Here is a 215,917-nt window from a genome sequence, read left to right on the forward strand (position 1 = left end):
CCAGATAATAAGATAAAAATCCACTATCTACAGATTAAAAGAATTTTAAAATCAAGAATTTATTTATTCGAACAATCTAAAATATATAAAATACACGACGTTTCGATCTCACCCTAGAGATCATCGTCAGGTTAATTGTGTAATGCGGCGTTAAGTGAAATTATTTATACTTCCAGCAATTACACTAAACGCCACATAGTTGAGTCTGCCCTAAATACTCGTCACTCAGATATTAGTACTAATTTAAATAATGAATTTTCTCCGCACAATTCCCTTCTTTCTAATTATATTACTTCATGCCTTGCCAAACACTAATTACTTACTCACTCACCAATTTACTCAATTAACCTGTTCTCCTGTTTTTAGTCTATATCTCACACCTGACGATGATCTCTAGGGTGAGATCGAAACGTCGTGTATTTTATATATTTTAGATTGTTCGAATAATTAAATTCTTGATTTTAAAATTCTTTTAATCTGTAGATTAACGTTCCCCTGTTCCCCTGTATTAGTGTCTTTGGTGGTGGATTGATTACCCGTAGCCGCTATAAATTGATATGTAATCTCTCTGATTCGTCCGTTCGATAAACTCGATACAGGAACCGACTCTGGTTTTAAGTTGCTTCAGGGCTGAACGGATTTTCTGCTGCATGCGCGTACCTATACAATACATAATATGTACTCATTTTAGCAGCGGGAACAAAGTACGCCTAACGAACTACATTGGGAAAAAACGTGCAAACGTGTGAATAACATCTCAAAATCTGATAAGCACATTTGACCGATTGGTAGTCATAAGATAAATTACATGAATCGCAGATGCTTATTGCGTAAAAACTCGTACTTTAGGAGCTAGGGCCGAAAAACTGAATTTTGGAAATCAGGGCCCCATTTTCTGCACCTCAGGGCCAAAACGGTTGATCTTATGAAAAGGTGCCACTGCAAAAATTTACTTCAGGTTATGAGCTATAACTTTCCTGCTGACGTTACACTAAAATCTCAATCATACTAAACTATTCGACCTCTTAAATTTGAAAAAACATTATTATTTCATAGAGATCTGTTTAGAATTGACAGAAAAACCGAAGAAATAAATCATTTCGAAGTTTCCTGTGTGGAAGAAAAATTTGAACATGAATGATATGATAGAGTTTCTGCGGTTGTAAACAGCCGTTAAAATGACGTTTGGTGGGATTGTGGTGAATTTCTACTTACTCATTTCGCTCATGTCATATACAACCTTTCCCTGCGGCCATTTTCGAGCGTGTGCGTATGCATTCTTAACCTAGAGAGGTAATAGCAGAAATACGCTTTAAAACTCAATCAAATAAATAGAAGGGACTGTTCCCGATCACGAGCTAAAAATATGTTCTTCATAAAATAATCATGTAGTTATATGCCAAACATAGAGATTTTTAAAACCAGTCAGAAATTTTTGATACGGTTTTGAAAGAAAAATCGTATTGAAAGAAGTCGCAGGTTGCACACTATACACCGAAACCAACAAGTCGTCGAATCTTATCAAAATACAAGATGTAACATCAGGGAAAATCCATTGTGGCCACAAGTCGGCTTCTTTTTGTAACGTTATATTAAGTATTTTATACTAGAGGTAAATTGCTCCAATGAAAATAAATTTGAAAATTCATTCAAATTCATTCAAAAGTATAATGACAAGCCACTTACGGTTTTTCCCCTGATAATATCGCCTTCGAATGCTCCGGAAAACTCGTCAAAATGCGTTCCTGAAGATCAAAATATTTAGCATTGCATTCAATTTCGATTAGTCATGAAATCACCGTGTAAAGGTATCGAACTGGCAGCCTAGATAACCACCACCATATCAAACATTCGTCATATTTTGTCTTCTGCTGGTGGTTTATTTGTTGATTTAATTTCAATCAATTGAAGCCTGAAGTATGAAGCATAAAACCATGGGCGGATGGTGAAACGCTTTTTGTGTTAGTGCAGGCTTTGATTAATTGGGAGCAGATGAAGTGAGGGCAGTAGACATTTTTTAACATTTCAATTTTTAGAATTTATGAATTTCAAAAGATGCATAGCAAATTTTGATGATTAGAAACTGTTGCTTGTATTAAACTTACTCTTGTATTCCTCGAATTGGCGGTTAGTCTAAGAAAAAAAGGTAATTTGATGATTGTTCGCGAAAAGATATTACATAAGTCATATCAAAAGAAGTTACACCAAAAATGGGAATCACAGATTAGAAATCCTAACATTGAAAGAAAATGATCTAACTTTGTGTAATGATGTTAATTACAATTCAACCCTACCAGGCCGGCTCTGACGCCTGTCCATAGCACCACCACAGCAATGACCGTCCAAAGCATTTCCAAAAAAGTTTTGAAACATCTTAACGGACACGAACGCTTAAATATCAAAACTTTCGGTGACCTGATATCTCCCCGGTAGAACCCAAATCCGGTAGCATCGATAAAATTATTAAAGATTTGAGATTTTACCAGGTGGTACACTGTAGATAACTGCTGTTTTTCGTTTATCGCACGAATGCATGTTCCACAGCCATTGGGCAAGATAATATTTGAGGCTAAAAGGTGGCCAGTCATGCTCTTGACTTGTTGATTTCGAAAGTGACTGATTCATGTATTTTTTTCAGATGCCGATCATTCCTAAAGGTACCGAATGTATGGATAAAAGCTCATGATCTTGATTTCTCTTACGTCGTTTGGAAGTAAAACGATTATCTCATTTCTTAATGTGTTTAAATTAATGATATGAATATGATGTAATTGTGATTGATTCAATCTAGTGTAACAAATATCCTTGAATTATTTTAATTGTTTCTGTCATGTAACTTGTAATTGTCAATGTGTATGCATGTAAGTGTGTGGGCAACTGGGCTAGTTAATAATTCGAACTAGTTAATTTTTCGCTAATTCGCGTTTGTGAAACAAATTTAACCATCGAATTAACTTTAAACCCGAAGACGATCCGATCATACAAACACTGCCACTCCTTACCTCTCAATCAAATCAGATTTACGATTGGTTTCTCATCGCGCCCCTCTACTGCAACTCTACTTTTAGTTCCATTATTATTTGAACGCCACTGTTTCAAGTAATGAGTACCTCTCTACCGACTAGCGTGCCATCTATCCACGAGCTGCTGATTGCGAACCTTATTGATTTATCGCCGTCTGCTATGTGTATTCTATAGCGCGACTAGCCGTATATGTTGATAGATAATGAGAACGGTGAACCAACATGTGTCACGTCCGCCTCCACATGACACAACAATCTTCTGACAATCCCGAAAGTATTCGCTGTAACACTGGATCATAACATCAGTACTTGGTACTTGGCGTTTTCATGCCACAAATGTTACCGCCATACAGGCGTTGTAGCTCATTGTAAATGCCGTGGCATCGACATTTTACGTCGAGCGCAAAGATTTTGGCTTGTTGATTGTCAGCACCATCCGGAAATACGTCATCTGAAAAGTTAGCGCTTTCATTCCCGCACGAAGTTGACTTTGTTCCAAGTATCAGTCCGCCGTTCAACCGCATCACCAGTCCCTTAGCGCAGGTCTTCTAAATATTGGCTGTCACTATCAATAGATGCACACTTGAGATGCAGACCAGATTCCTCAATATCCTTGATTTTCCATCCAATAGCTCTCGCTGAGGGGTTCTTGGCGTGCCCGGTTACGTCAGGTGTCCTTCTTGACAAGTCACCACTACCATTAGTTGCGGAGCCACTGACTGGTTCCGATGATGTCGTGTTTGTCCGATTGGTCCTCACAGCCGATGTTAATTGCCTGGGATGCGTTTTCCCTTCTTCCGTCGTCCAGCGATCCGTATACTGTTGGTATCGACAATCGAGATGAACGTTGAGTGGCGCATCTGCTGCAAATCCCCTCAGTCCTGCGGCGCTGGGACCTGATTTGCCCGGTGTTCGGTCGACCTTGTCATATAACTTGTGCTGCGGATTCCACTTGTTGAACATGCGCGTCGCATTGATTTTAATGACATCATCCAGGACAGGCCCCATTTAACGATGAGATCCGATATAAACTTTGGCTGCCCATAGAGACTTGACACCGCATTTAGGTTCCAGAAAAGACTAACATTTCAAATGTCTTTCTCATTGACAGATTTCATACACGTTGACGCGAGCTTTGCGAGTACGTCACAATTTGGTTCACTATCCTGTGGTTTAGGACGCGTTAATTTCAATCCACTGTAGAGCTGTGCTGAACATCTCGAATATAGCACAGCTACTGCTACATCCCATAGGTAGGCATCGGTCGTAATAGTAGTCTCCATCCCAGGATATTCCCAAAAGGGGTATTGCGATTGGTAGAGAGGGATGATGCGGAAGGCCGACTTGATGTCCGTCTTAGCTAGGTAGCAGCCCCTACCTAGGCGTTTAATAATCGCGATTGCATCCGATACCCTAGTATATTGGACTGATGCAAATTCGTCAGGAACACCTTCATTCACTGATTCACCCTTTGGATAGCTAAGGTGGTGTATTAGGCGGAATTCCCCAGGAGAAATGGCGGATTTGCAAAAGGGCCCGCTATTCGGCCTGCCATAACCTCCTTTTGCAGCTTCTGCTGGGTTACGATGTTGTATTTCACCCCTGAATTGAATATGGAAGCCCTGCTGGAACCCTAAGATTAACACTTGCACAATATTTGGGTCATAACTGGATAAATAGTGGGGGAGTCTACTGACTCTTACTGAAGTTGGCAGCTTGACCTGTTTTAAACCCGGTCCCCTCTCTGGGGCAGGCCGACCTGACCCCTGCTGCACTGGAAAGATTGGTGAGCTTGTCCGCACCTATAACACGAGTGCTCGAATGTACAGTTAGGTTTGGTGCAGCGTGAAATGATTGAAATGAGTGAAATGCAAAGCAGTGGCCTGCTGGAGTCTGCTGGGATGGTGGCCGGTGAAAATACTGCTTTGGCCTATTAGATTGAACTGGATTGAAGGCTTGGTTATAAATTCGGGTATGTATCAGATCCCATTGCAGTTCAATCCTCGACTAATTTAACAGGCGAAATTCCGCATCATATGCCTTCCAGTCACCAGCGCGTGCTGCAATGTGATGGATGAGGGACGAATAGGCAATTAGTTACCGTGCCTGTGCAGGTTGTGCCTGTACATATACCGCCATAAAGACGTTGAATGCAGTCGTCCATTGCTCAATGGAGTTGATGTGGACAGATCGGGGTCCCTTTTTAACCTTCCAAACCGGGGTGCCTCTCACCCGATCGAGGCTGTATTCCACGGAGCCGTTTGAATACACAGAGGTGTGCAGCAAGACCCCCAGCTCTACGTATCTGTTGCCCTGAATCGCCTTCTTTATATCAGGACCGACTGAATCGGCCAGAGAATCGGGGATCTCATCTAGTTGACCCTGAACCAAGTTCCCCATCAATTCGTTACCTGCCTGGTCGCGATCCATCGTAATGTCACCGACCACTTGATCAGCAATGGAGTGCTGATTAGCCGCAGTTCCGGCTGACGCCTCCACTGATCGCCTGGCAGTCACTTGCCCCAGACTGGATGGAACTGTTGGTGGCACTGCACCAAGGGGCAGCGCCGGACAGAATGTACCCGTACACACAGTAAGCTGCGAACCAAAAATTGAAACTGTAATATTGGGCGGTGTGACGTGACGCGGCCGGGCAGAATGTACCTGTGCGACGAAAATTGAAACTGTAATTGAAATAATTGAAAAATTGATATAAGCCTACTGGATGGACAGTCCATAAGTTGTTACGAGCTCTGATCGTACCCTAATAAATGTATGTTAAAGTTTGCCATAATACGCCTATAGGTGTATGTGAATTTATAAGGTAGGCTAATTATCAATGCTATGCGTTGGGTCGCTCGACTAGGAGCCAGTCAGGACTTTCTGGCCATATATGATTGCCCCTCTGACTGCAGCACTTGGTACTTGGTGTTAGCCTGAGTGTTTAGATGGATTCCGTCCGTTAACTGATCCGTCCAGTTCCCTGCTGCCGGATCCTGGGCCAGACCCTTTGACTTCCAGAATGTGGTATTTGGCTCGGCGGATAGAACAACTTCCAAGTACTTATCCAAAACCATGACCGTGTTGTTGTAGTCTGGCACCGAATCGGGTACTTTGTACCTCTTCATCGCCCTCAATACTATAACATGGCCCACTCCCACCCCTAGGAAATGCTCCGCCAATTGGTAAATGTCGTAGCCCAATTTAGCGGGGTGACACCCTGGGATACATAAGTCATTCGATCCGATGTCCAGGATGAGGACCCTAGGGGTGAAACATATCATATGCGGCAGGAGGCCGTAAAGAGTATCGACTTTCGCGCCACCTAATCCGACCACAGAGGTCAAAGTTGTCTTAGGGTCTAAGTTGAAATTCCCACCAAAAACAGGGTACTCTGAGCTTTCAATATAATTATGCAGTCTCTTTACAAATGGATGGCCTACCACCATACACTTAAAAGGCACGAGATTCTGTGCCTGCCTAGAGCCGAAGCGAAAATAAGCCATTTGTAATTGATATCAAGATGCACAAAATTACGAATCTGTGCTACTGAGCAGAGTAGGCCTAGCCGTAAATAACTGGACTAGCGGGTTAAAGAGAAAATAGCCCGAAGAAAGCACTGACGCGGTGCCTGAGCGAAGAAAGGGTTATTGTGTTATCGACTAGTTGAGTGCCGAATGGCCTATTATTGTGCGTTCAATAGAACATGGCCCGTTACAAACAGAGTGAGGTAACGGAACAACTTGCAGTAGGGAAGATAAAAAGATACAGATAAACAGGTGGATACAGCGGAATTAACGAAATTAAATTTGTTATCGATTGCCCCGATAGTGTCTGTGGATCTACGGCGTGAAACCAATTATACTCCCCGATAGGTGCCGCCTGCAGACGGCCGGCACCTATAACCGGGTTCCCGGAATAACACGGCTGTTCGGTGCAGCATAAACATGTTAACAGGGGAGTAAACTTCCTTTTCGTAGCATGCCGTGGAAAACGACGTTCCGCGAACCACATCTTTTTCTTTGCTGTGCCTTTTATACCCCTTGGCCTTCGCTTCAAAGCCGCTTGCGCAAAAGCAACACAGTGTCGCCATCGTGGATCAACTGTGGCAAGTGTCGTCGTCTGACTTTGCCTCCACGCGAAACCGCGTGTGGAGGCAAAAATAGAATGCTCGCGTAACCTCATCGCTAAGCCGCGCCCCCTGTTATGACGTCAAAATGACGCTCTTATGACGCTGACACTGCGCAGCGCGAGGAATATTTGAATTCCGCACTTCTCGTCGTTATTCGATGATTTAACAAGTTTATTTATCCAATCGATCCTCCAAAGAGTAAACAATGAAAAGATATGACGTTCGAGCGGGGCCATGTTTTAGTGGCTATGATGCAGCCGTGTTTACGACGATACTCAATGTTTGTATAAATGAATTACTCAAACATTGAATACCGGTATTCAAATAAGGCGGACTCAGAGTTCAAGCGTGAAATGTTATTTTCACTTTATCCAATTGAACGGATTACCGAATAACACCGGTATCCGTTTAGGCATAGATGTAATGTAGTTAAGGTAGTCGAGTGATGGTCGAGTGTACCACAGCCATGAAAATAGTTAAATAGAGTGATGATCGAATGGATATCTCGGCATAGGTATATGGAAATAGAACCGCAGTCGAATGGACTACCAACCTAAATTGAAATGAAATCGAGTGGATGAGCTGGGGGAGGGGGTTGATCCAATTCATTGACGGCTGCATTAGTATACGCAGTATACGGAGCTCCGCGAACCGGCCATTCTCAGGACTGGGTGAATTATGAGTCACCGATTATGTAACTCGCTTGGTTTGGCGCCGGTTGTCGTACCCGTTGCCGGGCCGAGTGAAAAACGCCCGATATTGTTGTAGATGTGCTGATCTCAGGAATGCAGACCTTTCACCCAGTCCTGGCAGGTTGGCTTTGCAGGGGAGCGCCCCCCCCCTAAAATTTCAAGGTGCCCTAAAAAAGATGTGTTTAATTGGGTTTTTCAAAAATATATATAGTTTACTTTTCCCGTGACTTTCATGGGGGGCTAGACCACTCTTCCTTTTCGACTCTTATCTTTGGCTATCTAATACATGTCTAGGATATAGGATTCGCAAAGGCTCCCAGGTGCCACCAGAAAAGCCCAGATAGCTCTAAAATTACATCAAATTTAGGAAATACTTGAACTTACCAGAGCTTTAGGCTGCTGCTATATCAAGCTTCCCCACGTAGATACCTACGTCACTTTCTCCTATCTTCTAATGTCTTATGTTTGACGTAAGCACGTAGGTTGCTTGTTAACTGCAACCACTTCCTTGAACTCCAGCTTCCTTTCCCGTTATCTAAACAACTAATATATCACCGCAATATAACCACCAGGGGCCGGTTGCTCAAAAGTTGGTTAGAGTTAACCAGTGGATAGTTGATATGGTGACAATTGAAATTTCATTGTTACTATGGTATTTAACGGCCGGTTATCTTTAACCAACTTTTGAGCAACTGGCCCCAGATGTTTTTGTCGTTTACTTTTCTCCCTAAATCAGAAAGGCAGGAAACCATCTTTGGGCACAAACCATCTTCGTGGAAAGAATAGCGCCTACCAGCGCCGGATTTCTTGATCAATATATCGGAATACCAGCTTTCCCTAGAAGAAACCGAGGTACACTATGCTATGAAAACCATCAACGAACTCCACCGACGTATCGAAAATATTGTGTATAACAAAAATAGGACGATAACTTATGGTGAACCGAATGTCAATATAGCTCCTTCCTTGAAATTATCAGACATACAACCAGCGCTACCGGTCAGCGGCTCAACTTTGAATCAACGTTCATACGGTACTATTGAAAGACTTTGAAAAAAGGATACTCAGATCTGCTCGTTCGACAAAGACAACGAATTTGGGCGTTCATGGATATTTTGAAAAATTGGACAAAACTTTGTTTGACGAAAGTAACTTCACCGTTAGAAAAAATCGCCCGATCGGAAGCATCGAATGATAATGATAATATTCAAAAGAAAACAAGAGGGTTTTGTGCAAATTAGCAGGCTGAACCTTAGTTCCATTCGAATGGCAATGGGGTTCTCCGGCAAATATAAATATCCAAATAAATGGATATTTGTTGGTTCCGTGATTTTAGTAATTTATGTAGAAGCCTCGGTTTGAATACTGATTTCATAGATAATATGCAACGAGTTGACAGCCAGTGCAAACGTGTATTGATTTATCAATCATGAAATTCATGCCAGGAAAGAAAATTAGTTTATTAGCTTAGCTTAGGTGCGGGGTCCTGGGTTGGTAAATAGAATTGGGTTGTATATCACTTTATTAATGTTTTGTAGATATGTCACAGGATTTACATGACTTCCGAGATCTAACAAAACAATTACACTGTTAAAAACTATGGCTAACTATCAAATTACTCCCGGAACAATGTTGGAGTAAAAAAGCTCATGTATTTTCAGTGCTATTTGAATTATTAATTAATTATTAATAATTATTATTGAATCTAATTTATATAATGCATGGTGACTTAATCCCGTTTACTTAAAATATTGTTAGTCTATGATATTTGTTTGTAAGGCTTTTAATAACTTGGTTTACGGGTAGACCTATTCAAATATCATTTCACAGAAGAATAAAAACATTTAAAAAATTCCTTTGAGATAAAATCACTTTTTGAAGGAAGAGTGAACCGTCGATAGGGCAATGTACATATGCCAGAACAAAAGATTCTTGGAAAGTTCGAATTCTGCACACCGCAATCGATAAAGAACCTCGCGTTTTTCAACCTTTTTCATCATTCAAGACAGGATTCTCTTTCGGCGGAGGTGAAGGAAAATTTCTTTGGATCAACTTCGTTCCACGGACGGGAATAAAAATAAAAAGGAATTTATTTGTATTAGACTTTTCCTCAAATTTCGTAGGTACACCAAGCTATTAGAAATGCATAAAGAAGATGATTATAACTACATGTCACAATAATAAAATGAATACAGCTCAAATGGATATTTTGCAAAAGTTCCAAACGAAGAACTAGAATACGCAGAATCAGAGTTTTGAATCCGGTAGTCAAAGTAAAGCTTGAACCGCGTAACTAAAATTGGCAGTTGATGTTCCTTGCCGCTGATAAAACGGCGCATCCTATTGATCACTTTGAAGATCTTCACCAACAAAAACAATTGACAACCCAATCATTGATTCATTTACCCGCAGCTTTATTGAATCTAATCGTAACACGATATCTGATGACTGAGTTACAAAGATAAATTCTTTTCGAGCTTTTTCAGCTAACCGTTGTTCAATTTCGATGGGATATACCCCAAACCCCCATCAGTATATCCCATTTTGAACTTCTATCACCTACGATTAAGAACAAAATCCTTTACATTGGCCGCGGCAACACTTCGAAGCACTGCCGACACACACCATACCCTTTGTCAAGCAACCTATATTTAAAATAAACCATGAAATGTAAAATGGAATTTCGAGGTGGAGCACGATTTTACTTAAATTGAAGAAATAATTGAACCCCCAACCCCGGATGTAGGACCGGTGATAATCCTGACGACGAAGGTGGTAGATGCCCTCGTTCATGTCGACCATTCATACAAACAAATAAATACCGATGTTTAGGAAATATATGTATATAATAAGGAAAAATTAAATTGGATTTTTTTCAGAATATAAGTATGTTATATTATCCATGTAATGCAGTTTATCACATAGATTCGTTCGATCGATAAACAACTACGTACTAAATGTTTACTGATGATTGAGACTTGAACTCGACATATTATTCATGGAATCCTATGAAATTGTCTATTATTTTCCTAGTCATAACTCACCTTCTGCAAATGCCACGGTACTGACCACAATCACAACAATAGCGCATATGCGGGTCATTGAATAAGCAAACATTTTCAACACCTAGAATGTGAATTGAATGTATATACTAGCAATTTGCGGGGAATCCAAAATATTCTGATTTTTCAGCAATTGTTGATAGGCTTTCTGTGAATAAACCTTTTGTCAGATGATGGTACTCGTATGACGAACTAAAAGGAAACGCTAGCGCGGCAGGCGCAAAATGCAATACGAGCGCTGTAGGGGGTTTGTGGACCTCCCCAAGACTTTTGAAAATCAGATCCTCTCGAATGCATTTTCCTGGTTTTCAGGACTTAAATTGATCGGTCACATTTTAGTCACTCAAAATTTATCGATGAATACTTACGGTTACAGGTTGAGTTTTATCAACTGATATTTTGCAAACTGTAAAAGCTAGAATAAAAGTGAAGTCAGTTTTCAAAAGAGACAGACTTTCAGATGATATACGTTTGATGGCAGTACTCTAAATAACCAGGAGGGAATTTATCACTACTATATACTACACTACTGTTTCTGATGTGGTAAATGATGCTCACAGTCATTTCCGTAATTTCTTATATGCTTCCTTCATCCGAGAAAGACAGTAAGCGCGATCAAAAATAGGGAGGGGGGATTGAATCAGCGCCTTCTCAGCCCCGTTATCTAGTCGAGAATCATTTGATTGAAATTAGTTCCTCACCCCAGTTATGAGAAAAATTTGGTTATGAATTTTAGCTTATATTAGAATCTCCATCGGTTAAAATCTAAAAATGCTTTAAACTACTACTATATTTGACAGCATGATCAGTGACACGTCTTGAACAATCATTACACGCTTGCTATCACAATACGTTTGTCATGTACTTACGGTTTTGCCTTCGAGTTAAAGTGTAGTTGCTGCATTCAATATAGGAACCTATATGTAGAAAATTTGCTCATGAATTGACACTTTAGATATTTGATATACTATTTACTTTTCTATTCGTGTTTTTCAATTTGCCGGGTTTTAAATTCAGTAATTGAATCTAGAGTGAGAACGTGTGATACATGAAAAAATTTCATCTCAGTCAATTATTTACTAACCATTCAAGACCCGATATTATCTAGTAACTAATAAACGTATTCCACCGTGTCAAATTAAACCCATGTAAAACTGTGGAACTGGGTACATAGTTATTTAAACTCACACGTGGAACTGGATTCAGAGTCCAAATAACTCTTTACAATTGAGGATTTTGGTTCATAGCCCCGAATAGAGCGTTAAAATAAATGTTGGTACCAATCTTGGTAAACTCTAAATAGATAGAGCGAGCAGCTACAGATCAATTATTTAGTATATCACATCAGATTACATGAAAATACTTTTCTACTTGGATATTTTACGAACCAATCATGCAGTTCCTCAAGTAGTATCTTGGTTTAGGGGTGTTTTCAACTGTTAATTGTGTGGGTTAAAATGTGACTCGGAAACACTTTCACACGTGTTTCTTAATGCAAGTTGAATACGTTCATCAGTTAGCTACACTGAACTACAGATGCGGATAGTTAAAATCCCAAATAAATTGAAACAATAAATATCAACTCAAATCTAGCCGGACGAGTTTGGAATTTCTAGCGATAGCGCAACTGCTACGCTAGGTCACTCCTGGATACAGCGAAATATCTTTACGGAAATTTGGGAGGCCGGGATTCAGAAGAAAAGAAAGCAGCGATGTCATGTACAACTTGGGGGGACCCATTTTCGGTATCGGATGATTTCTAAAAGAATGATTTCCGAGATGATGAGTTTCAAATTCGCAGGTTTTAATTGACAATCTTTTTCTTGAAGAAAAGGACAACTTCAATGGGAAGGCAGGGTCTGGACTGCCAAAACCACCCACTAAATCTAACCCTGCATTAGTGAATAAGAAGTTTGAGATCGATGGAAACCAAACAGTATAGATCTGAATGAACGGATTAGAGATGTCCAACCTGATATGCATCTAAACCAAATTGTGCCAGTCGGGTCAATCAAGGCGACTGTTACAAACGACAATAGACTTCTGCTGAATTTCCTTAATAGATCGACCATTTTAGTGAAAAAGGAAGTATTTTCGCAAGTTTGACAAATCATTTTGCATGTTTGTATTATAGCTGATATATATATATATATATATATATTTACATCCGATCATTATCTATCTATTCCGAAAGTTATATATATATATTATATATACATACATACATCAGCTGTGACTGATGCCCCATCGGCTTTGTTCACAACGATATATGATATATAATGTTGTAAGTTTTCAATTCATTCAGTCACGTCGAGTGAAGGAAATTTAAATCCAATTTCACACTTCACGGTAAATATCGATATATGAAATTTCAATAATGCTACGCGGCTGGGAATCAATATTAAACATTTAGCTGAGAACAATTATTCATCGCGAACTGAAATAATTGGCTCTTAATAGTTTGATAGTTAACACTTCAATATCATACGAAATACTTCTAAGAGCAAAACCGACTACACTATTAATAGCCTTTATCTGGGAACACGAAGGTATAACAAATGTGGTGGGTCAATATCCGCCGGTAACCGGTAATTTTTACCGGCCTGCCGATGTCTAGTTACCGCCTGAAAAAAATCCCGCTTGAAATTTTTCGGGAGCTACCTTCCCGGGACTCGAACTCACACGAGTTGTGATACGCGCACGTCTTAGAACTAACGACAATTATTAGATATGGCGGCACCCCCTAAAGAAGCGATGCCAGTTTTCGTTACTGACATTTTAAGCAAGGTTCGTTGAGTTATTGTGTCGATAAAACAACGATAATATACTTGGTTTCGAGGCTTCAATAACAAGAAAGAGTGAACGGCTTTCATACACAAAAATTTAAGCAGTTAGCAGCGCGACGCTGTTCCGTCATACGTTACTCCACACCACGTGTATACTACTGCCACTGCTGTAACTACATGTATTAACTATTGCACGCGCTCTCCGTAGTTTCGTTAATAATCAGTTGATTTACCTTTATTTTGCATCAATATGTTTAGTACGGATTTTGCATTACGAAATAAACGATGATTTTGGCTTAAGATGCTACATTTCATTATGATCAAATTCGAATGCTGCAATGCAAGCGGGCCACTGACGACTGTGGTGTATAAAGCCTGCTGCTGCTGCTGGATGTCATTGTTATTAAATAGCTAAAATATGGAATGGATGCTCAGTAAAGACATGGATTTCAAAATACGGTTGTGAATATGGTTATGAACTTACAAAATCAGGAGTACGGGTTGGTTATTCACTTCCACTGCTGGTAAATCGGGGCGGCATCACGTGCGCTTAAACATTCACTGCGGGCGTGTTGCATAGCAATGAATTAGCAATGAATTAGATATATGTAAAATGTCGTCACTTGCATCAGAGTTGCGTCAACTTTTACTGGGAAACATCGGGGTGTAGGCGCTAGATTAAAGAGAGAACAAGATATTAAGTTAGGCCAAGAAAAAGATGCGTTTATGTTGCTTTTATGGTGCTTGGCCCACACATTTGCGTTGGCTACTAACGATAGCAACGAATATGTCCGCTATATCGTTCATTGAGGAGGACCTCAGGACCCTCTGGAAATTCTTTGAGAAAGGCCCAAAACGAGTAGCAATCTATTCTAAAATCAATTTAGGATACAGGCAGAGAAATTCAGAACCAAATGAGGTGAGACGAAAATCTAAACGAGTTGTTAAAAGCTGCAGGACTAGATGGTTGAGTTTGGGAAAACGCATCACGGCTGTAAAAAAAATTCATTCCACTTGACTGTCACTACACTTCTACAATTAAAGGATTCAGATCCACCTAGTGCTGTCAGTTTATTCAAAAAGCTCAACTGCATTAAATTCATTGGTGCAGTATACATTTTTGAGGCAGTATTGCCTCGTTTGAATGCACTCAGCAGATGTTTTCAGGCGTTTGTCTTGAATTTTCGCACATAAAGCCATGTATCGAACACTGCAAACCGGAGTTAAATGAGTTAATCGTTGACAAAAAACCAATTGTTACCTTAGAAAAAGATGTAGGTGAAGGTAGACAATTGACACGGAACGGTCTTGAATTGGATTTAACAGCAGGATCGAAAGTTGTTCTGGAAAGCATGTTAGAAAAGTAGTAAAAATTTCAGCTCTAAAAACATATCGATGAAAGGTTCGAATCAAGTGCCCCTATACCGAAAACATTCACAATATTTGATCCTACACTTCTGCCAAAGAAAGATGATGTTGCTGTATTCAGGACTCATGGCAAAGAAGAAATGAGAAAGGCAATTCCTAGCTTTACTGTACTTCAATTTTAATGAAAGCATGTATCTAAATAATCACCGGAATGCTAATGAATTATTTTTTAGATAACTAACATGTACTCTTTTGACAGACTGGTAAAAGTTGAACTGTTAGCAGAGTGGAAGCTTTTTAAATTTCATATGGCTGAATTTACTTAACCAAGACAGACAGGCAAACTGCTTGAACGTACGTTCGCCTACCACCTACGTGTTGAACAAGTTGTTAGGTATGAAGGAAACCTTTCCAAATCTGTCCATCTGTCCACTGTGGCCGAGGCAATACTTTCATTGGCATTCAATGCCTGGTCTAACCGTGGAGCAAGCACGTTAAAACGCATAAAGACTAGACTTAGAAACTCGTAAGTGCCATGAATTCTTTTTCACATTTGCCTAAAATTCATTTGAATTTTGTTTTCAGTTGCATTCAACATTACTACTTACTTGTCGTTTTTTTCCGAGATTGTCAGACGATATGAGTAATTGGAAGATGTGGGTTTCAGATCAGAGTACTAGAGTACTAGACACCACTCATCACCACAAGTAATTTTTTTTCCTAATAAATGGGGGAGAATGAACACCAGACAGAAAACAATAATGTTAATAAAAATCAATATTATTGCCCGTATTGTAAAAAATACATCGATAAATCTAATAAATCTAAACATGAAAAATCTTCAAATCATATAAAAAATGTTATAGATTTTGAAACTTCAGAAAATTCCAATGAAAGAAAAGAACGATTAGAAAATATGAATGTGGATGAAATAAAATGTGAAGTTTGTAATGAATTTATAGTAAAAAGGAATTATAATAGACATCTCGAATCACAAAAACACCATCAAAATTTGAGTAATAATGTTTTAGGAAAAGATTATTTTGACGATAAACCTCAAAAAGTAAAAAAACCAACTTCAAAAACTAAATCCATTTCAAATAAACCTTACATGGAAAATGTTAGAAATTATATTGATTCACTAGAAATAAAAGATACAATTGAAATTTTAGAAACATTACATAGTTAAATTGGCCCTGCAGCTATTATATTTAGATTTTTTAAAGGTACAACAATAGAATATTACAGTACATTTAATGAAATAATAGAAAAAATACTAGATTTGATAACAGATGTTGAATATCCGAAAATTAGTATCTCAGGGAAAGTAAGTTTTATAAAGTCAGAAGAAAAAATGAATTATAATATTCAAACACACTCTGAAGAAATAATTTCAAAAACACAAATAAAAGAGAAGTTAGAAAAAATATTTAATGAACTTAAACGTCATATTGAAGAAAGATATTTTGAGGGTTCTGGCTTAACATTGAACGAAATTATATATTTAGATTTAAATGTTTATAATACAAAAAGGAATAAAACATCAAAAAGTAATAAAATGTTTAAAAATGATTCAAACTTTACAACAGAAAAGGATATTAAAGCATCATCTTATATTAAATTACCATTTACAACAAAAGCAGTAATAAATGTTCAAAATGAAGATAATAAATGTTTACTATGGTCAATTATTAGTTGCTTACATCCAACACAGGGAAATGTTTGTAGAATAACAGATTATCGGAAATATGAAACATTATATAGAATTGATCAATATCCAGTAACTATAAAAATGATTCCTAAAATAGAAAAAGTTAATAATTTAAAAATAAATGTATTCGAATTAATGCAATTACCAAAGACAAAAGGTGAAAATATTAAAGATTATACATTGGAAGCTTTATATTTAACAGAATATTATGATGATGAAAATGCTATAGATTTGTTATATTATAAAAAAGATGAAAATGAACATTATATATGGTTAAAACAAATTGATTTATTCTTTAGAACAGAAAGTGATCATCATCATCGTAAAATTCATCTATGTAGAAATCGACTTATTATGTCGAAATTCGACTTAATAAGTCGAAATTGTGAAAAAACTTTCTCGTATGTCACCTAGGGGCTTCCGTAGGTTGCATTAGATTTTTAGATTCTTATAGATTTCTAGCAAGTTCATTAGATAATTTATCAAAAAGTTTAGTTGATAATGATTTTATAATAACTCGATATTATTATTCAAATGAACAAGATTTTAAATTATTGAGATATAAAGGTGCAATTCCTTATTCATTTTATAAAACACACAATGATTTTAATGTAACAGAATTATTAAAAGATCAATTTTATGATCAATTAAAAGAGGAGTACGTGAAAGACGAAGTGTTTAATAGAACATTAAATATTTGGAATCATTTTAAGATGAAAAATCATGGTGAATTAGTTGATTTATATTTAAAATCAGATGTTATGATATTGGCTGACATATTTGAAAAATTTAGAGAAGTTAATTTGAATCATTTTAATGTTGATCCTTGTTATTGCTACTCTAGTCCTGGTTTAACCTGGCAATGTGGTTTAAAATATACAAATGTAGAATTAGATTTATTAAAAGAACCAGATATGGTTTTATTATTTGAAAAATCAATTAGAGGTGGAATTAGTGGTGTTATGGGAGATAGATATTTTAAAGCAAATGGTGAATATAAATTATTATATATTGACGCCAATAATTTATATGGTTGGGCAATGATGCAACCTCAACCATATAAAAATTTTATATTAACAGAAGTTGAAAATTATGACAAAACTAGTTGGGAAAGCGCAATTATGAGTTTAGAAGATGAAGCACCAATTGGTTATTTCTTTGTAGTTGATTTAGAATATCCTGAAAATATAAAGTTTAAAACAAGAAACTTACCTTATTGCCCAGAACATTTAACTGTAGATGATAGTTATTTAAGTGAATACCAGAAGAAAATAAAACCGAAAGATCATGTTTTTACAGAAAAATTAATACTTACTCAAAATAATAAATACAATTATATTGTTCATTATAGAATGTTAAAATTTTATCTAAAACAAGGAATGAAATTAAAGAAAGTACATAGATATATTGAATTTAATCAATCGAAGTGGTTAGAAAAATATATAGATTTCAATACTCAACAGAGAACCATATCAAAAACAGATTTTGAAAAAGATTTCTTCAAATTAATGAATAATAGTTTTTATGGTAAAACATGTGAAAATATTAGAAATAGAAATGATATTGAATTAGTAAATAATTCTGAACGATTAAGACATTTACAATCGAGTCCTAGACATTTAGGAAATAAAAGATTTGAAGATTATTTAACAGCAGTTAAATTAAAAAGAACGTCAATGAAATTTAATAAACCTATATTCATTGGTTCAACTGTTTTAGGAGTATCAAAATTATTAATGTATGATTTTTATTATAATGTTTTACAACCACTTTTTGGGGAAAAGCATATTGAAATATTATATTTTGATTCTGTAACAGCTGACACCCCAATATTATTAAAATGTAATGATAAAATATTAATAAGAAGAATTTCAGAAATAATTCCAAAACAAAATGAATGTTATATTTCATATGGTGAAAAAGAATTAATACAAATAAATGGTTTAATGGATGTTTGGACAAGAAATGGATGGAAAAAATTAAAGAATATTATTAGGCATAAAACAAATAAGAAAATCTATAGAGTTAGAACTAAATTAGGATTTGTAGATGTTACAGAAGATCATAGTTTAATTAAACGAAATGGCGATGAAATAAAACCAACTGATATAAAAATTGGAGATGAATTATTACATAAAAGATTTTTCCAAAGAATGAATCATATGTCATTTGATGAAATAATTGATAATATTTATAATATAGAACCCGAAACATTAGAAGAAAATGAATATTTTATCAAAGGATTTTTCATGGGTGATGGTTCAGCAGGTGTGTATAATTATGTTAATCGCACTCAATATTGCTGGTATTTATGCAATCAAGACTTAAAATTATTAGAAAGAATAAAGAAATTCTGTGAAGAAGTTTATCCAAATAAAACATTTAAAATCATGGATGTTATGAAATCAACAGCAGTTTATAGAATACTTGTAAATAATCCTAAAGATTTTGCTATAAAATATAATGATGAATTCTATATTCATGCAATAGTTAAAAGTAATACTTCAACAAAAGAAAAGATAGTTCCAGATTATGTATTAAATGCAAAAAATAATTTAAGAAAATGGTTCTTCATTGGATTCAATGCTGCAGATGGTTCAAAAAGTTTCAAAAACCGCAAAACAATATCTTTAGCTCAAAAAGGAAAAGTTGCTATATCAGGATTGAATATATTATGCAGTTCATTAGGATTTAATATGAATATTGGATTGATTAAATCTAAACCAAATTGCTTTAATTTAAGACATGTAGAAAATGAGTTAACAGAAGAAGTTGAAGATTTATTTGAAATATATAACCCAACTGACTATGTTTATGATTTATCAACAGATGATGGAACATTCAATTCTGGGTTCCCATTAATCCAAAAAATACCGACGCCTACATACTAAAAATCAAGACAAATGACATAACAAAAGACTTAAAAACATTAAATCATCATTTTGATTTTAGCAATTATCCCAAAGATCATGAACTATTTAGCAATGATAATAAAAAGATTCCTGGTAAGTTTAAAGATGAATTAGGGGGTGATGAAATGATTGAATTTGTTGGGATAAGAAGTAAAATGTATAGTTATAGAACAAAAGATCATGAAGCTAAAAAGTTAAAAGGAATAACAAAACATGTGGTTGATAAACATATAGAATTTCAAGATTATATAAAGTGTTTATATAACTCAATTGTAATGAAACATAAAATGAATTGTTTAAGATCAGAAGATCACGAGATGTACAATCATGAAGTTGAAGAAACTAGTTTGAATCCATTTTTTTATATTTTCCATATCTTCTTCTGTTAATTAAGGTTTTTCATAATAATCGTTAAATAATAAATATAAATACATTTTCTTTTGTTTTGTGTTAAATGTTGACGGAATAATTGTTTTTATAATATCTTTTTTAGTTATTTCACCATTTTTATTTTCTATTATTTTCATTTTTTCAAGCCATTGCATATATTCTGGTGTATGATCTTCTATAGAAAATATTTTAAAAATTTCATCTAGATAATTTAATTTTGGATCTATGAGAAAATTTCTAGTTTTTTCTTCACCCCATAAATTCTTTTGCCATCCACATTCATTACAAAATAACACAGTACCTTCTTGTCTTAAGGTCGCATAACTACATTGTGGACATTTTCGTTTATAATTTATTGGTAATAGATCTTCATTAAGCTCTTGGTATTTTCTTACGTTTTCTTTATGTTTTATTGTTCTATTATGTAGATTTGAATTACTTGTTGTAATAATCAATTTACAATATTTACAATAATATGTTTTTCTTGTTAATTCATTATATTGTTTTTCTAACTTTTCAACTGTTTCTTTATTATCTGGTAACGTTTTCTCATATTTTATTTTTTCTAATAAATTATTTTTTCTTTCGTTGAATTCAGTTTCAAATTTATTAGAAATTTTATCTATATGTGCTTTACGAAATTGATGATTCTCCCTATCTTCTATATTTTCAGGTCTATATTTTATTCGACAAGGCTCACAGAAATGATCTTTTATATTATCCTTATCATAGAATAAGAAAGGTCTTTTCCAAATACCTTCAGGTTCAACTTCAACAGAATTACTTTCATTACTATCAACATTAGCCGTTGCGCCATTAATTCTACACTTCTCTGAATGTTTTTTAACATAATTTCTTGAGAATAATTTATTACATTTTGGACAGTTTAGTTTAGGGGGTTTATAATTTTCATCATGTTTTTTCATATGTCGAGCCATATTACTTTTTCTTAGAAATTCACCACAAATTTCGCATGCTATCTTCTCATCCATTTATTTAGGAACAATTTTATTAAAATTAATTTTTAGTGATGAGCGGTAATTTTTTTATGTTATAAATAATGGTAGAATTAAAAGAATACAGAATATTTGTTGATTCTAGAAAACTTACAAATTATAAATCACATAATTTACTAGTTCAATTAGATAGAGAATTTAAGAATTGTGTTGATTTAAAACTAGTAAATATAAGTTTATGTAACTCATTTTACAATATATCGGATAAAACTGATGAACATAGAATCCTTTTTATTTTTGATAAAATTAGAAATAAACGGTTTCAACTTTATCTAACACCAGGATTATATAATTTAGAAACATTAGCGCAAGAAATTAATCGGAAAGCTCGGATTGTGTTAGGTAGTGATTCTAAATTTTCAATTAGATTTATAAAAAGTGATAGTTCTGATAAAATTAAAGTAAAGTTTGATGATGAAAATATTAGTCCTGATTCATTGATGTTAAGAAGACATGCTTACGCGGTAAAAAAACCTTTTGCTAAACTGTTAGGAATTCCTCCAGATAAACTTATTGTTGGAAACATATACGGTATATCAAATTTAATACCTTTTACACATTTTTATATTTATTGTAATTTAATTGATCCTACAAAAACATTCGAAGCAACTAAAGATATAACTTGTAATTCTAGTATACTAAATATTTTACCATTGAAGAATGTTAAACAATTTGGAACGCAAATAAATTATAATTTAGCTGAATGTGATTTTAAACCTTGTATTCCTCAATTTAACAATTTTAAATTAGAAATAAGAAATCATAATGGTTATTTAATTGATTTGAATAATTTTCCTGTGATATATGAATTAGTTTTAAGATGTAGAGAGTAATTTTTTCATTATATAAATGAATATAACTGTTGGACCGAGTATATGTTTTGGGTTTGATTTTAAACGTGTGAAAGAAATGAAATTTCACATTAATGATGTAATTACACAAATCAAAAATATTGCATTTTCTAATGAAACAACATTTAAGTATGAAAAAACAATAGATAAAGAAACTTTAAATGTAGAAAAGATTACTAATTTAATTAGAGAATCTTTAAGATTTTATGAATTAGATGAAGATTTTATCATCGATGATATTAAAAAAATAATAATTGAAATATATACAAATGAAACTAGTAATGAAATAAATGTTGAATTAATCATAAATAAGTTAACTAAATATTTTGAAGATAGTAATTTTTTTTGATTAATAAATGAGTGATAATAAGTGGATAATAACTGGATTATATAATGGCGCCTTACTATCAGTTGGAACTGTTGGTTATTCAATGGTATTAAAAAAAGTATTTAAAATAGGAAGTGTTAATGTTGATAGATTTGATATAAATGATATCTTAAAATTAACATTAGCAGTTACTTTATCCAATTTAACTATTGATTATTTGGAAAAACAAAAATATATTCCTCCCATATAAATGCATAATTTTTTTGTTAAATAAATGGCTTCTGCAATTATAACTATTATAGGATCAGCAATTGTTAACGCTTTAGCATTTACTGGTGGTGGATATTTATTTAAACATATTGATAAAAATAGTTCATCAGGAGAACAAAGAAGACATAACTTAGCATTAGAGAAATACAATAAAGCAGCAGAAGAATATAGAGAAAAGAGGCAAAACTATATGGATTATATTAACAAAGAATTATATGATCAGAAGATTTCACATAGAGATTTTCAATCAGTCGATGATGCAATGAGTTTATATAACGCGGTAACCAATAAAGAAAAATTACATCTATACAAACCTAAATTATCAGATTATTATACCCCAAGTAAAGAACAACAGAAATATGAAATAATTTGGATTTTAGGTGGAACAGTTATTGTTATATTTGTGGCGTATAAGTTTACTAATTAGTATTTTTTTTTGCTAAATAAATGGAAGATAAACTTGATAGTATTGATATTATTCCTCATGATATAAATAAAACTAAATTAAAAATATATTTAGAAAAACAAATATTAGAATTTGAAAGTGACTTAAAGATAAAAAAGAAAAAATATTTAAAAAGTAAAATTATATATTATTTGATTATAAGTGGTTCGGTTACAATTAGTTCTGTAATAACATTTCTAGCAATATTCAGTCCATTAACACCTTTAGCTATATCAATTGGTGTGTTAGGATTAAGTTCAAGTGTTTTAACCGGTATAAGTAAATTAAATATAAAAAGTAATAAAGAAAAAATAAAACTAATATAAAAGAAATTAATAAATTATAGAATACACTAGATTATATAATAAGTTTAAATGGCCATATAAAAGTTGAAGAACAAGATACATTATTAAAAGAATTAATAAATTATTAATTTTTTAATTAAATAAATGGTAGATAGTTTTCCAAAAGCTTTCCAATATAATAAATCAATTAAATATAATATTCCAGCAATAGATTTTAATAAAGATATTACATATAGAAATGAAGTTTTAGATTCATTAACTAATTTAGAAATTTATGTTACTGAAACTAATAATTTTAATGCAAAGATGGAAAATATATTCCATGTATATTTAATTAATTTTAAAAAATTGAAAGATGAAAAACAATGGTTATTAAAATCTAATATGAAGTATTGGCAGAACCAATTAAATTTTGCTGTTTATTGTGCAACAACAGGATGTGGAATGATCGTTTGAATAATTCTAGATATAAATTAATTCAAAGTTTATTTAGATTTCATACATACTTTCAAATCAGAATAATATTAAATGAATTAGAGTGCGCTTTACCAGGATCTAGATATTTTAAGGAATTAGATAATAATATTAATTTATCAAAGTTTTATAAAATTTGCAATGAATTTAATATAGATATAAATAATTCTGATTTTAGAACAAAAATTGGAACAATAAGATCACTTCCTTGCCCTAAAAAGATTGCAGAATATTGTGCACTTCCCATACCATCTAATAGTTTTTATAATATCTATAGTAATAAATTAGGTTATGGTAAAATAGAAACTAAGGATTTAGAAACATTAAATTTCAATAAATTACCGACATTTTATGATAATTTAAAACAAGAAAACAATAATGGTTGGGTTTATTTCATTTTAGAAAATAATGAAGGTTTTACAAAATCAGGTATACAAAGAATAAATCAATCTATTAGAACTTATTTGATATGTATTTTAGGTGCGCAAGTTGAAACCAGATCCCCGATAATTGGAAATTTGAATACATCATTCGATACACAAAAACAATTTAAAGTTTTATTTGAAGATTCCATACATAATGATAAAAATAGATCGATTCCAGAAAACATTGTAAGATATCAAAATTATCTAGATAAATCACATATTAGATTAAATTATTGTATAGGTCCTAATCTATTAATTATTTCTAATGATTTAGTATTAAAGATGGGAAATATAATTGGTTATAATAATCTAATTAAAACTGCAACAATAAATAATTCATTTGGATTGAATGATATAAATAAAAAGATAATTACTGCTCCAAAATTAATGGAAGGTGAAAAAAATAAAAAACATATTCAATCAACAGAAACTAAAACTAAGAACATTAAATTGGATAATGACTCCAAAATAAAAGAATACAATACATCAGAAGATATAAAAACTGGTAAGATTCAACATGAAATAATTAAACTAAATGATGATAATAAATCCCATGAAAATACTAAATTAGCTTTAACTTGTATAGGAATTGTAATCGGAGGAATATTATATTTTAAATTTTAATTTTTTTATTATATAAATGGATGTAGAAGGTGGAGAAGATATTGGAATGGATCCTTTTGATGAACCTGGTATAAGTGATGAACAACCACCTGATTTTGATGAAACAAGTTTTAATGACGGTAATGAGCCAGAATATAATAATAATTTAAATATGCCTGATTATATTAAAAATGCAAAATCACAATTAAATCCTGAAAATTTAGACCCAGATTTAGTAAAACAAGATTTAGATAATTTAAACAAAATACCTAAATTAGAAGATTTAATTGAAAAATCTAAACTTAACATAAATGATGAAGACGTTGGACTTTTAGCAGATCAATTAAAATTTTTAGATAATGGTAAATGTTATTATCGTTTGAAAGGTGATTATTATATTGATATCACTTCTAAAAATAATAAAAAGAATATTAGCGGAATCAACTTTGAAAAGTTTAAAACCAGATAAAATTAAAATAATAAGTAATAGTAATGAAATAACTGATGTTACACAAAAAGAAATAGATGATAATATAGACGTATTTAAACAAAGAATTAATGAATTATTTGAAATAATCAAAAAGAAATCAGAAACAGAAACAACTTCTAAACAGAATATAACTTCCAAAAATAGTAAACTTAAATCAAATAAAGTTCCAATTGAAAAACTTTTACCGAATGGATTACTTGATGCAACAGATCAAGAATTAGAAGATTTAGATATATTTTCTGATAAATCAATTAGAGAAATTATTAGTATAAGACTTGCATCTGATAAAATTGCGCATGATAAAAGTATAAGAGATTTTAAAATTAGAACTTTAGAAAAAGAATTAACTGATAAAAATAAAGAAATAGAACAATTAAAGTCTGATTTAGATCATCAAGTAATTGATGAAATGGAATATAGGCAAAAAGAATTACGTTTAGAAAAAGAAAAAGATGATTTAGAATATAACATAGAATTACAAAAAGAAGAAATTAAATTATTGTTAAAATCATATGATTATAATATTAATAGATTAAAAGTTATTTTTAAAGATTTATTGATAAAACCAAATTCTGAAATATCATTGAAAGATAGAATAAAATTATTATTTAAGTTTGAAGGAATAACAATTCTTTCAATTCTAACAGCTGTAACTATGTTATTTACAACAATTGGTTTAGCAATATCAAATGCTTTAAAATCTACTCCTACTCCCAATAAACCAGATAAACCCCCAGATAATAATTCTATACAAGATAAAGTTAAAGATGGTATAAAGAAATTAGCAAAATATTTATGGGAACTATCTAAAAAATCTGCTGCATCTTTACTATTTTTTTGGGCTAGTGAATATGATTAAAAATAAATGATTAATTTTTCTGTTAAATAAATGAGTGGGAGTTATATAAGTCCTTCTAAGATTTCTAGAATATCTAATGCTATTAAAGCAGAAAGATCACATCATATAATTACTCATAATCCTTCTAATATTAATCCTGATGAAACTTTATATGTTAGAATTCCGAGATTAACACAAAATACTTTTTATGTTCCAAATAGTATTTATTTATCAGCTGATTTAAAAGTAACTGGTCATGATAATAATTATGTTGTCGATAATGTTGGAAGATATTTGATTAAAAAATTAACTATAAAGATTGGTCCAGAAACAGTTTTCTCATTAGATGATTATAATCTATTTATGCATTATAAAGATTTATGGTTAACTAAAGAAAATAGAAATAATATGATATTTCAGGGTATTCAATCGGAAAACCATAATAAATTAAGATCAGGAGCTAATGACGCAATAGTAACTCGTGCCACAGATAATTTGATTAAAAAGATTTATGGAAGCAATATAAAATTCCATTAGACTTTGAATTGATAAATAATAATGCACCTTTATATAAATATGCAATTCAAGAAGATATTATATTTGAGATAACATTTGCTCCTGTAAATGAAATTGTATTATCTAGCGTTGTTAAAGATATGGGTTATAAATTATCGAATATATGTTTAGAATATAACACAGTAACTAATGAAAATATTGTTAGCACAATTCAAACTCAATACAATCAAGGATTTTCATTATTATATGATTATATTGATAAATTTAAAACTGTAACTATTAATGCAAATGATGAAATAATTAATGAGAATATTAACTTCCCAAGAAGATCTATTAAAGGTATATTAATATTTTTTACCATTGCAACATATTCTAATGGCGCAATAAAGGTTGATAATTATTATAATCCTGAAATAACAAAAGTAGAAATAACTATTGAAGGAATAGCAAATAAAATATTTTGTCAAGGAATGAGAATGATAGATCAGTGGCCAGAAATTAGAAAACATTTTATGAATGAAAAAGTAAAATCATTTGAAAATTGTAATATTAATCAAATTGATTATTATACCGGCAATAAATACGCATTATGGTTAGATTTTAGAACAACAGAGGATAATTCATTACATGGTTCTGGAAAAAAACTACAGAACACTAAAGATGGAATACAATTATTCATGAAAAAGAAAAGAGGAGACATTAAAATGCACATTTATATTATATCTGATGCACAATTAAATATTGTAAATTCACAATTAGATAGTATTCAATATTAGAAATATAAAGTTAAAATTAACGATATATAAATGGGAGGTAAAAAAAACTCCTAATACTAAAGAACAATATTTAAGAAATTTATATTACAACCCTGAGAGTTCGGTTGCTTATTCTTCTACCAAAAATATATGGCGTCAAGTAAAACAAGATAAATTAGATAAGATAATCCCACAAAATTTAGTTAAATATAAAGATATAAATGAATTTATGTTAGAACAACCAACATACACAACACATAAAAAAATTGTTAAAAAATATAAAACTCGTAAAACTATGGTAAGTTATGTAGATCAACAGTGGCAAGGAGATTTAGTTGATATAAAAAATGTTAAGAAAGATAATGATGATTATTGGTGGTTATTGAATATAATTGATATTTTTAGTCGTTATGTATGGAGTTTCCCACTTTATAGAAAAGATGCTGTACAAACATCAAATGTTTTAAGAAAATTTCTTTCGGATGATAAACTAAAACCAGAAAAATTACAATTTGATGATGGAAAAGAGTTTGATAATTCACTTGTTCATGAACTCTTAGATAATCATAATATTAATTATTTTTCAACAAAATCGGATAAAAAAGCAGCAGTTGTTGAACGATTTAATAGAACATTGAGAACAAGAATGTGGAAATATTTTACAGCAAATAATACTTTTAAATGGATTGATGTTTTACCAAAATTGATAGAAGGATATAATAATTCTTATCATTCTTCTATTGGAATGAAACCTATTGATGCTAGAAAACCTGAAAATGCTGAAATTGTTTGGAATAATTTATATGGAGCATTTCTTGTAGATGATTTTGGTGAACCTAAATTTAAAGTTGGTCAAAATGTTAGAATTTCTAAGTATAAAAAGATATTTGATAAAGGATACGATCGAAATTTTACTAGAGAAATATATAAAATAAAAAAGGTAATAACAACAAAACCATATGTCTATAAAATAGAAGATTTAGATAGTGAAGAAGTTGATGGCTACTTTTACGAAGAAGAATTAAGTTAAACTCCTGAAAATCTAGAACAAGAATATAAAATTGAAAAAGTATTAAAAACAAAAACTATTAAAAGAAAAAATATTCTTTAGTAAAATGGGTTGGATGGCCAGATAAATTCAATGAATGGATATTATCAAGTAAAATTAAAAATATATAAATGAATAAAGAATTATTTATATTTGAGCCTCATAATATGTTAATATCTGGCGTAACAAATTGTGGAAAAACTTATTTTATATTAAATTTATTAGAAACTGTTTATGAAAACTATTTTGATAATATAGTATTATTTTGCCCAACATATGAATTTAATCAAACTTATGATAGAAATATTACTAGAAATAATAAATTTATTATATTAGATCCTAAAACAGTAAAAGAAAATTTAGATAATTGTATTAAAATAGCAATTGATATTTATAAAGGATCAAATACATTATTCATTATAGATGATTGTGCTAATCTACATGATTCAAAAGTTAGAGAAAGTGAGTTATGTTATTTAGCTTTCTCTGGGAGACATTTCGGGATAACAACATGGGTTTTAAATCAAAAATATAATTCAATTGTTAAAGACTTTAGGGAGAATATAAGATTTCTAGTTTTATTCTACAATAAAGATAGAAAATCAATGAAAAATGCACTTGAGGAAAATGATATTATTCCACATGATTTACATAATGAATATATGGATAAGTTGAAAAATATTAAAAGATCAAAATTACTATTTAGATTACAACACCCATTTAAATATGAATTTATTTAAATTCAACTAGCTTGTTAATCTAGTTGAATTCTAGTTACATTCTAGTTGAATTCTAGTTATTGGTAGTTGTAACAAAAATCAACTAGATTTAACAATATTTTAACTAGCTTGTTAATCTAGTCTAATTCTAGTTACATTCTAGTTGAATTTTAGTTGTTAGTAGTTGAAACAAAAATCAACTAGATTTAACTAGAAATAAACAGAAACAACAATATTTCAACTAGCTTGTTAATCTAGTTGAATTCTAGTTGAATTCTAGTTGCAACATCACAACTAATTTTTTTGTTATATAAATGGTAGGTGAAAAGAAAAGAAAATCTGAAAATGGTGATGTTCCAATTGAAAAAACTTTAGATGATTTAGGAATAACAGAAACAAAATTAACTCCAGATGATGGTGCTTTAAATAATGTTACAACAAATAATAATCATGAATATTATCTTTATTGTAAACATCAATTAGAAATATTAATAGCATCTGGAAAATGTAAAAATTTTGTCGGTAAAAATTTAACTTATAATGAATTAGATACAATGAAATCAGATGAAATTATTAGATTATTTAAGATTTATGAAGCCGCGAGAACAGCTAGAATTAATGACGCGATATCAGAAAATGTAGTAAAAGGTTATAGTAAATTATGTAATTATATACTACCAATTGAAGATGAAAATAGATTATATTCCGATTTAAAAAATGATTATTTAGTTATGACTGAATTAAATAAATGGATTGGATATTTATCATTTCAATTAGGTGGATTTATGACATTATTATCAACTGGGGTTATAACATTTTCAAATATTGAAAGTAAAAATATTTCTATAATAAATGAGCGAGGTGGAAGAAGTGAAGGAATTAACTGTGAAGAAAAAACCGAGATCACAGAAACAAATTGAATGGTCTCGGCAATTAGGAATTAAATCACAAGAATATAAAAAAAGCTGTGAAAGAAAACATAAGTAATAAAAATGGTGAAAATATTGTTATTTCTACTCCTTCTGATAATAGAATATTTGATAAATATCTATATTTTACGGTTGGATTTGTAATTGTATTCATTTTGATTGGGCGTAATTGGTATAAGAAATCAAATAAAATTCATGATATTAATAATTCTGAAACAACTGCTATCAAAAATGAAAATACTTCTGAAATTCCAAAATTGATAATTAAAAAAATGGATTAATATTTTAGAAAAAAAGCAAAAAAATAATTTTTTTTAATCAATTGAATATTAATTGAATATCTCACTACTTTTGTCTATCTATGAGGAGCAATTAAATTGTCCAGATAAGTCATTTCGGATTCTAGATATTCATTATTTTTATTAATTTATTTTTTTAAATTTAATCAACAATTTCTAAATCATGATGGCCATCTTCATTTTTCCCATGATAGATTATTTTAAATCCTTCTAAATCTTTTAATTCCTCTGTACTCAATGAAACCCATTTATCAGGTAAAAACACTTTAAATTCTCGCGATGTGCTAACATTACAGTAGCTTAAATTCGCTGATACTTTTCTCCATATTTAGTTTTTATCTTTTCTAATTTCAATATTTTATGTTCAATTTCTTTTGTAACATCAACTAACTTTTTTATTTCAAATTGTTTTTTTGCTGGTTTTATTCTGTTATTTATTGTTGCTAAGAATGCTTTTCTATCTCCCATTTATAAGGAAAACAAATTACTTGTGGTGATGAGTGGTGTCTAGTACTCTAGTACTCTGATCTGAAACCCACATCTTCCAATTACTGATATGCTGGAGTCACTATTGCAAAGTTCAATCAATGGTCCTGATACTGCTAATGGTAATGAGGTGGATGAATTGATTCAGGAAGTATTGAGAATCTGGCATGAAAAGAAACACCGCAAAAAAATGAAGTCGAATTCGGTTGGTGTAGACCAACACAAGAACTTTTCTGATGATGATGAACTCTCAAATACTTCTTCAGATACTTCCATGGATTCTTGTTTGTCCGATTTTGATAAATAAACTTTGTAGAATTCCAGTTAAAAATCTGTGTTTTATTCATTAAACAAGTGTTTAATAATATTTCTTGTGTTTGTAATTTTGTCGTCAAATATTTCAGCATGAACTTCTGAAAAAGAATTAATGAAAACTTAATATTTATTAGGTACATGCTTAATTTCTTCGATTAATTTCTATCAATCTATCATATGTACATACGTAATCCACCATCATGTTCCTGTTTGGGGCTTTATGTTCAGCTAGATTTAAAAAAGAAATATTCTATGGAACTATGCAAAACCAAATGCATCTGAGATGGCTCCAGAATGCAGGAAAATCCGTCAAAATTGAAAATTTCCTCGGGGGGTGGACCCCCAAACTCCCCTTGCTCTCTGGACGCCTTGGGTGCCTCGGGTGTTGCTGCTGTTACCCGCCCAACATTTACTGTTACCGGATACAGATTTTCATTTTGACAGCACTTTTGGCCCACGAGCATTTTTGGTTCGTTCTAAATTTAGCCCGGAACATTTAGTATTCACATGGGTGCCAAATGGGCCCGAGCCTGTTTGGCCCGACCAAAAACGTCGGACCAGGCCCGAGCCAAATTTTAGCACCAGACAAATGATTGCGTTTGAATTGCAACTGGCACCGGAAAGAGATCCACTTCGCTTTGTTTGAGCATTGTTTGGTATCGAGTGAATCGTTTGCGTGTAAACGCGCTCTCTGTTTAGGCACGGGCCAAATCGTATCCGTGTGATCGCGGCTGTTTACATGCATATAAATACAGAATGAACTGTGCACAAGATTACATCCTCGCTTGCCAGGGATCCGGTATCGTTCCCCGAACTCGCTTCCGCCAACGGGGAACATGCCATATACTTAGATCGATTCAAAATTATCATTGATTAAATTGAACGAACCGAAATTACATGCGCCGTTCGTACGGCAAATTGAAGAACTGAGTTATATTCACCTGTTCGTTGAAAATGAACTAATTTTCACTGCGTATATATGAGTGTATTGTAGCGACATCTGGTTGGTGCCGATATATAGTTGGCCTAAACACTATGAGGCACCAGTACCAACGGATGACCCAAAAGAAGGTTCAAAGCTCATAACCAGTAATAACGCGTTCTCAAATGTTTTGATACTTTCTCAGTTTGTATCAAAAATATTGCCGATTTTTGGTCCTTAAGTCCTGAAAAATGATAAATTTACAGTGTAAAATCGTACAAACGTGTCATCTATACCTCAAAACACTTTATTTCCTGACCAATTTATGATGTTATGTGTGGGCCATAGACCTCAATATCTGCCTGTGATCTCAACTTTCAATTAAGATTACGTAAGCTACTCGTGCCCAAAACGCGGCAGGCGCACAATAGAAAGTTACGCGCAGGGTACTTTTATTGTCGCCGACAAAGAGGACCGATATTTTGCTAATTGGATTCGGGAGGTTTAAACCTCCCAAGGTCAATTTACTAAAATTGTGACCTTCAGGGAGATTCTACGAAAGGCCGATCGTTATCAATTTTGGTTGAACTTGATACCATAATGCTCGCTGGTTTTAATGTCAAACCATGTAGTCCATATTTGGTAAGTTGTAAATTACGTAAAACCGAAAGAAAAACCAATTATTGGATCGAGTTTTTCCTAATTACACGAATTACGTGAAATATCTAATAAATGAAATGTATACACAATACCAATAAGAACAACCTGATTTGATTCTGTTCAGAATTCATTCCTATATTTTCGTCATAAAAATCGGAGGCAGTATTTCTCATTGATTTTTTCAATAGCGTCATTTCAGCCATGGACTGTAAAAATACGTTACTGATTCCATGGTTAAGCTCGTTTTCGAGTAAAATATTGCATTTGATTCATTTCTCGTTGTGGTTTTGTCAAAGCTATATTTTCACAGTCCGATCAGTGATACAAATAGCTAGTCAGTTACCAACGGTATAGCCAATAATCTACAGAACCACCCGAACAGCGAAAATTAGCAAATTGTACCAGTGATACCAGTTTTTGTCATGATTTTATCGAACATGTCATTCAATAATCGATGTGATCGGGTAAAAACTCGCCCCGTAAAGGTCCCTTTCAGTAAAAATCCCCTTGTTAAATATACCCCAAGGTAAAGGCCCCAGGTAAAAAACCCGAATAAAGATTTTTCAGTGTCTAGTTGGATGTTCTTTTCTTGTTCCTCTGTATACCTGTATACCTTCTCTATCAGATAGAAATGTTGTTAACTGCAACTATCCGTTAATCAAACTGTTGAATTATTTTTGATAATCGGGAGTGATGAAAAGTTAGGAATGAAAATTAACGGTTTAGCTACTTATATATAGTTTAAAATCATGTATTCTGCTTTAATAAATGCACTGTTTTATCTAAAAATATTATCTGACCCGAGTGCCTCAATCACAGTCCATCTCACTGATTACTTCATCACAAATAATCACCAGCCATTGAAATGTTTAATCCTCATACAATACAATACAATTATCTCAAATCTAAATTTCATGAGATAAATGCCCCTAGATTTCATAGGTTTTATTCCAACTGTTGCGACAGTCATATCAAAACTGGACCATTCATATCAATAGACGTTAAACTGGACTGTTAATATATGAAAAGTCTTTAAGGCCATATCATATATCTGAAGTGCGCTATGTTTTGCCTTGCAGTAACAATTTGATTTGTCACATGATTACTCAATATCTTCATATAATTTCCAAATAAACGAATACATTTCCATTGTTATGTTAAATGACATCAGCAAAAGCAAATAGACACAAACTACTAAACTACTGTGTTTAGGATGGTTTAAGAGATTGGACGCCGATTGATACGAAAAGTAGATTTCATGCAATCATTTTCTTTCTTTAAAATCGTTGCGAATTAACGCGCGAGTGTTCGACTCTGGACGAACGGTTAATAGAATTTTATCGGGTTAGTCTTTCTATAGCCGACTAGCTATTTAATACCAGTGATTAAGCCATAAGTAAATAAAGAAGTTACTTGGGATGTTTAATCAATTGATGACAATGTACAAGTAAAACCAGGCCTATGAGACACCCGTAATGTAAAATGATATCATGCAAGATATTCATATAAGCGTATTTTAGTCCTGATTTGAATGAATGTACCCACATTTTAGGCAATGAATCGAGACTTGGTTTTATCCCATAGCGTCAGCGCTAGTACATGCTTGAGATGAGATTGTTGGTTTATATTTTGAACTCTGTTAAGAAGTTTTGTACATTTAAGCGTGAATGACGCACTGTGATGAACTATGTACGAAATAACATATTAAATTCAATGAAAGAATCTTAATGTTCCAAAAGGAATATAAGTGTAGTTAAGATTAATAGTTCTTTTTTTTTCTTAATGAAAACCGATGATATAAAATAATTTAGCTTATTATCCCCAAAGTAAAAATCCCCCGGTAAAATATTCCCAATATTTGATTTAACTAACATAAAATCAACACAATTTATTATGTTCAAAAAAACTCAACTCATAGATTCAAGATTTCATTGCACTTCTATTAACTGAAGATGATAGTAATGATGTATAGATGTATAATATGATGAACGAACGTTTGATGAGGAATAACTACTGTGGTTAGATACAATTCTCATTCTTAGGATACGAATCGGTTGATTGAATTCGGTCGTTGAAACTACTGGCTAATTTACAGTGGTCACTATTGAAACGATTAATTGAAGTGCCCTTGAAATCAAGATAGATTCCTGTTGCGTAAATTAACTAATTTTTAAGCGACCACCTTCTATTGTCGGTATTCGGTTAGCTCTTGGTTAGCCAGAGGTTTTACCATACAGACTCGGACTAGATGATTAAATTAAATCTTTGAATCAAAATATTGTCACTGGAGTAAATATATATTCCTTATTACACTTTCAGCAGTGATCATATTTTACATGTAAATTGAAGGTATTACTGTCATCTAAAGTTAATAAGGGATTAGAATCGCAAAATTTAAGTTGTTCAAAACCAACATGAAAATGAGAAGAAAATACACAATATCCGTGTATGGTGAATAACGAGACAAATCCCACAATGAATTCAGCTAAAAATCAAATGTTCTACGAGCAATGTTTCGGCTAATGCTATTAGCCATCATCAGACCCCCGTCAACATGAAAATATTGATAAGTAAATCGAATCCATATCATAAGCATACTATACCACAAGTTAAAAAGAGTTATTTAGTTCGAATTAAAATATAGTATGAATAAGAATATGAAAAGATAGTATGAATAAAAAGTTCATTAATTTCATTTATTCTATGAATTTATTTAAAGATTTATTTCATCAAAAGAGATCAATGCACAGTTAAATATATTGCAGTTGTATTGTGAATGAATATGTTTGAATAAATATCGTGCTTTCAAATGTTCTTGAAAAATCGCCAAGTGAGGATTTTACCTAGATTTTACCCCAGGCCCTAAATCCAGTAGGTTTATGGCGAAAGGTTAAGATTAGGAATGTATTAGCAATATGATTTTTTGAAACAGTATTTTGTCTCCCGATGATTTGATTTGCAGGTCAGACTTATTGTTGACCAAAGTTCTTAAAGTGAATTGCTTTAAAGTAATAAATATCAATGAAACAATATCATAAATTTTGAAGTGAGTTATTTTGTAATAATCCAATTTAAGTGCACTCCGATGCATGCTAAATTCTTATAAATTCATTTATAAATTCAATTTATACATTTTCCCTCCTCACTTGTAATTTTATATTAGTTTTACTAATGAACATAACAGTGACTTGTGCCTAATGTCAATAAGCAGCGATTGGGTGCCGCCTTTCTGTGTTAATCTATCACGAAAGATTTAACTCGATTAGAGCCGCTGAATACGTATTTCTTTGCAGCCTAGAGTTTATGCATACATGTTCTAAATCAAGACAATATGCTCTATATCAGAGCCTATACTAAAGCATGCACTCATAATTCGTTGAAGAGTCCGAGGCTTAATTGTGAGAGTTGTTATACAATGAGTAATTAAATGGTGGGATTACAATGGGAGAGATCATTTCATCAGCCACATCGTTGCCCCAGGGAGTTAGTTATATTCGTTATAGCCAAAATACCTTGACCATGGACTCTAAAACGTCCATGACTTGACAGAATATAGAAATTTGCCCAGAAAAAGTTATGCATATTCCAACAAAAAAAGAATCAATAAAGACTTATATTATTTGAATTTAAATGAAGAGACGAGTAGTACTTTAAAGGTTAACTATTTATTTCGACGCACGAGCTTTCGCTTCTGATGTATAGAAGCTTCAATGAGTGAATTATTAGAATTGGTGCATTTAGTAAATTCCGGAAACAAAACCTAGTCTTAAGAACTACCATTAACCAAGTTTCAAAGAATTTTGTTCCCTTATGATATTGAATGGTGTGAAATTGAAGTGTCCCTAATGATATATCTTTATTTAAGTTCAACTAACTTACCCAGTTAGTGATGATAGTTGAATAATTAACAAAATAATAGTTGGAATATCGTTTAGGACAAATTAGGATTTTACCGGATAAGTTTTTTCCTAATAGGCTACCTTTTTGAAGAGCATGCATCCTGAGATACGTATACAAAAATTCGTTTGACGCTAAATGCAGAGTTTTCACGGTAGAACATATTTGGACATCAATTAATCACGTGAAGGAGATGAAATGACAATTTGTCACTGCTGAGCTTATTTTCCTTCACTGAACTTTTTCTAAGTTTTTTCAATATTCTCTAATCCGACATTATATACGCTGCGAACTAACTGTACACAATTTCGGGTTTGGGTTGTTTTTGGAAAAAACAGATTCCCAGAAAATTGTAATTTTTGGGTTCTTGAAAACGGTCAATATGTTATAGCAGGTTAATGTATAAACCGCATAGAATAGCTACAATAAACAAAATGTATCCAGGAAAATATATATTTCAGAACACGATCGATTTCACTGAATTTAGCCTCATCATGTAGGATAAAATGAACTTCTGTTGATATTGCGATTGTGCTGTCGTTAGCTGTCGCATAGCTTATTCGAATCGCTATCGAAAGTAACAAAACAATGGTCACATGTGTCAATGAACTTATCGCTATTCGAAGTAATGGGCGTATTGAAAAATTTCTCAAGCACTTCGAATTTCCGATTGCTTAATCGCCAAATTTGCATTCGAAATATTAAGCCAATCTATTCTAATTCATACCTGGTCGTGTTATAAGCAATTCAAGCGTTTAGTTTGTACTTTAAAATAGAATGAAATAGATTTATTGATGAAATACAAAACAAGTCAAACAAACTCAACTAACTGACTACTGCTGAGTTATTTATATTTGATGAAAGAACATATTCTAGTTACTGACATTGGCTCGCACCTTGATTATTGTCTAAGTTGTACTATAACTTACATGCCAATGGATGTTTGTATGCGCCTCTCTGATTGGCTAGAATCCTTGCATTCGATAGAAACTGACGGCATCAGTGAACTAACGGGGAAATTAGAATTGTATGTTTGACCACGGATTCTTCGTTTTTGAGTCCATGGTTTTGGCTCTGGTTTTATCGTGAGTTTGATTAACGTACATTGTAGAGAACAATGGTGGGGATTCGAATAACGTGCATTCTTTATTCAGAAAGAGTATCATTACGTATATACATATAGAAATTAATACAATAACTTTAATCAGAATTATCTCATCACGCAGAACCAGTGAAATAGCCGTTGTAAAGCCGCAAAGTAAATTGAATCAATGAGTAGTGCTCACGCATTTGTTTCCATTTCATAAGAATCAATTCCAAACAGATGAATCAGATTCGAATTTTTGCTTCTTCGTTATGCAAAGTTTTTTTTTATACCAGGGACTCTTAAACGATTTAGGTTTTAGAGTCCATGGTTATATGAATATCTTATGATTTCTCAACTTTCATCAAATACTTAGGAATGCCATTGAAAGATTTTCAAACCATTAAACGTTTGGGTAAAAAGTTCTGCTAAATTTGATTACCATCGGCTTTTTAGATAATCTCCACGAAGGTCACAATTTTAGTGATTTGACCTTGGGAGGTTTAAACCTCCCGAATCCAATTTGCGAAATATCGGTCCTCTTTGTCGGCGGTAATGAAAGAATACATAGAGCGAAGTTTCTATTGTGCGCCGGCCGCATTTTGTTCACGAATAGCTTACGTAATAAATTGAAAGTCGAGATCACAGGCGGATATAGCGCTCTATGGCCCACACTCAATTCATAAACTGGTCCGCAAATAAAGTGTTTAGAAGTATATTTGACACGTTTGTACGATTTTGCGCTGTAAATTTATCATTTTTCAGGACTCAAGGACCAGAAATTGGCAATATTTTTGATACAAACTGAGAAAGTATCAAAACATTTGGGAACGTGTTTAATACCTATCAATTAACTTTGTTTTTGCGTGAGTTTTGAGTTTTGCGGTTATGGATTTACCGCTATCGATCAGCCTTCCCCCTACTTAAATGCATATCATGAATTTGGGTAGGTTTTATGAGTATAATATAATGAATAACGCATTCAAGCTCATTCAAGCTCGTGCCGAGTGAGGGTTCGGGGGCAACGAATAAATCCCCTAAATTGTTGTCATTTTTGGTTCAAGACGTTTTGAAATGTGGATACAATTTTCACATTTTTTTGGAAAATTAAAAGTAATCCATTCTAAAATTGTTTATTCAGGTATCGGTACCCGAGCACGTCATATTTTTTATCTGTCCTTTGTCCATAGGAAACTGCCTCTTTTCGCGTTGAAAAAGTACCTTTTTCTTGAAATAGAAACTGCCCCTCAAAAAGCACGGTACGGGCCTGATAAAAACGATGGTTGACCAAGGGATTATCAAACTGAGTACAAAATGCGATCAATTATATAGCAAAACAGTTAACTATAACGAGATGATGAAAAAATATGTAAATTACACAAATCATAGGAATTGATTTGGTTAAATAAAAAGGAGAGCAAAACGTGATTGCAAAATGTTAAGCTTTAAACATAATACTAAGAAGCTGTTGGACTTGCTTAAAACAACAATGAATAAATTAGATGATAAATTGGGGATTATTGATAACTTTACTTTGAACTGAAGTAGCTAATTCAGTATGAATAGGCCACGCAAAAATTGCTTCTCATCAGTTTCATTTTCCACGCGCGTCACAAAAAAAATTCGTCGGTAAGAAATAAAATAATGAGGCGCATCAAGCATGCAGCATCTGTTTTAAATTGAAGACTCCCGAACGCATCTCGATAAACAACCAAATCGCTCGTTTTACTTCACTGTCGATTCCGTTAACGCAGTGCTTCCATCCTGATTCAAGGTAGTTAACGCCTAAATTTACCCATTAAAAAAAGATCAAAAGCTAGTTACCCTCGTCACTTTGTGAATTTTGAATAACAAGGCTTTTCATTTCATCTTTTAAAAGGAAACCTGCAGCCCTCGTCCCTTTTCCAAAAAGGGCTGATGAGATACAGGGGCATCTCTTTGCGTGGCCATAGGTTGATAAAGCCTTTTGTTGCTATTTCAGTGCAGTTGGGGCGGAATTTGCTATTAACATATCAAAATCAAACAGAAATTTTGATCAGTATTTAGAAAAAGTGAACCATGATTCTTTTTTAATGCACCTGACTAATGAAAACGAAATGTCAACTTCATGAATAATGATAATACCAAAGTTGATAATACCAAATAAGATTCTAGAACATATCAAGGAAGAAACTTAATACTGTTAGTATTCTATTCCACAAATAGAAGGTGCATGCCCCTCTATTCAAAATAAGCTGAGGTTATACCAGTAAACAATCATAATGTGAATTATTACAATTGCGAATCAAGGTTATTTAATATTCAAAAAATATTAATTGAAAATATGAATGATATATACAGAGTGATTTGAACGGATTTGGGCGCTAGTCCAGTATACGACATTATAGTGCGTGTGTAGAGTTATACCGCGTTATTCGGTCAGTGTTCACCGCAGTTGACCGTTGACAGTCGACACCTACAGTAAACTATGAGAACAGATGGCAACCTGTCAACCCGTCAACCAGAACTGAAGAACGACAGTTATTCCACCCCTTCAACAGCCATTTGTGTTCATAATTTTCAATTTTTTTTTTCTGATAAATCCATTGCGTATTATGAAGTTGCGGATGATTTGGATGATAATTATTGGCATTTCGAAACACAAAAAGGCACTCATGTATATATAAAGTTCAAATATAATATATCTAGATAGCTATTAAAATTGGTTGAAGTTTTTTCGAGGACACATCATGGTTATTGGCTGGATTTTTTTTATGTTAATGTGACAAATCTTTGGTCCAAAATAAGTTTTTAGCATCGTTTAAAATGTGAATGATTAGGGTTAGGATCACAGATAGAGGTTTGGGGGCTCATCAATTCAGGAATTAGTTAACTATACCATTGGCAGTTGGCAGTTGTTCCTCTGTTAAGGAACATGAATACATCATTTAATATTATAGACATGTGACGCTGCTGCATATATCTCCACTGATGTGTATGTCTGCACATCAACCAACCTGTCGAAGACGAGTTTCCTGTTAGTATATAATACTATGTGTCCAGGGACACCATGTCCACTTGGGAAATGGTTTCAAATGCTCAACAATCTAACAATTTCAATATTCAATGCCTCCTGGTAACCATATACTAAAATAAATGACCTTGAAACTCACCACAATCATAGAATATGTCAGCAGCTATGATTTTGAAATTGATCGTGATAACAAATGCTTTGTTACCAATTTGATAAGGAAATACTAAGTTGTTCTACTATTCAACGCCCCCTGGTGACCATATGCAAAACCCAATGACCTTGAAACTCTCCACGATCATAGAACATGTCATGAACTAATACTTTGCAATTGATCATGGTAACCAAATATCCCTAGGTACCAATATAATAAGGAAATACTAAGTTCCTCTCCTACTCAACGCCCCCTGGTGACCATATAGAATAACATATGTCCTTGAAACTCACCACAATCATAGACGATGTCATGAGCTACAACTTTGCAATTGATTGTGGTAACAAAATATGCGTAGGTACAAATTTAATATAGAAATACTAAGTTATTGTATTATTCAACGCCCCTGGTGACCATATTGAAAACCCAATGACCTTGAAACTCACCACAATCATGAAACATGTCATGAACTACAACTTTGCAATGGATCTTGGTAACAAAATAGCCCTACGTACCAATCTAATAAGGAAATACTAAGTTATTCTACTATTCAACGCCCCCTGGTGACCATATGCAAAACCCAATGACCTTGAAACTCACCACAATCATAGAACATGTCATGATCTACAACTTTGCAATTGATCATGGTAATAAAATATCGGTTGAGTTGCGCCTTAACAGAGATATAATATCAATATGATATTGGAAACTTAAGTGCAGATAATTTTTAATACTTCGTTGAGCAAAGCTTTGAATTATTTATGATAATAATGACATATAAACCTGGAGGATTTGGTCTTTTAGTCTTCTATCAACCAATCTTAGAAATAGTGGCTCGTTATATATTTCCTTAGTGTGAAATAATGTGCTTAGCCTGAACCTTAAGTAGTCAGGATTTTAAATAGCTGTATGTGCGAAAATATATCGACATAAAATTTAGACTTAGAGATGCAATAAAAAAGTTAATATGCGTAATATTCTCGTTTTTGGATTTTAATGTTTTAAAAATCAACTTAAACTTAGCCAAAAAGTGTGGGGCCCCGCCTACAGTTCTGTACATTTGTTTGAAAACCAATTTCTTCGATTGGAAATCATTTAAATGTATCTTGGACGACCAACCAATCCGGTGCACCTTAAACGTTGTACCAAAAACTTTAGAGCAGATGTATAACGTTAACCGCTTTGAGTTCATAACGTTAAGCGGTGTTCTGCGTACAAATGAGCACAGAACTGTAAAATGTACTATCCACATTGATTTTTCAAAGGCCCATATTAGGGAAGTTGTATAACATGACTTTTTTAACCAATGAGTTGACTATTTTGATTTTTTATTGATAGTATAATTATTTTGATGTTTTTCAAAGCTGGAAGAAAAAACGTCAGAATACTTATTTCAAGCGAATTTATCATGTTTGAAAATCTTTAGGTTAAAGACGAGGGAAAGTTCGCATATTAATATTTTTCTAATAAAAATAATGTCAATTAAAATGAAATTAAAGATGGATTTGTTAATCTTAAGCTTTTTAGAGTGAATTCGCAGTTTTATCTCTAAGATTAATGCTTTTATGTTAAACTGTTTTCGCTATACAATTCACGTGTTTGTTCATGAGGAACTTATGATAAATTCTTTGAGTATAATATCTGTCATTTAGCAGCGTATAATAGTTGTCATAAGAATTAAACGACATACATGTTCATCATCATGTTATTACTCTTCAATTGTTAATAGTTTAGTTTATAGCAACTTTTTCACCGTTGTATAGAATTCAGTGGTTCATGTGATAGCGATTTAATTAAGGTCCTATCGTTAAATAGAGTAGAGTTTCTTGATAAATGAGGATATATGAACATTAGTAAATTGTCCTAGTTTATAGTTTATACGTCCATTATGGTTGGTCTTTTTTGAAATACAGTCATCGTGGTTGAGGAACTTATATTATAATTCCTTTAGCACGTAATCTGGCATTTTCTATAATTGTTGAATGAAAATAAATATGATTCACGTTAAAACCTTTCAATCGTTTCATGAAGCTTTTAATAGCAACAATCAAATGTTGATTCAAATGAAGCCCTTTGGGCTTGGCCCTGCTTTGTTTATTTCATCGTTGTTTCTACCATGAGTTTTCTTGTCTGACACTAAACGCGGTATATCGTTCTCATATTCGAGAAGTTTGAATTGGTCAGTGATGGTCAATTTATGAACTTATCAAAGAATTGTTTGGTTTGAATAGAACAACGATTAGTGATTGGCTGACTTGGCCAACTTGTCACACCCCGCTGAATCCAAAATGACTTATCATCATTTACCATCAAAGAAGGCCAAAGGCCTATGTACAGACTTGATATATTATGGCTGCTGACTAGCTTTATCTCCCGATAGCTGTCATCATAAAGCAATTCTATTGTTTAAGTAGCAATAAAAAGCGATAAAGATCTTAATCCCCCGAAAAGTGAATGTATTAGGATCGCAGCTAGAACGTCATGCAGAGAACGTGTCTGGGTGGGTGGGTACAGGATCGTAGAGCTAGATCACTGTGGAGACAACCACTGCCAGGACTGGGTGAAGATCACGGACGACCTTCACTCACCTCGATATTCCTGTTGATTTTCTTTGGCCACGCCGAACAAAAGTGCCTTCTTTGGCAAAACCTACGTTTTTTCTACAATGTAGAATTCTATATCATGGAGTTGAAAGAGAGCCTCCCGCCACTATTTATTCATTGAAAATTAAATCTGGCCAGATTCAAATTCAGCAATGGGCTAATAGTGTGGCAGTGCGCTTCACCAAGTTTTGACTATGACATTTAATATGAGTACATATGGTAGCAAATGAGTATTCGGTGAAGCAATGATAATTGTTGATGGTTACCGGTGTTGTCATTTCGCGGAATGACGGAATCGCAGAATTAAAAAACACGGAATTTCTTCACTTTCACTATAGATAGTAACCGGGTTTTCCCGCGGAGATATCCGGTGTCGGACAAGGTACCGGACCAATCAATGCACTGAGTTAGCTTCGAATCACACTATTAGCATGTAATTTCATCTGACATTGTTCTATGATACCGTTCAGTTACCAGCTGCAGCAACAGTCAGAATGTAGTCGGAAAAAGAGATTGGCACTAGTGCTAAACATCAGTTATCGAAGTTAATCGACTTTTTGCGAACTTCTTAGTAGATTAGAGCACGGTCGCTCTAGGTTGGGCCGTAGTTTCAGATGGCCGCAAACGTGAAATATGCCACTACCAATCATGAAACGCGGTTCCTTAAAAATCATTTTGATAGAAACCGCCGTCTAGTACCGATTACGTTTTTCAGACCCAAGGAATCAACGCGGAGAAGCAACTAAGTAACAGCTTTCTCTTCACAAATAATGGAGTTTAAAAAATACCATTTTATATGTAATCTTTAATATCATTTAACAACTCTTCTAGATACACCACACTCGCATTTATCACAATTTGGATGCACGAGACGCATTTAAAGTCCAAAGCCAGAATATGCATAATGTGTATCAGTTTTCGTCTGACATCGTTCATTTTGAGATATTTCTCTTGACCGTATAAAAACATACCTCAGTTTAGTCTTAATACGACCAGTGAAAGAGTGCAGTCTGGATAAATCGTCGTTTTTATATCCATTTTACAATGCAGCATTAATGAGTTAAAGGTTTATTAATGGTAACATACACAGAACTCGTAGATGCTGTCTCAATGTTGATAGATTAATTGCCTACGTAGGTTCTCCAATTTCTGGGAGTATCGTTAATTAGTTGAGTGACGATAGTAATAGATAATCCCATAGACCTACCAGGTACCGGCAATGAAAACATGCGTCCGGTGCCTTGTCCAACAAGGGGTATCCCTGGAAAAACTCGGTTACTATGTATAGTGAAAATGAAGAAATTCCGTGTTTTTTTGAAAATTCAGCGATTCCATGATTCCGCGATATGACAACACCGGTTGGCTACCCGGTATCTACTTAATGCCTAAATCTAGCGTTTTAGGGGATACACCTAGAATAGATTAAGGCCCTTAATGCAGTGTGCAGAGGCAGTGGAAAGCGTAAGTAGTTAGTAAGGGGCTGGTTTACACTCTCTACGACTATTTATTTCGATTACTTTCTTTCCAGCTATTATTCATGGAATGAACTGGCCACTACGGTCTTCAATTCTTTTGCGGCTTCTTGCAGCTGGTAACAATATATCTAAACCACAGCGTGCAAGTGTACGTTTCAAATCAAGCTTTTTGTCATTGGGAGTCAAAGTCGTAACTTAAGCGTAACTGTCTCAGATGCTGTAAGTAACTGACGTTTTGTGTAATTGTTTTATTTCTTATGCCATGTTTACAATATTTGGATTAGTAATCAGTCGTGTCAATAAGGTACATGCAGAATTGGATTCATTGTTATTGGTATGATAATTCATGGGCGTCAAGAGTCCTGTGATATACCTTTGATATGAAGCTCTTAAAGTTTTATCAGAGACTTGTTTTGGAATAAACTGAATATTCATAAAATACCAATGCCACATGGCTTAAAGGTGTCTATGCTCTGCGAGACAGTAGTAATAGACTTTTTCACGACAAACGCACGATTCAAATTGGACTCCTAAGATATCTATCATTAATTAAGTAAATAATTCTATGTAATCGTTTAAATACAGGTGGAAAGAGGTCAGATGGCATGAAAATTGACTGTGGGTGACTAATTGGTGCGAGTAGACCAGGCGTTGATGTTTCAAAAGGTGTAGCCAAAATGGTTGTATCATCAGGGGTAGACAAATTATCCGAAGATAAATGAAAACTTCACCTCGTCGATCGTCAGTTAATTTTGCTGAAATTGTTTCGCCTGGATAAATCAACACATCATTCAGTTCAAAATCTGTGTTCAAGAGAATTTCTTTCAATAAAATGAAAATTTATTTGACCAGTTTTTATGTATTCAAGATTGAATTTAAATTGATCTTAAAACCAGAGACAGCATTCTTCAGAAATTTAGATAATCCTAGACTCATAATCAAATTCTATGAAATCAGTTAAGGTCTTTTGCTCGAATCAAGCCGAGGGCTCAGGTGGCTAAAATTCAATTCCTCAATGTCCAATAATGCAGAGTACGATGGAGTTCACACACTGAAAAACGTTGGCCTGTGTAAGTTTAATTTGGATAAAACAGCGATATAGTGACCGCCCTGCTCCGCTGCATCAGGGCCGACGGAAGGAGAAACACATTGGTCCGGCTACTTCTTCCAGGGAGGAGGTATTTGCGAGCGCCCAAGGCGCGAAACACTTGTGGGGGATCTGGGGTCCCCTTTTTGAAAAAGCTTTTGAAATGTTTCAAACCAGGAGATGCGTCTAACTACATCCTGGCATGAAATACATCGGGACAAAATTTACGGCACGATGATACTAGTTCTTATGCAAAATTAAGCACGATTATCGGCATCAATATATACATGTATTACGTCAAAAAATGAATGATCGGCTAAGTTTTGGTCCGGTCAAGGCCGTCCCGTTTCCGCCGGCCATGTGCATCTGAGACATAAACAAGTTTGACTGTATTGATTCGACGCTTTGACAAACGGATTCCTAAGCAAGATGACCTGACAAATCAAATGAAAATTACGAAACATAACAACAAAATTGATTGATCAATCAATGCCTTACGTCTTCAAAAAATTTTCCCGGAAATATTTCTTTTTCTGGCCACCACCTGCCTCGACACGAGACTTTCAACATGATGCAACTGCCACGAGGGGACCATATGTTCGGTATTCTCAAAGCCATTTTGACTAGACTTGGTACATTAGTTCTTTTTACATGGTAGCTCTTATGGATCCACATATCCAGCATATTGTTGACCCAGGTTACGCTTCTAGGAAATAGTCCTACGTTATGGACGGATTAGAATCATTTCGAAGAAATCTTTTTTGCGTTTCCCATTGCGACATATGAACCAGTTAGGCAGAAACCCGTTCTCGCTGCTATGCAGCTATATTTGAAACACTGGATACACGAATGAAAAATGCGACCACGGTGTCAGAAATTGATTAATCATGTAGACGTAAAATCGTAAAAAAGGTGCCCAGGTTGGCGGGTTCCGGGGGGCTATCTGACCTTGTTTAGTTTGTAGACTGAGAGCCGCGAACGCTGATACAGCGAGTGTGCTGCACACGTGTAGATTGTGTTTACAAACAGAATGGGGAGCATGTGCACTTAAAAGCGGATAGATTATGACTATGTACAAAAAAATGTGTGTGATTTTTGAAATTTATTGCCAGTTTCAATGTTGCGCCATTCTCGCGAGATTTTCAACAACACGGAAGTAACGTGTGGTAAATCATGACTACCCACCCACCCTCTCATTGTTGTCCCAGAACTGAACGTTCCGCACTGAATACAAATTAGTAATACATCTATAATTTTATAAATGGCCATACTTTTAACTTGTAATTGAAATTCATGTACAATTTCTAACATTGAAACAACATCGCGATGTGGGGCCAATACGTCAAGCGATACAAAACAATCTAAAAAATGGGTTAAAATTCGTCGTCTATAACCGAAATGAAATAACGCATTCGGACTTATCCGGAACTGCATTCAACACATCATTGAAAGTCAACCGTGAAACATGAAATAATGTATATGGACTGAAATACGTAATTTTAACTCATGTAACAGGGTAATTTATTGATCACGTCAAGAATCACCATCTAAAATTACAGATTAATTCATACATCTGCTGGTCATCAAGCACGCCGCAGAGCAATTTGTATATTTTCCAAACCTGGCTAGTTAATTGCAAAACAAAATACCGCATTTTTAATCTAAGCTCGCATGCAGATTCCTTTATTTACATGTATTTACTGTGCATTTATTTACTGTGCCTCAATATGACATCTTAATTAAATTGTTAAAGCCGCTCGGATTCGAACCTAAAACATATTACGTACGGCATCATCAGGATACCATCTCTGGGATTCTCTCAGCGCGAGGCAGTGCGCGGTTGAATTTTGAAAGTGTAGTCAGTTTTTAAATTGGCATTCGTTGGATAACTAATTACGAGTGAAGGTTAAGCACTAATTATCTATAGATAATATTATAACCAATGGTTGTTTTGCAGATCAGTATGGTTGCAAAACCTGTATAAACCGTTTAATCTCAATCCATTTTCAATCGGCGGTCACATCGATTAACGACATACACCGATCACCAAGCAAGGAAGGATTTCTCGTTTCTTTGTCCAGGGTACCCCGGTATTATTGTTACTTATGAAAACTAGTTGGGGTGGCTTATTATCATCATTGGCTATTTTGGTTTTTTTGGCTACATCTCACGCCAAACAAGAGGTCCACGGGTCTATTACTTCATGACGCAGTAGAAGAAAAATGATCCAGTATTCAAAGTTTTACTTAAAAGAAAGATACACATTGTAACGATGTAACAAGCTTTAAAATCATAATTTCATAGTAAAATCTGTATTTCTGAGGGATACCTACGTTGGCACATACGTGGGGAAGTTACCTTAAGCCGGGCGTAGGTTGACCTTGCGACGCGACGCGATCATTGCGTTGCGTCACAAGTGGGAGCGTAAGTCGGTTGCGATGCGATTGTCAGCAACTGTGTGCAACTAGTTGCTCCCAGTCGCAAGAGCGCGTGATCGGTTGCGACGGTCGCGTCGCGTCGCAGAAAGTAGAACATGTGCGACTCATTGCGACTGGCGTCGCTGGCAGTCGCAACCCGTCGCTGGCAGTCGCAAGGTAGCGTAGGTCGGTTGGTCGTTGCGGTCGCAGTGAGTCGCGTCGCAGTGAGTCGCAAGCCGTCGCAAGGCCGACCTACGCCCGCCTTTAGTTTGGGAACTATAACACTAAACATTCTTTGGAGTACCCCGTACCGTACGGTGGCGCCGCCACGAGCCTCAATTTTTTTCCGAAACTCGGCGTAAAAAGCCGAGCGGGAAAGGCGGGCGGGAATATCCTCTGCCCCACGTAAGTATCCTCAGAAATACAAAGTTTACTATGAAAAATTATATAGGGCCCTGACGACAAGGAAAATTATCTAGATCTTGGAGTCATGAACCGTGACGGCTGGTCCGGCAGAGCAACTCGAAACGACCGCACCGAAACCCTGAGGCCCAATTAGTAGTGGCTGACTACTGACTTGCTTTGAAAAAATTGACTGGCCAGTCATCATCTGCCTGGACCTGTGCTGGTCGGACCGAGACCTTGGAGTCAGTGATGCGCTACGCTCTTCGTGACGGCTGATTCCGGCCGCTGAACTTTCCCAGCCTAGGTCACGCCGCTCTGTGTGCCGAGCGGCTGCCGACTTGAAAGGCCTCCGGGGCCGATGTTCCACCAGCTTAATTTTCAATAAGCGGTAAACATTTTACCTACCAAAGTTCTCATACCTAGTATCATGAAAATGCATCAAGAATTGCAGGCCGTTTCGTGCTAGAAATGCAAAAGGGCAACCCGGCGGCTATATTTGAAAGCCGATGACCTCCATATACAATAGGCATGGACTTACCTACCCTGATCCTCACACCAAATTTAGCGGAAATACATCAAGAATTTCGGGCTGCATCGTGCAAACACGAAATTCAAGATGGCCACCCCAATGGCAGCCATATTTGATCACCAATCACTATCTTACAATAGGGATTTCCTGATTTCTGCAGGAATATAGATACGAAAGAAATAACCCATATGGTTCATGTACAACACTGAACTCAACTTTATTATACGACTCAACATACACAATATAATGCCAGGTGAGGAATGAAGGAGGCTTACAGAAATAAAGGCCAAATCCCGAGTTAATACCACAAACACATAAGCCAAACCAATTCAGGACACTACCGGGTCCCAAAGGTCAACATATCATAACCGACGATAAATAACACTGCAGCTCGAGTGCGGGTCGAGATAGAATCTCCAAAGAAGACGCTATTAGGCAGCATTCAAGCAAATTCAAAAGTACCGAAAAAGTTGCATGCCGTCCAGAAGCTATCCCTTCAACTTCAAACAAAACTCGTCGAAATAAGCGAAAGAAGATATACTAATTGATGTACATGCCCACTTGACGTATCGGCCCCACTCCGCACGGTGGCGCCACCCCGCGGGATTTACGCGAAGCAGCAGAACACAAACACGACCACTCTCTCAATTTTCAATGATAGAAATCGTGTGTGCATTTCAATTATTTCGGCTGTTAGGGTTTTAAGGCACAATATAAGTTGATGATGTGATATGGCGATGTTAATTAATGATAATTCCGCAGTGAAGCTAGTCACGAACGGTGCCGATTGAGTGTACAGCTGCCAAAAACACTGAAATGTGCGTAGTTGCGTAACTATTTGCAGTGAATTGCAGACGAAACATGAAGCCTTAACGGCCGTTTAAAAAAAATTATACCAATCGCAATTGTAAAATAAAAATGAGATAGAACCTAAGTTAAAATTCTGGCCATTTCTAAAATGTTATTAATTATTATTACTAATTTTTAGTCAGTGCGGAACGTTTAGTTTTCCAACAATAATGAGGGGTGGTAGGTAGTCATGCAATTCAAGTCATCATTTATTACACGTTACTTCCGTGTTATTGAAAATCTCGCGAGTCCTGGACTAAACCCCAATGAACAATGTGATCTTTGTGCTGGCCACAAATGCACAGAGATCACACTACACTACCCATTACACACTCCAGTACCCACAGCTTTCATATATCCATCCAAATATTTAGTGGCTTTCTTCCTGGATATATTTTGTATCTGTGCTTTATTACCATTACCAGAGTGCAAGAGTGTATACATTTAGTGTGATTGACCGCATGAGTGTGTGTGAGTATGTTTAATAAAGGCGTATGACTGTATTTGTATATGAGATGTGTTTGTGTGAATCAGTGTGTGCTGGGGGATTAGAAACCTTTATAAGTCTTTGTTGGCTTCATCTAATCTTCATTTTAATGAATATCTCATATTTTGTATATCTCTTTGTGACGTTGTAATTTATTGTTGAAATTAGATTATATATATAGCTGCAAAGCAGCGATAACGGGTTTTCTGCACAGTCTTAGAATCCTGTTCAACGGTGGATTTCGACGAAGCATTTGATAAGGCACAACATCAGCCATTACTAAACAGGCTATTAGGAAACAGTATCAATGATAGGTTGCCCAAATGGCTCAGCAGTTATTTCTGAACGAAAACTTGTAGCCGAAATCAACGGAACGCCTCATCTTGGAATAAGTCGGTCAAACTAGTGGAGTCACGCAAGGTAGTATCCTAAGTTGTCTTCTGTTTAATGTCCTGACAAATGACATACACAGTAATCCAACATATATCAGACCGAGTAAATTTTCAAATCGACCTTAACACGCTGTTCGACCAAAAAACTTAATGTTCCAACAAGAAAATCTTGTTCGAATGAAAATAATTCTGTTTGATCGAACAATACGCTTTTTGCTTGAACCAAAAATTTTCTTCATTCTGACAAAAAATGTGTTCGAATAAAAAGCTATGTTATTGTTGAAATGAAAAATTTTTAGTGCCGGCAAAAAAATTTGGTCGAGCGAAAACAATTTTTTCGAACGAATGTTTGAATAAAAACAATTCTGTTCGATTGAACGGAATACTTCATACTTTCGGTTCGGGGAAAAAACTTTTTTCAATATACTTGTTCGAGTATATTTTATATTTTAATTGTCTTCTGTTTCTTATTATTATCTTTATCAAAATAATCTTCACCTAAAATATCATTATTCTTATTTCAAATATGACTTATAGATTTTAAATGTTCTTTATAATATCTTTTATCACTAAATGATTGATTACATGTATCACATTTGTATGTTTCTTTTTCATTCTTTAATTCTTCTAATTTAGTTTCTAATATATCATCTTCATATTCTAGTTTCAATTTATTCTCTAAATGTGTTTTAGTTTTATTGTGCCTTGCTTTTTGGGATTTATCTATATTGATATTACATGTTGGGCAGTAGTACTTATTTGCTTCCATTTTAATACTAAAATTTTTATTAAAATTGATTTTAGAAGTTCAATCACATTTTACTAACACTTTTAATGTTTAAAAATCTAACTCACACAAATATGAATATTGAAATAATGTTGTAAATATATCTATATATCTATTCTATAAGAGCTTACACTTTTAAATGTTATTCATTTTAAGAGTAATAGGGATAATAGGCTTTCAGGTTAAAGGTTGAACGGGCGGGTGAGTAAAAAATGAAAAACATGAAAATAATAACAATTTCTACTTGAATTAGGAGTGAAACTCATAAAAATAAAAAATAAATTCGAGCGTGTGAGAATTTATTTTTTATTTCTATGAGTTTGAGAAAATGCGTAAAATTCCTATCTGCTTCTGGCAATAAGATGTGTAAGAACGCTTTCTCAATGTCTGAAGTTATAGCTATCTGTGTAGACGAAAACGCATCGATATCGCTGTGATGTCGTACGAGGACCCTGGTCCAGACAACCGTTTAAACTAACAAAATTATACGGCGACTTATAGCTACAATCATAGACGATTCGTAAAGGTGTTGTCTTCGATGGACGATAGACGGGGTGGTGTGGTAAATAGTGTGAATTAATGTCCGACACTTTTGCATCTGGAATTCGTTCGATGAAGCCCCGATTTTCTTGTTCGGCAATAATTCGATTGTAATTCAACAAAGTATCACCATCTTACCCTACCATCTTATAACCTTCATAAACACGCCATGAAGGTAAAAACCATTACTTGTTTCTGCATAGTCTACTACTTGGTTTTAAACATAATTCATTCTTATAGAGCATTATTGGAAACATAAAAATGCCACGGTAATGGAAGCAAAGGACTGGACTGCTTGCCATGGCATCGGTGTCGAATTATGCGCCCGACAGTAAAGGTCAAAGGAATCGTACTTAAAGTGGGAACTTCAAGAAATAGAGGCACGCGTGACAAAATGAGATGTGGGACCATAGGCATTATACAATAAATGTAGCATATTTAATCTAGCATATCGGCATATCTAACATATGAGCCTGCTGTCCTCAGATAACAATCCATTAGATTTAAAGACAATAAGTTTCGTAGAAGTGTATTAAGTTTTCATGTTTGTAATACATCTTCATTCACATATAAGGAATATATATAAAAGCAGCATGAAGCAAAATTTATCGCGGTTAAGGCTGTAAAGGCTCAAGACGATACAATATTGCTAAATTATTTTGATTTCTTTAAAGCAAATGTCAATTATTAAACAATCGTATAATGGAAGAGTCATATTACATGCACGTCCTCCAGGATTTTCTTCTTCGTTTATAGAAAATCTTAAGTAGAGGTCCTGAGGCTCGAAATATACGTGCTCGATCAAATATTAGACACGGTATGGACTGAGATTGGATACGATTGGAGGGGATGAAAATTACAGAGAATCAAAGAAGTTTCATCGAATCCAACACATTTTCAGGATATCATACTAAAAGGATTACGCGTGATGATGTATAGTAAGTAAAATAACGCTCACTAAAAGCTTGAAGCGCGAGGTTTTATTGGAAATGAACTAGAACACGCTCGATTTAGTAATTAATTTCCGGTTCTGACGAGCGCCAATCAACGAGAAATTCCATAAATTTTCCAATAGTGCAAAAAGAAATTCATCCCCAAAAATCATATCAACTGAATATTTCGCCGAAATCGATCTTGAAATTAAATTTTTCATTCTTGAAATATAATCCCGAAGTCAAACAACTGCAAGTTCACATGCACACGTGTTGATTTCTGCAGCTACTCCTTTCAAAGAGAAGACTTTGCTCTGATTGGTCGTTTGTGGTCGGTTCACGAAAACTAGCGAACGGCCGCTATGCTATCCAGGTCAAATGACGTCAGCAATATATAGCATTAACAGTTCATTCTAGGGCTTTAGCTTTTGCAGAGCATCATGTTGTTTAGAACAGGACAGTATGGTACATGTATTCTTTAACATAGAATTATCATATATACGTCTTTAATCATGGAATAGCAATTATACGACTGTTTTCGACCAGTCAAACGTTGTCCACCACTTTCAATTGAGGGGAGCATCTGAAAGGAATAGTTCTTGTTAATGAGGTAAAAAATCAAACATCAGAAACGTGATTTTATATGAAAAATTGATAACGTCACTTACAGCGAATAATTTCGAAAGCTTCGAAAGTAGCTGCAATGTAAAATAATTTGTGATATTGAAATGATGTGTTTGGTAAACATACATAAACTCCACTTTTCATAAATTGAGGTCTATGATTGCAGTATACACCATAAACATGTAGATTAGGGATTTCTGGGTAGAGAAAAGATGGCAATGCGTACGTACGTACTACTCCCATCGATCAGAGAGCATTCATGGTCCTCAGAACTTATCGGAGAACCTGCATCGACACTGTTCAGGTACAAAGACAAAGGGAAATGGATTTGTCCTGTTAAGTTTTAATCAAGTTTAGTTGGGAGACTGCTGATGAACGGATGAACAACTGAATAGCTAAATTTTGCCATAATAACACGATGATTAGCTTGAAAATAAAGTGCAATATCAAGACTGAAGTGGGTCTACTGAGTGGTACATGTAACCTATGATAAGTATGACAAAAAAATTCAAGGGCTGGCGAAAAAGGTTTTCAATTTCACCAATTTCACAAACAACTTCCCGAGTCAAAGGATAAATAATGGAGACAAGAAACAATTATGAAATTAGATTTTGGCTTTTACCTTCATTCTTTTGAAAAATCTAACTTAATTTAATAAAAAACCTACAAACTTTTCCTGAAATAAAACAACAGCCCCAAGCCGGTCAGCTTTTCATAAAATGGTAAATGATACATTCTGTGAGTATATACATTCTGTTATATTTGTCAAAATACACTTCTAGCTTGGGGATACCTATAATTTACACATTCGGTCGAGTTTTCACGGACAGGGAGCTGGCAGGAACAAATCCCTTTTCCCATGGTTTTATTGATTTGAATGTGGAATAGAATTGAATTGGATTTTCTGAAAATTGCTCAATAAAACAAAATTGAATTGGAGTTTTATTTGTTCAATAAAGTTAAATTGAATTGCATATGAGAGTTTTTCAGAATAAAATTTGATTGAATTTGCAGTTTGAGCACATGGCTAATTAGCATATCAAGGTCTTCCATGCGATTTGAGAAAAAGCTATTTTCCCGGACTATGCATAATTGCCAATGATATTTTCTATAGTGCAAATAAAACTATTCCTCCTAAAACCATAATCAACTAAAAGTTTTACAGAAATCGATCTTGAAATACAATTTTAGATCTTGAAATAAAACGCGGAAGTAAAACAGTAGACGATACTGCAGGTTCACGTGAACACCTGCAGATTTTTGCGGCTAAGCTAATCATAGAGGAGTCTTTGCTATCTGAATGGCTTTTCAAAATCGATATTTTTTCGTTCAGATTTTCACGGAAAAGCTCATATAAATTTTAATGAGGTCCTTTTTCAAAATTCCACTCGTTAGGATTCGGAGAATGGATAATGCTTTAATTAACAATTTGTACGAAATGCCCAGTTGCACAGTCAAAGGACCTTAGGTCCAGAAACCATGTAATTTAAATTCGCTCCATTTGTATAGTAAAAGGCAACAAGAAAATTAATTTTAATAAATTATTTGACGCCTGCGAAAAAAATGTAAAATTTCTTGGATAATCTTATGTGGAATTGCAAATTTGAAATCGAATTTTTATGAAATTTGGGCTATTATGAGATTTGGCGATTGGGTAGACGATACAGGTCTTCGACTGTACTGATTATTGGTTCAATTTTTTTATTGAAAGTTGGCAATGCATGTCTGCTTCATCATGAATTCGAGCATATCGTTTCAGGCCTAGCCAGCCGGCCCGGTCCCGGTTTGGCTGTCACTCGATTTCCTATCTTGAGTCTGGGTTGAGTTAGACATTGTCATGTAAAACACCTTGTTTATGATACTCTGTATGAATAACTCGTGTGTCTTGTATGTTGTATTTTCTTATTTTAAAATTTGTAACTTTATTGAATCTGGAAATTTAATCCCGGAATTTCAATGTAATAGGGATCGATAAATAATTGAAATCAATTGAAATCATATATTTACACATTTTTATATGGACCGCTTATAGCCGCTTATGAAATTCACGCCGGCCCGACACAGATTGTAGATAGCTTTGTCATTCCACCAGTACCCCCATGTCATCATGGTCTTACTTTTATATCGGACTTCCGTATCGTGTATACATCCGCCATTTAACCAAATCCGATTTACTTATCATTTCTATTTATGCCTGCCGCTTCTGATACAATCATACATCTTTTACTATTAAAATACGTTTTCTATTGATATTCAATGCAATATAACATTTCGACGTTCAAACAGAGGTCATTATATAATCACAGGAAGACATTCTACATCTTAGTCAATAATATTTTGCCAAATAGCTTGTATGTGTACACATACCCTGTGACGTTTTGCACATCGATTTACGGTTTGTCGTTTGTAAAATGACGCTGAATGGTTAACATTGTTTAGTTTTCATAATGGTAACGTTTTAAAAGGCATCAAAAAATTACTAGGAAAATTCATTTTCAAATTAGGAGGCTTACTATTTCATAGTCTTAGGAATAAATACTCTCAATAATGCTTTGTTCTTCAGATGCACAATGAGATCTGAAGGCACTCTTTGTTAACCAAGTAATATTCTGACATCCGAGTCGATTATTTGATAATGTTGTTCGGGCTATAATATGTCACTGGGGTATAAAACATCTACAGATCTACTTAATAAGTGACCTTTACGGTGAAATCTATTTCTGCTTGATTACCTATAAAATCCTATATAGGTGGGAATATAATCCAGTACTATCGTGTCAAATGTGCCCACCGATAAATCAGGATAGGGAACTTATGCACATTTTGCCAATCACTGATAAGTCAGTTTACAAGAGTCACCGACAGCCTTTTTTAAGAACAAAATTCGTCCATTATGACGTAGGCCTACATCAATTTCTTCCAATCTCAACCATATTAGGTGTACTTACATAGTGGGTTTCTATTGATATGTTCCACGGCAGTTGAGAAACATTTAACCATCCTCTGAAACAGTTCATCTGAAATAGGATAATAATTATGAGTAGAGCTGCAAAGCAACGACACAGAGAAAATTATCTTATGCTTGAATGTTCTCTGGAAATTATAGGCTACTTATCATTTCACCTCTCTATTTGATCTAACATGATCTAGTAAATCATTGATAGCTATTCTACATAAACTTGGAATAATCATTTGACAAATGATTACTCCAAGATATGAGGTACCGAGTCTTATGGAATCGATTGCATCCCATCCGTATAGCAAATGCTAATACGTAAATGTACATTTATCTAAGGTGGAGTTGAGGTAGCACTATCAACAAATTGAAGAAAAGGCTAACGAATGGCCAGACGGACCAAAGGCAAGACTTGCTTTTTCATGAATTCTAAATATATCAAAAATATTCACGTTACATAGTTATCCTCAACAGCACCAGGTACTGTAGAATCCAGAACCGATTTGAATGTGGAAATTTGAGATAATCATATCAAAAAAAAAATCTTTTAAATGCGATACCATATTATGCCAACTCTCAACACAGTAACACATAAGAACATACGAAACGTGGCCCACAAGTTGTTTGTCCTTTCGGTGTGGTATGTGGATCGCTTCTAATAAGCCAACAGAATAGGAAGTTATTTGTATACATGTACTTCTCAATTCTGGTTACCAGTTCACTGTTTTCATACCGTATTTTCTGGCCAATTTGACTTTCTAACCTCAGATTGTTAACCAAAATTATCACAATGGGCTAAACGGATACGATCTGACCTAAAAATCACTAGCTGACAGTGTCACTCTTATGCTCCCATATAATCAAGATGAGCAGTCCATCAATTAATTTGAGGTCATAATTTACTACCAATTATCTATTTTCAACAATTTTTTACTTCGTTTATTTCATCAGCTCACAGCAGCACATTTGTATATACGCGTGTATTACTGGTTGCTGCATACAACACTCTCACCACATCGTTGCAAACAGCAACCAGTAATTTTTGCAGTATGCCTAGTGCTAATATCCAGGCCTACAGCAAAAAGGCCTATGAAAAATATCTGAATTTAACCCTGTCTTCAGCCCAATCACTTCTGCATCACCGAATATCCCAAACTTGTTAAGTTAAATTTGTTAAGTACAACAAATTAGTGACTCCCGTATTTCATCGATGACAAAAGACGTACAAAAATGTCTGATCAACTCGTCCGTGAGCAACGTAGTAACTATATAAGGAACAGCAATAATCGAGTGGATTGAACATATTTTTGCGAAAAAAAATACCAAACTTTGAATGCTGAATAAATGGAACTGATCCTGCTACTTCAACCACGTGCGATACTGAACGCGAAAAGGCAACAGTGTTTCTCCGAATCATATCTGATAAATATCACTCAAACTCTAAAATTGATGCCTTGCCCCTCTTTGCAAATAGAAGCCCGCACGACATATTCATGCCACATATAGCCACAAACTTAAACTAGAACTTGATGTCAACAAATCGCCCGGTCATGACAGAATAACTTATAGTATGTTGAAATTGTCTGCTAACGCCATTTCACCAGTGCTAGCACGTCTCTTTAATACTTAAGCCGATCGCAGTAATTTTCCCGATATATGGAAAATCGCTCAAGTTTCAGTAAATTATAAAAAGGACGCTCGTCATGACCCTAACAATTATCGACCAATTTCTCTTCTCTGCACTATTTCAAAACTGTTTGAAGGATTGATTTATCAAAATATATACAATCAGTCAGGTTTTTTTCCTGGTCATAGTACTACTGCCTACTATCTATTTCGGCCTTTATTAATGCAAAATTAGAAATTGATGTCCGGGCGGCTTTTCTTGGCATATCAGCTGCCTTTGATACACTACCTCATAAAATTATTACCTCACAAGCTAAAAGCATATGAAATTAACGGCAAAATACATGATCTTATCTCATCCTTCCTATCTAATCGCCGAATCCAAGTGAAAGTGAATGGAATCTTCTCTGAACTTACCCCCATCGGATACGTTAATACCTCTGTTCCCCAGGGATCTATTTAAGGGCCCCTGTTATTCCTTTTATATATAAATGACTTACCAGACAGTTTAAACAGTGATACCTTTATTTATGCCGACGATACGTCTATCTATATGCCTGTCAATCCTCAAAACCCAAATTTGAATAGTTTAATCCTACAAACTGACCTTAATGAGATTGAATCTTGGGCCAAAATCTGGCGGCTCCAATTCAAACCTTCCAAATGTTGCAATATCAACTTTACGAAACGTGGTACTGCAAACTACAGTAATCTCACCTTCGACGGGGAAATAATCCCTACAAAACAATCCCACAAACAGCTAGGCCTTATTCTTGATCAAAACCTTAATTTTCATGAACACATCGTACAGCTGGTTAAAACCCAAAATCTCCTAAATCCACTGAAATTGCTAAGCCGAAAACTTAGATCTTGTCATCTAGAATTAATCTTCTCACATTGAATACTGCGATATCATCTACCAGGGAGCTTCTACTTCTAATCTAAACAAACTGGAGAGGATTCACTACAGAGCTGCGATCCTTGTCTCCGGTTGTATCCACGGGTCAAACACTAATAAGATCCTGCAAATTTTGAACTGGCAAACTTCAGTCGCCAGGCGTAAAGAGCGTCAATTGCTGTATATGTTTAAAGTAAAAACCGGTTTGTCCCACCATATGTAAATTCAATTTTCAAAAATTTCCATAACGCGGCCAGCAACCAACCTCGTGCCCTTAGAACGCAGCGACCTTTTAGAATCCCAGCATCTCATTCTTCATTTATGAGGCGATCACCCATTGTTCAACTTATGGAACAATGGAATAATGTAACACCTGAGCTGCAAAACTACGATTCATTTTCCCTTTTCAAATCTAAAACCAGCTTTAATAAATACCACTCCAATGTTCTTAGTTCAACCATAGTAAAAAACCTCAATCGAAATGAAGAAATCTGCCTAAATCGTCTGCGTGTAGACCTCTTCCTGAGATCTCATTTCTATTCACATAATTTCGTTGATGTAAGTGATCCTGACTGCCCCTACTGCAACCAAATCCAATGGACAACACGTTTCCTTCTTCAGTGTCGAGAACCTTCCCTCCAACATGACTTTTCTAACCTCCTCACTTCGCTTGATTCCCTACAACTAATTTCCGTATTCCAATAGATTAAATATGTTGAATAAATATGAATTCCTACTTTTTGGAAATTCGATTTATAACTATGATTTAAACTCGACAGAAATCTGTCTCATCGCTAAATTCATTTCTAGAAACCAAAGAATCTCTAACTGATGATGATAATCATCATTATCATTATCATTACTATTATTATCATTAATATTATGATTTACTATTATTTACTATCATTTCACTTTATTATTTATCATTATTATCACTTTTATTGTTACAACTCATTGATACTATCATTATTATTATTATTATCATCCTTTAGAGTAATTATCAGTTTACGTGCATTTATTAATTTTTGATGACTGTCAAATGTCACTGTCATTTCATTTATAATTGTAATTGCTTGTAATGTCCTCTGGACCTTAGCATGTATTTATTTTGTATACCATTGAATTGTTTAATAAAATTAATTTGTACTTAATAAAAATAAATAAATGGAACATTTCACGGTATTATATTCTCACTGTTTTTTTTTTTGATTGGTTATGTTTTAGACGGCACTAATTGCACAACCAAAGTGTACGATACAAAAGACGAGTTTCGTTGGACAACATTTCGTGAACATGTTATTTCTGGTCTCCAGAGGGATTATGAAGACTTCGCTGACATACGACACAGTAAAAAGAAAATATTACTGCAAGCAGCGGCAACGGGTTACTGCCATTCTGGATAGAATGTCGTACAAAGATTTCATCCGAAATCAGTTCGTAACATTCCGCTTTTTTGAAGGAGCGCCACCTAGGGGTCAGCTCATAACATGGATATGTTGACCCACATGTGCTACTACGCGCAAAGTAGTAATGTGCAAAGTTTAGGGGAAATAAAACCGAGAATAACGAAGATACGGTGTTTTAACCATTCCCTAGTGGTAGTTTAAGCGCATTCGGTTATTATTATAGTTCCGACAAATAGTCGACTTATTACGATAACCGAATTTGGCCCAAGGCGCTCGACAGATTCAAGATGGCATCTCCGTGAAATAACCAATACACAAGTTAGGGTTAACTGTGTGGAAGGGAAGGTCTAAGTAGAGGAGTAACAAGTCGGTCCGGCGAGTCACGAGATCAGATGGAGACCACGACTCACATATGAAATCGACGTCCAATAACCATTATAAAAACATAATCACGAACGGTACCATCACTCCCCCTTACTCACTGCTGCTGGCCTGCAATCATTATTAATCAGTGCAGTGGGTAGGTATTTTAAACTGACTTTCTTCTTCTATGACAGCGCCATCGCCGCTGCGTCACGATGTGATTGATGGATCTCACAAGGGACCTCCAATTTGTATTGTATGTGATGTACAAACTGACTTTAGACCGTTTTATATCGGCGACAACAAGATAACGCCGACGCTGACATTTTATGACTATAATCAGTATGACCGGGGATGTGGAACGGCCTAATCGACCGGACCAATACAATACAATATAAAACAAGAGCCCCAAGGGGCACTATGGCCAGCCTGTCGGCCTTTCATAAAATGGCAATTGATGATGCATTTTGTGGGTTAAATTTGTCAAAAAACACTCCCAGCTCAGGGTCAATACCTAATAATTTACACAATACAATCGTAGAATACGAAAGTAGCACAGACAGCGACTGGATCTGGCAGGAACAAATACCACAGATAAATCTTTTCCCTTGGTCTTATTGATTTTAATGCGGAATAGAATTGAATTTTCTGAAATTTGCTAAATGAAACAAAATTGAATTGGATTTGATTTTTTTTATAAGTTCAATAAAGTAAAATTGAATTGGATTTGATATTTTTGCGGAATAAAATCTGATTGAATTTGTAGTTTGAGTATATGGCTAATTAGCATAGCATGGTCATCAATCCGATTTAAGAAAAATCTATTTTTCCTGGACTTTGCACAATGGTCAATGATAATTTCTGTAGTGCTTATAAAAATATTCCTCCCAAAACCAAATCAACTAAAGATTTCACAGAAATCGATATTGAAATACAATTTTAGATCTTAAAACTCGGAAACTCGGAAAGTTAAACGGTAGACGATACTGTGGGTTCACGTGAACACCTGCTGATTTCTGCGGCTAAGTCAATCATAGAGCAGTCTTTGCTTTCTGATTGGCTTTTCAAAACAAATATGTTTGCGATCAGATATTCGCGCAAAAGCTCTTATCTTAACGAGGCCCTCTTTCAAAAAAATTCAGCTACGTAGAGTTTGGAGAATGGATAATGTTTTAATGAATGATTTGTATGAATATATGCTCAGTTGCACAGTAAAAGAGCCTTTGCTCTGGAAACCATGTCATTTAAATTCGCTCCATTTGTATAGAAATAGGCTCAGCCTAAGGCTGGCCTAAAAACCGCGTACCGGTACAATAAATAAATAAACCCTGTAGAATATTCGTTGTATTGATATCCGCGAACAAAACAAATATCAGTATTGAATATTTAAAAGGAACTAATTTTTATAACAGTATTAATAAACTTAATTTCACAAACAAGGGAGTACATTTTGAACTTGTGAATGGTCGAACCCCATAATTCACATCGTTAACCTGTGATTTGGAGATTCTCGGGGCCTTCCTTCTTTATTTATTTATGAAATGGCGTCACGAACTTTCAGATTCGCGCCAGTACGCACCATGATTGACGATTGCTATTTCCACCGGTGCTATCTTTAAGTAATTTTAAGTTTAAAATGGGATGCACAGTACATCCATAGAATTTACGCGGAGATAAGGACTATAATTATATTACTATCAGAGTTTAACATTTCGCTTAAAAGCCGTTAGTAGTCGAATCTGATAAAAAATGATTTTTATGTGACGAAGTTTAGTGGAAAATATGTTAAAAATAATCAGCAGGAATACAATAGGGTTTCTACCAAGGCAGCAGAAACCTTAATGAAAACAGATTTATGCATGCAGAATACGGATTTTTATACTTATATTTGATTAGGGTTTTCTGACTTTCGTCGAAAACCCTCTTGAAATTCTGTTGATTATTATTAGGGTTTTCTGACTTTCGTCGAAAACCCTCTTGAAATTCTGTTGATTATTATTATTTTATATTTTCCACCGATTTCGTCAAATAAAATTCATCTTCATTCAGATTCGGCAACTGACAGCTTCGAAACGAAATGTATAAATTGATACTGTAATAACAGTCTCTCTGAACCAACAGATTGTCTGAATGTACTTTCCATCCTATTTGAAACTTAAAATTACTTATTAGGTTACTGTAAATAAAGAATTGAATTGAATTGAATTGTTAGACAACAAGCACCGGCGAAATAACAGTTTGTGACGTCATTTAGTAAGTAAATAAAGGAGGGCTCCGATAATTTCCAAATCACGGGGACTATACTGGGGTTAGACCATTCAACCAAAAGAGGATTGCTCCGATAATATCCAAATCATCTCATTTTATTTTTTCCATCGAATACCCGGTAATTAATTTTTCCTTTCGATCACATGCATCCAGAAAAACCCGTTATCGCTGCTTTGCAGCTATATTTACTTTTTTTGATGCACGTGGAAAATGAAACTGACGAAAAACATGCATTTTTGCGTGGCCGATTTCACGATATGAAGGATCAACTCATGTCATCGGATGGTGCTGGTCCGAAATGATTTACTGAAATTATTGCTGACTGACTGGTGACATAATAAGTTACTTCTTGATGACGTGAGTTGATCCTTCACATCAAGAATATATCCTTTATATATCCTATATCAACCCACTATTCCAAAATCTTGTACATGTATATCCGGCAATAGTAACTAGGGGTCCACAGGGACACCATGCCCACTTGGAAAACTGTTTCCAATTCTCAACGATGTAACAATTTCAATATTCAATGCCCCATACTGATCACCACGTGTCATGAGCTACAACTTTGCAATTGATTGCGGTAACAAAATTGCATAGGTTCGATACTTAGTTATTGTATCATTCAACGCCCCCTGGTGGCCATATACAAACACCAATGAACTTAAAACTCACCACAATCATAGAACATGTTATGAGCTACAACTTTCCAATTGATTGTGAGTAATTGGAAAAGTAGGCTTTCAAATCAGAGGGCGAGAGGTATCAGATCACTCATCACCACTGGTAATTTTTTCCTAATAAATGGGAGAGAGAAAAGCATTCTTAGAAACAATAAATAACAGAATAAAACCAGGAAAAACAATTTGAAATAAAAAAGTTCGTCGATGTGAAAAAAGAAATTGAACAAAAATTTTACAATTAGAAAAGATAAAGACTAAATATGGAGAAACAGTATCAGCAATTTCAAGTTACTGTAATGTCAGTACAACGCGAGAAAAAGTACTTTTACCTGATAAATGAATTTCATTAAGTAAAGAGGAATTAAAAGATTTAGAAGGATTTAAAATGTTTTTTCATGGAAAAAATGAAGACGGTCTTCATGGTTTAGAAATTTTTGAATAAATAAAAACAATAAAAATAAAATAATTAAAAAAAATAATAAAGAATAAAATAAAAAGAAAATAAAATAATTAAAAAAAGAAATATTGTTCGATAAACAAAAATATTTTTTTTCCTTTTTTTCCTAAAATATAATTCAATTTTTTGGCTTTTTTGGCTTTTTTCTAAAATATTAATCCATTTTTTTTTATAGTGAACTTTGGAATTTCAAAAGTTTTTTTCATTTTCAACAGTAGTAGTTTTAGAATTATCAATATCATAAATTTTATTAAATTCTATATTCCAACTACATCCAATCAAAATTAATTCAATTACAAGACTTGTTGAATAATAAAAATATTTATTAAATGCATTAGAAGTGGTAGAAATAACATAACCTATCTTTATTAACATTTTCACTATTCATTTTTTTTTAGCTTTTTTAAATTCTTTTGATTTAATTCCTACTGCCGAGACCGTTCAATTTGTCTTTGTGTTCTCGATTTTTTTAATCCCACACTTCGAATTTAAAATTATACGATCAAATTTATTATTACGAAACCACAACGTTTCGGCTGTTGACAAACAGCCTTCATCAGGTGGAATGACCAGAAAAACAAGTAACGAAGCATATAAACTCACAGGATCTAAAATAGAAGCAGTGTGGCAAAACTAAAGATAAACAGACCAAGCAATAAAACATCAAGGGGTACCGTAGAAACCACAGCAATTCTAAACAGTTCAGAATAAAAACAAATTATGTAACTAAGTGAAGTGGACATGCCCTCAGTCCACTACATGTCATTAGCTACAACTTTCTAATTCACTGTGGTAACAAAATATGCTTAGGTATCAAAATAATGTCGAAAAACTTTTTCCCACCTACGAATGTGTACTGATGACACCAAGATGGCCACCAATTGCGTCATAATTGGCTGATCAAAAATACCTATCCCAGGTATAAAACATCCCTTTCCAAAGAATACCCTTCAGCAATTGCAATGAGAAATGGCAAACCAGTAGGAAGCTACAGGACTCAGAATTCGGGCCAAAATTGTCATTTTTGGGCACTTAAAATGTCATAGGACGGCCATCTTGAGTTCGATCGACCAAATTTTTCTAATGCTGATGGGCCCTGGGGGGATTCAAGTATATACGAAAGACAAGGTAATTGATCAAAGCGTCTTTAAAATTTGCCTCAATAAGTTCAAAAACGTGTAAAAGTGCTGATTTTGGCGATCAACAATGGCTGCCAGTCGGCCATCTTGATTCTAACAGGGCCAGTTTTTAGGCTGAAGATGTGTCAAGGGTAGATACATGTGTAACCAAAATATCAAGACATTACATTGAAGCGTCTACAAAACTTCCCAAAATAACTGGATTCCGTCTACAGACGAACGCCCGGACGGACAGACGGACGACGGACGAAAAGTGAACGCAATAGCCCGCTGGGACTAAAGTCCCAAGTGGGCTAAAAATTACGAGGTTCAAATATAAATAATTCTTTATTCATTCATATATTTTTAATTTTTCTTGATAATATCCATTCATTAAATTTTATCCGGCAATCCAAGCCATTTTACTAAAGAAAATATTTTTTTTGTTTTTAGTACTTTTTCAATTTTATTTCTTGTTCTAAATTTTCCTTATTGAAACTTAATTCTTCATCATTAAAATACCCATCAACTTCTTCACCATCTAAATCTTCTAATTTATAGACATATGGTTTTGTTGTTATTACTTTTTTTATTTCATTTATTTCTCTAGTAAAATTACGATCGTATCCTTTGTCAAATATCTTTTTATACTTAGGAATTTTAACATTTTGACCAACTTTAAATTTAGGTTCACCAAAATCATCTATAAGAAATGCCCCGTATAAATTATCCCAAACAATTTCAGCATTCTAGCATCAATAGGTTTCATTCCAATAGAAGAATGATGAGAATTATTACAACCTTCTATCAATTTTGGTAAAATATCAATCCATTTATAAGTATTATTTGCTGTGAAATATTTTGACATTCTTGTTCTTAATGTTCTTTTAAATCGTTCAACAACTGCTGCTTTCTTTTCTGATTTTGTTAAAAAATATTCAATATCATGATAATCTATCTAAGAGTCCATGAACAAATGAATTATCAAATTCTTTTCCATCATCAAATTGTATTTTTCTGGCTTTAGTTTACCACCTGAAAGAAATTTTCTTAAAACTAGTGATGTTTGTGCAGCGTCTTTTCTATAAAGTGGGAAGCTCCACACATAACGACTAAAAATATCAATTATATCTAATATCCACCAATAATCATTATTGTCTTTTTTAAGATTTCTCATATCAATTTAATCTCCCTGCCACTGTTGATCTGCATAACTTACCATAGTTTTACGAGTTTTATATTTTCTAACAATTTTTTATATGTGTTGTATATGTTGGTTGTTCTAACATTAATTCATTTATATCTTTATATTCAACGTAATTTTGTGGGATTATCTTATCTATTTTATCTTGTTTTACTTGGAGCCATTAATTTTTTTGCAGAGGAAAAGCAACCGAACTCTCAGGGTTATAATATAAATTTCTTAAATATTGTTCTTTAGTATTAGCAGTTTTTTATCCCCCATTTATATATCGTTAATTTTAGCTTAATATTCTTAATATTGAATACTATGTAATTGTGAATTTGAAATATTTAATTGCGCATCAGATATAATATAAATATGCATTTTGCAATTGATTGTGGTAACAAAATATGTATTGGTACAAATATAATATAGAATTACTAAGATATTGTATTATTCAACACCCCCTGGTGGCCATATACAAAAACCAATGAACTTGAAACTCACCACAAACATAGAACACTTTTTAAGCTACAACCTTCCAATTCATTGTTGTAACAAAATATGCCTAGGTATCAATAAAATGTGGAAAAACTTTTTTTCCACCTACAGAGGAGTACTAATAACAGATGGCCGCCAATTGCGTCATAATTGGCTGATCAAAAATACCTGTCTCAGGTATAAAACATCCCTTTCCAAAGAATACCCATATGCAATTGCAATGAGAAGTGGCAAACCAGTAGGAAGCTACAGGACTCAGATTTCGGGGCAAAATTAACGTTTTGAGGCACTTAAAAGGTCCTAGGACGACCATCTTGAGTCCGATCGACCCAATTGTATACGAAAGATCAAGGTAATTGATCAAGGCGTCTTCAAAATTTCCCTCAAAAAGTTCAAAAACGTGTAAAAAGTGCTGATTTTGGCGAACAACAATGGCTGCCAGTCAGCCGTCTTGATTCTGACAGGGCCAGTTTTTGGGCTGAAGATGTGTCTAGGGTAGATACATGTATCAACCAAATATCAAGACATTACCTTGAAGCGTCTTCAAAACTTCCCAAAACAACTGGATTCCATCTACGGACGGAAGAAAAGTGAACGCAATAGCCCCGCTGGGACTTAAGTCCCAAGTGGGCTAAGAATATTCAAATAAAATTCATATGATATCACATATCAGAGGGTGGCTGGATATTGAGTCTTGGAAACGAAACCCCTTCCAATGTATGGCCGCGGAAACTAAAACACCGGGGTGTTATTAGATCGTTTTAAATCCTGGAATTTACCACTACAATATTCAAAACTTGACCTATACTTGCTGCTTAGTATTTTCAGGTGACAAGAAATAACAATTTACTACAAATTCTATCAAACAGAAAACACAGCGCTCATCTTCTGCTACGACGATTATTCAGCCTGTTATCATTATTACCAAACGTGCACGCGCAAAGCAGCGTTACCGCATCACCATGTAGTAGTCTGTATGAGCGTGTGTTTGGGTGTGGCAGGGAAGTTTCCCTGGTGTGTGTTAAAGTCTAGTATTAAGCACTCCCGCGCACGTGGAGCCTTGCGTAGTGAACGTCCGCTTCATCATAATCGTGCGGGATCTTATAATAGTTGTATAGTTAACTATTCTACTATTGTACTCCCCTATTCTACTATCCTTTCATTTCTTTTAGAATAGTTAAATATTCTACTATTCTACTATTCTACTTCCCTATTCTACTATCCTTTCATTTATTTTAGAAGAGTTAACTATTCTACTATTCTATCATTCTACTCCCCTTTAGAATAGTTAACTATTAAATAAACTAGAATAGTATTTAGAAGGTTAGGGTTAAAAGGGTTAGGGTTTAGAGGGTTAGGATTTAGGGGGTAGAGTTTTTTTTTTTATCTTAAAAATAGGGATTGTCCCTTTTGTTTATTTGGTTTGTAAATTTCGTTAGATTTTTTGATTGAGTGTCCCTTACAGACCCACCACACCTGACGGGAGCGAAACCGGGGGTTTGATTTTGAAATCGGAAACCGAAGTACAGATATAGTTGTGTGATCGGCGGTCTAATTTACAGAAGAATTTACAAATTTTTTAATCGAAGTACATAATTGGAAATTCGGTTCCGGTTCATTCAAACAATCTTCCAACCAGTCTGAACCGGCAAGCGACTGATTGGGGTGAATTTTTCTGGCTGCCTAATTTATTACATAAAAATTTTGGGAATAGCTAATTACAAGGTTGAAGATCATCGTCATGTCTTCAATGGCGTCGATTTAAGTCGTTTAACCCGAGAACCAATGAAAAACATGCTCACATTAAAAAAAACGTACCGAGATTTTACATGAATTGGCTCAATGCCAACCTCATACCGCTGAAAAAGGTAAACCAAAAACTACAGTAGCGGCAAATAACCATCGCGATATTGCAATTTACGACAAACAACGTGCAAATTTCACTGTTGTGGTGTTCAACGCATGGAAAAGATAAAATTTACTATTCCCGGCGCGCATTGCAAAGCGAATCTATCTGCCGACTGCGTAAGGGGCTACCGCCTCGTGAGGGGACGATAGAAAATGCACGACATGAAAATGACTGTAACGGAATATTCCTACAATGAAAACATGGGAATAATCCACTATTAGAAAATACTAGAAATGGCACAACCTGATAAAACAAGAATTGGAGAATGTAGGAACGTACACACTGGATTATGAAATAATAATCCAATAGTGGAATATACAAGAAATACCCCTTACTGGAAAATACAGGAAATTGAAAATGTATCAATTTCCTGAATATTCCAGTTCCTGCAAAGTGTGATGCATGTTTTTCCGGCATTTTCCAGTTCTTGTACTTTCCAGTTCTTGTTCATTATTGATGTGCACATTCTTGTATTTTCGTGTCATGCTTTTTCTAGTTCTTGTATTTTCATGTTGTTCATTTTCAGCATCCTACTGTCTATCGCTGAATGTGCACAACATGAAAATACAAGAATCCATTAATGATCTTTATATAGAATCTGTTTATTACTCCATGTGTAATTGTGTTATTTTATGATGCTGTGGGAAAAATTTTTCTGTTGTCTTGCGGCGTAAACATGATGAGTAAAATGAACGACAGATTCACGATGCAATTTTACTTCTATCCATTTTATTATTTACAAATGATAATTTGATATCTGATTATTATACACAAAGCATGTTTCTGTTTTTCTGTTTTTTCTATCTTTCGATTCTTAATTTGGAACTATTCATATGAAATTTCTATTGGTATAAATTTATCTTCATCATAATTTCTGAACGACAGACAGGGCAGATAGCACCTCTTATCTCGATCAACCTGTCTACGCATACTGAACAGAACAGCATATGTCCACAGGGCACCAATGCAACGCGTTCCCGTGGTTCGGTCAAACAAATAACGCACATTAGTTCTTCATTTATGACGGGTTCTGCTGGCTCATTCGCACGAGGAGGATCTTCCGCAATTGGTTCCTCAGCCAACTCGGGCAAATCTTCATCATCGAGATCATCATCGCCACTGTCATCATGAACACTTTCATTAAATTCGTTGTCCCCATCATCATTCTCATTGTCGGAATTGATGTCTTGTAGCCAGTTATCGGGGTTAGCATATCCTCCGAACGCATGTCGTGTGGCATTCAAAAATTCGACAATAGTATAATGTCCACTTGAAAGTCTTTGGGCGCACAATTTTATAACGTTATCCGTTAACACTACTTTACGTTTACGCCGTCGTCTTATTTCTAATCCACGCTGAAGACGGGAAGTTTCATTTTCCGAATCTAACGCAATTTTCTTTAGATTGTCCAAGTGAACAAATAAATTGGGATGAATACCCAACTTTTTTCTAAGGGTAGCGTGAAAACTTTCCACACCGTTGTTGGTTCTTTCGGTACAACCGTTGACTGATAAACGATTCACACCAATCCGGTTAATCCAATACCGCTCTAAATATGTGAAGAACTGGTTGAGCTGCCTACGTACAACTTCGGGGGTATCCCGTTTTATCGACTGGAGTCCCTCTGCAATCGATTCTGCAGGCAGAAGTGGCAAGCACATCGTTTTCTGTACCGTCTCGCGCAAGATTTGATCTGTACGATAAAAAACGATCAATCAAGATTTTGAAGTCGGCGTAGAACTGCTTGTGCATAGTGGAACCATCAACCAGAAACTGAGATGTTCGGATGAACGGTTCTAATTGCGAGGACGAGGACTCTGGTATATATGCGGAGAGTTTTTGTATAAAAAAACGAGAACCCATCACGACACAACATACCTTTCCTGCGTTGGAGAGTTTTGTCCAGGGACAGCAAAGATTTCCGAAAATAGACTCCGAATCATTGTAAGTATGAAAACTTGTTTCTGCTACATGGATAGAATTTTGTTCTAGAAAAGTTATTAGATATGATAACATGCACTTGTGGTTATATTATATATTTATTTTAACCAGAGGTATTGTTAGCATGGTTAGCAATATGAACATCTTATTTCGTAAGTTGTAGTCTTATTTCCTTAATACAACAATACAAATGTTACTGCGCAGTAGGGGGGCAGGGCATCTAAAGTGAACACTTATCGTAGAATATAGCCGAACCGATGGAATTTTAAAATAAACTATCAGTCAACCGACTGATGATACAACATGGTTGTTCTCGGCGTACTTAACAATGATATTTTCCTCCAATAAACAACTCTGGTAAAATTGAATAAAATGAGCTATCTTTATTGGTGATATCGTATCATGGTGGTAGCCTACCGTTTATCGTTTGATGTTTCGTGTCATCAAGAAATGGTTTTAACTTGAGTAAAGGCGTTCCCGCACGATCACATAACTTACCTACACGGGTTTCAGTCAGGAGTAGGCCTGCCGTTCCACTGCTCTATCATTTATAAATCGGAGGTACATAATTTCATGTTTTTCTATTCAGAAGAGGCCGTTCCCCATTCTTTACTGCCAATGTCAATGCGGACATACCACTACGCGATTGCTTAACCCCCTCTCATCAACCGGATAAATAATGAGAAAAATGCGATAGAATAATCTTTTGGCCATTAAATCAGAAATGTGGCGACGCTATCTTGTTGGGAATAATTGAAACAATATTTTGAGTCAATTTCAGCCGTGTCTAATATTTTACGAGAACGGAGTTACAATTTGAAGCTACTATGAAAATGAGAAGAGTCGGCGCTTTTTTTACTACGACTTCTGATCCATTTTTACTAGCATTGGATTACGTCTATGACGTCATGCAATTGTGGCTCATGTAATTATGCATCACAACTTTTAAGTTTGATTAAAGTTAAAATGGAACAATATGGAACAATAGTTTTAATACGAAATTCAAACTCATACAGTTGACACAGGCATTGTACTTTGCTGCAGAAATTTTGGTCTTAAATTACATTTCTACGTTCAGTTCATATATATTCTAAATACAAACTTTGGGCTCAAATGGTTGCTAAAAACACTCTTCCCCGGACTCGCAATATGGCAATATGGCCATCTTTAAATTGTTCTGAAATTGATTTTGCTGCAGAAATGTTCATCTTAAATAGGTGATTCTTTAATAATTGACCAATTGTCAAGATCTGGTCTAGATCTGGTCCAAAGCAACTGGATGGGCCACGGTATATCCAACCATGCACATATATACTAGAGTTTATGCGTCCATGGTCCGATACGGCTTGCATCGTATTGCCGACTCAGGTTGGGTGGATATGAAGGCAACTTGCTGCGTATGGTATGCCACTAGTTCTTTCCAGTTGATGATATCACAGTCGTGTCTGTATAGCCATAGCGCTGCAGCCAAATACACATGTTTAAGCTAGGCCTTTTTCGTTTGGCTATCTGCCACCTTTCAATTTTAGTTTGGACCTGAATGGTTGAATCGTAGCAGTATTTACGAGCTGGTTGGCGTTTTACGAGGTAGGCCATTAGAATATGATGACATTGGAAGGCAAATGAGCAAAAAAAGTTTTAATGAGCAGACTGAATCCGAATGAAGATGGATACATCATGGTGAACATGAACAGTGAATATGAACAGTGAACATCCTTTCGGAATTTTCGTTATTATTGTGAGATTCTCTCTACATTCAGTTCTTACGAAGTTCGTACGAACAGTTATTATACCATTCAAATGGATCATACAGTTTACAATGGGTGACTAAGGAAAAGAAATTGCTGATAGTGTATCTCGGTGAATGAATACAACAGAATATTGATAACTTATGCTGAAAAATACAAGTATAGTTACCTGGTTGGACAAAATCTGGATTTCCACAACTGGCCGCTTCACCATCTAAAGTAAACAAAACACTCGTGCAGTAGGACACCATAGATGGTCAGAAAATGCAATAACCAGATGATGCAATAACGACGAATATATGCTGGACTGGGATGAAAACGAAACCACTAGGTGCTTAACTCAGTAACGGTTGCATGTGAAATTCCATTGAAATTTCCTGATCCTTATGCATTCCTGTACTAAATCAAATCCCCTACTCGGTGTTGCTCTACTCAGAAAACAACCTTTCTCGGTGGATTTTATGCTCAAGTCTGCCCTCTGCTCTGGCCAACTTAGTAAATTTGAAGCCGACCTTAAAGTGTCAATAGAAATTGAGCAGTTCATTCCTGTTGCTACTGTGAGTATATACAAGGGAAAATCTCTACCTTCCCTCTGACCCAATGTAATGAGATGATCAATCCAGTACAAAGTAACAGAAAACAAGAGGCCATGGGCCTTGAGCATTGGTAGATTATACTGTCGTTGGTATTGAATGATTAATGCTTTACATCTACCAACATGTGTACACAAACAGTGAGGGGTAGTACCACAGACTTCGCATGATTTACATTCCTGCTGAAAATGAATTTGCACACCATTCGCTTCAGGATTAAACCCTATGAACCCGGAGCAAACAGTAAAAGGTGTATGGCAACTAGCATTAGCAAAGTTCTAACTCGAAACATGTTTTCTTTATGTATTCATCAGAATTGTGATCCCGATTGAACATTTAAGTTCCAAAGATGTTATTTAATTGTGATCAACCCAATTTCAAAAAAGCTTCTGGCCCAAGTGATGTCCTACTTGTGTACCAAATTTGAAAGGAATCGGTCAACAATTGCGGCTGCTAGGCTGTTAACATCACTTGCGGAGGAAACGGCGGCGCATTCAGTCGCAGGTAAATCTATATGCCCCCTCTCATCTAATGTTGAGATGGGGGGCATAAAAATCCGGCGACGCTTTGTTTCAGGGAATAATCGGAACATTATATTTGAGTCATTTTGGCTGTGTCTAATGTGTTACATGAATGCAGTTACAATTTGAATTTAATATACAAATGAGAAGGAAGCGTCACCCGTTTTATACTATGGACCTAAGATCCATTTTACTAGCATTGGCATGATATCAAAGGATGCTCAAACCTTTATTGATGACGTAAAAAATCCTAAAAATTCCCTGATTTCTTGTGTATTAAGTGTATTATAATTCAGTGAACGAGGTAAAATAAATTGCCAATGGGCAAAGCGTGGTTTTCCTTGAAAGCTAGAAGTTGTTTGGAGTAAGGGCATTGCTTGAAAAATCTTTTTTTAATTCGTGACTTCAAAGTTCTACAAGTTTAAATAATGTATTATATCTTTCTTAAAGAATTATTTTGTAGTCAAATAAGACCAAAGATATACAGTTGTTTACGGTCCACATCCAAAATTTCGTAGGATACAGGTAGGCGCGGCAGGGAAACTACTTAATATTTTCAAAAAAACATTTTCACAATATGAAAAAATATTCAAATAAAATTCATATGATGTCACAGGGTCAGAGGGTGGCTAAATATTTAGTCATGGAAACCTCTTCCAATGCATGGCCGTGGAAGCTGAAATACCAGTGCAGTTAGAAATCGGCGTATTAAATCCTGGAATTACCACTAATATTAAGACCTCGAGCTATACCTATTGTAGCTGCTTAGTATTTTTAAGTCACAAGAAATTACGATTTTTTTACAAATTCTATCAAATAGAAAACACAGCGCTCATCTTCTGCTGATGAAATGTCAAAAGTTTGTTTTTCTCGCGCTAGAATTCAAAACATTTTGGTTTTCTCGCGCGAGAAAACTAAACATTTTGGTTTGAAAAATTTTTCTGACTGGCTAGAAGATAGATAAAAATTGTTTACAATGGCCCATTTTTTGTTTTCCTGCGCAAGAAAACCAAAATGTATTGAATTCTCGCGCGAGAAAACTATAAAAAAGGGCCACTGTGAAATTTTTTATCGTTGCTCTAGCCGTACAGAAATTTTTTTTAGTATGGCCCGAATCAGCCACCATACCATATGGTCTTGATCTTAAAAACGTACCGCGATTTTACATAAATTGGCTCAATGCCCACTTCATATCGCTGACAAAGGATAACCAAAAATTACGGTCCAAACTGAATCAGGCAAAGTCTACTGTACTACTTTTGTAATACATACCCAGCTCTTTCTTTGCCATAGCCATAAGTTCTGAAACAGGAAATCAATTAGAGTATGAATGCGCAGGCAATCCAAAATACAAATAGGAGTAATCTATGATTCGGTATTGTTTGACAAAATGAATCATGATGTAAACACAGGTTCGATTGATAAGTAACCTTCATTGATCCTCTTTATATCATTGCGAAAACATGTTTTCAAAAGTTCCCCTGCAAAGATAAATAAGCTATAATGGCATATAAAATAATATATTAATGATAATAGGCGCCATTGTGTGGTAATATTTTGATAGTATACAATTTTTCTTTAAATTTCAGTAAACCATCTTCATTGTCTTAAATATACGTTGGTCTAAGAAATCCAGAATTGTTGTCAGTCGTCACACACTGCATGAAGGCATTTCTAACTGCGACGAACTTATACCCAAGCTATAAATAGTTTTTTTAAGTATATATATATATATATATATATATATATATATATATATATATATATATATATATATATATATATATATATATATATATATATATATATATATATATATATATATATATATATATATATATATATATATATGATTTAATTTACCAAAAAATTATAATGTTAAGGGTTTGCTCAGGTACAAAGTACATTAATAGAAACACCATAATAATAATTGTTAACAAGAAAAGGGCTGTCATGTACGTTATTAACATATAGATGCAAAAGATTGAGAGAAAAGATTGAGAGAACATAAGATAGAAAAAGAAAAAATAACAATAATAACAGTGGTTATAATTGAATGGGAGATGAAAAAAAACAATTTGACAAAAAACTAGAATGAGGCAAAGCCTCGAATGCCCCAGGCCTGAAATTTACAGGCATATGTGAATTAACAGGGTTTGTCCCTGGAATTATTTTATAACGGGCTTCCTAGCCCCTATTGTCAACTGTAGCCTATAGAGGACAGATACCCAGATAGAGAGGACAAATTGGTTCCATTGCAGCATATACAAATGTATTATACAAAAGCATATGTGTCAATAAGAAAAGAATGTTAACGTGGTTTTTCATGTAATTTAAATCGAATCGACCCAATTCTAAATAGGGTTCTACCCAAAGTGAAACCCTAGTCGTGTACCAAGTTTTAAAACAATCGGTCAACAATTACGGCCTCAAGACTGTTAACGTCGTTTTTCATGTCGGCCACCTGGTGACCATAATTTAAATCGAATTGACCCAATTTTAAATAGGGTTCTGGCTTAAGTGATATCCTACTTGTGTACCAAGTTTTAAAACAATCGGTCAACAATTGCGGCCTCTAGGCTGTTAACGTCGTTTTTCATGTCGGCCCCCCTGGTGGCCATAATTTAAATCGAATCGACCCAATTTTGAATAAGGTTCTGGCCCAAGTGATATCCTACTTGTGTACCAAGTTTTAAAACAATCGGTCAACAATTGCGGCCTCTAGGCTGTTAACGTCGTTTTTCATGTCGGCCCCCTGGTGGCCATAATTTAAATCGAATCGACCCAATTTTAAATAGGGTTCTGGCCCAAGCGATATCCTACTTGTGTACCAAGTTTTAAAACAATCGGTCAACAATTGTGGCCTCTAGGCTGTTAACGTCACTTGTGGCGGCGGCGGCGTATACAGACAGGGGTAAATCTATATGCCCCCTTTCAACTTAAGTTGAGCCGGGGGCATAAAAAAATAATAAAGGAAAGAAAACAATTGTCGGCTACTAAACAGTGTACTGGTAGTCATGTATAAATTTTGCAGAATTCCGATTTACTAGAGTTAATGTTGAATTAAAAGTTAGAGTCGCCAAAATATGACATTTTTCAGATAACGATTTTGAAAAGAAAAAGCTAGGTAAAACAGGGGATATCTCATCAAGGTTTGTAAGTAGTGACTGGATGTGACATCAATGAGGGATATGCCGGCACTGAATTAAGAAATGCTGCAGACTAAGCCTAACACTACAAAAATTAGTGGATTTGTATTGACAAAATTGTGGTCATAAAGTTGGGAGCGAAGAAAAAGGTCAACCCTTAATCTATTCAGACATATCTCCTCCTCGCGATAAAGGTTCGGAAGCATGGACGTAGATAAAATTTGTTTATTCTTCTTATAACAGATTTTGCTCTTGAACTGAGAACAGGTAGGAATTTAACGGGGAATTGCATCTGTGTTATTCCAGGCTGTTATTAAATTCAGCAGTGGAGAAGTTATAAATTTCTCACTTTAATTTGGTGGGATATGAACAGGGAAATGAACAGGTAAATGAACAGGCAATTTCACAAGTCTCTAGCTGGATGCAGGCGGTAGCATTGAAAGAGAGAAGATACGTAGGGAGGAGACCTTTCTCTAGGGGTCCAGGGACAACATGCCCACTTGGGAAGTGGTTTCCAATGCTCAACAATCTAACAATTTTAATATTCAACGCCCCCTGGTGACCAGATACAAAAACCAATGACCTTGAAACTCACTTCAATCATAGAACATGTCAGCAGCTACGATTTTGTAATTGATTGTGATAACCAATTTGATATGGAAATATTAAGTAATTCTACTATTCAATGCCCCCAGGTGACCATATGCAAAACCCAATGACCTTGAAACTCACCACAATCATAGAACATGTCATAAGCCGCGTTCACACGACAACTAGTTAGACCAGTCTAAATTGGTCCGTACCTGGTCCGGTCCAAATTTAGACCGGACCAAATTCTGGTGAGCGTTCACACGGCGTTTTGACACACAATGATAAAATCGCTTGTCACCGGGCCCGAAAGATGTCGCCATCTGCTAAATAATTAATTGCGCCTGGATGAAGTCTAGCTTCCATATTCCAAGTAGAGCAAGACATTCTTCATTTGACCAATTCGATCCTCTGTCAGGTTTATACATTTTTGCGAATTCGATTTTATTCTATCATGCTGAAACTCTAAGTGTCGTGTTTAAACACGGTTTAAAGCACGACAGTAAAACGGATGATGATCGCAATATACGAATATGAATTACGCTCCAAACATTTCCATTGAATAGGGAGGAAAAAGAGTACTTAAAAATAATTACATACGCGCTAATAAAAGCATTTAAAACTTAATAAACTGGACTCACACTCTACCGCAGAAGTTGCGACATCTACGGCAGAGATTTAGAATTACGATTTAGACCGGACCTGGTACCAGTTTCTATCCACACACGCATATTTAGACCGGTCCAAAATTTGGTCCGGACCTGGTTCACTCTTTAAGACCGTGCCAAATTAGACCGGTCTAATTTGGAACAGTATTTTTGCCCGTTTGAACACTTGGTCTAAATTGGACCGGACCAAATTTAGACCCGTCTAAATTTCGTCGTGTGAACGCGCCTATAAACTACAACTTTGCAATTGATCATGGTGATAAAATATGCCTTGGTATCAATCAATCTAATAAGGAAATACTAGGTAATTCTACTATTCACCGCCCACTGGTGACCATATAGAATAACTAATGTCCTTAAAACCACCACAATCATAGACAATGTCATGAGCTACAACTTTGCAATTGATTGTGGTAACAGAATATGCTTAGGTATCAATATAATGTGGAAAAACTTTTTCCCACCTACGAATGAGTACTGACGAAACCAAGATGGCCGCCAATTGCGTCATAATTGGCAGAACAAAAATACCTGGCTCAGGTATAAAACATCCTTTTCCAAAGAACACCCTTCACAAATTGCAATGAGAAATGGCAAACCAGTAGGAAGCTACAGGACTCAGAATTCGGGCCAAAATTGACATTTTTGGGCACTAAAAAGGTCATAGGACGGCCATCTTCAGTCCGATCGACCCAATTTTTCTTACAGTGATGGGCCCTAGGGGGATCCAAATATGAACGAAAGATCAAGGTAATTGATTTAAGTGTTTCCAAAATTTCCCTCAAAAAGTTCAAAAAGTGTAAAAATTGCTGATTTTGACGAACAACAATGGCAGCCAGTCGGCCATCTTGATTCTGACAGGGCCAGTTTTTGGGCTGAAGATGTGTAAACCAAATATCAAGACATTACCTCAAAGCGTCTTCAAAACTTCCCAAAATAACTGGATTCTGTCTACGGACGGACAGATGGACGGACGACGGACGAAAAGTGAACGCAATAGCCCGCTGGGACTTAAGTCCCAAGTGGGCTAAAAATAAAAAGTTGTTGACGTTCAAAACGTCTGGATGAAAGAGTCTGCCAAGCTAAAACATTATTAAGTACTTTGGCAGTGTTGGAGCCTTGAGTACACCCCGATACATATATAGCTGCTCTAAAATGCAGTCATTCCCAACTATCAAAATTAACCTTATTTGCGCTATAAGATTATTTTTCTTTAACTAATGTTTTTACATGGAGTGATTTCAGTACATATCAAAGAAATGGGGTCGATTGTGTTTTTTTTAAATAAACAGTGATAACGGTTTCTTTTATTTTAATATCGTTGTGAAACCATGGTTTTGACATATTCGAGATAGTGACCAGTAGACTAGGTACGGATTGTTGGCATAGGTTAAGTAAACTCTCGGAGAATTGTTCACCGTGATCTCTGTTATCTAAAATACCCCGCCAGTCAGCATGGCAGAAATTATGTTCTAATAGTTCCATATCAATTCATTCAAATTGCCAGATACGTTTTTTATATGAAAATCGTTTGTTATGTTCGAATGGTTTAGTAATACACAGCAGGTTAAGGTTAAGAAGGTTAAGGTCATCAGAAACATATTTTAATAAAAAACCAGTAGTATCTGTTGTGTGTCGGATGGACACCACGAAAAAATGCTTAGCGTTGAAATCACCAATAAGTATGACTGCATTCCTAGTGGGGTCATTGCACATTTGAGCACTTCTCACAAAGCATGAAATATGATCAAGAAAAAGAGTCTTTGATCAGGTAATTGCGAGGGCGATCTATAGTAAAACCCGAAATTTATAGTTTTGCGATTCAATGTGAATGAGATCCACGATCCATATCTAATATCCAAATGCGTAGGTTTTATAGTACAACTTATAGATGAATGACAGTAAATGATCATGCCTCGGTTCTCATATTTAAGGAGCTCATTTTCAATATTACTGCTTTCGCTCATCGCTGCAATAGATACAGTGGTCGGTCAGTACAGCCTTTAATTCATCAAATCTTGAAAAATCATGAGCAGATATCTTTGGGCTACACTACATGATGACGATAGATTCTGAATCAAATTTAAACAGAAAAAGAAAAAAAACTGAACAAAACTGAAATGGGAAGGAAAAACGGATATCAGAAAGTACAGGCAAGATTATCAGCAGACAAGGAAAAAAAGAACATGTGTTTTGCCATTCTATAAATAACAGTTTATTAGAATGGACTATATGCGGCAGCCAGTTCACTACTGATTTGACGAGAGCACAAAACGCTTCACCAGATTCATGAGTTAATGCTATACTTAGATAGATCCTCAGATCGGAGTAGACACATCCTTTTGTCATTTTGAATTCTAAAAATTTTCCCATGACTGGCAAATACTGATGAAAAGAAGCCCGATTTGTTTGTAGAGAAGTTCAGGGGCAAGGTCTTCCTGGATGACATACCCCATGCCCTTGAGTTCTTTGCGATGTTTGAGAACAAGATCTCGCTTATCACGGCATTGAAATTGGATGATGATGCCGACAGGTTTTTCATTTCTAGTTTTGCGGCGCAAACGGTGAGCAACTACTATGTCTTGCGTATTAATGGAATTAGGCGGTAGATTTTACTTAGCGATCCCATCAACTGCAATCTCCTTGCAGTTTACGTCCTTGTTTGTCTGGGGCAGTGATTTACCGTAAATCCATAAAGGGAACCGTAAATCCGTAATCCATGGGAATAGAAAGAACATTACAAAGATACCTGGCAGTACTTAATCAGTGGTAACGATTCAATTTTTTTCAAAATATAGACAAGAGGACAAGAGGCCCTAGACAAGAGGATTAATTAAATATTGCAAAGAAAAGCCAAAGATTAAAACTACTTACATGCCTTATCCCAATCGATCGGACAAAACGCTTTCCCACTTTTTTTCAGTTCTAAAAGATAATCGCTAACAGCAATATATCCTGGATAGGCTATTCAAAAGGAGAACCATTCGACCAGATTGAGTGTATTTGTACCTTTAATTCTCTTTTTATCATTTGTGATTCTCATTAGAGTACACAGCAAATTTTCTTGTTTCTTCTCTGGGAGAAAACAAAAATTACTTCGGAGTAACCTACTTTTGAATGCAACTCTAGATCAGTTATGAAAAAAAGTTACATACTTTTAAGGTACACCTTAAAAGTATCTCTTTCAATTCAAAAATAGGCGGTCACCTTTGTCCTTGATTTGCTCAGTCCAAATAGAGTCCACCATCATCACAATACGGTCAACTTAAACAAAAAACAAACTTTAATGGTTTATAGACACATTGAGAATAACAAATGTACATTGCCTAATATTTTCAACCATGACGATCAAAGTTACTTTGAATTTGGATAAATCGACAATTAGTTGGGGTTGACTGGCAACTATTCACTCTTCTAAAATTCATTATTCTAAACAGAATTCATTAAATAGAAAATAACAGTTAACAAAATTTATCATAATACAAAATAAAGTCAATATAAGCAATTGTAGTTGTTCCGAAACACTAACATTGATGACGAAGTGCACAATGACTCACACATTACCCATTAAATAGGTATAGTGCATAGTCTTTATTGATTCATAAGACTTCATTGTAACAATTTTGATAATATGGTAAAGATCGTTCACGGTCTACTTTGGATTTGCAAATTTAATACTGCAAATGCGCCTTTGATAAATATTATTATGTCATTTTATTACGGCTTTCTTCTTTCCAATTCAAGATCTTATGAATTATTGGGTTAGAAGATATATCAAAGAAATTTCATTACAACGTACTAGCTACAATGTACATCTATAGCTCAAATAATGAAACCAATCATCTGAATTTGTTCCTATCACTAGGTTTGATCATTCACTTTCACAACTTTTAGATTCAAAGACATATCAACATAATATCAGGTGGAAATATTTAAGGAAATTGTTTTATTTTCAATTATTATCATCCAAGTTACATCCCAATACCAATTAGCCTAAAACTTCAACCACAAAGCATATTTTTTCATTGCTGAATGTCTAATATGTAAAATCAAGACACTTCGTTTTGTTTAAATCCACACAATGGGTCAAATTAGTTATGATCAGGGCCAACAGTCGGAGATAACCCCTTAGGCAACCAAAATGAGCCCAACATCGCTTATGTTAGTCTAGTGTTGAGATATCATGCAAGACTCACAGGCTACTTTGTCAGTTGCTGAAAATGAAAATGTAATATTCTTTGAGAATACATGAATATAATAAATATGCCGAATATTGCACAGCAATATATATTTACCTGTGTAAACCACGACACCGATTTTCTGCAACTCAACTGAAAGAGATGATTTAAAAAGAATGTATGGTCGTGTTTATAGTTCAGGTTGTGAATCATCAGAATCTATAAATTATAATAATAATAATAATAATAATAACTGTCATTTATATAGCGCAGGTATCCAAACCAAGAGTCTGTTCAAATGCGCTCCAAATTTGGTATCATTACCCCAGCCTTTAACTCTATTCATGTATCAGTCATCTCTCCTTAGGGAGAAGTAACATCCGGGCAGCTACTAGGCGCTCAGGAGTCATCTATCAGACCAGGTACCCATTTTACCCCTGGGTGGAGAGAGGCAATGAGGATAAGTGTCTTGCCCGAGGACACTACAGTAATGTACAGGGTTTCGAATCCCACGACCTGGCTTCCCAGAGTCGAACGCTGTCACCACTCCCCCACGACGCTCGCTCAATTATAGGCTTAAACAAACGCTAAAACATCAAGGGATAGCAATTAGATTTAAATTGTTAGACGATAATGATAACAAGAACCCCAAGGGGCACTATGGCCCTGTCAGCTTTTCATAAAATGGCAAATGATGCATTCTGTGGGTTTAATATGTCAAAATACACTCCCAGCTCAGCAGATTTCACAGAAATATCAATCTTGAAATACAATTTTAGATCTTAGAATAAAACCCGGATGTAAAACGGTAGACGATAACGCGGGTTCACGTGAACACCTGCTGATCTCTGCAGCTAAGCCAATGATAGAGGAGTCTTTGCTTTATGATTGGCTTTTTAAAACAGTTAATTTTGCGATCAGATTTTCACAAAAATGCTCGTATGAACGAAGCCCTCTTTCAAAATTCAGCTTCATAGAGTTTCGAGAATAGATAATGCTTTAATGAATGATTTGTATGAATATATGCTCAGTTGCACAGTCAAAGAGCTTTTGCTCTGGAAACCATATCATTAAAACTCGCTCCATTTGTATAGTAATAGGCTCAGCCTACGGCTGGCCTAATAATAGTTATAATAATGATTGTCATTTATCAAGCGCAAGTATCCTTTAAACAGTTCAAATGCACTTTCCGAAAGTATAATGAAAAAGATAAAGGTCTAAGATATAGTGCACAATCTAAGCACTGTATTAAAACCAATCTCTCGTGCCCAGTTGAAGCAGTAGCACACCTGTAATGAGAGCCAAGTCTTCAAAAGAAATTCATATCTTTTACGATTTTTTGGCACACGGCATTAAAATTACCTTCCTTCATTGACCCGAGCTCTTTCTCTAATCCATTGAGAATATCATCAACTAAAATGAAAGTGAATTTGTTACTCTACCAACAATAGATACCGTATTTTCCAACCAATGAGCCAATGTTCCGGCCTCAGAATTTTACCCAGAAATATCATTTAGGGATATGATCTGATCAAAAAATCACTGCCTGTAATGTATTTCATTCTAGGAAAAGTTTGCTTAACTGTTTTGGTGACCAGGTTTAGTTGTTCTTTTGACCAAAGGTGGAACGATTTAACACAGTATTTGCATAGAACTACAGTTCCGGGTGTAAACATAACGTATTTGATTTTCAGTTTTAAAATAACATACTACAAACTGATTTGTAAGAACATTTCATGATTCAATTTGGGTGGTCATTCCTTCAAATTATCTTGAGGGAATAATCAGATCAGACGATTGTGTAACACTCCATTAGGGTCGCCAATCAAGGTGTCAAACCTCCAGTCTTCACAGGAAAAATTGGATCATTCAGACAGATATCTCCCAGATGGAAGAATCTTTGAGTCTTCACTTAAAATCACAGTTTTCACTGCCCACTTTTTTTTAGCATATTCAACGATTAAAATGATAGTTTGCTAATCAGAGATTAACGTGTCCAGATATATGATAAACTGCTATCTTTAAAATTGTTCACATAAAAACCTGCCAGGGACTCATATATCTATCATTCAGATATAGATTTTGTGGTAAAATGCTTATGGTGACATCTCGCTGAGCCAGTCATATCGAGTTGAAGCCAATTTACCATAAGTGAGCATCCGGTCCAAGGTACAGACACATTTAGACTGGTCTAACCAGCAGTAGTGCGAACGTGGCTTTACCGCCCTCCAAAAGGATCACATTGAAATGCCAATAATTTCTGCTGTACACTATCACAGGCCTTGATAAGCCTCCATAGCTTACCTGATTTGTTCAAGGGTTTACTTTTTCCTAAATTGTACTCTGAAATAAGCCATTATACATTCGAATTAGAAATTTGTATCTGAAATTATACGTTATATAAGTACACATCATTACGTTATATCGGGAGCTGTTTAATCTTAATTTTCTATAACAGCTGTTGCAAAATAGGTATTAATTGAATCACTCACTGCTGTCAGTTTTGCAGTTGATTTTCAGACCCTCTGAGATAGAAACAAAAATGTGAATTCAAGATTATTTACCTTTCTGAAATATTTCCAGCATATTTTTCGAACCATCACCTTAAACAAAGATTATTCTAAATGTAAAGCTTGATTTCAAGATATGATTGATTTTCATATTTCGGTGTACATGCATAAACAGGCAATTGCAATTCAACCAGTATCCCTTGGCATGATATCGAAACCCTAAGACGGTACAAACCCCTGCCAGACTAGATCCACCATACATTTAGTAGTTGCATAGCATTGTTGTGATGTTGTCATCAGCCGGTCACGTTTCATTTCAAGTCCGGGTCATTAGGGTTCGTAAAATGTATACCCTATCAGATTCCACAAATGATATTATGTTGAATTCGGACAGAAATATAAGTTTATTTGCACTAGTTGATTTAATGTAGAAATGTCCTGTTTAAGAACTGATGAAGCAAATCGACCGCAACGCAAATCATCAAAAATCTTTTTGTCACTAGAAATGACTGTGCTGATGGCCTAGTGGTTCAATAGCGCATTAGAAACTGGAAATTTCTTTTTTCCATCGCGCAAGCATGTAAGTACGGTGTAATTATGAGTCAATGAAAATCGGATTGCGCCAAGACAAAGTCATTGAAATGAGATGTCATTTGATACCAAAAAAAACAATTTCATTCCAGATTCAAATACAACCTAAGCGTTTAATTTGGTCACTGAATCAGAATCAACTAGTCACTTAACAAGTTTCTTTATGTCATTTAATAATAATGAGTTTAAGTCAGTACAAGAGCTCTAAGGGGCACAATAGCCAGCCTGTCAGCTTTTTATAAAATGGTAAATGATGCTTTCTGTGGGTTGAATTGGTCAAAATAGACTCCCAGCTCGAAGTCAATCCCTCATAATTTACACAATACAATCGTGTTTTCATATGTAGCACAGGCAGTGACTGGAGCTGGCAGGAACAAATACCTCAGATAAATTCCCTTGGTCTTAATGATTTGAATGCGGAATAGAATTTAATTTTCTAAAATTTGCCCAATACAACCAAATTAAATTGGATTTGATGTTTTTATTTGTTCAATAAAGTTAAATTGAATTGGATTTGACATTCTTTGGCAGAATAAGATTTGATAGAATTTGCAGTTTGAGCACATGGCTAATTAGCATATCAAGGTCACCAATACGATCCGAGAAAAAGCTATTTTCCCAGACATTGCACAATTGTCAATGATATTTTCTGTAGTGCAAATAAAAATATTCCTCCCAAAAACCAAATCAACTAAAGATTTCACAGAAATCGATCTTGAAATACAATTTTAGATCTTTAAATAAAACCCGGAAGTAAAGCAGTAGACGATACCGTGGGTTCAAGTGAGCACCTGCTGATCTCTGCGGCTAAGCCAATCATAGAGGAGTCTTTGCTTTAGTGATTGGCTTTTTTAAAACAGATATTTTTGCGATCAGATTTTCACTAAAAATCTAATATAAATCTTAATGAGGTTCTCATTCAAAATTCAACTAGATTTTTGAGAATGGATAGTGCTTTCATTAATGATTTGTATGAATATATGCTCAGTTGCACAGTCACAGAGCTTTTGCTCTGGAAACCATGTTATTTAAATTCACTCCATTTGTATAGTAATAAGGCGCGTTCACACGACGAAATTTAGACCAGTCTAAATTTGGTCCAATTTAGACCGGACCAAGCGTTCACACCGGCAAAAATACCGTTCCAAATTAGACCGGTCTAGTTTAGACCGGTCTAATTTGGCACGGTCGAAAAGAGCGAACCAGGTCCAGCCCAAATTTTGGACCGGTCTAAATATGTGTGTGTGGACAGAAACTGGTACCAGGTCCGGTCTAAATCGTAATTCTGAATCTGTGCAGTAGATGTCGCAACCTCTGCGGTAGCGTGTAAGTCCAGTTTATTAAGTTTTAAATGCTTTTATTACCGTTTATATAATGGGAATGTTTGGAGCGTAATTCGTATTTGTATATCGTGATCATCATTCGTTTTACTGCCGTGCTTTGAACCGTGTTTAAACGACATAGAGTTTCAGCGTGATAGAATAAAATCGAATTCGCGAAAATGTCTAAATCTGACAAGAGGATTGAATTGGTCAAATGAAGAATGTCTTGCTATACTTCGAATCTGAAAGCAAGACTTCATCCAGGCGCAATTGATTATTTAGCAGATGGCAACATCTTGTGGGCCCGGTGACAAGCGATTTTATCACCGCGTTTCAAAACGCCGTGTGAACGCTCACCAAAATTTGGTCCGGTCTAAATTTGGACCGGACCAGGTACGGACCCATTTAGACCGGTCTAACTAGTTGTCATGTGAACGCGGCTATAGGCTAAGCCGACGGCTGGCCTAAAAATCAAAAAACATCTTTTGATAAAAATATCTCCGATCAACACACCTCAATGACGATTGAGAAATGAAATAATATACAATGGAGATGAAATTAGTCATTAAAGTCGGAACTCATTTGACTCGTATGATAACCAAGCTATTCATTTCTACATATATACATTTATAATATCAAATTAATTTTTTTGAATGCACTGAAGCGGGAATCTCATCCAGTTTATGTGGATCACTTAATATGTGTCGCCATATTAGAATCTAAACAATGTGATATTTGAATTTTCTCAAAACTTCTTTCATTTCGCATGTTGACACAGTTGCAGATGAAATCCTGTATCAGTGCTTTGAGCTATATTTCCATCTATTTTCATGAATTGGCTGATTTCCAATTATACAAAGGACAATCCGAATAGGGCTATTGATTTTCCTGCGTACTTGGTTAATTCGGGTAGGGATTTGTACTGTGGCAGAGGCTCGATGCCATCTAGTATGAATTTCTACTGAGGGAGGATGCGGTTTAACTAGCCTACACCTATGTATATAATTTGACAGAAGCGCACTTACCACCAACTAAATGAAGACGTAACTGGTTATTCAGATAAGATCCTGATGAAATATAATAAGAAATATACTCAATAGTCGTCCCATGTAAGAAACTAATTACAACTTTTTTAAACTGGAGGCTGTAGCAGAACAAACAGAGGATGACACATGACAGACACACTAGGAATATCGTCCACCGATACGGGTATACATAGGGATTGTTAATTATCAACAATTTTGAAGGCTGTGGTTAAGAAACTGAAGAACTGGAAAAAGGTTTTATTTAATCCAAAATTAATTAATAGTCACCCATTTTGTAACTATGGCCACCATCAAGAAGCCTTGTTTTCTTTACTTTATATATGTTCCATTGCATGAAAATATGAAAGTTGTATAGAAGAGGAATGATGTATTTCTAGTCAGTGTTGTCATATCGCGGAATCACAGAATCGCGGAATTTTCCAAAAACACGGAATTTCTTCATTTTCATTATGAATAGTAACTGGGGTTTTCCGCGGTGATACCCCTCGTCGGACAAGGCACCGCACGTGTTTCAATTACCGGTAACCGCTGGGCCTAGATGTGATAATTTATTACAATCGTCATTCAACAAATAAACGATACTTCCCAACGAGAAAATGGAAACCTACGTCGGCAATTAATCTTTCAACATTGACTGCTAACCCCACAGCGACTTGTGTATCTGCTTATGATACCACTAATAAGCCTTTAATCAATTCAATTAATGCAGCATTGTAAGATCGATATAATAAAAATGGTTGATTTAGATCACCGTATTTCATCTGGTCATATTAAGACCAAACTGAGGTATGTGTTCAAATGATCAAGAGAAATATCCCAAATGATCGGACGAAGATAAATAGACATTATGCGTACTGGCGTACTGCATTTTTCATGCGTGTCGTGCATCTTAATTGTGATTTATGCGTGCGTGGTGTATCAAGAAAAGGTTGAATGATAGAAAAATTATTAAATGGTTTCCTTTTTTAACTCCGTTATTTGTGAGGTGAAAAAACCTGGTTACTATTTATAGTGAAAGTGAAGACATCCTAAGTTTTTTAGGGCAAAAATTTTGTCAGATTTAAAGGAACACTAGTTGAAAATAATAACGCCTGTTTGAAATCTAATTTCTTTCAGCCGCCTTATGAGCAGCTCTGCAAAATTTCGTCGATGGCATTCTATTTTGGTGCAAAGCTATTGCAAAAAATAAAATATTTCATTTTCTTGATTGCGGAAAAATGGAAAGTTTTCAGAGATGCTTCCTCCTCAGTGACCTATATATATATATACTTGTTCTACTTAGACTAAATTATATAAACATGCTCATATTGATTGGTTTCCATGAATTGATGATGTAGGGGAAATAGATGTGACACACTCGATTAAAGAAGATTCAATTTGTCGAATAACTGTTTTGCTTTCCATGTGAGGGGCCAGATGCTGAAAATTTCGTTAAGAGTTAACCAGTGTATAGTTGACACAGTGACAATTAAAAGTTCATTGTTACTATGGTATCTACCTGTCGTTTATCTTTAATCAACCTTTTAGCAACTGGCCTAAGAATATTATCTATAAGAGAGTATCCTGTTATAATTGGGTAGGCAAATAAATATATAATACGAGTTAAATAGATGCACATGGATATTCAGGAACTTTTGCCTGAAGGTATGAAAATATGTTTCACCAGTATTACCAGCCATAAAGTCTGGTTAAATGTGTCAATTGTGCACAAAATGCATAGAAACAGACATTCGACATAACGTACCACGGCACGAAACCCTGCCTAGCAATCTCAAGCGCACAGGTACATGCACATCACATTGTCTGTGATATAATTTCTGATAGCCAGAATAATGACATCATCTAAGATGCGTGTGTATCTGCGCATCCGGGATAATCAGGCAGGTTTTTGTGAAGTGACAATGTCTCGCCTTGCCATCAGGTTCAAGGCAGAGGAAGAATGGTCACACTGTATTTACAGTCATATTTGGACTACGGAAAAAGGCCGCTTCACTTACTGATTGGACCACTTTCAATTCTTCGTTCATAATCAGGATAATCTGAAATATTTCAAAAGAAAAATGTCAGTTCCACCCATCTGTCAACCACCTGACCAAACGAACCACACTTTTATCTTGTAATATAATTATCGGTCAATTCAGGGGCAGATCCAGGTTTAGACACTGGGATTCTTAAGTTGTAATTAATCAGCTGTGTAGAAAAGGCAGAAGACTCGAGGCAAATTTTTTCGGGGGGGGGGCAGGGGGGAGATGTCTACAATTTAACCAGTTAAATCTAACATTTAAAGACATAGAAATTACTACTGATTTTTTTTTCAGAATCATTTGGCCTAACGGTGTTAAAAAATTATATCTGAGGGGAATCTCCCCTGGATCTGAAGGTTAAATGTACGTACGTACCATTTTGCTTGGGAGTTGACAGTGATTTTTCACAGGCTCTCACTGAAAAATTGTTGATCATTATTATCTGTGGCGGCAGAATGGGATATGATGCATGTACCATATGCAATTATACTACAACACAAGAGATCCAAGGACACCATACCTACTTGTTGAAATACTGACAATCTGACAAGTTTTATATAAAACACCATAAAAAAACTAGTTATAAAAAGAGGCCCTTGAAGCTCCATGGCCCATGAAGCTGGGCCTTGAAGCTTCAGTTATGATTTATGTATAACCAGGTGTTTTAGCATTGTTGAAGAATAGTAACCAAGATTTCAAACCAGTATCTTTTATCTGTATAGGACCAGAGTAACTTAAACGTGGCGTCACCGAATTTCAAGCATGTGTTTGTCTTTCCTTGTAGAAGGGCACACAGTATGACTCTATAATTTCAATTTAGTCAGCAAACAAAACAAGTCCAAAATTTAATTAAAGGATCATGGGTCCAGTAGGATCAAGATTTCACATCTAGATGGTTTGGTTTCGCATGCTTAATTCCGTCAACACATGAATAAATTGAAAAGAGGATGCAATAGCTCAAGTTTGCTGGACGTGCAAATTCTATGTGAGAACAATTCCCCTCCCTAGGCTTACTAAAAAGTTATTCAACTTTCAATTAAATGTATAATATCATTTGCCAGTGACGAATCGAATAAAGATTACCCTAACCATAATATGAAACCGACAGAAAGAAACCTTCAGTGGAATCTGTACCACTATGCAAGTGTCGCACGGCGCACATGTTAGTTTTTATGATGAATTGACAACCGACCTTCGGGATCACGAAACATAATCGATGAAATGAACCAAAACTGAATAATAAAACTTATAATATAAGTTATTATTCAGTCTTTCTTCATTGTATCACTAAATGAATGATAGGCTGAGGTGATATTATAATACCTCAACCTATCATTCGTTAAGCCTTTAGTTTGGGTAAGATCAGCAATTGTCCACTTCGCAAGGCAGCGATAAAACCCCAGCGGTTTATTTTACTTACAAGATTTCTTTATCATGGGATCGACGTTTATAAGATTATCAACATAATATTCTGAAACAAGAAACGAAATTCTTAATACGGACTTTCCTAAATTTACATGAGTATGTTTAATCAGAATCAAAATTATACATTGGTAGACGTCTAGATTAGAGATTATAAGCAGAACAAATGAAAAATAGTGAAAACTATTGGATCGAATTCAAATGATGGGAGAAGGCTGAATTTTGACAGACAATTAGATCGAAAATAAGGACAGAAAATATCAAGAAAAAAATGTCTTTTTTTCGAATTATGAATGGAAACGCATACCTATCTTTGGCATGAAGTTTTTGGCAGAAGTTGAGAGAAGCGGTGCTCCAAGTAATCAAAAAAGCCTAAGTTGTCCCCTGTGATTGAATCCAGAAGTTTTCATGAAAATTAGTCTATTCATTGATACGATCACACACAACTGCATGTTGATTCATCATGAATATACATGGAAGTGGGTTTCCCCACGGACTCAAATAGACACTCCACGTTCATGGTGTGATGATTTCTATACATGTACACTGTGTACGAAGTTTGTTAGACAATTTTTCGTAAATTGAACAATATCCAAGATTCACTCCCCTCTTTCCGAATTTTTCTCCCTTCTATGAAATTCACTGCTTTTCACGGCCGTTGAATCATTAACAGTTTCAAAAAAACCTTTAACTAGGCCACACGAGGTTGGTTTTTCATATACATGCACAGATCGATACACCACATAGTAGCGAGTATATGTGTCAGGCACGTGTGTGAAGCATGAATATACGTATAAGGGCATGTGTTCTTCCGAAACGAAATGGAGTTCCAACAACAAATAAATAACTAAATTGAAAGTAAGCAACGGATTCCAATGAAATTCAATAGGGTTAGAGCATTGAATGTTTTAAAAGTTCTGAAGAGAAACTAAGTCTTGTTTGGAAGTTATTTTGTACCCAAGGAAGAAAGTTTCATATGTGATAACAAAATGGACTTCGCTAAAGCGTAAGTCCGTAAGCGTAACTCCATAAAAAGAATGCAATGAGTGACATGGATCAGTTTTCTGCGGCCCATTTAAATAGGCCAATAGGGACTGCATACCTACGGTCACGGTTACAGTAAGCTCATTGTAACCGTAACCCTCTATAGATTTCCGAGTTTGAGCAATGTTCGCCAAATGGATAATTGTAGTGGAATCTCAGATGGAATATTTTCCTTCTCAAAAACAATGTTGCTATTAATCCTATTGTGACCGGATTAATTTTCAAGAATGTAGCACTCGGACTCCGAATCAGCATTGGCAATATAATGACTTTCATAGGAAAAAGAATATGCCAAGACTAGGAATGGGGACTACACGACTGATGGCCACTGGTTGTGTCACAACTGACTGAGGTGATATCATTAACCAGTTTGATTGCATAATTGGCTTACAGAGTTATTGATAAAGATAACTTCCTTTCTACCGATTTGATCTTATGTCATCCATTGAAGAATTTCAACTTCATTAACCGAGAAATGTTTACATACCTAACGTCTTTTTATTCGCTAAAAAGTAATCAATAATCTTTCGTAATGGCATTATCATCACGGAATGCTCAAACTTAATTTTATAAATTTGCGTGGTTACGATATATCTTACCTTTTAAACCCAAGAGCTTATGATTCATCAGTTCAACTGAAAATTGAAAGCATACATATTGTATCCTATCTAAATGAAGCTTTCAGAGGCATGATGAGTATGATTTCTACATAGATGAGGACAACTAATGAAGTGTTATGACGCGACAAACTATCATTGCCTCTAAATATCTGCATGCTTAGTAATACCTGGTACATCCACTAAGGTAGTAAATCAATTTCTAGAAAATGATTGCTTCTTTGGAGATACCAGTTTATTGAGTAACTTAATTTTGTAAATTTTCATCACATGAACTTACGATCACTGAATGCATACAAATTCTCTTTGGATTGTCTCAGCAAGTTACCAACTGAAAAAAAAATTATCCAGCCAAATGCAATTGACGTATAAGGCATCAAACTTCATAAATGTAACAGAACTCACAAATTTCCTTCTTGTGGGTTGATGTGTGCTCTTCATTATCTTAAAGATAAATTTTGTTTTTGAAATGCATTAGTTATTGTTCTATTTTTAGTTAATCTATTAGGGGTTGGCCTATCTAGTCATTTATTCAGCGAGTCTTGAGGAAATAACTCTGCTGAAAGTGGCATTTTCAAACTGTCTGAGCAGATGATAAATGACATGAATTTTCAAAATATCCGTAAATGTACGTTCAATCGAAATCTAGAACATCCTATATTGTCACCTGGCATACTAAAAGATCAACTTTTTGAATGCAGTCAATTATTTGTAAGCAAAAAAAAATCAATATCATTAACGAGGAGTCCAGGGACACCATGCTCAATTTGAATGCAGTCAATTATTTGTAAGCAAAAAAAAATCAATATCATTAACGAGGAGTCCAGGGACACCATGCTCAATTGGGGAGTGGTTTCAAATGCTCAACAATCTAACAATTTCAAAGTTCAACGCCCCCTGGTGACCATATTCAGAAACCTTGAAATTCACCACAATCATAGAAAATATCAGCAGCTACAATTTTGTAATTGATTGTGATATCAAAATATGCCTCATTACCAATTCAATATGGAAACTAGAGTAATACCCGTGGGAAACCACGGGTGATTTCCTTTGGCCCAGAACTGTTCAATTCATTCGCAATGGAATTAAGTCACGCCATTTAGAATCTATGTGTCCATGCCCATGGAGACCCCATGAGCTTTGATGACCTGTACCCGTAAAGACTGGGAACTATCGGAGGTAAACAAAATATGTACGGAGCTACACGGGACTCAAACTCCTGACCCATCAGAGGTAAACAAAAAATATGTACAGAGCTATGCTGGACTCGAACTCTTGACGCATTGGAGGTAAACAAAATATGTACAGAACTGCGCGGGACCCATCAGGTGCAAGTCTTGTGCTCTACTAACTGGGCCATAGTGACTGCATAATGATACTGTACTGAAGAATTGTTTTGATGCAGTAAGAGTCAATAATTAGAATTCCTGCTTACTGATTGGCTGAAATTTTGTCTACCTCCGTTTGGCCCCCCTATAAATACTTTTATACCCGTTGCATTAGTTAATACAATGATTGACTACCACACAAAATTTCGAGGCCCAATTCTTCCCCATGGCGACACAATTTGATACATAGTTTCGTATTAATATATAGACTAGTGGAAAGCCCATGGAAACCACGGGTGATTTTTTTTAAATGTGGTACTTCCAACTTATTAGTTCATTGTACGCAAACTGAGTAGGAGCATTTTGTGGCCTATTATGTGGTGTGATCACCTGTGCCCATAGAGACCATATGGGATCTCGCGACCGACTTGACCTGTGCCTGAGGATACTGGGGCCCTTAATCACATACTGAAAATTTCTTCTTCCCATGGAGGCCCAAGGTAATAGAACTATAGATAGAAACAAATATGTTAAGTACCAATATGATCATCTCATAATGTATATGTATGAATTCTACGCAGTACTGAAGATTTGAACACGCCTGAAACAGCACTATTGATAGCAAACAAATATGTTAAGGTCCGGCATGATCATTTCATAATGTATGAGAATTCTACGCAGCACTGCAGGTGCAGCAGGTGCAGCAGGTAACAGGTAAAAAAAAACAAAATTTTCAGTCACACACGCTAACGCCTCAGCCCAATACAATGCTGATTAGAGTTGTGAGTTTGTTGCTTTGAACCCGCAGCAGTGCCTCGTAGGTTACACTAAGTGGGTCAATTGCTTTTTTATTTACTATCATCTGTAACATTTGAAAAACCGTATCGTGACGCGGCAGCTGGGTCATAAAGGCAGCAGTAACTCGTACTGTATCAACTGACAACTCAAGTCAGTAGCCGCTATGCCAGCAGACCCATACGCCCTCTGTGAACAGTAGGAGATTACGAAAAATTTGGTAAATGGCCCACCACATAAATTCCAGAATACATTTCCATCGGAAACCACGCCCAAGCGATAAAACACGTCGAGATAATGCATAAAAATATGCATTGGAACAAATACGATAAAGAATTACTACGATATTGTATTATTCAACGCCCCCTGGTGGCCATATACAAAAACCAATGACCTAGAAACTCACCACAATCAAAGAATACATTATAAGCTCCAACTTTCTACTTCATTGTGGTAACAAAATATGCTTAGGTATCAATAAAATGTCGAATAACTTTTTCCCACCTACGAAGTAGAACTGATAACACCAATTGCGTCATAATTGGCTGATCAAAAATACCTGTCTCAGATATAAAACATCCCTTTCCAAAGTATACCCATCAGCAATTGCGATTAGAAATGGCAAACGAGTAGGAAGTTACAGGATTCAGAATTCAGGCCAAAATTGACACTTTTGGGCACTTAAAAGGACAGACATCTTGAGTCCAATTGACCAAATTTTTGTTACGCTGATGGAAATTCAAATACATACGAAAGATCAATGTAATTGACCAAAGCACCTTCAAAATGTCCCTCAAAAAGTTCAAAAACGTGTAAAAATTGCTAGCTGATTTTGGCGAACAACAATGGCTGCCAGTAGGCCATCTTGATTCTGAAAGGGCCAGTTTTTGGGCTAAAGATGTGCCTAGGGTAGATACATGAGTAACCGAAATATCAAGACATTACATTGAAGCATCTTCAAAACTTCCCAAAATAACTGGATTCCATCTACGGACGGACGGACGAAAAGTGAACGCAATAGCCCGCTGGGACTAAAGTCCCAAGTGGGCTAAAAAGTATTTAATGGTATAGATTCAAAGATAACCACTGTAAAGTAATCAACCACCTCTGGAAATCCAAAATTGTTGATGTCAACGATGTTTTGGATATTCATTGATAGCAAGAAAATTGGATGCTTGATTAGTAAAACATGACTTCCGGTGTTATTGGAAACTAGAATGTAGCAAACGACATGTAAGGATGATAGCACCAGTTTGAAATCATCATCCCAAACTCAGACATTATGTTTCTTGAGAAATTCAATTAAGGTTTGAAGACTGTTTACGAGAAATGAAAGATGCATATCAATCACCTCTTTCAAAAGCCAAAGAATTCTCTCTCTGCCAATTTCATATTACATCAATTACGGAAAATCGATAGAACTTTGCAAGCCGTACAGCAATAACGGAAAATTCGAGATGAGCAGCCATTCAACATAGCAGCCATTTTGTACAATGGGTTTATAGCACTTTCATTTCTCTGTCATATCCAAGTATCATTCACTTCTGTTTTTTGACGTTTCACACTTGTGACTGCACTGCACCAACAATTAAAAGTAAAACCATACCGTTGCTCGTTTCCATGGTAAGATCATTTGATTTCTTGAAATGTTTTTTTGCATCCGTCATAAGCAGTTTTTTCACTATAGAAAGGAAACAGATAAATAACTGTAGCAAATTTCCTACGATAAATGATGTGGTTTGGCCTTCAATGCATACATACATAAATATTTTAGATGTAATCTGTATTGAAAGCAAAGGCAAAACCAACTGTGAGGTCACATGTAGGTACGCAGTAAAAATGCCTGAGGAAAAATTTCATTGGTTAAAATGTCCCAAGAATGGGACCCCTTCATTCATACGGGCCAGGGAGTAAATTGAGAAGCTTTTTTGCGCAAACTGTGCGAAAATATATGAAAAACACCCAAAATAACAGAGTTCTCCGGGTCCATTATGATTTTTGCAAAAACAGTTACATACTAACAGAACAGCAATTTGCTTCCATTTTGGCACATTTTTTATTATTTCACAAAAAGATGAGATTGGATTTATTACTAATTATCATTATTTATTACCTATATTCACTTTTTTGTACTACAAAATTCATGACTTGGTTTCTCATTTAGCGACTCCCTTTATCCTCTACAGAATGACTCCACTTCGCCGAACACATCAGTGGTGGATCCAGGAAGACACTCTAAATATTTGGATGGATATATGAAAGCTGTGGGTACTGGAGTTTGTAATGGGTAGTGTAGTGTGATCTGTGTGCATTTGTGGCCAGTACACAGATCACATTGTTCAATGGGGTTTGGTCCAGGACTCGCGAGATTTTCAACAACACGGAAGTAACGTGTAATAAATGATGACTTGAATTGCATGACTACCTACCACCTCTCATTATTGTTGGAAAACTAAACGTTCGGCACAGACTAAAAATTAGTCACAACATTTTAGAAATGGCCAGAATTTTAACTTAGGTTCTATCTCATTTTTATTTTACAATTGCGATTGGTATAATTCTTTTTTAAACGGCCGTTAAGGCTTCATGTTTTGTCTGCAATTCACTGCAAATAGTTACAACACTTGTCGTACATGTGGTACGTAACTGGTAGTGAATCGGTGCACCACAAGCACTCTAGACATACTGCTTGCCGGTGGTGTTTTTATGTAATTTGATGTTTCAAAATTGCTGACAATAGCATCTGAGAGCACCTAAAATTTCAAATTTCTTTAGGGAGGACCCCTGAATCCCAGCATCGGGCTGTTGGCCATCAGTAGACACAAAATTACTTTGAGTGAGCAGTACTCAGATTTGACTCCTAGATCTACCACTGCACACAGCTGGGTGATATATTCTATTCTATTCGAGAGCAAGATGAGACTACCCTTCGCATTAAATATGCCTACTATTCACATCATACAATTCATGACCTCTCACTGATCGACTAAGAATCTCGCAAAGATAAGTATCATGCAGTACATTTCCTTGTTTTAATTTGGATTTTTATCGGAGTGTATATTAACGTTTCTTGTGGATGTAATATTGTTTAATAATGCTAAATATAATTCTCTTGTAAATAAATCAGCCTGATATTGATATGTGAAATGGGGCATCAACATCGATGAGTTGTTTGTATTAATTGGATTAGGTAATTAGTTGTGCTCAAAAGTAATATCAGTGTCACAAACATGTCAGTGTCAAAACATGTCAGCAGTACTCATACAGTAGTACTCTCTCCATTACATATAAACAAAAATAATGTTAAGCACACAGTTTTCTAGTTGGAGTTGTAAAATAGAAGTTGAAAATAAATCATCTAAATTCAAGATCATGACGTTATTTCAATGATGAGAAAAGGACAAGATATTCACGTCATGACACTGGTGGAGAACCCGTGGGCAGTTGTAAAACTGTAACTGCCCGATCCATACCTCTCGAAGCTAGAAGTTGCCCAAGTCAGGAAAATGTACCAATCACGTCGGAATAGCAGTTTCAACAGTGTATATAACAATGGTAGAAGAACTTTCAGGAAAAAGAAGTGCTTCTCGTGTGGATTTTGAGTCTGGGATATATGGTATCACAAGGAACATCAGTGCTCAGCAAATTCCAAGAGATGTTACAATTGCAGCAAAATAGGACACTATGCCAGGGTATGTTACTCATATTGGTTTTCTCAAGGCGTGGACTGTACGAGGAAGTCAAAATTTCCGTTACAAAATTGTGTTGTTAATTGCGAACAAAATCAGACTATTGTTTCTGTTTCGAAATGTGATGCGGCAAACCAGACAAGTGAAGTTATAAAATTTGAAAAAGAAATAATGTGCCAGTCAGAGGTTTCAAATATTAGTGTTCAGACATTGCCGGTTAAACACTTCCAAAAGATTAAACATAAAGCGGTTATGTGTGACATTGAATGCGATTGTAAATTAGTGAATCGGGAACTACAGGAACTTAAAGAAAATCAGTCGGTTTTGGAAAATAAGTTACTCGAATAACAAAATCAGTTAAAATTTGTGGAGCAACAATTGGATTAAGCGGAAGCTGAGTTGAATTGTTATAAATCTAAGGAAGTTCAATGTGCACAACCATGTAAAACAACCTCTGAATCAGACTCAGACTCCGTCCTAGAGGGATTCCCGCGTTTTGAACTTATGAATGAGTGTAATACGTTTCCAGTGTTCAAACCAAAAACTTACAAAAATATTCGAGATATTTATGTTGAGGTGAATTTGAAGCCATTTTCAGAAGACACTGTCTCTGATCTTAGAAATGAGTATGAAATCAATTTTCCAGAATCTGAATTTGAGTTCCTGAGAGAAATGCTAACATCTCTGTCGATTTCTGATGTGCTTACTGAGTTATCAGTGCAATTCGAAATTCATTCCTCTGTATTCATTGTAACGATGCCAACCAAAAAAAGTTCATATCTATTACCGGAGGAACTCGCAATTCGTTATTTACCGAAAAATCAAAACCGTAAAATTTTCTTGGAGTACGACGTGAAACGCTACAGAAAAATAATTCAATAATATTCGTTTTAATGATTCAAGACTAAAATATTAAACTCTTAGTGAGAAGTTCTGCCGCAACTTTTGGGGCAAAAGTTTTCGAAGAAGGGAGGTGTATCATGCAGTACATTTCCTTGTTTTAATTTGGATTTTTATCGGAGTGTATATTAACGTTTCTTGTGGATGTAATATTGTTTAATAATGCTAAATATAATTCTCTTGTAAATAAATCAGCCTGATATTGATATGTGAAATGGGGCATCAACATCGATGAGTTGTTTGTATTAATTGGATTAGGTAATTAGTTGTGCTCAAAAGTAATATCAGTGTCACAAACATGTCAGTGTCAAAACATGTCAGCAGTACTCATACAGTAGTACTCTCTCAATTATATATAAACAAAAATAATGTTAAGCACACAGTTTTCTAGTTGGAGTTGTAAAATAGAAGTTGAAAATAAATCATCTAAATTCAAGATCATGACGTTATTTCAATGATGAGAAAAGGACAAGATATTCACGTCATGAAATAAGGTTGAGCACATTTGCTTGATGATATTTTAAACAAATTTAATCTGCTAAATCACTTATATTTAAAAAAGTAAAGAAAATTTGATTACACCCCTTTGGAGGCTACAGTGCTTTTCAGAGTGACTATCAGTGGACCTGTTCCTGCAGCCCCTTGACGGAGAAGATTGAAAGGTGCATAACTCTCGTTACGCTCGAGTGAAAAGAGTTTTCAGTTCTAGCATGTGAAAACCAATTTTGAATTCCCACCAAGAGGTTTATTGTATAACCTACCATCAAATCTTATCAAGTGGTTGCAACTTCTACAAAACTATGCCGCACGACTAGTAAGCAATTCAAAGAAACATGCTCATGCTACTCAAAAACATGTAGAGTACAGTTACCATTGGCTGCGTGAACACAAAAGAATTAAGTGTAAAATCATTGATTTTTACTAATGAAATTTTTCGTAACCTGTCACCAACCCAACTAAATGAGCTGTTATATTTTCTCCATGACATAAGCACACTGCCATAATTTTCTTAAAGTTCAAGTCACCTCTAAATAGAATATTGTGTAAAACCTATTTTCTAAAAGTGGTATGTGTATAAATGATAAGTGTGTTACTAATTTTGATTTTAGCCATCACTGAGAAATAAGAGTTTAAAGCTCGATATTTTCACGAGTTTGCCATATACAGCAGGTGCGCTTTTGCTGTAAAAAACCCACGCTTGCTGATGTCATTGTAGTCAAACACACATTTCCACGCGCGTTGTACCACTGGAGAATAAAAAACTTTTGATGCCCTTTATGAATCTTTATTAGATAGATTTTAAAGCAATCCTAGTGAAATAAGCACTGTAAATTTGAAATAATCCAACAGTTTCAGTCTCTAATCCCGCACCACATGATCACCATTCCTAGCGTATTTAATCCTTTTAGAAGTTGTTTAAAGGCTGGCTTATGTTGACAAGCAACGCGACGCTTATCGATGCAACTGGGTTTAGCGCCGATTAGCAGCAACTAGTGTCCTACGAGAGGCAGCCAGTTGCAGCTCTATCGGTTTAACATAAGCCGGCTTGCGACGGCAACCCGACGCCTACCGACTCGTCGCAAGCAGCATCTGGCTAGTTGCCCATGTTCTACTCCGGCCTACAGTAGGCAGACAGTTGCTTTCGATCGCAACCGACATAAGCTCATCTGCGACGTGACGGAACTCAGCGCAGGGGTTCCAGCCAATAAGAGACTGCATATACATAATACAAATTATGACCGCTAGTTAGCGTCATTCGTAATTAGCCATAAACGCAAACCAAACCTTCAGCACGGCAGATGACTGGACCAAAGATCTAGAAACGAAATTGGTAGAATTAAGGTGTGAGCGGTCATCTTTATATGATGTTGCTAGCACAATGTATTCAGAATCAGAAAGATAAAGATCTTAAAGATATAGCTTTTCTAATAGAAATATATTTCCCAATAATTCAAAATAATTTAAATTCATTCTCAAAATGCTTATCACATGACCATCTGAGCCATTGCAGTTGCTAGTAATCATAACCTACATAAGCAGGATAGCAACTGGCAGGATCTCGTATCCCGCTAGTCGGCCTCAGTTACTGGGAATCAGAGCGCAGTCAACATAAGCTGAGCTGCGGTCGCGGTTGCTCTCAGTTGCATCGGTAGGAGTTGGTAGGCGTCGCGTTGCTTGTCAACATAAGCCAGCCTTAAGATTCCTAAATTCCTTCTGATGATACTGTTGATACTGTTATACATAATACAACAAACATACAATGGATAGCCAGCAGAAGAGCTGTGAATAAAGCAAACAATGTTGTTTTATAGATTTCATATATAGGCTATGAGTTTACACACGTGTGTGTTGGTTTGGCACAGATGACGCATGATTGTGGCGCTAACACTCAGCTGCATTCGAGATGCATACGCTATATAGGTCAATGATCCAGTTTTTTAATTTTACTGATTTAAGACAAATAAGTGATTTTTTTTCTATAAGGCTGTTCCCAGGTTGTCATTTATGTACTTAACCATCATTTGGAAAGTAAATCTCAAAAAGTAGGAATTAGAGGGCACTTGACCTTTAACATACGCATTTTGCCTGAAGACTTGCTTGATCGGTCGATTTCTCCCTGGTGAGTTTTCTTCTATTTGACACTTCAATTACAGAAGTCAACCAACATACAAAGTTGATCTAGGCCCGCAGTAAAAATGTGAAACGTGCTACAATCCTAAATCATACACTCTCACTTGCTATCACTAATTAGAATAAGTAGAGCCAATTATGTTTAGTTTTTTTGTCATGTATTGCATTAACAATCAACACTCGCATAGGCTATAGACAAACTTCAAAATATAGACTCATATTCAATAGAAACTCAGCAACCATCCTTCTAGCATAGGACACAAGATTTCCCCCTGTAAAATTTTTTCTGTTCTTTTTACCTCAAGCATTTCTACCTGCATTCATAATGACATTGGTACAGAACATGAGTACAGGAATAAATCAAACATATTTACACTTTGGCCCATCACTGTCTTTCCTAATGTATCTATCCCAATGTCGTAACGGGATTTCTAACTGAGGATCTGAAATGAAAGAGATATACGAAAATCTGTTGAATCTTTAAATCATGAATTAAGAAGGAAATTTCTCATTAGGACTGTCTTATTAAAGTTGGTTCAGCCTGATATCATAAGAGCGGCATGAACGATATTAACAAATTCCATCTTGTCATACTATTTACAGATTAGAAAGGGCTAATACTTTTTCGCGATAAATCCTTAAGTGAAGAAGACTTGATATGAATCCGCAGATTCATTTCACAAAAAAATTGTTTCCTTTTAATACTTGATCAAAATCAACCGGATTTGTATCAAATATTTACTTTAGTTTTAAATGATCATTATACAACTCCTTCAAGTTCAGGACCAAATGAAATAATCATGCTGTATGAAAAAACTATGCAATCATGAATGCGGTGGTGTATTTCTATCGTGATTAGGTTCCAGGTGAGGGGCCATTTGAAAATCTGTGAAACTAGATAAAACCTTCAATTTTGGAATTCAGCCAACCAGTAATGCCATACCAGGTTTCATAGCCTCAAGACCAACCAAAATTTAAGGCCATTCAAGCCCATTTGAGTAGCACTTTCAAGGCTTTTTGCCCTCAAGAAAAACCTTTCGACGATAATTTGTCCTTACTTCATCCATTCAATAACAATCAAAACAGCTTTTTCATTGAACCACTGCTTACCCAAGTTCACTAACATTCACTGACCATGATATGCCCAATTCACAGCCAACTACAGCAACTTAAAGAAATTTGGTAATTTTTGAGCCAGAGACCAAATGCCCATACTAATGCCTTTTTAATTAGCTGGAGTACAGATTTTCCAGCAAAATATGAATGGACAAAAGGGAAAAAATAAAATATAATTTCTTACGATCACAGATCTACTAAAGTGGAAGGCATTACAGCTTCCTTTTACTTCGGTTGTTATCTACACAAGATCTTGGAGCGGAAAAGAATTTCTTAAAAGTGAAAACGGTTTCGGTTGAATTCATATGATGACATCTTTTGCAAATAGGCCTAAATAAATCGAAAATTGAGCTAGAAATATCATGAAAAAAATAGGTTTTTTTCTGAATTAAATCTAATTGAAACACAACTTTTTTCTTGATGTTCTTGGCGGAATTTCAATATTCAATGCCCCCTGATGACCATATACAAAAACCAATGACCTTGAAACTCACCACAATCATAGAACATGTCATGAACTACAACTTTGCAATTGATCATAGTATCAAAATATGCCAGCTACCAATATAATAAGGAAATACTATGTTATTCTATTCAACGCCGCCTGGTGACCAAATTGAATAACTAATGTCCTTAAAACTCACCACAATCATAGACGATGCCATGAGCTACAACTTTGCAATGGATTGTGGTAACAAAATATGCATTGGTACAAATATAATATAAAAATACTTAAGATATTGTATTATTCAACGCCACCTGGTGACCATATACAAAAACCAATGACCTAGAAACTCACCACAATCATAGAACACGTTACAAGCTACAGTTTTCTAATTCATTGCGGTAACAAAATAGGTATCAATATAATGTCGAAAAACTTTTTCCCACCAGGAATGAGTACTGATGACACCAAGATGGCTGCCAATTGCGTCATAATTGGCTGCTCAAAAATACCTGTCTCAGGTATAAAACATCCCTTTCCAAAGAATACCCATCAGCAATTGCAGTGAGAAATGGCAAACCAGGACTCAGAATTCGGGCCAAAATTGACATTTTTGGCACAAAAAAGGTCATAGGACGGCCATCTTGAGTCCGATCGACCCAATTCTAGTTATGCTGATGGACACTGGGGGATCCAAATTTATACGAAAGATCAAGGTAATTGATCGAAGCATCTTCAAAATTTCCCTCAAAAAGTTCAAAAACGTGTAAAAAGTGCTGATTTTGGGGAATAACAATGGCTGCCAGTCGGCCATCTTGATTCTGACAGAGCCAGGTTTTGGGCTGAAGATGTGTCAAGGGTAGATACATGTTTAACCCAAATATCAAGACATTACATTAAAGCGTCTTCAAAACTTCTTAAAATAACTGGCAACATTTTTAAAATTCAAGGCCCAATTCAATTTCTAAGATGAAGTGCTGAATCAAAGGCTTTTCAAGGCCTTGAATTTCAAATTGACAATTGTTGATTAATCACTTTTGTTTTAAATTTGTAAATATTGGGTTTCAAACTTGTATAACCTATGGGCTCATAGCATTAATCGTAGATTCATAAAGTGCTTCATGGTGAGATTTTGCATGGATTCACTGATTAGGACGGTTAGAAACTCTAACTATTCTTGAACACTTGAAAAGTCGTCCCCCAGATTTGTATATTCTCTCTTGATTTACCTTTATCATCCAATTCCGATGAATTCCTGTTTTTGATTGTTCTCACCAAGCGGTTTATTATCAAAACTTCATCTGAAGGGGAAATCCATACAAGTACCAACGATAATTAATCATACATAATTCAAATGAAATTTATTGCAAAATCGAACACTCACGTTGATCTTTACTGAATTCATTCCAGCACTCCTCGAAAAATTGCTGATCATCATTTTTAATTTTAGACACAACTGCGGAATAAATAAGATGAAATATAAACACTTAGAAAGATATGTCTGATATGTTAAAGAGTCCTTCCCAAAATATACCCATCAGATTTTTACAGAAAATGGCAAAGCATCAACCGTGATCACATGGAGATGATTCGGTCGGATTCACTGTAACCTTCTTAATCTGAGGCACCATGGGGAGATGCAAATATACATGAAAGACAAGGATAATAATTGATTCATGCTTCTTTACAATATCCTTTTGAAAACTTCCAAATGTGTTACTAGGGGTCCAGGAAGACCATGTCCACTTGGTGAAATGATATACGATCTGACAACTCAACAGTCCTCAGGTGAAGATATATGAAAACCAATGATCTTGTAACCCTGCACAACAATGTCATATGAACTACAAATTTCCAATTGATTATGGTTACAAAATATGCAGAAGTAGCAATATAATATGGGAAATTGTATTTACATGTCATTCAATATTCAACAACTCCCCTGGTGGGGAGAACAAAAGACTCCAAAAAACTCTAGTACGTCCTAGGAGAGTGCTAACAATGATCAAGTTAAAATCATTTTCCTCAAAAACCTTTCTACACAATCTATGTATGACGTCCGACAAGACTAAGATAGCAAACGATCACGTAAAAATTAACCCATTAGCACTCAAGCCGCTCGTATCCGCCCAGCCTATTACTCCTCAAGCCGCCCAAATCTGCCCGGGCACATTCTTCATATGCTGATAGAAAAGAGTTATAGTGGGATTCAAACCCAATAGCTTATGATAAACTACACACCTAATTCCTCGAAATACCAAACAGAAATCAACCCCCTCCTATTTCAATTTCTCGAGTATTTCGAGTTTGAACACGACACATCTGAGCACTCACTTCAAATCCAGGTAAGTTTGGAGAATTTCGGGGGGGCCAAGAGGACATGATTTTGGTGGCCCACCTCATCAAATCTTACATCATATGAAAGCCTTGACTATTTACTACGAAATAAAACGAACTTGTAATGCATGGAAATAAACAGCAAATGAGCTACTGAGTATCGTGATGAACTTGGATTTTACCTTGAATTTTCTGAGGAGTCATTGACACTACATAGTGCAATTCCTGAGTGTTAATGGGTTAACTGATCGTAATACCCGTCAAATATGTTATTTAAAGATTCATTTCCAAACTTTACCCATCACTTCTATTTCAATAAACAAAACCATTCATTAGCTCAGTAGATCACAGAATGCAGGGAAAAATGACCTTTTGAAGCACATAAAAGCTCACGAAACGGCAACGCTCAATTTCTGTTTTGCTAATGGGCCCTAAAGAAAAAGATACACATACAAAACACCATGTAAATTGGTCATAGATCCTTTAACTTTCACATTGAACATTTTTTAAATGTGTAAATTTTGGCGATTTTGGTGAATAACAATGGTCATTTTGAACCTAAAGTTTCTTTGTTCATGACTGTGAGCATTAATTCAATTCCATTGCTTTCATAAGTATCAGCTCTCGGCCATTAGTACTGAAAAAGTCAATCCAGGTTTTTTGGGATGAATACATGTGCATTTCTTGCCTGGTCCAACCCTGTGAATAAACAGCGAACGTCGACCGGGACTTGATTTTGGTGAACAACAATGACTGCCAGTTGACCATCTACATTTTGTCTGGGCAAGTTTTTAGGTCGTAGAAATGTCTAGGGTATACATGCATAGGCCCTAAACCAAATATCGAGACTCTCCATGGAAGTGTCTTAAAACCGTCCAAAAATCACTGGAATCAGTGGACGGATGTACAAATGAACAAGATGCTAATGCATCTAAGCCTGCTTGGTCAAGGGCTAAGTGAAGTCACAGTTGGCCATCTTCAATGATATCAGTGGCCTAGTTTGGTCATGCAAGTTTACAAATTCATATGAAACATCAAAGCTCTATCTAGGAATTGATGACCAAAATCTATGATATCATATAGGCTAGTTGGCCATCTTGGATGATATCATGACCTAGTTTGGTCATGTGATAGACAATTTTATCTCACATTCTCATATGACAATAAAAAACTCTACATGGAATATCATATCAGTTGATAGCCAAAACGTGCATTTTCAGAAATATTGCCATATTGGATGACATCCTGACCTTGATTAGTCATATGAAAAGCCATTCCATTTCACAACTAGGGGTCCAGGGACACCATGCCCACTTGGGAAGTGGTTTCAAATGCTCAACAATCTAACAATTTTAATATTCAACACCCCCTGGTGACTTTATAAAAAACCAATGACATTGAAACCCACCACAATCATAGAACATGTCAGCAGCTACGATTTTGTAATTGATTGTGATAACAAAATATGCCTCGTTACCAATATAATATGGAAATACTAAAGTACTTTACTATTCAACGCTCCCTGGTGACCATATGCAAAACCCAATGACCTTAAAACTCACCACAATCATAATACATGTCATGAACTACAACTTTACAATTCATCATGATAACAAAATATGCCTAGGTACCAATCTAATAAGGAATAGGGCCTACTAAGTTATTCTACTATTCAACGCCCCCTGGTGACCATATAGGATAACTAATGTCCTCAAAACTCACCACATATAGGTACAAACATAATATAGGAACACCAAGTTATTGTATTATTCAACGCCCCCTGGAGGCCATATACAAAAACCAATGACCTTGAAATTCACCAAAATCATAGAACAGGTTATGGGCTACAACTTTCCAATTGATTGTAGTAACACAATATGTTTAGGTATTAATATAATGTGAAAAAACTTTTTCCCACCTTACAATGAATACTGATGACCAAGATGGCCGCCAATTGCGTCATAATTGGCTGATCAAAAATATCTCAGGTATAAAACATCGCTTTCCAAAGAATACCCTTCACAAATTGCAATGAGAAACTCCACAAAATTCTCTGTAAAAAGTACTGATTTTGGCGAACAACAATGGCTGCCAGTCAGCCATCTTGATTCTGACAGGGCCAGTTTTTGGGCTGAAGATGTGTCCAGGGTAGAGACATGTGTAACCTAAATATCAAGACATTACATTGAAGCGTCTTCAAAACTGCCCCAAATAACTGGATTCCGTCTACGGACGGACGAACAGACAGATGACGGACGAAAATTGAACGCAATAGCCCGCTGCAACTAAAGTCCCAAGTGGGCTAAAAATGAAAGCTCCACATAGAATATTATACCAGTTGATAGCCAAAATATGCATTTTCAGAAACCAAGATGGCCACAAATTGGCCATCTTGGATCCGATTACCAGAATTATCAAACTCATCTGGATTTTTATGTCATACGGGATATATCCGAATTTAAAGACAATTGGTCAAAAATTGTGGTCTGTGGAATGTTCATAAGAAATCTGACGCATGCACGCATGCCAGACCACCACTAAGACACAGGATCCAGTTCCACAGTTTGAGTTAAATTTGACTCAGTAGTTAAAACATTTAGAAAATGAACTGATTTTAACTCAGAGTTCACTCTTTCAACTGTGGAACCTGGTCCAGGGGTATATAACATAAGCCCGAATGGCCTTCGGCTAAGCGGGCTGGAAAATGAAATTAGCTTGCTGGGACATTAGCAGTTTAGATAATAAACAGTGGTAGTTATCTCCATATACCTTCAGAACTGGCAGCTCCTCCCATTATTATTCAGTTTATCCAATGACTATTAAGAATCCAGTTAAACCAAACAGCTTGACCTATAATAAACCATTAACAGAAAAAAGAGAGTTATTTGTAGCACATTGGAAGCTAATTTAACTCTCATCAAGAACAATAGTATGTTTTGTGATACCAAGAGTGGACAATTGACGGAAAAGCCATAGAAAGGCTATCTAAGATAAGCATCGAAGATCCAATGAATCGATTACTCATGCAAAAAGTTTGGGCAAGCTGATAAGGTAGTATTGATAAGCTATCAATTTGCAAGCATTTATATTCAGCATTTGGAATTTCCCGAGTCCAATAGTAATTCGAGCTGCTATGACGCAAGCATTTTGGCCTGGGTCAACTGTTAGCGGGGTGCCAAATTTGCCCATGCCAAAAACATTGGACTAGGTCTGAGCCAAATTTGAGTAAGAGTTAACAATATGAGTGAATTCCAACATGACTCACTTTGCTTTGTCATGGCATATCCAGGCAGAAAGACACTAAATATTTGGATGGATATATGAAAGCTGTGGGTACTGGAGTGTGTAATGGGTAGTGTAGTGTGATCTGTGTGCATTTGTGGCCAGCACACATATCACATTGTTCATTTGGGAGATTTTCAACAACATGGAAGTAACGTGTAATAAATGATGACTTGAATTGCATGACTACCTACCACCTCTCATTATTGTTGGAAAACTAAACGTTCCGCACAGACTAAAAATTAGTAATAACATTTTAGAAATGGCCAGAATTTTAACTTAGGTTCTATCTCATTTTTATTTTACAATTGCGATTGGTATAATTCTTTTTTAAACGGCCATTAAGGCTTCATGTTTCGTCTGCAATTCACTGCAAATAGTTACCCAACTACGCACATTTCAGTGCTTTTGGTAGCTGTACACCCAATCGGCACCGTTCGTGACTAGCTTTACTGCGGAATTATCATTAATTAACATCGCCATATCACATCATCAACTTATATTGTGCCTTAAAACCCAAACAGCCGAAATAATTGAAATGCACACACGATTTCTATCATTGAAAATTGAGAGAGTGGCCATGTTTGTGTTCTGCTGCTTCGCGTAAATCCCGCGCGGTGGCGCAACCGCGCGGAGTGGGGCTGATACGTCTAGTATTGATTGAGTGGCTAACAAGTGAACTCCCTAATTAGGCAAGAGCAAAATTTTACTCGCACCCCTGATCTGGGCCAATTTCCGCAGGGCCGAATTGTGTGATTGCAGCAGTCAGCTATACCTGAACTAAGACCAGACATAAAACAGCGAGTAAGATACCGTGCAAAAGACAAACCCACATTAGTTCACTGTGTACAATTGGAAGTACTTTCGGGCTATTTGGTTTAAATCATAACTACCTATTGGTGGTGTAAGTAGTTTTAGGCCTAATCGGATTAAGCATTACGGAAATAAATGTCGTAGTGTGGATTTTGCCGCCGGAGTCGACATATAACTCCGTGCCGCAGTCATTTTATGGGAGTGGCAAGTGACGCCACCAAATGGAGTTGGCGTCCTTGGAGACCTGTATCGTCAGTCATCCTCGTAGTTATATAGGGTGAAGTACGTTGTAATAAACTGTGACATGATATTCCAATCTATGTGTTGATTGCTCTGCAGGTAAATTAGTTTAATCTTCTACATGTATCTATTTTAAAGTATACTACGATGTGCTCGGGCTTCGAATTGTTGATTGTCAGGGTGTTTGGGGTAATTTAATGGTATGTTTAGGGGAAGTTATTGATGATAGATTTTCCTACGCTGAGTGCCATCTAGAGGGTGCTGTTGATTATTTGTGGTTTGTATGTATGTAGTCTGTGTCACCTTTGTTATACAGTAACTTAGTTCTGTTGCTTGATAAGATAAGATGAATCGTAGGAGAGTAAACCGTAATATTAATTGGGGTGATTTTGATGTGTTGTGAAAGGTATTTTTTTTAAATGTTGAGTGTAATACTGGGAATGATTGTAAATAATTGTAAGGGGAAAGTGAGTCATCCTCGTAGTGATATAGGGTGAAGTACGTTGTAATAAACTGTGACATGATATTCCAATCTATGTGTTGATTGCTCTGCAGGGTTGGACGAGGATTCCTTTTGTTCGCTGGATCGAGGAGAAGTCTTGGAGAAGAACGTCACAACAGCATCCTGCGGGTCCGGAACGTAGGTGAAGAGTGGAGTACAGTATTTGTTCGTCGGCTCTCCCGCCCTAAAATTGATCAGAGGACAGTGGTTTGCTAGCTTTGTGATGTGCGTAGCACGCTTGTGTGTTGCAATAATATTGTGATTGGTGGAACTAGTGGTAGTATTTTTGTTTTGTAGCTTATCGCATAAGAGTAAGTAGTTACGGTACAAACAATCAACACTGTCCTTGTCAATAACTGTATCAACGTGGGTTTTCCAAATCATAGTATTCACAAGTTACAGGTGTAAGTATATTAACGGGAAATTTGGACGTCCATATTAGGTTATTTCGTATATACTGGGTAAGAGATTGACTTGAAACATGTCGTCGTTTGAGCGTGTACTTTTTGTAGAAATAGATCCTGTATCGGTGACTGAGCGTGATTTGTCGATTGCTTTAATGGCTTATGGAGTCGTACGATTACGTCGAGGATCCTCGCGGCAAAGGTGGTTTGTGATGTTCACCCAAGTCTCTACTGTAATGTCTTTGTTGTCGGTGGGTGAGTTGCCAGTAGGTTAAGCTGTCGCTACACCCACCTGTATTGATGCTGCGGGGGCTGAACAAGTGGGGGCTATCTTATCTGAGGGGAGGGAGAGGAAGGCGCTGGAAGAGGCTCAACGCCTTCTTAGCTCCGTTGGGAGGAATTCTGAAATTAGACTCGGCCATCCCCATTAAAGTGGTCCCAGAGCGGGCTGTTGGGGTTCAGCCAATATCTTTTTCCTCTCCACAGTTGGACAATTTTTCTGGAAGTGATCGTAAGGGCGAAACTACGTGTAAACTCTGGAGGTCGCAGGTGGAAGGTTCATTAACTGATCCTGCGATTTCAGATCACGCCCTTTTGGCTTCAATAAGACGATCGGTCCGGGAATTGCCGGAGCCTTGTTGAGCATGGGCAGTAGTGTTACTCCGGAGGATGTGTTGCGGAAATTCGATTCCGTGTTTGGGTCGGTAACGACTCCGACTCAAGCTTTGTCAGCATTTTTTACTGCGGAACAAAGACCTGAATAATCCATTGCCCTTTGGGCCTGCCGCCTCGATACCCTGAAGAGTCGTGTTCTGGGAGTAAGTGAGGAGATGTTAAGAACGCAATTTTGTGACGGTCTGAGGGACTCTCAGATTAAGCTGGCATTGCGACCGACTCTTTCCCCGGCTGCTAGTTTCCCCAACATGGTCCTGTAAGCTAGAGGTGCGGAGGACATGATAGATAAGACTTCCACAGCACCGGTACACAGAAGGTCGGGAGTTGTGCAGCAGCACGCAGTTCAACCTCAAAAGATAAAACCTAAGAATTCAGTCTCGTTAGAGGATGTAGCTGCTAAATTGGATAATGTGGTTAGGAAATTGAATGGGTTCCAACTTGAAATAAAGTGCTTAAATAAACAAGTTGATCATATAGATCCTGTGGTTGAACGGTTCGGGATGGAGATGGAAGGAAGGAGTCAGACCGATACGAAGGTTTCAGTTGATCCTGTTCCACTGATTTCGTCAAAGCGTTGTTTCAAGTGTGACTTGGTCTTTTTGAGTGGGAGTGTCTTTCCTCAGTGAAGGAACGACATGGGTTTGCATCGACCTCCGCCCACTTACACCTGTTATAAATGTTATGTCGTTGGCGATCACTACTTTCAGTATTGTGGGAAAGGACAACCACCGCTAAACTCGTAAGGGATCAGCATTCTGGGCGCGTTGGGTTCCGCATTGGTGAAAAACCCCCCAAGTCGGAAATTAAATCGCCGTCGGTTGCGTCTCTATTGGGACCGTCCAGTGAGACGAAGGTGAATAGTGTTGGTTGTAAGGCCATGATTGACACTGGCGCAATGGTGTCAACAGTGTCAGAGTAATTTAAGCAACAGATAGGTGCGGCAGTGTACCCTTTGGAGGGTATCTTGAATGTTTGACAGCTGCGGGCAATAAGTTGCCCTATCTCGGTTGTACTGTCGTGACACTCGGTATCGGGAACAAAGAAATCGAGGTATTGTTGTTGGTAGTAAAGACGACAAAGCCACTACAAGTCCCTCCAATGAGCAAGTTGCAATTAATGGAATCATCCGAGGGGAGTTGAGTGGAGCCAGCACGGTGATGACCAGTCAGTCTACAGTTGCTTTACCTGGAACGCTTACGGTGGTTCCGTCGGAGTCATCTCTGAACGGTTACGGGGTGAATCGTGTAACAGTAGTTTTACGGAATGTAGGTTCGTGCCCGGTGAGTGTCCCAGCTAGGACGCCCGTTTCTAATGTTTATCTAGTGTCGCCGGTCCGCTTGGCAGGACTTGGGACCGAGGCTTGGTCAGCTAGGGACAGTCCCAAACCAGCTGAGGGTTTGATCGATCGTGGTAATCTGTTTGGAATAACAGCTGAGACATGTGATGTAAATAATTCAGGTAGTTCTGAGGATCTGAGTAAAGAGGATTTTCTTACTCTTTTTTTATTTTAAGGGCACAACCTTGGGTGAGGCTGAGTTTTCTGAGCTGGGAGATTTCCTATACAGTTGGAATCGTTTAATCTCTAAGTCTGCTGACGATATCGGGCGCACATCTTTGGTGCGACACCGTATTTTATTAGAAGACAGTATTCCGATCAAAGAACGTTACCGGCGGGTGCCCCCTGCTATGTTTCAAGAGGTGCGCCAGCATTTGAAAATGATGTTGGATGCGGGAATAACCCGACACTCGACCAGCCCTTACGCGTCGCCTGTGGTGTTGGTGAGAAAGAAAAATGGAGAACTGAGATTCTGCGTCGATCATCGGGCATTAAATTCGAAGACTGTTGGCGACAGTTTTAGTTAACCCAGAGTCGATGATCTCTTGGACTCGATGTCAGGGGCGAAACTTCTTTCGAGCCTGGATTTGAAGGCAGGTTATTGGCAGGTTGAAATGGAGGAGTCTGACAAGGCCAAAACTGCCTTTTCTGCTGGTCCGGGTTTAGGGTTTTTTGAGTTTAATGTTATGCCCTTTGGACTTACAGGGGCACCTTCAACCTTTCAGCACCTGATGGAGAGATGCTTGGACGACTTATGCATGCACAAATGTTTGTGCTATTTGGATGATATCCACGAACATTCAATCGATTTTAGGCAATATTTAGTCTGATTGCAACACGTTTTCGAGTGGTTGCATCAAGCAGGACTCAAGCTCAATCCTACTAAATGTATATTCTGTTGCTCGTCTCTCATTTATCTGGGGCATCGGTTGTCGTCAGAGGGCATAGAGGGGGATCCCGGTAAAATCCAGGCCATTTCTGATTGGCCTACTCCGCAGACCGTTGAAGAGGTAAATTTCTTGGATTTACAGGGTTTTATCGCAAGTTTATTTGCTCTTACTTTTATTTGCTCTTTCTATAGCTAAGATTTGACAGATTTACTGGTTGGGTTGAATCGGGTGGCGGGAAAGCTTCAGGGAGGAGCTTAGTACAGGGGGGGTTGAGCAGGAAAATAGCTTTCAGGCGCTGAAATCTCGTCTCACAACGCCTCCTGTTTTATGCTTCGCTGATTTTTCGAGACCGTTCGAACTACATGTGGATGCGTCAGGGACTGGACTTTACGCTGTCCTCTACCAGGAGCAAGACGGTCTAAACGAGTTGGAGCGTATGCGTCTTGGTCAGTGTCAAAGACCTAGCGGAATTATCCGACTCATAAACTAGAATTTCTGGACCTTAAGTGGGCTGTAGTAGACAAATTTAAAGATTATCTTTATGGGAACCGTTGCCGGGTACTTACGGACAATAACCTGCTGACATATGTTCTTTCGTCGCCACGCTTGGATGCCGCTGGCTATCGGCAGCTTCAAGCTCTTTCTGTCTTTGATTTGGAAATTTCTTATCGACGTGGTAAGCTGAATGTCGATGCTGATCTCTTGTCTCAACAAGAAGCTAGATCGGAACACTAGAGTTTGACGAAGATGTTTACATATCGTGCGAGGTTTTTGCAGCTGTGTGTCAGTCTGGCGTTACCAACGTTAAGTTCATGGAGGCCGATTTCGGTAACGGGGAGGTAGATTTATTAAAGTCCCAAGAGAGAGATCTCGTCATTGGCCCCATTTCTTCCCAGCGAGAAGAAAGTAAATATTAGCTCTCGTGAGAGTAGGCGGTATCGGAAGTACTTAGCGAGTTTTTCTATTAAAGATTGACTTGTTTGTCGACAGGTGAGAGGTAACATGGGAGAAAAGTGTCAGGTAGTTCTGCCTACTTCCAAACGAACCTTGGTGTTAAAATTATTACATGATGAGATGGCTCATCCTGGACGCGATCGGTCAGGTATGAGAACCGATGTGGAAGGGTATGTACGTTCGTGCCAACATTGTGTACTTTTTAAATCGACGATTGACGAGCCCCACTTATGTCAATAGTCACCAAATATTCATTTCAGCTGTTATGTATCGATTATTTGAAAATCGAACCATCGGGAGGAATGGAAGATGTGTTGGTGGTGACGGACCATTTTACGAAGTATAGTTGGGCCTTTCCAACCCGAAATCAACTTGCTTCTACTGTTGCCAAGGTTTTGCACGAGCAGGTGATCACTAAGTTCGGTATCCACGCTAGTGTTGCATTCGGTTCAGGGTCAGAACTTTGAAAGTAAAGTCATCGAACTCTGCAAGCAAGCCGGGGTGACCAAGTCTCAAACCACACCATACCATGCCATGGGTAATGGGGTGTGTGAGAGATTTAATTCCACTCTAATTGGCATGTTGGGTACATTAGAAGAGGGTAAAAAAGATGGATGGAAAGATTATGTCAGTTCATTGGTCTTTGCCTATAACTGTACCCCGCATCGGGTGACTGGCTTTGAGCCATACTATTTGATGTTCGGCCGACAGCCACAGTTACCGGTCGACTTACGTTATGGGTTAAGAGCTAATGAGGTGGAGGAAGTTGGGGAGTTTGCTAAAACGATTGATGAGAAATTAGAGTATGCTTGGGGAGTTGCAAAAGAAAGGATGGAGACAGTCGGGGGTTATGATAAAGTTAGGTATGTTAAAGCTGCGCGGGGAGGTGCTCTGATTTAGTACTGGTTAAACGTACTGGATTTAAGTCTAGACACAAAATCGCTGATAAGTGGGAGGCAGACCCATAACATTGTGGAATCGATGCCAGCGGGTGAAGTACAAGTGTATGAGGTCGGAAACGTGGTTTCTAAGAAGAAACGTGTTGTCGACCGCAATGTTTTGAGGGTTTTGGCAGTAGAGCTTCACCCTCGCGAAGTTGAGAAGGCTAGGGCGAAACACCCGAGGGAAAAGCAGTCGCCGGTTGATGACGGAAAGGTTGGCGATTCCAGTGGGAGATGAGTTCTTCATTCTTCATAGGATGCCCGATGTCGACACAGGTGTAGTCGGAGTGAAGTGCCGGCTGACAGTGGTGACGAACTCAGTAGCATTCCGCCCCCCATAGAGTTTCAGACTCCTATACGTGATGAGGAGGAGTTTCAAATTCCTATACGTGGTGAGGCGTTTACAATTCGTATATGTGATGAGAAGGTGTATGATAAAACGATTTTGCAGGAAGAAGTGGTTTTACAGGAGGTTGCTGATGTCAGGTCCCCTGAAGAGGAGCTATATCCCTGCAGATCGCAGCGAGTGCAAAGAAAACCTAGATGGATGAATTCAGGCCAGTATGTCCAGTCCTTGTCATAGCCTGATTGGCGAGAAGGGGCTGACTATTTAGTGTCGTTGGCCGGGAATGCAAATGTAGCTAGTAACTGTGGTTTAGTATCTGGTCAACGCAGTATAGCTTAAGTTCACTTTCTGGTTAACACGGTGTAGTTTTTTTTTGTTGGGAATACTACTGGTTTGTGATCCCGTGTAATGTTAGTTGGAGGTTGTCTAGTTCGTTTATTGAGGCATGTTTTGTACCTGAGCTGTGTCAAGTGCCAGGTTGTTCAGGTGTTTTTTATAGTTGAAGTTGTTTTACCTTTCAAATCAGTAAGTTTCTTTATTCCTGTACGGGCAGAGTTTTTATTGACATTCTAAGACGGAATGTTCGTCAGTCTGAGGGAGTATGTCGTAGTGTGGATTTTGCCGGAGTTGACATATAACTCCGACTTCCGTGCCGCAGTCATTTTATGGGTCTGGCAAGTGGTGCCACTAAATGGAGTTGGCGTCCTTGGAGACCTGTATCGTCAGTCATCCTCATAGTGATATGGGGTGAAGTACGTTGTAATAAACTGTGACATGATATTCCAATCTATGTGTTGATTGCTCTGCAGGGTTGGACGAGGATTCCTTTTGTTCGCTGGATCGAGGAAGTCTTGGAGAAGAACGTCGCGACAGCGTCCTGCGGGACCGGAACGTAGTAGTCAGTAACCTGTCTGTGGTTTAGTTTCACGACGGGATATTTTCACAAACCACAGTCAGGAATGGGAAGGTCGTTTTTCAATGAAATCTTCGTGAGTCAATTTGACTCACGAGTAATTTGCCTGGCATTTTCTGGTCTTTTGAGATTTATCCGTCTAATTTTTGTTGTAATCACCACACAACAGATTCGTAGTTTGTTTGATACCTATAACACCTCACCTGACGATCTTAATCCATGTGCAAAAGTTAGAGTAAATTTCCGTCAATTCAATGTCGGCCATTTTGAAAACTTGTGGAGGGTGCTGGTACCTGTGGACTGAGGCCAGGACAACAGCACAAACTAACGAAACGAAACGACAAAATTGAAAAATTTAAGAAATCAACACTGATTCACATTTTTCTTCATCCATACTTAATTATTTCATTATTTATGATGGAAAGCACAAAGATTTTAAATGTATGTTGGAAAACCATCAAAAATGAGAATTGTCGTTTCGTCTTGGAAGTTTTATATAAATCCTTGTAGGTCCCCTTGTCTTATCATGCCACATGTGGAATACAGAGAAATGGCGGCCAATGGCAAATTTGTGGAGAAATTAATTAATTAATTTCTCAAATTAATGTTGATTAATCACTCGAAACATACAAAAAATTGCATTATTTCAAAAGGTACCTGTGTTAGTTTGTGAATTAAGCCATTAATTGTGGACTGAAGTGAATAGAAAGTATATTTTTGAAGTGTTACTTTTTTCAACCATGTTTTGGCCCTTGTCATCCCTAACGTTGGTATAAGCCCATCCGATTATAAAAAGCTTACCACCAACGATGAGGTAACTAACTAGGAACGTAGGTGAGGAGTGGAGTATGGTATTTGTTCGTCCGCTCTCCCACCCTAAAATTGATCAGAGGACAATCTCGGTCAAACGGGACCGAGCTACGACATAAAAAAACAACATTTTGAGTAATTTTAGAGAGACATAGGCCTATTGAATTTTCACATTTTATTAATTTAGTCTGTATTGGGAATCCCGAATGTGGCAATAAATTCAATTCAAAACAAATCAATAAATTCACTGGTTCGCGATTTAAATCATCAAAAATATTATAAAACACGTTTTCAAAGTCAACAAGGTAACTAAGTAATTTATTTTAGGTAATACTGTGAGACGGAAAAATTATGCGAGAATTATTAACATCAAATTGATGACCATTGGTATCCCAAACATGGGTAGCCACAGCACTTTTTGATTGGGGTTTTTGATTAATTATATCTTTCTTATGCTCTTTTATACGAATGCTGAGGGAGCGACCAGTTTCACCTATATAGAATTTATCACAATCTAAGCAAGGGATTTTATAAACACCAGCATGGGTATTGGACAGAGTATTATTTTTGGATAAATGACTAGAGATTTTGTTATTATACTTGAATATGATATCAGTGTTAAGCGCATTGAGAGTGGGTTTCAATTTGTCTAAACACGGGACAAAAGGGACAACAATGCGAGACTTACGTTGAATAGAGTTATAATGAACACGGATAAAATTAGGTTTAAGGGATCTTTTAGCTTTACGTAGCGCAAGGTCTAAGACGTAATCTGGATAAGCTAATTTGTTAAGACAATTGCGTACATATAAAATTTCAGATTCAATAAATTCAGGGTTACAAATTCTAAGAGCCCAAAGAAACAACCCCTGGGCTACAGACAACTTGATATTAAAACTAGTGAAGGAAAAGAAATGCAAATATGAATTAGAGTGGGTGGGTTTCCGATAAATTGAAAAAAGGAGATGATCAAAACAATTGTGTATAAGAACATCCAGGAAAGGAATCACATGATTGGATTCCCATTCAAATGTGAACTTTAGGCTAGGGTAACATGAATTTAAGAAAATAAGGGAAGGTTAAATTTATCAGAAACCAAACAAAGAACATCGTCAACATAACGAAACCAAGCTTTGGGAGGGATATCTGTATACAAAGGCAAAATTTCAGTTTCAACATGTTCCAAAAATAAGTTAGCTAAGATAGGAGAGAGGGGATTCCCCATAGCAAATCCAAAAATCTGTTGAAGAAATTCCCTTTAAAATGAAAATACATATTTTGCAAACACAGTTCAAGTAAATCAATGAGACATTCAACAGAAATGGGAAAATCGAGGAGGAGGCCCGGTAGTTCCACAATGTATTTGCGTGATATTTTGAATTTATTGGCAGTTCATATTTAGCGCCATTCTCGCGAGATTATAAACAATCCGGAAATAAAATCCAAGCCCATCGCCAAACCCCTGTGCATTGCTGATGACATTTTGAATCTGATAGTCTACTTTAGTAATGTTTGTAATTGATTGAACCATTTACACGGAGAGGTGTGGATCTGCACTTTTACCTATAAGCTGCCTTAAATTTTATAATTTTCAACACACCAACAAGGACCCAAGGTCAAAGCCCATATTCAAGTGACTGACATCCCGAACTATGGTGGAATGTTGGGGTTCAAGTAGAATGACCCCAAATGCTGGGGCACAATAATAGTGTGAGATTGGTGCGGTTTCTGACATTTTTCATACTTTACTATCCTTTTTCTGACTATTTCCGGATCGTTCCAGAATAAAATAGAATTGATCGGATCTTTCCAGAAAGCTAATCGTGTAACGGCACGGAGGGGGGGTACCGCGGATTTCCGGAAAATCAGAATTATTTTTCCAGAAATTTCCGGATTGTTCCAGAATAAAATAGAATTGCTTATCCAGGAATTTCCGGGTCTCTCCAGAAAGCTGATCGCGTAACGGAACGATGGGGGGAGGGGGTACCGCGAAATTCCGGAAAATCAGAATTATTTTTCCAGAAATTTCCGGATCGTTCCAGAATAAACAAGAATTGCTCTTCCAGAAATTTCTGGATCTTTCCAGAAAGCTGATCGCGTAACGGCACGGAGGGGGGGGGGGTACCGCGGAATTCCGGAAAATCAGAATTATTTTTCCAGAACCGGATAGTTCCAGAATAAATGGGTCACCTGGATACCATAACAAAGTTTTACCGTTTTGTGTGAATATTAATTGATAAAATGGCGTTTTATTTACGACTCTGGGAACTGTGTACTTTTTTGAAAGTATCAGAGCTTTTTCCTAAATGTATGCCAAGTTGATAGAAGTATTTTTGTACATATCTTGGAGCTTCTGAGGACAACGATTTTGAGACGAATATAGTACATATATAATGGTAGGAAAAAGTAGTCGCTTCTCATCTGTTATGACATTCAAAAAAGTGAAATGTGCCGTGATCTTTATGGGGTCATTAGTCAACAATATCCGGATTTACTTAGGATGGAAACTATTCATAAAGATATAATTTATGGGACAGTGTCATCCAGAAGAGATGGATTTAAACCAATCGTGCTAATGCCGCCGTTACAGATGTGCTTGTTTTGCGAACGAAAAATATCTTTGAGAAATGAACCGTCTTTTCCAGATGTATTTACCAAGCCGGGGTACACATAGCGGCTTCGTTTTCTGGAGAATGTAGGCATTGTGTGAACAAGAAGCTTTCATATCACCCGCAATATTTCACAATAAATGGAATTAAGGACGAACGTTATTATTATGAAAATCCAAACGAAACCTATTTTCTATCAACATCTCAAACCGTGTTTTCCATTGATTATCTTGAAAATGTTTCCGTCTCAATAAATCATTTCCGTGCCTCTTTCAAAGCGCTCGCAGACGCCTACAACGAAGAACACGAAAATTCGAACAAAACAAGACTGCACTGTTCATCAGTCTTTTCGCGTACTCCAACAAGTGATGGTCAAAATGATTCGATAAATTGGTACCTGAATGAACTCAGACTCAAAGAAGCGTGGTTTTTGTACAGAATAACTAGGTAATCAAAACTGAACTACCCAAACCTGAAGAAGCCAATATCAAATTTCAAATACTTAAAGAATGGACACATCGATTTAGATGCAATTTGCAAACAAGCGTGGCCGGTGAGTCTTTGAAAATCGTTCCACAATGTTGACAAGAAAGATATAGGCTACTGATCTCCTGCTACATTTCACATTGAGTCCATGTTAACATTACATATACTTATAAGAAACCCACATAACAGAAACGAACTAGGATTCTAACCATCTAAACCCTAACCTTAAAAACTATGGTACTCTCAAGCATAACCACCCACCAAAAAGAACCTAACCCTGTAAACTCTAACTCTCTAAACACTAAACCCTCTAATTTCTCTCTTAAACCTTATCCCTAAACCCCCCCATTAAAACCTAACCCTCTAAACACAAAACCCTTACCCCCTAAACCCTAACCCTCTAAACCCTAACCCTCTGAACACTAGAACCCTCTTAAATCTAACTCTCTAAACCCTGAACCCTCTAAATTCTCTCTAATTCTGTGAACCCTGAACCCTCTTAACACTAAACCCTAATCCTCTGAACCCTATAAACCCTAAACCCCTAAAACCTAACCCTCTAAAACCTAAACAATAAACCCTAACCCTCGAAAACCTAACCCTCCGAACACTAAAACCCTCTAAATTCTAACTCTCTAAACCCTTAACCCTCTAATTTCTCTCTTACCCTCTAAACCCTAACCCTCTAAACACTAAACCCCCTAAACCCTAACCCTCTAAACCCTTACCCTCTAAACACTAAAACCTAACCCTCTAAACACTAAACCCTAGCCCTCTAAACACTAAAACCTAACCCTCTAAACACTAACCCTAACCCTCTAAAAACACTAAACCCTAACCCCCTAAACCCTAACCCTCTAAACCCTAACCCTCTAAACACTAAACCCTAACCCCTTAACCACTAAACCCTAACACCCTAAACCCTAACCCCTAAACCCTAACTCTCTAAAACCTAACTCCCTAACCTCGTAAACACTTACCCTCTAAACACTAAACCCTGACCCCCTAAACAATAAACCCTAACCCCTTTAAAACTAACCCTCTAAACCCTAACTCGCTAAAACCTTACCCCCTAACCCCGTAAACACTTACCCTCTAAACACTAAACCCTGACCCCCTATACAATAAACCCTAACCCCTTTAAAACTAACCCTCTAAACACTAACCCTCTAAAACCCTCTAAAACCTAAACACTAAACCCCTTAGGCTAACCCTCTTAACCCAAACCCCTTTAAAACCTAAAACTCTAAAACCTAACCCTTTAAAAACTAAACCCTAACCCCGTAAACCCTTAGCCTATAAAACCTAACGCTCTGAGACCTAACCCCCAAACACCACTCCTCTAAACCCTAACCCCCTAAAAATATCTTCAAATAAACCAATTGCCGTCTTGATATTCAAATGCTGATTGTTTCATAGGCCTAATGGGAAATGGTTCATGCTTTGTTTATATAGAATCGCAGACAATAACGCGATTATTTGCGATCTAATTTTAAAATAAGCTTAGCAGTTCTTAACTCGTTATATTAAAGGTAGGTTTATTTGAAGAAAAAGAACAAAAGTGGATTAAACATGTGTGCGAAACGAAGGGGTGTAGGGAGGGGTACGTCACTATCGATGGCAATGAAAAGCTTCATCGGGCAGTGTGTGCAGCGGATAATGAAGTACATTTTGACGATACAAACTCATCAATCAAAATCAGAACCATCATAACATGTCAGGATGACCCTTCTTATGGCGGGAAACACAAAGAATAGAATTTTCCGGAAAATTTTGGAATTATGTGTTTAAATTGTAACACCACAATTTTTGGAATGAAATTTCCAGAAATTTCAAGAAAAATCCGGAATTCATTTTGTGGAATTCGAAGTGGCCCCCCCCCCCTGCGATAATGATATTTCTAGAATTTTCCAGAAATTTTGGAATTATTTTTTTAAATTGTAAGACCCCTCCTTAGATTTTTCCAGAAATTTCTAAATGATTCCGGAAATTGAGGAAATGTCAGAAACCGCACCATTATGAATAGTGTTCGGTACATGGTCGATGTACTAAATAGGTCATTCGCATCAATACTTTGTCACGATTGATTTGCGGCATGCGACAAAACCAAAATATTGAATTTGCCGCGGGCGACAAAAAAAAAATAATGAATTGTCGCGGGCGACAACACAAAAATAATAAATTGTCGCGGGTGACAAAACCAAAATATTGAATTGTCGCGGGCGACAAAACCAAAATCATTATTTTGTCGTGTTATCTTAGTTTTGTCGTTTTATCGTAATGTCGCCCTCATTTGCATATTCGTATTTTTTTACGCATGGCCCATATCAGCCACCATACCAAACCAACCCAAGACGGAGAAAACTTGGGCCGACATGTTTTTAAACCCAAACAATAAACAAAAACTCACCACATTTAGTCCTGTAGTCGTTCAAAGGCAGCAGTAGTCAATCACACACGGCTTATCCAAAATGATAATCGGAGGATTTCCACACTAAAAAGTGTATATCATTACTAACGTTTTAATAAGACGCCTACAAGCGATACTAACTACTCTGGGAAAACCCAGGCCTTGCACAGCGCGCTATATAAGCTTACATATTACTGGGATTCGAACCTTACTCAGTTCATTCACTTCATTTCGCTCAGGCAGTAGTGAAGGTGTAAACATCCGAAGATGAGAGCCCTTGCAGCTGCCCTAGTAAATAATGGTATTACTGCCGCCGCTCTGCCTTCAATTCGAACAAGTATTGCACGAAGAATGATGAATAACGTAGCTTCTGAAATGAATAGAAAGAAGTTGGATGGGAAAGTTGCAGTTGTCACCGCTTCGACTGCTGGGTGGGTATAAATTAGGCCTAGATTTCTAATATTTTTCTGACAGGCACAGTAGTAGGCTACTACAGGGACTTGTTGACACAAAAGGATTTTGACCCCAATATTAGGTACTATATATAAAACGACAAGGGAGCCAACTCTCCGTCAGATGGTCGATAGGTAGCCTATGTCACTTCAACAGTTCGTAATCTTTTTGAATGAAGGCTTAATAAAATTTCTTATCGAGAATTTTATCTCGTCCATTTGTACGTTGCTTCGACCATAAACAAAGACCAGTAAGAAAGCAACAAGCGAGATCTTGCAGTGATAGGAGGTTTTATTGTATCCTTCGGAATTTTAGGATAACATCTTAAAAGGATTACGCGTGACGATGAATAGTCAGTAGCGAAGAGATTTTTATTGCAAATGAACTAAAACATGGCGGATTGGCTCAACTCCAGAACAGGTAAAAGTAGATCTGCCCAGGCTGAGTACATAGCACGTATTCTTCCGCGAGCCAGGTAGCCGACCTGTTTTACTCGTCGACAATTCCGACGATTTAGAATTGCCCACCTATTATACTCGTCGATAATTCCGACGATTTAGAATTGCCCACCTATTTTACTCGTCGACAATTCCGACGATTTAGAATTGCCAACCTATATTACTCGTAGACAATTCCGACGATTTAGAATTGCCGACCTATTTTACTTGTCGACAATTCCGACGATTTTAAATTGCCGACCTATTTTACTCGTCGACAATTCCGACGATTTAGAATTGCCGACCTATTTTACTCGTCGACAATTCCGACGATTTAGAATTGCAATATCTTTTATATAATAATATCCCCTGATATAAAGTGGCTGGGATCGAGGGGCTGCGTGTTTGCGCGGATTACCCTGATATAAAGTGGCTGGGATCGAGGGGCTGTGTGTGTGCGTGGATTACCCTGATATAAAGTGGCTGGGATCGAGGGGCTGTGTGTGTGCGCGGATTACCCTGATATAATGTGGCTGGGATCGAGGGGCTGCGTGTGTGCGTGGATTACCCTGATATAATGTGGCTGGGATCGAGGGGCTGCGTGTGTGCGTGGATTACCCTGATATAATGTGGCTGGGATCGAGGGGCTGCGTGTGTGCGTGGATTACCCTGATATAATGTGGCTGGGATCGAGGGCTGTGTGTTTGCGTGGATTACCCTTGAATAAAGTGGCTGGGATCGAGGGGCTGCGTGTTTGCGTGGATTACCCTTGAATAAGGTGGCTGGGATTGAGGGGCTGTGTTTTTGCGTGGATTACCCCTGATATAAAGTGGCTGGGATCGAGGGGCTGTGTGTGTGCGCGGATTACCCTGATATAAAGTGGCTGGGATCGAGGGGTTGTGTGTTTGCGTGGATTACCCTTGAATAAGGTAGCTGGGATCGAGGGGCTGTGTGTTTGCGTGGATTACCCTTGAATAAGGTGGCTGGGATCGAGGGGCTGGGTGTTTGTGTGGATTACCCTGATATAAAATGGCTGGGATGAAGGACCGTGTGTAGATTACCCTTTATAGATACAAACTGCAATCGGCATCAAGTGGCCGTGTCGTTGCTTGAAAATTTATCTTCCCTTCAACAATTCTAAATCGTCGGAATTGTCTACGAGTAAAATAGGTCGGCAATTTAAAATCGTCGGAATTGTCGACGAGTAAAATAGGTCGGCAATTCTAAATCGTCGGAATTGTCGACGAGTAAAATAGGTCGGCAATTCTAAATCGTCGGAATTGTCGACGAGTAAAAAAGGTCGGCAATTCTAAATCGTCGGAATTGTCGACGAGTAAAATAGGTCGGCAATTCTAAATCGTCGGAATTGTCGACGAGTAAAATAGGTCGGCAATTAGAAACCGAACCACTCACTTCATTAAAGAAAATCCTCCACGATGGAACTATATTGACCTATTCTGGAGTTGAACCGGCGGATTTAGGTTCCAATTTCCAGTTCTGACTATCGCCATTAAACGAGCAAATGAAGAGTAAGACGATATTCTGTATTCACGGACAGATTTATTTATAGGCATATGTGGACCTAGTGATCAAATGGAAGTTTTGAAATTGGGGTCATTAGGACATCCCTGTACTGACATCTTCACTTGTAGGCCTAATGCCTATGACCTAATCAATACAAAATTTGAATATCTAGGATCGGTTTTGCCATTGCGAAGCGCCTTGGACAGGATGGAGCACGAGTTGTTATATGCAGTAGAAAGCAAGCTAATGTTGATGCTGCTCTTGAAGTCCTTAAGGCTGAACGTTTAGGCCTAGAAGTTATGGGTGTAACATGCCATGTTTCCCAGAAGGAAGATCGACAGAAACTATTAACAAAGGTATTCTTTAATGAGGAACTTCCGACAGAACTGTAGCAATCAAGGATTCCACTCATGGCGAGCAAGGATCCGGCAGGTTTGCTAGTAGTTACTCAGTCTTCCAGGTTCTCTTTCTTCTCAGTTGAATTTGAATAAGCTTTACCCTTGAATTAATCAATTATTGATAGATAGCCTATAGGCGACCAATCACTGAGTAGAAAAAAGAATTTAATGTAGGCCTATATTTGGTGGGTTTTGTGATAATGTTTGGATTCGGGGAAAATTCAGTTAAAAGTTCACCGACAATGATTTGAATTTGAATGTAAGACTGAGTGCTTGTCATGTCATCTTGTGGGATAGCTAGTGTTGTGAGATAGGGATTCCCTTTTCTGATGGATCTTGGGATCTCTACTACATATTAACTGAATATCCCTTTTAGCTTTTTATCTTGAACTTGGGACTTGAGACCCAGCGGGCTATTGTGTTCACTTTTCATCCATTCATGCATCCCTATAGACTGAATCCAGTTATTTTGGAAAGTTTTGAAGACGCTTTGATGGATTGTCTTGATATTGGATATATGCATATATCTAGCCTAGATATACAACTTGAGCCCAAACCGGCCTGATCAGAATCAAGATGGACAACTAGCAGCCATTGTTGTTTGCGAAAATCAGCACTTTTTTTTTTATTTTTTCATTGCCATTTTTCATTGGAATATGTGATGGGTAGTCTTTGGGAAGGGATCTTTAGCATATCAGATGGGTTTTGCGATAGTTAATTATCGCTCAATTGATGGCCTTCTTGGTGTCATCAGTCCTCATTCGTAAGTAGAAGAAGGTTTTTGAGGAAAGTATCAACAGGTTTCACTTAAAGTTTTCATATTTGATTATTAATAAAACACTGTCATAGGATACACCTCACATGGATTTTGGATTGCCAAGTGTTTTCTTTTTGCCACCAGGCGAGTTAAACATTGAATCATATACAATTTGTCTATTTATATCGGTAGCTATGCATATTTTGTAACCACATTCATTGCAAAGTTGTTGGACATGTTCTATGATTCAATAACATTAAGCAGTAAGATTCAATGGTCACCAGGGGGTTAAATAGTGGAATAAATATAGCTACAAAGCAGCGACAATGGCCTTCTGCGTTGCTGGTTTAAATGTCGCACTGGGAAGCGTACAAAGATTTCATCAAAATAATTCTAGTCAATTAATAATGTACAACCATTTTGAAGGAGCACGATTCATATCCGCGATATGTGGATCCACAAGGGCTACCACGTAAAAAGTACTGATGTACCTTGTTTGGTGCTTTCATAGTTCCGTTGGGAGTTGCATGAACTAATCGTAACCGTTGGCATATGGCACTTATGTGTATATGTTCTTATACCATGTTTTTGATGTGACATGCATTCGTGAAGCATTTTGATAATATCACATCACTAAAGATCTTGATTTGTTCTAGGCCTATTAAGAACTCAATGTAGCTTAGATATTAGGCCTAAAATCACACCTACGTATATTCTTGTTCGCTCTTCTGACATGGTATATTACCATTATGACGCAATTGGTGGCCATCTTGGTGTTATCAGTTTTCATTTGTAGGTGGGATAAAGTTTTTCCACATTACATTGATACCTAAGCATATTTTGTTACCAAAATCAATTGCAATGTTGTAGGTCATAACTTCGTCTATGATAGTGCTCACTTTTGAGGACATAAGTCATTCTATACGGTCACCAGGGAGCATTGAATAGTAAAATAACTTAGTATTTCCTTACTACATTGGTACCTAGGCATATTTTGTTACCATGATCAATTGCAAAGCTGTAGCTCGTGATATGTTCTATGATTGTGGTGAGTTTCAATAGTAGAATAACTAAGTATTTTCATATTACATTGGTAACGAGGCATATTTTGCTATCACAATCAATAAGAAAATCGTAGCTGCTGACATGTTCTATGATTGATGTGGGTTTCAAGATCATTGGTTATTGTATATGGTCACCGGGGGCATTGAATATCAAAATTGTTAGATTGTTGAGCATTTGAAACCACTTCCCAAGTGGGCATGGTGTCCCTGGACCCCTGGTTTGTATATGGTCTTAGTGAACAGACAAGCTTAGAGATCCAGTACTATGATCTCTGAAATCATTTATTACAACATCATTGCGAAACATTGTATTGTCTAGACCCACTGTTTGTGCGAGCTCATTAAACCAATAGCCTCATGCAGGAAATCTATATATAGAATATGCGGTTACACGTTTCAGTCCATTCAACAAGCCTTGATCATACTTGATTAATAAGATTAGGGGATTTGGATATTGTCAGAGCCATCCATTTTCATTTACTCGTGACATAAACAACTAATGATCCATCATGGCAGCAGACTTATTTTGTCATTAGTCAGCTGGAAAATCTTGCACCAAAAGCCCATTGAAATTTAAAAATTTTCTTGCATGCAGTGCTAACAACTGCTGGCCAGCCATCAGTAAGTCGATACTTTACTTTTGATAATTCTACAGTTTTCAAACCTCTCTGTTTTCATCCCTGCAAGGAACACTATTTGAATAAGTTTACACACTTTCATATTTTAAGACTCAAGAACATTTTGGAGGTATCGATATTTTGGTCAACAATGCTGGAACAAATCCGCAGTATGGTGATATGTTAGAAGTAAGTGTGCTTCCTTTTAAAATATGCTTTCTTGTAGGCTTTGATTATTGCATAAGGAACCTGCAGCCAGAATTTCTTAACTTAAGGTAAACAGTTTTATCCTTAGAATATGACAAGATTACCACTGGTTTCAAGTTGGATTCAATTTATTTCCAAAGATTTAATTGAATGAACTCAAATCTGGAACTGGGACAATTCATTACAGTAGGCCTAGGCCTATATAAAATCCATAAAAGAAATAGGTCCTAAACTATTTCTGTTATGTAAAGCTGTCAAGTTTGAAATTAAACTTTTTGGATGAAACAGTTTTTCATCCATTTGGGACTTAAGTCCCAGCTAGCTTTTTTGTCCACTTTTCATCCATCTGTCCATTGATGGGATTCAGTTATTTTAAGAAGTTTTTTGAAGACAATTCAATGGATTGTCTTAATTTTTAGCCCACTTGGGACTTTAGTCCCAGCGGGCTATTGCGTTCACTTTTTGTCCGTCCGTCCGTAGACGGAATCCAGTTATTTTGGGAAGTTTTGAAGAAGCTTCAATGTAATGTCTTGATATTTGGGTTACACATGTATCTACCCTAGACACATCTTCAGCCCAAAAACTGGCCCTGTCAGAATCAAGATGGCTGACTGGCAGCCATTGTTGTTCGCCAAAATCAACACTTTTTACACATTTTTGATCTTTTTGAGGGAAATTTTGAAGACGCTTCGATCAATAACCTTGATCTTTTGGATGTATGTGAATCCCCCCAGGGCCCATCAGCATAACAAAAATTGGGTTGATCGGACTGAAGATGACCGTCCTTTGACCTTTTTAAGTGCCCAAAAATGTCAATTTTGGCCCGAATTCTGAGTCCTGTAGCTCCCTACCTGTTTGCCATTTCTCATTGCAATTTGTGATGGGTATTCTTTGAAAAGGGATGTTTTATACCTGAGACAGGTATTTTTGATCAGCCAATTATGACGCAATTGGCGACCATCTTGGTTTCATCAGTACTCATTCGTAGGTGGGAAAATGTTTTTCCACATTATATTGATACCTAAGCGTATTTTGTTACCACAATCAATTAGAAACTTGTAGCTCATAACGTGTTCTATGATTTTGGTGAGTTTCAAGGTCATTGGTTTTTGTATATGGCCACCAGGGGGCATTGAATAATACAATATCTTAATATTTCTATATTATATTTGTATCAACGCATATTTTGTAACCACAATCAATTGCAAAGTTGTAGCTCATGACATAATCTATGATTGTGGCTTGTTTTAAGGCCATCAGTTATTCTATATGGTCACCGGGGGGCGTTGAATAGTAGAATAACTTAGTATTTCCTTATTATATTGGTACCCAGGCATACAGTCAAATCCCATTATACCGCCAACATCGGGATCACGGAAATTTTGGCGTTATAACGGGATAGGCGGTATAGCAAGAGTTCACTAAAACTTCCCATTTTTCCATCAAATTTTGTGCAATATGTCAAAATAAATAAAGAATAACAATAAAGACCAACAAATTACTTGTTTTTATGGACTCTTCAAACACAAAATATTACGGCCAATAGGCAATATTACTAATTGATCCGCTGGAGGCAAACGGCACTGAAAGAATGCAGCGTGCACGTGTTTGTCAATTAAAATCCATCACCGATTTTTAGCCCACTTGGGACTTTAGTCCCAGCAGGCTATTGCGTTCACTTTTCGTCCGTCCGTCCGTCCGTCCGTCCGTCCGTCCGTCCGTCCGTTTGTACGAATGAACCCTTGTGCAACTTTAATACCTTGTGCAACTTTATAAACAATGTAAATTTCTACAGATGATTTTATGTTATAAAGTGTTTGATTTTCACCAGAATGTTGATTTAGTATCTTCTAAAACATATTAATAAGACATAATGACAAAAAATTATCTTAGAATTCTTTTCCGCTGTCAAAATAATTGCATTACATTAATGATTCCACAGAAAGTTGCACAATCCCTTGGACAAAAATGCATGGACAGATCTCTATGGACTATGGACATTTTCAGGAAGTGCTGTCCTCTACAGGAGGATAAAGTTTTTGATGAGAAAGTTGCAGAAAGCTTTTCACTGAAAGTTACATAGGGATTATTACCTAAAGTTGCAGAAGGTCTCATGGACATGATAAAGTTGCAGAGGGCCATGGACAGTTTACAGTGTGTAATGTCTGCACATAATGTTATGTTATGCCAAAATCTACTCACTATAGATTTAATTTCCTTAATTGGATATTTCCTCTGAACTTTTGACCAATTTTGCATGACGTATTTGAATTTTGAATTTTTGAATTGTAAACAGCTTTCAGATATTGAGTCATATGCGGTATCATTGGGGATTTATGTCCATTAGGTTGACAATCCATTATTATTATTTTTTAGTTGTCAAGACATTGCATATAAATCTCATTCAGCCAAAAAGGTCTATTTAATCTACTCAGCGTAATTCATAGGGAAAGAGCAAATTGATCTGAAGTGTTTGTTCCTGCCGACCACTGTCTGTGTTAATTGAAAAATACTGCACATATTGTATGTATCTTTGCAATTTGTATAATTTTAAGACGAGAAATGGAGCTTCAGGCTTGTTAGAATGAACAAATCTAATTAAAAAGTGGCAATATTTTGAGAAAAAATTATCTCCTATTTACCAATTTTTCTTACGAATTACTCTTAGAAGATATTTTGCCTTCTTATTCTACCTCACAAAACACTAATCCAAACTGAGTGTTTTCATGAGTACTAGTACAAATAGTTTCAACAATTGCTACCAAGGGCAATTTTGAATGCCTATTGCCTGAAATATGATGCTCTCTCGAATGTATGACTGTTAGGCCGGTGCAATCACAATGATGATGATTAGATAGATGTTTTTCTCACGTTTCGAGGTTTTAACTAAATCCTATTATCAATGAAATGAAAATTGTAATATAATCGTAATATGATTGTAATATAATCCAAAAAGCCCATGTCAATACGGCATTGAGCTGGCCGTATATTTTCTATAGGTTGAACGCAGATTTGGCGCGTAGCAAGATGGCACTTTGTACGCTACACTCAACCAGGATGATTGGAGTAATTTATTCACGTATGTGGCCGATTTTTCAATAGTTATTAGCATAAGAAGCTACTAAAAAGAACGAAAATACTTATTAGCATTGTTAAACCCTAACTATCAACAATATGTGATGATGAATGTATTTCGCTGACATTAGATAGTTATCGCTGACATTAGATAGGTAGTTGTACACCAAATGGTCAAACTGCTGTTCGCTAGCTGGAGATTTGGTTCAGAATGGATTTTAAAATATATACAACACAATGATGATAGCTTGGAAGCACCATCTTTAAATCATTTTCAGTATCAGATTACTTTAAAGCTGTCTCACTAAGTGCAGAATCATGTGCAAACACCCCGAAAGTGTGGTATTCAAGCTAATTTGGTACCGGACAAGTATGTTACTTTGTAAGCCAAAAATCCTAAGTAAAAGCCACTTAAGAGACAATTTCTAAGATTAGACAAAATAGGTACATAGACAACGATTATTTAGCAGTATGTTTATTCCAGATAATGTATGGAGATAAGACTTTGTTATAGGCCTAGGGTAACCCGTATTAGAGTTGAAAGTTTCCAGATTTTCTGTGATAATAGCTGATTCTATGTGTCAGTTTCTAAGGTCATTGCATGGATATAATCAGGGGCAGATCTAGGATTTTTCAAGGGGGATGGCTGACAAGAATTTTGAAAAAGCCTCTGGGAAAATGGTGGAATTTGTCAGTATTTGTGCGATGGTTTCTGTGAAAATTATGACAACCTGCTGAGCCATGGCCAGGATGAGGTGTTGATAATTTTGATGAGATTATTAGGGGAAGCAGGTAATTTCTCAAGTATTTGTCATGGTACTGTTTTGGGAAATTTTTGACACAGATTGGGAAAGAAGTCAAATAGTTATGATTGGGAAAATAATCGTTTATCGGATACATATACGGCCTAGCGGAATGGGTGGAGATACACTAACTCATCTACAACGGAATGGTTCGGTAAAGTAAGTGCAGATCCGCACCTCTCGTAAATGGTTCAATCAACTGTATTAAATATCACTATTTCACAGTCAAAATGTCATCAGCAATTCAGTACATAAGTGTATTTTATGATATCTTCACCTGGAGATCTCAAACTCGTATTGCTCGTAGCATAGTACGGCGTCATATAATAGGTATATAATACAATAAAGTCGCAATGCTACTGTTATTTTTGATTCTGAGGCAGCTAATAACATTCTTATTTCATCTTCTTAGAGGCTATTGACACGAAGAAGCCCCTCGCAGAAAATTTTTATCTCCTATTCACCCCCCTTAGATCTACCCCTGATAATTAATTACCTGTGATTGAAATTGAAAATTTGACCAGTTTCGAAGATACTATGATAAAACTATGAACTTTCAGGTTTATCATTCATGGAACATCTGTGTTCTTTTATTCATATGATGAGTAATCAGCCAGTTTCTCTAATAAAAACCTTTTCTTATTAACCACTGGGAATTTTATGTATACCGCATCTGATTAAGTCCTCAGGATTCTTTGTTTTAACATAAGATTACATAAGTGTAATATATCAGCAGGCCCTATTCTATTTGAGAGAGGAATTGTTTGATGTGCTTGAGTTCAGATTCTAAATATTATGAGTGATTGATCTTGTAGGAGAGATCTCTAAGGAGAGATTTGAAGCTACTCCAATTTTAATGTTCTGTTTCAAAGTAACAAAGATATATGTCGGCATGAGATTTGAGTGGGCTTCTGGACTTATGTACCCCAATATACAGTCCTATATATGCGACCCAGGTTGTGTATGTCCCTGGTTCCATATTGCGTATTGTGGCTTTTTTTCTTATCTATCCCTCTCCATTTGTAATTTGTGGTTGGAACATCTATATATACTGACCGAAATTCTTTGGCTTTGCGATAATGATGTGAGATATTTTCTAGCGTAAAGTCAGTTTTAGCTACGAGCAATCATGATTGCTTGAGGTTTTAGGTATCTAGTCTAGAGGATGACATCCATTGATGTTATATACAGTTTGCCTAGCAGACTTTCTTTTCTCAAATACAACAGCTTTACTTTTACTGATATAAATCACCAATTTCAACCTTTTACAATAAGTAATAGCATATCAAGGTTGTTATTGTTCATGAAAGCTGTTGTAAATTGAAAATTGAATTGTGGTCATGGGAATTTGGCATTATCTACCTCAAGTAATCAAAACCATGTTAATAATTGTAATTTTGTAGTTTCCATTAAGAAAAATTTTTTATATTGAATATACGTACATTTATGTGGATTGTTTATCCATAATGATTTATGAAACATAAATCGATCTCACTTGAAATGGCGACAAGAACGACTGTGTCCAATTAGATATGTTTGCATGATCAGTCAGTAATCAGGTTTTATTATGACGCCAAAAAAATTACTCCTTGTTGAGCCTAAAAGTTGACCCACCCATCTACCCTGTACATTACTTTTGAAAAAATCATGATCAAGCTAAGCACAACAGACCCAGCCCTGAAATGAACTGATTGCAAATTTTATTGCAGTTTTCAAAAGTGCTTACCTACATGTAAACATGGTTTAGCATGAATCGAATAATCGATTTCCTTGTCATCCAAAATGGATAAGACAAACTATTTGTCTAGATTACTGTATAAATCTAATACCTGTTGAGGCTTATATATGATGTTCTACATTTTTTTGATGTGTATATGATTTAAAACTACATGCAAACTAATATAGACCTAATGTGAAGTAGAATTATTAGGTAAGAGATCAAACATTTGTTATGAGTAGTCAGTTGCAGCGCTTTGATAAAAGTTGTGGCAACAATCACTCAATAAAATAATGAGACCACAAGTTATGATTTCAGTTAAAGTATCCTATAAAATGCTATAATTTTAACATTTTATTACTCTTTCTTATTGAAAAGATTTGACGACTGGATTTTCCTGGACACAACAATCTATAGTAAATCTAGGTTATTTTCAAATCAAGTAAAGAGGACGAATATTCTGTGACCAGCACATTTGACAGATTTTAAGATCAATAAACATCATTCTACTTATATTGAAATGATATTGAATTTGAAAACTATATTTATCAGTTTGATGGTGATTAGGTGACCAGTTAACTTTAATTAAATTCATCCCGCTGAGACTCAGAATTTAGAATGGACCTGGGATGTTTCTGTCCACGCACACAGATTCAGTCCGTTCTAGATATTTGATCATTTAGTCTAAATTGGTTTGGTTTAAAATGAAACTGGCCCATTCGGAACAGATGTTTCACTTAGGTGAATGCTTGGTCTCTTCATGGACTAGAACATTTTAGAGTCCATGGTCTGTTCTAAATCAGTGAGGTCAAATTTAGACCCTTCTAAAACTATTGTGAATGTGGCTTATAAAACCATCTGGAGAAATGTATGATCTTTTCTATATTGACCCTGTTAAACTTTCATACATCCATAGACCTAATGAAACTTAATCAGTATGTTAACTTTTTATGGTTTTTCAACCAGGGATATTAACAGAATATCAATATTTTAATAATAGTTATTCTCTATGAATACTCAATGAAGACATCTAGAATATACAATCTGGGTGGGGATTTATTGCTTTGTAACTTTTAGGACTGATTCATGTGAATAAGATCTTTAATGAAGCTTCAAGTTGCAAGAAATTCTGTTCACATTTGATAATCAGGTTTTGAAAGGTTCTGCTTCAATTCAAAGTGAAGTTGTTTTGTTATTTGTCGAAACAAATTGATGTTGAGACAAACTGTTCTGTGAACCTATGATCATGGTGATAAAATCTCATTGGGGGCAAATCTATATAATTACTGGGTCAAAGACAAACATTCCCACAAGACAGTATTAGTTATATAGTACCACACAACAGCATAGTGCTCACACACATATACAGACACATTCTACTGCCAGAAAGTGGAATGAATCTCCTGGGATTTTGAGGATTTAAAATGGGGACTCAAATGAATTACTATCTCCTCTAAGATGAACTATAGTCCCCTGTGTACATGCATATTTGTGACTTAACAATAAAAAGTCTAGAGTTCATGCAAACTGGTTATTAACTGACTATTAAGAACAATATTTTCCCTTTTAATTTAAGTATGTATTTTGAGGATATAAATTCAGGACTCAGACGAATTCCTATCTCCTTTTTGAGAAACTATAGTCCCCTGTGTACATTCAAAGATTTGTGACTAAACAAAAGTCTAGTGTTCACACAAACTGTTAATTAATTGGTTATTTTCCCTTTTAAAGTATATATTTTGAGGATTTAAATTCGGGACTCAAACGATATACTATCATCATTACTACTTTCATGCAAACTGGTTATTAACTGACTATTAAGAACAATATTTTCCCTTTTAATTAATGTATGTATTTTGAGGATTTGAATTGTTCTATTTTCCTTACACATTTCTATGTGTAAGTAAGTATATATCCATATATCAAATGAAACGAAGGATTTAGAAATGAGGTTCCGTTTATATTGAATTAAAAGGATTTGTCATAGTTCCTTGCACTCAAAAATGTATAAGTCAAAATATCTATGTAACCATATAAATCTAATGAATGTTGAGGCGTCTATTTGATGTGTTTAACACTTCCCTACAAGTATATAATAAAGCTACATTTAATTTATAAGGAACGTTATATTAGACTGATATATCATACTTTAAAGAAAGGATTTGTTGGATATCCTTGTCGCAAGGAAAATATATGACAAGATATCTACATAAAAGTTTAAATCTAATCTGTGTTCAAGCTTGTATTTGATACTATCCTACATGTAAATGACAAATTTCTATTCAATTTAATATAATATGAAGCAGAAGTATTCCCAAATAGGTGGTCAAACATTTGTTCTGGGTAGTCTGTTTGTGGAAACAGTCACTCCTCAAATGAAAGATCAGATTAACCCTATTATTTCAAAAAGAATTATCCGATAGAATGCTATTACTTGTTAATGATTCATCAGGGTAATAAAATGTTCTGAATTCAATCACCTGTCTATAAAACAAACTACAAAAATGTAAGAAACCTATCATCACTTTATGAGATTGTTTAAATTCTGAGAGCTTTCCAAGTAGGAGTACAATTGGAATAACAAAATTGATTTTATTTTATTTCATTTCATTTTTCTCTCTTTAAATAAATATAATCTATTAAGGCATCTGAAGAATATACGATTTTGATGGTCATTATTATACCTGAAAAATACTTGTGTCTTATCCAACTACCTGTGCAACTCTAGGACCGATAATCTAAATGCAGTTTTTATGAATACTAGACAAACTTCAATCCAAGAAATTCTATTTGCTTTAAATGATCAGATTCTCTCTTCAGTATCTCAAAAATTTACAATTTGTATGGGTATGAGTTACCCTTGGAAAAACTTATCTTTTATCCAAGGACCTGTGCAACTCTCGGACGGATATATCTGAATACAGTTTTCTTGAATAATGTGTGAACTCCAACAGTTCAAACAATTCTCTTCATATTGAGTGATCAGATTTTGATATAAGGTGTTGCTCCTATTCAAAGAAAAGGATCTGTTTTATTTTGTTGTCTTAAAAAATGTATATGACAAAATATTTGCATAACCGTATAAATCTAATTCATGTTCAGGCTTATATGATCTGTTTGACAATTACCTACATGTACATGATAAGTTTACATTCAATTTGATATAATTATAATAGAAGATAATTGAAGTAGAAGTATTCCCCAATAGGTGGTCAAACATTTGTTCTGAGTGTAGTCAGTTGCAGCGCTTTTATAAAGTTCGTGGAAACAGTCATTCCTTAAATAAAAGATAAGATTTACCCCATGATTTCAATTGAAATTAACCAATAGAATGCTATAAATTTTAACATTGTGTCATTCTTTCTAAGGAAAACGTTTCATCAGTATAATAAGTTGTGTTAAACTTAATTAAAACTAACTTCACAAAAATCATAGCATTTTCTTTTACAGACTCCATTTGTCCATTTGTACCTTAATAGTGGCCATAGGACTCTGAAACATCTCAGGCTGTTAGGGAAAGGTTAAATCTAAGTGTACAAAGTTTAAAAAGGGCCTTAGACCCTTGGTTGCGGAGCCAGAAACTTTCTTGCGCGGCCATACCAGGGACCTCACGCTGCCACGCAACCACTTTTCCAGGTGTCGGAGGACCCTTTAGAGAGGACCCTTTTTAGACTCTGAAATTTCTCGGGTATCAAGAAGGGTTCCTATTGTACGTACAGAACTATTAAAACCTTTGGCCGTGGGACCGTTGAGCCTATGCGTCCCTGCCAAAACCATGAAAATGAGTGTCGGAGATCGAGAGCTAAAAAGCTACCCCCTTCTAACTTCTCGGGCGACCCTTTAGAAAACTCTTAGCACCCTCCAATATTTTTTTAGTTAGGGGGAGATCTTATTTAAGGGTACGGGGCTTACAAAGGACCCTTGACTTATTCGCAGAGCAGAAAAATTTTCCGGGGATGCGCTCCACCCTTTAGAGAGGGCCTAGGGCTCTAAAACTTCTTGCATATTTAGACGGGGTCCTATCGTACATATAGAACCATTAAAAGCTTTGGGCGGGGGAATGTTGAGCCTAGGCGCCCCATGCCCAAACTGCGAAAATGAGTGTAGCAGATAGTTGAAAATACACTAAGATGATCCCGGAAAAGCGAAGGGCAACCCTTGATAGTGGCCCTAGGGAATCTGAAACTTCTGAGGCACTTAGGGGAAGGTCTAATCGAAGTGTGCAAAGCTTAAAAAAAGGCCCTTAGACCATGGGTTGCGAAGCCAGAAACGTCGTGCGGCCATACCAGGGGTCTCTGGCAGCCGCACAACCACATTTCGGGGGGGGGGGGGGGTCGGAGGACCCTGTAGAGAGGGCCTAGGGTTCTGAAACTTCTCGGATATTTGGAAGGGGTTTAGTAAGTATAGAACCATTAAAACCCTTGGCCGGGGGTCCGTTGAGAATTTTTTGCTGGGGTCTGATGCACCTAGTTGTCCCCTGCCCAAACTGCGAGAATGAGTGTCGGAGATAGACTGAAAATACACTACATTGAGACCTGAGAAGCCACCCCCTTCTTACTTCTTGGGTGACCTTAATAATGAACCTAGGGATCCGAATCGTCTTATGCGCCTAGGGGAGTGTCTATTCTAATTAAAAAAGGGCCTTAGACCCTTGGTTTTTGGGTGAGAAACTTTGTCACGCAGCCATACCAGGGGTCTCTGGCAGCCGCACAACCACATTGCGGGGGGTCGGAGGGCCCTTTAGAGAAGGCCTAGGGCTCTGAACCTTCTCCGGTATTTAGAAGGGGTCCTATCATACGAATAGAACCTTTAAAACCCTGGGCCGCGGGTCTGTTGAGCCTAGGCGCCTCCTGCCCAAACTGCGAAAATGAGTTTTTTGAGATTAAGAGCTGAAAAGGGACCCCCTTCTAACTTCTCGGGTGACCCTTTAGAAAGCTCTTAGCACACTCAAATTTTTTAGACAGAGGAGGGTCGCTAAGTGTGCAAATCATTAAAAAGGGCCCTAGACCCTTGGTTGTGGAGCGAGAAACTTCGCGCGGCCATACCAGTGGTCTCTGGCCGCAGCGCACGACCACGAAAAGCGAACCCCTTCTAACTTCTCGGCCGACTTTGTAGAAAGCTCTTAGCACCCTACAATATTTTTTTAGATAGGGGATGGTCTTATCTAAGTGTACAACGCTTAGAAAATGACCCTAGACTCTTATTTGCGGTGCAGAATTTTTTTGCTGGGGTCCGATGAGCCTAGTCATCCCCTGCCCAAACTGTGAAAATGAGTGTTTGAGATAGTTGAAAATACACCAAGTTGTGACCTGAAAAGTGACCCCCTTCTTACTTCTCAGGCGACCCTCTAGGGTTCTGAAACTTCTCAGGTATTTAAAAGGGGTCCTAAGGTATAGAACCATTAAAACCCTGGGGCTGGGGGCCCGTTTAGCCTAGGCGCCTCCTACCAAAACCTCATAAATGAGTGTCAGAGATAGTTGAAACCTGAAAATTGACCCCCATCTAACTTCTCTGGCGACCCTTGGCAGGCAAATAAGTTAGGCTCTTATCTAAGTGTACAAACTTAGAAAATGCACGCACAACCTTCCATTGAGTAGCAGCGCCCCCTATATTTTTGGTTAACTAAGTAAAATAGGGACTTCAAACAAACTTTTAACGAGTCAGACGACTTGAAGAATGTAAAAAAGAGTCGAAATAGCGTCTGCAAAACGGGTTTATCTGAAAACCGGACATAGTTATTAGCTTAAGAAATTTTTGAAAAACTTGGAAAAGCAATGTTGGCCTTTGGTTCCCTAGTCATTTTCTTATGATAGCGATAATAACTAAACTAGGGCTAAACTGGATTATTCTTTTCAATCGTTTTTCTCCTATCATAAGTTTTCATTTGACACCGAGTTTTAAAGTTAACCTTCAAAAATAAAAAAGTTATGGACGTTTTTGTGATTTAAAAATTTAATTATTTGTCTATGAAACTAATTTCACAAAAATCATAGAATTTTCTTGTACAAAATCATTTTGTCCATAGACCTTGTGCAACTTTATGAAATTGCTTAATATATATGAGGGCATTACAATTTGGATTGTTATTGAATATCGGAATTAATTTCATTTTATTGCAATTCTTTTATATAGATATACTCTACTAATGTATCTCTAACAATACAATTTGTATGGGTATGAGTAACCCTTAATCAAAACTTATTTTTTGTCTAAGGACCTGTGCTACTTTTGGACAGGAATACAGTTTTCCTAAATAATGTACAAACTCGAATGATTCCAACAATTCACTTCATATTGAGTGGCCAGATTTTGATATTAGGTGTTGCATCTATTCATAGAAAAAGATATGTCTTATTTCGATATCTCAAAAGATGTATAAGAAAAATTTCTACATAACCGTATGAATCTTATGCGTTTTCTGGCTTCTATTTGATCTGTTCGAAACTTACCTACAGGTACGTAAAAAATTTTAATTCAATTTGATATAATTTGAAGTAGAAGTATTCCCAGATAGGTGGTCAAACATTTGTTCTGAGTATAGTCTGTTGCAATGCTTATATCAAGTTCGTGGAAACAGTCACTCGTCATATAAAAGATAAAATTTACCCCATGATTTCAATCAAAATCAACCAATAGGATTCTAGAACTTTTGACATTGTTTTACTCTTTCTAACGAAAATGATTCATCAGGGTAATAAGTGGTTTTGAATTTAGTTATTTGTCTTTAAAACTAACTTCACTAAAATCATAGAATTTTCTTGTATAAAATCATTTTGTCCATAGACCTTGTGCAACTTTATGAAATTGCTTAATTTCTGAGGATTGCTATGAAAATATCGGAATTAATTTCATTTTATTGCAATTCTTTTGTATCAATATCCCCTACTAAGGTATCTCTAACAATACAATTTGTATGGGTATGAGTTACCCTTAATCAAAACTTAGTTTTTATTCAAGGACCTGTGCAACTTTCGGGCGGGAATACAGTTTTCCTGAATAATCTACTAACTCGAATGGTTCAAACAATTCTCTTCATATTGAGTGGCCAGATTTTGATATTAGGTGTTGCATCTATTCATAGAAAAAGATATGTCTTATTTCGATGTCTTAAAAGATGTATAAGAAAAATTTCTACATAACCGTATGAATCTTATGCGTTTACTGGCTTCTATTTGATCTGTTCGAAACTTACCTACAGGTACGTAAAAAATTTTAATTCAATTTGATATAATTTGAAGTAGAAGTATTCCCAGATAGGTGGTCAAACATTTGTTCTGAGTATAGTCAGTTGCAATGCTTATATCAAGTTCGTGGAAATAGTTACTCATCATATATAAAATAAAGATTTACCCCATGATTTCAATCAAAATCAACCAATAGGATTCTAGAACTTTTGACATTGTTTTACTCTTTCTAATGAAAATCATTCATCAGGGTAATAAGTTGTTTTGAATTTAGTTATTTGTCTTTAAAACTAACTTAACTTAAATCATAGAATTTTCTTGTATGAAATCATTTTGTCCATAGACCTTGTGCAACTTTATGAAATTGCTTAATTTCTGAGGGCTTTACAATTAGGATTGTTATTGAATTTCGGAATTTATTTCATTTTATTGCAATTGTTTTGTATAGATATGCTCTACTAAGGTATCTCTAACAATACAATTTGTATGGGTATGAGTTACCCTTAATCAAAACTTATTTTTTATCCAAGGACCTGTGCAACTTTCGGGCGGGAATACAGTTTTCCTGAATAATCTACTAACTCGAACGGTTCAAACAATTCTCTTCATATTGAGTGGCCAGATTTTGATATTAGGCGTTGCATCTATTCATAGAAAAAGATATGTCTTATTTCGATATCTCAAAAGATGTATAAGAAAAATTTCTACATAGCCGTATGAATCTTATGCGTTTTCTGGCTTCTATTTGATCTGTTCGAAACTTACCTACAGGTACGTAATAAATTTTAATTCAATTTGATATGATTTGAAGTAGAAGTATTTCAAAATAGGTGGTCAAACATTTGTTCTGAGTGTAGTAAGTTACAATGTTTATATCAAGTTCGTGGAAACAGTCACTCGTCATATAAAAGCTAACAGTTACCCCATGATTTCAATCAAAATCAACCAATAGGATTCTAGAACTTTTGACATTGTTTTACTCTTTCTAACGAAAATCATTCATCGGGGTAATAAGTTGTTTTGAATTTAGTTATTTGTCTTTAAAACTAACTTCACTTAAATCATAGAATTTTTTTGTATGAAATCATTTTGTCCATAGACCTTGTGCAACTTTATGAAATTGCTTAATTTCTGAGGATTGTTATGAAAATATCGGAATTAATTTCATTTTATTGCAATTCTTTTGTATCAATATCCCCTACTAAGGTATCTCTAACAATACAATTTGTATGGGTATGAGTTACCCTTAATCAAAACTTATTTTTTATCCAAGGACCTGTGCAACTTTCGGGCGGGAATACAGTTTTCCTGAATAATCTACTAACTCGAACGGTTCAAACAATTCTCTTCATATTGAGTGGCCAGATTTTGATATTAGGCGTTGCATCTATTCATAGAAAAAGATATGTCTTATTTCGATATCTCAAAAGATGTATAAGAAAAATTTCTACATAGCCGTATGAATCTTATGCGTTTTCTGGCTTCTATTTGATCTGTTCGAAACTTACCTACAGGTACGTAATAAATTTTAATTCAATTTGATATGATTTGAAGTAGAAGTATTTCAAAATAGGTGGTCAAACATTTGTTCGGAGTGTAGTAAGTTACAATGTTTATATCAAGTTCGTGGAAACAGTCACTCGTCATATAAAAGCTAACAGTTACCCCATGATTTCAATCAAAATCAACCAATAGGATTCTAGAACTTTTGACATTGTTTTACTCTTTCTAACGAAAATCATTCATCGGGGTAATAAGTTGTTTTGAATTTAGTTATTTGTCTTTAAAACTAACTTCACTTAAATCATAGAATTTTTTTGTATGAAATCATTTTGTCCATAGACCTTGTGCAACTTTATGAAATTGCTTAATTTCTGAGGATTGTTATGAAAATATCGGAATTTATTTCATTTTATTGCAATTCTTTTGTATCAATATCCTCTTCTAAGGTATCTCTAAAAATACAATTTGTATGGGTATGAGTTGTTACCCTTAATCAAAACTTATTTTTTATCCAAGGACCTGTGCAACTTTCGGGCGGGAATACAGTTTTCCTGAATAATCTACTAACTCGAACGGTTCAAACAATTCTCTTCATATTGAGTGGCCAGATTTTGATATTAGGTGTTGCATCTATTCATAGAAAAAGATATGTCTTATTTCGATATCTCAAAAGATGTATAAGAAAAATTTCTACATAACCGTATGAATCTTATGCGTTTTCTGGCTTCTATTTGATCTGTTCGAAACTTACCGACAGGTACGTAAAAAATTTTAATTCAATTTGATATAATTTGAAGTAGAAGTATTCCCAGATAGGTGGTCAAACATTTGTTCTGAGTATAGTCTGTTGCAATGCTTATATCAAGTTCGTGGAAACAGTCACTCGTCATATAAAAGATAAAATTTACCCCATGATTTCAATCAAAATCAACCAATAGGATTCTAGAACTTTTGACATTGTTTTACTCTTTCTAACGAAAATCATTCATCAGGGTAATAAGTGGTTTTGAATTTAGTTATTTGTCTTTAAAACTAACTTCACTAAAATCATAGAATTTTCTCGTATGAAATCATTTTGTCCATAGACCTTGTGCAACTTTATGAAATTGCTTAATTTCTGAGGATTGCTATGAAAATATCGGAATTAATTTCATTTTATTGCAATTCTTTTGTATCAATATCCCCTACTAAGGTATCTCTAACAATACAATTTGTATGGGTATGAGTTACCCTTAATCAAAACTTATTTTTTATCCAAGGACCTGTGCAACTTTCGGGCGGGAATACAGTTTTCCTGAATAATCTACTAACTCGAACGGTTCAAACAATTCTCTTCATATTGAGTGGCCAGATTTTGATATTAGGCGTTGCATCTATTCATAGAAAAAGATATGTCTTATTTCGATATCTCAAAAGATGTATAAGAAAAATTTCTACATAACCGTATGAATCTTATGCGTTTTCTGGCTTCTATTTGATCTGTTCGAAACTTACCTACAGGTACGTAATAAATTTTAATTCAATTTGATATGATTTGAAGTAGAAGTATTTCAAAATAGGTGGTCAAACATTTGTTCTGAGTGTAGTAAGTTACAATGTTTATATCAAGTTCGTGGAAACAGTCACTCGTCATATAAAAGCTAACAGTTACCCCATGATTTCAATCAAAATCAACAAATAGGATTCTAGAACTTTTGACATTGTTTTACTCTTTCTAACGAAAATCATTCATCGGGGTAATAAGTTGTTTTGAATTTAGTTATTTGTCTTTAAAACTAACTTCACTTAAATCATAGAATTTTTTTGTATGAAATCATTTTGTCCATAGACCTTGTGCAACTTTATGAAATTGCTTAATTTCTGAGGATTGTTATGAAAATATCGGAATTTATTTCATTTTATTGCAATTCTTTTGTATCAATATCCTCTTCTAAGGTATCTCTAAAAATACAATTTGTATGGGTATGAGTTACCCTTAATCAAAACTTATTTTTTATCCAAGGACCTGTGCAACTTTCGGGCGGGAATACAGTTTTCCTGAATAATCTACTAACTCGAACGGTTCAAACAATTCTCTTCATATTGAGTGGCCAGATTTTGATATTAGGCGTTGCATCTATTCATAGAAAAAGATATGTCTTATTTCGATATCTCAAAAGATGTATAAGAAAAATTTCTACATAACCGTATGAATCTTATGCGTTTTCTGGCTTCTATTTGATCTGTTCGAAACTTATGACAGGTACGTAAAAAATTTTAATTCAATTTGATATAATTTGAAGTAGAAGTATTCCCAGATAGGTGGTCAAACATTTGTTCTGAGTATAGTCAGTTGCAATGCTTATATCAAGTTCGTGGAAACAGTCACTCGTCATATAAAAGATAAAAATTACCCCATGATTTCAATCAAAATCAACCAATAGGATTCTAGAACTTTTGACATTGTTTTACTCTTTCTAATGAAAATCATTCATCAGGGTAATAAGTGGTTTTGAATTTAGTTATTTGTCTTTAAAACTAACTTCACTAAAATCATAGAATTTTCTCGTATGAAATCAATTTGTCCATAGACCTTGTGCAACTTTATGAAATTGCTTAATTTCTGAGGATTGCTATGAAAATATCGGAATTAATTTCATTTTATTGCAATTCTTTTGTATCAATATCCCCTACTAAGGTATCTCTAACAATACAATTTGTATGGGTATGAGTTACCCTTAATCAAAACTTAGTTTTTATTCAAGGACCTGTGCAACTTTGGGAAGGGAATACAGTTTTCCTGAATAATATTCAAACTCGAACATTTCAAATTATTCTCTTCATATTGAGTGGACAGATTTTGATGTTAGGTGTTGCATCTATTCATAGAAAAAGATATGTCTTATTTCGATGTCTTAAAAGATGTATAAGAAAAATTTCTACATAACCGTATGAATCTTATGCGTTTACTGGCTTCTATTTGATCTGTTCGAAACTTACCTACAGGTACGTAAAAAATTTTAATTCAATTTGATATAATTTGAAGTAGAAGTATTCCCAGATAGGTGGTCAAACATTTGTTCTGAGTATAGTCAGTTGCAATGCTTATATCAAGTTCGTGGAAATAGTTACTCATCATATATAAAATAAAGATTTACCCCATGATTTCAATCAAAATCAACCAATAGGATTCTAGAACTTTTGACATTGTTTTACTCTTTCTAATGAAAATCATTCATCAGGGTAATAAGTTGTTTTGAATTTAGTTATTTGTCTTTAAAACTAACTTAACTTAAATCATAGAATTTTCTTGTATGAAATCATTTTGTCCATAGACCTTGTGCAACTTTATGAAATTGCTTAATTTCTGAGGGCTTTACAATTAGGATTGTTATTGAATTTCGGAATTTATTTCATTTTATTGCAATTGTTTTGTATAGATATGCTCTACTAAGGTATCTCTAACAATACAATTTGTATGGGTATGAGTTACCCTTAATCAAAACTTATTTTTTATCCAAGGACCTGTGCAACTTTCGGGCGGGAATACAGTTTTCCTGAATAATCTACTAACTCGAACGGTTCAAACAATTCTCTTCATATTGAGTGGCCAGATTTTGATATTAGGCGTTGCATCTATTCATAGAAAAAGATATGTCTTATTTCGATATCTCAAAAGATGTATAAGAAAAATTTCTACATAACCGTATGAATCTTATGCGTTTTCTGGCTTCTATTTGATCTGTTCGAAACTTACCTACAGGTACGTAATAAATTTTAATTCAATTAGATATGATTTGAAGTAGAAGTATTTCAAAATAAGTGGTGAAACATTTGTTCTGAGTGTAGTAAGTTACAATGTTTATATCAAGTTCGTGGAAACAGTCACTCGTCATATAAAAGCTAACAGTTACCCCATGATTTCAATCAAAATCAACCAATAGGATTCTAGAACTTTTGACATTGTTTTACTCTTTCTAACGAAAATCATTCATCGGGGTAATAAGTTGTTTTGAATTTAGTTATTTGTCTTTAAAACTAACTTCACTTAAATCATACAATTTTTTTGTATGAAATCATTTTGTCCATAGACCTTGTGCAACTTTATGAAATTGCTTAATTTCTGAGGATTGTTATGAAAATATCGGAATTTATTTCATTTTATTGCAATTCTTTTGTATCAATATCCTCTTCTAAGGTATCTCTAAAAATACAATTTGTATGGGTATGAGTTACCCTTAATCAAAACTTATTTTTTATCCAAGGACCTGTGCAACTTTCGGGCGGGAATACAGTTTTCCTGAATAATCTACTAACTCGAACGGTTCAAACAATTCTCTTCATATTGAGTGGCCAGATTTTGATATTAGGCGTTGCATCTATTCATAGAAAAAGATATGTCTTATTTCGATATCTCAAAAGATGTATAGGAAAAATTTCTACATAGCCGTATGAATCTTATGCGTTTTCTGGCTTCTATTTGATCTGTTCGAAACTTACCTACAGGTACGTAATAAATTTTAATTCAATTTGATATGATTTGAAGTAGAAGTATTTCAAAATAGGTGGTCAAACATTTGTTCTGAGTGTAGTAAGTTACAATGTTTATATCAAGTTCGTGGAAACAGTCACTCGTCATATAAAAGCTAACAGTTACCCCATGATTTCAATCAAAATCAACCAATAGGATTCTAGAACTTTTGACATTGTTTTACTCTTTCTAACGAAAATCATTCATCGGGGTAATAAGTTGTTTTGAATTTAGTTATTTGTCTTTAAAACTAACTTCACTTAAATCATAGAATTTTTTTGTATGAAATCATTTTGTCCATAGACCTTGTGCAACTTTATGAAATTGCTTAATTTCTGAGGATTGTTATGAAAATATCGTAATTTATTTCATTTTATTGCAATTCTTTTGTATCGATATCCCCTACTAAGGTATCTCTAACAATACAATTTGTATGGGTATGAGTTACCCTTAATCAAAACTTATTTTTTATCCAAGGACCTGTGCAACTTTCGGGCGGGAATACAGTTTTCCTGAATAATCTACTAACTCGAACGGTTCAAACAATTCTCTTCATATTGAGTGGCCAGATTTTGATATTAGGCGTTGCATCTATTCATAGAAAAAGATATGTCTTATTTCGATATCTCAAAAGATGTATAAGAAAAATTTCTACATAGCCGTATGAATCTTATGCGTTTTCTGGCTTCTATTTGATCTGTTCGAAACTTACCTACAGGTACGTAATAAATTTTAATTCAATTTGATATGATTTGAAGTAGAAGTATTTCAAAATAGGTGGTCAAACATTTGTTCTGAGTGTAGTAAGTTACAATGTTTATATCAAGTTCGTGGAAACAGTCACTCGTCATATAAAAGCTAACAGTTACCCCATGATTTCAATCAAAATCAACCAATAGGATTCTAGAACTTTTGACATTGTTTTACTCTTTCTAACGAAAATCATTCATCGGGGTAATAAGTTGTTTTGAATTTAGTTATTTGTCTTTAAAACTAACTTCACTTAAATCATAGAATTTTTTTGTATGAAATCATTTTGTCCATAGACCTTGTGCAACTTTATGAAATTGCTTAATTTCTGAGGATTGTTATGAAAATATCGTAATTTATTTCATTTTATTGCAATTCTTTTGTATCAATATCCCCTACTAAGGTATCTCTAACAATACAATTTGTATGGGTATGAGTTACCCTTAATCAAAACTTATTTTTTATCCAAGGACCTGTGCAACTTTCGGGCGGGAATACAGTTTTCCTGAATAATCTACTAACTCGAACGGTTCAAACAATTCTCTTCATATTGAGTGGCCAGATTTTGATATTAGGCGTTGCATCTATTCATAGAAAAAGATATGTCTTATTTCGATATCTCAAAAGATGTATAAGAAAAATTTCTACATAGCCGTATGAATCTTATGCGTTTTCTGGCTTCTATTTGATCTGTTCGAAACTTACCTACAGGTACGTAATAAATTTTAATTCAATTTGATATGATTTGAAGTAGAAGTATTTCAAAATAGGTGGTCAAACATTTGTTCTGAGTGTAGTAAGTTACAATGTTTATATCAAGTTCGTGGAAACAGTCACTCGTCATATAAAAGCTAACAGTTACCCCATGATTTCAATCAAAATCAACCAATAGGATTCTAGAACTTTTGACATTGTTTTACTCTTTCTAACGAAAATCATTCATCGGGGTAATAAGTTGTTTTGAATTTAGTTATTTGTCTTTAAAACTAACTTCACTTAAATCATAGAATTTTTTTGTATGAAATCATTTTGTCCATAGACCTTGTGCAACTTTATGAAATTGCTTAATTTCTGAGGATTGTTATGAAAATATCGTAATTTATTTCATTTTATTGCAATTCTTTTGTATCAATATCCCCTACTAAGGTATCTCTAACAATACAATTTGTATGGGTATGAGTTACCCTTAATCAAAACTTATTTTTTATCCAAGGACCTGTGCAACTTTCGGGCGGGAATACAGTTTTCCTGAATAATCTACTAACTCGAACGGTTCAAACAATTCTCTTCATATTGAGTGGCCAGATTTTGATATTAGGCGTTGCATCTATTCATAGAAAAAGATATGTCTTATTTCGATATCTCAAAAGATGTATAAGAAAAATTTCTACATAGCCGTATGAATCTTATGCGTTTTCTGGCTTCTATTTGATCTGTTCGAAACTTACCTACAGGTACGTAATAAATTTTAATTCAATTTGATATGATTTGAAGTAGAAGTATTTCAAAATAGGTGGTCAAACATTTGTTCTGAGTGTAGTAAGTTACAATGTTTATATCAAGTTCGTGGAAACAGTCACTCGTCATATAAAAGCTAACAGTTACCCCATGATTTCAATCAAAATCAACCAATAGGATTCTAGAACTTTTGACATTGTTTTACTCTTTCTAACGAAAATCATTCATCGGGGTAATAAGTTGTTTTGAATTTAGTTATTTGTCTTTAAAACTAACTTCACTTAAATCATAGAATTTTTTTGTATGAAATCATTTTGTCCATAGACCTTGTGCAACTTTATGAAATTGCTTAATTTCTGAGGATTGTTATGAAAATATCGGAATTTATTTCATTTTATTGCAATTCTTTTGTATCAATATCCTCTTCTAAGGTATCTCTAAAAATACAATTTGTATGGGTATGAGTTGTTACCCTTAATCAAAACTTATTTTTTATCCAAGGACCTGTGCAACTTTCGGGCGGGAATACAGTTTTCCTGAATAATCTACTAACTCGAACGGTTCAAACAATTCTCTTCATATTGAGTGGCCGGATTTTGATATTAGGTGTTGCATCTATTCATAGAAAAAGATATGTCTTATTTCGATATCTCAAAAGATGTATAAGAAAAATTGCTACATAACCGTATGAATCTTATGCGTTTTCTGGCTTCTATTTGATCTGTTCGAAACTTACCGACAGGTACGTAAAAAATTTTAATTCAATTTGATATAATTTGAAGTAGAAGTATTCCCAGATAGGTGGTCAAACATTTGTTCTGAGTATAGTCTGTTGCAATGCTTATATCAAGTTCGTGGAAACAGTCACTCGTCATATAAAAGATAAAATTTACCCCATGATTTCAATCAAAATCAACCAATAGGATTCTAGAACTTTTGACATTGTTTTACTCTTTCTAACGAAAATCATTCATCAGGGTAATAAGTGGTTTTGAATTTAGTTATTTGTCTTTAAAACTAACTTCACTAAAATCATAGAATTTTCTTGTATGAAATCATTTTGTCCATAGACCTTGTGCAACTTTATGAAATTGCTTAATTTCTGAGGATTGCTATGAAAATATCGGAATTAATTTCATTTTATTGCAATTCTTTTGTATCAATATCCCCTACTAAGGTATCTCTAACAATACAATTTGTATGGGTATGAGTTACCCTTAATCAAAACTTATTTATTATCCAAGGACCTGTGCAACTTTCGGGCGGGAATACAGTTTTCCTGAATAATCTACTAACTCGAACGGTTCAAACAATTCTCTTCATATTGAGTGGCCAGATTTTGATATTAGGCGTTGCATCTATTCATAGAAAAAGATATGTCTTATTTCGATATCTCAAAAGATGTATAAGAAAAATTTCTACATAACCGTATGAATCTTATGCGTTTTCTGGCTTCTATTTGATCTGTTCGAAACTTACCTACAGGTACGTAATAAATTTTAATTCAATTTGATATGATTTGAAGTAGAAGTATTTCAAAATAGGTGGTCAAACATTTGTTCTGAGTGTAGTAAGTTACAATGTTTATATCAAGTTCGTGGAAACAGTCACTCGTCATATAAAAGCTAACAGTTACCCCATGATTTCAATCAAAATCAACAAATAGGATTCTAGAACTTTTGACATTGTTTTACTCTTTCTAACGAAAATCATTCATCGGGGTAATAAGTTGTTTTGAATTTAGTTATTTGTCTTTAAAACTAACTTCACTTAAATCATAGAATTTTTTTGTATGAAATCATTTTGTCCATAGACCTTGTGCAACTTTATGAAATTGCTTAATTTCTGAGGATTGTTATGAAAATATCGGAATTTATTTCATTTTATTGCAATTCTTTTGTATCAATATCCTCTTCTAAGGTATCTCTAAAAATACAATTTGTATGGGTATGAGTTACCCTTAATCAAAACTTATTTTTTATCCAAGGACCTGTGCAACTTTCGGGCGGGAATACAGTTTTCCTGAATAATCTACTAACTCGAACGGTTCAAACAATTCTCTTCATATTGAGTGGCCAGATTTTGATATTAGGTGTTGCATCTATTCATAGAAAAAGATATGTCTTATTTCGATATCTCAAAAGATGTATAAGAAAAATTTCTACATAACCGTATGAATCTTATGCGTTTTCTGGCTTCTATTTGATCTGTTCGAAACTTACCGACAGGTACGTAATAAATTTTAATTCAATTTGATGTAATTTGAAGTAGAAGTATTCCCAGATAGGTGGTCAAACATTTGTTCTGAGTATAGTCAGTTGCAATGCTTATATCAAGTTCGTGGAAACAGTCACTCGTCATATAAAAGATAAAAATTACCCCATGATTTCAATCAAAATCAACCAATAGGATTCTAGAACTTTTGACATTGTTTTACTCTTTCTAATGAAAATCATTCATCAGGGTAATAAGTGGTTTTGAATTTAGTTATTTGTCTTTAAAACTAACTTCACTAAAATCATAGAATTTTCTCGTATGAAATCAATTTGTCCATAGACCTTGTGCAACTTTATGAAATTGCTTAATTTCTGAGGATTGCTATGAAAATATCGGAATTAATTTCATTTTATTGCAATTCTTTTGTATCAATATCCCCTACTAAGGTATCTCTAACAATACAATTTGTATGGGTATGAGTTACCCTTAATCAAAACTTAGTTTTTATTCAAGGACCTGTGCAACTTTGGGAAGGGAATACAGTTTTCCTGAATAATATTCAAACTCGAACATTTCAAATTATTCTCTTCATATTGAGTGGACAGATTTTGATATTAGGTGTTGCATCTATTCATAGAAAAAGATATGTCTTATTTCGATGTCTTAAAAGATGTATAAGAAAAATTTCTACATAACCGTATGAATCTTATGCGTTTACTGGCTTCTATTTGATCTGTTCGAAACTTACCTACAGGTACGTAAAAAATTTTAATTCAATTTGATATAATTTGAAGTAGAAGTATTCCCAGATAGGTGGTCAAACATTTGTTCTGAGTATAGTCAGTTGCAATGCTTATATCAAGTTCGTGGAAATAGTTACTCATCATATATAAAATAAAGATTTACCCCATGATTTCAATCAAAATCAACCAATAGGATTCTAGAACTTTTGACATTGTTTTACTCTTTCTAATGAAAATCAATCATCAGGGTAATAAGTTGTTTTGAATTTAGTTATTTGTCTTTAAAACTAACTTAACTTAAATCATAGAATTTTCTTGTATGAAATCATTTTGTCCATAGACCTTGTGCAACTTTATGAAATTGCTTAATTTCTGAGGGCTTTACAATTAGGATTGTTATTGAATTTCGGAATTTATTTCATTTTATTGCAATTGTTTTGTATAGATATGCTCTACTAAGGTATCTCTAACAATACAATTTGTATGGGTATGAGTTACCCTTAATCAAAACTTATTTTTTATCCAAGGACCTGTGCAACTTTCGGGCGGGAATACAGTTTTCCTGAATAATCTACTAACTCGAACGGTTCAAACAATTCTCTTCATATTGAGTGGCCAGATTTTGATATTAGGCGTTGCATCTATTCATAGAAAAAGATATGTCTTATTTCGATATCTCAAAAGATGTATAAGAAAAATTTCTACATAACCGTATGAATCTTATGCGTTTTCTGGCTTCTATTTGATCTGTTCGAAACTTACCTACAGGTACGTAATAAATTTTAATTCAATTAGATATGATTTGAAGTAGAAGTATTTCAAAATAAGTGGTGAAACATTTGTTCTGAGTGTAGTAAGTTACAATGTTTATATCAAGTTCGTGGAAACAGTCACTCGTCATATAAAAGCTAACAGTTACCCCATGATTTCAATCAAAATCAACCAATAGGATTCTAGAACTTTTGACATTGTTTTACTCTTTCTAACGAAAATCATTCATCGGGGTAATAAGTTGTTTTGAATTTAGTTATTTGTCTTTAAAACTAACTTCACTTAAATCATAGAATTTTTTTGTATGAAATCATTTTGTCCATAGACCTTGTGCAACTTTATGAAATTGCTTAATTTCTGAGGATTGTTATGAAAATATCGGAATTTATTTCATTTTATTGCAATTCTTTTGTATCAATATCCTCTTCTAAGGTATCTCTAAAAATACAATTTGTATGGGTATGAGTTACCCTTAATCAAAACTTATTTTTTATCCAAGGACCTGTGCAACTTTCGGGCGGGAATACAGTTTTCCTGAATAATCTACAAACTCGAACGGTTCAAACAATTCTCTTCATATTGAGTGGCCAGTTTTTGATATAAGGGTTTGCACCTATTCATAGAAAAAGATATGTCTTATTTCGTTGTCTTAAACGATGTATAAGAATAATTTCTACATAACCGTATGAATTTGATGCGTGTTCTAGCTTCTATTTGATCTGTTCGAAACTTACCTACAGGTACGTAATAAATTTTAATTCAATTTGATATAATTTGAAGTAGAAGTATTCCCAGATAGGTGGTCAAACATTTGTTCTGAGTATAGTCTGTTGCAATGCTTATATCAAGTTCGTGGAAACAGTCACTCGTCATATAAAAGATGATATTTACCCCATGATTTCAATCAAAATCAACCAATAGGATTCTAGAACTTTTGACATTGTTTTACTCTTTCTAACGAAAATGATTCATCAGGGTAATAAGTTGTTTTGAATTTAGTTATTTGTCTTTAAAACTAACTTAACTAAAATCATAGAATTTTCTCGTATGAAATCAATTTGTCCATAGACCTTGTGCAACTTTATGAAATTGCTTAATTTCTGAGGATTGTTATGAAAATATCGGAATTAATTTCATTTTATTGCAATTCTTTTGTATCAATATCCCCTACTAAGGTATCTCTAACAATACAATTTGTATGGGTATGAGTTACCCTTAATCAAAACTTATTTTTTATCCGAGGACCTGTGCAACTTTGGGAAGGGAATACAGTTTTCCTGAATAATATTCAAACTCGAACAGTTCAAACAATTTTCTTCATATTGAGTGGCCAGATTTTGATATTAGGTGTTGCACCTATTCATAGAAAAAGATATGTCTTATTTCGATGTCTTAAAAGATTTATAAGAATAATTTCTACATAACCGTATGAATCTGATGCGTTTTCTGGCTTCTATTTGATCTGTTCGAAACTTACCTTCAGGTACGTAATACATTTTAATTCAATTTGATATCAGTTGAAGTAGAAGTATTTCCAAATAGGTGGTCAAACATTTGTTCTGAGTGTAGTCAGTTGCAATGTTTATATCAAGTTCGTGGAAACAAGTCACTCATCATATAAAAGATAAAAGTTACCCCATGATTCCATTCAAAATCAACCAATAGGATTCTAGGACTTTTGACATTGTTTTACTGTTTCTAAAGAAAATGATTCATCAGGGTAATAAGTTTTTTTGAATTCAATTATTTGTCTTTAAAACTAACTTCACAAAAATCATAGAATTTTCCATCAATTCAATCAATTTGTCCATAGACCTTGTGCAACTTAATGAAATTGCTTAATTTCTGAGGATTGTTATGAAAATATCGGAATTTATTTCATTTTATTGCAATTCTTTTGTATCAATATCCCCTACTAAGGTATCTCTAACAATACAATTTGTATGGGTATGAGTAACCCTTAATCAAAACTTAGTTTTTATCCGAGGACCTGTGCAACTTTGGAAGGGAATACAGTTTTCCTGAATAATATTCAAACTCGAACAGTTCAAACAATTCTCTTCATATTGAGTGGCCAGATTTTGATATTAGGTGTTGCACCTATTCATAGAAAAAGATATGTCTTATTTCGATGTCTTAAAAGATTTATAAGAATAATTTCTACATAACCGTATGATTGCTTATGCGTTTTCTGGCTTCTATTTGATCTGTTCGAAACTTACCTTCAGGTACGTAATACATTTTAATTCAATTTGATATCAGTTGAAGTAGAAGTATTTCCAAATAGGTGGTCAAACATTTGTTCTGAGTGTAGTCAGTTGCAATGTTTATATCAAGTTCGTGGAAACAAGTCACTCATCATATAAAAGATAAAAGTTACCCCATGATTCCATTCAAAATCAACCAATAGGATTCTAGGACTTTTGACATTGTTTTACTGTTTCTAAAGAAAATGATTCATCAGGGTAATAAGTTTTTTTGAATTCAATTATTTGTCTTTAAAACTAACTTCACAAAAATCATAGAATTTTCCATCAATTCAATCAATTTGTCCATAGACCTTGTGCAACATTATGAAATTGCTTAATTTCTGAGGATTGTTATGAAAATATCGGAATTTATTTCATTTTATTGCAATTCTTTTGTATCAATATCCCCTACTAAGGTATCTCTAACAATACAATTTGTATGGGTATGAGTTACCCTTAATCAAAACTTAGTTTTTATCCGAGGACCTGTGCAACTTTGGGAAGGGAATACAGTTTTCCTGAATAATATTCAAACTCTAAGGGTTCAAACAATTCTCTTCATATTGAGTGGCCAGATTTTGATATTAGGTGTTGCATCTATTCATAGAAAAAGATATGTCTTATTTCGATGTCTTAAAAGATGTATAAGAAAAATTTCTACATAACCGTATGAATCTCATGTGTTTTCTGGCTTCTATTTGATCTGTTCGAAACTTACCTACAGGTACGTAAAAAATTTTAATTCAATTTGATATAATTTGAAGTAGAAGTATTCCCAGATAGGTGGTGAAACATTTGTTCTGAGTATAGTCAGTTGCAATGCTTATATCAAGTTCGTGGAAACAGTCACTCGTCATAAAGATAAGATTTACCCCATGATTTCAATCAAAATCAACCAATAGGATTCTAGAGCTTTTGACATTGTTTTACTGTTTCTAATGAAAATGATTCATCAGGGTAATAAGTTGTTTTGAATTTAGTTATTTGTCTTTAAAAATAACTTCACTAAAATCATAGAAATTTCTTGTATGAAATCATTTTGTCCATAGACCTTGTGCAACTTTATGAAATTGCTTAATTTCTGAGGGCTTTACAATTAGGATTGTTATTGAATTTCAGAATTTATTTCATTTTATTGCAATTCTTTTGTATAAATATGCTCTACTAAGGTTTCTCTAACAATACAATTTGTATGGGTATGAGTTACCCTTAATCAAAACTTATTTTTTATCCAAGGACCTGTGCATCTTTCTGGCGGGAATACAGTTTTCCTGAATAATGTACAAACTCGAACGGTTCAAACAATTCTTTTCATATTGAGTGGCCAGGTTTTGATATAAGGGTTTGCACCTATTCATAGAAAAAGATATGTCTTATTTCGTTGTCTTAAACGATGTATAAGAATAATTTCTATATAACCGTATGAATCTCATGCGTTTTCTGGCTTCTATTTGATCTGTTCGAAACTTACCTACAGGTAAGTAATAAGCTATAATTCAATTTGATATAATTTGAAGTAGAAGTATTCCCAGATAGGTGGTCAAACATTTGTTCTGAGTATAGTCTGTTGCAATGCTTATATCAAGTTCGTGGAAACAGTCACTCGTCATATAAAAGATAAAATTTACCCCATGATTTCAATCAAAATCAACCGATAGGATTCTAGAACTTTTGACATTGTTTTACTCTTTCTAATGAAAATCATTCATCAGGGTAATAAGTTGTTTTGAATTTAGTTATTTGTCTTTAAAACTAACTTCACTTAAATCATAGAATTTTTTTGTATGAAATCATTTTGTCCATAGACCTTGTGCAACTTTATGAAATTGCTTAATTTCTGAGGATTGTTATGAAAATATCGGAATTAATTTCATTTTATTGCAATTCTTTTGTATCAATATCCTCTTCTAAGGTATCTCTAACAATACAATTTGTATGGGTATGAGTTACCCTTAATCAAAACTTATTTTTTATCCAAGGACCTGTGCAACTTTGGGAAGGGAATACAGTTTTCCTGAATAATATTCAAACTCGAACGGTTCAAACAATTCTCTTTATATTGAGTGGCCAGATTTTGATATTAGGTATTTCACCTATTCATAGAAAAAGATATGTCTTATTTCGATGTCTTAAAAGATTTATAAGAATAATTTCTACATAACCGTATGATTCTTATACGTTTTCTGGCTTCTATTTGATCTGTTCGAAACTTACCTACAGGTACGCAATAAATTTTATTTCAATTCGATATAATTTGAAGTAGAAGTATTCCCAGATACGTGGTCAAACATTTGTTCTGAGTATAGTCAGTTGCAATGCTTATATCAAGTTCGTGGAAATAGTTACTCATCATATAAGAAATAAACATTTACCCCATGATTTCAATCAAAATCAACCAATAGGATTCTAGAACTTTTGACATTGTTTTACTCTTTCTAATGAAAATGATTCATCAGGGTAATAAGTTATTTTGAATTTAGTTATTTGTCTTTAAAACTAATTTCACTAAAAACATAGAATTTTCTTCTACGAAATCATTTTGTCCATGGACCTTGTGCAACTTTATGAAATGGCTTAATTTCTACATAACCGTATGAATCTTATGCGTTTTCTGGCTTCTATTTGATCTGTTCGAAACTTACCTACAGGTAAGTAATAAGCTATAATTCAATTTGATATAATTTGAAGTAGAAGTATTCCCAGATAGGTGGTCAAACATTTTTTCTGAGTATAGTCACTTGCAATGCTTTAAACAAGTTCGTTGAAACAAGTCACTCGTCATATAAAAGATAAGAGTTACCCCATGATTTCATTCAAAATCAACTACATTGCAATTCTTTTGTATAGATATGCTCAACTAAGATATCTCTAAGAATACAATTTGTATGGGTATGAGTTACCCTTAATCAAAACTTATTTTTTATCCAAGGACCTGTGCAACTTTCGGGCGGGAATACAGTTTTCCTGAATAATGTACAAACTCGAACGGTTCAAACGATTCTCTTCATATTGGGTGGCCAGGTTTTGATATAAGGTGTTGCACCCATTCATAGAAAAAGATATGTGTTATTTCGATGTCTAAAAAGATGTATAAGAAAAATGTCTACATAACCGTATGAATCTGATGCGTGTTCTGGCTTTTATTTGATCTGTTCGAAACTTACCTACAAGTACGTAATACATTTTAATTCAATTTGATATCAGTTGAAGTAGAAGTATTTCCAAATAGGTGGTCAAACATTTGTTCTGAGTGTAGTCAGTTGCAATGTTTATATCAAGTTCGTGGAAACAAGTCACTCATCATATAAAAGATAAAAGTTACCCCATGATTCCATTCAAAATCAACCAATAGGATTCTAGGACTTTTGACATTGTTTTACTGTTTCTAAAGAAAATGATTCATCAGGGTAATAAGTTTTTTTGAATTCAATTATTTGTCTTTAAAACTAACTTCACAAAAATCATAGAATTTTCCATCAATTCAATCAATTTGTCCATAGACCTTGTGCAACTTCATGAAATTGCTTAATTTCTGCTTTACAATTAGGATTGTTTTTGGAATATCGGAATTTATTTCATTTTATTCCAATTCATTTGTATCAATGTCTTCTACTGAGGTTTCTGTAATAATCTAAGGACCTGTGGAACTTTCGAATGGGAATACAATTTTTCGAATAATGTCCAAATTCCACAGTTCAATCAATTCTCTTCATATTGAGTGACCAGATTCCGAAGTAAGGTGTTGTTCCTATTCAAAGGAAAAAGATCTGTCTCATTTCGTTGATAATGTATATATTTGATCTGTTCGAAACTTACCCACATGTACAAGATAAGTTTACATTCAATTTGATATAATTTTGAGTATAAGTATTTTCAAATAGGTGGTCAAACATTTGTTCTAAGCATAGTCATAAAGTTCATGGAAATAGTCACCCCTTAAATAAAATAAACGATTTGCTCTACGATTTCAACCAAAATTAACCGATCGATTTCTAGAACTTCTCACATTGTTTTACTCTTCAAACAGAAGACGATTTATCAGGTATTTGCCCTATGGACTCAATTATTTATTTGACTAAATTTTTCATGGAAGCTGAGTATCAGAATATAATTAGTTGATCCATTCATATATTAAATCAGTACATTTTTACCAAATTCTTATTTCCGGGTTTATTCTTTTAAATTAATTAGGATCGGTTAGGTCTCTTAACCTTTTTTGTCTAAACCTGTTTTTTTTTCTCAAGAAATACAAATTCTCGATCATAATGAACTTATATCATGCAGAGTGAAGAGCAGTGCTTTGATTTTTCAATGCTTCATTATTGAAATTTGATTGCATTTGATATACTTGTAAACTCTTCTATGCATGCTGAAATTCTGAATATTATGTATTTGTCGAAGTTACACAGGGCCTATTTGTCAGAACACATTTTCAAAGTTGCAGAAGGATTGAATTTTGAAGTTGCAGAAGGCCAAAGTTGCAGAAGGTCTAAAAGTTGCAGAAGGCCTGTTCGTCTGTAGTAGCGTCCGTCCGTCCGTCCGTCCGTAGACGGAATCCAGTTATTTTGGGAAGTTTTGAAGACGCTTCAAGGTAATGTCTTGATATTTGGTTTATACATGTATCTACCCTAGACACATCTTCAGCCCAAAAACTGGCCCTATCAGATTCAAGATGGCCGACTGGCAGCCATTGCTGTTCGCCAAAATCAGCACTTTTTACACATTTTCGAAGTTTACGAGGGAAATCTTGAAGACGGTTTGATCATTTACCTTGATCTTTCGATTATAATTGAATCTACCAAGGGCCCATCAGCATAAGAAAAATTTGGTCCATCTGACTCAAGATGGCCGTCCTATGACCTTTTTAGTGCCCAAAAATGTCAAATTTGGCCAGAATTCTAGGTCCTGTAGCTTCCTACTGGTTTGCCATTTCTCATTGCAATTTGTGATGGGTATTCTTTGTAAAGGGATGTTTTATACGTGAGACAGGTATTTTTGATCCGCCAATAATGATGCAATTGGTGGCCATCTTGGTGTCATTAGTACTTATTTGTAGGTGGGAAAAAGTTTTTCGACATTATATTGATACCTAAGCATATTTTGCTACAACAATGAATAAGAAAGTTGTAGCGTATAACGTGTTCTATGATTGGGGTGAGTTTCAAGTTCATTGTTTTTTGTATATGGCCACCAGGGGGCGTTGAATAATACAATATCTTAGTATTTCTATATTATATTTGTACCAATACATATTTTGTTACCGCAATCAATTGCAAAGTTGTAGCTCATGACATCTTCCATGATTATGGTGAGTTTTAAGGACATTAGTTAATGTATATGGTCACCAGGGGGCGTTGAATAGTAAAATAACCTGGTATTTCCTTATTATATTGGTACCTAGGCATATTTTGTTACCATCATCAATTGCAAAGTTGTAGTTCATGACATGTTCTATGAATATGGTGAGTTACAAGGTTATTGGGTTTTGAATATGGTCACCAGGGGGCGTTGAATAGTAGAATAACTTAGTATTTCCATATTAAATTGTCAACGAGGCATTGTTTGTTATCACAATCAATTACAAAATCATAGCTGCTGACATGTTTTATGATTTTATTGAGTTTCAAGGTCATTGGTTTTTGTATATGGTCACCAGAGGGCGTTGAATATTGAAATTGTTTGATTGTTGAGCATTTGAAACCACTTCCCAAGTGGGCATGGTGTCCCTGGACCCCTAGTTAATTATCGAGTGCAATGTTTGCGTAAGGTCCTTGTATTGTTTATTTACTCGCTCTGAAAAAGTCAGTTATCTGCGACTGCTTCATAGATAAGCCTGTCAGAGTGTCCAGACGAGATCCAATTTGATTGATAGCTCGGATGTTTTCTTCGGTTGCGTACTTGTTCGATTCCAAGTAACGAAGTAACGAACGGATTGCATAACGAGCTTCTGACGATGTCGGTGGTTTCTCCGGTTCAGGGTAATCCTCTTCTTCATCATCGCCATTGTCATCATTCATGTCACTTCTCACTAAATCTAAAATCTCATCATCCTCTAATATCGCGGTAGATGGTAGTTCTTTATCGACGTCGACGTATTCTTCCTCCGTCATAAGCATTTCGGGAGCAATGCTGAGTGCAGCCACTAAACGTTCAAACAGATTGTCACCAGTTCTAGGTCGGGTAGAAGTTGTATTGGTTGACGAAGATTCTTCCGATGTTTCAGCAGTTTCTGTCATTAAACTTTCAAACAAATTTCTCCGAGGAGCGCTCGTCTGTGGCCTCACGACAGATGGCCAGTTTTCTGGCAGAACTTTGCTATGCTTGAAACAGTTAGCTATCGTTTCTCTTGAAACTCTATCCCATGCCGACTTAGCATATCTAATTGCATCACTGAGCTCAAGTTTTGGAGGTCGATTATTGTCAATGGCATCAACAAGATGTTGTATTTGCAGCCTCCGGTAGTGCGTCTTCATGTTCTGAATGACGCCCGCATCCATAGGTTGAATGTGGCTAGTTGTGTTTGCCGGGAGAAAGTGCACGGTTACATTTCCAAGTGACAACTCGCCGTTCTCGTCCTCCAGTACAATATGTGACGGTGCGTTATCTAAGATTAGTAGCACGTGGCGATTTTGAGAATGCATTTTCTGGTTGAAATTTTCCAACCACTCGAAGAAAATTATGCTCGTCATCCACGCCTTCTTGTTCGCTTCATAATCACAATATAGCTGGGAGTTGAAACCCTTGAAACAGCGTGGACGTTTACTTTTACCAATCACAAGGAGGCGGCATTCCTCAGTGCCGTCTGAATTAGCACAAACAGCAAGTGAGATTCTCTTTTTAATTTTTTTGTGCCCTTTACAAATTCTGAGGTAGTTAAGGATCAATCAGGCAAGAGGGCATAATATAAACCAGTCTCGTCCATATTGAACACGTCCCTCGGAGTAAAGTTCTTGATAACCTCTCTGGCCTTTTCTATTACGGATTTCACAACTTCCTGATCGACTCCAGCACTTTCTCCACTGATTTTGTGACTGGATATTCCGTAAGGATGCTTAAATCTGTTCAGCCATCCACTGGAGTAACTAAACTCGCCAATTTCTAACTCCCCACTAAAATAAATCGCCTTTGCTCTGATAATGTCTTGGGTGACAGGAATGTTCTTGGCTCTTGTAGAGCTAAACCACAAATAAAGGCTTTCTCCATATTTTCATGTTTAGCTGACCGTAATCTCTTAGAAGACAGAGCTGCCTCAGTGTTTAATTCAGAATTTAACCATTTTTCAGCCTGTGCTAGAATATCGCCAATAGTTCGTCGTTTGATCGGCTTTTTCTATAATGTAGCAAAGTGATCTGCAACAGCTTGCTGCGATTTTGTTGGCCACTTCTTTGAAAATTCACAGATTTCACGCTTTTCTTTCACAGATAAAGACAGGCGGGGTCGTTTTTCAGCCATGCTTAGACAAGCGTTTAGATACACAATCTAAAGTTACCGCGCAGTATTGGTCGTTATGGAGACAATAGATCGTTGCGCTGTATCTGCAGTGTATTATAAGCCTACATATAGAATTGATCGCTAAATTTCTTCGCTGGCGGTATAACGCGACAAAAAGTAATGCTTAACAATATATTTGTACGCAGATTAGTGTTGGCGATTGGCGGTTAGCGGAAGGCGGTATGTCGGGATAAAAATACATTAGATTAAATACATCTGATCTGTGCATTGGCGAAAATACGGCGAGAGCTGGGGCTGGCGGTATTACGGGAGGCGGTATAACGGGATTTGACTGTATTTTGTTACCATGATTATGTTACCAAGTTATAGTTCATGACATGTTCTATGATTTTTGTGAGTTTCAAGGTCATTGGGTTTTGAATATGGTCAACAGGGGGAGTTGAATAGTAGAATAACTTAGTATTTCCATATTAAATTGGTAACGAGGCATTGGTTTTTGTATATGGCCACCAGGGAGCGTTGAATAATACAATATCTTAGTATTTCTATATTATATTTGTACCAATACATATTTTGTTACCACAATCATTTGCACAAAGTTGTAGCTCATGACATCGTCTATGATTGTGGTTTAAAGAGAAGTTTAAGGAAAATTTAAGTTAAAAGGAAATGAGTTATTCTATATGGTCACCAGGGGGCGTTGAATAGTAGAATAACCTAGTATTTCCTTATTATATTGGTACCTAGGCATATTTTGTTACCATGATCAATTGCAAAGTTGTAGTTCATGACATGTTCTATGATTGTGGTGAGTTTCAATGTCATTGGGTTTTGAATATGGTCACCAGGGGGCGTTGAATAGTAGAATAACTTAGTATTTCCATATTAGATTGGTAACGAGGCATATTTTGTTGTCACAATTAATTACTAAATCGTAGCTGCTGATATGTTCTATGATTGTGGTGAGTTTCAAGGTCATTGGTTTTTGTATATGATCACCAGTGGGTGTTGAATATTGAAATTGTTAGATTGTTGAGCATTTGAAACCACTTCCCAAGTGGCATGGTGTCCCTGGACCCCTAGTTGTTGTAATCAACTAATTCGTAGTTTGTTTGATACCTATAACAGCTCACCTGACAATCTTAATCCATGTGCAAATCAGCCGTAAAGTGAGAGTAAATTTCCATCGATTCAACGGTGGCAATTTTGAAAACTTGTGGAGGGTGCTGGCACCTGTGGACTGAGGCCAGGACAACAACACAAACGAACGAAATGAAACAACAAAATTGAAAAAACTTAAGAAATCAACATTAAGTCATATTTTTCTTCAACCAGAATTTGTAATGGAAAAAACGAAGATAAAATATAAGTTGGAAAACCATCAAAAATAAAAAGTGTTTTTCTTTTTGGAAGTTTTATATAAATCTTTGTAGGTCACCTTGTCTATCATGCCACATGTATGCAATACAGAGAAATGGCGGCCAATGGCGGAATTTGTGGAGAAATTAATTTATTTTATCAAAAAAATGTTGGAAATATTAGTTGGAAAACCATCAAAAGTAAAAAAGTGTTGTTTCGTTTTGGAAGTTTTATATAAATCTTTGTAGGCAAATTGATTCACGAAATCATATACATTGTGTTTTTAAAGCTTACAAAGTATTATTATTCTCTTTTCAGTCAACTACCGAAGATAATTGGGATAAGGTTAGATTGTGATTGGTCGGATGTGCTCAAAAGTGCTTGGGTTTTATTGTGAATTCTCAAGGGCACATTGGTAGCTTGGTTTCCATTGATCTTTTTCAGATATTTGATACCAATGTCAAATCGGCCTTTTTCCTCACTCAAGAAACTGTACCATACATGAAAAATAGAGGGTAAGTTATGATTTCTATCAAGGACCAAATCCCTTCCCTGAACCTGTTCATAAACTTTTTGATCAGACTATTGTTCCTATTCTAACATATGGCTGTGAGATCTGGGGGTTCTCCAGTGGCGGATTTAGCCTACCGCACTTGCCACTAATGCGGTAGTCAACATTTTTCCTCTAACAACATTTTATTTATTTCATGGATGGATTTGACTTAGCTGATTCCTTGGAAAAAACTACCCATATCAAAACAGGATTTTTCTCTTCCAAAACCCAGGAAATGTCATCTCAGCCCTTTAAATTTTTCAAAATTTTCTGGGGGAGGGCCCCCAAACCCTCCATAGGCACATGGTGCCTTCGGCACTCGTATTGCACATCTCGTGCCTTCGGCACTCGGTTGCCGAAATGCGGTAGTCATATTATGCCTCTGAATCCGCCACTGTTCTCCAACCTACAGTGCCTAAAAAGATGTCCATATTCCCTTTCTGAGGCGCGTATTGCATCTCAGAAGTACTCTATCTTATGTGTTGTATGGTGAAACCTTCTTTCGATCACGATTAAGGTGAGAATGTTAACTTTTTGGGCACAAACGGTCTCCTCCCCTTTCGGTAAATTGTTGCATATTTTATATAGGTCTGCAATGAAATAATCTTGAGGAAATGGGGATGCTCCAAATATTAAATGGTTCCAAAATATTAAAGATCGATTTTCAAAGTGTCATGGCTGCCGGTTTGAACAGCCCATAAAAACCAGTGGCACTTAAATGCCTTCAAATATCTTGAAATATCTAAAGAGTGGATATCACAATTCTTACAGTTGGAATATATTATGAGTATTAGTGTCTGGTGTTGTGTGAGTATTGAGACAGACTTTTGATGTGTATGTGTATGTAAGAGAACTTTCAAAATTTTGGCTGAGTCACATTCTGGAACTGGACTGGATTGAATTGAATTTGTTACTTATCTATACTGTCGCCATCATGAGTCAGCAGTCTACATTGAATGAATATGTTTTCAAACCTGTAGATAATGAAATTTCACAAAAACAATCTGAGAATCCCGAAGATCAAACCACTGCCGATGCAACTTCCAGCCTAGAAATAAGCAATGATAAATGTCCAGAACAACCACAATCCGTTGATGATAATACACACGATGATTACCACGAAAATGCTAATCTAGATGAAGACCACAATACCAGTATCATGGTACAAAATTGTCAAGATGATGATGATGACGACGACGATGATTATCTGACTGAATTGCGGGTACAAAATGGTCGACTTAAAGAGGAACTAAACCAGATGAAGACACAGTTCGCTGAGCGGCAACGTAAACAATCAACAACGATCGAGACAATCGAAGATAGCTGCGCGGATAAAATCGATTAGGCCTAAGAATGAACAATATTCCCGCAGGAACAACATCCGCTGGCTAGGAGTACCAGAAAGCAAGGATGAGAACTGTTGGGACATTATAGCTATGAAAATTGTGAATGAATTACAGCTGCCAGAAATAAAATCTACAGACATTGACGGAACAATGCTCTCCAAAAACTGGCCCTGTCAGATTCAAGATGGCCGACTGGCAGCCGTTGTTGTTCGCCAAAATCAGCACTTTTTACACATTTTTGAACGTTTTGAGGAAAATTTTGAAGATGCTTTAATCAATTACCTTAATCTTGTGTATACATTTGAATCCCCAATGGGCCCATCACCATAAGAAAAATTGGGTCGTTCAGACTCAAGATGGCCGTCCTATGACCTTTTTACAGATATGAGAATTCCCCACGGATCCGCGGTTTCCCGCGGATTTCAGTATTGAAAAATATCAATTTTCCAAATAGTCCAAAAATGATGTAAAAGTATGGGGGGGTGATGATCTCACTCAATTGGTCCGGCGCGATCGGTAATCAGGTGAACCGTAAAAGCGTTCAGTGCCTGTTTTACTTATCGTCACGTAAAAGTATCACGCGCAGACACGCACGCACAGCAACAGTAGTAACGTATATAGGTCTACTTACTGTTGCTGCGTGTGTGTGGCGAACGCCTTCGGATATTATACACTACTTGGTGATGATTTTTAGTGAGCATTCATCGGCGCATTTTTACTGCAATAATTCAGGGCTCGACCCGTAATGCATGAGATGCTGAATGTCATCAAATGAGGATGTACCACATTGGAACTAGCCATTACCTCCAAAATATAATAGTCGTTCATGGGTTCAAGATCGCTCTAAGTGCTCGGAAAACGTATTTAATTTCTAAAATTTTCTTGGGGGGAGGGCCCCCAAACCCCCCGAAATAGCTTCGCGCCTTCGGCGCTCGCTAGTGCTAACGGCTACGCCGTCAGCTGGTTCGCGTATGTCACTCGAGAAAAATAACCCGCGGATTTTACAGGTCGGCGTTCTCATCCCTGTTTTTAGTGGCCAAAAATTTAAATTTTGGCCCAAATTTTCTGAGTCCTGTAACTTCCTACTGGTTTGCCATTTCTCATTGCAATTTGTGACGGGTATTCTTTGAAAAGGTATCTTTTATACCCGAGACAGGTATTTTTGATCAGGCAATTATGACGCAATTGGCGGCCATCTTGGTGTCATCAGTACTCATTCATTGGTGGAAAAAGGTTTTCCCACATTATATTGATACCGAAGCATATTGTGTTACCGCAATCAATTGCAAAGTTGTAGCTCATGACATGGCATCCCTGGACCCTGGACATGTAGTGTGATCTTTGGGGCAGCAAAATTGGGCTTGTCTTTTCATGTAAGGATATATTAACTGAAAATTAACATTATCGCCACGTAGTCTATACCATCTTAGCCTAACTATTTTAAAGCTTGTTTCATCGTTACAATGTAAATCTTTCTGTAAAACTTTGAATACTGAATCATTCTTCTTCTACTGCGTCATGAAGGTATAAGGCCTGTTGGCCTCTTGTTATGTATACTGTATCACTCGAATTGTGTTTGTATTAAGACCAAGAGTTTGTCAAATAAAGTAAAAATAAAAACTTGGGCCAATTACATTTTTAGCTCATGGGTAGCAAGCTTCTGCAGTCATCCACTTTATAGCGTCATTTACTGGCAGACATGGTTTAAATACGTGCAGTACATCAGTTCCACTATTCAGTAAAACCCAGAACTATGATTGTGCCGGGATCACCGATTAAAGATTGGGCCTAAATGCACTGTGTCTTGAGTAAATTGTTCCTGACCTGCAGACGCAGCCATGAAATTTACATGCAGTGCATATGGCATGGAGATAACAAGCCTTATCGATGTCAGTCATAATTGTATCTAAAATGGCTGACTGTTGGGCCATTTTGGATTGAATGAAATCTCGTTCCTGTTCCGCTGGGTGCACTTAAGCCTTCGCCATTTTGGTGAAAAGTTATTGATCCCTATCTATTTATCAAATATTTTCATATCGGGGTATTGCTGGCGTGGCTCTAGTTTGAAGATGTGAACAACAGGTCTTAACTCATTGTCTTGATATTAATTTGTATACACTTCGTAATGGTGAAAACATTCTACATCAGTGATATTGCATAAGGTTATCTTACATCTTGGCAGGGGTGGAAGTGTGATATTTGTAGCATCAATTACGGCGTTCAATCCAATGGAGGTAAGTTATTTCTACTCATTCATTATTCATTATTACTGCATCATGCATTGTCTTTCCTACAGGGATGAGAATTCCTTCGGAACGGCGCTTTCCTCAGGAAAATATCATTTTTCCAAATAGTCTAAAAATGATGTAAAAGTATACTAGGGGTATGATCCAGTCTGGTGCTATTGGTTATTGGGCATGTCTGGCGTGATGATAATTGGACGAACCGTAAAAGTGTTCAGTGCTTGTTTTACACATCATCGCTTATTGCTTTCGTTTCCTATTTACTGGCCTGTTTCAGAGTTTTTAAATCGGAACCCTAAAAAGAAAAGAAAAAACTGGCTAGGGGCCTAGCCAATCATATTTTGAACACTGGTCACCATTTTAATCTTAATAAATTAATTATGTATACCTGTAATTATGTATACCTTTAATAATTACACTAAACCCCCACATAGTTGAGTCTGCTCTGATTAATCAGATATCATTTGCACCAACTTGAATAATGGCTAAACGCATAATTCCCGTCTTTCTAAGTATATTACTTAGTGCCTTACTAAGCACTAGTTATCTACTCACGACTACTTGTTCTCCCCTATATACCCCTGATCCTACTTAGTTCCTCTCACCTGATGATTGTCTCCAAAACGTTGTGTCTTTTGGTTTTAACTTTTGAATAATAAACTTTACTTTTTATCATATAAATTCTGTATAAAGTCTGGGTTTTGAACAAGTTATCTGTTCTCCACATCAGAGTATGGCTATTCTAGCATAGTTGATAGTTGACCCCGCTTACAGTGTTGTTGTGGCTCAACTTTACTTTGCCAAGACTGCATCTTTGTACATATATCGCAAAGGTAATCTAGACATTCCCAGAAAAAATCAGTTGTCTGCTCAAAAGTAAACTGTACTCAGTTGATCCTACTTAACCCATGGTCCATTATATGAGTTCTGATAAATATGATTTAAGCCGGGCGTACACAGTTGCGATCATTGTGTATCATCGATGAAAATCGTATCATCCCCGCATACCTTTGCGATTTTTTATGAGGACCTCGAGTTGGATTCAATCACGTGACTGAGCCGCCATTTTGAACATCACGTGATTGCTTCATCCTTAATTCTGATTGGCTACTAAAAATTTTCGTTCGGAACATTGACAGCGTAGCCCACACACCTTTACAATTTTCATCTCACAGAAAAATTGCATGCGAAAATATCAAAGATGTTTGATTTGTTGCGATGAAGCGATGATACGATGAAATCTGCTCCTGATGCCACGGCATAATACCTTTACGATGATGCGATAAAACCATGTGATGAAGCGATCATACAATCAATTGCAAAGGTGTGCACCGGGCTTTACATTTTACATTTTATGACCTGGACTAAAAAAGTTTTCAAAGGATGGTTTGAGAAACTGACACATTTTCACAATTTGGGACGCATGGTCAGCTTAGAACTTTTTCAATAATGAACAATCAATCTAGAAATGAGTTATTTTCAAGCAGAAATGTTGTGCTGCATACAGTCATCCATCATCAGGTGGGATGTTCACACAAATTGCCTCCAAACATTTTACTTGACCACAACCTTGACCTGGCACGACATCAAATGAATCAAAAAAATTTATATTGTAAAATGTATTTTTGTATTAGTAATGTGTCGTATGACCCCTGAAAATTATTTTTGCCATTTTTTTAATGAAATCTAACACCGCTTCAGGTATTTTGATTGAATCAATAATTTGGCAAGTGATATTTTCCTGTTGAAACCAGTCCATTTTATAGTCCCAAAAATACCCAATTTTCTCGGAATTATATATATTTAGCATTTTACAGTTCCCCTTTTTTTCTGGCAGTAGCAGCCTGTCGACCATTTACATTACTTATACGTTTGTGTTGAGAAATTTCACATGATGTTTAGTAAGTATGACTATATATGTGCTGTACTGTTAGGCTATAAAGATACTGGATAAGTTCTCTATAGTGAGCACTTGATATTATGGTTGTCGAGTATCTGTATGTATTGGGAAATTGGTAAAACGTTCCAACAAAGCTCTATTTATTTCCAGCACTGACATTTTACTGGTAGTAGGTATTGAAACCCTGGATTAATTCATTCAACATTGATAGATATGCTGATAAATATACTTTTTGGTATTTTATGCTAACAGAGGTCAGATCTATATGAAAAAAATTAAAAGATAGATTTCTGCCTGAAAAAAAATTTTAAAACCATGAAAACGAGACAAATCCAAGAAAGGAAAGAAAAAACGAAAATTTAAGAAAAATGTTATAGAATGGTCCTGAGAGTAACTTTCTCTAAGTAGTAAGCTATTGTTGGCACAAATTGTGACCACTGGACATACTCAGCTGATGTTTTGTTTTTATTAGGAGGTGAATAGTTGTTGGAATTGATGTGGCAAGTTTCCTCCATCAATCCCAAGCCATTTGGAAGTGCTAGGACGAAATGTGCAAAATTTCAATGAATTTTTCCCCATTCTACTAATCGATGCTTGACCTTGTTTATTGATGATGACATCACAGGGAAAGCCCTTCAGAAGGGCTTTCCCAGTGATGTCCTTTTTAAGAACATAGTATCGATTGTTCTGCCATGTAATGTGCTAGTGAGTCATAGGGAAAACCCATTACCATGCATATCATCGAAGTTGAATATGCTTATTACGAAGTGCATCATGATTTCAACTTTTATATGTTACTGCAAATCTAAGAACAAATCGATTTTTGTGCTTAAAATTAAAATGTATCAGATGATCCTAGTGGAACCATGGTCCTTTTTTGTGCCTTATAGTATGGAACTCAGAATTTAAGTACAAGCTGGAAAGATCCCAGTATTTTTGTTGTGAAAAAAGCTATTTGTTGCGATTTGATAAAAATTTGAAAATTCCAGAGTTCCCCTGAACATACCAGGATATTGTTTCATTTATCTGAGGTTTACATATTTCAGTGGATTCCAGTATATTCAGTCAGTAAAACGTCTCTTGTTGGAATGACGAAAGCTCTGGCACCTTCTTGCGCCAAACGGAATGTTCGGGTTAATTGTATAGCTCCTGGAATAATCAAAACAAAATTTAGCAAGATGGTTAGTATATTGTTTTCTTCATCTGCTGCACATTTACCAACACCTATCTGAGAGGTAAAGTGTAATTGAGATTCAATTAATATCAATCATGAACATAAGATTATTTTATACACTGAAGTATTGACTTGTAAGATCAGCCCATTGGTCATAAAATCTAGACATCTTGCCAAACCTCATTATTGAAGATATTAGGTAAAACTACATAAAAAATCTCCTATATTTCTTCATGAGAGATAATTCGAGTTAATATAGTTGTATAATTGGCAAATATCAATGTTCTATGATTGTTCTGGCATCCATTGTTTTACCAGTATGTACGGAGGTGCTTCCCTTATTGAATAAGCATTTTTGTAAAGTGCTTGGTCTCTAGTCCATGTAATTGTGCGCTGCCTTCTCTAGTGATTAAAGAAGAGTACCTTATGGACTACAAATGATTAATTATTCCTTGACATCATTATTTACTGCAAGATTGCCAAACAATCAATGAAGCACCCATTGATTTCTTAAGTTAGAGCTTTGAAAAACAATTCATTTTACACGGGTTCATGATTCCATATATCTTGAGTATCTGTGATGATTTGTTTATATACTCTTTGACTGATTGTAGCTTAGCACATTTTATGGGAAGTATGATGCTTGATTGAAGCTTGATTGATAAATCTGGCATGGTAGCTGTTGTTTCTTTGAACTGTCCTCCTGATAAAAATGTTCTACCCGGTACCTTGTTATTATTGCAAGCATTTTTGTTACAGCTCTGGGAAAACGAAGATCTTGGTAAAACCGTTTTAACATCTATGCCTATAAAAAGGTACAGTATAAGACTCAATGGTACATTACTCTATAGGCGCGTTCACACGACGAAATTTAGACCGGTCTAAATTTGGTCCGGTCCAATTTAGACCGGACCAAGCGTTCACATGGGCAAAAATACTGTTCCAAATTAGACCGGTCTAGTTTATACCGGTCTAATTTGGCACGGTCTAAAGGAGCGAACCAGGTCCGGACCAAATTTTGGACTGGTCTAAATATGTGTGTGTGTGGACATAAACTGGTACCAGGTCCGGTCTAAATCGTAATTCTTAATCTCTGCAGTATAGATGTCGCGACCTCTGCGGCAGAGTATGAGTCCAGCTTATTAAGTTTTTAATGCTTTTATTACCGTTCATGTAATTATTCTTAAGAACTGTTTTTCCTCCCTATACTATGGAAATGTTTGGAGCATAATTCGTATTCGTATATCGCGATCATCATCCGTTTTACTGCCGTACTTTGAACCGTGTTTAAACGACACTTAATGGTTTCAGCGTGATAGAATAAAATCGAATTCGCAAAAATGTCTAAACCTGACAGAGGATCGAATTGGTCAGATGAAGAATGTCTTGCTTCGAATCTGGAAGCAAGACTTCATCCAGGTGCAATTAATTATTTAGCAGATGGCGACATCTTGTGGGCCCGGTGACAAGCGATTTTATCACCGCGTTTCAAAACACTGTGTGAACGCTCATCAAAATTTGGTCCGGTCTAAATTTGAACCGGACCAGGGACCGACCCATTTAGACTGGTCTAACTAGTTGTCGTGTGGACGCGGCTTATTAGATATTTCATGTCTAAGTCATGATTAGTGTTGAATGGTGGTTGAAATTACATAGTGTAGTAATATGTAGCTGTTCTTCATAATGCCTACGAAAATCTTCCATATTAGTTTTATGAAACATATGGAATTCACAGGCATTGGACTGTTTGCGGGTGGGTGCTGTAGTAGCAGGGTGGCATTTTTTTACAATACATTTTTAGAAAAGGGAACTAAGGGGTTGCACGTGCCGCAGGTGTGTCCCCCTGTATCCACCCCTGGACTTGATGACATTAGACCACACCAAAAAAAAATCCTGTTTCTCGTGCGGAGCAATCACCAAAATGGGTAGGTAGGTAGGTTGGAAATTTTTAGGGTATTCTTCTAACAGTGGGTAGGTCACCGCAAATGATTTTATACAGGACCAAATCTCCAGTTGAAATATGATTAGCAGTAAGTCAAAGAAGATCACAATAATAAAAGGAAGTTGAGGTTTTTATACAATAAACTATCAAAAGAACTATATTTTGAACAAATTTTACACTTACAAACTGTTTATAAAAAGAAACACATCAAAATCTTGAATAGGCCTTTAATATATTTTATACAGAATTCCTGAATCCAAGGTCACCATAAATGTCTGATAAGCAATGTTGTCTGAGCACACCCGTACCATTTCCAGAATTAAATTGTTAAATCCGATGTATAAAAATTAACAAGATAGAAATATTTACAAGAATGGGGAGCTTTGTAGTCGGTCGGCAACATATATATTTTTGAAAAAAGTTATATCATCCAAAACATTGAAATGAGGTCAGTAGGCAATTTTATTTTATTTCGAAAAAAATTATTTGAAATGATGAAATATCGGGTCAGTCGGGCCCAAAAAACATGGTTTTCTTTTGGTGTGGCCTTACCATCATCCGCATCTCCACTATCATCTTCTTCTTTACTGCCATTCACCATCATCGCCATATCCACCATCATCACCATTATCAAAATCATCTCCATCTTAACCATCACCACCCTCAACCATCATCACCATTATCCCAATCACTAATATCATCTCCACCATCATCGCCATCTCCACCATCTCTGATGAACTGCTGGCATCAAGACTGCTACGGTACCAAACCCAGCATCTTACCCAACTTCTGATTGATTTTATTATAGCATTATTAATGCAAACCCCTCCAATTAGACCATGGCTGTCAGCAACGATGATTTAGAGTTTCGTTATAGTTCAGTTATATATTGATATGTCTCAATGAGCAGAGCGTTGAAGATTGAAATCGTGAGATTGTCGAACATTTCAAACCATTTAACCATGGCATCTCCAGACCCCTTGTTTATCATATTTCTCATGAATCGGTCCCAAATGATCCGGATTACGAACGTGACGATTTCAGCACACAAATCCAGACCGTGTAATCGTCCAAACAGTTCCATCCATTACTAAACCGTAATTCTATGTATTGTTTGTACATTGATTATCACCTCGTATTTTTGGCCCTCGGGGAATAGTGCCATTAAGACGATGTCTGGAAATCAGCTGTGTACCGGGTATGTAACTTGCTAAGCACATACACTCGTCTGTACGGAAGAGCACCGGGCCACATGAAAATGTTTCTTCAAGTCGAAATTTCGACTTTTAATCTCGAAATTTCGAACTGTCGTTTTCTCTTCAAGCTAGGGTTAAACAATGCTGAAATACGATACTGCCTTAGCAAGCACGATAACATCATTCTATGACCGAACAATTAGTCGAATAGGTGCAAAGTTTCGAGATTGAAAGTCGAAATTTCGACTTTAGAAAAAAATGTTATGTGGCCGCAATGCTCTTCCGTACGTCTGCGTGAATGCGATCACAGAAAGAAATAGTTCCGGGATTTTGGTTAAACGTTTTATCATTGTATTGCGCTAATGGTGATGACAGTTGATCCCAATCATTTGGAAAACATCAATTCAATCAATCTGAATGATTGGTCCTTACTGACCATTGCCTGCTTTAGTTGAAAAATACAATTGCACAGTATGAATAACGTTTAGCAGATATAGTATATTCACAAATTGGCATAACTATGAAGATGATAGATAGAGACAGGCGGGCCATAGTGCATAAACCACAGGACTTATGGTCCTGTTGTTCTAAAAGCCAGGTTGGGTCTTTTAGTAAAGTGGTTATCTTATTCATTACCTTTATATACTTACTTCAACGTCATCGAAACCACCAGAATTACAAAATAAATCCTTAAGATAAAAATGTCATGCCAAGTTCAGGACCAAACTTTACATACACAGATATAGAGTCGGCATGCCACTTGATTCATGTACACTACATGTGCTACTGATTCCATCATTCGAAATCTTATTTTTCAGATTTGGAGATGTTGATGATTGTTCAGGAGTAGTTTCATTTCTCGCATCACAGGACGCAGCTTATATAACAGGTGAAACGATTGTTATAGCCGGTGGCATGCCATCTCGTCTCTAGACATATACCCTGTTTTATGGAGGGCTTAACGTGACGTCATAATATCTTGCTAACCAATGCTGGACACTTCTCATGTATAGAAATACGTGTATAAGATATGCCGTAGATTGACAGACTTTGAGGGTCACACCGCGGTTTGTAGTCCGCATCAAAAGCATGGCCGCAAGACGTCTATATGAATACGATTTTGGGGTACCGGCTCAATTGCAATAAAACGAATAATCGAAGATGAGAGTGTGAATGAAAGGATAAGAATTTGACCTTTTTCCGACACTGATAAAAGGTCAATTACCATCTGTAGACTTCCAGCATTATATGAAATACGATAAGCAATCAAATATGCGAAGAATATAAATGAAAAATAGTTACACGAAGATGTATGTTTAGTAAATTATCAATTAAATATTAAGATGAAAAAGGATATTTTTCGTTAAAGTTCTTTTTTGATAACCGTATACTGTTTTAGAAATCATACCAATTTAATCGTCAATCAACCTTATAAACTATGATAGACGTGAATAAATCACTTAAGAAGTATAAGATATTTAATATTTGTTTATTTTCTTGGATACATACATTTATAGTAGACCCTGATTATACATTTGTATAATTGAGGTTATTTTGGAACAACAGGGGTCGAAGGCCCTCATGTTGGAGTAGGCCTTGAATTTCCAATACCTAGATGCAATTTCAGGTCCTTCCCAATATAAACCAACAGGAACTTTGATACTTATTCACATTTCAAGTGTTGAGACAATGATCAAAAGGGCCGTGGCCGATTTTAGTGGGAGTTGAAAAAGGCCATTAAAAAAAAATTGGTGTGACTTTTGAATAGGCGCTCAGTTTTCAAGACCGTCTTGGAAAAGACGGTCTGGATCGGCCCCTGAACAATGAAATCGACGCGGCTTCAGGAGAATGCTGGGTTCCACATCATAAAATATACACATAGCCTGTAGATCATCTAGATGATGGTGATACGTATAAATATAGTGGAACTGGTGTACGTCGGACAGCTTTAAGTCGGAAAGTCGGCCAAAACTCCCCAAAGTCCCGATTTTATCAGTTCATTTCCCTATCAAAATCTGTCTCAAAGTCGGATTTTAGAAGACGGCTATGCAAAGCAATACATTTTCAATCTCTAAGTCAGTTGGCTAATTTCACTAAGGTTGGCTAAGATCGTCACTGGCGCGCAGCGTCTATTATACACCGGTAGATCGATTTTTCTGTCGACGGACACATGTTAAGCTCATGTTTACAATAGAAATCGGCTATAGAATACAGTATTGACCCCGTGACTCAGTTGGTTTAGGGTCTTAATTTGTAGCTAACTCGGATATTTCTTAGAAAAGCCCAAAATCCGTCTTACTCATAATCTCATAGTCAATATTTTCCCGTTGTCCCAACGTATCTGACTTATGCCAGTTCTACTGTAAAATCAAATTCCTGATTGAGTGTGTCCATTGTATCGAAAATACACATAGATTTTTGAATGTGTGTATAATACATGAACAGGGTCTTCCCGTCGGTCGTTACACTGCTTCGTTGTGCTTGTGATATACATATTGTTATACGGTAAATGTGAAAAGAAGGCTCACACCCAGGAGTATCCTCCCTCGGCAGGGATTCGAACCTGATTGCGTCGTTGGACATGTCCAGCGTAAGAGGGGCAATGTGCTGAGGTCAGGGGTTTGCATAGGCCCCGATTTTCTTATAAGAAATGATCGCAACGTTTTTCGAACAAATCCACAAACAAAGAGTCACAAAATACATCAGACCTTCATGATATTATACACTACATATTAGCATCAATCACCAAGTGAGAATTACTTGGAACACGTGTTTTTACACTGTAAAAACCGATACAATAATGCATGTATACATTGATTATATACTACAACGCTTTATCTGGGCAACGTCCACTATCTCATTTGCATTTTAAAATCATGAACTTTGGAATGCATTTGCTTTAAATAAATTTATTCCATGACTTATTTCTATCTGATAAATTTGCATTTCTTATTAATGACACATTTTGTGTGTATGTACCCTATACCTTATAATTAAGATTGGCTGTCAGTCAATTCAGTACAATTCTCGATATTCGGTCATGTTCCATCCAACACACCACCAACATCGAGATTCGTGATTTTGGCAGTTTATATCGGAGTATTTATAAATGGGGTTCCTGAACCATAATGCCGTTGCTTAATGTAACCTACTAACTTGTATCTGTTCCAGATGAACCCAGTCTAATAACAATACGTTTCGGGAAATAGATAGAAATAAATCACCATTGACGTGGGTCCACGGAATGTCACAGTCACAACCTTGCTGGGGTAACACCGAGCGAAGCCAACATTGTAAAAGGGCACAATCACGTGCATATTGTCTAGGAGAATTCTAACAATGGGTACATGGTCAGCTATCATAGACTATGGCGCTTGCAAATTAACAGGATTTCGGAAGATGATGCAATGGTTGTGAAAACGGTAAATGGACAGACCATTGGTAGATTACCGGACAATCTCTCTGGTTTTATGGTTGACAAATTTTGAAGGAATTGCAAGGTTAGCCACACCAGCAATTCAGGTTTCAGTAGGATATCGTCAATTTTATACCCCCAGCAACGAAGTGTAGGGGTCATTTGAAGATTGTGATGATGTGTTGCAGTTATATGGCCCATGGCCAAGGGAGAATATGGGGGAATTTTAAATTTTAAGCTTGCGTTTAAATTTTAAGTTGAAAACAACAAAAAAACACAAATTCACAAGCAATTTCCGTGCGGGTTTTATCTTTTTATGGATAAGCAAGACAATGTCCAGCAACCATCTCATGCACACTAAATCTTCGGATTGAGCGTCATTATTTGACGGCAAGCAATCGATTGGTGTATGACGAAGAGGCAACCTGAAACCCATCATATTGTATATAGGCATATGGACATGACTTTTCACGCATGGTATCGGACAGTTGAATAGGAATGTGTTTAGGATATTGATTGGCGGTGACGATATTCGGGGGAAATAAATCGGGATTTTTGTAATACATCAAAAATACAGTCGTTCCGTATTTTCGAAATTGTTGGGATAAGCGAGATGGCGGATCAAGACAGGATTTTATTCAATTTTCAAGTAACTTCATGGGTCCAATTACATAATATCATTCATTGTCGATAATATAAGGCAATGGATATGTTTTATATATCATTAAGGCGTCAATAAACTTTCAAGTTAGTTATCTTGTTATGTTATGCTCAACGGTTCGTTAGCTCCTGTATAAAGTACCGTTAAACCATCGTGTCATTGAGGTTGAATGATAAACATTTGAGAATGAGAAAATCGGTTATTCTGTGGTATCTACACTCCTTGCAATAAGAACCACAGCTTGTACATGTTAAAGATTTTTATCCAAGGAATGCCCTTTTACGCAACCCTTTTGATTAAGCGAGGAAGGCACCTGGTTTAGAGAGCGTCTTAGTGATTTAAGTCAATGTATTGGTTGGCGAGAGAATTTCATTTTTTTTTCTTTTTATGGTAATGATAGGGGAAATCAGAAAAGATCCAGATTGTTTAAACATTTGTAACTTTGATATCATCAAAATGATTGATATTGGTTGACAATATATCACATTATTCCACAGAACAATTGAAATATTTAGAAATGCTTCGTCAACAGATTGTAACAGGCTCTGGATAAATGATGAACAAGTAAATACATGTAGTTACTGACCACGCTTAGATACCCTATTACAATACCTGTACCCTCTGAACCATACTATTCAATCATCTATTCCAAGATATCAAAATTACTTCCCGCGCCTGAAACTGTATAAATTTAGGTGGGTAATGATATGAGAAACCTGAAAAATTCAGGAAATCAGATAGATCTGAAAAGAATCAGGGAAGACTAGTGAATTTGACAAATTTTGCAAAAACCTGGAAAAATCGGGGAATTTGGAAATGTTATTGACTACGCGCTTCTCCATCAGCGCAGTACATGGTTCATAAAAATGACAACACTTAAACCAAGAGATCTCGGATGATTATCATCGTTATCATTATTGTTTCTCATTTCCGGCTAGGTGAAAAAAAAGCTCTTTCTGACGCATTTCACTTGTAAAAGCAGGGGATCCTAGCTTTAAAAAAACAAATGAGAGTTACTTCCAAATATCTTTAAAAAAGAAAATGCTGCCTGCAAAAAAAAGATAAGAATGAAAACGTGCCTGCCTGGCCATTTTCCGGGATTTTGAAAATGAGCAACAAGATATCATTGTTTTTATAGCTATTTTAAACTTTCTATTAAATATTCTATGTCACCAGGAATAGGAATTATGAGTTGGTATGGGCGTTAAAAATATCTTTAGAGTCGAGGGTGTGGAGGGCGTAGAAATGGGAGGAATACGAAAATCAGAATACCGGTGCGTACTCGATCAAAATAATACTTCGGCCCTTTCGCCCGGTCATAAAACAGGTTTCGATTGTGGCTTAGTATTATTATATATCTACTTTTCTTGATAATGAAAGTGAATAAATAGTGACACGAGTCGCAAGTGTATTTGTTTTACGTGAAATTAACAATTGAATACCACATGCCGATAAAGAAAATAGGTTTTTTTACCAACATTTTATCGCCGCTGATACAATCAAAATTAGGCCACGCAAACCCCGAGTTTCTATTCATCCGCGATATAAACAGGAAAATATGTAACAATTCCTAAATTGCATTTCCCCTGATTTAATAGTGGCTTGTGGGTATATTTGCTTTCTGCGGTTGTGATTTATTTTCGTTTTTTTTCCATGAGCCGGCGAACGGCTTGAGTTCACTCGACAATAGTGCTTGCTCCAAATTCCTAACAAGCTGCGACCCGTTTTGATAGATATTTAGTTTTAACTGCAATGTTTCGAGCCTATGAACCGTTTCATACTGAAGTGATAAAATGATGGGAGGAGAAACACGTGCAGTGCGAACTTCTTCGTATAAAGATTACAAAACCCCTGCTGAAGTGAGGTAAGGTCTCAAAATTTATGAAATTCCATGCTGGTATAATCGTTTTCTCGTTTATTCACTACATATTCACAATACTGAGATCTTGATTCAAGTATTCATTTTCAGCGATCAAGTTAAATTTGCAGAAGACTTTCTGAACTTCTGCTCCGTAAGTATATTAGCAAGTATATACATTTTGAGTAATCAACAAATTTTCCTTAATTGGTACAGTAAAATGACTGCAGAGATGAGGCACAAAAATCAATGCTCTATTTGATCTCATTTTTGGGGAAAAATGTCTATATTTGAGGATTCTATTTAAGTGACTCTTTTCCCAGAGTGTTGTTAGCGACACGCAGAAGAATATCCTGAAACCAGAGATTCCTGAGACAGTAACAGTGCAGCCCTGTTCTACGAAGGTAAATATAATTCTAGTGCCAGTTTTATGGACTAGTATTATCTTTAAGCCTGGGGCTAACTCGATTGAAAATGAATTAAACTCCCAGGTTAAAGTTAATACCAGTCTATAAACCCAGCCCAAAAGCTTCATTTAAAACACATGTAAATCTATAATGGAAGCGTACTTATGATTAAGACTCATTAGAGAATAAGCTTTGGTTATCAGTTGTAATCTAAATGTGTGGATGTCGCTTAAAGAGGTATGAATATTACAACAAGTCACGCACGTCACATTCAGTCTTCATGCTATCTTCGTGCAATCTGTTTTCTATTGAAAACTGGTATTCTTTACATCTTAGAAAGTCCATAAAAAGAAGATTTTTACTATCAAAATGATATATCTGAAAAATAGAAGAGCTGATTGAAATATTTCATATTTTGATTGTTGTCATGCAATGTCTTCGTTACCATGGAACTGTTACCCAGCGAAAAATGTTCGTCAGCGTATCATTTTGGTCATGTCAATCTATATACTTAAAATCGAAAAGTCTAGTTATGTACGTTTACATACATATATTTCGAACAAGACTATATATATACGTAAATAAACTTTTGAATACGTGCGTAATTGTGTGGACGACGGCATCTTATTGAGGACTTTGCAAGTACAACTGCCATTCTACCCGTTGTTGACACGTTTACTGAAAATAAAAATCTACTTCGGTGGTTAAGTGTTTTCGTCCAAATATAGGTTTATACACGCACGTAGTTCTCGTATGTAATTTATACTTAATACCATACAGAATGTTTTGCTTTATTTTGTAACGTATTGATGGGACATTTGAAATACGTAATGGTGAAGGTACGCTCAGTGAAAACGGTGTCCCGATTTAGTAAATTATCTCCCCTAAAACACATTTCAGATTTTCCCAATGTTTGGAAATGCATGATTCCTACATCATACATTGTACATTTCCTGTTGATATGAATCTCGTTCCCATTGATTCATCTGTGGTAATCTATGTGTAGGTCTCGTCTAGCACGGAATAAACTAGTTTTCTCAGTTAAATGTGATTTTTGGAGGTTTATTCAAAGTTTGCAACTCGGAATAAACTAGTTTTCTCCGTTTAAAGCAATTTTCTAGGTTAATTTCGAGTTTCAAATTTGAGAATTTTATACTTTTTGAAGAGAGGACTAGTATGGGCATTAAATGATGAATTATCAATGTATCTAATGGCTTTTTCTGTAGTTTGAATAAAGTGTTTACTTGCACTTATTCGTATACTACCGAAAATAGAAAACCCCCTCATAAGGCATGTATATATGCATTGTATGTATGTACGGATATATACGTATATGTGTAGTAGCATAATTACCTTTTCTTTCGTTGATACATTTGTAGAAGACAATTCAGGAGTTTGATCTGAAAGGAAAATGTCCTGGCGTGTTTTTGAAATGTATGAATATTCTTCTTAGCTATATCAAAGAATATCAACAGGTGACATATGAGACCAATAATCGTCGTAAAACAATGTGAAAACACAAGTAATCTCACAGTACCTATTCATCGGCAGTTAATTGAATATGTTATTTTCGGCAATTTTTAGTTTCAAAACAAACTGATGGTCTGCTCTAATTGTTCAGACGAGATTCTCGAAAAACAGTACGAGATTACAACTGGCGAGAAATTACCCACGGCTGAAGATTTGCAGGTTTGTATCTGATTTCGCTTTCTGGGTTTCAAGCTGTCTGGGTTGTTTTTAAGGAACTGATTATGAATAGATATTTTGCACTGCAACGATGCCAAGTTATTGTATATACAGTTCTGTAGATTATGCGCCCAATCGATGTGGACTGCGCATTTCTAAACTGTTCTTAGTTTTTATCCGATATTCGCAACGAAGATTCAATATTAAGGTTTCCTTTAATTTTCCTTGGAGCGGGAAGAATATGTGTCGGCTGTTTTCCGGGTTGTGCATCAAATTCCATTACTATCAACCGCAATGTGTGTTTATTTGACGCAAAAGGACGTGTTATAGATCACCTCACCTGCCTGGCGTATTATGGTTTCGTTTCAGACATTGCTGACTGATTATGAGAAATTGTATGAAAATACATCGACTGTGTTACAGTTATCCATGAAAGTGTCACCTATCAATCAAAGAGTGAACGCAATCGACGAACCAACCGATGCCGTAACTATCGCGTCTCATCGAGTTCAAGGCGTAAGTTGAGTGAAAAAAACATAATGTAATATATTCATCCCAGTACAAAAAAAAACGATAGGCAGGTTTCCACGAGACGGGCGAGATGTATTTCCTTTTAGGTGTTTCCACGATGTGGGTTGGTGCGGCTATGCCGCCGGTGAACGGACACGGGTGCGTTTTTTCGAATTGCTTACGGTACCCGCATAATTTACGATACGTTTCAATGAATGACGACGAATAATAATAATAATACGATATATCCAAAACCAACCTTTCGAAAATTGTGTTTCGATATCGTTTCGGTGAATGTTCAAGTCTATGGACTGAATAAGTCGAAGATTTGTTTCACATAAATTATATTCCATCTGATTTTTAGGTAAAGCTAAAGAAGAATAGCCGTGTACGATTACTAGATAATACGGATCAGATGTACTGGAAGGTAACGATCTGAACTAGCATAGGCACACTTCGTTGAAAAAATTACAACTTTCATGATCACCGGCACTCTCGATTTTAGATTGAAATGGATGATGGGACGAAGACTGAAGTTCCTTCGATGATAATGCATATTCCTCCACCAGATTCTAAAGCGCAAAGAAAAGCAAAGACGTAAGGAAATTGTTTATTTACATTTTTACTTGCGGTTGTGGCACTTTGTGGCCGTTGTCTTTCAACGTTTGGATGTTTGGAGCATTGAAAGGTTTCCAAGAGCGTGACATTGTATCATATTGGTATCACACAAAAATGAATAAGTGTGCACAAGGTACATTTTCTGATAAATGTTTGTTATCTTATATTACTCGCAAACATCTAACCACTTTTCAGTCGAACGAGGTACTCCAAACTGACTTCTCCAGATGGCGGTCAGAGGCCTGCGCTAAGTGTTGTGCTTTTTAAGGAAAACTTTGTTCTTTCAGACTCAAGAGCGAGGTTCAAGAAAATCTTTTGACTCTTCAAAATTATCTAAGTAGTCAATGGCATCTTCGCTCGTGGAACGAACGATTCTCAAACATCAGTTTCCGTGAGGTAAACTATTGGGAGAAGCTGAATAAATTTCATCGCTGACACGAATTGTTACGAATGTTGCATTTTTTAATATAGATTGATTTGAACATTGGTAATACCAAATTAGTGAAACGACAAAAACCTAGACCTATTAAGAAGAGGTTAGTGTTCCTAGTTTCATCTTTTTAGCCCACATGGGGGTTTAGGGGAAATACATTTTTTCAAGTGATAAAAAAATAAAAATGTTTTCCGCGAAACAAGCTCTGCTCGATTATTATTGCACCATTGATTCCACGGTGCTGGAACTTTTAGCTACGCGTTTTCGTTATGCCGTGTGCGTTGGACGTTTTATCGTTTGAGGGTAAAATGTTCACTCAAAACGTTTTGTGAAAAATGCGTTTTCTATTTTGCTGTGTGTGTGTGTGTTGGGCTTTACGGCAGAGTTTTTCGTAAGAATAGTAGCTTTCCCTCTTCTTTGTATATCGTGTATATACTTGTAGTAATGTGTTGGTTGAGGGTTAATGGAAGACGCGAATATGGTTTCAATATCTCTCATAAAAATGCTGTTTTTCTTTTTCAGAATTATCGAATTAAGACAAGTGGTCGTCGATGAAATTGTCGAGGAAAATATCATCGAACAGGCACCGGTTGAGACTGCGCTACGCAGACGGTCTCGCAGTGGAAGTGTCGCCAAATACACGATCAGTCACGTGTTCGATCCTCAGAACAAGCAACGACGCGTGTCAATCAATCAGGCAGTTACTGAAGGCATTGTAGATATGTCTCGGGGATTGTACATAAATCCTTCTACACAATATTCAATCCCGATATCGCAGGCTATGGGCGAAGGACTCATACAACTAGATTCAGTGACTGAGCATTTTCTAGGAGAAGGAACCACGTAAATCTCGTAAAAACCACGTAAAAAAAAACTTTCACAACGAATGTAATCATCATAACGTCTTATTTCCCTAAATCAATAATCTTAAAGATGTATATACCGGGTACCTTTCTTATAACTCCCTTAAAATCTATCTATGTATGGCTAAATTTAAGAAAAATTGCCCAACGATTAAGATGTCAGCATATTCATCTAAAAATGATGTTTGTGAATATTCCATTTAATACAGAAAACTTTGATAGCTTACGTTGTATGGACCAGTCGGCCTGATTTTAAAATTTCCTGATGCGTGCATAACCTGAGATAATGTAGTTGTTCAAGTTTTACTCAAAATTACACTACTCTTACACTAAAACTCCCTTGAGTAGAAAATTGTACGGAATTCTACGCACATCCCGTTTCCATCGCTCCTAAAAAGAAATTAAAAAAAGAAAAATATCTCGAAGTTTCTAGGAATATTGAGGTTTAGAATCAGTGTGTTACCTCAGCAACTATTGTAATAAGTATAAAAATGAGTGTCATGGAAAGAATTATATTGTATCAGCCAATTTGATCGATATTTTTGATTCGTTTCTGTTTTCATACAAGTTAGAGATATGAACAAAACAAATGCATAAAAAAGGTTTCTGGAAAGAACTGCATGTTTTCATGAGTTGAAATCCAAATAAAGATTGAATCTCAGTGGCAGTTTCCACATTTGCTAGATCCCTGTACGATTTTTGCGCAAACTTACGATACCCAGGTCCTAATATGAGAGAAGATCTTACGAATCAGAACATATTGCCGTATCACCCGTAATGCATGAGATGCTGATTGTCATCGAATGAGGATGTGCCACATTGGAAATAGCCATTACCTTCCACAATATGATTGTCGCTCATGGGTTCAAGAAGTGCTCGGAAAACGCTTTTAATTTCAAAACTTTTCTTGGGGGCCCAAAACCCCCTAAAAAGCGTCATGCCTTCGGCGCTCGCAAGTGCTGACGGCCAAGCCGTCATCTGCTTCGGGTATGTAACTCAAGAGAAAATACCACGGATTTTATAGGTCGGCGTTATCACCCCTGTATTCCAAAAAGGCAACTGGCGGATGTTGCCCTCAACTAATAGAAAATTGGCTCCCTGTTCAATCGCGCATTGAATACAAAATTCTCCTGTTAACTTTTAAAATTTTGCATGACCAAGCACCAGCCTATCTTTCGTCTGTTTTAACCACTCTTACACCTCGACCGTGGCAACTAAATTATTTGAACCGAGATACCGCCAAGAATTTTATGGCTATCGAGCTTTTGCGGTGGTAGCCCCCGCCTTTGGAATGCTTTGCCACAGTCGATGCGCGATTTATCTTCCCTTAATAGTTTTACCTCGCAATTGAAAACGCACCTATTTAATCAGCACTACAAATGATTTTACTTGATGCAACCGTTTGAAATTAAATATCTATTTTATTGGGTAATATTTTATATATCTGTCAATTGTCTTATGTTTTTGTCAATCTGTAAAGTCTGTTGAGATATTTTATGTAACGGACTGTAAATAAATATTATTATTATTATTATTATTATTATTATTATTATTATCAAAATCAAGGGCCAGCAATGATGTTGGTTGGCATCCGTCTCGTAACCCGATTTAATGGAGAAAATGTTTTGTATAACACCACGGAGGAAATCATCCATATGATCATTACCAGCATATGTAGTCAGTACGAGGTTTTTTAGTATGTAGGCCGTAGCCTATTGCTATACAAATAGAACGAATCTAAATGACCGGTTTCTAGATGAAGGCTTTTTGTATGCTAATTAACTGTGCACCTGAGTATATATTCGTGTAAGTCATGCATTAAAGCATTATCCATTCACCAATTTCTAGGAAGCCGGTATCGTCTAATCATTACTTCCAAGTTCTTTTTAAAGATTATTTGGATTTCAAGATCAATTTCTGCCTATATCTTTAGTTTATTTGGTTTTGGGGAGGAATTTTTATTTGCCCTTCATGAAATGTATCCTTCACCACTGCGCAAATGGTCGGAAAAATAGCCTTTTCTTAAATTAGTACTAGGCATGGTATGCTCTTTCTACTCCAATTAAGTTAAATAGTATTTGGAAATGAATGGGATTCACATTTGATTTTCAAATACATTCAGCTCCCTAGGAATTGGAGAATGGATAATGCTTCAATGAATCATTTGTGTGAATATATGCTCTGTTGCACAGTCAAAAGGCCTTTCCTCTGGAAACCATGTCATTCAAATTCGCTCCATTTGTATAGCAATATAGGCTACGGCTGGCCGATAAATCGACACTAGATCTCCAACAATTCTTCATTTTTACATTTAACGCTATTCATTTTCCCAATTATGTGCTTCGATTTAAACAAAACATTGTGTAAACTCGACCGCCGCCGATCACACAACTATATCTGCACTTTGATTTCCGATTTCAAAATCCTGTTTCGCTCCCGACAGGTGTGGTGGGGACACCAAATCAAAAATCAAACGGAATTTACCAACAAAATAGATAAAACGGACAATCAATTTTTGTTTTTAACGAAAAGTGTACAACGTAAAAGAGTTTTTAGTTTAAGGTTGAAGTAAATCTTATTAATGGACGGTTTATATCATTATCATCGTGACGCATGTCTTTGTAAGACTTAAAGACATTGGAAGATGTATAATAGGTATAATGAAGCGAAAATCATCAGTGTTTTCTGCCGAATACCCTTATAGCAGAATTTTTTGTAGACACGTAGATATTTAATTCAACCGCAATTTTGTCAAATTCTGAATTCCTCGTTCGCATTTCCTATTACTTTAAAATCTGACAAATTATTCAGTGAAACGATTCCGTTCTTTTAATTTCGGTTTGTAAAACACGCAATTGCAGAGACCTAGATTTCTGTAAGTAGAGCTATTTACATGTAATTATTTGTCGTATACATATTTCTTTCTTTTTTATGTACCTTTTTTGTTGAAGTCACAATCATTTATCTAGGGCGAATTATATAATTAATTACCTTTCGGCCTAAACGTCAGTTACAATGATGAGCACATTTCCCGTTGAAGATTGGATTGGTGGAAGTATGCCTAATAGTAAGATGGCAGGAAGTAAATATGGAAAGACATCTGAACGATGTCTGAAAGATGATAATGCACCCATCGACGACAACAGCGAAGAATTTTCCGCAATCAAAAATAGTCATTTTGAGGAAATGTTAGACACGCTTGGCCATTTTGGGCGGTTTCAGATTCGCGTATTTGTGATTCTTACGCTGATGGATCTTTCAACTAATTCTGCTGGTATGCTGTTTATATTTTCTCATTATGTACCCCCATGGACGTGTCTCAGACTCGCAGAAAATGCCTCTCTACCTAATGATACCAACAGATTATGCTCGTTTAATGGATCTCGGTGTGTACTATTTGATTACGATTTAACAAACGCCTTGACATCAATTATCACTGAGGTGAGTAAATGCATAGTGCTCGTGAGATGCGTGGCCTTAGAAATATGCTATTGAAAGAGAACTGAGTATTGTGTGAATGACGTAAACATGATACAAAAAATAGAACAAATTTCTAGAAGATATTATAGTGAAATTGAAAAAGGTAACACCCGTTACTCAAATACACGCGTGTATAAGAGCACCGACGTGAAATAACAATAGACGCGCTGCAATGAAATGATATCTTTGAAGTTTATGCATTGCAAAATGTAATTGCAATACTATGTTTAAATGCATTTTGAAAGGGGGCGTTTACGCACGGGGAAGTTTTGATTTTTGGAAAATTATTTTTACGCGTGTGACATCTTGCAATTTTTGATACGAGTTAGACATACGAAATTGTACTACAAGTTCTCAATTGGACCGATATATTTCATCCGAATCCGACTTATGAAATCTGACTTTACAGTAAATTTTGTATTATCTTATTCCCAAATGGACTGGACCTGTCAACCCTTGAACACAGTATTTTCTCTCGTGAAACCTTACAAAATAACAAAAATGAACGATGAAGAAAATATGTTTTACTAAGGTAAAACCATTTTTCTTTCATCAATATTGATTGACCACTATGTAAACTTAAGATTTCTCTTAGACAGTACAACTTTCATGCAAAAAAAAGTTACGCAATGTTGGGCTCCTAAAATAAACATTTTCTTGCCTTCATACCTTTTTACCATTTAAACTTTTTTGAAACTAATTTCTTTGTCTCAAAACTCCAAACTTCCCTCCCATACATTGGGCACATTTTTCATTAAGAATCTTCGTTTTCACACAAAAGTTGTAGGGTATTAAGGTGATGATCCCTAGTCAAGCCGGACTCAATATGGCCGACTTGCAACCATGTTAGATTTGCATAATACACAGTAGTTCCCATCATTTCCATTTTGATAGCTGCCTGGTGCCATAAGCTTTAATGTTGAACTTTTAGTTCGTGTTATACAAATTACCTTGAAATACTTTGAAGTGAAAATGTCAAATTTTGCAAGCCTCGTAAGTATGCTGTTTAATCACTATCTCGATCACGTGCATGCAATTTAAACTATAAGATGCATTTTCAAATCGTTTTTTGAAATGAATAAATATCCGTGGAAAACGTTCCTCGACTGTGTATACAATTTGATATCCAAAGTAGCCAAATAAAATATCCCAATATAGCGTACTCATTACGTATATCATCCGAATCGAAATCCCGCGAACAGGCCATATGCATGACAGACATCATTTAGCTTTAGCATTTACCCGAAATGTGCGAATCCGTCATAATTTATCAGAAAAGAATCATACATTTCAACTGGTAGGCAAGAAAAGTCGTTCACCCACACATATTAAATATGCTGCCGTGCGGTTGGAAAAACTTAGAAAAAGCACCCGCCTCAATTTCGATTTCGTTTGATTCAAGTCAACCAAAAGCCAGTCATACTTTTATGTTTTTTTTATATTCGCAGTTCAATCTTGTTTGTGAGTTAAGCTATATCCCAAAACTGTCAGTTAGTCTGCAAATGGTTGGTGTTTTCTTTGGTGCTATGGCATCGGGGTACTTAGCTGACTCGATTGGTCGAAAGAAAACACTGCTTGGATTTGCATTTTTTATGATGGTTTCGCAATTTGTCGTGGGATTTTCTGATAGTTGGCTCATTTATTCGATCATTCGAACTCTGACTGGATTTTTCACTGGTATGTGGCAAGTTTTGTGACTTGTGAACCTTTTTTAGATATCACACGTTTATTGATCTCAAAGTTGTCATATTCAGATATTAATCTCATATGTCATGTTTTTTCGGATCATATAGGAGGTACCCTAAATATTTGCTTCACTCTACCCATCGAGTTTGTTGGCCCGAAATGGCGGACTTTCTGCGCTTGTTTCGTCTTGTACGGCCTTGGGAAGGCATTGATGTCCCTGTTTGCTTATTCAACACGGAACTGGAGACATACAGCTTTTATAACTGCTTCGATCGGAATTCCACTCTTACCCGCTATTATAATGTAAGCGCTAAAAAACCGAACATAATATGAAGGGGCAAATCAATCTAAATGGGTGATTTGACCTATCTCATCTAGGTATCATGCATTAATGATTTCTTAACCGTATTATATCATCCTAATCTTTATTTAGAAGAAACAAATCTTGACTCCTGGGTATGGGATACATTATGCGTGCATTAGGAAGAAAGTGCTTTTTATTTTAGTTGGGTTCCGGAAAGCGTTCGCTGGTTGACGATGAAAGGTCGATTTAAAGAGGCCGATGAAATTATCCGTTGGATGGCCAGAACAAATAAAACCCAAGTTCCAGATTTAAATCTGCTACGTCTCATTGCCGCTAAAGATCGCAGAGAACAAGAAAAAAGCAGAAAACATGGTTACCTCGATTTGTTCAAGACAAGAAAATTAGCTATTCAAACATGTATTATCATTTACTGTTGGTAGGTGGTGTGTCATAAGAATAATGTTCATTGGGTAACATTTGTAAGGTCCGTAGGTAAAGGTGCCGCCATTATCCTCCGTAGAACTTAGATACTTACGCATTTCACCAGCTATTCTAGCGAAGTGTCCGTATAAAAATTGCGATTGATTCTAAGTAACTTTTAATTTATGGGATCATTTTTTTGTTTTTTTTTTAGGTTCTCTTGTTCGGCAATCAACTATGGCATCAGTTCCATGTACAGTACATTTACAGGCACTGTTTTTGTTAATGCGGTTGTGAGCTCATTTGTCTCTATTCCCGCTGATTGGAGTGTCATCTTTGTAGCAAATAGGTACAGTCATATTCTCGATACACCGCCAACGTCGGGGAGTCGGGATTTTGGCGGTATAGAGAGTATGGCAGTTTAACGAGGTATTAATTACAGGAGTTCTTGAACCATCATGTCAGAGGTTAATAGAACATGTATATCTCTGTATCAGATGACCCCAGAGCTGTCTTCTTAGTGGAATTATATAGGTTTTCAGCGCGGGACGGTCTCAACCTTGCTGGAGTAAAGTACTGACATTGTAATAGAGGAACAACCACGTGCTTTCTATGAGAATTGCAAACAAGTTTCCAGTCCTGCGGGTGCGTGGTCAATGATATCATGTATTCCATTTATGACCTTTAGTTGACAGAATTGCTGGAGATTTTACGGGATTTTGGTAGTACAATGCTTGCTAAAACGGTAAATGGAAATACCGTTGGCAGGTAACGGACAATCTCTCTGTAGTGCATTCACCTTCTTTTTGGCTGTCAGGTTAAAAGACAAAATTGCATGGTTAACCACATCCGCGGTTTAGGTTGTACACGATTGTGAATATTTTTCAGCATTTCAAGTTGATATCGAAAATATAAGTTAACAAGAAATTTCAGACACGCGTATTGAATCCCCGTTAAAACTGAAATCTATTACGCTAAATTTGACTCTAGAACGTCATACACGTCATGACGGGTTGGTTTATAGTCATACAATAATTTGCATTTTTGACGAGATTCACTGGCGGTATGCGGATGGCGTAAAATCGGGATTTCCGTAATACCCAAGCGATATAGTAGTTCCGTATTTTGAACATTTTTAGCAATAAACGAGGCTGGTGGTGTATCGTGACTTTAAACTCGATTCAAAATGGCACTGCAGGCAATTAAGGAATTCAATGCATACGTGGCCAGAATGATAATCTACGGGACCCCTAGGTGACATACGAGATAATTTTTTCACAATTTCGACTTATTATGTCGAATTTTGAGTTTTCTTTTCATGTCGAAATTCGATTTGTTATGTAGAATTTCGACTTAATAAGTCGAAATTGTGAAAAGATTATCTCGTATGTCACCTAGGGGCTTCCGTACATAGGTGACGTACGAGATAATTCGTTCACAATTTCGACTTATTATGTCGAATTTCGACTTATTATGTCGAATTTCGACGTAATAAGTCGAATTTCGAATCAATTATGTCATAATGATTAACTCGAAATCTGGCTAATTAAGTCGAAATTCGACTTAATAAGTAGAATTTCGACTTATTATGTAGAATTTCGACTTATTATTTAGAATTTCGACTTATTATGTCGAAATTGTGAAAATTGTAAGATTATCTCGTATGTCACCAAGAATGATAATAATCAGATATCTAATTATCTACATTTTAGGTTTGGTCGCCGTAGGTCATTTTTCTTTTATATGCTAATCCCAATTACTTGCATGGTAGCTGTTGTGATCATTGGGGCACTTAACAAGGCAGAGGACGTCGGCATTCTTACCACGATGTTGGTGATACTTGGCAACTGTGGAATATTGTCGTGTTGGACTTTGGCATCTATCTATTCGGCAGAAATCTATGCTACCGTTATAAGGTAAAAATCTTTCAACATGTAAAATTGCCTATTCACGTATAATGGTCTGGGCTTTGCGTATTTTCAGCGAAATGCATGGAACAAAGTTGGTGTGCAACACACTAATAAAAGCAAAATTTAACGCACGTTCGAAACTTTCCCCGTCTCATTTTTAAAGCTTTTCTTCGACATCACCTAATTCCGTTATAGGAACCTTGGCTGCGGAGCTGGAAGTATGGGTGCAAGGATAGGTGGTATAATTGCTCCACAGATTGCTTTACTGGTAACAAAAATAGTGCATAAGTCAAGTAGAATTAAGGTGATATACCGGTGCTTGCTTTTCTTTCTTTTGATGCATGATGCCTCTTCTCACTTTCAGGGTCAAATTAGCTATTGGATAGTACCTTATGTTGTCTATGCATTCCTGGCGATATCCACAACACTATTCGTGATGATATGGCTTCCCGAAACTAACAAAAAACCCCTGAAAGACTCATTGAGGGATGCGGAGGAAAGTCCTAGTTGCTGAATTATTCAGCCTCGGCAAATGCGCTGAATGCTTCAATGTTTCTTCTGGAAATTTGTTGAAACACGTCGATCCAGGATGTCAGTTATTTGCTCATACAATGTATTTACTTACTTTTAACTGAACATTAGATAAATGGCTTCAATCATTTAATCATACATGTAATATTTATGTAGGCCTAAGGTTTCATTATTCTATACAATAATAACAGAAAATATATGAAATGAAAAGTGACGTTTGTCTGTGTTGTTTCATTAATCATGCTTCTGCATTCATATCCTTCCAACGAAAAACAGCCGAGAAATTATGCCAAACATTGATGAATTATCACGATGATTATACGCAAAATTATATCTTAATAGCGAATGATGATCTACATAATTCCATTTATTACCATTCACTATCATTCCCTCACACTTACTGTCAAAGAGCAAATGACTGGTAGACTTCTCAAAATGGATACCAAGACCACAATCCTCATTTTAATCATAGCAGCTGTTATTACAGGTAAATTTTCAATAAGCCTGCTTGCAATTTCCCTGAGGAGCTATTAACAAATCAACGTGGATACATTAAAAACTAAATTATTCGCTTTTCAGCTCGACCTAATATAAATCAACAGGAGACTTGGGATCGTGAGTAATTGAGTTTTTCTTTAATTTTGAATTGTATTGAAGTGGGTTTCTGACTAAATAACCCGTCTCCAGCCTAAGTCTGCAAAACTAAGACCGGAATCGGTGTTTCGCCGTCACAAGTGGGTGCAATGTCGTCGGTGTTTGGCTTTCACAGGTTACCTGTTTTGGGCATGATACGAGTGCAGCATGAAAATTATGCGATTGTTTACTCAATTGATACGCCAATTAGTTCACTCCCACTGTAGACCGCTCACAAAAATCAAATCTAGAAGAACCATACATATTTCAATTATTTTCGACTTACGTATCAAACTAATAATCCAAAAATCTATAAGTTACTGTGTAGTAATGGGGTACTTTGAATCATACATCGCATTAGCCTTCATTTAATACTAATGTCTCACGATTTAAATCAAGCTTTGAATAATCCCGCTCTTCAGACGTAAAACGAAAAACCTATATGAAATACAGTTGCCTATGTGCAGCAATCATTGCAGCAATCATTCTGGCAGACAATGATCACCTTCGTTTCCAATTAACGGCAATTTGCAATAATTTCTTTATGAAGTGAAATGTCCCGAGGATTTGTATTTACAATAGTTATTTACGCAATCGATAATGTAACACCTTTGTTTTAGCACTTTCGTGTACTTATAGCTTGTGATCCAACGGATGGTTTGCGATGTATTGTTTCTCCGTGTCACTTTCCCTACTGCCCTCGATACCCATCGGCGATATGCACGTGAGTTTTTCATGAACGTTCGAGATCAATTGATATCATGTCGTCAATCGATTTTATACAGTAACATGTATATATATTTTAGGTTAAAATGTGCATGCGTTGCGGAGTGGCTTTACGAAGGACGAGTAGTTAACTGTTATGCGGGGGACTCCGAATGAAACTACATATAATAAGGCAATCCACGAGCAGAACGTATAACAAAAGTAAATACACAAGCCTGTAAATACACTGCAACAATAAATCAGTTTTTTTTAATGGTCGCAACCAACGTCAAATACTCATCTTTTTTATTATATTTCTGTTATAAAATTGTAAGTTTTACTTATTCTGTTCAATTTTTTGCGGGGCATGTAAAACGCATCCATAATCGACCATATGGATGCCAATAGGAAAACATACGGCTCAGATTGGCGAAAGCGGGACACTCTTGATATGCCCCGTGGCCTTGGTGGGAAGGCCTACTTGATGTCAAACAATGCTATTATTTATGCCACTATAGACAGACATTCTGCTTGATGACGCCAGAGAGCATATTCGCTCGTTCAAGAGGTTAGCTGTCGAAATAACGTCTAAACTATATCATGTGTCTCATTTAAAAGTAAAATTATTGCGACATTGACTAGGTAGTTCATTCAAACTGTCATTGTATTCATTCACATGTATATTTGGCAACATTTCCAATATATATTCGAGGGTACGATTTTGCGATGCAGTAATTCTCTCTGGAGTATCGTTCATAATCAGAAACTGGTGTTTACTATATAGATGTATTGTTGTCTTTATTCAATTTGTCATAATGGTTGCCGATGACAAGTACAAGATCTTTGATTCAACGCCTGCTGGAGAAATAATTTTCAAAGGTTATATAATAAGTAAGCGAGAGATAATTTTCGGAGCTGTTGCATGTTTCCTCTTACTTGTCTGTGGATCGTTGGCCATTGCCCTGATCGTTGGGCGAGGAAGGATGACATCTGAGATTTGCATGGACGTCGAGTGCTTAGAAGGCGCCGCGTATATGTTGAAGAATATGAACACCAGCGTCGATCCATGCACAGACTTTTATAAGTTTTCCTGTGGGTCTTGGACGGTTTCGGATAAACTACCTGTTGGTTGGGCGGATTTTAATGTTTATAAAGATCTATACTATAAGAATTGGTACAAAGTCGCTCGCATCATGTACCGCGGATCAAGGGATAAATCGCACAGCACCACCAAAGTGAAAAATTTCTTTAGGTAAGTCTAAAACAAAAATGATAAACCTTGTTTCTCCGCAGCGGACGGGTCGGAAAAACCATGCTGAAAATGTGTAGAAATAAAATCATGACGGCCGGGTCCCTTCGAAAAACAGGTGTGAATTAAATTTGAAAATAAAATCCGGCCTGCTGGGTGAATATAAGACATAATACGAGCCCATATTTAATATTCATTGTACATGAATCGGGAAAAATTCACCGGAGCGACACGCGCACCAATCCACTGAATCCTCGCTTGGTAAAGAAAAGGACTTCAATAGCGACAATAGCGTTGACGGAGGTTCAAGGCCGTTGATGTTCACGGTGAGTCCATAAAAATCTATAGGGCCCTTAGATTGGTTTCCCGTTACGTATTTCATTTTAGAAAAATGATTTTTGTTTACCATGGTAGGAACTTCGTTCTCACGCTTAGGGCCACGGAAGGAATTCAGTGTTAGGTTATTCTTTTGACTAAAGACTGAGCGAGTCGAACCATCTTACCTGGTACATGTACATTGCATTTGCATAGAATAGAAATACAGTTAAACGAGCGGGAACGCCCACTCCGTCTCGGTGACTAAATTCGCATTTTGCTTTTTTGGTATTTGGTATCGGTGGCAATATGTCCTTTGAAAACATTGATATGCAGTCAGTTGGTCATAACTCGGGTCTCTCCCCACCCTATATCCATATTTGGAAATTTCTTTATGTATTTAAAAAAATGACATAGATCGTTTTTAATAAAGATATAAAATCCTGCCTGACTGGTGCAGAGTTTCTACAAATCTGTGTTATTGTTTAAATGAATAAAAAAGCACCTGCCTGCCTGCCTGGTCACTTTGGTGGGTAGAGAAACAAGGTACCGGTATAATTTGTTTGCCTAATGTAAATATCTACGTATGTACTTCCGTGATGGAATAACAAAGTCTAAGTTCACACCTTCATTTGATATTATGCGCGTCATTTTTTTTCAAACTGGCCGAACTGCCATCAAGCATAAGCGATGAGAATGGAAGACTGTTGTATAATCCGTACTTGAAACTAAAAGATATCCTCTGCTGTAATAGCTATAAAACTGAATGATAATCCATTTAAATGAAATATATTATAGGTTCCAATTAATCACTCAAATGAGCAAGAATTTTATGTGATGGAGACCTTTGTCTATGGTGGCTGATAAGGGCATTGTCCATACTTTTTCATTATCTTCGACAAGAACGCACAGAAATGAATTATGTCATTGTGGCTGATTGGGGTCATAAAATTTCTGATTGATAAAAATGTCTAGTTGTTTTCAGTCCCTAAAAATTATTTTAACAACGTTTTAGGTCCTGATAGAACTTTGATTAAAAGTCGTTTTCAGCACGGCGTGAAAATAATCAGTTGATTTCAGCAAACACACTAACAAACTAATTGTTCAGAGTTAAATATTTGAGAATAAAGTCCGCGATCACATCATATTCAGGTTAGTGGTTTAGTAGAGAATTTTTTCCGAGGGTGCTGAAATAAAGTAGTTGAAAACAGCTTTTCAAAGCCAAATTGTCTTTAATCCGTTAGAACTTTTGTGGCCAGAATCAGCCACCAAAACCAAGTTATTAGCGCGAAAAAACAATACATCAGCCCTAGCGGTTCAACTCCACAATAGGTCAAAATAGTTCCGTGGTGCAGGGTTTTCTTAAATGAGGGGAGTGGTTCGGTTTCAAATTACCGCCAGAAACCTGATTGTCGACCATTTCTCGGGTCGGCAATCGGCAATCGGCAATCAGAAACCAATCACCCACAGCATCTATATCGCCCTCACAATCACAGCATCTATATCGCCCTCACAATCACAGCATCTATATCGCCCTGACAATCGCAGCATCTATATCGCCCTGACAATCGCAGCATCTATATCGCCCTCACAATCACAGCATCTATATCGCCCTCACAACCACAGCATCTATATCGCCCTCACCATCACAGCATCTATATCACCCTCATAATCGCAGCATCTATATCGCCCTCACAATCACAGCATCTATATCGCCCTCACAATCGCAGCATCTATATCGCCCTCACAATCGCAGCATCTATATCGCCCTCACAATCACAGCATCTATATCGCCCTCACAACCACAGCATCTATATCGCCCTCACCATCACAGCATCTATATCACCCTCACAATCGCAGCATCTATATCACCCTCACAATCGCAGCATCTATAACGCCCTCACAATCACAGCATCTATATCACCCTCACAATCGCAGCATCTATATCGCCCTCACAATCGCAGCATCTATATCGCCCTCACAATCACAGCATCTATATCACCCTCACAATCATAGCATCTATATCGCCCTCACAATCGCAGCATCTATATCGACCTCACAATCGCAGCATCTATATCGCACTCACAATCACAGCATCTATATCGCCCTCACCATCACAGCACTGAATTTTATGAAAGTCAATAAAGGGAAATGCATTGTTGTCTTTTTTTAACTGCGCTTGCCCCCTGCCGTATAATTCCATGGATGCCATAGAAACCATCCGGGGCAACAGCAACCTTTGTAGGCAACATAGAAACAGTCATCATTGTTTAAACCATTCTCGCACTTGCAAAAACAGAGCGCATTGAAGCAATATATGAGGGAAAGAGTTAAATCAGACCAGAGAAATGGTCGACTATCAGGTTTCTGATTGCCGATTGCAGACCCGAGAAATGGTCGACAATAAGGTTTCTGATTGCCGATTGCCGATTGTCGACTTCTGAAAATTACTTCACGTGCCTCTTTCTATAGATCTGCGCGTATTAATACTTTTCTCAGTGAAAATGTTGGAACCAACCCGCAGATCTACTTTTACCTGTTCTGGAGTTGAGCCGAACTAGCCACGCACGCCGGTTTGCTGTCATGACGTGACCATCTATTAGAACAACTAATAGGCCTAACTAATCTAGTATAGGTCAAACCACGAACCGCAATTCTTTGCGAATTCTTTTTCACCGATAATGGTATTGGTATTACTATCAGTGATAGTCAAGTGAACTCATTTTCTCAGATTTATTTCTAGCAGATGATAAGATTACAGAATTTTATCAAGAGATAAATTGTCTCTTTAACATCTGTTTCTTAGAAATCTTCAGCGACCTGTTGAAGCGCGCATGCATACGTAATACACTACAGGGCAACGGGTAAGGGCAAGATTTGAAACGAGATCAGTATAAATCGGACTACATTCCACGAGAACGCACAAATAGATGTCGACGCAAAAAAAACAAATCTCTGTTTTTATGCCCCCGCTCCACTTAAGTTGAGAGGGGCATATAGAATTACCCGCGTCTAAATAGGGAAGTTTTCAGTTACCAGGCGCCATTTTGAGATTGTTGGACAGATTTCAACATTTTTTTAACTCAAACCTTTAGCGCGATTAATTATAGTCCATCACTCTTTTGCTTCAAAAATTAAGTCATGTATCGTTAGAAAGGTGACAATTTTCTTTTTTCTGATGGTGTTTATTATATTTTTCTCGGCTGCAACAATCGGATACAGTTACAGTTTAAGAAATATACGTCACTTCAAGGAAGGCGCCTTTAAAAAAATTGGTAATTTTTTGTTATTGACTGTAACTTTTTCATGTTTTGAGATACAATGTAGAATTTTTTATCGAAGAAAATAGAAATTGTCATCTTTTTTAACGATACATAACTTAAATTTTCAAGCAAAAGGGGGACGGACTACAATGAATCGCGCTAAAGGATTTAGTTTAAAAAATGTGAAAATCTTTCCGACAATGCAGGACCTGTGGAACCGCCTCAAAATGGCACCTGGTAACTGGAAACTTCCCTATACACTGCCGTCGCCTGCCGCCGCCGCAAGCAACGTTAACAGCCTAGAGGCCGCCCGATTGTCTTCAAACTGAGGATAACACAAGTAGGATATCACTTGGGCCAGAACCCTATCTAAAATTGGGTCGATTCGATTCAAATTATGGCCACCAGGGGCCGACATGAAAAACGTGGTTAACAGCCTAGAGGCCGCAATTGTTGACCGATTCATTTCAAACATGGTACACAAGTATGATATCACTTAAGCCAGAAGAAAATTGAAAATTGGGTTGATTCGATTCAAATTAGGGCGACCAGTGGGCCGACATGCTAGTGGCCACCATTGTCGACCGCTTCATTTCACACTTGGCAAACAAGTAGGGTATCACTTGGGCTAAAACCCTATTTAAGATTGGGTCGATTCGATTCAAATTATGGCCACCAGGGGCCGACCTTAAAAGCAACGTTAACAGCCTAGAGGCCACAACTGTTGACCAGCTCAAATTATGGCCATCAGGAGAAAACAGCCTAGAGGCTGCAACTGTTGATCAATTTCTTACTCTGTACACATGGTCTCTAATATATATCATTCTTATAGAAATAATTGTGGCCTCGATATTTCTAACGCATTTACTACAAACCCTGTAACTTCACGTGGCGGTGAATTTCAGGCCAGGGGCATTCGAGGCTTTGCCTCATTCTAGTTGAGTGTGGAAATGTGTTTTGCTTGTTTAAATTTGTTTTTGAAAGTTTTCGTGAAATACGATTTGTTTTTTTTTTCGTTCTCTTAGACGGTGGTGACAAAAATGTGGATGTGCCTCGAAGCAGCCACATCCGCATGTAGTCCAATGCCCCAAAGATCTATGTTTGATGAAATTACGTATATCATTTCAGGTCGTGCATTAACGAATATGAATCAATGAAACTGAAAGGGTATCCATTCATAAAAGGCGTCCTGGAGAAGATTGGTGGATGGTTTGTACTCGGAACGCTGGACAACGAATGGGACTTTCAAGATGCCCTCAGAAAAGTCCATGTTGATTTTTGGACGGATGCGTTATTCACATTTTATCCGTGGACAGATCCAAATACAAAGGGACGACGTATTGTTCACGTAAGTCAATTTATCTTAATAAATAAAACTATTTGTCTGTTTTTAAGTTGGTCGCAAGAAATTATTGTACGTGTGAAACGTCAGCCTTCCTATTATGCCGCAACGTTCCACTGACTTAATGTAAGTGATGTTATCTGCATATATGATAATATAAACTTATCAGTTATTATCAGGAAAGGTAAGTATAGTAGAACATAGCTAAACCTATATTAGTATAGCTTTGCTGGTGGATGGTAGTGATTTAGAGAACATTAAAACATTGAGGGACACAACATGGCTATGTTCGTTTGCGCAGATTAATGTATAGTGATTTATGGATATATAATGAATGAAGATTAACTGAATGAGGAATAATAAGTTTGAAAATGGCAACAGTTAAGTTTAGCAAGAACGTACGCGATGAGGAAGACACCCATACCATAGTTTCAGGATCACAGCTTACTTTCGCGGAGAAACGGTCAATCCGAATTATTGATGTTGTTCTTTTCATATTAGTTCTCGTGCTCCTGATAGTTGTGATAGCGCTCTCTGTAGTTTTAGGTGTTCAAAATCAGTGGACACCCGAAGCTATACTAGCAAAGAACTACTGCACATCCCCTGATTGTTTGACTTCCACGGTGAGCATGACTCAGCTGATGAATCGGAGTACGGATCCATGTGCAAATTTTCATGAGTATTCGTGTGGGAACTTTGCAACTATAAATCCACTAAACCCGAGCAGACCGTCGATATCAACCCTCTCGAAAATACGATACGAAAACAATGAACGCCTAGAACGAATCCTCGAAGGGTCCCTCTTACGTCTGCAAAATAATTCAACTAAGTATAAAGCTAAAGCTTTTTATCAAAGCTGCATGAATGAATATGAGCTAACCAAGGCTAGTGGAATTCCGTTAGTTGGTGCACTGGATGACGCTTTGGGAACTTGGTACATCAAACACGATGAACCATTGTCCAAATTTGATTTCAACGAAGGCTTTAAAAAGACTCACGCCGATTACATGGTAGAGGCATTGCATAACTACAAAATACGCCCTGATAATGGCCGGTCAATCATCGAGGTTTGTTAATTTAAATGATTGAAATGAGCATGATAGTGGTCATGATAGTTTTACAATGTGAGAATCATTTCAAGTAACTTGATTAAGTGTTGAATACATTTAAAAGTGAAATCTATACTATACGTATTATATTACCGTGGACCTACGAGCAATTAACTGTTCAAATAATTGGTTGTAGCTCGAAACCAGTTCGACGGATGTAAGTACTCCTGAATTAAATAAAATCTATTCACTCTCAATGTTTCTAACTCTCTTTAAGTCAAGTCTAACTCTGGAATGTGGAACTGGGTCTTACAAGGCTTGTGGTATATGACGCGTGCAACATTTAGATGGCGAAGAAGAGAGAGAACTAATTGATGTTGATAAGCTGACCATTTCCAACTGTAATATTATCTTCATCTTTATCTAGATCGATCAGTCTGGTCTTGGAATGTACTATGCTTATTATACAATGAACGCAACCAAACACATCAGAGACGCGTATAAGACATATATGCGTACAATCGCAAAATTCTTGATACGGGATGCAAACGTCACAATGTCTTCAGAAGTTCAAGAACGTCGCCTTAATACATTTGTTGATGACGTATTTTCCTTCGAAACTCATTTGGCAAATGTGAGTTTTTCGTCGAAAATATGTGTGTGTCAACCATGGTTTTCTCTCATGTTCACTATTCAATATACGTCTAAATGGAATCTATTTATATTTACATACAAGATTACTATACGGTACAATCTTCTTTGAAATGCTGGCCAGCAGATAATCTAGTAATGCAGTTTTCAGTAAAATTCAGTTATTCTTTCATGACAGTTTACAAGTATTTTGCCTCCATCTGAAAACCCACATGACACCGACTTCAGGTACACACTAGGTGAATTGTACGCCAAGGCAGGAGAAGTAAGTGAAGTGGAGCTTCGAATTTTGGACATGTATAATATTTTAGATTAGTTTTGATAAAATCAGCTTACCGTTATATTTCAGATTAAGTGGATTGAGTTTTTCCAATACATGTTTAACCAAGTGAATCCGCGCTTGACCCATAACACTGAAGTCATTGTCAGGGAGAAATATTACCTATTCGAAGTCAACGATCTGATCAATGGATTAGGTGCTGAAAAGAACAGGTCAGTTTCTGATATTAAACATGGTGCTGGTGATAATAAAAAAAGGCTAAACACACGACACCTTGTTTGGTTGGAAGACCAGATGCTAAAAGCACTTAGCGAAGCTCAGATCACTTCGACTTCGATGTTGCTGGGTTCTCCAAGTCGTATTCTCTTCGTATGAACTGCCTGCCTATCTATCTTTGCTCTCGATACAAAATATCCAAAATTCAATGGGAACTAACGCATGGGAATTTGGGAATTGTCCTCATACAAACTACAGTAACGACAGATTTGAATCTGAAGCCGAGACCCGTTTTCGCCTATGCCTTGTATGTTTTGATATATAGCCTATATGAAAAATGTATCTGGAGCCTCCAATTTCCATTTTTGGCTTCATTCAATCTGGTCACTGGAGAACATTGGTTGCTCAAGATATAAGAACGAATGTTAGTTAAGATGGATATTTATTTTATTGACCTAGCGGCAACATTTTTGGTTTATCATAGCACACTTTGTCTTACGTATTGTATGACAATATACATCATAACCTCTCTGATTACGATAAGCTCCATTTCAGCTATGGAAATAAAGTTGTGTCAGGATTTTGTGATATAGTTTAAATATAGATAACTTGACACTCTCCGTCACGCTCAAATTCCGGCACCCCAAAATACTAGCAAAAGACTGGATGAATTAATTCATTTGGACAAGAAATGCATCCTGGTCACTTTTCTAAGGCTCTAAGAATGAAAAAAAGGAAGGAATTCTTTCGTTCCTGTTTAGTCTTAGAAGCAGCCATTATTTTCCCTTTACTATTTTATTTATCTTTCTATTTTCACATTTTTCCATCCATGTAAAATTGTTGTGAACTCATTCAATGCATTCTGATGATTAATTTCCAATTTTCCAAATCTAGGATACTAAACAACTATCTGACTTGGCGTTTAGCGCAGTACTACTCAACGGATTTATCTTGGGATTATATACACGCTGCCAGGGAGTTTTACGAGGCAACTACTGGACGTACTCAGTTCCAAGGAACCTGGCAATACTGTTTCAATTTAGTATCTAGAACAATGAAAGATGCCGTTGGAGCAATGTTCGCCAAAATGCATTTCAAGGACAAGAGTAAACCTGAAGTAAGTAAAACCTCCACTTATTATAAAAAAAGGAATGTTAATATGCGATATTTGATGCAAACTGTCCTATATCCAAACGTTTATTGTCCGCATTTCTCTGGTTTACCATGATATTTTACTAATATTTCCTCAGTAATGTGATATTCGGTTGATACCATTCAGTATCGCGAGTGCTTCGGAAAAATGCAGAATGATTTATATTCATAGTAGAATAGCCACATCCAGACTTACTATACACAAATTTAACGGGAAATGTATTGATAAAAGATTGAAATTGTAACCACTGATATCAATTTTTTATTAAGAATTTAGCTTATAACCTTATATAGTGGGTTTCAATTTCATGATCATATTCATTATCTGATTTAAGGTTGAAAAGATTGCTCAACATGTAAAACAAGTTTTGTTAGAAAGGCTGCCCTATAGTGAGTGGATGGATGCGCGGACCAGGAAAACAGCCACAGAAAAGGTGATATCATATCGAAAAGTAGAGAATATATCATCTTCACCCGTCAAGGGATTCGAACCCACTAAGCTAAAGCCGTTCCCCGAACTCCTTGACCTCACGAGTCGTTGGAGTCGTTACTAGCCGACCAGAGTCAGGTCGTACCAATCATAGCGCCTGTAACAAACAACATTAGGCTTCTGTTGGTTTTCCCGTTAAACGGACCAATCAGCGAAAGTTTTACCGAACAAGGAAGTATTTCGCAAATCGATAAATGACGTCATGCGCAACAGCGCCAGTAATGAAATCATGCTTCGTGAGGCCAGGGGGCTGGTGGAAGCGAGTGCGGGAGCGATACCGGACCCCTGGCAAGCGAGGATGAGAATATATGTGCTATTCCCACATTTTTTGGTTAGAAATATCGTGAAATTATCGTCATTCCAATTTCATGCAATTTCAGTTGAAAACGATAGTTGACAAGATTGGTTATCCACCATTCCTACTCAATGACGCAAAACTTGACCTTATTTACAGTAGGGTAAGAATCATCTACATATTTCTTCGTCTCACTAATTAAACCACCAGCAATTTGTACCACACTGAATCACTGTATATAAGATGAAAATGAACATATCACTTCAGCTTGAAATTGACCCCAAGAACTTCTTCAAAAATGTTCTCAGTATCGCCCAGTTTGAGCGATCATATTGGAACGATCGTCTCCAGAATGGTATCGATAGGAACGAATGGCGAGTAAGGGTATACGATGTGCACGCTCAGTATAATCAATATTGGAATGAAGTTTTGGTACCGGCTGGAATCCTACAGCTCCCTATCTATTCAACCGGTTTACCGAAGTACATGAGTTATGGATCTATTGGCTCTATCTTCGGTCACGAATTTGTTAACTCGATTGATGCGATTGGTAAGTCAACGAAATGATCAATTTTACTGAAAAGATTTTCTTCGCAGATTGCCCAGTTCTCGGTTATCAATGGAGGTTTTATACTTATAAAACTATATATATATATATATATATATATATATATATATATATATATATAGTTTTATAAGTATAAAATATATATATATATATATATATATATATATATATATATATATATATATATATATATATATATATATATATATATATTATATATATATATATATATATATATATATATATATATATATAGTTTTATAAGTATAAAACATATATATATATATATATATATATATATATATATATATATATATATCTAGCTAAACCTTCTGGCTTACTCATTGACTCACCCCTTAATTTTTGGCTCGCGTAATCGAGCCTATGTCAACGGTCTTGCCGATCGATAATCATGCTTAATACACTACGCTCAAAGCTATTTTTAACACACTTAAACGCAATATCTTATATTTCTATATTTTATTGTATGTTTGGTTTTTTCTTTCAATTTCTGTATATGTATATTTTGCTTTCCTTGGAATAAACTTGAACTTGAACTTAAACTCGATAGGTGGATACTACTTGCCAAATGGATCGTTCGTTGATTGGTGGTCGAAACAAAGCACAAAAAATTATAACAAAGAGAAGAAGTGTGTCGTGGATTATTACAATAAACTTAACAACACGATTAGATTATCAAGTGCTGACAAAACGTTTAAGGTACCGTAGATCACATTTACATAATATGCGTATTCGATTTTCGACGAATTTGGACTTATCGCGATTCACAATATGATAGAATGGAACATAAGGATTGTAATGTCCAACAAGTTCTTTTACTAAAATTTTCGAATTTTTGATTTAAGCCACCCACTTAATTGTTAGAATGACCAGAAAAGATAGCGCCCATGCAAGCCATACATACAAACTTGGATGGCAGTTCCTTGAACATGGGCGTCTCCGATGTATGTCAGGGCACAGATGAGCCCCCATACAGTGCCCTTTTGCAAATGTAGAAAAATATACTTTTACTCCAAAGATTTTGCAAGGAATCCCCCACCATGTCTGGTGAAAATTTTCCTGGTTAAAAGTTCCAGGGTTTCCTCTTTTTTCAAACTAGATTTGTCTTTCAGGACCCACACATTTTCTACAATAGCAGTTCTTCTTCTCCTTGCCTTATTAAATGAAATTGCAACTTTAATTGGAGCCCCATTGTGTTTTGGGAACTGCATACATTTTGAGTGGTCTTGTGCTATCTACATATAACCAAATTGTGCATTGGATATTAGCAACGTTTAACAATCGGGCCTTTTACCTATAATGCAACTCATAGTGGAACTATGCGAGCCAACGGATCTCATGCTATCAAAGAAGATACATGTACGTACAACATTTAACCAAATGGGTACCATCATGACCAGATCAATTTTCTATTTCAGATTCCCATCAAAGGGTCCTACTATTCACGCTTTGCGATTGCTGAAACAGGAGGAATAAAAAACGCTTATTATGTAAGCACGGCGAATGATTTACGATTTTGAATAACCCTAGACACGGAAGAAAATGTGATCTCGGTTGTAGTTTATTTATTGGTTGTATACATAATTGGTTCATTTCATTCTAAGAAAAGCCTGTCGACATAGATAATGCATTATATACGTATATGGAGTTCCTTTCTATGCTGAATCCGAGACGTCCTGTTGGGCCCACTAATCCAGATCGAGAGTTTTGATGCCATTGAGTACACATTCTCTATCATGTACATGAAAATCATATAGAGAGAGAATGTTTGATTAGGAAAAGTTAATTCAAGTATATGAGTAGATTTTCTGTGGTTTTATTCAATATGTACTAATACTTCTATATTCCTATAGTGGATTCGTACATTCATTTTCAGAATGTTTCAAACAACCTCTTCCCAGCTCATAGAGTTTATCTAGTCTCTTCAGCGAATACGTTCATACCTCTTTATGTACCAGGGGCAGATCCACGCTCTAGTCCAGGGAGGGGTGCCACCCAAATTAGGGCATTCATATGATTAAAAGGGCACCCGATCTAGGGAAAAATAGTCAACCCCACATAAGTCGTAGCCCTCTGGACAGACGATTTTTCTACGACTTACGTGATGTACGAGTCACTTGTAAGTCGTATTTTTACAAGTTATCTATATGACGTGGTTTTATACGAATTCCGCGAATAACCCGTGAGAATACGATATACGACGCTCAGTTCATGTTCCCGGTCGTGAACTGACCGTGCAGATCCACAGGGGTTTGGCGATGGGCTTGGATTTTATTTCCGGGTTGTTGATAATCTCGCGAGAATGGCGCTGAATATGAACTGCGAATAAATTCAAAATATCACGGAAATACCTTGTGTTTATATTGTTTATTTATCCGCTATAAAGTTCTGATAAACAATTGGTCGTTAAGAATCATTATCAGACGGTCGTCACGCTTTACTATATAAAATAACAAGGGATGAAACGCCAGGCCTCCGCTGTACTTAAATTTTCAGCCAGAAAGTTAGGACAGTCACGTGACATTCTGATGACGTCATCGCATTTAAAACTTCAACATGAAAAGTTAACATATTCACAGACCGATATCAATTGTCAGATTATGATTCATATGAAATAAATAACTTATAAAGAATAAATTATGATGAAATATATAATTCATAGTCAAAAAATGCATTTGAATGTAAGTTATTCTCAAATATTTTTTCGTATCATAGTTTCCGTCTTAGATGCTTCGGGTTTGCATTCAGTCAAATAAGAAGCGTTAAGTCACGTGACTGTCCCAACTTTCTGGCTGGCACGACTTGAACTGCGTTTCATCCCTTTTTATTTTATATAGTAGCGTGACGACCGCTGATAATGATTCTTAACGACCAATTGTTTATCAGAACTTTATAGCGGATAAATAAACAATAATGAACACAAGGTATTTCCGTGATATTTTGAATTTATTCGCAGTTCATATTTAGTGCCATTCTCGCGAGATTATCAACAACCCGGAAATAAAATCTAAGCCCATCGCCAAACCCCTGTGTGCAGATCCTACATCGCTGAAATCTAGCCTCAATCAATCAATTTAAGCTGCCACGCGCATCACGCAGACAAACGTCACAAGAAAGTTACATTGTAATTGTCAACACTTAGGCAGACAATACTGTAGCGTATTTTTATCTGCTGCCGGCATGGGCTTCGACTTTCGCGAGGTTTCTTGGATGGAATCAGAAGATTTGGCTTCTAAAATTGATACGACTTACGTGAATGACTTATGAAGTACGAGTTATAAGCATTATTACAAAGAAGAAAAAAATCGCGACCAAATTAATTATACTAGAGATGTGACGATACGACAAATTCGATGACGACTTCTGCGGGGTAGACTGTATTTATAGAAATATAGATGCTTATGAATTCAAAGTATCAGTTGACATTCAATAGTTAATATCTTTCATTTTCAAATGTCTGAGCAATTTTTCGTTTTTGTGGAAGGAGGTGCGCACTCCCTGCACCCGCTCCTTGGATCTGCCCCCGTATCTAATATACATACATAGAGTTTGGTTAATGTGCGAGCATGTAAATGTATAAGTTGTTGTTTTTTAGGCTTACAAACAATGGATCAAGGAAAATGGGAAGGAATTGTTAACACCAGCAATCAACCTTACAAACGAACAGGCGTTTTTTGTGGCATATGCGCAGGTTAATATTTCTTAACTAGGGGTCCAGGGACACCATACCCACTTGGAAGTGTTTTGAATGGTCAACAATCTAACAATATCAATATTCAACGCCCACATCCAATGACCTTGAAAAAATTCAATGACCTTGCAACTCACGATAATAGTAGAACATGTCAGCAGCTACGATTTTGAAATTGATTGTGGTTACAAAATATGCCAAGTTACCACTATAATATGGAAATACTAAGTTATTCTATTGTACAACGCCCCCTGGTGACCATATGCAAAGCCCAATGACTTTGACATGAGCAAAGACTTTTCAATTGATCATGGTAACAAAATATGCCTAGGGGCCAATAAAATAAGGGAATACTATGTTATTGTATTGTTCAACGCCCCCTGGTGGCCAAATACAAAAACCAATTACCTCGAATCTCACCACAATTATAGACCATGTCATGAGCTAGAACTTTCGGATCGATTGTGGTAACAAAATATGCATAGGTACGAATATAATATGGAAATACTAAGTTATTGAATTGTTCAACGCCCTATGGTGGCCATGTACAAAACCAATGACCTTAAACCTCACCACAATCATAGAACATGTCAGCAGCTACGATTTTGTAATTGATTGCGGTAACAAACCGCAGTAACAAATAACTGGAAATTCTAAGTTATTCTAGTATTCAACGCCCCCTGGTGACCATATGCAAAGCCCAATGACCTCGAAACTGACTTAATTCATAGAACATGTTACGAGCTACAACTTTGCAATTGATCATGGTAACATAATATGTCTAGGTACCAATATAAAAGGAAATACTAAGCTATTGTACTTTTCAACACCCCCTGGTGACTTTAAAGAATAACTAATGACCTTGAAACTCGCCACAATCATTGAACATGTCTACATGAGCTACAATTTTTCAATTGATTGTGGTAACGAAATATGCATGAGTACAAATATAATATAGAAATACTAAGTTATTGAATTATTCAATTCCACCTGGTGGCCATATACAAAACTAATGACCTTGAAACTCACCACAATCATAGAACCCGTTGAGCTTTCCAATTGATTGTGGTAACGAAATATGCTTAGCTATCAAAATAATGTGGAAATACTACGAAACACCTACGAATGAGTACTGATGACACCAAGATTGCCGCCATGGCTGATCAAAAATACCTGTCTCAGGTATTAAAGATCTCTTTCCAAAGAATACCCATCACAAATTGCAATGAAAAATGGTTCACCATTATGAAGTTACAGGACTCCAAATTCAGGGTTCATTTTGGGTACAAAAAAGGTCACAGGACGGCCATCTTGAGTCCGATCGACCCATATTTGATGGGCCCTTCGGGGATACAAATACATCTAAAAGATCAAGGTAATTGATAAAAGCGTCTTCAAAATTTCCCTCGAAAACTTCAAAATTGTGTAAAAAGGGCTGAATTTGGCGAACAACAATGGCTACCAGTCGGCCGTCTTGAATCTGAGAGGGCCAGTTTTTGGGCTGAAGATGTGTCTAGGGTAGAACATGTATATGCAACTATCAATACATGCAAATATCAAGTAATTACCTTGAAGCGTCTTCAAAACTGCCCAAAATAACTGGATTCCGTCTACGGACGGACGGAGGACGGACGAAAAGTAAACGCAATAGCTCGCTAGCACTGAAGTCCCAAGTAGGCTAAATACGTATACACGTACATGCACAACCACCATTAGATAAACTGAAACCACGTTCCGATACATACATAATTGGGAACACCGCGTGAATATATATTATCTTGTGCTAAACATTTTTTTCTCGTGGTAATAATTCTTCTCGCTTTGAAATTTATTTTCTCGCTGCAAAATTTTCCGCAAATTTTGTGCTCGAAAAAGTTTGGCATTGTCTGAATCAACCACCATACCATTGACCTACAACTAGAGTTGGTACTTCTATGTTAGCGTCAATTTATCCACCCACTCAAATACATAACCGGTAACGATTTTTGGAGTGGCTGAAAAACGCTTCTTTAAAGGAGGTAACGCCACCCATATGCGTTTTTTACCATAACACAAGAGGTATGGTTAACCTTCGTCCGTCCATCACATATGCTATTTCCCATCCTACAAAAGTCGGTCCGTCCCCAGGGCCAACGTTTAATGAATCAAATCAAAGAAGTATTTTTGATCTAATTGGCATTTTCTTTTTTTTTCATCAGACTAACTGTTACGTCAGAACTGCTCTCTATAAGCTGAGATTAGCTCAGAGAAATATTGTTCCCGAAGAAATCAGGTTCGTGTGAATGTTTCGTCAAATCAACCATGGAATATGAAATTATAAAAACCGTTTATAGTCCATGATCTAATTAATATATCCCAGGAAAGGTTATACGTCTTGAGGGTTGTCAATTTGTCATAAATGAATAGCGCTGTCATAATATACGCCTGATGAGTAGCGCTGTCATAATATACGCCTGATGTAAACAAAATAATTTTGATTGTTTTCAGGACTAATGGGGCTATGGCTCATATCGAAGAATTCCAGAAAGCTTTTAACTGCCCTCCAAAATCGAAAATGAGCGCTTATCCAAAATGCAATGTATTTTGATACAATCTATAAGATTTTATGATATGTAGTAATTAATTTTGTACGCCGCTATATTTGATTAAATGGTTCTATATTGTGTTCGGGTATGCATATGAAAAATTGAAATTATATATACAGGTGATTATTTGAAAAGGCATGGACACTGTAATCACAGTTATTTATAGATAATGGGCATCTTATGCTTACATGTGGATCCTATGCCACACTTACTCCCGTTAGTGAAAATTTTGTAGTTGAAGTAATGTTCTACATTTTATCGTGTATTTCTAGTAAATGTAATAAAGTTTATATGATATTAGTATATGTACCCAAAAATGTTTAAGTTTTGACTTTTCGAACGGATGCAACAGTATTCAACACTCGAGTTCTTTAAAGCGAATTCTATTAAGATAAGAGTTGAGTTATATAAAGTAAGAAATACATTTTGACGATCGCATAATCCAGGAAGAAAGACACTAAATATTTGGATGGATATATGAAAGCTGTGGGTACTGGAGTGAGTAATGGGTAGTGTATTGTGATCTGTGTGCATTTGTGGCCAGCACACAGATCACATTGTTCATTGGGGTTTGGTCCAGGACTCGCGAGATTTTCAACAACACGGAAGTAACGTGTAATAAATGGTGACTTGAATTGCATGACTACCTACCACCCCTCATTATGGTTGGAAAACTTAACGTTCCGCACTGACTAAAAATTAGTAATAACATTTTAGAAATGGCCAGAATTTTAACTTAGGTTCTATCTCATTTTTATTTTACAATTGCGATTGGTATAATTTTTTTTTTAAACGGCCGTTAAGGCTTCATGTTTCGTCTGCAATTCACTGCAAATAGTTACGCAACTACGCACATTTCAGTTTTTTGGCAGCTGTACACTCAATCGGCACCGTTCGTGACTAGCTTCACTGTGGAATTATCATTAATTAACATCGCCATATCACATCATAAACTTATATTGTGCCTTAAAACCCTAACAGCCGAAATAATTGAAATGCACACACGATTTCTATCATTGAGAATTGAGAGAGTGGCCATGTTTGTGTTCTGCTGCTTCGCGTAAATACCGCGCGGTGGCGTAACCGCGCGGAGTGGGGCCGATACGTCCAGTGTCGAAACGTCGTGATATTTCAACTTGTCATTTTCTCTTTTTAATCCATTTTTAACGCAACTCCTTACGATTTGATCGAAATTCACTGGAGTATCACGAGAATATGCTTTCGATTTTTTTATCTCTGGTGAAACTGATGATTCGGAAGGAATTGTCATCATCGCGTTCATTTGAGAGAAATGACGAATTTGCCGTGCATTTTTGAAAAATATTCTTACGTATGAAACGTATGAACTGTGAAACTATTATGTATTTTTGAAACGTATCAAGATAAGAAGCCCCCAGAGCCATTCCCGAGAGTCTGCGTATGGACCGACTGCCTGTAACCTGTGTGGTATGGAACCATTCTGAAAAATGCGCAATGGGCCTGTCCCCTTCCAAGAACCATTCTGAGGGCTGGGTATCATGGGCCGGCAAAATGGTCAAAACATATACATGTATATCGTTAACTGATCCAATCATATTAGTTTTGATCCAGATTACGTGAATGAATGTCTTAACCAAAACAACTGAAGGACAAATCAATGTGAGAGAACTGTGTCATATACTGATATGATGCTGCTTTGACTTCTGTACCCTAAGTTGGTCAGTAAATTAGACTAGAATCATCAGAATAGTACGTACGGTACTTAACTGTTAGATGTCGAACACATCTTTTTAACCGAATTTCAGCCCGGGCTTAAAATGAACATTGTGACTCCCTCGGACCACTGATCTGTTTAAAACACGTAACGTGACGACGGGAAAAACTGGCATTGAGCAAAAGTAAAACAATGTATAGTATACATGCATTAATTTCCCTACAATGCGTCGCGGTATGAATACCGTCCCTCTGCTTTGGCAATATTACCAGTGCTACGATCGTGTTTTTAGTAAGTAACTAGTTCCATAGGACCAGACTTAAACTGTCCCAATCAGTTTGAATTTACTTGCCAGGAATTATTAATCAAATTGGAGATTTCATGAACGAGGAAAAGTGGAATACAAATAATAAGAATCACAAAAAGAGCAAGAAGAGGTTGCTTTTCCGCGCATTGATTGAAGCAAAGTGTTTACCCGTGACGTCAGAATACTTAATGGCTTCATTTTTTCTTTCTCTTGAATTTCACTGCATGCATTGTCCTCAACAAGTTTTTTTTTATGGGGCAATAAATTCATTCAAGTTCAATTATCAATTCCAAGTTCAAAGATGGCAGTTCGACTGGCGTGACCTACTGCCGCTTTCGCTGCAGAAACGTTTTTTCCCTGATGCATGTTTACGAGTAATTAATGTAAATCGCGATCGGTGGTTTGATAGTTACTGATCTTCAACGGCCATTTGTCAATTGTGGATTATCGTTTTCTACTGAGGTGCAATTTCCATTGAAAATATTCATCTCTTTTAACCACTGAGACGCCAGTCTGAGGGACGAGTCCATATTTAAGGGCCACGATGATCCCCAAAGTCCGATATTTTCAAAATGAGGGTTTTGATAGCTGCGATCGTCCGCTTCTTGAAAATGAAATTAGTTCAGATAATTCTGCATATGGAAATTTCCAATAAATAAATGATTATAAACTATGCTATTGATTAAAACTGTGATTGGGAGTATCAATAACTTTTTGGTTGATTTTGAGCATCAAATATAGGATTTGGCTTACTGTGAAACCGGATATACGAATATAATACTATAATACTATACTACTATA

General features: G+C 35.9%; 6 protein-coding genes and 1 long non-coding RNA gene across 12 annotated transcripts; 4 read left to right on the forward strand and 3 right to left on the reverse strand.

The window, feature by feature from the left end:
- Positions 1-10,301: 10,301 nt before the first annotated feature.
- On the reverse strand, positions 10,302-15,258 carry LOC141907608 (uncharacterized). The gene is made up of 6 exons (XR_012619523.1): positions 14,957-15,258; positions 14,180-14,368; positions 11,779-11,826; positions 11,278-11,324; positions 10,892-10,973; positions 10,302-10,492 (listed from the first exon to the last, which is right to left on the reverse strand). It is a non-coding gene; the product is annotated as an uncharacterized LOC141907608 (long non-coding RNA).
- Positions 15,259-52,441: 37,183 nt separating this feature from the next.
- Positions 52,442-124,418, reverse strand: LOC141907862 (uncharacterized). Of its 4 annotated transcripts, XR_012619546.1 has the most exons (29): positions 124,228-124,418; positions 109,386-109,466; positions 105,664-105,735; positions 105,509-105,580; positions 103,093-103,161; positions 97,105-97,179; positions 93,778-93,816; positions 93,653-93,703; positions 93,355-93,390; positions 93,243-93,260; positions 91,710-91,760; positions 90,665-90,706; positions 90,263-90,304; positions 88,245-88,286; positions 85,361-85,399; positions 85,101-85,139; positions 84,159-84,209; positions 82,914-82,949; positions 82,815-82,832; positions 81,826-81,882; positions 81,628-81,693; positions 81,493-81,543; positions 75,644-75,694; positions 75,486-75,515; positions 73,269-73,313; positions 64,235-64,356; positions 56,991-57,059; positions 54,087-54,116; positions 53,975-54,001 (listed from the first exon to the last, which is right to left on the reverse strand). XR_012619546.1 is itself a non-coding variant. In XM_074797606.1 (28 exons), the coding sequence occupies exons 2-28, from the start codon at positions 109,408-109,410 to the stop codon at positions 53,985-53,987; spliced, it is 1,233 nt and encodes a 410-aa protein (XP_074653707.1). In that variant the 5' UTR covers positions 109,411-109,466; positions 124,228-124,418; the 3' UTR covers positions 52,442-53,984. The 4 variants fall into 4 exon arrangements, 3 of the variants coding, with proteins under 3 accessions (XP_074653707.1, XP_074653708.1, XP_074653709.1); XM_074797606.1 differs by lacking the exon at positions 64,235-64,356 and having other exon boundaries at positions 52,442-54,001; XM_074797607.1 differs by lacking the exons at positions 64,235-64,356; positions 88,245-88,286 and having other exon boundaries at positions 52,442-54,001.
- LOC141907580 (uncharacterized) lies at positions 70,172-72,006 on the reverse strand. The gene is made up of 3 exons (XM_074797264.1): positions 71,850-72,006; positions 71,289-71,398; positions 70,172-71,103 (listed from the first exon to the last, which is right to left on the reverse strand). Exon 3 carries the CDS (start codon positions 71,069-71,071, stop codon positions 70,253-70,255), a length of 819 nt encoding a protein of 272 aa, XP_074653365.1. The 5' UTR covers positions 71,072-71,103; positions 71,289-71,398; positions 71,850-72,006; the 3' UTR covers positions 70,172-70,252.
- LOC141907864 (dehydrogenase/reductase SDR family member 4-like) lies at positions 111,528-177,287 on the forward strand. Of its 2 annotated transcripts, none has more exons than XM_074797609.1 (10): positions 111,528-111,595; positions 124,467-124,658; positions 126,814-126,997; positions 129,589-129,666; positions 165,794-165,820; positions 165,920-165,990; positions 169,557-169,608; positions 172,564-172,698; positions 173,451-173,506; positions 176,648-177,287. In XM_074797609.1, exons 2-10 carry the CDS (start codon positions 124,495-124,497, stop codon positions 176,760-176,762), a joined length of 882 nt encoding a protein of 293 aa, XP_074653710.1. In that variant the 5' UTR covers positions 111,528-111,595; positions 124,467-124,494; the 3' UTR covers positions 176,763-177,287. The 2 variants fall into 2 exon arrangements, with proteins under 2 accessions (XP_074653710.1, XP_074653711.1); XM_074797610.1 differs by lacking the exon at positions 111,528-111,595 and adding an exon at positions 111,742-111,764.
- A 4,283-nt stretch (positions 177,288-181,570) lies between these two features.
- On the forward strand, positions 181,571-187,763 carry LOC141907318 (uncharacterized). The gene is made up of 11 exons (XM_074796925.1): positions 181,571-181,769; positions 181,875-181,917; positions 182,087-182,167; positions 183,550-183,645; positions 183,755-183,859; positions 184,226-184,372; positions 184,731-184,793; positions 184,872-184,963; positions 185,272-185,380; positions 185,456-185,520; positions 185,940-187,763. Exons 1-11 carry the CDS (start codon positions 181,699-181,701, stop codon positions 186,262-186,264), a joined length of 1,197 nt encoding a protein of 398 aa, XP_074653026.1. The 5' UTR covers positions 181,571-181,698; the 3' UTR covers positions 186,265-187,763.
- Positions 187,764-189,331: 1,568 nt separating this feature from the next.
- Positions 189,332-194,784, forward strand: LOC141907510 (organic cation transporter protein-like). The gene is made up of 8 exons (XM_074797175.1): positions 189,332-189,721; positions 191,209-191,437; positions 191,554-191,749; positions 191,953-192,186; positions 192,385-192,519; positions 193,883-194,086; positions 194,276-194,348; positions 194,445-194,784. The coding sequence occupies exons 1-8, from the start codon at positions 189,338-189,340 to the stop codon at positions 194,592-194,594; spliced, it is 1,605 nt and encodes a 534-aa protein (XP_074653276.1). The 5' UTR covers positions 189,332-189,337; the 3' UTR covers positions 194,595-194,784.
- Positions 194,785-196,764: 1,980 nt separating this feature from the next.
- Positions 196,765-213,370, forward strand: LOC141906863 (endothelin-converting enzyme 1-like). 2 transcript variants are annotated; one of them, XM_074796309.1, is made up of 14 exons: positions 196,765-197,201; positions 201,905-202,124; positions 203,595-203,801; positions 203,997-204,083; positions 204,168-204,310; positions 205,209-205,431; positions 205,802-205,900; positions 206,337-206,414; positions 206,519-206,801; positions 207,391-207,539; positions 208,259-208,330; positions 210,436-210,531; positions 212,730-212,803; positions 213,019-213,370. In XM_074796309.1, the coding sequence occupies exons 1-14, from the start codon at positions 196,765-196,767 to the stop codon at positions 213,116-213,118; spliced, it is 2,268 nt and encodes a 755-aa protein (XP_074652410.1). In that variant the 3' UTR covers positions 213,119-213,370. The 2 variants fall into 2 exon arrangements, with proteins under 2 accessions (XP_074652410.1, XP_074652409.1); XM_074796308.1 differs by lacking the exons at positions 196,765-197,201; positions 201,905-202,124 and adding an exon at positions 202,241-203,185.
- The last annotated feature ends 2,547 nt before the right edge of the window (positions 213,371-215,917 follow it).

This window comes from Tubulanus polymorphus, chromosome 6 (assembly GCF_964204645.1).
Source record: "Tubulanus polymorphus chromosome 6, tnTubPoly1.2, whole genome shotgun sequence".
Taxonomy (NCBI): Eukaryota; Metazoa; Nemertea; class Palaeonemertea; order Tubulaniformes; family Tubulanidae; genus Tubulanus; species Tubulanus polymorphus.

What these genes read in the sequence shown, in the direction of transcription:
- LOC141907862 (XM_074797606.1), bottom strand. Translation starts at nt 109,410, where the DNA reads ATGGGAGGAGCTGCCAGTTCTGAAG. An exon ending in GCTGGAAATATTTCAGAAAG is followed by an intron (nt 85,140 to 85,360) that starts GTAAATAATCTT and finishes GGCTTATTTCAG; the next exon opens with AGTACAATTTAGGAAAAAGT. An exon ending in GATCGATTGGGATAAGGCAT is followed by an intron (nt 75,695 to 81,492) that starts GTAAGTAGTTTT and finishes TTATCTTTGCAG; the next exon opens with GGGAACTTTTGAAAACATGT.
- LOC141907510 (XM_074797175.1), top strand. Translation starts at nt 189,338, where the DNA reads ATGCCTAATAGTAAGATGGCAGGAAGTAAATATGGAAAGACATCTGAA. An exon ending in TGACATCAATTATCACTGAG is followed by an intron (nt 189,722 to 191,208) that starts GTGAGTAAATGC and finishes TTATATTCGCAG; the next exon opens with TTCAATCTTGTTTGTGAGTT. An exon ending in TCTGACTGGATTTTTCACTG is followed by an intron (nt 191,438 to 191,553) that starts GTATGTGGCAAG and finishes CGGATCATATAG; the next exon opens with GAGGTACCCTAAATATTTGC.
- LOC141907864 (XM_074797609.1), top strand. Translation starts at nt 124,495, where the DNA reads ATGAGAGCCCTTGCAGCTGCCCTAGTAAATAATGGTATTACTGCCGCC. An exon ending in AGTATGGTGATATGTTAGAA is followed by an intron (nt 129,667 to 165,793) that starts GTAAGTGTGCTT and finishes TTCTCTTTTCAG; the next exon opens with TCAACTACCGAAGATAATTG. An exon ending in CGGCGTTCAATCCAATGGAG is followed by an intron (nt 169,609 to 172,563) that starts GTAAGTTATTTC and finishes TACATATTTCAG; the next exon opens with TGGATTCCAGTATATTCAGT.
- LOC141907580 (XM_074797264.1), bottom strand. Translation starts at nt 71,071, where the DNA reads ATGTGCTTGCCACTTCTGCCTGCAGAATCGATTGCAGAGGGACTCCAG.
- LOC141906863 (XM_074796308.1), top strand. Translation starts at nt 202,490, where the DNA reads ATGGCAACAGTTAAGTTTAGCAAGAACGTACGCGATGAGGAAGACACC. An exon ending in TTAGGTGCTGAAAAGAACAG is followed by an intron (nt 204,311 to 205,208) that starts GTCAGTTTCTGA and finishes TTCCAAATCTAG; the next exon opens with GATACTAAACAACTATCTGA. An exon ending in GTGCTGACAAAACGTTTAAG is followed by an intron (nt 207,540 to 208,258) that starts GTACCGTAGATC and finishes TTTCTATTTCAG; the next exon opens with ATTCCCATCAAAGGGTCCTA.
- LOC141907318 (XM_074796925.1), top strand. Translation starts at nt 181,699, where the DNA reads ATGATGGGAGGAGAAACACGTGCAGTGCGAACTTCTTCGTATAAAGAT. An exon ending in AAAACCCCTGCTGAAGTGAG is followed by an intron (nt 181,770 to 181,874) that starts GTAAGGTCTCAA and finishes ATTCATTTTCAG; the next exon opens with CGATCAAGTTAAATTTGCAG. An exon ending in GCGCAAAGAAAAGCAAAGAC is followed by an intron (nt 184,964 to 185,271) that starts GTAAGGAAATTG and finishes TTGTTCTTTCAG; the next exon opens with ACTCAAGAGCGAGGTTCAAG.